The sequence below is a fragment of the Anas platyrhynchos genome, chromosome 35 (genome assembly GCF_047663525.1).
Source record: "Anas platyrhynchos isolate ZD024472 breed Pekin duck chromosome 35, IASCAAS_PekinDuck_T2T, whole genome shotgun sequence".
In the NCBI taxonomy this organism is placed as follows: domain Eukaryota; kingdom Metazoa; phylum Chordata; class Aves; order Anseriformes; family Anatidae; genus Anas; species Anas platyrhynchos.
The window spans coordinates 1493849-1776481 of NC_092623.1; positions in this window are offsets into that span (position 1 = coordinate 1493849).

Sequence of the window (282633 nt, forward strand, 5' to 3'; positions counted from 1 at the left end):
AGGGTCCAGTTGCATGTGGGGCTGTGTAAAGGCTCCCCTGGGGAGTTCACTTGTACCCAAAGCCTTCCTTTGAGGGCACTTTTGGATGGTCCAAAGGGGCTCGGAACGCATTTCCTGGGGCCTGATTTTTCACTCGTCTCCGATGACGGCTAGGGCTACATTTAGGTTTGCTCAGGAACAGCGAACCCGGAGGGTCCACTTGCATGTGGGGCTGCGTAAAGGCTCCCCTGGGGAGTTCACTTGTACCCAAAGCCTTCCTTTGGGGGCACTTTTGCATGGTCCAAAGGGGCTTGCAACGCATTTCCTGGGGCCTGATTTTTCAGTCGTCTCAGATGACGGCTAGGGCTATGTTTAGATTTGCTCAGGAACAGCGAACCCGGAGGGTCCAGTTGCATGTGGGGCTGCGTAAAGGCTCCTCTGGGGAGTTCACTTGTACCCAAAGCCTTCCTTTGGGGGCACGTTTGCATGGTCCAAAGGGGCTTGCAACGCATTTCCTGGGCCCTGATTATTTTAGTCGTCTCAAATGACGGCTAGGGCTACGTTTAGGTTTGCTCAGGAACAGCGAACCCGGAGGGTCCAGTTGCATGAGGGGCTGCGTAAAGGCTCCCCTGGGGAGTTCACTTGTACCCAAAGCCTTCCTTTGGGGGCACTTTTGCATGGTCCAAAAGTGCTTGCAACGCGTTTTGTGGGGCCCGGTTTTTCAGTCTTCTCCCATGCCGGCTATGGATATATTTAGGGTTGCTTGGAAAAATCGAACCCGGAGGGTCCAGTTGCATGTGGTTCTGCGTAAAGGCTCCCCTGGGGAGTTCTCTTGTACCCAAAGCCTTCCTTTGGGGGCACGTTTGCATGGTCCAAAGGGGCTTGCAACATATTTCCTGGGGCCTGAATTTTCAGTCATCTCAGATGATGGCTAGGGCTACGTTTAGGTTTGCTCAGGAACGGCGATCCCGAATGGTCCAGTTGCATGTGGGGCTGCGTAAAGGCTCCCCTGGGGAGTTCTCTTGTACCCAAAGCCTTCCTTTGAGGGCACTTTTGGATGGTCCAAAGGGGCTCGCAACGCATTTCCTGGGGCCTGATTTTTCATTCGTCTTCGATGCCGGCTAGGCCTATGTTTAGGTATGTTCGGAAACAGCGAACCCGGAGGGTCCAGTTGCATGTGGGGCTGCGTAAAGGCTACCCTGGGGAGTTCACTTGTACCCAAAGCCTTCCTTTGGGGGCACTTTTGGATGGTCCAAAGGGGCTCGCAACGTATTTCCTGGGGCCTGATTTTTCACTCGTCTCTGATGACGGCTAGGGTTACGTTTAGCTTTGCTCAGGAACAGCGAACCCGGAGGGTCCAGTTGCATGTGGGGCTGCGTAAAGGCTCCCCTGGGGAGTTCACTTGTACCCAAAGCCTTCCTTTGGGTGCACTTTTGGATGGGCGAAAAGGGCTCGCAACGCATTTCCTGGGGCCTGATTTTTCATTCGTCTTCGATGCCCGCTAGGGATATGTTTAGTGATGCTCGGAAAAAGCGAACCCGGAGGGTCCAGTTGCATGTGGGGCTGCGTAAAGGCTCCCCTGGGGAGTTCACTTGTACCCAAAGCCTTCCTTTGAGGGCACTTTTGGATGGTCCAAAGGGGCTCGGAACGCATTTCCTGGGGCCTGATTTTTCACTCGTCTCCGATGACGGCTAGGGCTACATTTAGGTTTGCTCAGGAACAGCGAACCCGGAGGGTCCACTTGCATGTGGGGCTGCGTAAAGGCTCCCCTGGGGAGTTCACTTGTACCCAAAGCCTTCCTTTGGGGGCACTTTTGCATGGTCCAAAGGGGCTTGCAACGCATTTCCTGGGGCCTGATTTTTCAGTCGTCTCAGATGACGGCTAGGGCTATGTTTAGATTTGCTCAGGAACAGCGAACCCGGAGGGTCCAGTTGCATGTGGGGCTGCGTAAAGGCTCCTCTGGGGAGTTCACTTGTACCCAAAGCCTTCCTTTGGGGGCACGTTTGCATGGTCCAAAGGGGCTTGCAACGCATTTCCTGGGCCCTGATTATTTTAGTCGTCTCAAATGACGGCTAGGGCTACGTTTAGGTTTGCTCAGGAACAGCGAACCCGGAGGGTCCAGTTGCATGAGGGGCTGCGTAAAGGCTCCCCTGGGGAGTTCACTTGTACCCAAAGCCTTCCTTTGGGGGCACTTTTGCATGGTCCAAAAGTGCTTGCAACGCGTTTTGTGGGGCCCGGTTTTTCAGTCTTCTCCCATGCCGGCTATGGATATATTTAGGGTTGCTTGGAAAAATCGAACCCGGAGGGTCCAGTTGCATGTGGTTCTGCGTAAAGGCTCCCCTGGGGAGTTCTCTTGTTCCCAAAGCCTTCCTTTGGGGGCACTTTTGGATGGTCCAAAGGGGCTCGCAACGCATTTCCTGGGGCCTGATTTTTCAGTCGTCTTCGATGCCGGCTAGGCCTATGTTTAGGTATGTTCGGAAACAGCGAAAACTGAGGGTCCAGTTGCATGTGGGGCTGCGTAAAGGCTCCCCTGGGGAGTTCACTTGTACCCAAAGCCTTCCTTTGGGGACACTTTTGGATGGTCCAAAGGGGCTCGCAACGCATTTCCTGGGGCCTGATTTTTCATTCGTCTTCGATGCCGGCTAGGGCTATGTTTAGGGATGCTCGGAAAAATCGAACACGGAATGTCTAGTTGCAAGTGGGGCTGCGTAAAGGCTCCCCTGGGGAGTTCACTTGTACCCAAAGCCTTCCTTTGGGGGCATTTTTGCATGGTCCTAAGGGGCTGGCAATGCGTTTTCTGAGGCCCGGTTTTTCAGTCTTCTCCCATGCCGGCTACGGACATATTTAGGGTTGCTTGGAAAAATGGAACCCGGAGGGTCCAGTTGCATGTGGGGCTGCGTAAAGGCTCCCCTGGGGAGTTCTCTTGTACCCAAAGCCTTTCTTTGGGGGAACTTTTGCATGGTCCAAAGGGGCTCGCAACGCATTTCCTGGGGCCTGATTTTTCACTCGTCTCCGATGACGGCTAGAGCTATGTTTAGTGATGCTCGGAAAAAGCGAACCCGGAGGGTCCAGTTGCATGTGGTTCTGCGTAAAGGCTCCCCTGGGGAGTTCTCTTGTTGCCAAAGACTTCCTGTGGGGGCACTTTTGGATGGTCCAAAGGGGCTCGCAACGCATTTCCTGGGGCCTGAATTTTCAGTCGTCTTCGATGCCGGCTAGTGTTATGTTTAGGTATGTTCGGAAACAGCGAACCCGGAGGGTCCAGTTGCATGTGGGGCTGCATAAAGGCTACCCTGCGGAGTTCACTTGTACCCAAAGCCTTCCTTTGAGGGCACTTTTGGATGGTCCAAAGGGGCTCGGAACCCGTTTCCTGGGGCCTGATTTTTCACTCGTCTCTGATGACGGCTAGGGCTATGTTTAGGTTTGCTCAGGAACAGCGAACCCGGAGGGTCCAGTTGCATGTGGGGCTGCGTAAAGGCTCCCCTGGGGAGTTCTCTTGTACCCAAAGCCTTCCTTTGGGGGCACTTTTGGATGGGCGAAAAGGGCTCGCAACGCATTTCCTGGGGCCTGATTTTTCATTTGTCTTCGATGCCGGCTAGGGATATGTTTAGGGATGCTCGGAAAAAGTGAACCCGGAGGGTCCAGTTGCATGTGGGGCTGCGTAAAGGCTCCCCTGGGGAGTTCACTTGTACCCAAAGCCTTCCTTTGGGGGCACTTTTGGATGGTCCAAAGGGGCTCGAAACTCATTTCCTGGGGCCTGATTTTTCACTCGTCTCCGATGACGGCTAGGGCTACATTTAGGTTTGCTCAGGAACAGCGAACCCGGAGGGTCCAGTTGCATGTGGGGCTGCGTAAAGGCTCCCCTGGGGAGTTCACTTGTACCCAAAGCCTTCCTTTGGGGGCACTTTTGCATGGTCCAAAGGGGCTTGCAACGCGTTTTCTGGGGCCCGGTTTTTCAGTCTTCTCCCATGCCGGCTAGGGATATATATGGTTGCTCGGAAAAAGCGAACCCGGAGGGTCCAGTTGCATGTGGGGCTGCATAAAGGCTACCTTGCGGAGTTCTCTTGTACCCAAAGCCTTCCTTTGAGGGCACTTTTGGATGGTTCAAAGGGGTTCGGAACCCTTTTCCTGGGGCCTGATTTTTCACTCGTCTCTGATGACGGCTAGGGTTACATTTATGTTTGATCAGGAACAGCGAACCCGGAGGGTCCAGTTGCATGTGGGGCTGCGTAAAGGCTCCCCTGGGGAGTTCTCTTGTACCCAAAGCCTTCCTTTGGGGGCACTTTTGGATGGGCGAAAAGGGCTCGCAACGCATTTCCTGGGGCCTGATTTTTCAGTCGTCTTCGATGCCGGCTAGGGATATGTTTAGGGATGCTCTGAAAAAGTGAACCCGGAGGGTCCAGTTGCATGTGGGGCTGCGTAAAGGCTCCCCTGGGGAGTTCTCTTGTACCCAAAGCCTTCCTTTGAGGGCACTTTTGGATGGTCCAATGGGGCTCGCAACGCATTTCCTGGGGCCTGATTTTTCACTCGTCTCTGATGAAGGCTAGGGTTATGTTTACTGATGCTCGGAAAGAGTGAACCCGGAGGGTCCAGTTGCATGTGGGGCTGCGTAAAGGCTCCCCTGGGGAGTTCTCTTGTACCCAAAGCCTTCCTTTGGGGGCACCTTTGGATGTTCCAAAGGGGCTCGCAACGCATTTCCTGGGGCCTGATTTTTCACTCGTCTCCGATGTCGGCTAGGGCTATGTTTAGTTATGCTCAGGAAAAGCGAACCCGGAGGGTCCAGTTGCATGTGGGGCTGCGTAAAGGCTCCCCTGGGAAGTTCACTTGTACCCAAAGCCTTCCTTTGGGGGCACTTTAGCATGGTCCAAAGGGGCTCGCAACGCATTTCCTGGGGCCTGATTTTTCACTCGTCTTTGATGCCGGCTAGGGTTATGTTTAGTGATGCTCGGAAAAAGTGAACCCGGAGGGTCCAGTTGCATGTGGGGCTGCGTAAAGGCTCCTCTGGGGAGTTCACTTGTACCCAAAGCCTTCCTTTGGGGGCACGTTTGCATGGTCCAAAGGGGCTTGCAACGCATTTCCTGGGGCCTGATTTTTCAGTCATCTCAGATGATGGCTAGGGCTACGTTTAGATTTGCTCAGGAACAGCGATCCCGGATGGTCCAGTTGCATGTGGGGCTGCGTAAAGGCTCCCCTGGGGAGTTCTCTTTTACCCAAAGCCTTCCTTTGAGGGCACTTTTGGATGGTCCAAAGGGGCTCGCAACGCATTTCCTGGGGCCTGATTTTTCAGTCGTCTTCGATGCCGGCTAGGGATATGTTTAGGTATGTTCGGAAACAGCGAACCCGGAGGGTCCAGTTGCATGTGGGGCTGCGTAAAGGCTCCCCTGGGGAGTTCACTTGTACCCAAAGCCTTCCTTTGGGGGCACTTTTGGATGGTCCAAAGGGGCTCACAACGTATTTCCTGGGGCGTGATTTTTCAGTCGTCTCCGATGACGGCTAGGGCTACGTTTAGATTTGCTCAGGAACAGCGAACCCGGAGGGTCCAGTTGCATGTGGGGCTGCGTAAAGGCTCCCCTGGGGAGTTCACTTGTACCCAAAGCCTTCCTTTGGGGGCACTTATGCATGGTCCAAAGGGGCTTGGAACGCATTTCCTGGGGCCTGATTTTTCTGTCGTCTCTGATGACGGCTCGGGCTATGTTTAGGTTAGCTCAGGAACATCGATCCCGGAGGGTCCAGTTGCATGTGGGGCTGCGTAAAGGCTCCCCTGGGGAGTTCTCTTGTACCCAAAGCCTTCCTTTGGGGGCACTTTTGGATGGTCCAAAAGGGCTCGCAACACATTTCCTGGGGCCTGATTTTTCACTCTTCTCCGATGCCGGCTAGGGATATGTTTAGTGATGCTCGGAAAAAGTGAACCCGGAGGGTCCAGTTGCATGTGGGGCTGCGTAAAGGCTCCTCTGGGGAGTTCACTTGTACCCAAAGCCTTCCTTTGGGGGCACTTTTGCATGGTCCAAAGGGGCTTGCAACGCATTTCCTGGGGCCTGATTTTTCAGTCGTCTCAGATGACGGCTAGGGCTATGTTTAGATTTGCTCAGGAACAGCGAACCCGGAGGGTCCAGTTGCATGTGGGGCTGCGTAAAGGCTCCCCTGGGGAGTTCTCTTGTACCCAAAGCCTTCCTTTGGGGGCACGTTTGCATGGTCCAAAGGGGCTTGCAACGCATTTCCTGGGCCCTGATTATTTTAGTCGTCTCAAATGACGGCTAGGGCTACGTTTAGGTTTGCTCAGGAACAGCGAACCCGGAGGGTCCAGTTGCATGAGGGGCTGCGTAAAGGCTCCCCTGGGGAGTTCACTTGTACCCAAAGCCTTCCTTTGGGGGCACTTTTGCATGGTCCTAAGGGGCTGGCAATGCGTTTTCTGAGGCCCGGTTTTTCAGTCTTCTCCCATGCCGGCTAGGGATATATTTAGGGTTGCTTGGAAAAATCGAACCCGGAGGGTCCAGTTGCATGTGGGGCTGCGTAAAGGCTCCCCTGGGGAGTTCTCTTGTACCCAAAGCCTTCCTTTGGGGGCACTTTTGGATGGTCCAAAGGGGCTCGCAACGCATTTCCTGGGGCCTGATTTTTCAGTCGTCTTCGATGCCGGCTAGGCCTATGTTTAGGTATGTTCGGAAACAGCGAAAACTGAGGGTCCAGTTGCATGTGGGGCTGCGTAAAGGCTCCCCTGGGGAGTTCACTTGTACCCAAAGCCTTCCTTTGGGGACACTTTTGGATGGTCCAAAGGGGCTCGCAACGCATTTCCTGGGGCCTGATTTTTCATTCGTCTTCGATGCCGGCTAGGGCTATGTTTAGGGATGCTCGGAGAAATCGAACACGGAATGTCTAGTTGCAAGCGGGGCTGCGTAAAGGCTCCCCTGGGGAGTTCACTTGTACCCAAAGCCTTCCTTTGGGGGCACTTTTGCATGGTCCTAAGGGGCTGGCAATGCGTTTTCTGAGGCCCGGTTTTTCAGTCTTCTCCCATGCCGGCTAGGGACCTATTTAGGGTTGCTTGGAAAAATGGAACCCGGAGGGTCCAGTTATATGTGGTGCTGCGTAAAGTCTCCCCTGGGGAGTTCTCTTGTACCCAAAGCCTTCCTTTGAGGGCACTTTTGGATGGTTCAAAGGGGTTCGGAACCCGTTTCCTGGGGCCTGATTTTTCACTCGTCTCTGATGACGGCTAGGGCTACATTTATGTTTGATCAGGAACAGCGAACCCGGAGGGTCCAGTTGCATGTGGGGCTGCGTAAAGGCTCCCCTGGGGAGTTCACTTGTACCCAAAGCCTTCCTTTGAGGGCACTTTTGGATGGGCGAAAAGGGCTCGCAACGCATTTCCTGGGGCCCGATTTTTCAGTCGTCTTCGATGCCGGCTAGGGCTATGTTTAGGGATGCTCGGAAAAAGTGAACACGGAGGGTCCAGTTGCATGTGGGGCTGCGTAAAGGCTCCCCTGGGGAGTTCTCTTGTACCCAAAGCCTTCCTTTGAGGGCACTTTTGGATGGTCCAATGGGGCTCGGAACCCGTTTCCTGGGGCCTGATTTTTCACTCGTCTCTGATGAAGGCTAGGGTTATGTTTACTGATGCTCGGAAAAAGTGAACCCGGAGGGTCCAGTTGCATGTGGGGCTGCGTAAAGGCTCCCCTGGGGAGTTCTCTTGTACCCAAAGCCTTCCTTTGGGGGCACCTTTGGATGGTCCAAAGGGGCTCGCAACGCATTTCCTGGGGCCTGATTTTTCACTCGTCTCCGATGTCGGCTAGGGCTATGTTTAGTTATGCTCAGGAACAGCGAACCCGGAGGGTCCAGTTGCATGTGGGGCTGCGTAAAGGCTCCCCTGGGAAGTTCACTTGTACCCAAAGCCTTCCTTTGGGGGCACTTTAGCATGGTCCATAGGGGCTCGCAACGCATTTCCTGGAGCCTGATTTTTCACTCGTCTTCGATGCCGGCTAGGGCTATGTTTAGTGATGCTCGGAAAAAGTGAACCCGGAGGGTCCAGTTGCATGTGGGGCTGCGTAAAGGCTCCTCTGGGGAGTTCACTTGTACCCAAAGCCTTCCTTTGGGGGCACGTTTGCATGGTCCAAAGGGGCTTGCAACGCATTTCCTGGGGCCTGATTTTTCAGTCATCTCAGATGATGGCTAGGGCTACGTTTAGATTTGCTCAGGAACAGCGATCCCGGATGGTCCAGTTGCATGTGGGGCTTTGTAAAGGCTCCCCTGGGGAGTTCTCTTGTACCCAAAGCCTTCCTTTGAGGGCACTTTTGGATGGTCCAAAGGGGCTCGCAACGCATTTCCTGGGGCCTGATTTTTCAGTCGTCTTCGATGCCGGCTAGGGCTATGTTTAGGTATGTTCGGAAACAGCGAACCCGGAGGGTCCAGTTGCATGTGGGGCTGCGTAAAGGCTCCCCTGGGGAGTTCACTTGTACCCAAAGCCTTCCTTTGGGGGCACTTTTGGATGGTCCAAAGGGGCTCACAACGTATTTCCTGGGGCCTGATTTTTCAGTCGTCTCCGATGACGGCTAGGGCTACGTTTAGATTTGCTCAGGAACAGCGAACCCGGAGGGTCCAGTTGCATGTGGGGCTGCGTAAAGGCTCCCCTGGGGAGTTCACTTGTACCCAAAGCCTTCCTTTGGGGGCACTTTTGGATGGGCGAAAAGGGCTCGCAACACATTTCCTGGGGCCTGATTTTTCACTCGTCTTCGATGCCGTCTAGGGCTATGTTTAGTGATGCTCGGAAAAAGTGAACCCGGAGGGTCCAGTTGCATGTGGGGCTGCGTAAAGGCTCCCCTGGGGAGTTCACTTGTACCCAAAGCCTTCCTTTGGGGGCACGTTTGCATGGTCCAAAGGGGCTTGCAACGCATTTCCTGGGGCCTGATTTTTCAGTCGTCTCAGATGACGGCTAGGGCTATGTTTAGATTTGCTCAGGAACAGCGAACCCGGAGGGTCCAGTTGCATGTGGGGCTGCGTAAAGGCTCCTCTGGGGAGTTCACTTGTACCCAAAGCCTTCCTTTGGGGGCACGTTTGCATGGTCCAAAGGGGCTTGCAACGCATTTCCTGGGCCCTGATTATTTTAGTCGTCTCAAATGACGGCTAGGGCTACGTTTAGGTTTGCTCAGGAACAGCGAACCCGGAGGGTCCAGTTGCATGTGGGGCTGCGTAAAGGCTCGCCTGGGGAGTTCACTTGTACCCAAACCTTCCTTTGGGGGCACTTTTGCATGGTCCAAAAGTGCTTGCAACGCGTTTTCTGGGGCCCGGTTTTTCAGTCTTCTCCCATGCCGGCTATGGATATATTTAGGGTTGCTTGGAAAAATCGAACCCGGAGGGTCCAGTTGCATGTGGTTCTGCGTAAAGGCTCCCCTGGGGAGTTCTCTTGTTCCCAAAGCCTTCCTTTGGGGGCACTTTTGGATGATCCAAAGGGGCTCGCAATGCATTTCCTGGGGCCTGATTTTTCACTCGTCTCTGAGGACGGCTAGAGCTATGTTTAGTGATGCTCGGAAAAAGCGAACCCGGAGGGTCCAGTTGCATGTGGTTCTGCGTAAAGGCTCCCCTGGGGAGTTCTCTTGTTCCCAAAGACTTCCTTTGGGGGCACTTTTGGATGGTCCAAAGGGGCTCGCAACGCATTTTCTGGGGCCTGATTTTTCAGTCGTCTTCGATGCCGGCTAGTGTTATGTTTAGGTATGTTCGGAAACAGGGAACCCGGAGGGTCCAGTTGCATGTGGGGCTGCGTAAAGGCTCCCCTGGGGAGTTCAGTTGTACCCAAAGCCTTCCTTTGGGTGCACTTTTGGATGGTCCAAAGGGTCTTGGAACGCATTTCCTGGGGCCTGATTTTTCAGTCGTCTCTGATGACGGCTCGGGCTATGTTTAGGTTTGCTCAGGAACATCGATCCCGGAGGGTCCAGTTGCATGTGGGGCTGCGTAAAGGCTCCCCTGGGGAGTTCTCTTGTACCCAAAGCCTTCCTTTGGGGGCACTTTTGGATGGTCCAAAAGGGCTCGCAACGCATTTCCTGGGGCCTGATTTTTCACTCGTCTCCGATGACGGCTAGGGCTATGTTTAGTTTTGCTCAGGAACAGCGAACCCGGAGGGTCCAGTTGCATGTGGGGCTGCGTAAATACTCCCCTGGGGAGTTCTCTTGTACCCAAAGCCTTCCTTTGGGGGCACTTTTGCATGGTCCAAAGGGGCTTGCAACGCGTTTCGTGGGGCCCGGTTTTTTAGTCTTCTCCCATGACGGCTAGGGATATATATATGGTTGCCCAGAAAAAGCGAACCCGGAGGGTCCAGTTGCATGTGGGGCTGCATAAAGGCTACCCTGCGGAGTTCTCTTGTACGCAAAGCCTTCCTTTGAGGGCACTTTTGGATGGTCCAAAGGGGCTCGGAACCCGTTTCCTGGGGCCTGATTTTTCACTCGTCTCTGATGACGGCTAGGGCTACGTTTAGGTTTGCTCAGGAACAGCGAACCCGGAGGGTCCAGTTGCATGTGGGGCTGCGTAAAGGCTCGCCTGGGGAGTTCACTTGTACCCAAAGCCTTACTTTGGGGGCACTTTTGGATGGTCCAAAAGGGATTAACGAGTTTTCTGTGGCCCGGTTTTTCAGTCTTCTCCCATGCCGGCTAGGGATATATTTAGGGTTGCTTGGAAAAATCGAACCCGGAGGGTCCAGTTGCATGTGGTTCTGCGTAAAGGCTCCCCTGGGGAGTTCACTTGTACCCAAAGCCTTCCTTTGGGGGCACTTTTGGATGGTCCAAAGGGGCTCGCAACGCATTTCCTGGGGCCTGATTTTTCAGTCGTCTTTGATGCCGGCTAGGGCTATGTTTAGGGATGCTCGGAAAAATCGAACACGGAATGTCTAGTTGCATGTGGGGCTGCGTAAAGTCTCCCCTGTGGTGTTCTCTTGTACCCAAAGCCTTACTTTGGGGGCACTTTTGGATTGTCGAAAAGGGCTCGCAACACATTTCCTGGGGCCTGATTTTTCAGTCGTCTTCGATGCCGGCTAGGGATATGTTTAGGGATGCTCGGAAAAAGTGAACCCGGAGGGTCCAGTTGCATGTGGGGCTGCGTAAAGGCTCCCCTGGGGAGTTCACTTGTACCCAAAGCCTTCCTTTGGGGGCACGTTTGCATGGTCCAAAGGGGCTTGCAACGCATTTCCTGGGGCCTGATTTTTCAGTCGTCTCAGATGACAGCTAGGGCTATGTTTAGATTTGCTCAGGAACAGCGATCCCGGAGGGTCCAGTTGCATGTGGGGCTGCGTAAAGGCTCCTCTGGGGAGTTCACTTGTACCCAAAGCCTTCCTTTGGGGGCACGTTTGCATGGTCCAAAGGGGCTTGCAACGCATTTCCTGGGCCCTGATTATTTTAGTCGTCTCAAATGACGGCTAGGGCTACGTTTAGGTTTGCTCAGGAACAGCGAACCCGGAGGGTCCAGTTGCATGTGGGGCTGCGTAAAGGCTCGCCTGGGGAGTTCACTTGTACCCAAAGCCTTCCTTTGGGGGCACTTTTGGATGGTCCAAAGGGGCTCGCAACGCATTTCCTGGGGCCTGATTTTTCAGTCGTCTTCGATGCCGGCTAGTGTTATATTTAGGTATGTTCGGAAACAGCGAACCCGGAGGGTCCAGTTGCATGTGGGGCTGCGTAAAGGCTCCCCTGGGGAGTTCACTTGTACCCAAAGCCTTCCTTTGGGGGCACTTTTGGATGGTCCAAAGGGGCTTGGAACGCATTTCCTGGGGCCTGATTTTTCAGTCGTCTCTGATGACGGCTCGGGCTATGTTTAGGTTTGCTCAGGAACAGCGAACCCGGAGGGTCCAGTTGCAAGCGGGGCTGCGTAAAGGCTCGCCTGGGGAGTTCACTTGTACCCAAAGACTTCCTTTGGGGGCACTTTTGGATGGTCCAAAAGGGATTAACGAGTTTTCTGTGGCCCGGTTTTTCAGTCTTCTCCCATGCCGGCTAGGGATATATTTAGGGTTGCTTGGAAAAATCGAACCCGGAGGGTCCAGTTGCATGTGGTTCTGCGTAAAGGCTCCCCTGGGGAGTTCTCTTGTTCCCAAAGCCTTCCTTTGGGGGCACTTTTGGATGGTCCAAAGGGGCTCGCAACGCATTTCCTGGGGCCTGATTTTTCACTCGTCTTCGATGCCGGCTAGGGTTATGTTTAGGTATGTTCGGAAACAGCGATCCCGGAGGGTCCAGTTGCATGTGGGGCTGCGTAAAGGCTCCCCTGGGGAGTTCACTTGTACCCAAAGCCTTCCTTTGATGACACTTTCGGATGGGCGATAAGGGCTTGGAACGCATTTCCTGGGGCCTGATTTTTCACTCTTCTCCGATGACGGCTAGGGCTACGTTTAGGTTTGCTCAGGAACAGCGAACCCGGAGGGTCCAGTTGCATGTGGGGCTGCGTAAAGGCTCCCCTGGGGAGTTCACTTGTACCCAAAGCCTTCCTTTGGGGGCACCTTTGCATGGGCCAAAGGGGCTGGCAACGCGTTTTATGAGGCCCGGTTTTTCAGTATTCTCCCATGCCGGCTAGGGATATATTTAGGGTTGCTTGGAAAAATGGAACCCGGAGGGTCCAGTTGCATGTGGGGCTGCGTAAAGTCTCCCCTGGGGAGTTCTCTTGTACCCAAAGCCTTTCTTTGGGGGCACTTTTGCATGGTCCAAAGGGGCTCGCAACACATTTCCTGGGGCCTGATTTTTCAGTCGTCTCCGATGACGGGTAGAGCTATGTTTAGTGATGCTCGGAAAAAGCGAACCCGGAGGGTCCAGTTGCATGTGGGGCTGCGTAAAGGCTCCCCTGGGGAGTTCTCTTGTTCCCAAAGACTTCCTTTCGGGGCACTTTTGGATGGTCCAAAGGGGCTCGCAACGCATTTCCTGGGGCCTGATTTTTCAGTCGTCTTCGATGCCGGCTAGTGTTATGTTTAGGTATGTTCGGAAACAGCGAACCCGGAGGGTCCAGTTGCATGTGGGGCTGCGTAAAGGCTCCCCTGGGGAGTTCACTTGTACCAAAAGCCTTCCTTTGGGGGCACTTTTGGATGGGCAAAACGGGCTTGGAACGCATTTCCTGGGGCCTGATTTTTCAGTCGTCTTCGATGCCGGCTAGTGTTATGTTTAGGGATGCTCGGAAACAGCGAACCTGGAGGGTCCAGTTGCATGTAGGGCTGCGTAAAGGCTCCCCTGGGGAGTTCACTTGTACCCAAAGCCTTCCTTTGGGGGCACTTTTGCATGGTCCATAGGGGCTTGCAACGCGTTTTTTGTGGCCCGGTTTTTCAGTCTTCTCCCATGCCGGCTAGGGATATATTTAGGGTTGCTCGGAAAAAGCGAACCCTGAGGGTCCAGTTGCATGTGGGGCTGCGTAAAGGCTCCCCTGGAAAGTTCTCTTGTACCCAAAGCCTTCCTTTGGGGGCACTTTTGGATGGTCCAAAGGGGCTCGCAACGCATTTCCTGGGGCCTGATTTTTCACTCGTCTCCGATGACGGCTAGGGCTACGTTTAGATTTACTCAGGAACAGCAAACCCGAAGGGTCCAGTTGCATGTGGGGCTGCGTAAAGGCTCCCCTGGGGAGTTCACTTGTACCCAAAGCCTTCCTTTGGGGGCACTTTTGGATGGGCGAAAAGGGCTTGCAACGCATTTCCTGGGGCCTGATTTTTCACTCGTCTCCGATGACGGCTAGGGTTACGTTTAGATTTACTCAGGAACAGCGAACCCGCAGGGTCCAGTTGCATTTGGGGCTGCGTAAAGGCTCCCCTGGGGAGTTCACTTTTACCCGAAGCCTTCCTTTGGTGACAATTTTGAATTGTCCAAAGGGGCTTGCAACGCATTTCCTGTGGCATAATTTTTCAGTCGTCTTCGATGACAGGTAGGGCTCTGTTTAGGGATGCCGGAAAAAGAGAACCCGGAGGGTCCAGTTGCATGTGGGGCTGCGTAAAGGCTCCCCTGGGGAGTTCACTTGTACTCAAAGCCTTCCTTTGGGGGCACTTTTGGATGGTCCCATGGGGCTTGTAACGCATTTCCTGGGGCCTGATTTTTCAGTCGTCTCCGATGACGGCTAGGGCTACGTTTAGATTTGCTCAGGAACAGCGAACCCGGAGGGTCCAGTTGCATGTGGGGCTGCGTAAAGGCTCCCCTGGGGAGTTCACTTGTACCCAAAGCCTTCCTTTGGGGGCACTTTTGGATGATCCAAAGGGGCTCCCAACGCATTTCTCGGGGCCTGATTTTTCACTAATCTCCGAAGACGGTAGGGCTACGTTTATATTTGCTCAGGAACAGCGAACCCAGAGGGTCCAGTTGCATGTGGGGCTGCGTAAAGGCTCCCCTGGGGAGTTCTCTTGTACCCAAAGCCTTCCTTTGGGGGCACTTTTGCATGGTCCAAAGGGGCTTGCAACGCGTTTTCTGAGGCCCGGTTTTTCAGACTTCTGCCATCCTGGCTAGGGATATGTTTAGGGATGCTCGGAAACAGCGAACCTGGAGGGTCCAGTTGCATGTGGGGCTGCGTAAAGGATCCCCTGGGGAGTTCTCTTGTACCCAAAGCCTTCCTTTGGGGGCACTTTTGGATGGGCGAAAAGGGCTCGCAACGCATTTCCTGGGGCCTGATTTTTCAGTCGTCTTCGATTCCGGCTAGGGTTATGTTTAGGGATGCTCGGAAACAGCGAACCGGGAGGGTCCAGTTGCATGTGGGGCTGCGTAAAGGCTCCCCTGGGGAGTTCACTTGTACCCAAAGCCTTCCTTTGGGGGCACTTTTGGATGGTCCAAATGGGCTCGCAACACATTTCCTGGGGCCTGATTTTTCACTCGTCTCCGATGACGGCTAGGGCTACGTTTAGGTTTGCTCAGGAACAGCAAACCCGGAGGGTCCAGTTGCATGTGGGGCTGCGTAAAGGCTCCCCTGGGGAGTTCACTTGTACCCAAAGCCTTCCTTTGGGGGCACTTTTGCATGGTCCAAAGGGGCTCGCAACGCATTTCCTGGGGCCTGATTTTTCAGTCGTCTCCGATGACACCTAGGGATACGTTTAGGTTTGCTCAGGAACAGCGAACCCGGAGGGTCCAGTTGCATGTGGGGCTGCGTAAATGCTCCCCTGGGGAGTTCTCTTGTACCCAAAGCCTTCCTTTGGGGGCACTTTTGGATGGTCCAAAAGGGCTCGCAACGCATTTCCTGGGGCCTGATTTTTCACTCGTCTCTGAGGACGGCTAGTGCTATGTTTAGTGATGCTCGGAAAAAGCGAACCCGGAGGGTCCAGTTGCATGTGGTTCTGCGTAAAGGCTCCCCTGGGGAGTTCTCTTGTTCCCAAAGACTTCCTTTGAAGGCACTTTTGGATGGTCCAAAGGGGCTCGCAAGGCATTTCCTGGGGCCTGATTTTTCACTCGTCTTCGATGCCGGCTAGTGTTATGTTTAGGTATGTTCGGAAACAGCGAACCCGGAGGGTCCAGTTGCATGTGGGGCTGCGTAAAGGCTCCCCTGGGGAGTTCAGTTGTACCCAAAGCCTTCCTTTGGGGGCACTTTTGGATGGTCCAAAGGGGCTTGGAATGCATTTCCTGGGGCCTGATTTTTCAGTCGTCTCTGATGACGGCTCGGGCTATGTTTAGGTTTGCTCAGGAACATCGATCCCGGAGGGTCCAGTTGCATGTGGGGCTGCGTAAAGGCTCCCCTGGGGAGTTCTCTTGTACCCAAAGCCTTCCTTTGGGGGCACTTTTGGATGGTCCAAAAGGGCTCGCAATGCATTTCCTGGGGCCTGATTTTTCACTCGTCTCCGATGACGGCTAGGGCTATGTTTAGTTTTGCTCAGGAACAGCGAACCCGGAGGGTCCAGTTGCATGTGGGGCTGCGTAAATGCTCCCCTGGGGAGTTCTCTTGTACCCAAAGCCTTCCTTTGGGGGCACTTTTGCATGGTCCAAAGGGGCTTGCAACGCGTTTTCTGGGGCCCGGTTTTTTAGTCTTCTCCCATGACGGCTAGGGATATATATATGGTTGCCCGGAAAAAGCGAACCCGGAGGGTCCAGTTGCATGTGGGGCTGCATAAAGGCTACCCTGCGGAGTTCTCTTGTACGCAAAGCCTTCCTTTGAGGGCACTTTTGGATGGTCCAAAGGGGCTCGGAACCCGTTTCCTGGGGCCTGATTTTTCACTCGTCTCTGATGACGGCTAGGGCTACGTTTAGGTTTGCTCAGGAACAGCGAACCCGGAGGGTCCAGTTGCATGTGGGGCTGCGTAAAGGCTCGCCTGGGGAGTTCACTTGTACCCAAAGCCTTCCTTTGGGGGCACTTTTGCATGGTCCAAAAGGGATTAACGCGTTTTCTGTGGCCCGGTTTTTCAGTCTTCTCCCATGCCGGCTAGGGATATATTTAGGGTTGCTTGGAAAAATCGAACCCGGAGGGTCCAGTTGCATGTGGGGCTGCGTAAAGGCTCCCCTGGGGAGTTCTCTTGTTCCCAAAGCCTTCCTTTGGGGGCACTTTTGGATGGTCCAAAGGGGCTTGCAACGCATTTCTTAGGGCCTGATTTTTCAGTCGTCTTCGATGCCGGCTAGGGCTATGTTTAGGGATGCTCGGAAAAATCGAACACGGAATGTCTAGTTGCAAGTGGGGCTGCGTAAAGGCTCCCCTGGGGAGTTCACTTGTACCCAAAGCCTTCCTTTGGGGGCACTTTTGGATGGGCGAAAAGGGATCGCAACACATTTCCTGGGGCCTGATTTTTCAGTCGTCTTCGATGCCGGCTAGGGCTATGTTTAGTGATGCTCGGAAAAAGTGAACCCGGAGGGTCCAGTTGCATGTGGGGCTGCGTAAAGGCTCCTCTGGGGAGTTCACTTGTACCCAAAGCCTTCCTTTGGGGGCACTTTTGGATGGTCCAAAGGGGCTTGCAACGTGTTTTCTGGGGCGCAGTTTTTCAGTCTTCTCCCATGCCGGCTAGGGATATATATAGGATTGCTCGGAAAAAGCGAACCCGGAGGGTCCAGTTGCATGTGGGGCTGCATACAGGCTCCCCTGGGGAGTTCACTTGTACCCAAAGCCTTCCTTTGGTGACACTTTTGGATTGTCCAAAGGGGCTCGCAACGCATTTCCTGGGGCCTGATTTTTCACTCGTCTCCGATGACGGCTAGGGATATGTTTAGGGATGCCGGAAAAAGAGAACCCAGAGGGTCCAGTTGCATGTGGGGCTGCGTAAAGGCTCCCCTGGGGAGTTCTCTTGTACCCAAAGCCTTCCTTTGGGGGCACTTTTGGATGTTCCAAAGGGGCTCGCAACGCATTTCCTGGGGCCTGATTTTTCACTACTCTCCGATGACGGCTAGGGCTACGTTTAGGTTTGCTCAGGAAGAGCGAGCCCGGAGGGTCCAGTTGCATGTGGGGCTGCGTAAAGGCTCCCCTGGGGAGTTCTCTTGTACCCAAAGCCTTCCTTTGGTGACACTTTTGGATGGTCCAAAGGGGCTTGGAACGCATTTCCTGGGGCCTGATTTTTCACTCGTCTCCGATGATGGGTAGGGCTACGTTTAGATTTGCTCAGGAACAGCGAACCTGGAGGGTCCAGTTGCATGTGGGGCTGCGTAAAGGCTCCCCTGGGGAGTTCTCTTGTACCCAAAGCCTCCCTTTGGGGGCACTTTTGGATGGTCCAAAGGGGCTCGCAACGCATTTCCTGGGGCCTGATTTTTCACTCGTCTCCGATGACGGCTAGGGCTACGTTTAGATTTGCTCAGGACCAGCAAACCCGGAGGGTCCAGTTGCTTGTGGGGCTGCATTAAGGCTCCCCTGGGGAGTTCTCTTGTACCCAAAGCCTTCCTTTGGGGGCACTTTTGGATGGGCGAAAAGGGCTTGCAACGCATTTCCTGGGGCCTGATTTTTCAGTCGTCTTCGATGCCGGCTAGGCCTATGTTTAGGTATGTTCGGAAACAGCGAACCCGGAGGGTCCAGTTGCATGTGGGGCTGCGTAAAGGCTCCCCTGGGGAGTTCACTTGTACCCAAAGCCTTCCTTTGGGGGCACTTTTGGATGGTCCAAAGCGGCTCGCAACGCATTTCCTGGGGCCTGATTTTTCACTCGTCTCCGATGACGGCTAGGGCTACGTTTAGATTTGTTCAGGAACAGTGAACCCGGAGCGTCCAGTTGCATGTGGGGCTGCGTAAAGGCTCCCTGGGGAGTTCTGTTGTACCCAAAGCCTTCCTTTGGGGGCACTTTTGCATGGTCCAAAGGGGCTTGCAACGCGTTTTCTGGGGCCCGGTTTTTCAGTCTTCTCCCATGCCGGCTAGGGATATATTTAGGGTTGCTCGGAAAAATGGAACCCGGAGGGTCCAGTTGCATGTGGGGCTGCGTAAAGGCTCCCCTGGGGAGTTCACTTGTACCCAAAGCCTTCCTTTGGGGGCACTTTTGCATGGTCCAAAGGGGCTCGCAACGCATTTCCTGGGGCCTGATTTTTCAGTCGTCTCCGCTGACACCTAGGGATACGTTTAGATTTGCTCAGGAACAGCGAACCCGGAGGGTCCAGTTGCATGTGGGGCTGCGTAAAGGCTCCCCTGGGGAGTTCACTTGTACCCAAAGCCTTCCTTTGGGGGCACTTTTGGATGGTCCAAAGGGGCTCGCAACACATTTCCTGGGGCCTGATTTTTCACTCGTCTCCGATGACTGCTAGGGCTACGTTTAGATTTGCTCAGGAACAGCGAACCCGGAGGGTCCAGTTGCATGTGGGGCTGCGTAAAGGCTCCCCCGGGGAGTTCTCTTGTACCCAAAGCCTTCCTTTGGGGGCACTTTTGGATGGTCCAAAGGGGCTTGCAACGTGTTTTCTGGGGCGCAGTTTTTCAGTCTTCTCCCTTGCCGGCTAGGGATATATATAGGATTGCTCGGAAAAAGCGAACCCGGAGGGTCCAGTTGCATGTGGGGCTGCGTACAGGCTCCCCTGGGGAGTTCACTTGTACCCAAAGCCTTCCTTTGGTGACACTTTTGGATGGTCCAAAGGGGCTTGGAACGCATTTCCTGGGGCCTGATTTTTCACTCGTCTCCGATGACGGGTAGGGCTACGTTTAGATTTGCTCAGGAACAGCGAACCTGGAGGGTCCAGTTGCATGTGGGGCTGCGTAAAGGCTCCCCTGGGGAGTTCTCTTGTACCCAAAGCCTCCCTTTGGGGGCACTTTTGGATTGTCCAAAGGGGCTCGCAACGCATTTCCTGGGGCCTGATTTTTCACTCGTCTCCGATGACGGCTAGGGCTACGTTTAGATTTGCTCAGGACCAGCGAACCCGGAGGGTCCAGTTGCTTGTGGGGCTGCATTAAGGCTCCCCTGGGGAGTTCTCTTGTACCCAAAGCCTTCCTTTGGGGGCACTTTTGGATGGGCGAAAAGGGCTTGCAACGCATTTCCTGGGGCCTGATTTTTCAGTCGTCTTCGATGCCGGCTAGGCCTATGTTTAGGTATGTTCGGAAACAGCGAACCCGGAGGGTCCAGTTGCATGTGGGGCTGCGTAAAGGCTCCCCTGGGGAGTTCACTTGTACCCAAAGCCTTCCTTTGGGGGCACTTTTGGATGGGCGAAAAGGGCTCGCAACGCATTTCCTGGGGCCTGATTTTTCAGTCGTCTTCGATGACGGCTAGGGCTACTTTTAGGTTTACTCAGGAACAGCGATCCCGGAGGGTCCAGTTGCATGTGGGGCTGCGTAAAGGCTCCCCTGGGGAGTTCTCTTGTACCCAAAGCCTTCCTTTGGGGGCACTTTTGGATGGTCCAAAGGGGCTCGCAACAGATTTCCTGGGGCCTGATTTTTCACTCATCTTCGATGACGGCTAGGGATATGTTTAGATTTGCTCAGGAACAGCGAACCCGGAGGGTCCAGTTGCATGTGGGGCTGCGTAAAGGCTCCCCTGGGGAGTTCTCTTGTACCCAAAGCCTTCCTTTGGGGGCACTTTTAGATGGTCCAAAGGGGCTTGCAACGCGGTTTCTGGGGCCCGGTTTTTCAGTCTTCTCCCATGCCGGCTAGGGATATATTTAGGGTTGCTCGGAAAAATCGAACCCGGAGGGTCCAGTTGCATGTGGGGCTGCGTAAAGGCTCCCCTGGGGAGTTCACTTGTACCCAAAGCCTTCCTTTGGGGGCACTTTTGCATGGTCCAAAGGGGCTCGGAACGCATTTCCTGGGGCCTGATTTTTCACACCTCTCCGATGACGGCTAGGGATACGTTTAGGTTTGCTCAGGAACAGCGATCCCGGAGGGTCCAGTTGCATGTGGAGCTGCGTAAAGGCTCCCCTGGGGAGTTCACTTGTACTGAAAGACTTCCTTTGCGGGCACTTTTGGATTGTCCAAAGGGGCTCGCAACACATTTCCTGGGGCCTGATTTTTCACTAGTCTTTGATGACGGCTAGGGCTACGTTTAGGTTTGCTCAGGAACAGCGAACCCGGAGGGTCCAGTTGCATGTGGGGCTTTGTAAAGGCTCGCATGGGGAGTTCACTTGTACCCAAAGCCTTAATATCGGGGCACTTTTGGATTGTCTATAGGGGCTCGCAACACATTTCCTGGGGCCTGATTTTTCACTTGTCTCCGATGACAGCTAGGGCTACGTTTAGGTTTGCTCAGGAACAGCGAACCCGGAGGGTCCAGTTGCATGTGGGGCTGCGTAAAGGCTCCCCTGGGGAGTTCACTTGTACCCAAAGCCTTCCTTTGGGGGCACTTTTGCATGGTCCAAAGGGGCTTGCAACGCGTTTTCCGGGGCCCGGTTTTTCAGACTTCTCCCATGCCGGCTAGGCCTATGTTTAGGGATGCTCGGAAAAATCGAACCCGGAGGGTCCAGTTGCATGTGGGGCTGCGTAAAGGCTCCCCTGGGGAGTTCTCTTGTACCCAAAGCCTTCCTTTGGTGACACTTTTGGATGGTCCAAAGGGGCTTGGAACGCATTTCCTGGGGCCTGATTTTTCACTCGTCTCCGATGATGGGTAGGGCTACGTTTAGATTTGCTCAGGAACAGCGAACCTGGAGGGTCCAGTTGCATGTGGGGCTGCGTAAAGGCTCCCCTGGGGAGTTCTCTTGTACCCAAAGCCTCCCTTTGGGGGCACTTTTGGATGGTCCAAAGGGGCTCGCAACGCATTTCCTGGGGCCTGATTTTTCACTCGTCTCCGATGACGGCTAGGGCTACGTTTAGATTTGCTCAGGACCAGCAAACCCGGAGGGTCCAGTTGCTTGTGGGGCTGCATTAAGGCTCCCCTGGGGAGTTCTCTTGTACCCAAAGCCTTCCTTTGGGGGCACTTTTGGATGGGCGAAAAGGGCTTGCAACGCATTTCCTGGGGCCTGATTTTTCAGTCGTCTTCGATGCCGGCTAGGCCTATGTTTAGGTATGTTCGGAAACAGCGAACCCGGAGGGTCCAGTTGCATGTGGGGCTGCGTAAAGGCTCCCCTGGGGAGTTCACTTGTACCCAAAGCCTTCCTTTGGGGGCACTTTTGGATGGTCCAAAGCGGCTCGCAACGCATTTCCTGGGGCCTGATTTTTCACTCGTCTCCGATGACGGCTAGGGCTACGTTTAGATTTGTTCAGGAACAGTGAACCCGGAGCGTCCAGTTGCATGTGGGGCTGCGTAAAGGCTCCCTGGGGAGTTCTGTTGTACCCAAAGCCTTCCTTTGGGGGCACTTTTGCATGGTCCAAAGGGGCTTGCAACGCGTTTTCTGGGGCCCGGTTTTTCAGTCTTCTCCCATGCCGGCTAGGGATATATTTAGGGTTGCTCGGAAAAATGGAACCCGGAGGGTCCAGTTGCATGTGGGGCTGCGTAAAGGCTCCCCTGGGGAGTTCACTTGTACCCAAAGCCTTCCTTTGGGGGCACTTTTGCATGGTCCAAAGGGGCTCGCAACGCATTTCCTGGGGCCTGATTTTTCAGTCGTCTCCGCTGACACCTAGGGATACGTTTAGATTTGCTCAGGAACAGCGAACCCGGAGGGTCCAGTTGCATGTGGGGCTGCGTAAAGGCTCCCCTGGGGAGTTCACTTGTACCCAAAGCCTTCCTTTGGGGGCACTTTTGGATGGTCCAAATGGGCTCGCAACACATTTCCTGGGGCCTGATTTTTCACTCGTCTCCGATGACTGCTAGGGCTACGTTTAGATTTGCTCAGGAACAGCGAACCCGGAGGGTCCAGTTGCATGTGGGGCTGCGTAAAGGCTCCCCCGGGGAGTTCTCTTGTACCCAAAGCCTTCCTTTGGGGGCACTTTTGGATGGTCCAAAGGGGCTTGCAACGTGTTTTCTGGGGCGCAGTTTTTCAGTCTTCTCCCTTGCCGGCTAGGGATATATATAGGATTGCTCGGAAAAAGCGAACCCGGAGGGTCCAGTTGCATGTGGGGCTGCGTACAGGCTCCCCTGGGGAGTTCACTTGTACCCAAAGCCTTCCTTTGGTGACACTTTTGGATTGTCCAAAGGGGCTCGCAACGCATTTCCTGGGGCCTGATTTTTCACTCATCTCCGATGACGGCTAGGGATATGTTTAGGGATGCCGGAAAAAGAGAACCCAGAGGGTCCAGTTGCATGTGGGGCTGCGTAAAGGCTCCCCTGGGGAGTTCTCTTGTACCCAAAGCCTTCCTTTGGGGGCACTTTTGGATGTTCCAAAGGGGCTCGCAACGCATTTCCTGGGGCCTGATTTTTCACTACTCTCCAATGACGGCTAGGGCTACGTTTAGGTTTGCTCAGGAAGAGCGAGCCCGGAGGGTCCAGTTGCATGTGGGGCTGCGTAAAGGCTCCCCTGGGGAGTTCTCTTGTACCCAAAGCCTTCCTTTGGTGACACTTTTGGATGGTCCAAAGGGGCTTGGAACGCATTTCCTGGGGCCTGATTTTTCACTCGTCTCCGATGACGGGTAGGGCTACGTTTAGATTTGCTCAGGAACAGCGAACCTGGAGGGTCCAGTTGCATGTGGGGCTGCGTAAAGGCTCCCCTGGGGAGTTCTCTTGTACCCAAAGCCTCCCTTTGGGGGCACTTTTGGATGGTCCAAAGGGGCTCGCAACGCATTTCCTGGGGCCTGATTTTTCACTCGTCTCCGATGACGGCTAGGGCTACGTTTAGATTTGCTCAGGACCAGCGAACCCGGAGGGTCCAGTTGCTTGTGGGGCTGCATTAAGGCTCCCCTGGGGAGTTCTCTTGTACCCAAAGCCTTCCTTTGGGGGCACTTTTGGATGGGCGAAAAGGGCTTGCAACGCATTTCCTGGGGCCTGATTTTTCAGTCGTCTTCGATGCCGGCTAGGCCTATGTTTAGGTATGTTCGGAAACAGCGAACCCGGAGGGTCCAGTTGCATGTGGGGCTGCGTAAAGGCTCCCCTGGGGAGTTCACTTGTACCCAAAGCCTTCCTTTGGGGGCACTTTTGGATGGGCGAAAAGGGCTCGCAACGCATTTCCTGGGGCCTGATTTTTCAGTCGTCTTCGATGACGGCTAGGGCTACTTTTAGGTTTACTCAGGAACAGCGATCCCGGAGGGTCCAGTTGCATGTGGGGCTGCGTAAAGGCTCCCCTGGGGAGTTCTCTTGTACCCAAAGCCTTCCTTTGGGGGCACTTTTGGATGGTCCAAAGGGGCTCGCAACAGATTTCCTAGGGCCTGATTTTTCACTCATCTTCGATGACGGCTAGGGATATGTTTAGATTTGCTCAGGAACAGCGAACCCGGAGGGTCCAGTTGCATGTGGGGCTGCGTAAAGGCTCCCCTGGGGAGTTCTCTTGTACCCAAAGCCTTCCTTTGGGGGCACTTTTAGATGGTCCAAAGGGGCTTGCAACGCGGTTTCTGGGGCCCGGTTTTTCAGTCTTCTCCCATGCCGGCTAGGGATATATTTAGGGTTGCTCGGAAAAATCGAACCCGGAGGGTCCAGTTGCATGTGGGGCTGCGTAAAGGCTCCCCTGGGGAGTTCACTTGTACCCAAAGCCTTCCTTTGGGGGCACTTTTGCATGGTCCAAAGGGGCTCGGAACGCATTTCCTGGGGCCTGATTTTTCACACCTCTCCGATGAGGGCTAGGGATACGTTTAGGTTTGCTCAGGAACAGCGATCCCGGAGGGTCCAGTTGCATGTGGAGCTGCGTAAAGGCTCCCCTGGGGAGTTCACTTGTACTGAAAGACTTCCTTTGCGGGCACTTTTGGATTGTCCAAAGGGGCTCGCAACACATTTCCTGGGGCCTGATTTTTCACTAGTCTTTGATGACGGCTAGGGCTACGTTTAGGTTTGCTCAGGAACAGCGAACCCGGAGGGTCCAGTTGCATGTGGGGCTTTGTAAAGGCTCGCATGGGGAGTTCACTTGTACCCAAAGCCTTAATATCGGGGCACTTTTGGATTGTCTATAGGGGCTCGCAACACATTTCCTGGGGCCTGATTTTTCACTTGTCTCCGATGACAGCTAGGGCTACGTTTAGGTTTGCTCAGGAACAGCGAACCCGGAGGGTCCAGTTGCATGTGGGGCTGCGTAAAGGCTCCCCTGGGGAGTTCACTTGTACCCAAAGCCTTCCTTTGGGGGCACTTTTGCATGGTCCAAAGGGGCTTGCAACGCGTTTTCCGGGGCCCGGTTTTTCAGACTTCTCCCATGCCGGCTAGGCCTATGTTTAGGGATGCTCGGAAAAATCGAACCCGGAGGGTCCAGTTGCATGTGGGGCTGCGTAAAGGCTCCCCTGGGGATTTCACTTGTACCCAAAGCCTTCCTTTGGGGGCACTTTTGCATGGTCCAAAGGGGCTCGGAACGCATATCCTGGTGCCTGATTTTTCACTCGTCTCCGATGATGCCTAGGGCTACGTTTAGGTTTGCTCAGGAACAGCGAAACCGGAGGGTCCAGTTGCATGTGGGGCTGCGTAAAGGCTCCCCTGGGGAGTTCACTTGTACCCAAAGTCTTCCTTTGGGGGCACTTTTGGATGGTCCAAAGGGGCTTGCAACAGATTTCCTGGGGCCTGATTTTTCAGTCGTCTCCTCTGACGGCTAGGGTTACGTTTTGGTTTGCTCAGGAACAGCGAACCCGGAGGGTCCAGTTGCATGTGGGGCTGCGTAAAGGCTCCCCTGGGGAGTTCACTTGTACCCAAAGCCTTCCTTTGGGGGCACTTTTGGATTGTCCAAAGGGGCTCGCAACGCATTTCCTGGGGCCTGATTTTTCACTCGTCTCCGATGACGGCTAGGGCTACGTTTAGATTTGCTCAGGAACAGCGAACCCGGAGGGTCCAGTTGCATGTGGGGCTGCGTAAATGCTCCCCTGGGGAGTTCTCTTGTACCCAAAGCCTTCCTTTGGGGGCACTGTTGCATGGGCGAAAAGGGCTTGCAACGCATTTCCTGGGGCCTGATTTTTCACTCGTCTCCGATGACGGCTAGGGCTACGTTTAGATTTGTTCAGGAACAGCGAACCCGGAGGGTCCAGTTGCATGTGGGGCTGCGTAAAGGCTCCCCTGGGGAGTTCTCTTGTACCTAAAGCCTTCCTTTGGGGGCACTTTTGCATGGTCCAAAGGGGCTCGGAACGCATTTCCTGGGGCCTGATTTTTCACTCGTCTTCTATGCCGGCTAGGCCTATACTTAGGTATGTTCGGAAACAGCGAACCCGGAGGGTCCAGTTGCATGTGGGGCTGCGTAAAGGCTCCCCTGGGGAGTTCACTTCTACCCAAAGACTTCCTTTGGGGGCACTATTGCATGGTCCAAAGGGGCTCGCAACCTATTTCCTTGGGCCTGATTTTTCACTCGTCTCCGATGACGGCTAGGGCTACGTTTAGATTTGCTCAGGAACAGCGAACCCGGAGGGTCCAGTTGCATGTGGGGCTGCGTAAATGCTCCCCTGGGGAGTTCTCTTGTACCCAAAGCCTTCCTTTGGGGGCACTGTTGCATGGGCGAAAAGGGCTTGCAATGCATTTCCTGGGGCCTGATTTTTCACTCGTCTCCGATGACGGCTAGGGCTACGTTTAGATTTGCTCAGGAACAGCGAACCCGGAGGGTCCAGTTGCATGTGGGGCTGCGTAAAGGCTCCCCTGGGGAGTTCTCTTGTACCTAAAGCCTTCCTTTGGGGGCACTTTTGCATGGTCCAAAGGGGCTCGGAACGCATTTCCTGGGGCCTGATTTTTCACTCGTCTTCTATGCCGGCTAGGCCTATACTTAGGTATGTTCGGAAACAGCGAACCCGGAGGGTCCAGTTGCATGTGGGGCTGCGTAAAGGCTCCCCTGGGGAGTTCACTTGTATCCAAAGTCTTCCTTTGGGGGCACTTTTGGATGGACCAAAGGGGCTCGCAACGCATTTCCTGTGGCCGGATTTTTCAGTCGTCTCCGATGACGGCTAGGGTTACGTTTAGGTTTGCTCAGGAGCAGCGAACCCGGAGGGTCCAGTTGCATGTGGGGCTGCGTAAAGGCTCCCCTGGGGAGTTCACTTGTACCCAAAGCCTTCTTTTGGGGGCAGTTTTGCATGGTCCAAAGCGGCTTGCAACGCGTTTTCTGGGACCCGGTTTTTCAGTCTTCTCCCATGCCGGCAAGGGATATATTTGGGTTGCTCGGAAAAAGCAAACCCGTGGGTCCAGTTGCATGTGGGGCTTTGTAAAGGCTCCCCTGGGGAGTTCACTTGTACCCAAAGCCTTCCTTTGGGGGCACTTTTGGATGGGCAAAAAGGGCTTGGAACTCGTTTTCTGGGGCCTGATTTTTCAGTCGTCTTCGATGCCGGCTAGGGCTATGTTTAGGGATACTCGGAAACAGCGAACCCGGAGGGTCCAGTTGCATGTGGGGCTGCGTAAAGGCTCCCCTGGGAACTTCAGATGTACCCAAAGCCTTCCTTTGGTGACACTTTTGGATGGTCCAAAGGGTCTCACATGGCATTTCCTGGGGCCTGATTTTTCACTCGTCTCCGATGACAGCTAGGGCTACGTTTAGGTTTGCTCAGGAGCAGCGAACCCGGAGGGTCCAGTTGCATGTGGGGCTTTGTAAAAGCTCCCCTGGTGAGTTCACTTGTACCCAAAGTCTTCCTTTGGGGGCACTTTTGCATGGTCCAATGGGGCTTGCAACGCATTTCCTGGGGCCTGATTTTTCAGTCGTCTTCGATGACGGCTAGGGCTATGTTTAGGGATTCCGGAAAAAGAGAACCCGGAGGGTCCAGTTGCATGTGGGGCTGCGTAAAGGCTCCCCTGGGGAGTTCTCTTGTACCCAAAGCCTTCCTTTGGGGGCACTTTTGGATGGTCCAAAGGGGCTTGCAACGCATTTCCTGGGGCCTGATTTTTCACTCGTCTCCGATGACGGCTAGGCCTATATTTAGGTATGTTCGGAGACATCGAACCCGGAGGGTCCAGTTGTATGTGGGGCTGCGTAAAGGCTCCCCTGGGGAATTCACTTGTACCCAAAGTCTTCCTTTGGGGGCACTTTTGGATGGTCCAAAGGGGCTCGCAACGCATTTCCTGGGGCCTGATTTTTCAGTAGTCTTCGATGACGGCTAGGGCTATGTTTAGGGATTCCGGAAAAAGAGAACCCAGAGGGTCCAGTTGCATGTGGGGCTGCGTAAAGGCTCCCCTGGGGAGTTCACTTCTACCCAAAGACTTCCTTTGGGGGCACTATTGCATGGTCCAAAGGGGCTCGCATCCTATTTCCTGGGGCCTAATTTTTCACTCGTCTCCGATGACGGCTAGGCCTACGTTTAGATTTGCTCAGGAACAGCGAACCCGGAGGGTCCAGTTGCATGTGGGGCTGCGTAAAGGCTCCCCTGGGGAGTTCACTTGTACCCAAAGTCGTCCTTTGGGGGCACTTTTGGATGGTCCAAAGGGGCTCGCAACGCATTTCCTGGGGCCTGATTTTTCACTCGTCTCCGATGACGGCTAGGGTTACGTTTAGGTTTGCTCAGGAACAGTGAACCCGGAGGGTCCAGTTGCATGTGGGGCTGCGTAAAGGCTCCCCTGGGGAGTTCACTTGTACCCAAAGCCTTCCTTTGGGGGGACTTTTGCATGGTCCAATGGGGCTTGCAACGCGTTTTCTGGGACCCGGTTTTTCAGTCATCTCCCATGCCGGCAAGGGATATATTTAGGGTTGCTCGGAAAAAGCAAACCCGTGGGTCCAGTTGCATGTGGGGCTTTGTAAAGGCTCCCCTGGGGAGTTCACTTGTACCCAAAGCCTTCCTTTGGGGGCACATTTGGATGGGCAAAAAGGGCTTGGAACTTGTTTTCTGGGGCCTGATTTTTCAGTCAACTTCGATGCCGGCTAGGCCTATGTTTAGGGATGCTCGGAAACAGCGAACCTGGAGGGTCCAGTTGCATGTGGGGCTGCGTAAAGGCTCCCCTGGGAACTTCAAATGTACCCAAAGCCTTCCTTTGGTGACACTTTTGGATGGTCCAAAGGGTCTCACAAGGCATTTCCTGGGGCCTGATTTTTCTCTCGTCTCCGATGACAGCTAGGGCTACTTTTAGGTTTGCTCAGGAGCAGCGAACCCGGAGGGTCCAGTTGCATGTGGGGCTTTGTAAAAGCTCCCCTTGGGAGTTCACTTGTACCCAAAGCCTTCCTTTGGGGGCACTTTTGGATGGGCAAAACGGGCTCGGAACGCATTTTCTGGGGCCTGATTTTTCAGTCGTCTCTAACGACGGCTAGGGCTACGTTTAGGTTTGCTCAGGAACAGCGAACCCAGAGGGTCCAGTTGCATGTGGGGCTGCGTAAAGGCTCCCCTGGGGAGTTCTCTTGTACCCAAAGCCTTCCTTTGGGGGCACTTTTGCATGGTCCAAAGGGGCTTGCAACGCGTTTTCTGAGGCCCGGTTTTTCAGACTTCTGCCATCCTGGCTAGGGATATGTTTAGGGATGCTCGGAAACAGCGAACCTGGAGGGTCCAGTTGCATGTGGGGCTGCGTAAAGGATCCCCTGGGGAGTTCTCTTGTACCCAAAGCCTTCCTTTGGGGGCACTTTTGGATGGGCGAAAAGGGCTCGCAACGCATTTCCTGGGGCCTGATTTTTCAGTCGTCTTCGATTCCGGCTAGGGTTATGTTTAGGGATGCTCGGAAACAGCGAACCGGGAGGGTCCAGTTGCATGTGGGGCTGCGTAAAGGCTCCCCTGGGGAGTTCACTTGTACCCAAAGCCTTCCTTTGGGGGCACTTTTGGATGGTCCAAATGGGCTCGCAACACATTTCCTGGGGCCTGATTTTTCACTCGTCTCCGATGACGGCTAGGGCTACGTTTAGGTTTGCTCAGGAACAGCAAACCCGGAGGGTCCAGTTGCATGTGGGGCTGCGTAAAGGCTCCCCTGGGGAGTTCACTTGTACCCAAAGCCTTCCTTTGGGGGCACTTTTGCATGGTCCAAAGGGGCTCGCAACGCATTTCCTGGGGCCTGATTTTTCAGTCGTCTCCGATGACACCTAGGGATACGTTTAGGTTTGCTCAGGAACAGCGAACCCGGAGGGTCCAGTTGCATGTGGGGCTGCGTAAAGGCTCCCCTGGGGAGTTCACTTGTACCCAAAGCCTTCCTTTGGGGGCACTTTTGGATGGTCCAAAGGGGCTTGGAACGCGTTTCCTGGGGCCTCATTTTTCACTTGTCTCCGATGACGGCTAGGCCAACGTTTAGATTTGCTCAGGAACAGCGAACCCGGAGGGTCCAGTTGCATGTGGGGCTGCGTAAAGTCTCCCCTGGGGAGTTCACTTGTACCCAAAGCCTTCCTTTGAGGGCACTTTTGCATGGTCCAAAGGGGCTTGCAATGCGTTTTCTGGGGCCCGGATTTCAGCCTCCTCCCATGTCGGCTAGGGATATATTTAGGGTTGCGCAGAAAAAGCGAACCCGGAGGGTCCAGTTGCATGTGGGGCTGCGTAAAGGATCCCCTGGGGAGTTCACTTGTACCCAAAGCCTTCCTTTGGGGGCACTTTTGGATGGGCGAAAAGGGCTCGCAACGCATTTCCTGGGGCCTGATTTTTCACTCGTCTCCGATGACGGCTAGGGCTACGTTTAGATTTGTTCAGGAACAGCGAACCCGGAGGGTCCAGTTGCATGTGGGGCTGCGTAAAGGCTCCCCTGGGGAGTTCTCTTGTACCTAAAGCCTTCCTTTGGGGGCACTTTTGCATGGTCCAAAGGGGCTCGGAACGCATTTCCTGGGGCCTGATTTTTCACTCGTCTTCTATGCCGGCTAGGCCTATACTTAGGTATGTTCGGAAACAGCGAACCCGGAGGGTCCAGTTGCATGTGGGGCTGCGTAAAGGCTCCCCTGGGGAGTTCACTTCTACCCAAAGACTTCCTTTGGGGGCACTATTGCATGGTCCAAAGGGGCTCGCAACCTATTTCCTTGGGCCTGATTTTTCACTCGTCTCCGATGACGGCTAGGGCTACGTTTAGATTTGCTCAGGAACAGCGAACCCGGAGGGTCCAGTTGCATGTGGGGCTGCGTAAATGCTCCCCTGGGGAGTTCTCTTGTACCCAAAGCCTTCCTTTGGGGGCACTGTTGCATGGGCGAAAAGGGCTTGCAATGCATTTCCTGGGGCCTGATTTTTCACTCGTCTCCGATGACGGCTAGGGCTACGTTTAGATTTGCTCAGGAACAGCGAACCCGGAGGGTGCAGTTGCATGTGGGGCTGCGTAAAGGCTCCCCTGGGGAGTTCTCTTGTACCTAAAGCCTTCCTTTGGGGGCACTTTTGCATGGTCCAAAGGGGCTCGGAACGCATTTCCTGGGGCCTGATTTTTCACTCGTCTTCTATGCCGGCTAGGCCTATACTTAGGTATGTTCGGAAACAGCGAACCCGGAGGGTCCAGTTGCATGTGGGGCTGCGTAAAGGCTCCCCTGGGGAGTTCACTTGTATCCAAAGTCTTCCTTTGGGGGCACTTTTGGATGGACCAAAGGGGCTCGCAACGCATTTCCTGTGGCCGGATTTTTCAGTCGTCTCCGATGACGGCTAGGGTTACGTTTAGGTTTGCTCAGGAGCAGCGAACCCGGAGGGTCCAGTTGCATGTGGGGCTGCGTAAAGGCTCCCCTGGGGAGTTCACTTGTACCCAAAGCCTTCTTTTGGGGGCAGTTTTGCATGGTCCAAAGCGGCTTGCAACGCGTTTTCTGGGACCCGGTTTTTCAGTCTTCTCCCATGCCGGCAAGGGATATATTTGGGTTGCTCGGAAAAAGCAAACCCGTGGGTCCAGTTGCATGTGGGGCTTTGTAAAGGCTCCCCTGGGGAGTTCACTTGTACCCAAAGCCTTCCTTTGGGGGCACTTTTGGATGGGCAAAAAGGGCTTGGAACTCGTTTTCTGGGGCCTGATTTTTCAGTCGTCTTCGATGCCGGCTAGGGCTATGTTTAGGGATACTCGGAAACAGCGAACCCGGAGGGTCCAGTTGCATGTGGGGCTGCGTAAAGGCTCCCCTGGGAACTTCAGATGTACCCAAAGCCTTCCTTTGGTGACACTTTTGGATGGTCCAAAGGGTCTCACATGGCATTTCCTGGGGCCTGATTTTTCACTCGTCTCCGATGACAGCTAGGGCTACGTTTAGGTTTGCTCAGGAGCAGCGAACCCGGAGGGTCCAGTTGCATGTGGGGCTTTGTAAAAGCTCCCCTGGTGAGTTCACTTGTACCCAAAGTCTTCCTTTGGGGGCACTTTTGCATGGTCCAATGGGGCTTGCAACGCATTTCCTGGGGCCTGATTTTTCAGTCGTCTTCGATGACGGCTAGGGCTATGTTTAGGGATTCCGGAAAAAGAGAACCCGGAGGGTCCAGTTGCATGTGGGGCTGCGTAAAGGCTCCCCTGGGGAGTTCTCTTGTACCCAAAGCCTTCCTTTGGGGGCACTTTTGGATGGTCCAAAGGGGCTTGCAACGCATTTCCTGGGGCCTGATTTTTCACTCGTCTCCGATGACGGCTAGGCCTATATTTAGGTATGTTCGGAGACATCGAACCCGGAGGGTCCAGTTGTATGTGGGGCTGCGTAAAGGCTCCCCTGGGGAATTCACTTGTACCCAAAGTCTTCCTTTGGGGGCACTTTTGGATGGTCCAAAGGGGCTCGCAACGCATTTCCTGGGGCCTGATTTTTCAGTAGTCTTCGATGACGGCTAGGGCTATGTTTAGGGATTCCGGAAAAAGAGAACCCAGAGGGTCCAGTTGCATGTGGGGCTGCGTAAAGGCTCCCCTGGGGAGTTCACTTCTACCCAAAGACTTCCTTTGGGGGCACTATTGCATGGTCCAAAGGGGCTCGCATCCTATTTCCTGGGGCCTAATTTTTCACTCGTCTCCGATGACGGCTAGGCCTACGTTTAGATTTGCTCAGGAACAGCGAACCCGGAGGGTCCAGTTGCATGTGGGGCTGCGTAAAGGCTCCCCTGGGGAGTTCACTTGTACCCAAAGTCGTCCTTTGGGGGCACTTTTGGATGGTCCAAAGGGGCTCGCAACGCATTTCCTGGGGCCTGATTTTTCACTCGTCTCCGATGACGGCTAGGGTTACGTTTAGGTTTGCTCAGGAACAGTGAACGCGGAGGGTCCAGTTGCATGTGGGGCTGCGTAAAGGCTCCCCTGGGGAGTTCACTTGTACCCAAAGCCTTCCTTTGGGGGGACTTTTGCATGGTCCAATGGGGCTTGCAACGCGTTTTCTGGGGCCTGATTTTTCAGTCAACTTCGATGCCGGCTAGGCCTATGTTTAGGGATGCTCGGAAACAGCGAACCCGGAGGGTCCAGTTGCATGTGGGGCTGCGTAAAGGCTCCCCTGGAAACTTCAAATGTACCCAAAGCCTTCCTTTGGTGACACTTTTGGATGGTCCAAAGGGTCTCACAAGGCATTTCCTGGGGCCTGATTTTTCTCTCGTCTCCGATGACAGCTAGGGCTACTTTTAGGTTTGCTCAGGAGCAGCGAACCCGGAGGGTCCAGTTGCATGTGGGGCTTTGTAAAAGCTCCCCTGGTGAGTTCACTTGGACCAAAAGTCTTCCTTTGGGGGCACTTTTGCATGGTCCAATGGGGCTTGCAACGTGTTTTCTGGGGCCCGGTTTTTCAGTCTTCTCCCATGCCGGCTAGGGATATATTTAGGGTTGCTCGGAAAAAGCGAACCCGGAGGGTCCAGTTGCATGTGGGGCTGCGTAAAGGCTCCCCTGGGGAGTTCTCTTGTACCCAAAGCCTTCCTTTGGGGGCACTTTTGGATGGTCCAAAGGGGCTCGCAACGCATTTCCTGGGTCCTGATTTTTCACTCGTCTCCGATGACGGCTAGGGCTATGTTTAGTTTTGCTCAGGAGCAGCGAACCCGGAGGGTCCAGTTGCATGTGGGGCTGCGTAAAGTCTCCCCTGGGAACTTCAGATTGACTAAAAGCCTTCCTTTGGGGACACTTTTGGATGGTCCAAAGGGGCTCGTAACAAATTTCCTGGGGCCTGATTTTTTAATTCTCTCCGAAGACGGCTAGGGCTACGTCTAAGTTTGGTCAGGAACAGCGAACCCGGAGGGTCCAGTTGCATGTGGGGCTTTGTAAAAGCTCCCCTTGGGAGTTCACTTGTACCCAAAGCCTTCCTTTGGGGGCACTTTTGGATGGGCAAAACGGGCTCGGAACGCATTTTCTGGGCCCTGATTTTTCAGTCGTCTCTAACGACGGCTAGGGCTACGTTTAGGTTTGCTCAGGAACAGCGAACCCAGAGGGTCCAGTTGCATGTGGGGCTGCGTAAAGGCTCCCCTGGGGAGTTCTCTTGTACCCAAAGCCTTCCTTTGGGGGCACTTTTGCATGGTCCAAAGGGGCTTGCAACGCGTTTTCTGAGGCCCGGTTTTTCAGACTTCTGCCATCCTTGCTAGGGATATGTTTAGGGATGCTCGGAAACAGCGAACCTGGAGGGTCCAGTTGCATGTGGGGCTGCGTAAAGGATCCCCTGGGGAGTTCTCTTGTACCCAAAGCCTTCCTTTGGGGGCACTTTTGGATGGGCGAAAAGGGCTCGCAACGCATTTCCTGGGGCCTGATTTTTCAGTCGTCTTCGATTCCGGCTAGGGTTATGTTTAGGGATGCTCGGAAACAGCGAACCGGGAGGGTCCAGTTGCATGTGGGGCTGCGTAAAGGCTCCCCTGGGGAGTTCACTTGTACCCAAAGCCTTCCTTTGGGGGCACTTTTGCATGGTCCAAAGGGGCTCGCAACGCATTTCCTGGGGCCTGATTTTTCAGTCGTCTCCGATGACACCTAGGGATACGTTTAGGTTTGCTCAGGAACAGCGAACCCGGAGGGTCCAGTTGCATGTGGGGCTGCGTAAAGGCTCCCCTGGGGAGTTCACTTGTACCCAAAGCCTTCCTTTGGGGGCACTTTTGGATGGTCCAAGGGGCTTGGAACGCGTTTCCTGGGGCCTCATTTTTCACTTGTCTCCGATGACGGCTAGGCCAACGTTTAGATTTGCTCAGGAACAGCGAACCCGGAGGGTCCAGTTGCATGTGGGGCTGCGTAAAGTCTCCCCTGGGGAGTTCACTTGTACCCAAAGCCTTCCTTTGAGGGCACTTTTGCATGGTCCAAAGGGGCTTGCAATGCGTTTTCTGGGGCCCGTATTTCAGCCTCCTCCCATGTCGGCTAGGGATATATTTAGGGTTGCGCAGAAAAAGCGAACCCGGAGGGTCCAGTTGCATGTGGGGCTGCGTAAAGGCTCCCCTGGGGAGTTCACTTGTACCCAAAGCCTTCCTTTCGGGGCACTTTTGGATGGTCCTAAGGTGCTTGCAACGCGTTTTCTGGGGCCCGGTTTTTGAGTCTTCTCCCATGCTGGCTAGCCAGATGTTTAGGGATCCTCGGAAACAGCGAACCTGGAGGGTCCAGTTGCATGTGGGGCTGCGTAAAGGATCCCCTGGGGAGTTCACTTGTACCCAAAGCCTTCCTTTGGGGGCACTTTTGGATGGGCGAAAAGGGCTCGCAACGCATTTCCTGGGGCCTGATTTTTCAGTCGTCTTCGATTCCGGCTAGGGTTATGTTTAGGGATGCTCGGAAACAGCGAACCTGGAGGGTCCAGTTGCATGTGGGGCTGCGTAAAGGCTCCCGTGGGGAGTTCACTTGTACCCAAAGCCTTCCTTTGGGGGCACTTTTGGATGGTCCAAATGGGCTCGCAACACATTTCCTGGGGCCTGATTTTTCACTCGTCTCCGATGACGGCTAGGGCTACGTTTAGGTTTGCTCAGGAACAGCAAACCCGGAGGGTCCAGTTGCATGTGGGGCTGCGTAAAGGCTCCCCTGGGGAGTTCACTTGTACCCAAAGCCTTCCTTTGGGGGCACTGTTGCATGGTCCAAAGGAGCTTGCAACGCGTTTTCTGGGGCCCGGTTTTTCAGTCTTCTCCCATGCCGGCTAGGGATATATTTAGGGATGTTCGGAAACAGCAAACCCGGAGGGTCCAGTTGCATGTGGGGCTGCGTCAAGGCTCCCCTGGGGAGTTCTCTTGTACCCAAAGCCTTCCTTTGGGGGCACTTTTGCATGGTCCAAAGGGGCTTGCATCGCGTTTTCTGGGGCCCGGTTTTTCAGCCTTCTCCCATGTAGGCTCGGGATATATTTAGGGTTGCACAGAAAAAGCGAACCCGGAGGGTCCAGTTGCATGTGGGGCTGCGTAAAGGCTCCCCTGGGGAGTTCACTTGTACCCAAAGCCTTCCTTTGGGGGCACTTTTGGATAGCCGAAAAGGGCTCGCAACGCATTTCCTGGGGCATGATTTTTCACTCGTCTCCGATGCCGGCTAGTTTTATGTTTAGGGATGTTCGGAAACAGCGAACCCGGAGGGTCCAGTTGCATGTGGGGCTGCGTAAAGGCTCCCCTGGGGAGTTCACTTGTACCCAAAGCCTTCCTTTGGGGGCACTTTTGGATGGGCAAAACGGGCTCGGAACACATTTTCTGGGGCCTGATTTTTCAGTCGTCTCTAATGACGGCTAGGGCTACGTTTAGGTTTGCTCAGGAACAGCGAACCCAGAGGGTCCATTTGCATGTGGGGCTGCGTAAAGGCTCCCCTGGGGAGTTCTCTTGTACCCAAAGCCTTCCTTTGGGGGCACTTTTGCATGGTCCAAAGGGGCTTGCAACGCGCTTTCTGAAGCCCGGTTTTTCAGTCTTCTCCCATCCTGGCTAGGCCTATGTTTAGGGATGCTCGGAAACAGCGAACCTGGAGGGTCCAGTTGCATGTGGGGCTGCGTAAAGGATCCCCTGGGGAGTTCTCTTGTACCCAAAGCCTTCCTTTGGGGGCACTTTTGGATGGGCGAAAAGGGCTCGCAACGCATTTCCTGGGGCCTGATTTTTCAGTCGTCTTCGATTCCGGCTAGGGTTATGTTTAGGGATGCTCGGAAACAGCGAACCGGGAGGGTCCAGTTGCATGTGGGGCTGCGTAAAGGCTCCCCTGGGGAGTTCACTTGTACCCAAAGCCTTCCTTTGGGGGCACTTTTGGATGGTCCAAATGGGCTCGCAACACATTTCCTGGGGCCTGATTTTTCACTCGTCTCCGATGACGGCTAGGGCTACGTTTAGGTTTGCTCAGGAACAGCAAACCCGGAGGGTCCAGTTGCATGTGGGGCTGCGTAAAGGCTCCCCTGGGGAGTTCACTTGTACCCAAAGCCTTCCTTTGGGGGCACTTTTGCATGGTCCAAAGGGGCTCGCAACGCATTTCCTGGGGCCTGATTTTTCAGTCGTCTCCGATGACACCTAGGGATACGTTTAGGTTTGCTCAGGAACAGCGAACCCGGAGGGTCCAGTTGCATGTGGGGCTGCGTAAAGGCTCCCCTGGGGAGTTCTCTTGTACCCAAAGCCTTCCTTTGGGGGCACTTTTCCATGGTCCAATGGGGCTTGCAACGCATTTCCTGGGGCCTGATTTTTCAGTCGTCTTCGATGCCGGCTAGGGCTATGTTTAGGGATACTCGGAAACAGCGAACCCGGAGGGTCCAGTTGCATGTGGGGCTGCGTAAAGGCTCCCCTGGGGAGTTCACTTGTACCCAAAGCCTTCCTTTGGGGGCACTTTTGCATGGTCCAAAGGGGCTTGCAACGCTTTTTCTGGGGCCCGGTTTTTCAGCCTTCTCCCATGTCGGCTAGGGATATATTTAGGGTTGCTCAGAAAAAGCGAACCCGGAGGGTCCAGTTGCATGTGGGGCTGCGTAAAGGCTCCCCTGGGGAGTTCACTTGTACCCAAAGCCTTCCTTTGGGGGCACTGTTGCATGGTCCAAAGGAGCTTGCAACGCGTTTTCTGGGGCCCGGTTTTTCAGTCTTCTCCCATGCCGGCTAGGGATATATTTAGGGATGTTCGGAAACAGCAAACCCGGAGGGTCCAGTTGCATGTGGGGCTGCGTCAAGGCTCCCCTGGGGAGTTCTCTTGTACCCAAAGCCTTCCTTTGGGGGCACTTTTGCATGGTCCAAAGGGGCTTGAAAAGCGTTTTCTGGGGCCCGGTTTTTCAGTATTCTCCCATGCCGGCTAGGGATATATTTAGGGTTACTCGGAAAATTCGAACCGGGAGGGTCCAGTTGCATGTGGGGCTGCGTAAAGGCTCCCCTGGGGAGTTCTCTTGTACCCAAAGCCTTCCTTTGGGGGCACTTTTGGATGGTCCAAAGGGGCTCGCAACGCATTTCCTGGGGCCTGATTTTTCACTCGTCTCCGATGACGGCTAGGGCTACGTTTAGGATTGCTCAGGAAAAGCGAACCCGGAGGGTCCAGTTGCATGTGGGGCTGCGTAAAGGCTCCCCTGGGGAGTTCTCTTGTACCCAAAGCCTTCCTTTGGGGGCACTTTTGGATAGGCGAAATGGGCTCGCAACGCATTTCCTGGGGCCTGATTTTTCAGTCGTCTTCGATGCCGGCTAGGGACATATTTAGGGTTGCTCAGAAAAAGCGAACCCGGAGGGTCCAGTTGCATGTGGGGCTGCGTAAAGGCTCCCCTCGGGAGTTCTCTTGTACCCAAAGCCTTCCTTTCGGGGCACTTTTGGATGGGCGAAAAGGGCTCGCAACGCATTTCCTGGGTCCTGATTTTTCACTCGTTTTCTTTGCCGGCTAGTGTTATGTTTAGGGATGTTCGGAAACAGCGAACCCGGAGGGTCCAGTTGCATGTGGGGCTGCGTAAAGGCTCCCCTGGGGAGTTCACTTGTACCCAAAGCCTTCCTTTGGTGACACTTTTGCATGGTCCAAAGGGCCTTGCAACGCATTTCCTGGGGCCTGATTTTTCACTCGTCTCCGATGACGGCTAGGGCTACGTTTAGATTTGCTCAGGAACAGCGAACCCGGAGGGTCCAGTTGCATGTGGGGCTGCGTAAAGGCTCCCCTGGGGAGTTCACTTGTACCCAAAGCCTTCCTTTGGGGGCACTTTTGGATGGTCCAAAGGGCCTTGCAACGCATTTCCTGGGGCCTGATTTTTCACTCGTCTCCGATGAAGTCTAGGGCTACGTTTAGATTTGCTGAGGAACAGCGAACCCGGAGGGTCCAGTTGCATGTGGGGCTGCGTAAAGTCTCCCCTGGGGAGTTCTCTTGTACCCAAAGCCTTCCTTTGAGGGCACTTTTGGATGGTCCAAAGGGGCTTGAAACGCGTTTTCTGGGGCCCGGTTTTTCAGTCTTCTCCCATGCCGGTTAGGGATATATTTAGGGTTACTCGGAAAATTCGAACCCGGAGGGTCCAGTTGCATGTGGGGCTGCATAAAGGCTCCCCTGGGGAGTTCTCTTGTACCCAAAGCCTTCCTTTGGGGGCACTTTTGGATGGTCCAAAGGGGCTCGCAACGCATTTCCTGGGGCCTGATTTTTCACTCGTCTCCGATGACGGGTAGGGCTACGTTTAGGATTGCTCAGGAAAAGCGAACCCGGAGGGTCCAGTTGCATGTGGGGCTGCGTAAAGGCTCCCCTGGGGAGTTCTCTTGTACCCAAAGCCTTCCTTTCAGGGCACTTTTGGATGGGCGAAAAGGGCTCGCAACGCATATCCTGGGGCCTGATTTTTCACTCGTCTTCGATGCTGGCTAGGGTTATGTTTAGGGATGTTCGGAAACAGCGAACCCGGAGGGTCCAGTTGCATGTGGGGCTGCGTAAAGGCTCCCCTGGGGAGTTCACTTCTACCCAAAGCCTTCCTATGGGGGCACTTTTGCATGGTCCAAAGGGGCTTGCAATGCGTTTTCTAGGGCCCGGTTCTTCAGCCTTCTCCCATGACGGCAAGGGATATATTTAGGGTTGCTCAGAAAAAGCGAACCTGGAGGGTCCAGTCGCATGTGGGGCTGCGTAAAGGCTCCCCTGGGGAGTTCACTTGTACCCAAAGCCTTCCTTTCGGGGCACTTTTGGATGGGCGAAAAGGGCTCGCAACGCATTTCCTGGGGCCTGCTTTTTCACTCGTCTTCGATGCCGGCTAGTGATATGTTTAGGGATGTTCGGAAAAAGCGAACCCGAAGGGTCCAGTTGCATGTGGGGCTGCGTAAAGGCTCCCCTGGGGAGTTCACTTCTACCCAAAGCCTTCCTTTGGGGGCACTTTTGCATGGTCCAAAGGGGCTTGCAATGCGTTTTCTGGGGCCCGGTTCTTCAGCCTTCTCCCATGTCGGCAAGGGATATATTTAGGTTTGCTCAGGAATAGCGAACCCGGAGGGTCCAGTTGCATGTGGGGCTGCGTAAAGGCTCCCCTGGGGAGTTCACTTCTACCCAAAGCCTTCCTTTGGGGGCACTTTTGGATGGGCGAAAAGGGCTCGCAACGCATTTCCTGGGGCCTGATTTTTCACTCGTCTTCGATGCCGGCTAGGGTTATGATTAGGGATACTCGGAAACAGCGAACCCGGAGGGTCCTGTTGCATGTGGGGCTGCGTAAAGGCTCCCCTGGGGAGTTCACTTGTACCAAAAGCCTTCCTTTGGGGACACTTTTGCATGGTCCAAAGGGGCTTGCAATGCGTTTTCTGGGGCCCGGTTTTTCAGCCTTCTCCCATGTCGGCTAGGGATATATTTAGGGTTGCTCAGAAAAAGCGAACCCGGAGGGTCCAGTTGCATGTGGGGCTTTGTAAAGGCTCCCCTGGGGAGTTCACTTGTACCCAAAGCCTTCCTTTGGTGACACTTTTGGATGGGCGATAGGGGCTTGGAACGCATTTCCTGGGGCCTGATTTTTCACTCGTCTCCGATGACGGCTAGGGCTACGTTTAGGTTTGCTCAGGAACAGCGAACCCGGAGGGTCCAGTTGCATGTGGGTCTGCTTAAAGGCTCCACTGGGGAGTTCTCTTGTACCCAAAGCCTTCCTTTGGGGGCACTTTTGGATGGGCGAAAAGGGCTCGCAACGCATTTCCTGGGGCCTGATTTTTCACTCGTCTTCGATACCGGCTAGGGCTATGTTTAGTGATGCTCGGAAAAAGCGAACCCAGAGGTTCCAGTTGCATGTGGGGCTGCGTAAAGGCTCCCCTGGGGAGTTCTCTTGTACCCAAAGCCTTCCTTTGGGGGCACTTTTGCATGGTCCAAAGGGGCTTGCAACCCGTTTTCTGGGGCCCGGATTTTCAGTCTTCTCCCATGCCGGCTAGGGATATGTTTAGGGATGCTCGGAAAAATCGAACCCAGAGTGTCCAGTTGCATGTGGGGCTGTGTAAAGGCTCCCCTGGGGAGTTCACTTGTACCCAAAGCCTTCCTTTCAGGGCACTTTTGGATGGGCAAAACGGGCTTGGAACGCATTTCCTGGGGCCTGATTTTTCAGTCGTATTTGATGCCGGCTAGGGGTATGTTTAGGGATGCTCGGAAAAATCGAATCCAGAGGGTCCAGTTGCATGTGGGGCTGCGTAAAGGCTCCCCTGGGGAGTTCACTTGTACCCAAAGCCTTCCTTTGGGGGCACTTTTGGATGGTCCAAAGGGGCTTGCAACGCATTTCCTGGGGCCTGATTTTTCACTCGTCTCCTATGACGTCTAGGGCTACGTTTAGCTTGGCTCAGGAACAGCGAACCCGGAGGGTCCAGTTGCATGTGGGGCTGCGTAAAGGCTCCCCTGGGGAGTTCACTTGTACCCAAAGCCTTCCTTTGGTGACACTTTTGGATGGTCCAAAGGGGCTCGCAACACTTTTCCTGGGGCCTGATTTTTCAATCGTCTCCGATGACGGCTAGGGCTACGTTTAGGATTGCTCAGGAAAAGCGAACCCGGAGGGTCCAGTTGCATGTGGGGCTGTGTAAAGGCTCCCCTGGGGAGTTCTCTTGTACCCAAAGCCTTCCTTTGGGGGCACTTTTGGATGGGCGAAAAGGGTTCGCAACGCATTTCCTGGGGCCTGATTTTTAAGTCGTCTTCGATGCCGGCTAGGGATATATTTAGGGTTGCTCAGAAAAAGCGAACCCGGAGGGTCCAGTTGCATGTGGGGCTGCGTAAAGGCTCCCCTGGGGAGTTCTCTTGTACCCAAAGCCTTCCTTTCGGGGCACTTTTGGATGGGCGAAAAGGGCTCGCAACGCATTTCCTGGGTCCTGATTTTTCACTCGTCTCCGATGCCGGCTAGTGTTATGTTTAGGGATGTTCGGAAACAGCGAACCCGGAGGGTCCAGTTGCATGTGGGGCTGTGTAAAGGCTCCCCTGGGGAGTTCACTTGTACCCAAAGCCTTCCTTTGAGGGCACTTTTGGATGGTCCAAAGGGGCTTGAAACGCGTTTTCTGGGGCCCGGTTTTTCAGTCTTCTCCCATGCCGGTTAGGGATATATTTAGGGTTACTCGGAAAATTCGAACCCGGAGGGTCCAGTTGCATGTGGGGCTGCATAAAGGCTCCCCTGGGGAGTTCTCTTGTACCCAAAGCCTTCCTTTGGGGGCACTTTTGGATGGTGCAAAGGGGCTCGCAACGCATTTCCTGGGGCCTGATTTTTCACTCCTCTCCGATGACGGCTAGGGCTACGTTTAGGATTGCTCAGGAAAAGCGAACCCGGAGGGTCCAGTTGCATGTGGGGCTGCGTAAAGGCTCCCCTGGGGAGTTCTCTTGTACCCAAAGCCTTCCTTTCGGGGCACTTTTGGATGGGCGAAAAGGGCTCGCAACGCATATCCTGGGGCCTGATTTTTCAGTCGTCTTCGATGCCGGCTAGGGTTATGTTTAGGGATGTTCGGAAACAGCGAACCCGGAGGGTCCAGTTGCATGTGGGGCTGCGTAAAGGCTCCCCTGGGGAGTTCACTTGTACCCAAAGCCTTCCTTTGGGGGCACTTTTGCATGGTCCAAAGGGGCTTGCAATGCGTTTTCTGGGGCCCGGTTCTTCAGCCTTCTCCCATGTCGGCAAGGGATATATTTATGTTGCTCAGAAAAAGCGAACCTGGAGGGTCCAGTTGCATGTGGGGCTGCGTAAAGGCTCCCCTGGGGAGTTCACTTGTACCCAAAGCCTTCCTTTCGGGGCACTTTTGGATGGGCGAAAAGGGCTCGCAACGCATTTCCTGGGGCCTGCTTTTTCACTCGTCTTCGATGCCGGCTAGGGCTATGTTTAGGGATGTTCGGAAAAAGCGAACCCGGAGGGTCCAGTTGCATGTGGGGCTGCGTAAAGGCTCCCCTGGGGAGTTCACTTGTACCCAAAGCCTTCCTTTGGGGGCACTTTTGCATGGTCCAAAGGGGCTTGCAATGCGTTTTCTGGGGCCCGGTTCTTCAGCCTTCTCCCATGTCGGCAAGGGATATATTTAGGTTTGCTCAGGAATAGCGAACCCGGAGGGTCCAGTTGCATGTGGGGCTGCGTAAAGGCTCCCCTGGGGAGTTCACTTGTACCCAAAGCCTTCCTTTGGGGGCACTTTTGGATGGGGGAAAAGGGATTGGAACGCATTTCCTGTGGCCTGATTTTTCAGTCGTCATCAATGCCGGCTAGGTCTATGTTTAGGGATACTCGGAAACAGCGAACCCGGAGGGTCCAGTTGCATGTGGGGCTGCGTAAAGGCTCCCCTGGGGAGTTCACTTGTACCCAAAGCCTTCCTTTGGGGGCACTTTTGCATGGTCCAATGGGGTTTGAAATGCGTTTTCTGGGGCCCGGTTTTTCAGCCTTCTCCCATGTCGGCTAGTGATATATTTAGGGTTGCTCAGAAAAAGCGAACCCGGAGGGTCCAGTTGCATGTGGGGCTGCGTAAAGGCTCCCCTGGGGAGTTCACTTGTACCCAAAGCCTTCCTTTGGGGGCACTTTTGTATAGGCGAAAAGGGCTCGCAACGCATTTCCTGGGGCCTGATTTTTCACTCGTCTCCGATGCCGGCTAGTGTTATGTTTAGGGATGTTCGGAAACAGCGAACCCGGAGGGTCCAGTTGCATGTGGGGCTGCGTAAAGGCTCCCCTGGGGAGTTCACTTGTACCCAAAGCCTTCCTTTGGTGACACTTTTGGCTGGGCGATAGGGGCTTGGAACGCATTTCCTGGGGCCTGATTTTTCACTCGTCTCCGATGACGGCTAGGGCTACGTTTACGTTTGCTCAGGAACAGCGAACCCGGAGGGTCCAGTTGCATGTGGGGCTGCGTAAAGGCTACCCTGGGGAGTTCTCTTGTACCCAAAGCCTTCCTTTGGGGGCACTTTTGGATGGGCGAAAAGGGCTCGCAACGCATTTCCTGGGGCCTGATTTTTCAGTCGTCTTCGATGCCGGCTAGGGTTATGTTTAGGGATGTTCGGAAACAGTGAACCAGGAGGGTCCAGTTGCATGTGGGGCTGCGTAAAGGCTCCCCTGGGGAGTTCACTTGTACCCAAAGCCTTTCTTTGAGGGCACTTTTGCATGGTCCAAAGGGGCTCGCAACGCATTTCCTGGGGCCTGATTTTTCACTCGTCTCCGATGACGTCTAGGGCTACGTTTAGCTTGGCTCAGGAACAGCGAACCCGGAGGGTCCAGTTGCATGTGGGGCTGCGTAAAGGCTCCCCTGGGGAGTTCTCTTGTACCCAAAGCCTTCCTTTGGGGGCACTTTTGGATGGTCCAAAGGGGCTCGCAACGCATTTCCTGGGGCCTGATTTTTCACTCGTCTCCGATGACGGCTAGGGCTATGTTTATTATTGCTCAGAAAAAGCGAACCCGGAGGGTCCAGTTGCATGTGGGGCTGCGTAAAGGCTCCCCTGGGGAGTTCACTTGTACCCAAAGCCTTCCTTTCGGGGCACTTTTGGATGGTCCAAAGGGGCTTGCAACGCGTTTTCTGGGGCCCGGTTTTTCAGTCTTCTCCCATGCCGGCTAGGGATATGTTTAGGGATGCTCGGAAAAATCGAACCCAGAGGGTCCAGTTGCATGTGGGGCTGCGTAAAGGCTCCCCTGGGGAGTTGACTTGTACCCAAAGCCTTCCTTTGGGGGCACTTTTGGAAGGGCAAAACGAGCTTGGAACGCATTTCCTGGGGCCTGATTTTTCAGTCGTATTTGATGCCGGCTAGGGGTATGTTTAGGGATGCTCGGAAACAGCGAACCCGGAGGGTCCAGTTGCATGTGGGGCTGCGTACAGGCTCCCCTGGGGAGATCACTTGTACCCAAAGCCTTCCTTTGGGGGCACTTTTGGATGGTCCAAAGGGGCTTGGAACGCATTTCCTGGGGCCCGATTTTTCACTCGTCTCCTATGACACCTAGGGTTACGATTAGATTTGCTCAGGAACAGCGAACCCGGAGGGTCCAGTTGCATGTGGGGCTGCGTAAAGGCTCCCCTGGGGAGTTCACTTGTACCCAAAGCCTTCCTTTGGGGGCACTTTTGGATGGTCCAAAGGGGCTCGCAACGCATTTCCTGGGGCCTGATTTTTCACTCGTCTCCGATGACGGCTAGGGCTACGTTTAGGTTTGCTCAGGAACAGCGAACCCGGAGGGTCCAGTTGCATGTGGGGCTGCTTAAAGGCTCCACTGGGGAGTTCTCTTGTACCCAAAGCCTTCCTTTGGGGGCACTTTTGGATGGGCGAAAAGGGCTCGCAACGCATTTCCTGGGGCCTGATTTTTCACTCGTCTTCGATACCGGCTAGGGCTATGTTTAGTGATGCTCGGAAAAAGCGAACCCAGAGGTTCCAGTTGCATGTGGGGCTGCGTAAAGGCTCCCCTGGGGAGTTCTCTTGTACCCAAAGCCTTCCTTTGGGGGCACTTTTGCATGGTCCAAAGGGGCTTGCAACGCGTTTTCTGGGGCCCGGATTTTCAGTCTTCTCCCATGCCGGCTAGGGATATGTTTAGGGTTACTCGGAAAATTCGAACCGGGAGGGTCCAGTTGCATGTGGGGCTGCGTAAAGGCTCCCCTCGGGAGTTCACTTATACCCAAAGCCTTCCTTTGGGGGCACTTTTGGATGGTCCAAAGGGGCTGGCAACGCATTTCCTGGGGCCTGATTTTTCACTCGTCTCCGATGACGTCTAGGGCTACGTTTAGCTTGGCTCAGGAACAGCGAACCCGGAGGGTCCAGTTGCATGTGGGGCTGCGTAAAGGCTCCCCTGGGGAGTTCTCTTGTACCCAAAGCCTTCCTTTGGGGGCACTTTTGGATGGTCTAAAGGGGCTCGCAACGCATTTCCTGGGGCCTGATTTTTCACTCGTCTCCGATGACGGCTAGGGCTATGTTTATTATTGCTCAGAAAATGCGAACCCGGAGGGTCCAGTTGCATGTGGGGCTGCGTAAAGGCTCCCCTGGGGAGTTCACTTGTACCCAAAGCCTTCCTTTCGGGGCACTTTTGGATGGTCCAAAGGGGCTTGCAACGCGTTTTCTGGGGCCCGGTTTTTCAGTCTTCTCCCATGCCGGCTAGGGATATGTTTAGGGATGCTCGGAAAAATCGAACCCAGAGGGTCCAGTTGCATGTGGGGCTGCGTAAAGGCTCCCCTGGGGAGTTGACTTGTACCCAAAGCCTTCCTTTGGGGGCACTTTTGGATGGGCAAAACGAGCTTGGAACGCATTTCCTGGGGCCTGATTTTTCAGTCGTATTTGATGCCGGCTAGGGGTATGTTTAGGGATGCTCGGAAACAGCGAACCCGGAGGGTCCAGTTGCATGTGGGGCTGCGTAAAGGCTCCTCTGGGGAGTTCACTTGTACCCAAAGCCTTCCTTTGGGGGCACTTTTGGATGGTCCAAAGGGGCTTGGAACGCATTTCCTGGGGCCCGATTTTTCACTCGTCTCCTATGACACCAAGGGTTACGTTTAGATTTGCTCAGGAACAGCGAACCCGGAGGGTCCAGTTGCATGTGGGGCTGCGTAAAGGCTCCCCTGGGGAGTTCACTTGTACCCAAAGCCTTCCTTTGGGGGCACTTTTGCATGGTCCAAAGGGGCTCGCAACGCATTTCCTGGGGCCTGATTTTTCACTCGTCTCCTATGACGTCTAGGGCTACGTATAGGTTTGCTCAGGAACAGCGAACCCGGAGGGTCCAGTTGCATGTGGGGCTGCGTAAAGGCTCCACTGGGGAGTTCTCTTGTACCCAAAGCCTTCCTTTGGGGGCACTTTTGGATGGTCCAAAGGGGCTCGCAACGCATTTCCTGGGGCCTGATTTTTCACCCGTCTCCGATGACGGCTAGGGCTACGTTTAGGATTGCTCAGGAAAAGCGAACCCGGAGGGTCCAGTTGCATGTGGGGCTGCTTAAAGGCTCCACTGGGGAGTTCTCTTGTACCCAAAGCCTTCCTTTGGGGGCACTTTTGGATGGGCGAAAAGGGCTCGCAACGCATTTCCTGGGGCCTGATTTTTCACTCGTCTTCGATACCGGCTAGGGCTATGTTTAGTGATGCTCTGAAAAAGCGAACCCAGAGGTTCCAGTTGCATGTGGGGCTGCGTAAAGGCTCCCCTGGGGAGTTCTCTTGTACCCAAAGCCTTCCTTTGGGGGCACTTTTGCATGGTCCAAAGGGGCTTGCAACCCGTTTTCTGGGGCCCGGATTTTCAGCCTTCTCCCATGCCGGCTAGGGATATGTTTAGGGATGCTCGGAAAAATCGAACCCAGAGTGTCCAGTTGCATGTGGGGCTGTGTAAAGGCTCCCCTGGGGAGTTCACTTGTACCCAAAGCCTTCCTTTGGGGGCACTTTTGGATGGGCAAAACGGGCTTGGAACGCATTTCCTGGGGCCTGATTTTTCAGTCCTCTTCGATGCCGGCTAGGGGTATGTTTAGGGATGCTCGGAAAAATCGAATCCAGAGGGTCCAGTTGCATGTGGGGCTGCGTAAAGGCTCCCCTGGGGAGTTCACTTGTACCCAAAGCCTTCCTTTGGGGGCACTTTTGGATGGTCCAAAGGGGCTTGCAACGCATTTCCTGGGGCCTGATTTTTCACTCGTCTCCTATGACGTCTAGGGCTACGTTTAGCTTGGCTCAGGAACAGCGAACCCGGAGGGTCCAGTTGCATGTGGGGCTGCGTAAAGGCTCCCCTGGGGAGTTCACTTGTACCCAAAGCCTTCCTTTGGGGGCACTTTTGGATGGTCCAAAGGGGCTCGCAACACTTTTCCTGGGGCCTGATTTTTCAATCGTCTCCGATGACGGCTAGGGCTACGTTTAGGATTGCTCAGGAAAAGCGAACCCGGAGGGTCCAGTTGCATGTGGGGCTGTGTAAAGGCTCCCCTGGGGAGTTCTCTTGTACCCAAAGCCTTCCTTTGGGGGCACTTTTGGATGGGCGAAAAGGGCTCGCAACGCATTTCCTGGGGCCTGATTTTTAAGTCGTCTTCGATGCCGGCTAGGGCTATGTTTAGGGATGTTCGGAAACAGCGAACCTGGAGGGTCCAGTTGCATGTGGGGCTGCGTAAAGGCTCCCCTGGGGAGTTCACTTGTACCCAAAGCCTTCCCTTGGGGGCACTTTTGGATGGTCCAAAGGGGCTCACAACGCATTTTCTAGGGCCCGGTTTTTCAGTCTACTCCCATGCCGGCTAGGGATATATTTAGGGTTACTCGGAAAATTCGAACCGGGAGGGTCCAGTTGCATGTGGGGCTGCGTAAAGGCTCCACTGGGGAGTTCTCTTGTACCCAAAGCCTTCCTTTGGGGGCACTTTTGGATGGGCGAAAAGGGCTCGCAACGCATTTCCTGGGGCCTGATTTTTCACTCGTCTTCGATACCGGCTAGGGCTATGTTTAGTGATGCTCGGAAAATTCGAACCGGGAGGTTCCAGTTGCATGTGGGGCTGCGTAAAGGCTCCCCTGGGGAGTTCTCTTGTACCCAAAGCCTTCCTTTGGGGGCACTTTTGCATGGTCCAAAGGGGCTTGCAACCCGTTTTCTGGGGCCCGGATTTTCAGTCTTCTCCCATGCCGGCTAGGGATATGTTTAGGGATGCTCGGAAAAATCGAACCCAGAGTGTCCAGTTGCATGTGGGGCTGCGTAAAGGCTCCCCTGGGGAGTTCTCTTGTACCCAAAGCCTTCCTTTGGGGGCACTTTTGGATGGTCTAAAGGGGCTCGCAACGCATTTCCTGGGGCCTGATTTTTCACTCGTCTCCGATGACGGCTAGGGCTATGTTTATTATTGCTCAGAAAATGCGAACCCGGAGGGTCCAGTTGCATGTGGGGCTGCGTAAAGGCTCCCCTGGGGAGTTCTCTTGTACCCAAAGCCTTCCTTTCGGGGCACTTTTGGATGGTCCAAAGGGGCTTGCAACGCGTTTTCTGGGGCCCGGTTTTTCAGTCTTCTCCCATGCCGGCTAGGGATATGTTTAGGGATGCTCGGAAAAATCGAACCCAGAGGGTCCAGTTGCATGTGGGGCTGCGTAAAGGCTCCCCTGGGGAGTTCACTTGTACCCAAAGCCTTCCTTTGGGGGCACTTTTGGATGGGCAAAACGAGCTTGGAACGCATTTCCTGGGGCCAGATTTTTCAGTCGTATTTGATGCCGGCTAGGGGTATGTTTAGGGATGCTCGGAAACAGCGAACCCGGAGGGTCCAGTTGCATGTGGGGCTGCGTACAGGCTCCCCTGGGGAGTTCACTTGTACCCAAAGCCTTCCTTTGGGGGCACTTTTGGATGGTCCAAAGGGGCTTGGAACGCATTTCCTGGGGCCCGATTTTTCACTCGTCTCCTATGACACCTAGGGTTACGTTTAGATTTGCTCAGGAACAGGGAACCCGGAGGGTCCAGTTGCATGTGGGGCTGCGTAAAGGCTCCCCTGGGGAGTTCACTTGTACCCAAAGCCTTCCTTTCGGGGCACTTTTGGATGGGCGAAAAGGGCTCGCAACGCATTTCCTGGGGCCTGATTTTTCACTCGTCTTCGATGCCGGCTAGGGCTATGTTTAGGGATACTCGGAAACAGCGAACCCGGAGGGTCCAGTTGCATGTGGGGCTGCGTAAAGGCTCCCCTGGGGAGTTCACTTGTACCAAAAGCCTTCCTTTGGGGACACTTTTGCATGGTCCAAAGGGGCTTACAATGCGTTTTCTGGGGCCCGGTTTTTCAGCCTTCTCCCATGTCGGCTAGGGATATATTTATGGTTGCTCAGAAAAAGCGAACCCGGAGGGTCCAGTTGCATGTGGGGCTTTGTAAAGGCTCCCCTGGGGAGTTCACTTGTACCCAAAGCCTTCCTTTAGTGACACTTTTGGATGGGCGATAGGGGCTTGGAACGCATTTCCTGGGGCCTGATTTTTCACTCGTCTCCGATGACGGCTAGGGCTACGTTTAGGTTTGCTCAGGAACAGCGAACCCGGAGGGTCCAGTTGCATGTGGGGCTGCTTAAAGGCTCCCCTGGGGAGTTCTATTGTACCCAAAGCCTTCCTTTGGGGGCACTTTTGGATGGGCGAAAAGGGCTCGCAACGCATTTCCTGGGGCCTGATTTTTCACTCGTCTTCGATACCGGCTAGGGCTATGTTTAGTGATGCTCGGAAAAAGCGAACCCAGAGGTTCCAGTTGCATGTGGGGCTGCGTAAAGGCTCCCCTGGGGAGTTCTCTTGTACCCAAAGCCTTCCTTTGGGGGCACTTTTGCATGGTCCAAAGGGGCTTGCAACGCGTTTTCTGGGGCCCGGATTTTCAGTCTTCTCCCATGCCGGCTAGGGATATGTTTAGGGATGCTCGGAAAAATCGAACCCAGAGTGTCCAGTTGCATGTGGGGCTGTGTAAAGGCTCCCCTGGGGAGTTCACTTGTACCCAAAGCCTTCCTTTGGGGGCACTTTTGGATGGGCAAAACGGGCTTGGAACGCATTTCCTGGGGCCTGATTTTTCAGTCGTATTTGATGCCGGCTAGGGGTATGTTTAGGGATGCTCGGAAAAATCGAATCCAGAGGGTCCAGTTGCATGTGGGGCTGCGTAAAGGCTCCCCTGGGGAGTTCACTTGTACCCAAAGCCTTCCTTTGGGGGCACTTTTGGATGGTCCAAAGGGGCTTGCAACGCATTTCCTGGGGCCCGATTTTTCACTCGTCTCCTATGACGTCTAGGGCTACGTTTAGCTTGGCTCAGGAACAGCGAACCCGGAGGGTCCAGTTGCATGTGGGGCTGCGTAAAGGCTCCCCTGGGGAGTTCTCTTGTACCCAAAGCCTTCCTTTGGGGGCACTTTTGGATGGTCCAAAGGGGCTCGCAACACTTTTCCTGGGGCCTGATTTTTCAATCGTCTCCGATGACGGCTAGGGCTACGTTTAGGATTGCTCAGGAAAAGCGAACCCGGAGGGTCCAGTTGCATGTGGGGCTGTGTAAAGGCTCCCCTGGGGAGTTCTCTTGTACCCAAAGCCTTCCTTTGGGGCACTTTTGGATGGGCGAAAAGGGCTCGCAACGCATTTCCTGGGGCCTGATTTTTCAGTCGTCTTCGATGCCGGCTAGGGCTATGATTAGGGATGTTCGGAAAATTCGAACCGGGAGGGTCCAGTTGCATGTGGGGCTGCGTAAAGGCTCCCCTCGGGAGTTCACTTATACCCAAAGCCTTCCTTTGGGGGCACTTTTGGATGGTCCAAAGGGGCTCGCAACGCATTTCCTGGGGCCTGATTTTTCACTCGTCTCCGATGACGGCTAGGGCTAAGTTTACCTTTGCTCAGGAACAGCGAACCCGGAGGGTCCAGTTGCATGTGGGGCTGCGTAAAGGCTCCCCTGGGGAGTTCTCTTGTACCCAAAGCCTTCCTTTGGGGGCACTTTTGCATGGTCCAAAGGGGCTTGCAACGCGCTTTCTGGGGCCTGGTTTTTCAGTCTTCTCCCATGCCGGCTAGGGATATGTTTAGGGATGCTCGGAAAAATCGAACCTGGAGGGTCCAGTTGCATGTGGGGCTGCGTAAAGGCTCCCCTGGGGAGTTCACTTGTACCCAAAGCCTTCCTTTGGGGGCACTTTTGGATGGTCCAAAGGGGCTCGCAACGCATTTCCTGGGGCCTGATTTTTCAGTCGTCTTCGATGCCGGCTAGGAGTATGTTTAGGCATGCTCGGAAACAGCGAACCCGGAGGGTCCAGTTGCATGTGGGGCTGCGTAAAGGCTCCCCTGGGGAGTTCACTTGTACCCAAAGCCTTCCTTTGAGGGCACTTTTGCATAGTCCAAAGGGGCTTGCAACGCATTTCCTGGGGCCCGATTTTTCACTCGTCTCCGATGACACCTAGGGCTATGTTTAGATTTGCTCAGGAACAGCGAACCCGGAGGGTCCAGTTGCATGTGGGGCTGCGTAAAGGCTCCCCTGGGGAGTTCACTTGTACCCAAAGCCTTCCTTTGGGGGCAGTTTTGCATGGTCCAAAGGGGCTTGCAACGCGTTTTCTGGGGCCCGGTTTTTCAGTCTTCTCCCATGCCGGCTAGGGATATGTTTAGGGATGCTCGGAAAAATCGAACCCAGAGGGTCCAGTTGCATGTGGGGCTGCGTAAAGGCTCCCCTGGGGAGTTGACTTGTACCCAAAGCCTTCCTTTGGGGGCACTTTTGGATGGGCAAAACGAGCTTGGAACGCATTTCCTGGGGCCTGATTTTTCAGTCGTATTTGATGCCGGCTAGGGGTATGTTTAGGGATGCTCGGAAACAGCGAACCCGGAGGGTCCAGTTGCATGTGGGGCTGCGTAAAGGCTCCACTGGGGAGTTCTCTTGTACCCAAAGCCTTCCTTTGGGGGCACTTTTGGATGGTCCAAAGGGGATCGCAACACTTTTCCTGGGGCCTGATTTTTCAATCGTCTCCGATGACGGCTAGGGCTACGTTTAGGATTGCTCAGGAAAAGCGAACCCGGAGGGTCCAGTTGCATGTGGGGCTGTGTAAAGGCTCCCCTGGGGAGTTCTCTTGTACCCAAAGCCTTCCTTTGGGGCACTTTTGGATGGGCGAAAAGGGCTCGCAACGCATTTCCTGGGGCCTGATTTTTCAGTCGTCTTCGATGCCGGCTAGGGATATGTTTAGGGATGTTCGGAAACAGAGAACCCGGAGGGTCCAGTTGCATGTGGGGCTGCGTAAAGGCTCCCCTGGGGAGTTCACTTGTACCCAAAGCCTTCCTTTGGGGGCACTTTTGCATGGTCCAAAGGGGATTCCAACGCGTTTTCTGGGGCCCGGTTTTTCAGTCTTCTCCCATGCCGGCTAGGGATATGTTTAGGGATGCTCGGAAAAATCGAACCCAGAGGGTCCAGTTGCATGTGGGGCTGCGTAAAGGCTCCCCTGGGGAGTTGACTTGTACCCAAAGCCTTCCTTTGGGGGCACTTTTGGATGGGCAAAACGAGCTTGGAACGCATTTCCTGGGGCCTGATTTTTCAGTCGTATTTGATGCCGGCTAGGGGTATGTTTAGGGATGCTCGGAAACAGCGAACCCGGAGGGTCCAGTTGCATGTGGGGCTGCGTAAAGATTCCACTGGGGAGTTCTCTTGTACCCAAAGCCTTCCTTTGGGGGCACTTTTGGATGGTCCAAAGGGGCTCGCAACACTTTTCCTGGGGCCTGATTTTTCAATCGTCTCCGATGACGGCTAGGGCTACGTTTAGGATTGCTCAGGAAAAGCGAACCCGGAGGGTCCAGTTGCATGTGGGGCTGCTTAAAGGCTCCCCTGGGGAGTTCACTTGTACCCAAAGCCTTCCTTTCGGGGCACTTTTGGATGGGCGAAAAGGGCTCGCAACGCATTTCCTGGGGCCTGATTTTTCACTCGTCTTCGATGCCGGCTAGGGCTATGTTTAGGGATACTCGGAAACAGCGAACCCGGAGGGTCCAGTTGCATGTGGGGCTGCGTAAAGGCTCCCCTGGGGAGTTCACTTGTACCAAAAGCCTTCCTTTGGGGACACATTTGCATGGTCCAAAGGGGCTTGCAATGCGTTTTCTGGGGCCCGGTTTTTCAGCCTTCTCCCATGTCGGCTAGGGATATATTTATGGTTGCTCAGAAAAAGCGAACCTGGAGGGTCCAGTTGCATGTGGGGCTTTGTAAAGGCTCCCCTGGGGAGTTCACTTGTACCCAAAGCCTTCCTTTGGTGACACTTTTGGATGGGCGATAGGGGCTTGGAACGCATTTCCTGGGGCCTGATTTTTCACTCGTCTCCGATGACGGCTAGGGCTACGTTTAGTTTTGCTCAGGAACAGCGAACCCGGAGGGTCCAGTTGCATGTGGGGCTGCTTAAAGGCTCCACTGGGGAGTTCTCTTGTACCCAAAGCCTTCCTTTGGGGGCACTTTTGGATGGGCGAAAAGGGCTCGCAACGCATTTCCTGGGGCCTGATTTTTCACTCGTCTTCGATACCGGCTAGGGCTATGTTTAGTGATGCTCGGAAAAAGCGAACCCAGAGGTTCCAGTTGCATGTGGGGCTGCGTAAAGGCTCCCCTGGGGAGTTCTCTTGTACCCAAAGCCTTCCTTTGGGGGCACTTTTGCATGGTCCAAAGGGGCTTGCAACGCGTTTTCTGGGGCCCGGATTTTCAGTCTTCTCCCATGCCGGCTAGGGATATGTTTAGGGATGCTCGGAAAAATCGAACCCAGAGTGTCCAGTTGCATGTGGGGCTGTGTAAAGGCTCCCCTGGGGAGTTCACTTGTACCCAAAGCCTTCCTTTGGGGGCACTTTTGGATGGGCAAAACGGGCTTGGAACGCATTTCCTGGGGCCTGATTTTTCAGTCGTATTTGATGCCGGCTAGGGGTATGTTTAGGGATGCTCGGAAAAATCGAATCCAGAGGGTCCAGTTGCATGTGGGGCTGCGTAAAGGCTCCCCTGGGGAGTTCACTTGTACCCAAAGCCTTCCTTTGGGGGCACTTTTGGATGGTCCAAAGGGGCTTGCAACGCATTTCCTGGGGCCCGATTTTTCACTCGTCTCCTATGACGTCTAGGGCTACGTTTAGCTTGGCTCAGGAACAGCGAACCCGGAGGGTCCAGTTGCATGTGGGGCTGCGTAAAGGCTCCCCTGGGGAGTTCTCTTGTACCCAAAGCCTTCCTTTGGGGGCACTTTTGGATGGTCCAAAGGGGCTCGCAACACTTTTCCTGGGGCCTGATTTTTCAATCGTCTCCGATGACGGCTAGGGCTACGTTTAGGATTGCTCAGGAAAAGCGAACCCGGAGGGTCCAGTTGCATGTGGGGCTGTGTAAAGGCTCCCCTGGGGAGTTCTCTTGTACCCAAAGCCTTCCTTTGGGGCACTTTTGGATGGGCGAAAAGGGCTCGCAACGCATTTCCTGGGGCCTGATTTTTCAGTCGTCTTCGATGCCGGCTAGGGCTATGTTTAGGGATGTTCGGAAACAGCGAACCCGGAGGGTCCAGTTGCATGTGGGGCTGCGTAAAGGCTCCCCTGGGGAGTTCACTTGTACCCAAAGCCTTCCTTTGGGGGCACTTTTGCATGGTCCAAAGGGGCTCACAACGCATTTTCTAGGGCCCGGTTTTTCAGTCTACTCCCATGCCGGCTAGGGATATATTTAGGGTTACTCGGAAAATTCGAACCGGGAGGGTCCAGTTGCATGTGGGGCTGCGTAAAGGCTCCCCTCGGGAGTTCACTTATACCCAAAGCCTTCCTTTGGGGGCACTTTTGGATGGTCCAAAGGGGCTCACAACGCATTTCCTGGGGCCTGATTTTTCACTCGGCTCCGATGACGGCTAGGGCTACGTTTAGATTTGCTCAGGAACAGCGAACCCGGAGGGTCCAGTTGCATGTGGGGCTGCGTAAATGCTCCCCTGGGGAGTTCTCTTGTACCCAAAGCCTTCCTTTGGGGGCACTTTTGCATGGTCCAAAGGGGCTTGCAACGCGTTTTCTGGGGCCTGGTTTTTCAGTCTTCTCCCATGCCGGCTAGGGATATGTTTAGGGATGCTCGGAAAAATCGAACCTTGAGGGTCCAGTTGCATGTGGGGCTGCGTAAAGGCTCCCCTGGGGAGTTCACTTGTACCCAAAGCCTTCCTTTGGGGGCACTTTTGGATGGTCCAAAGGGGCTCGCAACGCATTTCCTGTGGCCTGATTTTTCAGTCGTCTTCGATGCCGGCTAGGAGTATGTTTAGGGATGCTCGGAAACAGCGAACCCGGAGGGTCCAGTTGCATGTGGGGCTGCGTAAAGGCTCCCCTGGGGAGTTCACTTGTACCCAAAGCCTTCCTTTGGGGGCACTTTTGCATAGTCCAAAGGGGCTTGCAACGCATTTCCTGGGGCCCGATTTTTCACTCGTCTCCGATGACACCTAGGGCTACGTTTAGATTTGCTCAGGAACAGCGAACCCGGAGGGTCCAGTTGCATGTGGGGCTCCGTAAAGGCTCCCCTGGGGAGTTCACTTGTACCCAAAGCCTTCCTTTGGGGGCACTTTTGGATGGTCCAAAGGGGCTCGCAACGCATTTCCTGGGGCCTGATTTTTCAGTCGTCTCCGATGACGGCTAGGGATACGTTTAGGTATGCTCAGGAACAGCGATCCCGGAGGGTCCAGTTGCATGTGGGGCTGCGTAAATGCTCCCCTGGGGAGTTCACTTGTACCCAAAGCCTTCCTTTGGGGGCACTTTTGGATGGTCCAAAGGGGCTCACAACGCATTTTCTAGGGCCCGGTTTTTCAGTCTTCTCCCATGCCGGCTAGGGATATATTTAGGGTTACTCGGAAAATTCGAACCGGGAGGGTCCAGTTGCATGTGGGGCTGCGTAAAGGCTCCCCTGGGGAGTTCACTTGTACCCAAAGCCTTCCTTTGAGGGCACTTTTGCATGGTCCAAAGGGGCTCGCAATGCGTTTTCTGGGGCCCGGTTTTTCAGCCTTCTCCCATGTCGGCTAGGGCTATGTTTAGTTATGCTCAGGAAAATCGAACCCGGAGGGTCCAGTTGCATGTGGGGCTGCGTAAAGGCTCCCCTGGGGAGTTCACTTGTACCCAAAGCCTTCCTTTGGGGGCACTTTTGGATGGGCAAAAAGGGCTTGGAACGCATTTCCTGGGGCCTGATTTTTCAGTCGTCTTCGATGCCGGCTAGGGCTATGTTTAGGGATACTCGGAAACAGAGAACCCGGAGGGTCCAGTTGCATGTGGGGCTGCGTAAAGGCTCCCCTGGGGAGTTCACTTGTACCCAAAGCCTTCCTTTGGGGGCACTTTTGCATGGTCCAAAGGGGCTTGCAATGCTTTTTCTGGGGCCCGGTTTTTCAGCCTTCTCCCATGTCGGCTAGGGATATATTTAGGGTTCCTCAGAAAAAGCGAACCCGGAGGGTCCAGTTGCATGTGGGGCTGCGTAAAGGCTCCCCTGGGGAGTTCACTTGTACCAAAAGCCTTCCTTTGGGGTCACTTTTGGATGGTCCAAAGGGGCTTGGAACGCATTTCCTGGGGCCTGATTTTTCACTCGTCTCCTATGACACCTAGGGCTACGTTTAGATTTGCTCAGGAACAGCGAACCCGCAGGGTCCAGTTGCATGTGGGGTTGTGTAAAGGCTCCCCTGGGGAGTTCACTTGTACCCAAAGCCTTCCTTTGGGGGCACTTTTGGATGGTCCAAAGGGGCTTGGAACGCATTTCCTGGGGCCTGATTTTTCACTCGTCTCCGATGACACCTAGGGATACGTTTAGGTTTGATCAGGAACAGCGATCACGGAGAGTCCAGTTGCATGTGGGGATGCGTGAATGCTCCCCTGGGGAGTTCACTTGTACCCAAAGCCTTCCTTTGGGGGCACTTTTGGATGGTCCAAAGGGGCTCGCAACATATTTCCTGGGGCCTGATTTTTCACTCGTCTCCGATGACGGCTAGGGCTACGTTTAGGTTTGCTCAGGAACAGCGAACCCGGAGGGTCCAGTTTCATGTGGGGCTGTGTAAAGGCTCCCCTGGGGAGTTCTCTTGTACCCAAAGCCTTCCTTTCGGGGCACTTTTGGATAGGCGAAATGGGCTCGCAACGCATTTCCTGGGGCCTGATTTTTCACTCGTCTCCGATGACGGCTAGGGCTATGTTTAGGGATACTCGGAAACAGCGAACCCGGAGGGTCCAGTTGCATGTGGGGCTGCGTAAAGGCTCCCCTGGGGAGTTCACTTGTACCCAAAGCCTTCCTTTGGGGGCACTTTTGCATGGTCCAAAGGGGCTTGCAATGCGTTTTCTGGGGCCCGGTTCTTCAGCCTTCTCCCATGTCGGCTAGGGATATATCTAGGGTTGCTCAGAAAAAGCGAACCTAGAGGGTCCAGTTGCATGTGGGGCTGCGTAAAGGCTCCCCTGGGGAGTTCACTTGTACCCAAAGCCTTCCTTTGGGGGCACTTTTGGATGGTCCAAAGGGCCTTGCAACGCATTTCCTGGGGCCTGATTTTTCACTCGTCTCCGATGACGGGTAGGGCTACGTTTAGATTTGCTCAGGAACAGCGAACCCGGAGGGTCCAGTTGCATGTGGGGCTGCGTAAAGGCTCCCCTGGGGAGTTCTCTTGTACCCAAAGCCTTCCTTTGGGGACACATTTGGATGGGCGAAAAGGGCTCGCAACGCATTTCCTGGGGCCTGATTTTTCAGTCGTCTTCGATGCCGGCTAAGGCTATGTTTAGGGATGTTCGGAAACAGAGAACCCGGAGGGTCCACTTGCATGTGGGGCTGCGTAAAGGCTCCCCTGGGGAGTTAACTTGTACCCAAAGCCTTCCTTTGAGGGCACTTTTGGATAGTCCAAAGGGGCTTGCAATGCGTTTTCTGGGGCCCGGTTTTTCAGTCTTCTCCCATGCCGGTTAGGGATATATTTAGGGTTACTCGGAAAATTCGAACCCGGAGGGTCCAGTTGCATGTGGGGCTGCGTAAAGGCTCCCCTGGGGAGTTCTCTTGTACCCAAAGCCTTCCTTTGGGGGCACTTTTGCATGGTCCAAAGGGGCTCGCAACGCATTTCCTGGGGCCTGATTTTTCACTCGTCTTCGATGACGGCTAGGGTTACGTTTAGGATTGCTCAGAAAAATCGAACTCGGAGGGTCCAGTTGCATGTGGGGCTGCGTAAAGGCTCCCCTGGGGAGTTCACTTGTACCCAAAGCCTTCCTTTGGGGGCACTTTTGGATGGGCAAAAAGGGCTTGGAACGCATTTCCTGGGGCCTGATTTTTCAGTCGTCATCAATGCCGGCTAGTGGTTGTTTAGGGATACTCGGAAACAGCGAACCCGGAGGGTCCAGTTGCATGTGGGGCTGCGTAAAGGCTCCCCTGGGGAGTTCTCTTGTACCCAAAGCCTTCCTTTGAGGGCACTTTTGGATGGTCCAAAGGGGCTTGAAACGCGTTTTCTGGGGCCCGGTTTTTCAGTCTTCTCCCATGCCGGTTAGGGATATATTTAGGGTTACTTGGAAAATTCGAACCCGGAGGGTCCAGTTGCATGTGGGGCTGCGTAAAGGCTCCCCTGGGGAGTTCTCTTGTACCCAAAGCCTTCCTTTGGGGGCACTTTTGGATGGTCCAAAGGGGCTCGCAACGCATTTCCTGGGGCCTGATTTTTCACTCGTCTCCGATGACGGCTAGGGCTACGTTTAGGTTTGCTCAGGAACAGCGAACCCGGAGGGTCCAGTTGCATGTGGGGCTGCGTAAAGGCTCCCCTGGGGAGTTCTCTTGTACCCAAAGCCTTCCTTTGGGGGCACTTTTGGATGGTCCAAAGGGGCTCGCAACGCATTTCCTGGGGCCTGATTTTTCACTCGTCTCCGATGACGGCTAGGGCTACGTTTAGGTTTGCTCAGGAACAGCGAACCCGGAGGGTCCAGTTGCATGTGGGGCTGCGTAAAGGCTCCCCTGGGGAGTTCTCTTGTACCCAAAGCCTTCCTTTGGGGGCACTTATGGATGGTCCAAAGGGGCTCGCAACGCATTTCCTGGGGCCTGATTTTTCACTCGTCTCCGATGACGGGTAGGGCTACGTTTAGGATTGCTCAGGAAAAGCGAACCCGGAGGGTCCAGTTGCATGTGGGGCTGCGTAAAGGCTCCCCTGGGGAGTTCTCTTGTACCCAAAGCCTTCCTTTGGGGGCACTTTTGCATGGTCCAAAGGGGCTTGCAATGCGTTTTCTGGGGCCAGGTTCTTCAGCCTTCTCCCATGTCGGCTAGGGATATGTTTAGGGATGCTCGGAAAAATCGAACCTGGAGGGTCCAGTTGCATGTGGGGCTGCGTAAAGGCTCCCCTGGGGAGTTCACTTGTACCCAAAGCCTTCCTTTGGGGGCACTTTTGGATGGTCCAAAGGGGCTCGCAACGCATTTCCTGTGGCCTGATTTTTCAGTCGTCTTCGATGCCGGCTAGGAGTATGTTTAGGGATGCTCGGAAACAGCGAACCCGGAGGGTCCAGTTGCATGTGGGGCTGCGTAAAGGCTCCCCTGGGGAGTTCACTTGTACCCAAAGCCTTCCTTTGGGGGCACTTTTGCATAGTCCAAAGGGGCTTGCAACGCATTTCCTGGGGCCCGATTTTTCACTCGTCTCCGATGACACCTAGGGCTACGTTTAGATTTGCTCAGGAACAGCGAACCCGGAGGGTCCAGTTGCATGTGGGGCTGCGTAAAGGCTCCCCTGGGGAGTTCACTTGTACCCAAAGCCTTCCTTTGGGGGCACTTTTGGATTGTCCAAAGGGGCTCGCAACGCATTTCCTGGGGCCTGATTTTTCAGTCGTCTCCGATGACGGCTAGGGATACGTTTAGGTTTGCTCAGGAACAGCGATCCCGGAGGGTCCAGTTGCATGTGGGGCTGCGTAAATGCTCCCCTGGGGAGTTCACTTGTACCCAAAGCCTTCCTTTGGGGGCACTTTTGGATGGTCCAAAGGGGCTCACAACGCATTTTCTAGGGCCCTGTTTTTCAGTCTTCTCCCATGCCGGCTAGGGATATATTTAGGGTTACTCGGAAAATTCGAACCGGGAGGGTCCAGTTGCATGTGGGGCTGCGTAAAGGCTCCCCTGGGGAGTTCTCTTGTACCCAAAGCCTTCCTTTGGGGGCACTTTTGCATGGTCCAAAGGGGCTCGCAATGCGTTTTCTGGGGCCCGGTTTTTCAGCCTTCTCCCATGTCGGCTAGGGATATATTTAGGATTGCTCAGGAAAATCGAACCCGGAGGGTCCAGTTGCATGTGGGGCTGCGTAAAGGCTCCCCTGGGGAGTTCTCTTGTACCCAAAGCCTTCCTTTGGGGGCACTTTTGGATGGTCCAAAGGGGCTCGCAACGCATTTCCTGGGGCCTGATTTTTCACTCGTCTCCGATGACGGCTAGGGCTACGTTTAGGTTTGCTCAGGAACAGCGAACCCGGAGGGTCCAGTTGCATGTGGGGCTGCGTAAAGGCTCCCCTGGGGAGTTCTCTTGTACCCAAAGCCTTCCTTTGGGGGCACTTTTGGATGGTCCAAAGGGGCTCGCAACGCATTTCCTGGGGCCTGATTTTTCACTCGTCTCCGATGACGGCTAGGGCTACGTTTAGGTTTGCTCAGGAACAGCGAACCCGGAGGGTCCAGTTGCATGTGGGGCTGCGTAAAGGCTCCCCTGGGGAGTTCTCTTGTACCCAAAGCCTTCCTTTGGGGGCACTTATGGATGGTCCAAAGGGGCTCGCAACGCATTTCCTGGGGCCTGATTTTTCACTCGTCTCCGATGACGGGTAGGGCTACGTTTAGGATTGCTCAGGAAAAGCGAACCCGGAGGGTCCAGTTGCATGTGGGGCTGCGTAAAGGCTCCCCTGGGGAGTTCTCTTGTACCCAAAGCCTTCCTTTGGGGGCACTTTTGCATGGTCCAAAGGGGCTTGCAATGCGTTTTCTGGGGCCAGGTTCTTCAGCCTTCTCCCATGTCGGCTAGGGATATGTTTAGGGATGCTCGGAAAAATCGAACCTGGAGGGTCCAGTTGCATGTGGGGCTGCGTAAAGGCTCACCTGGGGAGTTCACTTGTACCCAAAGCCTTCCTTTGGGGGCACTTTTGGATGGTCCAAAGGGGCTCGCAACGCATTTCCTGTGGCCTGATTTTTCAGTCGTCTTCGATGCCGGCTAGGAGTATGTTTAGGGATGCTCGGAAACAGCGAACCCGGAGGGTCCAGTTGCATGTGGGGCTGCGTAAAGGCTCCCCTGGGGAGTTCACTTGTACCCAAAGCCTTCCTTTGGGGGCACTTTTGCATAGTCCAAAGGGGCTTGCAACGCATTTCCTGGGGCCCGATTTTTCACTCGTCTCCGATGACACCTAGGGCTACGTTTAGATTTGCTCAGGAACAGCGAACCCGGAGGGTCCAGTTGCATGTGGGGCTGCGTAAAGGCTCCCCTGGGGAGTTCACTTGTACCCAAAGCCTTCCTTTGGGGGCACTTTTGGATTGTCCAAAGGGGCTCGCAACGCATTTCCTGGGGCCTGATTTTTCAGTCGTCTCCGATGACGGCTAGGGATACGTTTAGGTTTGCTCAGGAACAGCGATCCCGGAGGGTCCAGTTGCATGTGGGGCTGCGTAAATGCTCCCCTGGGGAGTTCACTTGTACCCAAAGCCTTCCTTTGGGGGCACTTTTGGATGGTCCAAAGGGGCTCACAACGCATTTTCTAGGGCCCTGTTTTTCAGTCTTCTCCCATGCCGGCTAGGGATATATTTAGGGTTACTCGGAAAATTCGAACCGGGAGGGTCCAGTTGCATGTGGGGCTGCGTAAAGGCTCCCCTGGGGAGTTCTCTTGTACCCAAAGCCTTCCTTTGGGGGCACTTTTGCATGGTCCAAAGGGGCTCGCAATGCGTTTTCTGGGGCCCGGTTTTTCAGCCTTCTCCCATGTCGGCTAGGGATATATTTAGGATTGCTCAGGAAAATCGAACCCGGAGGGTCCAGTTGCATGTGGGGCTGCGTAAAGGCTCCCCTGGGGAGTTCACTTGTACCCAAAGCCTTCCTTTGGGGGCACTTTTGGATGGGCAAAAAGGGCTTGGAACGCATTTCCTGGGGCCTGATTTTTCAGTCGTCTTCGATGACGGCCAGGGCTATTTTTAGGGATACTCGGAAACAGAGAACCCGGAGGGTCCAGTTGCATGTGGGGCTGCGTAAAGGCTCCCCTGGGGAGTTCACTTGTACCCAAAGCCTTCCTTTGGGGGCACTTTTGCATGGTCCAAAGGGGCTTGCAATGCGTTTTCTGGGGCCCGGTTTTTCAGCCTTCTCCCATGTCGGCTAGGGATATATTTAGGGTTCCTCAGAAAAAGCGAACCCGGAGGGTCCAGTTGCATGTGGGGCTGCGTAAAGGCTCCCCTGGGGAGTTCACTTGTACCCAAAGCCTTCCTTTGGGGTCACTTTTGGATGGTCCAAAGGGGCTTGCAACGCATTTCCTGGGGCCCGATTTTTCACTCGTCTCCTATGACACCTAGGGCTACGTTTAGATTTGCTCAGGAACAGCGAACCCGGAGGGTCCAGTTGCATGTGGGGTTGTGTAAAGGCTCCCCTGGGGAGTTCACTTGTACCCAAAGCCTTCCTTTGGGGGCACTTTTGGATGGTCCAAAGGGGCTTGGAACGCATTTCCTGGGGCCTGATTTTTCACTCGTCTCCGATGACACCTAGGGATACGTTTAGGTTTGATCAGGAACAGCGATCCCGGAGGGTCCAGTTGCATGTGGGGATGCGTAAATGCTCCCCTGGGGAGTTCACTTGTACCCAAAGCCTTCCTTTGAGGGCACTTTTGGATGGTCCAAAGGGGCTCGCAACATATTTCCTGGGGCCTGATTTTTCACTCGTCTCCGATGACGGCTAGGGCTACGTTTAGGTTTGCTCAGGAACAGCGAACCCGGAGGGTCCAGTTGCATGTGGGGCTGCGTAAAGGCTCCCCTGGGGAGTTCACTTGTACCCAAAGCCTTCCTTTGGGGGCACTTTTGCATGGTCCAAAGGTGCTTGCAATGCGTTTTCTGGGGCCCGGTTCTTCAGCCTTCTCCCATGTCGGCTAGGGATATATTTAGGGTTGCTCAGAAAAATCGAACGCGGAGGGTCCAGTTGCATGTGGGGCTGCGTAAAGGCTCCCCTGGGGAGTTGACTTGTACCCAAAGCCTTCCTTTGGGGGCACTTTTGGATGGTCCAAAGGGCCTTGCAACGCATTTCCTGGGGCTTATTTTTCACTCGTCTCCGATGACGTCTAGGGCTACGTTTAGATTTGCTCAGGAACAGCGAACCCGGAGGGTCCAGTTGCATATGGGGCTGCGTAAAGGCTCCCCTGGGGAGTTCTCTTGTACCCAAAGCCTTCCTTTGGGGACACTTTTGGATGGGCGAAAAGGGCTCGCAACGCATTTCCTGGGGCCTGATTTGTCAGTCGTCTTCGATGCCGGCTAGGGCTATGTTTAGGGATGTTCGGAAACAGAGAACCCGGAGGGTCCAGTTGCATGTGGGGCTGCGTAAAGGCTCCCCTGGGGAGTTCACTTGTACCCAAAGCCTTCCTTTGAGGGCACTTTTGGATAGTCCAAAGGGGCTTGAAACGCGTTTTCTGGGACCCGGTTTTTCAGTCTTCTCCCATGCCGGTTAGGGATATATTTAGGGTTACTCGGAAACTTCGAACCCGGAGGGTCCAGTTGCATGTGGGGCTGCGTAAAGGCTCCCCTGGGGAGTTCTCTTGTACCCAAAGCCTTCCTTTGGGGGCACTTTTGTTGCCGACGGAAGGAAGACCCAGCACATAGTACGGTGCTTCACCAGCCCATTGTCTCCCAACTGCTCAACATTCACATGTCCCGCCTCACTTAACGATTCCTCCACAATTCCCCCGTTTTTATTTTGCAGCAACTATAATCAATATAACTATAAGTAGAAAACGAAGTTCCTCTTTGACGAAGAAAAAACCATCCACCCATGTTCCCAAAAACAGATTTAAACCAACCTTCAAACCAACTATCTTGTACTACAATTTTTTGCGTATGATCCCTTAACCATTTCAAACATAATCAACTCATCAACAAAGGATCAGACGCAGCCAGCCGTCATTGTCAAAGATAATGCAACCAAAATCCCTTGTGCCGTTAGATCAGCCATGGTTGCTGTTATTCGTACTTGATGACTTTTCTTCTGGCTGGTTTAACACATCGACTAGGAACCCAGGTTGGCCCTGTAGGGGAAGAGATACACACATAACCTCGCCCCATATAATTCACATCAGCAGGCCGCAGCCATTGTCCCGTTTTCATATCTCGGTACAGTACTCTCATAATACATTTATTATCATTTTCAGACTTAATGTAATGACGTGTCGCGGGTGGTTCATCATCATCACCAAATACACACAAATGATTGAGAACAAATAAGGTTTTATCCACCCTCTCTCTAATATCTGTAATGTCTTTATCTTGGGCTTGTAAAATTTGATGTTTCCAACCATACTCATCCTTCCAAGTCACTGCAGCAGTTCGAGAACGTTTTCCTGCGTCAGTGAAAACTGTCACTGCATTCTTAAGTGGGATAGAGGATCGTTTTGGCTTAGTTATCCATCCCTGGTTTTCCATCCATGTCAGAGCAGTTGATTGTAACGTTTTTGCTACTATAGTAGCGCCATCCTGTAGTAGTGCAGCTTGTAACTCTTCGGAGTTTTGTATATACCATTCCAAATCGCCTGGTTTCATGGGTAACCAGATAATATTTGGAGGAACCCCATCCACTTGCAATATTCGATTCCTCCCCTTCTTTACTAATTCTGCTAATGTTGCAATTTTTTCTTGAATTTTTCGTCGAGGTTGTAACGGAGGAGCTATCCATTCTAATACCACAGTTTCTCCTCCCTTCTCCCCCGTTTTTATTTTTTGCTGTGTTATGGCACCCATCAGGCATTTTGAGCCACATAGAACGGTAAGATCGAGTGGCTTATCAGATATACGTCGATGCGTGACACTCGTTGTGATCAAAGATGCGATTTGTTGTAGTATTTCTTGTTGTTTTTCTGATAGTGTCACTTTTGAAGCAGGATCAGTTCCTTTTAATAACGGCCGAAGGGGATTTAACAGTTCATTCGGAATCCCGACTACTGGCCTGATCCATTGTAAATCTCCCAGCAGTTTTTGAGCATCATTAAGAGTTTTGATATCTGATTGGATTGTAAGTTTTTGAGGCTGAATGGTGGAATCTGTAATTTTCCAACCCAAAAACTTCCAGGGACTTGTCTCCTGAACCTTTTCCGGTGCAAGTATGCATCTTAGTTTGGGTAATTCCCAGACTTGGAAAGTCTGCTTAATTATTTGTTGGAGGACCTGATCCTTGGCTGACTCGTGCAGCATACGGGAGCAACAGAATTCCCCAGAGTGTAGAGACACAACCCTCAGCTGGGTGCTCCATCTCTGGTAACTGGCCCCTAAATCAGCACAGAACTTGGACCCAGACTGCCTTTCCTCCACCAGCTGTAAGACGATATAACACAAGACAATATCCCACAGCTGTGGGCTACAGTTCCACTGCTTCTAAACACATCAGAATATTGCATCCTACTTTATAAAAAAAAGGAAGATAATGTGTTTGGATATTTCACAGCTTTTAAAGCCTCCCTGGGCTTTCCTATTTTGGGCAGCATGGTTTATGGCTATTGTATTTGCAGCATGATTTTTTTGTTTGCTTATTCTTTAAGGCTTTTTTCTCCTTCCTCAAGAGACAATTTTGCTACTGTCTCCCCACTCTGCTCCCAGCATTTACACTGCAATGCTTATACACAATCAGTCCTTCAGGCGAGAGCAGTCAGACCATCGGGGGGGTGTCATCCTTTTCTCATACCACAGTCTCGTTCCCTTTCCCAGGTTTCACCCAACCATCTGCTCTCTTCTCCCGTTTCACTTTCCCTGAGTTCACCAGTCTGTTCGAGCACTTCTGCCACGTGTGCAGAGTTTTGGCTGACCAGATCCACATACCTGAAGTGATACCCACCAGGAGGGACATGAAGATTTTGAGCATCTCCACGGCCATATTGGAATCATCTGCCGAATAGCGGAAAATGGCCCAGTTGGAGATTTCGTTTTAAGGTCAGTGTTAAGTCATTTTTCTGTTGTAGACTTGATTCGAATGTAGGCCAATGCGGTGGCCAACTTTGCGCAATGATTATTGTCACATCTGCGCCAGTGTCCAACAATGCCTCAATTTGCAGTTTCTCATAATCCGTTCAAGGTAGCAGACGATCTTCCAATCAATAAAGCTCCTACAGGATCACCATTGACAGTAACTGGTCCCATAACTCCTGTTCCTACCCTGGTGGGTTTAGAGTCCAATAACGTTACATCTACTGCTGTTGCCAAATCCAAGCCGAGACTCCCTCTGGTGACTGGTCGGAGGTAACCGGTGTCGTTCCGGCGCGGGGCGGTCCTTCCCGCTGCTCTGGCCGTTTCCCGACGCACCATACCGACAGATGACACCACACTGATCTCGTTTTGCACTCTTGTTTCCTATGTCTGGTGATCCCACAGCGAAAACAACGCGGTGGCAGTGAAGTCCCTCGGCCAGTAGGACGGCCTCCGGGCGTTTGCAAAGGAGCAAGGGCAGCGAATACTTGATTCTGCGATTGCTGTGCAGTCTCTCTGAATACCTGTGCCTGTTCTTTCATGCTATTCCCTAGTTGTTTTATTACATCTACCAGCATAGCCTGCGGACCCACGGGTACCTGAGCCATCCTTTCTAAACCCTCCTCAATTGTCCAAGTTCCCGGTAACGTAGCTAATATACTACGAGTTGAAGGGTTGCAGTTTTGAATTGCACACTGCTTTAGAATAGTGCCCTTTAGATCATCAGGTACCCCAGCCGCTTGTATTGCATTTGCTACTCGATCAATAAACAACCCAAATGGTTCCTCCCTTCCTTGCTTGATGCCCATATAGGATGGTATCCCCCCTGGCTCTCTAATTTGGTCCAAGGCTCTTCGAGCCAATCTCATTGATTCTTTAGCTTTGTCTGGACCCAGCAACGCTTGTGTCTCTAATCTATAATATGGTCCGAGTCCCATCAATTCCTCCAACGTGATACCATACAACGGATCTCCAGGTGCCCTTATCACAGCTACTGCCTCTTGACAAGCACTTTGCCAATGCGCATTAAAAAGAAGCTGTTGATGTTGTGTTAGGATCAGCTTCATTATACCACGTATGTCCCCGGGGAGCAATATATTAGTTCCCCAAATATAATCTAACATTTGCCGAGTAGGTTCCCCCTTTAAACCAGAATCATTTACTGTAGATCGTAATTGAGTTAATAGTTTCCAGTATAAATTTGTCATATTAACGGTCACATTACCCTGTGCATCTGTTGGCGAGTATACTACCGGAAAACCTTGTGTTAACTGTGCTGCCGTTTCATAATTCCCTTCACGCAGTGCCTCATTTGCTATTTGTCTCCATCGCTCCTTTTCAAGGCCAATAGGGCCTGGGTCAAAAGGCACGTTCAGGTCAACAGGGGGCGTAACAGCAAAGGCCTTCGATGGCTGCAGACCTTCTCTTCCCTGCGCCCCCGTTGTGAAGGGATTTATATTTGATAGAAATGAGTTAGCACTGGTCCTTTCACTTGCTCCTTTCTCACTTTCTATTGGAGCAGTTGGAGCTGTTGGTAGTGAGAGCTCCTCTTCTGCTACAGAGGACATTGTCACAGGCACCCCCAAAATTTCCGAGGCCCCCTGTGCAATAGTAAAAGTTCTAACGGAAGGTGGCAACGGGCAATCTGTTCCTTCCATATTTATTTGCTGTGGATTAACACTATTAACCCTGCTTGGTGGTCCTGACCACTCTGTTGCAGCAGCGGCAACTCTTTGTTCATCTTTATGTGTGGCTAATGCATTAGCCACTATTCTCCATGGCCTCATCAAATCTCCCAGTAAACTTAACATCGTTCCTAACATCATCAAACAATTTATTTCCAAATTTACGTCACTCTGTTTGTTCAAAAACTGTATCAGGACTTGTAAAACAACCTTTGGCTAGCCCATATACTAATAACCCTGGCAAATCTTTTTCTACAATCTGTATCTAAAATGCTCTGCTTTTCTAAAAAGCATTTGAGCAAATAATACGCCGCTTATCTTTTCATACCTTTATATACGTCGATTGCAGCCTTTGCAAAGACCGCGGCGGCGCTTTTCCGGCGGGACCCTAAATAGGCTCATCCCGGGTGCGGGGACTCCCTTTCACCTTCGCGCGCACCTTCCCGGCGCGGGTGCGGGGATTCTTGTCCCTTCCACCTCCTGGGCTGCGTTGCAGGACCGGCTTCTCCTTTATTCCGTCCAACCGTGGCCGTGGATCACTGCCAGCAGTGTCCAAATCCTGTTCAGACTTGTCCCTGTTCGGGCGCCAATTTGTTGCCGACGGAAGGAAGACCCAGCACATAGTACGGTGCTTCACCAGCCCATTGTCTCCCAACTGCTCAACATTCACATGTCCCGCCTCACTTAACGATTCCTCCACACACTTTTGCATGGTCCAAAGGGGCTCGCAACGCATTTCCTGGGGCCTGATTTTTCACTCGTCTTCGATGACGGCTAGGGTTACGTTTAGGATTGCTCAGAAAAATCGAACTCGGAGGGTCCAGTTGCATGTGGGGCTGCGTAAAGGCTCCCCTGGGGAGTTCACTTGTACCCAAAGCCTTCCTTTGGGGGCACTTTTGGATGGGGGAAAAGGGCTTGGAACGCATTTCCTGGGGCCTGATTTTTCAGTCGTCATCAATGCCGGCTAGTGGTTGTTTAGGGATACTCGGAAACAGCGAACCCGGAGGGTCCAGTTGCATGTGGGGCTGCGTAAAGGCTCCCCTGGGGAGTTCACTTGTACCCAAAGCCTTCCTTTGGGGGCACTTTTGCATGGTCCAAAGGGGCTTGGAACGCATTTCCTGGGGCCTGATTTTTCACTCGTCTCCGATGACGGCTAGGGCTACGTTTAGATTTGCTCAGGAATAGCGAACCCGGAGGGTCCAGTTGCATGTGGGGCTGCGTAAAGGCTCCCCTGGGGAGTTCACTTGTACCCAAAGCCTTCCTTTGGGGGCACTTTTGGATGGGGGAAAAGGGCTTGGAACGCATTTCCTGTGGCCTGATTTTTCAGTCGTCATCAATGCCGGCTAGGGCTATGTTTAGGGATACTCGGAAACAGCGAACCCGGAGGGTCCAGTTGCATGTGGGGCTGCGTAAAGGCTCCCCTGGGGAGTTCACTTGTACCCAAAGCCTTCCTTTGGGGGCACTTTTGCATGGTCCAAAGGGGTTTGAAATGCATTTTCTGGGGCCCGGTTTTTCAGCCTTCTCCCATGTCGGCTAGGGATATATTTAGGGTTGCTCAGAAAAAGCGAACCCGGAGGGTCCAGTTGCATGTGGGGCTGCGTAAAGGCTCCCCTGGGGAGTTCACTTGTACCCAAAGCCTTCCTTTGGGGGCACTTTTGGATAGGCGAAAAGGGCTCGCAACGCATTTCCTGGGGCCTGATTTTTCACTCGTCTCCGATGACGGCTAATGTTATGTTTAGGGATGTTCGGAAACAGCGAACCCGGAAGTTCCAGTTGCATGTGGGGCTGCGTACAGGCTCCCCTAGGGAGTTCACTTGTACCCAAAGCCTTCCTTTGGGGGCACTTTTGGATGGGCGAAAAGGGCTCGCGACGCATTTCCTGGGTCCTGATTTTTCACTCGTCTTCGATACCGGCTAGGGCTATGTTTAGTGATGCTCGGAAAAAGCGAACCCAGAGGTTCCAGTTGCATGTGGGGCTGCGTAAAGGCTCCCCTGGGGAGTTCTCTTGTACCCAAAGCCTTCCTTTGGGGGCACTTTTGCATGGTCCAAAGGGGCTTGCAACGCGTTTTCTGGGGCCCGGATTTTCAGTCTTCTCCCATGCCGGCTAGGGATATGTTTAGGAATGCTCGGAAAAATCGAACCCAGAGGGTCCAGTTGCATGTGGGGCTGTGTAAAGGCTCCCCTGGGGAGTTGACTTGTACCCAAAGCCTTCCTTTGGGGGCACTTTTGGATGGGCAAAACGAGCTTGGAACGCATTTCCTGGGGCCTGATTTTTCAGTCGTATTTGATGCCGGCTAGGGGTATGTTTAGGGATGCTCGGAAACAGCGAACCAGGAGGGTCCAGTTGCATGTGGGGCTGCGTACAGGCTCCCCTGGGGAGTTCACTTGTACCCAAAGCCTTCCTTTGGGGGCACTTTTGCATGGTCCAAAGGGGCTCGCAATGCATTTCCAGGGGCCTGATTTTTCACTCGTCTCCGATGACGTCTAGGGCTACGTTTAGATTTGCTCAGGAACAGCGAACCCGGAGGGTCCAGTTGCATGTGGGGCTGCGTAAAGGCTCCCCTGGGGAGTTCTCTTGTACCCAAAGCCTTCCTTTGGGGGCACTTTTGGATGGTCCAAAGGGGCTTGGAACGCATTTCCTGGGGCCCGATTTTTCACTCGTCTCCTATGACACCTAGGGTTACGTTTAGATTTGCTCAGGAACAGGGAACCCGGAGGGTCCAGTTGCATGTGGGGCTGCGTAAAGGCTCCCCTGGGGAGTTCACTTGTACCCAAAGCCTTCCTTTGGGGGCACTTTTGGATGGGCGAAAAGGGCTCGCAATGCATTTCCTGGGGCCTGATTTTTCAGTCGTCTTCGATGCCGGCTAGGGCTATGTTTAGGGATGTTCGGAAACAGCGAACCCGGAGGGTCCAGTTGCATGTGGGGCTGCGTAAAGGCTCCCCTGGGGAGTTCACTTGTACCCAAAGCCTTCCTTTGGGAGCACATTTGGATGGTCCAAAGGGGCTTGCAACGCATTTTCTAGGGCCCAGTTTTTCAGCCTTTTCCCATGTTGGCTAGGGATATATTTAGGATTGCTCAGGAAAATCGAACCCGGAGGGTCCAGTTGCATGTGGGGCTGCGTAAAGGCTCCCCTGGGGAGTTCACTTGTACCCAAAGCCTTCCTTTGGGGGCACTTTTGGATGGGCAAAAAGGGCTTGGAACGCATTTCCTGGGGCCTGATTTTTCAGTCCTCTTCGATGCCGGCTAGGGATATGTTTAGGGATACTCGGAAACAGCGAACCCGGATGGTCCAGTTGCATGTGGGGCTGCGTAAAGGCTCCCCTGGGGAGTTCACTTGTACCCAAAGCCTTCCTTTGGGGGCACTTTTGCATGGTCCAAAGGGCCTTGCAATGCGTTTTCTGGGGCCCGTTTTTTCAGCCTTCTCCCATGTCGGCTAGGGATATATTTAGGGTTGCTCAGAAAAAGCGAACCCGGAGGGTCCAGTTGCATGTGGGGCTGCGTAAAGGCTCCCCTGGGGAGTTCACTTGTACCCAGAGCCTTCCTTTGGGGGCACTTTTGGATAGGCGAAAAGGGCTCGCAACGCATTTCCTGGGGCCTGATTTTTCACTCGTCTCCGATGCCGGCTAGTGTTATGTTTAGGGATGTTCGGAAACAGCGAACCCGGAGGGTCCAGTTGCATGTGGGGCTGCGTAAAGGCTCCCCTGGGGAGTTCACTTGTACCCAAAGCCTTCCTTTGGGGGCACTTTTGCATGGTCCAAAGGGGCTTGGAACGCATTTCCTGGGGCCCGATTTTTCACTCGTCTCCTATGACACCTAGGGCTACGTTTAGATTTGCTCAGGAACAGCGAACCCGGAGGGTCCAGTTGCATGTGGGGCTGCGTAAAGGCTCCCCTGGGGAGTTCTCTTGTACCCAAAGCCTTCCTTTGGGGGCACTTTTGCATGGTCCAAAGGGGCTTGCAACGCGTTTTCTGGGGCCCGGTTTTTCAGTCTTCTCCCATGCCGGCTAGGGATATGTTTAGGGATGCTCGGAAAAATCGAACCCAGAGGGTCCAGTTGCATGTGGGGCTGCGTAAAGGCTCCCCTGGGGAGTTCACTTGTACCCAAAGCCTTCCTTTGGGGACACTTTTGGATGGTCCAAAGGGGCTTGGAACGCATTTCCTGGGGCCTGATTTTTCAGTCGTATTTCATGCCGGCTAGGGGTATGTTTAGAGATGCTCGGAAACAGCGAACCCGGAGGGTCCAGTTGCATGTGGGGCTGCGTAAAGGCTCCCCTGGGGAGTTCACTTGTACCCAAAGCCTTCCTTTGGGGGCACTTTTGCATGGTCCAAAGGGGCTTGCAACGCATTTCCTGGGGCCCGATTTTTCACTCATCTCCTATGACACCTAGGGCTACGTTTAGATTTGCTCAGGAACAGCGAACCCGGAGGGTCCAGTTGCATGTGGGGCTGCGTAAAGGCTCCCCTGGGGAGTTCACTTGTACCCAAAGCCTTCATTTGGGGGCACTTTTGCATGGTCCAAAGGGGCTCGCAACGCATTTCCTGGGGCCTGATTTTTCACTCGTCTCCGATGACACCTAGCGATACGTTTAGGTTTGCTCAGGAACAGCGATCCCGGAGGGTCCAGTTGCATGTGGGGCTGCGTAAAGGCTCGCCTGGGGAGTTCACTTGTACCCAAAGCCTTCCTTTGGGAGCACTTTAGATGGTCCAAATGGGCTTGCAACGAGGTTTCTGGGGCCCGGTTTTTCAGTCTTCTCCCATGCCGGCTACGGATATATTTAGGGTTGCTCAGAAAAAGCGAACCCGGAGGGTCCAGTTGCATGTGGGGCTGCGTAAAGGCTCCCCTGGGGAGTTCACTTGTACCCAAAGCCTTCCTTTGGGGGAACTTTTGGATAGGCGAAAAGGGCTTGGAACGCATTTCCTGGGGCCTGATTTTTCAGTCGTCTTCGATGCCGGCTAGGGCTATGTTTAGGGATGTTCGGAAACAGCGAACCCGGAGGGTCCAGTTGCATGTGGGGCTGCGTAAAGGCTCCCCTGGGGAGTTCACTTGTACCCAAAGCCTTCCTTTGGGGGCACTTTTGAATGGTCCAAAGGGGCTTGCAATGCGTTTTCTGGGGCCCGGTTTTTCAGCCTTCTCCCATGTCGGCTAGGGATATATTTAGTGTTGCTCAGAAAAAGCGAACCCGGAGGGTCCAGTTGCATGTGGGGCTGCGTAAAGGCTCCCCTGGGGAGTTCACTTGTACCCAAAGCCTTCCTTTGGGGGCACTTTTGGATGGGCAAAAAGGGCTTGGAACGCATTTCCTGGGGCCTGATTTTTCAGTCCTCTTCGATGCCGGCTAGGGATATGTTTAGGGATACTCGGAAACAGCGAACCCGGATGGTCCAGTTGCATGTGGGGCTGCGTAAAGGCTCCCCTGGGGAGTTCACTTGTACCCAAAGCCTTCCTTTGGGGGCACTTTTGCATGGTCCAAAGGGCCTTGCAATGCGTTTTCTGGGGCCCGTTTTTTCAGCCTTCTCCCATGTCGGCTAGGGATATATTTAGGGTTGCTCAGAAAAAGCGAACCCGGAGGGTCCAGTTGCATGTGGGGCTGCGTAAAGGCTCCCCTGGGGAGTTCACTTGTACCCAGAGCCTTCCTTTGGGGGCACTTTTGGATAGGCGAAAAGGGCTCGCAACGCATTTCCTGGGGCCTGATTTTTCACTCGTCTCCGATGCCGGCTAGTGTTATGTTTAGGGATGTTCGGAAACAGCGAACCCGGAGGGTCCAGTTGCATGTGGGGCTGCGTAAAGGCTCCCCTGGGGAGTTCACTTGTACCCAAAGCCTTCCTTTGGGGGCACTTTTGCATGGTCCAAAGGGGCTTGGAACGCATTTCCTGGGGCCCGATTTTTCACTCGTCTCCTATGACACCTAGGGCTACGTTTAGATTTGCTCAGGAACAGCGAACCCGGAGGGTCCAGTTGCATGTGGGGCTGCGTAAAGGCTCCCCTGGGGAGTTCTCTTGTACCCAAAGCCTTCCTTTGGGGGCACTTTTGCATGGTCCAAAGGGGCTTGCAACGCGTTTTCTGGGGCCCGGTTTTTCAGTCTTCTCCCATGCCGGCTAGGGATATGTTTAGGGATGCTCGGAAAAATCGAACCCAGAGGGTCCAGTTGCATGTGGGGCTGCGTAAAGGCTCCCCTGGGGAGTTCACTTGTACCCAAAGCCTTCCTTTGGGGGCACTTTTGGATGGTCCAAAGGGGCTTGGAACGCATTTCCTGGGGCCTGATTTTTCAGTCGTATTTCATGCCGGCTAGGGGTATGTTTAGAGATGCTCGGAAACAGCGAACCCGGAGGGTCCAGTTGCATGTGGGGCTGCGTAAAGGCTCCCCTGGGGAGTTCACTTGTACCCAAAGCCTTCCTTTGGGGGCACTTTTGAATGGTCCAAAGGGGCTTGCAATGCGTTTTCTGGGGCCCGGTTTTTCAGCCTTCTCCCATGCCGGCTACGGATATATTTAGGGTTGCTCAGAAAAAGCGAACCCGGAGGGTCCAGTTGCATGTGGGGCTGCGTAAAGGCTCCCCTGGGGAGTTCACTTGTACCCAAAGCCTTCCTTTGGGGGAACTTTTGGATAGGCGAAAAGGGCTTGGAACGCATTTCCTGGGGCCTGATTTTTCAGTCGTCTTCGATGCCGGCTAGGGCTATGTTTAGGGATGTTCGGAAACAGCGAACCCGGAGGGTCCAGTTGCATGTGGGGCTGCGTAAAGGCTCCCCTGGGGAGTTCACTTGTACCCAAAGCCTTCCTTTGGGGGCACTTTTGAATGGTCCAAAGGGGCTTGCAATGCGTTTTCTGGGGCCCGGTTTTTCAGCCTTCTCCCATGTCGGCTAGGGATATATTTAGTGTTGCTCAGAAAAAGCGAACCCGGAGGGTCCAGTTGCATGTGGGGCTGCGTAAAGGCTCCCCTGGGGAGTTCACTTGTACCCAAAGCCTTCCTTTGGGGGCACTTTTGGATGGGCAAAAAGGGCTTGGAACGCATTTCCTGGGGCCTGATTTTTCAGTCCTCTTCGATGCCGGCTAGGGATATGTTTAGGGATACTCGGAAACAGCGAACCCGGATGGTCCAGTTGCATGTGGGGCTGCGTAAAGGCTCCCCTGGGGAGTTCACTTGTACCCAAAGCCTTCCTTTGGGGGCACTTTTGCATGGTCCAAAGGGCCTTGCAATGCGTTTTCTGGGGCCCGTTTTTTCAGCCTTCTCCCATGTCGGCTAGGGATATATTTAGGGTTGCTCAGAAAAAGCGAACCCGGAGGGTCCAGTTGCATGTGGGGCTGCGTAAAGGCTCCCCTGGGGAGTTCACTTGTACCCAGAGCCTTCCTTTGGGGGCACTTTTGGATAGGCGAAAAGGGCTCGCAACGCATTTCCTGGGGCCTGATTTTTCACTCGTCTCCGATGCCGGCTAGTGTTATGTTTAGGGATGTTCGGAAACAGCGAACCCGGAGGGTCCAGTTGCATGTGGGGCTGCGTAAAGGCTCCCCTGGGGAGTTCACTTGTACCCAAAGCCTTCCTTTGGGGGCACTTTTGCATGGTCCAAAGGGGCTTGGAACGCATTTCCTGGGGCCCGATTTTTCACTCGTCTCCTATGACACCTAGGGCTACGTTTAGATTTGCTCAGGAACAGCGAACCCGGAGGGTCCAGTTGCATGTGGGGCTGCGTAAAGGCTCCCCTGGGGAGTTCTCTTGTACCCAAAGCCTTCCTTTGGGGGCACTTTTGCATGGTCCAAAGGGGCTTGCAACGCGTTTTCTGGGGCCCGGTTTTTCAGTCTTCTCCCATGCCGGCTAGGGATATGTTTAGGGATGCTCGGAAAAATCGAACCCAGAGGGTCCAGTTGCATGTGGGGCTGCGTAAAGGCTCCCCTGGGGAGTTCACTTGTACCCAAAGCCTTCCTTTGGGGGCACTTTTGGATGGTCCAAAGGGGCTTGGAACGCATTTCCTGGGGCCTGATTTTTCAGTCGTATTTCATGCCGGCTAGGGGTATGTTTAGAGATGCTCGGAAACAGCGAACCCGGAGGGTCCAGTTGCATGTGGGGCTGCGTAAAGGCTCCCCTGGGGAGTTCACTTGTACCCAAAGCCTTCCTTTGGGGGCACTTTTGAATGGTCCAAAGGGGCTTGCAATGCGTTTTCTGGGGCCCGGTTTTTCAGCCTTCTCCCATGTCGGCTAGGGATATATTTAGGGTTGCTCAGAAAAAGCGAACCCGGAGGGTCCAGTTGCATGTGGGGCTGCGTAAAGGCTCCCCTGGGGAGTTCACTTGTACCCAAAGCCTTCCTTTGGGGGCACTTTTGGATAGGCGAAAAGGGCTCGCAACGTATTTCCTGGGGTCTGATTTTTCACTCGTCTCCGATGACGGCTAGTGTTATGTTTAGGGATGTTCGGAAACAGCGAACCCGGAGGGTCCAGTTGCATGTGGGGCTGCGTAAAGGCTCCCCTGGGGAGTTCACTTGTACCCAAAGCCTTCCTTTGATGACACTTTCGGATGGGTGATAAGGGCTTGGAATGCATTTCCTGGGTCCTGATTTTTCACTCGTCTCCGATGACGGCTAGGGCTACGTTTAGGTTTGCTCAGGAACAGCGAACCCGGAGGGTCCAGTTGCATGTGGGGCTGCGTAAAGGCTCCCCTGGGGAGTTCTCTTGTACCCAAAGCCTTCCTTTGGGGGCACTTTTGGATGGTCCAAAGGGGCTTGCAACGCATTTTCTAGGGCCCGGTTTTTCAGTCTACTCCCATGCCGGCTAGGGATATATTTAGGGTTACTCGGAAAATTCGAACCCGGAGGGTCCAGTTGCATGTGGGGCTGCGTAAAGGCTCCCCTGGGGAGTTCACTTGTACCCAAAGCCTTCCTTTGGGGGCACTTTTGGATGGTCCAAAGGGGCTTGCAACGCATTTTCTAGGGCCCGGTTTTTCAGTCTACTCCCATGCCGGCTAGGGATATATTTAGGGTTACTCGGAAAATTCGAACCCGGAGGGTCCAGTTGCATGTGGGGCTGCGTAAAGGCTCCCCTGGGGAGTTCACTTGTACCCAAAGCCTTCCTTTGGGGGCACTTTTGGATGGTCCAAAGGGGCTCGCAACGCATTTCCTGGGGCCTGATTTTTCACTCGTCTCCGATGACGGCTAGGGCTACGTTTAGGTTTGCTCAGGAACAGCGAACCCGGAGGGTCCAGTTGCATGTGGGGCTGCGTAAAGGCTCCCCTGGGGAGTTCTCTTGTACCCAAAGCCTTACTTTGGGGGCACTTTTGGATGGTCCAAAGGGGCTTGCAACGCATTTTCTAGGGCCCGGTTTTTCAGTCTACTCCCATGCCGGCTAGGGATATATTTAGGGTTACTCGGAAAATTCGAACCCGGAGGGTCCAGTTGCATGTGGGGCTGCGTAAAGGCTCCCCTGGGGAGTTCACTTGTACCCAAAGCCTTCCTTTGGGGGCACTTTTGCATGGTCCAAAGGGGCTTGCAACGCATTTCCTGGGGCCCGATTTTTCACTCGTCTCCTATGACACCTAGGGCTACGTTTAGATTTGCTCAGGAACAGCGAACCCGGAGGGTCCAGTTGCATGTGGGGCTGCGTAAAGGCTCCCCTGGGGAGTTCACTTGTACCCAAAGCCTTCCTTTGGGGGCACTTTTGCATGGTCCAAAGGGGCTCGCAACGCATTTCCTGGGGCCTGATTTTTCACTCGTCTCCGATGACACCTAGCGATACGTTTAGGTTTGCTCAGGAACAGCGATCCCGGAGGGTCCAGTTGCATGTGGGGCTGCGTAAAGGCTCCCCTGGGGAGTTAACTTGTACCCAAAGCCTTCCTTTGGGAGCACTTTAAATGGTCCAAATGGGCTTGCAACGAGGTTTCTGGGGCCCGGTTTTTCAGTCTTCTCCCATGCCGGCTACGGATATATTTAGGGTTGCTCAGAAAAAGCGAACCCGGAGGGTCCAGTTGCATGTGGGGCTGCGTAAAGGCTCCCCTGGGGAGTTCACTTGTACCCAAAGCCTTCCTTTGGGGGAACTTTTGGATAGGCGAAAAGGGCTTGGAACGCATTTCCTGGGGCCTGATTTTTCAGTCGTCTTCGATGCCGGCTAGGGCTATGTTTAGGGATGTTCGGAAACAGCGAACCCGGAGGGTCCAGTTGCATGTGGGGCTGCGTAAAGGCTCCCCTGGGGAGTTCACTTGTACCCAAAGCCTTCCTTTGGGGGCACTTTTGAATGGTCCAAAGGGGCTTGCAATGCGTTTTCTGGGGCCCGGTTTTTCAGCCTTCTCCCATGTCGGCTAGGGATATATTTAGTGTTGCTCAGAAAAAGCGAACCCGGAGGGTCCAGTTGCATGTGGGGCTGCGTAAAGGCTCCCCTGGGGAGTTCACTTGTACCCAAAGCCTTCCTTTGGGGGCACTTTTGGATGGGCAAAAAGGGCTTGGAACGCATTTCCTGGGGCCTGATTTTTCAGTCCTCTTCGATGCCGGCTAGGGATATGTTTAGGGATACTCGGAAACAGCGAACCCGGATGGTCCAGTTGCATGTGGGGCTGCGTAAAGGCTCCCCTGGGGAGTTCACTTGTACCCAAAGCCTTCCTTTGGGGGCACTTTTGCATGGTCCAAAGGGCCTTGCAATGCGTTTTCTGGGGCCCGTTTTTTCAGCCTTCTCCCATGTCGGCTAGGGATATATTTAGGGTTGCTCAGAAAAAGCGAACCCGGAGGGTCCAGTTGCATGTGGGGCTGCGTAAAGGCTCCCCTGGGGAGTTCACTTGTACCCAGAGCCTTCCTTTGGGGGCACTTTTGGATAGGCGAAAAGGGCTCGCAACGCATTTCCTGGGGCCTGATTTTTCACTCGTCTCCGATGCCGGCTAGTGTTATGTTTAGGGATGTTCGGAAACAGCGAACCCGGAGGGTCCAGTTGCATGTGGGGCTGCGTAAAGGCTCCCCTGGGGAGTTCACTTGTACCCAAAGCCTTCCTTTGGGGGCACTTTTGCATGGTCCAAAGGGGCTTGGAACGCATTTCCTGGGGCCCGATTTTTCACTCGTCTCCTATGACACCTAGGGCTACGTTTAGATTTGCTCAGGAACAGCGAACCCGGAGGGTCCAGTTGCATGTGGGGCTGCGTAAAGGCTCCCCTGGGGAGTTCTCTTGTACCCAAAGCCTTCCTTTGGGGGCACTTTTGCATGGTCCAAAGGGGCTTGCAACGCGTTTTCTGGGGCCCGGTTTTTCAGTCTTCTCCCATGCCGGCTAGGGATATGTTTAGGGATGCTCGGAAAAATCGAACCCAGAGGGTCCAGTTGCATGTGGGGCTGCGTAAAGGCTCCCCTGGGGAGTTCACTTGTACCCAAAGCCTTCCTTTGGGGGCACTTTTGGATGGTCCAAAGGGGCTTGGAACGCATTTCCTGGGGCCTGATTTTTCAGTCGTATTTCATGCCGGCTAGGGGTATGTTTAGAGATGCTCGGAAACAGCGAACCCGGAGGGTCCAGTTGCATGTGGGGCTGCGTAAAGGCTCCCCTGGGGAGTTCACTTGTACCCAAAGCCTTCCTTTGGGGGCACTTTTGAATGGTCCAAAGGGGCTTGCAATGCGTTTTCTGGGGCCCGGTTTTTCAGCCTTCTCCCATGCCGGCTACGGATATATTTAGGGTTGCTCAGAAAAAGCGAACCCGGAGGGTCCAGTTGCATGTGGGGCTGCGTAAAGGCTCCCCTGGGGAGTTCACTTGTACCCAAAGCCTTCCTTTGGGGGAACTTTTGGATAGGCGAAAAGGGCTTGGAACGCATTTCCTGGGGCCTGATTTTTCAGTCGTCTTCGATGCCGGCTAGGGCTATGTTTAGGGATGTTCGGAAACAGCGAACCCGGAGGGTCCAGTTGCATGTGGGGCTGCGTAAAGGCTCCCCTGGGGAGTTCACTTGTACCCAAAGCCTTCCTTTGATGACACTTTCGGATGGGTGATAAGGGCTTGGAATGCATTTCCTGGGTCCTGATTTTTCACTCGTCTCCGATGACGGCTAGGGCTACGTTTAGGTTTGCTCAGGAACAGCGAACCCGGAGGGTCCAGTTGCATGTGGGGCTGCGTAAAGGCTCCCCTGGGGAGTTCTCTTGTACCCAAAGCCTTCCTTTGGGGGCACTTTTGGATGGTCCAAAGGGGCTTGCAACGCATTTTCTAGGGCCCGGTTTTTCAGTCTACTCCCATGCCGGCTAGGGATATATTTAGGGTTACTCGGAAAATTCGAACCCGGAGGGTCCAGTTGCATGTGGGGCTGCGTAAAGGCTCCCCTGGGGAGTTCACTTGTACCCAAAGCCTTCCTTTGGGGGCACTTTTGGATGGTCCAAAGGGGCTTGCAACGCATTTTCTAGGGCCCGGTTTTTCAGTCTACTCCCATGCCGGCTAGGGATATATTTAGGGTTACTCGGAAAATTCGAACCCGGAGGGTCCAGTTGCATGTGGGGCTGCGTAAAGGCTCCCCTGGGGAGTTCACTTGTACCCAAAGCCTTCCTTTGGGGGCACTTTTGGATGGTCCAAAGGGGCTCGCAACGCATTTCCTGGGGCCTGATTTTTCACTCGTCTCCGATGACGGCTAGGGCTACGTTTAGGTTTGCTCAGGAACAGCGAACCCGGAGGGTCCAGTTGCATGTGGGGCTGCGTAAAGGCTCCCCTGGGGAGTTCTCTTGTACCCAAAGCCTTACTTTGGGGGCACTTTTGGATGGTCCAAAGGGGCTTGCAACGCATTTTCTAGGGCCCGGTTTTTCAGTCTACTCCCATGCCGGCTAGGGATATATTTAGGGTTACTCGGAAAATTCGAACCCGGAGGGTCCAGTTGCATGTGGGGCTGCGTAAAGGCTCCCCTGGGGAGTTCACTTGTACCCAAAGCCTTCCTTTGGGGGCACTTTTGCATGGTCCAAAGGGGCTTGCAATGCGTTTTCTGGGGCCCGGTTTTTCAGACTTCTCCCATGTCGGCTAGGGATATATTTAGGGATGCTCAGAAAAAGCGAACCCGGAGGGTCCAGTTGCATGTGGGGCTGCGTAAAGGCTCCCCTGGGGAGTTCACTTCTACCCAAAGCCTTCCTTTGGTGACACTTTTGGATGGGCGATAGGGGCTCGCAACGCATTTCCTGGGGCCTGATTTTTCACTCGTCTCCGATGACGGCTAGGGCTACGTTTAGGTTTGCTCAGGAACAGCGAACCCGGAGGGTCCAGTTGCATGTGGGGCTGAGTAAAGGCTCCCCTGGGGAGTTCTCTTGTACCCAAAGCCTTCCTTTGGGGGCACTTTTGCATGGTCCAAAGGGGCTTGCAACGCGTTTTCTGGGGCCCGGTTTTTCAGTCTTCTCCCATGCCGGCTAGGGATATGTTTAGGGATGCTCGGAAAAATCGAACCCAGAGGGTCCAGTTGCATGTGGGGCTGCGTACAGGCTCCCCTGGGGAGTTCACTTGTACCCAAAGCCTTCCTTTCGGGGCACTTTTGGATGGGCAAAACGGGCTTGGAACGCATTTCCTGGGGCCTGATTTTTCAGTCGTATTTGATGCCGGCTAGGGGTATGTTTAGGGATGCTCGGAAACAGCGAACCCGGAGGGTCCAGTTGCATGTGGGGCTGCGTAAAGGCTCCCCTGGGGAGTTCACTTGTACCCAAAGCCTTCCTTTGGGGGCACTTTTGGATGGTCCAAAGGGGCTTGCAACGCATTTCCTGGGGCCCGATTTTTCACTCGTCTCCTATGACACCTAGGGCTACGTTTAGATTTGCTCAGGAACAGCGAACCCGGAGGGTCCAGTTGCATGTGGGGCTGCGTAAAGGCTCCCCTGGGGAGTTCACTTGTACCCAAAGCCTTCCTTTGGGGGCACTTTTGCATGGTCCAAAGGGGCTCGCAACGCATTTCCTGGGGCCTGATTTTTCACTCGTCACCGATGACACCTAGGGATACGTTTAGGTTTGCTCAGGAACAGCGATCCCGCAGGGTCCAGTTGCATGTGGGGCTGCGTAAAGGCTCCCCTGGGGAGTTCACTTGTACCCAAAGCCTTCCTTTGGGGGCACTTTTGGATGGGCGAAAAGAGCTTGGAACGCATTTCCTAGGGCCTGATTTTTCAGTCGTCTTCGATGCCGGCTAGGGCTACATTTAGGTTTGCTCAGGAACAGCGAACCCGGAGGGTCCAGTTGCATGTGGGGCTGCGTAAAGGCTCCCCTGGGGAGTTCTCTTGTACCCAAAGCCTTCCTTTGGGGGCACTTTTGGATGGTCCAAAGGGGCTTGCAACGCATTTTCGGGGGCCCGGATTTTCAGTCTACTCCCATGCCTTCTAGGCATATATTTAGGGTTCCTCGGAAAATTCGAACCCGGAGGGTCCAGTTGCATGTGGGGCTGCGTAAAGGCTCCCCTGGGGAGTTCACTTGTACCCAAAGCCTTCCTTTGGGGGCACTTTTGCATGGTCCAAAGGGGCTTGCAATGCGTTTTCTGGGGCCCGGTTTTTCAGCCTTCTCCCATGTCGGCTAGGGATATATTTAGGGTTGCTCAGAAAAAGCGAACCTGGAGGGTCCAGTTGCATGTGGGGCTGCGTAAAGGCTCCCCTGGGGAGTTCACTTGTACCCAAAGCCTTCCTTTGGGGGCACTTTTGGATAGGCGAAAAGGGCTCGCAACGCATTTCCTGGGGTCTGATTTTTCACTCGTCTCCGATGACGGCTAGTGTTATGTTTAGGGATGTTCGGAAACAGCGAACCCGGAGGGTCCAGTTGCATGTGGGGCTGCGTAAAGGCTCCCCTGGGGAGTTCACTTGTACCCAAAGCCTTCCTTTGATGACACTTTCGGATGGGCGATAAGGGCTTGGAACGCATTTCCTGGGGCCTGATTTTTCACTCTTCTCCGATGACGGCTAGGGCTACGTTTAGGTTTGCTCAGGAACAGCGAACCCGGAGGGTCCAGTTGCATGTGGGGCTGCGTAAAGGCTCCCCTGGGGAGTTCACTTGTACCCAAAGCCTTCCTTTGGGGGCACTTTTGGATGTTCCAAAGGGGCTTGCAACGCATTTTCTAGGGCCTGATTTTTCACTCGTCTCCGATGACGGCTAGGGCTACGTTTAGGTTTGCTCAGGAACAGCGAACCCGGAGGGTCCAGTTGCATGTGGGGCTGCGTAAAGGCTCCCCTGGGGAGTTCTCTTGTACCCAAAGCCTTCCTTTGGGGGCACTTTTGGATGGTGCAAAGGGGCTCGCAACGCATTTCCTGGGGCCTGATTTTTCACTCCTCTCCGATGACGGCTAGGGCTACGTTTAGGATTGCTCAGGAAAAGCGAACCCGGAGGGTCCAGTTGCATGTGGGGCTGCGTAAAGGCTCCCTTGGGGAGTTCACTTGTACCCAAAGCCTTCCTTTGGGGGCACTTTGGATGGGCGAAAAGAGCTTGGAACGCATTTCCTAGGGCCTGATTTTTCAGTCATCTTCGATGCCGGCTAGGGCTATGTTTAGGGATACTCGGAAACAGCGAACCCGGAGGGTCCAGTTGCATGTGGGGCTGCGTAAAGGCTCCCCTGGGGAGTTCACTTATACCCAAAGCCTTCCTTTGGGGGCACTTTTGCATGGTCCAAAGGGGCTCGCAACGCGTTTTCTGGGGCCCGGTTTTTCAGCCTTCTCCCATGTCGGCTAGGGATATATTTAGGGTTGCACAGAAAAAGCGAACCCGGAGGGTCCAGTTGCATGTGGGGCTGCGTAAAGGCTCCCCTGGGGAGTTCACTTGTACCCAAAGCCTTCCTTTGGTGACACTTTTGGATGGGCGATAGGGGCTCGCAACGCATTTCCTGGGGCCTGATTTTTCACTCGTCTCCGATGACGGCTAGGGCTACGTTTAGGTTTGCTCAGGAACAGCGAACCCGGAGGGTCCAGTTGCATGTGGGGCTGCGTAAAGGCTCCCCTGGGGAGTTCTCTTGTACCCAAAGCCTTCCTTTGGGGGCACTTTTGCATGGTCCAAAGGGGCTTGAAACGTGTTTTCTGGGGCCCGGTTTTTCAGTCTTCTCCCATGCCGGCTAGGGATATGTTTATGGATGCTCGGAAAAATCGAACCCAGAGGGTCCAGTTGCATGTGGGGCTGTGTAAAGGCTCCCCTGGGGAGTTCACTTGTACCCAAAGCCTTCCTTTGGGGGCACTTTTGGATGGGCAAAACGGGCTTGGAACGCATTTCCTGGGGCCTGATTTTTCAGTCGTATTTGATGCCGGCTAGGGGTATGTTTAGGGATGCTCGGAAACAGCGAACCCGGAGGGTCCAGTTGCATGTGGGGCTGCGTAAAGGCTCCCCTGGGGAGTTCACTTGTACCCAAAGCCTTCCTTTGGGGGCACTTTTGGATGGTCCAAAGGGGCTTGCAACGCATTTCCTGGGGCCCGATTTTTCACTCGTCTCCTATGACACCTAGGGCTACGTTTAGATTTGCTCAGGAACAGCGAACCCGGAGGGTCCAGTTGCATGTGGGGCTGCGTAAAGGCTCCCCTGGGGAGTTCACTTGTACCCAAAGCCTTCCTTTGGGGGCACTTTTGCATGGTCCAAAGGGGCTCGCAACGCATTTCCTGGGGCCTGATTTTTCACTCGTCTCCGATGACACCTAGGGATAAGTTTAGGTTTGCTCAGGAACAGCGATCCCGCAGGGTCCAGTTGCATGTGGGGCTGCGTAAATGCTCCCCTGGGGAGTTAACTTGTACCCAAAGCCTTCCTTTGGGGGCACTTTTGGATGGGCGAAAAGAGCTTGGAACGCATTTCCCAGGGCCTGATTTTTCAGTTGTCTTCGATGCCGGCTAGGGCTATGTTTAGGTTTGCTCAGAAACAGCGAACCCGGAGGGTCCAGTTGCATGTGGGGCTGCGTAAAGGCTCCCCTGGGGAGTTCACTTGTACCCAAAGCCTTCCTTTGGGGGCACTTTTGCATGGTCCAAAGGGGCTTGCAATGCATTTTCTGGGGCCCGGTTTTTCAGCCTTCTCCCATGTCGGCTAGGGATATATTTAGTGTTGCTCAGAAAAAGCGAACCCGGAGGGTCCAGTTGCATGTGGGGCTGCGTAAAGGCTCCCCTGGGGAGTTCACTTGTACCCAAAGCCTTCCTTTGGTGACACTTTTGGATGGGCGATAGGGGCTCGCAACGCATTTCCTGGGGCCTGATTTTTCACTCGTCTCCGATGACGGCTAGGGCTACGTTTAGGTTTGCTCAGGAACAGCGAACCCGGAGGGTCCAGTTGCATGTGGGGCTGCGTAAAGGCTCCCCTGGGGAGTTCTCTTGTACCCAATGCCTTCCTTTGGGGGCACTTTTGCATGGTCCAATGGGGCTTGCAACGCGTTTTCTGGGGCCCGGTTTTTCAGTCTTCTCCCATGCCGGCTAGGGATATGTTTAGGGATGCTCGGAAAAATCGAACCCAGAGGGTCCAGTTGCATGTGGGGCTGCGTAAAGGCTCCCCTGGGGAGTTCACTTGTACCCAAAGCCTTCCTTTGGGGGCACTTTTGGATGGGCAAAACGGGCTTGGAACGCATTTCCTGGGGCCTGATTTTTCAGTCGTATTTCATGCCGGCTAGGGGTATGTTTAGGGATGCTCGGAAACAGCGAACCCGGAGGGTCAAGTTGCATGTGGGGCTGCGTAAAGGCTCCCCTGGGGAGTTCACTTGTACCCAAAGCCTTCCTTTGGGGGCACTTTTGGATGGTCCAAAGGGGCTTGGAACGCATTTCCTGGGGCCCGATTTTTCACTCGTCTCCTATGACACCTAGGGCTACGTTTAGATTTGCTCAGGAACAGCGAACCCGGAGGGTCCAGTTGCATGTGGGGCTGCGTAAAGGCTCCCCTGGGGAGTTCACTTGTACCCAAAGCCTTCCTTTGGGGGCACTTTTGCATGGTCCAAAGGGGCTCGCAACGCATTTCCTGGGGCCTGATTTTTCACTCGTCTCCGATGACACCTAGGGATACGTTTAGGTTTGCTCAGGAACAGCGATCCCGGAGGGTCCAGTTGCATGTGGGGCTGCGTAAATGCTCCCCTGGGGAGTTCACTTGTACCCAAAGCCTTCCTTTGGGGGCACTTTTGGATGGTCCAAAGGGGCTCGCAAGGCATTTCCTGGGGCCTGATTTTTTAATCGTCTCCGATGACGGATTGGGCTACGTTTAGGATTGCTCAGGAAAAGCGAACCCGGAGGGTCCAGTTGCATGTGGGGCTGTGTAAAGGCTCCCCTGGGGAGTTCTCTTGTACCCAAAGCCTTCCTTTGGGGGCAGTTTTGAATGGGCGAAAAGGGCTCGCAAAGCATTTCCTGGGGCCTGATTTTTCACTCGTCTCCGATGACGGCTAGGGCTATGTTTAGGGATGTTCGGAAACAGCGAACACGGAGGGTCCAGTTGCATGTGGGGCTGCGTAAAGGCTCCCCTGGGGAGTTCACTTGTACCCAAAGCCTTCCTTTGGGGGCACTTTTGGATGGTCCAAATGGGCTTGCATCGAGGTTTCTGGGGCCCTGTTTTTCAGTCTTCTCCCATGCCGGTTAGGGATATATTTAGGGTTACTCGGAAAATTCGAACCCGGAGGGTCCAGTTGCATGTGGGGCTGCGTAAAGGCTCCCCTGGGGAGTTCTCTTGTACCCAAAGCCTTTCTTTGGGGGCACTTTTGGATGGTCCAAAGGGGCTCGCAACGCATATCCTGGGGCCTGATTTTTCACTCGTCTCCGCTGACGGCTAGGGCTACGTTTAGGTTTGCTCAGGAAAAGCGAACCCGGAGGGTCCAGTTGCATGTGGGGCTGCGTAAAGGCTCCCATGGGGAGTTCTCTTGTACCCAAAGCTTTCCTTTGGGGGCACTTTTGGATGGGCGAAAAGGGCTCGCAACGCATTTCCTGGGGCCTGATTTTTCAGTCGTCTTCGATGCCGGCTAGGGCTATGTTTAGGGATGCTCTGAAACAGCGAACCCGGAGGGTCCAGTTGCATGTGGGGCTGCGTAAAGGCTCCCCTGGGGAGTTCACTTGTACCCAAAGCCTTCCTTTGGGGGCACTTTTGCATGGTCCAAAGGGGCTTGCAATGCTTTTTCTGGGGCCCGGTTTTTCAGCCTTCTCCCATGTCAGCTAGGGATATATTTAGGGTTGATCAGAAAAAGTGAACCCGGAGGGTCCAGTTGCATGTGGGGCTGCGTAAAGGCTCGCCTGGGGAGTTCACTTGTACCCAAAGCCTTCCTTTGGGAGCACTTTTGGATAGGCGAAAAGGGCTCGCAACGCATTTCCTGGGGCCTGATTTTTCACTCGTCTCCGATGACGGCTTGGGCTACGTTTAGGTTTGCTCAGGAACAGCGAACCCAGAGGGTCCAGTTGCATGTGGGGCTGCGTAAAGGCTCCCCTGGGGAGTTCTCTTGTACCCAAACCCTACCTTTGGGGACACTTTTGGATGTGCGAAAAGTGCTCGCAACGCATTTCCTGGGGCCTGATTTTTCACTCGTCTTCGATGCCGGCTAGGGCTATGTTTAGGGATACTCGGAAACAGCGAACCCAGAGGGTCCAGTTGCATGTGGGGCTGCGTAAAGGCTCCCCTGGGGAGTTCACTTATACCCAAAGCCTTCCTTTGGGGGCACTTTTGCATGGTCCAAAGGGGCTTGCAATGCGTTTTCTGGGGCCCGGTTTTTCAGCCTTCTCCCATGTCGGCTAGGGATATATTTAGGGTTGCTCAGAAAAAGCGAACCCGGAGGGTCCAGTTGCATGTGGGGCTGCATAAAGGCTCCCCTGGGGAGTTCACTTGTACCCAAAGCCTTCCTTTGGGGGAACTTTTGGATAGGCGAAAAGGGCTTGGAACGCATTTCCTGGGGCCTGATATTTCAGTCGTCTTCGATGCCGGCTAGGGCTATGTTTAGGGATGTTCGGAAACAGCGAACCCGGAGGGTCCAGTTGAATGTGGGGCTGCGTAAAGGCTCCCCTGGGGAGTTCACTTGTACCCAAAGCCTTCCTTTGGGGGCACTTTTGCATGGTCCAAAGGGGCTCGCAACGCATTTCCTGGGGCCTGATTTTTCACTCGTTTCCGATGACACCTAGGGATACGTTTAGGTTTGCTCAGGAACAGCGATCCCGCAGGGTCCAGTTGCATGTGGGGCTGCGTAAATGCTCCCCTGGGGAGTTAACTTGTACCCAAAGCCTTCCTTTGGGGGCACTTTTGGATGGGCGAAAAGAGCTTGGAACGCATTTCCTAGGGCCTGATTTTTCAGTCGTCTTCGATGCCGGCTAGGGCTATGTTTAGGGATACTCGGAAACAGCGAACCCGGAGGGTCCAGTTGCATGTGGGGCTGCGTAAAGGCTCCCCTGGGGAGTTCACTTGTACCCAAAGCCTTCCTTTGGGGGCACTTTTGCATGGTCCAAAGGGGCTTGCAATGCATTTTCTGGGGCCCGTTTCTCAGCCTTCTCCCATGTCGGCTAGGGATATATTTAGGGTTGCTCAGAAAAAGCGAACCCGGAGGGTCCAGTTGCATGTGGGGCTGCGTAAAGGCTCCCCTGGGGAGTTCACTTGTACCCAAAGCCTTCCTTTGGTGACACTTTTGGATGGTCCAAAGGGGCTCGCAACGCATTTCCTGGGGCCTGATTTTTCACTCGTCTCCGATGACGGCTAGGGCTACGTTTAGGTTTGCTCAGGAACAGCGAACCCGGAGGGTCCAGTTGCATGTGGGGCTGCGTAAAGGCTCCCCTGGGGAGTTCTCTTGTACCCAAAGCCTTCCTTTGGGGGCACTTTTGCATGGTCCAAAGGGGCTTGCAAGGCGTTTTCTGGGGCCCGGTTTTTCAGTCTTCTCCCATGCCGGCTAGGGATATGTTTAGGGATGCTCGGAAAAATCGAACCCAGAGGGTCCAGTTGCATGTGGGGCTGCGTAAAGGCTCCCCTGGGGAGTTCACTTGTACCCAAAGCCTTCCTTTGGGGGCACTTTTGGATGGGCAAAACGGGCTTGGAACGCATTTCCTGGGGCCTGATTTTTCAGTCGTATTTGATGCCGGCTAGGGGTATGTTTAGGGATGCTCGGAAACAGCGAACCCGGAGGGTCCAGTTGCATGTGGGGCTGCGTAAAGGCTCCCCTGGGGAGTTCACTTGTACCCAAAGCCTTCCTTTGGGGGCACTTTTGCATGGTCCAAAGGGGCTTGGAACGCATTTCCTGGGGCCCGATTTTTCACTCGTCTCCTATGACACCAAGGGCTACGTTTAGATTTGCTCAGGAACAGCGAACCCGGAGGGTCCAGTTGCATGTGGGGCTGCGTAAAGGCTCCCCTGGGGAGTTCACTTGTACCCAAAGCCTTCCTTTGGGGGCACTTTTGCATGGTCCAAAGGGGCTCGCAACGCATTTCCTGGGGCCTGATTTTTCACTCGTCTCCGATGACACCTAGGGATACGTTTAGGTTTGCTCAGGAACAGCGATCCCGGAGGGTCCAGTTGCATGTGGGGCTGCGTAAAGGCTCCCCTGGGGAGTTCACTTGTACCCAAAGCCTTCCTTTGGGGGCACTTTTGCATGGTCCAAAGGGGCTTGGAACGCATTTCCTGGGGCCCGATTTTTCACTCGTCTCCTATGACACCAAGGGCTACGTTTAGATTTGCTCAGGAACAGCGAACCCGGAGGGTCCAGTTGCATGTGGGGCTGCGTAAAGGCTCCCCTGGGGAGTTCACTTGTACCCAAAGCCTTCCTTTGGGGGCACTTTTGCATGGTCCAAAGGGGCTCGCAACGCATTTCCTGGGGCCTGATTTTTCACTCGTCTCCGATGACACCTAGGGATACGTTTAGGTTTGCTCAGGAACAGCGATCCCGGAGGGTCCAGTTGCATGTGGGGCTGCGTAAAGGCTCCCCTGGGGAGTTCACTTGTACCCAAAGCCTTCCTTTGGGGGCACTTTTGGATGGTCCAAAGGGGCTCGCAAGGCATTTCCTGGGGCCTGATTTTTTAATCGTCTCCGATGACGGATTGGGCTACGTTTAGAATTGCTCAGGAAAAGCGAACCCGGAGGGTCCAGTTGCATGTGGGGCTGTGTAAAGGCTCCCCTGGGGAGTTCTCTTGTACCCAAAGCCTTCCTTTGGGGGCAGTTTTGAATGGGCGAAAAGGGCTCGCAACGCATTTCCTGGGGCCTGATTTTTCACTCGTCTCCGATGACGGCTAGGGCTATGTTTAGGGATGTTCGGAAACAGCGAACCCGGAGGGTCCAGTTGCATGTGGGGCTGCGTAAAGGCTCCCCTGGGGAGTTCACTTGTACCCAAAGCCTTCCTTTGGGAGCACTTTTGGATAGGCGAAAAGGGCTCGCAACGCATTTCCTGGGTCCTGATTTTTCACTCGTCTCCGATGACGGCTTGGGCTACGTTTAGGTTTGCTCAGGAACAGCGAACCCGGAGGGTCCAGTTGCATGTGGGGCTGCGTAAAGGCTCCCCTGGGGAGTTCTCTTGTACCCAAAGCCTTCCTTTGGGGGCACTTTTGGATGGGCGAAAAGGGCTCGCAACGCATTTCCTGGGGCCTGATTTTTCACTCGTCTTCGATGCCGGCTAGGGCTATGTTTAGGGATACTCGGAAACAGCGAACCCAGAGGGTCCAGTTGCATGTGGGGCTGCGTAAAGGCTCCCCTGGGGAGTTCACTTGTACCCAAAGCCTTCCTTTGGGGGCACTTTTGCATGGTCCAAAGGGGCTTGCAATGCATTTTCTGGGGCCCGGTTTTTCAGCCTTCTCCCATGTCGGCTAGGGATATATTTAGGGTTGCTCAGAAAAAGCGAACCCGGAGGGTCCAGTTGCATGTGGGGCTGCATAAAGGCTCCCCTGGGGAGTTCACTTGTACCCAAAGCCTTCCTTTGGGGGAACTTTTGGATAGGCGAAAAGGGCTTGGAACGCATTTCCTGGGGCCTGATATTTCAGTCGTCTTCGATGCCGGCTAGGGCTATGTTTAGGGATGTTCGGAAACAGCGAACCCGGAGGGTCCAGTTGCATGTGGGGCTGCGTAAAGGCTCCCCTGGGGAGTTCACTTGTACCCAAAGCCTTCCTTTGGGGGCACTTTTGCATGGTCCAAAGGGGCTTGAAACGCGTTTTTTGGGGCCCGGTTTTTCAGTCTTCTCCTATGCCGGCTAGGGATATATTTAGGGTTACTCGGAAAATTCGAACCCGGAGGGTCCAGTTGCATGTGGGGCTGCCTAAAGGCTCCCCTGGGAGTTCACTTGTACCCAAAGCCTTCTTTTGGGGGCACTTTTGCATGGTCCAAAGGGGCTCGCAACGCATTTCCTGGCGCCTGATTTTTCACTCGTCTCCGATGACGGCTAGGGCTACGTTTAGGTTTGCTCAGGAACAGCGAACCCGGATGGTCCAGTTGCATGTGGGGCTGCGTAAAGGCTCCCCTGGGGGGTTCACTTGTACCCAAAGCCTTCCTTTGGGGGCACTTTTGCATGGTCCAAAGGGGCTTGGAACGCATTTCCTGGGGCCCGATTTTTCACTCGTCTCCTATGACACCTAGGGCTACGTTTAGATTTGCTCAGGAACAGCGAACCCGGAGCGTCCAGTTGCATGTGGGGCTGCGTAAAGGCTCCCCTGGGGAGTTCACTTGTACCCAAAGCCTTCCTTTGGGGGCACTTTTGGATGGGCGAAAAGGGCTCGCAACGCATTTCCTGGGGCCATATTTTTCAGTCGTCTTCGATGACGGCTAGGGATATGTTTAGGGATGTTCGGAAACAGCGAACCCGGAGGGTCCATTTGCATGTGGGGCTGCGTAAAGGCTCCCCTGGGGAGTTCTCTTGTATCCAAAGCCTTCCTTTGGGGGCACTTTTGCATGGGCCAAAGGGGCTTGCAACGCGTTTTCTGGGGCCCGGTTTTTCAGTCTTCTCCCATGCCGGCTAGGGATATGTTTAGGGATGCTCGGAAAAATCGAACCCAGAGGGTCCAGTTGCATGTGGGGCTGCGTAAAGGCTCCCCTGGGGAGTTCACTTGTACCCAAAGCCTTCCTTTGGGGGCACTTTTGGATGGTCCAAAGGGGCTCGCAACGCATTTCCTGGGGCCTGATTTTTCAGTCGTATTTCATGCCGGCTAGGGGTATGTTTAGGGATGCTCGGAAACAGCGAACCCGGAGGGTCCAGTTGCATGTGGGGCTGCATAAAGGCTCCCCTGGGGAGTTCACTTGTACCCAAAGCCTTCCTTTGGGGGCACTTTTGCATGGTCCAAAGGGGCTTGGAACGCATTTCCTGGGGCCCGATTTTTCACTCGTCTCCTATGACACCTAGGGCTACGTTTAGATTTGCTCAGGAATAGCGAACCCGGAGCGTCCAGTTGCATGTGGGGCTGCGTAAACGCTCCCCTGGGGAGTTCACTTGTACCCAAAGCCTTCCTTTGGGGGCACTTTTGCATGGTCCAAAGGGGCTCGCAACGCATTTCCTGGGGCCTGATTTTTCACTCGTCTCCGATGACACCTAGCGATACGTTTAGGTTTGCTCAGGAACAGCGATCCCGGAGGGTCCAGTTGCATGTGGGGCTGCGTAAAGGCTCCCCTGGGGAGTTCACTTGTACCCAAAGCCTTCCTTTGGGAGCACTTTTGGATGGTCCAAAGGGGCTTGCAACGCATTTTCTAGGGCCCGGTTTTTCAGTCTACTCCCATGCCGGCTAGGGATATATTTAGGGTTACCCGGAAAATTCGAACACGGAGGGTCCAGTTGCATGTGGGGCTGCGTAAAGGCTCCCCTGGGGAGTTCACTTGTACCCAAAGCCTTCCTTTGGGGGCACTTTTGCATGGTCCAAAGGGACTCGCAATGCGTTTTCTGGGGCCCGGTTTTTCAGCCTTCTCCCATGTCGGCTAGGGATATATTTAGGGATGCTCAGAATAAGCGAACCCGGAGGGTCCAGTTGCATGTGGGGCTGCGTAAAGGCTCCCCTGGGGAGTTCTCTTGTACCCAAAGCCTTCCTTTGGGGGCACTTTTGGATAGGCGAAAAGGGCTCGCAACGCATTTCCTGGGGTCTGATTTTTCACTCGTCTCCGATGACGGCTAGGGCTATGTTTAGGGATGTTCGGAAACAGCGAACCCGGAGGGTCCAGTTGCATGTGGGGCTGCGTAAAGGCTCCCCTGGGGAGTTCACTTGTACCCAAAGCCTTCCTTTGGTGACACTTTTGGATGGGCGATAGGGGCTTGGAACGCATTTCCTGGGGCCTGATTTTTCACTCGTCTCCGATGACGGCTAGGGCTACATTTAGGTTTGCTCAGGAACAGCGAACCCGGAGGGTCCAGTTGCATGTGGGGCTGCGTAAAGGCTCCCCTGGGGAGTTCTCCTGTACCCAAAGCCTTCCTTTGGGGGCACTTTTGGATGGTCCAAAGGGGCTTGCAACACATTTTCTAGGGCCCGGTTTTTCAGTCTACTCCCATGCCGGCTAGGGATATATTTAGTGTTACTCGGAAAATTCGAACCCGGAGGGTCCAGTTGCATGTGGGGCTGCGTAAAGGCTCCCCTGGGGAGTTCACTTGTACCCAAAGCCTTCCTTTGGGGGCACTTTTGGATGGGCGAAAAGGGCTTGGAACGCATTTCCTGGCGCCTGATTTTTCACTCGTCTTCAATGCCGGCTAGGGCTATGTTTAGGGATACTCGGAAACAGCGAACCCAGAGGGTCCAGTTGCATGTGGGGCTGCGTAAAGGCTCCCCTGGGGAGTTCACTTGTACCCAAAGCCTTCCTTTGGGGGCACTTTTGCATGGTCCAAAGGGGCTTGCAATGCGTTTTCTGGGGCCCAGTTTTTCAGCCTTCTCCTATGTCGGCTAGGGATATATTTAGGGTTGCTCAGAAAAAGCGAACCCGGAGGGTCCAGTTGCATGTGGGGCTGCGTAAAGGCTCCCCTGGGGAGTTCACTTGTACCCAAAGCCTTCCTTTGGGGGCACTTTTGATGGTCCAAAGGGGCTTGGAACGCATTTCCTGGGGCCTGATTTTTCACTCGTCTCCTATGACACCTAGGGCTACGTTTAGATTTGCTCAGGAACAGCGAACCCGGAGGGTCCAGTTGCATGTGGGGCTACGTAAAGGCTCCCCTGGGGAGTTCACTTGTACCCAAAGCCTTCCTTTGGGGGCACTTTTACATGGTCCAAAGGGGCTCGCAACGCATTTCCTGGGGCCTGATTTTTCACTCGTCTCCGATGACACCTAGGGATACGTTTAGGTTTGCTCAGGAACAGCGAACCCGGAGGGTCCAGTTGCATGTGGGGCTGCGTAAAGGCTCCCCTGGGGAGTTCACTTGTACCCAAAGCCTTCCTTTGGGGGCACTTTTGGATGGTCCAAATGGGCTTGCAATGAGCTTTCTGGGGCCCGGTTTTTCAGTCTTCTCCCATGTCGGCTAGGGATATATTTAGTATTGCTCAGGAAAAGCGAACCCGGAGGGTCCAGTTGCATGTGGGGCTGCGTAAAGGCTCCCCTGGGGAGTTCTCTTGTACCCAAAGCCTTCCTTTGGGGGCACTTTTGGATGGTCCAAAGGGGCTCGCAACGCATTTCCTGGGGCCTGATTTTTCACTCGTCTCCGATGCCGTCTAGGGCTATGTTTAGGGATGTTCGGAAACAGCGAACCCGGAGGGTCCAGTTGCATGTGGGGCTGCGTAAAGGCTCCCCTGGGGAGTTCACTTGTACCCAAAGCCTTCCTTTGGGGGCACTTTTGCATGGTCCAAAGGGGCTCGCAACGCATTTCCTGGGGCCTGATTTTTCACTCGTCTCCGATGACACCTAGGGATACGTTTAGGTTTGCTCAGGAACAGCGATCCCGGAGGGTCCAGTTGCATGTGGGGCTGCGTAAAGGCTCCCCTGGGGAGTTCACTTGTACCCAAAGCCTTCCTTTGGGGGCACTTTTGGATGGTCCAAAGGGGCTCGCAAGGCATTTCCTGGGGCCTGATTTTTTAATCGTCTCCGATGACGGATTGGGCTACGTTTAGAATTGCTCAGGAAAAGCGAACCCGGAGGGTCCAGTTACATGTGGGGCTGTGTAAAGGCTCCCCTGGGGAGTTCTCTTGTACCCAAAGCCTTCCTTTGGGGGCAGTTTTGAATGGGCGAAAAGGGCTCGCAACGCATTTCCTGGGGCCTGATTTTTCACTCGTCTCCGATGACGGCTAGGGCTATGTTTAGGGATGTTCGGAAACAGCGAACCCGGAGGGTCCAGTTGCATGTGGGGCTGCGTAAAGGCTCCCCTGGGGAGTTCACTTGTACCCAAAGCCTTCCTTTGGGAGCACTTTTGGATAGGCGAAAAGGGCTCGCAACGCATTTCCTGGGTCCTGATTTTTCACTCGTCTCCGATGACGGCTTGGGCTACGTTTAGGTTTGCTCAGGAACAGCGAACCCGGAGGGTCCAGTTGCATGTGGGGCTGCGTAAAGGCTCCCCTGGGGAGTTCTCTTGTACCCAAAGCCTTCCTTTGGGGGCACTTTTGGATGGGCGAAAAGGGCTCGCAACGCATTTCCTGGGGCCTGATTTTTCACTCGTCTTCGATGCCGGCTAGGGCTATGTTTAGGGATACTCGGAAACAGCGAACCCAGAGGGTCCAGTTGCATGTGGGGCTGCGTAAAGGCTCCCCTGGGGAGTTCACTTGTACCCAAAGCCTTCCTTTGGGGGCACTTTTGCATGGTCCAAAGGGGCTTGCAATGCATTTTCTGGGGCCCGGTTTTTCAGCCTTCTCCCATGTCGGCTAGGGATATATTTAGGGTTGCTCAGAAAAAGCGAACCCGGAGGGTCCAGTTGCATGTGGGGCTGCATAAAGGCTCCCCTGGGGAGTTCACTTGTACCCAAAGCCTTCCTTTGGGGGAACTTTTGGATAGGCGAAAAGGGCTTGGAACGCATTTCCTGGGGCCTGATATTTCAGTCGTCTTCGATGCCGGCTAGGGCTATGTTTAGGGATGTTCGGAAACAGCGAACCCGGAGGGTCCAGTTGCATGTGGGGCTGCGTAAAGGCTCCCCTGGGGAGTTCACTTGTACCCAAAGCCTTCCTTTGGGGGCACTTTTGCATGGTCCAAAGGGGCTTGAAACGCGTTTTTTGGGGCCCGGTTTTTCAGTCTTCTCCTATGCCGGCTAGGGATATATTTAGGGTTACTCGGAAAATTCGAACCCGGAGGGTCCAGTTGCATGTGGGGCTGCCTAAAGGCTCCCCTGGGAGTTCACTTGTACCCAAAGCCTTCTTTTGGGGGCACTTTTGCATGGTCCAAAGGGGCTCGCAACGCATTTCCTGGCGCCTGATTTTTCACTCGTCTCCGATGACGGCTAGGGCTACGTTTAGGTTTGCTCAGGAACAGCGAACCCGGATGGTCCAGTTGCATGTGGGGCTGCGTAAAGGCTCCCCTGGGGGGTTCACTTGTACCCAAAGCCTTCCTTTGGGGGCACTTTTGCATGGTCCAAAGGGGCTTGGAACGCATTTCCTGGGGCCCGATTTTTCACTCGTCTCCTATGACACCTAGGGCTACGTTTAGATTTGCTCAGGAACAGCGAACCCGGAGCGTCCAGTTGCATGTGGGGCTGCGTAAAGGCTCCCCTGGGGAGTTCACTTGTACCCAAAGCCTTCCTTTGGGGGCACTTTTGGATGGGCGAAAAGGGCTCGCAACGCATTTCCTGGGGCCATATTTTTCAGTCGTCTTCGATGACGGCTAGGGATATGTTTAGGGATGTTCGGAAACAGCGAACCCGGAGGGTCCAGTTGCATGTGGGGCTGCGTAAAGGCTCCCCTGGGGAGTTCTCTTGTATCCAAAGCCTTCCTTTGGGGGCACTTTTGCATGGGCCAAAGGGGCTTGCAACGCGTTTTCTGGGGCCCGGTTTTTCAGTCTTCTCCCATGCCGGCTAGGGATATGTTTAGGGATGCTCGGAAAAATCGAACCCAGAGGGTCCAGTTGCATGTGGGGCTGCGTAAAGGCTCCCCTGGGGAGTTCACTTGTACCCAAAGCCTTCCTTTGGGGGCACTTTTGGATGGTCCAAAGGGGCTCGCAACGCATTTCCTGGGGCCTGATTTTTCAGTCGTATTTCATGCCGGCTAGGGGTATGTTTAGGGATGCTCGGAAACAGCGAACCCGGAGGGTCCAGTTGCATGTGGGGCTGCATAAAGGCTCCCCTGGGGAGTTCACTTGTACCCAAAGCCTTCCTTTGGGGGCACTTTTGCATGGTCCAAAGGGGCTTGGAACGCATTTCCTGGGGCCCGATTTTTCACTCGTCTCCTATGACACCTAGGGCTACGTTTAGATTTGCTCAGGAACAGCGAACCCGGAGCGTCCAGTTGCATGTGGGGCTGCGTAAACGCTCCCCTGGGGAGTTCACTTGTACCCAAAGCCTTCCTTTGGGGGCACTTTTGCATGGTCCAAAGGGGCTCGCAACGCATTTCCTGGGGCCTGATTTTTCACTCGTCTCCGATGACACCTAGCGATACGTTTAGGTTTGCTCAGGAACAGCGATCCCGGAGGGTCCAGTTGCATGTGGGGCTGCGTAAAGGCTCCCCTGGGGAGTTCACTTGTACCCAAAGCCTTCCTTTGGGAGCACTTTTGGATGGTCCAAAGGGGCTTGCAACGCATTTTCTAGGGCCCGGTTTTTCAGTCTACTCCCATGCCGGCTAGGGATATATTTAGGGTTACCCGGAAAATTCGAACACGGAGGGTCCAGTTGCATGTGGGGCTGCGTAAAGGCTCCCCTGGGGAGTTCACTTGTACCCAAAGCCTTCCTTTGGGGGCACTTTTGCATGGTCCAAAGGGACTCGCAATGCGTTTTCTGGGGCCCGGTTTTTCAGCCTTCTCCCATGTCGGCTAGGGATATATTTAGGGATGCTCAGAATAAGCGAACCCGGAGGGTCCAGTTGCATGTGGGGCTGCGTAAAGGCTCCCCTGGGGAGTTCTCTTGTACCCAAAGCCTTCCTTTGGGGGCACTTTTGGATAGGCGAAAAGGGCTCGCAACGCATTTCCTGGGGTCTGATTTTTCACTCGTCTCCGATGACGGCTAGGGCTATGTTTAGGGATGTTCGGAAACAGCGAACCCGGAGGGTCCAGTTGCATGTGGGGCTGCGTAAAGGCTCCCCTGGGGAGTTCACTTGTACCCAAAGCCTTCCTTTGGTGACACTTTTGGATGGGCGATAGGGGCTTGGAACGCATTTCCTGGGGCCTGATTTTTCACTCGTCTCCGATGACGGCTAGGGCTACATTTAGGTTTGCTCAGGAACAGCGAACCCGGAGGGTCCAGTTGCATGTGGGGCTGCGTAAAGGCTCCCCTGGGGAGTTCTCCTGTACCCAAAGCCTTCCTTTGGGGGCACTTTTGGATGGTCCAAAGGGGCTTGCAACACATTTTCTAGGGCCCGGTTTTTCAGTCTACTCCCATGCCGGCTAGGGATATATTTAGTGTTACTCGGAAAATTCGAACCCGGAGGGTCCAGTTGCATGTGGGGCTGCGTAAAGGCTCCCCTGGGGAGTTCACTTGTACCCAAAGCCTTCCTTTGGGGGCACTTTTGGATGGGCGAAAAGGGCTTGGAACGCATTTCCTGGCGCCTGATTTTTCACTCGTCTTCAATGCCGGCTAGGGCTATGTTTAGGGATACTCGGAAACAGCGAACCCAGAGGGTCCAGTTGCATGTGGGGCTGCGTAAAGGCTCCCCTGGGGAGTTCACTTGTACCCAAAGCCTTCCTTTGGGGGCACTTTTGCATGGTCCAAAGGGGCTTGCAATGCGTTTTCTGGGGCCCAGTTTTTCAGCCTTCTCCTATGTCGGCTAGGGATATATTTAGGGTTGCTCAGAAAAAGCGAACCCGGAGGGTCCAGTTGCATGTGGGGCTGCGTAAAGGCTCCCCTGGGGAGTTCACTTGTACCCAAAGCCTTCCTTTGGGGGCACTTTTGATGGTCCAAAGGGGCTTGGAACGCATTTCCTGGGGCCTGATTTTTCACTCGTCTCCTATGACACCTAGGGCTACGTTTAGATTTGCTCAGGAACAGCGAACCCGGAGGGTCCAGTTGCATGTGGGGCTACGTAAAGGCTCCCCTGGGGAGTTCACTTGTACCCAAAGCCTTCCTTTGGGGGCACTTTTACATGGTCCAAAGGGGCTCGCAACGCATTTCCTGGGGCCTGATTTTTCACTCGTCTCCGATGACACCTAGGGATACGTTTAGGTTTGCTCAGGAACAGCGAACCCGGAGGGTCCAGTTGCATGTGGGGCTGCGTAAAGGCTCCCCTGGGGAGTTCACTTGTACCCAAAGCCTTCCTTTGGGGGCACTTTTGGATGGTCCAAATGGGCTTGCAATGAGCTTTCTGGGGCCCGGTTTTTCAGTCTTCTCCCATGTCGGCTAGGGATATATTTAGTATTGCTCAGGAAAAGCGAACCCGGAGGGTCCAGTTGCATGTGGGGCTGCGTAAAGGCTCCCCTGGGGAGTTCTCTTGTACCCAAAGCCTTCCTTTGGGGGCACTTTTGGATGGTCCAAAGGGGCTCGCAACGCATTTCCTGGGGCCTGATTTTTCACTCGTCTCCGATGCCGGCTAGGGCTATGTTTAGGGATGTTCGGAAACAGCGAACCCGGAGGGTCCAGTTGCATGTGGGGCTGCGTAAAGGCTCCCCTGGGGAGTTCACTTGTACCCAAAGCCTTCCTTTGGGGGCACTTTTGGATGGTCCAAATGGGCTTGCAACGAGCTTTCTGGGGCCCGGTTTTTCAGTCTTCTCCCATGTCGGCTAGGGATATATTTAGGGTTGCTCAGAAAAAGCGAACCCGGAGGGTCCAGTTGCATGTGGGGCTGCGTAAAGGCTCCCCTGGGGAGTTCACTTGTACCCAAAGCCTTCCTTTGAGGGAACTTTTGGATAGGCGAAAAGGGCTCGCAACGCATTTCCTGGGGCCTGATTTTTCACTCGTCTCCGATGACGGCTAGTGTTATGTTTAGGGATGTTCGGAAACAACGAACCCGGAGGGTCCAGTTGCATGTGGGGCTGCGTAAAGGCTCCCCTGGGGAGTTCACTTGTACCCAAAGCCTTCCTTTGGTGACACTTTTGGATGGGCGATAAGGGCTTGGAACGCATTTCCTGGGGCCTGATTTTTCACTCGTCTCCGATGACGGCTAGGGCTACTTTTAGGTTTGCTCAGGAACAGCGAACCCGGAGGGTCCAGTTGCATGTGGGGCTGCGTAAAGGCTCCCCTGGGGAGTTCTCTTGTACCCAAAGCCTTCCTTTGGGGGCACTTTTGGATGTTCCAAAGGGGATTGCAACGCATTTTCTAGGACACGGTTTTTCAGTCTACTCCCATGCCGGCTAGGGATATATTTAGGGTTACTCGGAAAATTCGAACCCGGAGGGTCCAGTTGCATGTGGGGCTGAGTAAAGGCTCCCCTGGGGAGTTCACTTGTACCCAAAGCCTTCCTTTGGGGGCACTTTTGCATGGTCCAAAGGGGCTTGCAATGCGTTTTCTGGGGCCCGGTTTTTCAGACTTCTCCCATGTCGGCTAGTGATATATTTAGGGTTGCTCAGAAAAAGCGAACCCGGAGGGTCCAGTTGCATGTGGGGCTGCGTAAAGGCTCCCCTGGGGAGTTCACTTGTACCCAAAGCCTTCCTTTGGTGACACTTTTGGATGGGCGATAGGGGCTTGGAACGCATTTCCTGGGGCCTGATTTTTCACTCGTCTCCGATGACGGCTAGGGCTACGTTTAGGTTTGCTCAGGAACAGCGAACCCGGAGGGTCCAGTTGCATGTGGGGCTGCGTAAAGGCTCCCCTGGGGAGTTCTCTTGTACCCAAAGCCTTCCTTTGGGGGCACTTTTGGATGGGCGAAAAGAGCTTGGAACGCATTTCCTGGGGCCCGGTTTTTCAGTCTTCTCCCATGCCGGCTAGGGATATGTTTAGGAATGCTCGGAAAAATCGAACCGGGAATGTCCAGTTGCATGTGGGGCTGCGTAAAGGCTCCCCTGGGGAGTTCACTTGTACCCAAAGCCTTCCTTTGGGGGCACTTTTGCATGGTCCAAAGGGGCTTGCAATGCGTTTTCTGGGGCCCGGTTTTTAAGCCTTCTCCCATGTCGGCTAGGGATATATTTAGGGTTGCTCAGAAAAAGCGAACCCGGAGGGTCCAGTTGCATGTGGGGCTGCGTAAAGGCTCCCCTGGGGAGTTCACTTGTACCCAAAGCCTTCCTTTGGGGGCACTTTTGGATGGGCAAAACGGGCTTGGAACGCATTTTCTGGGGCCTGATTTTTCAGTCGTATTTGATGCCGGCTAGGGGTATGTTTAGGGATGCTCGGAAACAGCGAACCCGGAGGGTCCAGTTGCATGTGGGGCTGCGTAAAGGCTCCCCTGGGGAGTTCACTTGTACCCAAAGCCTTCCTTTGGGGGCACTTTTGGATGGTCCAAAGGGGCTTGGAACGCATTTCCTGGGGCCCGATTTTTCACTCGTCTCCTATGACACCTAGGGCTACGTTTAGATTTGCTCAGGAACAGCGAACCCGCAGGGTCCAGTTGCATGTGGGGCTGCGTAAAGGCTCCCCTGGGGAGTTCACTTGTACCCAAAGCCTTCCTTTGGGGGCACTTTTGCATGGTCCAAAGGGGCTTGAAACGCGTTTTTTGGGGCCCGGTTTTTCAGTCTTCTCCTATGCCGGCTAGGGATATATTTAGGGTTACTCGGAAAATTCGAACCCGGAGGGTCCAGTTGCATGTGGGGCTGCCTAAAGGCTCCCCTGGGAGTTCACTTGTACCCAAAGCCTTCTTTTGGGGGCACTTTTGCATGGTCCAAAGGGGCTCGCAACGCATTTCCTGGCGCCTGATTTTTCACTCGTCTCCGATGACGGCTAGTGCTACATTTAGGTTTGCTCAGGAACAGCGAACCCGGATGGTCCAGTTGCATGTGGGGCTGCGTAAAGGCTCCCCTGGGGGGTTCACTTGTACCCAAAGCCTTCCTTTGGGGGCACTTTTGCATGGTCCAAAGGGGCTTGGAACGCATTTCCTGGGGCCCGATTTTTCACTCGTCTCCTATGACACCTAGGGCTACGTTTAGATTTGCTCAGGAACAGCGAACCCGGAGCGTCCAGTTGCATGTGGGGCTGCGTAAAGGCTCCCCTGGGGAGTTCACTTGTACCCAAAGCCTTCCTTTGGGGGCACTTTTGGATGGGCGAAAAGGGCTCGCAACGCATTTCCTGGGGCCATATTTTTCAGTCGTCTTCGATGACGGCTAGGGATATGTTTAGGGATGTTCGGAAACAGCGAACCCGGAGGGTCCAGTTGCATGTGGGGCTGCGTAAAGGCTCCCCTGGAGAGTTCACTTGTACGCAAAGCCTTCCTTTGGGGGCACTTTTGCATGGTCCAAAGGGGCTTGCAATGCGTTTTCTGGGGCCCGGTTTTTCAGCCTTCTCCCATGTCGGCTAGGGATATATTTAGGGTTACTCGGAAAATTCGAACCGGGAGGGTCCAGTTGCATGTGGGGCTGCGTAAAGGCTCCCCTGGGGAGTTCACTTGTACCCAAAGCCTTCCTTTGGGGGCACTTTTGGATGGTCCAAAGGGGCTCGCAACGCATTTCCTGGGGCCTGATTTTTCACTCGTCTCCGATGACGGCTAGGGCTACGTTTAGGTTTGCTCAGGAACAGCGAACCCGGAGGGTCCAGTTGCATGTGGGGCTGCGTTAAGGCTCCCCTGGGGAGTTCTCTTGTATCCAAAGCCTTCCTTTGGGGGCACTTTTGCATGGGCCAAAGGGGCTTGCAACGCGTTTTCTGGGGCCCGGTTTTTCAGTCTTCTCCCATGCCGGCTAGGGATATGTTTAGGGATGCTCGGAAAAATCGAACCCAGAGGGTCCAGTTGCATGTGGGGCTGCGTAAAGGCTCCCCTGGGGAGTTCACTTGTACCCAAAGCCTTCCTTTGGGGGCACTTTTGGATGGTCCAAAGGGGCTCGCAACGCATTTCCTGGGGCCTGATTTTTCAGTCGTATTTCATGCCGGCTAGGGGTATGTTTAGGGATGCTCGGAAACAGCGAACCCGGAGGGTCCAGTTGCATGTGGGGCTGCATAAAGGCTCCCCTGGGGAGTTCACTTGTACCCAAAGCCTTCCTTTGGGGGCACTTTTGCATGGTCCAAAGGGGCTTGGAACGCATTTCCTGGGGCCCGATTTTTCACTCGTCTCCTATGACACCTAGGGCTACGTTTAGATTTGCTCAGGAACAGCGAACCCGGAGCGTCCAGTTGCATGTGGGGCTGCGTAAAGGCTCCCCTGGGGAGTTCACTTGTACCCAAAGCCTTCCTTTGGGGGCACTTTTGCATGGTCCAAAGGGGCTCGCAACGCATTTCCTGGGGCCTGATTTTTCACTCGTCTCCGATGACACCTAGCGATACGTTTAGGTTTGCTCAGGAACAGCGATCCCGGAGGGTCCAGTTGCATGTGGGGCTGCGTAAAGGCTCCCCTGGGGAGTTCACTTGTACCCAAAGCCTTCCTTTGGGAGCACTTTTGGATGGTCCAAAGGGGCTTGCAACGCATTTTCTAGGGCCCGGTTTTTCAGTCTACTCCCATGCCGGCTAGGGATATATTTAGGGTTACCCGGAAAATTCGAACACGGAGGGTCCAGTTGCATGTGGGGCTGCGTAAAGGCTCCCCTGGGGAGTTCACTTGTACCCAAAGCCTTCCTTTGGGGGCACTTTTGCATGGTCCAAAGGGACTCGCAATGCGTTTTCTGGGGCCCGGTTTTTCAGCCTTCTCCCATGTCGGCTAGGGATATATTTAGGGTTGCTCAGAAAAAGCGAACCCGGAGGGTCCAGTTGCATGTGGGGCTGCGTAAAGGCTCCCCTGGGGAGTTCTCTTGTACCCAAAGCCTTCCTTTGGGGGCACTTTTGGATAGGCGAAAAGGGCTCGCAACGCATTTCCTGGGGTCTGATTTTTCACTCGTCTCCGATGACGGCTAGGGCTATGTTTAGGGATGTTCGGAAACAGCGAACCCGGAGGGTCCAGTTGCATGTGGGGCTGCGTAAAGGCTCCCCTGGGGAGTTCACTTGTACCCAAAGCCTTCCTTTGGTGACACTTTTGGATGGGCGATAGGGGCTTGGAACGCATTTCCTGGGGCCTGATTTTTCACTCGTCTCCGATGACGGCTAGGGCTACATTTAGGTTTGCTCAGGAACAGCGAACCCGGAGGGTCCAGTTGCATGTGGGGCTGCGTAAAGGCTCCCCTGGGGAGTTCTCCTGTACCCAAAGCCTTCCTTTGGGGGCACTTTTGGATGGTCCAAAGGGGCTTGCAACGCATTTTCTAGGGCCCGGTTTTTCAGTCTACTCCCATGCCGGCTAGGGATATATTTAGGGTTACTCGGAAAATTCGAACCCGGAGGGTCCAGTTGCATGTGGGGCTGCGTAAAGGCTCCCCTGGGGAGTTCACTTGTACCCAAAGCCTTCCTTTGGGGGCACTTTTGGATGGGCGAAAAGGGCTTGGAACGCATTTCCTGGCGCCTGATTTTTCACTCGTCTTCAATGCCGGCTAGGGCTATGTTTAGGGATACTCGGAAACAGCGAACCCGGAGGGTCCAGTTGCATGTGGGGCTGCGTAAAGGCTCCCCTGGGGAGTTCACTTGTACCCAAAGCCTTCCTTTGGGGGCACTTTTGCATGGTCCAAAGGGGCTTGCAATGCGTTTTCTGGGGCCCAGTTTTTCAGCCTTCTCCTATGTCGGCTAGGGATATATTTAGGGTTGCTCAGAAATAGCGAACCCGGATGGTCCAGTTGCATGTGGGGCTGCGTAAAGGCTCCCCTGGGGAGTTCACTTGTACCCAAAGCCTTCCTTTGGTGACACTTTTGGATGGGCGATAAGGGCTTGGAACGCATTTCCTGGGGCCTGATTTTTCACTCGTCTCCGATGACGGCTAGGGCTACGTTTAGGTTTGCTCAGGAACAGCGAACCCGGAGGGTCCAGTTGCATGTGGGGCTGCGTAAAGGCTCCCCTGGGGAGTTCTCTTGTACCCAAAGCCTTCCTTTGGGGGCACTTTTGCATGGTCCAAAGGGGCTTGCAACGCGTTTTCTGGGGCCCGGTTTTTCAGTCTTCTCCCATGCCGGCTAGGGATATATTTAGGGTTACTCGGAAAATTCGAACACGGAGGGTCCAGTTGCATGTGGGGCTGCGTAAAGGCTCCCCTGGGGAGTTCACTTGTACCCAAAGCCTTCCTTTGGGGGCACTTTTGCATGGTCCAAAGGGGCTCGCAACGCATTTCCTGGGGCCTGATTTTTCAGTCGTATTTCATGCCGGCTAGGGGTATGTTTAGGGATGCTTGGAAACAGCGAACCCGGAGGGTCCAGTTGCATGTGGGGCTGCGTAAAGGCTCCCCTGGGGAGTTCACTTGTACCCAAAGCCTTCCTTTGGGGGCACTTTTGCATGGTCCAAAGGGGCTTGCAATGCGTTTTCTGGGGCCCAGTTTTTCAGCCTTCTCCCATGTCGGCTAGGGATATATTTAGGGTTGCTCAGAAAAAGCGAACCCGGAGGGTCCAGTTGCATGTGGGGCTGCGTAAAGGCTCCCCTGGGGAGTTCACTTGTACCCAAAGCCTTCCTTTGGTGACACTTTTGGATGGGCGATAAGGGCTTGGAACGCATTTCCTGGGGCCTGATTTTTCACTCGTCTCCGATGACGGCTAGGGCTACGTTTAGGTTTGCTCCAGAACAGCGAACCCGGAGGGTCCAGTTGCATGTGGGGCTGCGTAAAGGCTCCCCTGGGGAGTTCTCTTGTACCCAAAGCCTTCCTTTGGGGGCACTTTTGGATGGTCCAAAGGGGCTCGCAACGCATTTCCTGGGGCCTGATTTTTCACTCGTCTCCGATGACGGCTAGGGCTACGTTTAGGTTTGCTCAGGAACAGCGAACACGGAAGGTCCAGTTGCATGTGGGGCTGCGTAAAGGCTCCCCTGGGGAGTTCTCTTGTACCCAAAGCCTTCCTTTGGGGGCACTTTTGCATGGTCCAAAGGGGCTCGCAACGCATTTCCTGGGGCCTGATTTTTCACTTGTCTCCGATGACACCTAGTGCTACGTTTAGGTTTGCTCAGGAACAGCGATCCCGGAGGGTCCAGTTGCATGTGGGGCTGCGTAAAGACTCCCCTGGGGAGTTCTCTTGTACCCAAAGCCTTCCTTTGGGGGCACTTTTGCATGGTCCAAAGGGGCTTGCAACGCGTTTTCTGGGGCCCGGTTTTTCAGTCTTCTCCCATGCCGGCCAGGGATATATTTAGGGTTCCTCGGAAAATTCGAACCCGGAGGGTCCAGTTGCATGTGGGGCTGCGTAAAGGCTCCCCTGGGGAGTTCTCTTGTACCCAAAGCCTTCCTTTGGGGGCACTTTTGCATGGTCCAAAGGGGCTCGCAACGCGTTTTCTGGGGCCCGGTTTTTCAGTCTTCTCCCATGCCGGCTAGGGATATATTTAGGGTTACTCGGAAAATTCGAACCCGGAGGGTCCAGTTGCATGTGGGGCTGCGTAAAGGCTCCCCTGGGGAGTTCTCTTGTACCCAAAGCCTTCCTTTGGGGGCACTTTTGCATGGTCCAAAGGGGCTCGCACCACATTTCCTGGGGCCTGATTTTTCAGTCGTCTTCAATGCCAGCTAGGGTTATGTTTAGGGATGGTCGGAAAAATCGAACCCGGAGGGTCCAGTTGCATGTGGGGCTGCGTAAAGGCTCCCCTGGGGAGTTCACTTGTACCCAAAGCCTTCCTTTGGGGGCACTTTTGGATGGTCCCCCCCCAGGGGACCTTCACACAGCCTGAAAAATTTTGCCCCAGAAAACGCGTTCATTTACGATATGGTTAGTGGGTTAGTTTAATCTTTCAGGTTCTGGTTATGTTTAGTTTAGGGTGAGAGTATTAGGGTTAGGTTTAGGGATAGGGTTAGAGAATTAGTTTTAGTGTAAGGGTCAGTTTTAGGTTTAGTGTAACTTTTTTTTAGCGTAAGGTTAAGGGCTAAGTTTTGGATAAGAGTAAGGGTTAGAGTTAGGGTAAGTGTTAAAGGGTTAGTGGAAGGGGAAGAGGAAGGGGAATGGAAAGGGGAAGTGGAAGGAGAAGGGTAACGGAAACGGGAATAGGAACGGGAAGGGTTAATGTAGTGGCCGTCCCGGTGCCGGGGTTCAGTCCCATGCGGATGGGAGGCTTGCCGTCCCGAGCTCCCGTGTGCCTCCGTCCGGAGGCGAGGAAGCAGACCGTCCCGAGCCCCTTGGTTCCGGTCTTGGGAGACACTAGTGCTAGCCGCACTGGGGTCCAGAGCCGACCTCGGGTGTCTCAGAGACGGCTATCCAATGGCACAGGTATCTGGCCACATACGGCGTGGTGCTTGGCGTGCGTTGAACGAGGTTGTTGCTGTCGAGACGTTCGGGGACCGGCTGTTCCGAAATCTGTGGACTGTGTTGGGCGTCATGCCGGCAAACTGTCCCGTGTTCCAGGTGTCCGGCCTCGATCGGCACGTTGGCCGGCCGTGCCGTGAAGCGGGAGGCTGGTGTCCGCTGCTATTGGGACTCGCCGTTCCTGTTCTATCCCGTGCGGATCGGCGAACGACCATCCCACGCTCCCGGTTATATCCGTTCGGAGGCGCGGGAGCCGACCGTCCCGAGCCCCTAGACGCAGGTCGTGGGCAACGTCTGTGCTAGCCACACCACGGTCCGGGCCCCGTATCGAGCGGATCGGAAAAGGCGATCCCACGACACGATTGTGCGGCCACGAGCTACATGCGTAGCAGCCGTGTTCTGAAACAGGAGGTTGTCATCCGGAGACTCGGGGGCTGCCTCTCCCCAGGACCAAAGCTTCTGTCCTGTCCGGAGCGGCGGCCGTCCTTCCCGAGCACCCACGCTCTGGTCCTGGGCGATGTGTGTGCTAGCCGCAATAGGACCCGGTCGGACCTCTGTCGGCTCCGCTATTACGATCGCAGGAAACGTGTGTCCCTCTACGGGCTGCGTGGGTCCGGCTTCCCGAGCCCCTAGGCTCCGGTCCTGCGCGACGTGTGTGCTAGCCGCGCCGGGGTCCGGGTCCCGCTTTGGGCGGCTGGACGAAAGTGATCGCAAGACACGGGTGACCGGCCACAAGCGGTGTGGGTGCCAGCTTTGCCGCGAAGCAGGAGGCTGTCATCCGCTGGCTCGGGGGCTGGCTGTCCCCGAGACGAAAGCTTCTGTCCTGTCCGGAGTGGCAGTCGTCCGCGTCCGTCCCGAACAGCCACGCTCCTATCCTGCGCGACGTGTGTGCTAGCCGCACCGGGGTCCGGGTCCCGCCTTGGGCGGCTCGACGAAAGTGATCGCAAGACACGGGTGACCGGCCACAAGCGGTGTGGGTGCCAGCCCTGCCGCGAAGCAGGAGGCTGTGTTCCGTTCGCTCGGCAACTGTGCGTCCCGGAGCGGCCGCCGTCTTTCCCGAACGCCAAGACTCCGGTCCTGGGAGACGTGTATGCTAGCCGCGCAAGGGTAAGAATCCCGTTTCGGGCGGATTGGGGACAACGATCCCATGACACGGTTGTCCGGCCACGAGCGGCATGGGAGCCAGACTTGCCGCGAAGCGTGTGGCTGTCCTCCGCTGGCTCGTGGGCTGGCAGTCGCGGGGACATGGGGTTCTGTCCTCTCTGGAGCGGCAGCCGTCCGTCCCGAACAGCCACGCTCCTATCCTGGGCGACGTGTGTGCTAGCCGCACTGGGGTCCGGGTGGGACCTCGGTCTTGTCCGCTATTTCGATCGCAGGAAACGTGTGTCCCTCTACGGGCTGCGTGGGTCCGGCTTCCCGAGTCCCTAGGCTCCGGTCCTGCGCGACGTGTGTGCTAGCCGCACCGGCGTCCGGGTCCCGTCTCGGGCGGACTGTGGACAACGATCCCAAGACACGGTTGTCCGGCCACGAGCGGCATGAAAGCCAGACTTGCCGCGAAGCGTCAGGCTGTCGTTCAGCGGCTCGGAGTTACGCCGTCCCTGGGACCGGGGATTCAGACAGTCCAGAGCGGCAGGCGTCCGGATGTGGTCCCTGGGCTCCGGTCCTGGGCGACGTGTGTGCTAGCCGCGCCGGGGTCCGGGTCCCGCCTTTTGCGGCTCGACGAAAGTGATCGCAAGACACGGGTGACCGGCCACAAGCGGTGTGGGTGCCAGCCCTGCCGCGAAGCAGGAGGCTGTGTTCCGTTCGCTCGGCAACTGTGCGTCCCGGAGCGGCCGCCGTCTTTCCCGAACGCCAAGACTCCGGTCCTGGGAGACGTGTATGCTAGCCGCGCAAGGGCAGGAATCCCGTTTCGGGCGGATTGGGGACAACGATCCCATGACACGGTTGTCCGGCCACGAGCGGCATGGGAGCCAGACTTGCCGCGAAGCGTGTGGCTGTACTCCGTTGGCTCGTGAGCTGGCAGTCGCGGGGACATGGGGTTCTGTCCTCTCCGGAGCGGCAGCCGTCCGTCCCGAAAAGCCACGCTCCTATCCTGGGCGACGTGTGTGCTAGCCGCACCGGGGTCCGGGTCCCGTCTCGGGCGGACTGTGGACAACGATCCCAAGACACGGTTGTCCTGCCACGAGCGGCATGAAAGCCAGACTTGTCGCGAAGCGTCAGGCTGTCGTTCAGCGGCTCGGAGTTACGCCGTCCCTTGGACCGGGGATTCAGACAGTCCAGAGCGGCAGGCGTCCGGATTTGGTCCTTGGGCTCCGGTCCTGGGCGACGAGTGTGCTAGCCGCACCGGGGTCCGGGTCCCGCCTTGGGCGGCTGGACGAAAGAGATCGCAAGACACGGGTGACCGGCCACAAGCGGTGTGGGTGCAAGCCCTGCCGCGAAGCAGGAGGCTGTCCTCCGGCGGCTCGGGGGCTGGCAGTCACGGGGACATGGGGTTCTCTCCTTTCCGGAGCAGCAGCCGTCCGTCCCGAACACCCACGCTCCTATCCTGGGCGACGTCTGTGCTAGCCGCACTGGGGTCTGGGTGGGACCTCGGTCGGCTCCGCTAATTTGATCGCAGGACACGAGTGTCCCTCCACGGGCTGCGTGGGTCCCGCTTCCCGAGCCCTTTGGCTCCATCCTGGGTGTCGTGTTTCCTCGCCGCACCGGGGTCCGGATCCCATTTCGGGCGCCTCGGGGAAGGAGATCCTACGACACGGTTGTCCGGCCACAAGCGCTGTGGCTGCCAGCCGTGTCGACAAGTGGAGGCTGTCGTTCAGCGGCTCGGAGTTACGCAGTGCCGGGGACCGGGGATTCAGACAGTCCAGAGCGACAGGCGTCCGGATGTGGACCCTGGGCTCCGGTCCTGGGCGACGTGTGTGCTAGCTGCACGGCGGTCCGGGTTCTGTCTTGGGTGGCTCGGGGAACGAGATCCCACGACACAGTGGTCCGGCCACGGGCTGCATGCGTAGCAGCCGTGTCGTGAAACAGGAGGCTGTCATCCGCTGGCTCGGGGGCTGGTTGTCCCCGAGACGAAAGCTTCTGTCCTGTCCGGAGCGGCGGCCGTCCTTCCCGAGCACCCACGCTCTGGTCCTGGGCGATGTGTGTGCTAGCCGCAATAGGACCCGGTCGGACCTCTGTCGGCTCCGCTATTACGATCGCAGGAAACGTGTGTCCCTCTACGGGCTGCGTGGGTGCGGCTTCCCGAGCCCCTAGGCTCCGGTCCTGCGCGACGTGTGTGCTAGCCGCGCCGGGGTCCGGGTCCCGCTTTGGGCGGCTGGACGAAAGTGATCGCAAGACACGGGTGACCGGCCACAAGCGGTGTGGGTGCCAGCTTTGCCGCGAAGCAGGAGGCTGTCATCCGCTGGCTCGGGGGCTGGCTGTCCCCGAGACGAAAGCTTCTGTCCTGTCCGGAGTGGCAGTCGTCCGCGTCCGTCCCGAACAGCCACGCTCCTATCCTGCGCGACGTGTGTGCTAGCCGCACCGGGGTCCGGGTCCCGCCTTGGGCGGCTCGACGAAAGTGATCGCAAGACACGGGTGACCGGCCACAAGCGGTGTGGGTGCCAGCCCTGCCGCGAAGCAGGAGGCTGTGTTCCGTTCGCTCGGCAACTGTGCGTCCCGGAGCGGCCGCCGTCTTTCCCGAACGCCAAGACTCCGGTCCTGGGAGACGTGTATGCTAGCCGCGCAAGGGTAAGAATCCCGTTTCGGGCGGATTGGGGACAACGATCCCATGACACGGTTGTCCGGCCACGAGCGGCATGGGAGCCAGACTTGCCGCGAAGCGTGTGGCTGTCCTCCGCTGGCTCGTGGGCTGGCAGTCGCGGGGACATGGGGTTCTGTCCTCTCTGGAGCGGCAGCCGTCCGTCCCGAACAGCCACGCTCCTATCCTGGGCGACGTGTGTGCTAGCCGCACTGGGGTCTGAGTGGGACCTCGGTCTTGTCCGCTATTTCGATCGCAGGAAACGTGTGTCCCTCTACGGGCTGCGTGGGTCCGGCTTCCCGAGTCCCTAGGCTCCGGTCCTGCGCGACGTGTGTGCTAGCCGCACCGGGGTCCGGGTCCCGTCTCGGGCGGACTGTGGACAACGATCCCAAGACACGGTTGTCCGGCCACGAGCGGCATGAAAGCCAGACTTGCCGCGAAGCGTCAGGCTGTCGTTCAGCGGCTCGGAGTTACGCCGTCCCTGGGACCGGGGATTCAGACAGTCCAGAGCGGCAGGCGTCCGGATGTGGTCCCTGGGCTCCGGTCCTGGGCGACGTGTGTGCTAGCCGCACCGGGGTCCGGGTCCCGCCTTGGGCGGCTCGATGAAAGTGATCGCAAGACACGGGTGACCGGCCACAAGCGGTGTGGGTGCCAGCCCTGCCGCGAAGCAGGAGGCTGTGTTCCGTTCGCTCGGCAACTGTGCGTCCCGGAGCGGCCGCCGTCTTTCCCGAACGCCAAGACTCCGGTCCTGGGAGACGTGTATGCTAGCCGCGCAAGGGCAGGAATCCCGTTTCGGGCGGATTGGGGACAACGATCCCATGACACGGTTGTCCGGCCACGAGCGGCATGGGAGCCAGACTTGCCGCGAAGCGTGTGGCTGTCCTCCGCTGGCTCGTGGGCTGGCAGTCGCGGGGACATGGGGTTCTGTCCTCTCCGGAGCGGCAGCCGTTTGTCCCGAACAGCCACGCTCCTATCCTGGGCGACGTGTGTGCTAGCTGCACGGGGGTGCGGGTTCTGTCTTGGGCGGCTCGGGGAACGAGATCCCACGACACAGTGGTCCGGCCACGGGCTGCATGCGTAGCAGCCGTGTCGTGAAACAGGAGGCTGTCATCCGCTGGCTCGGGGGCTGGTTGTCCCCGAGACGAAAGCTTCTGTCCTGTCCGGAGCGGCGGCCGTCCTTCCCGAGCACCCACGCTCTGGTCCTGGGCGATGTGTGTGCTAGCCGCAATAGGACCCGGTCGGACCTCTGTCGGCTCCGCTATTACGATCGCAGGAAACGTGTGTCCCTCTACGGGCTGCGTGGGTGCGGCTTCCCGAGCCCCTAGGCTCCGGTCCTGCGCGACGTGTGTGCTAGCCGCGCCGGGGTCCGGGTCCCGCTTTGGGCGGCTGGACGAAAGTGATCGCAAGACACGGGTGACCGGCCACAAGCGGTGTGGGTGCCAGCTTTGCCGCGAAGCAGGAGGCTGTCATCCGCTGGCTCGGGGGCTGGCTGTCCCCGAGACGAAAGCTTCTGTCCTGTCCGGAGTGGCAGTCGTCCGCGTCCGTCCCGAACAGCCACGCTCCTATCCTGCGCGACGTGTGTGCTAGCCGCACCGGGGTCCGGGTCCCGCCTTGGGCGGCTCGACGAAAGTGATCGCAAGACACGGGTGACCGGCCACAAGCGGTGTGGGTGCCAGCCCTGCCGCGAAGCAGGAGGCTGTGTTCCGTTCGCTCGGCAACTGTGCGTCCCGGAGCGGCCGCCGTCTTTCCCGAACGCCAAGACTCCGGTCCTGGGAGACGTGTATGCTAGCCGCGCAAGGGCAGGAATCCCGTTTCGGGCGGATTGGGGACAACGATCCCATGACACGGTTGTCCGGCCACGAGCGGCATGGGAGCCAGACTTGCCGCGAAGCGTGTGGCTGTACTCCGTTGGCTCGTGAGCTGGCAGTCGCGGGGACATGGGGTTCTGTCCTCTCCGGAGCGGCAGCCGTCCGTCCCGAAAAGCCACGCTCCTATCCTGGGCGACGTGTGTGCTAGCCGCACCGGGGTCCGGGTCCCGTCTCGGGCGGACTGTGGACAACGATCCCAAGACACGGTTGTCCGGCCACGAGCGGCATGAAAGCCAGACTTGTCGCGAAGCGTCAGGCTGTCGTTCAGCGGCTCGGAGTTACGCCGTCCCTTGGACCGGGGATTCAGACAGTCCAGAGCGGCAGGCGTCCGGATTTGGTCCTTGGGCTCCGGTCCTGGGCGACGAGTGTGCTAGCCGCACCGGGGTCCGGGTCCCGCCTTGGGCGGCTGGACGAAAGAGATCGCAAGACACGGGTGACCGGCCACAAGCGGTGTGGGTGCAAGCCCTGCCGCGAAGCAGGAGGCTGTCCTCCGGCGGCTCGGGGGCTGGCAGTCACGGGGACATGGGGTTCTCTCCTTTCCGGAGCAGCAGCCGTCCGTCCCGAACACCCACGCTCCTATCCTGGGCGACGTCTGTGCTAGCCGCACTGGGGTCTGGGTGGGACCTCGGTCGGCTCCGCTAATTTGATCGCAGGACACGAGTGTCCCTCCACGGGCTGCGTGGGTCCCGCTTCCCGAGCCCTTTGGCTCCATCCTGGGTGTCGTGTTTCCTCGCCGCACCGGGGTCCGGATCCCATTTCGGGCGCCTCGGGGAAGGAGATCCTACGACACGGTTGTCCGGCCACAAGCGCTGTGGCTGCCAGCCGTGTCGACAAGTGGAGGCTGTCGTTCAGCGGCTCGGAGTTACGCAGTGCCGGGGACCGGGGATTCAGACAGTCCAGAGCGACAGGCGTCCGGATGTGGACCCTGGGCTCCGGTCCTGGGCGACGTGTGTGCTAGCTGCACGGCGGTCCGGGTTCTGTCTTGGGTGGCTCGGGGAACGAGATCCCACGACACAGTGGTCCGGCCACGGGCTGCATGCGTAGCAGCCGTGTCGTGAAACAGGAGGCTGTCATCCGCTGGCTCGGGGGCTGGTTGTCCCCGAGACGAAAGCTTCTGTCCTGTCCGGAGCGGCGGCCGTCCTTCCCGAGCACCCACGCTCTGGTCCTGGGCGATGTGTGTGCTAGCCGCAATAGGACCCGGTCGGACCTCTGTCGGCTCCGCTATTACGATCGCAGGAAACGTGTGTCCCTCTACGGGCTGCGTGGGTCCGGCTTCCCGAGTCCCTAGGCTCCGGTCCTGCGCGACGTGTGTGCTAGCCGCACCGGGGTCCGGGTCCCGTCTCGCGCGGACTGTGGACAACGATCCCAAGACACGGTTGTCCGGCCACGAGCGGCATGAAAGCCAGACTTGCCGCGAAGCGTCAGGCTGTCGTTCAGCGGCTCGGAGTTACGCCGTCCCTGGGACCGGGGATTCAGACAGTCCAGAGCGGCAGGCGTCCGGATGTGGTCCCTGGGCTCCGGTCCTGGGCGACGTGTGTGCTAGCCGCACCGGGGTCCGGGTCCCGCCTTGGGCGGCTGGACGAAAGTGATCGCAAGACACGGGTGACCGGCCACAAGCGGTGTGGGTGCCAGCCCTGCCGCGAAGCAGGAGGCTGTGTTCCGTTCGCTCGGCAACTGTGCGTCCCGGAGCGGCCGCCGTCTTTCCCGAACGCCAAGACTCCGGTCCTGGGAGACGTGTATGCTAGCCGCGCAAGGGCAGGAATCCCGTTTCGGGCGGATTGGGGACAACGATCCCATGACACGGTTGTCCGGCCACGAGCGGCATGGGAGCCAGACTTGCCGCGAAGCGTGTGGCTGTCCTCCGCTGGCTCGTGGGCTGGCAGTCGCGGGGACATGGGGTTCTGTCCTCTCCGGAGCGGCAGCCGTTTGTCCCGAACAGCCACGCTCCTATCCTGGGCGACGTGTGTGCTAGCTGCACGGGGGTGCGGGTTCTGTCTTGGGCGGCTCGGGGAACGAGATCCCACGACACAGTGGTCCGGCCACGGGCTGCATGCGTAGCAGCCGTGTCGTGAAACAGGAGGCTGTCATCCGCTGGCTCGGGGGCTGGTTGTCCCCGAGACGAAAGCTTCTGTCCTGTCCGGAGCGGCGGCCGTCCTTCCCGAGCACCCACGCTCTGGTCCTGGGCGATGTGTGTGCTAGCCGCAATAGGACCCGGTCGGACCTCTGTCGGCTCCGCTATTACGATCGCAGGAAACGTGTGTCCCTCTACGGGCTGCGTGGGTCCGGCTTCCCGAGCCCCTAGGCTCCGGTCCTGCGCGACGTGTGTGCTAGCCGCGCCGGGGTCCGGGTCCCGCTTTGGGCGGCTGGACGAAAGTGATCGCAAGACACGGGTGACCGGCCACAAGCGGTGTGGGTGCCAGCTTTGCCGCGAAGCAGGAGGCTGTCATCCGCTGGCTCGGGGGCTGGCTGTCCCCGAGACGAAAGCTTCTGTCCTGTCCGGAGTGGCAGTCGTCCGCGTCCGTCCCGAACAGCCACGCTCCTATCCTGCGCGACGTGTGTGCTAGCCGCACCGGGGTCCGGGTCCCGCCTTGGGCGGCTCGACGAAAGTGATCGCAAGACACGGGTGACCGGCCACAAGCGGTGTGGGTGCCAGCCCTGCCGCGAAGCAGGAGGCTGTGTTCCGTTCGCTCGGCAACTGTGCGTCCCGGAGCGGCCGCCGTCTTTCCCGAACGCCAAGACTCCGGTCCTGGGAGACGTGTATGCTAGCCGCGCAAGGGTAAGAATCCCGTTTCGGGCGGATTGGGGACAACGATCCCATGACACGGTTGTCCGGCCACGAGCGGCATGGGAGCCAGACTTGCCGCGAAGCGTGTGGCTGTACTCCGTTGGCTCGTGAGCTGGCAGTCGCGGGGACATGGGGTTCTGTCCTCTCCGGAGCGGCAGCCGTCCGTCCCGAAAAGTCACGCTCCTATCCTGGGCGACGTGTGTGCTAGCCGCACCGGGGTCCGGGTCCCGTCTCGGGCGGACTGTGGACAACGATCCCAAGACACGGTTGTCCGGCCACGAGCGGCATGAAAGCCAGACTTGTCGCGAAGCGTCAGGCTGTCGTTCAGCGGCTCGGAGTTACGCCGTCCCTTGGACCGGGGATTCAGACAGTCCAGAGCGGCAGGCGTCCGGATTTGGTCCTTGGGCTCCGGTCCTGGGCGACGAGTGTGCTAGCAGCACCGGGGTCCGGGTCCCGCCTTGGGCGGCTGGACGAAAGAGATCGCAAGACACGGGTGACCGGCCACAAGCGGTGTGGGTGCAAGCCCTGCCGCGAAGCAGGAGGCTGTCCTCCGGCGGCTCGGGGGCTGGCAGTCACGGGGACATGGGGTTCTCTCCTTTCCGGAGCAGCAGCCGTCCGTCCCGAACACCCACGCTCCTATCCTGGGCGACGTCTGTGCTAGCCGCACTGGGGTCTGGGTGGGACCTCGGTCGGCTCCGCTAATTTGATCGCAGGACACGAGTGTCCCTCCACGGGCTGCGTGGGTCCCGCTTCCCGAGCCCTTTGGCTCCATCCTGGGTGTCGTGTTTCCTCGCCGCACCGGGGTCCGGATCCCATTTCGGGCGCCTCGGGGAAGGAGATCCTACGACACGGTTGTCCGGCCACAAGCGCTGTGGCTGCCAGCCGTGTCGACAAGTGGAGGCTGTCGTTCAGCGGCTCGGAGTTACGCAGTGCCGGGGACCGGGGATTCAGACAGTCCAGAGCGACAGGCGTCCGGATGTGGACCCTGGGCTCCGGTCCTGGGCGACGTGTGTGCTAGCTGCACGGCGGTCCGGGTTCTGTCTTGGGTGGCTCGGGGAACGAGATCCCACGACACAGTGGTCCGGCCACGGGCTGCATGCGTAGCAGCCGTGTCGTGAAACAGGAGGCTGTCATCCGCTGGCTCGGGGGCTGGTTGTCCCCGAGACGAAAGCTTCTGTCCTGTCCGGAGCGGCGGCCGTCCTTCCCGAGCACCTACGCTCTGGTCCTGGGCGATGTGTGTGCTAGCCGCAATAGGACCCGGTCGGACCTCTGTCGGCTCCGCTATTTCGATCGCAGGAAACGTGTGTCCCTCTACGGGCTGCGTGGGTCCGGCTTCCCGAGCCCCTAGGCTCCGGTCCTGCGCGACGTGTGTGCTAGCCGCGCCGGGGTCCGGGTCCCGCTTTGGGCGGCTGGACGAAAGTGATCGCAAGACACGGGTGACCGGCCACAAGCGGTGTGGGTGCCAGCTTTGCCGCGAAGCAGGAGGCTGTCATCCGCTGGCTCGGGGGCTGGCTGTCCCCGAGACGAAAGCTTCTGTCCTGTCCGGAGTGGCAGTCGTCCGCGTCCGTCCCGAACAGCCACGCTCCTATCCTGCGCGACGTGTGTGCTAGCCGCACCGGGGTCCGGGTCCCGCCTTGGGCGGCTCGACGAAAGTGATCGCAAGACACGGGTGACCGGCCACAAGCGGTGTGGGTGCCAGCCCTGCCGCGAAGCAGGAGGCTGTGTTCCGTTCGCTCGGCAACTGTGCGTCCCGGAGCGGCCGCCGTCTTTCCCGAACGCCAAGACTCCGGTCCTGGGAGACGTGTATGCTAGCCGCGCAAGGGTAAGAATCCCGTTTCGGGCGGATTGGGGACAACGATCCCATGACACGGTTGTCCGGCCACGAGCGGCATGGGAGCCAGACTTGCCGCGAAGCGTGTGGCTGTCCTCCGCTGGCTCGTGGGCTGGCAGTCGCGGGGACATGGGGTTCTGTCCTCTCTGGAGCGGCAGCCGTCCGTCCCGAAGAGCCACGCTCCTATCCTGGGCGACGTGTGTGCTAGCCGCACTGGGGTCCGGGTGGGACCTCGGTCTTGTCCGCTATTTCGATCGCAGGAAACGTGTGTCCCTCTACGGGCTGCGTGGGTCCGGCTTCCCGAGTCCCTAGGCTCCGGTCCTGCGCGACGTGTGTGCTAGCCGCACCGGGGTCCGGGTCCCGTCTCGGGCGGACTGTGGACAACGATCCCAAGACACGGTTGTCCGGCCACGAGCGGCATGAAAGCCCGACTTGCCGCGAAGCGTCAGGCTGTCGTTCAGCGGCTCGGAGTTACGCCGTCCCTGGGACCGGGGATTCAGACAGTCCAGAGCGGCAGGCGTCCGGATGTGGTCCCTGGGCTCCGGTCCTGGGCGACGTGTGTGCTAGCCGCACCGGGGTCCGGGTCCCGCCTTGGGCGGCTCGACGAAAGTGATCGCAAGACACGGGTGACCGGCCACAAGCGGTGTGGGTGCCAGCCCTGCCGCGAAGCAGGAGGCTGTGTTCCGTTCGCTCGGCAACTGTGCGTCCCGGAGCGGCCGCCGTCTTTCCCGAACGCCAAGACTCCGGTCCTGGGAGACGTGTATGCTAGCCGCGCAAGGGCAGGAATCCCGTTTCGGGCGGATTGGGGACAACGATCCCATGACACGGTTGTCCGGCCACGAGCGGCATGGGAGCCAGACTTGCCGCGAAGCGTGTGGCTGTCCTCCGCTGGCTCGTGGGCTGGCAGTCGCGGGGACATGGGGTTCTGTCCTCTCCGGAGCGGCAGCCGTTTGTCCCGAACAGCCACGCTCCTATCCTGGGCGACGTGTGTGCTAGCTGCACGGGGGTGCGGGTTCTGTCTTGGGCGGCTCGGGGAACGAGATCCCACGACACAGTGGTCCGGCCACGGGCTGCATGCGTAGCAGCCGTGTCGTGAAACAGGAGGCTGTCATCCGCTGGCTCGGGGGCTGGTTGTCCCCGAGACGAAAGCTTCTGTCCTGTCCGGAGCGGCGGCCGTCCTTCCCGAGCACCCACGCTCTGGTCCTGGGCGATGTGTGTGCTAGCCGCAATAGGACCCGGTCGGACCTCTGTCGGCTCCGCTATTACGATCGCAGGAAACGTGTGTCCCTCTACGGGCTGCGTGGGTCCGGCTTCCCGAGCCCCTAGGCTCCTATCCTGGGCGACGTGTGTGCTAGCCGAGCCGGGGTCCGGGTTCTGTCTTGGGCGGCTCGGGGAACGAGATCCCACGACACAGTGGTCCGGCCACGGGCTGCATGCGTAGCAGCCGTGTCGTGAAACAGGAGGCTGTCATCCGCTGGCTCGGGGGCTGGTTGTCCCCGAGACGAAAGCTTCTGTCCTGTCCGGAGCGGCGGCCGTCCTTCCCGAGCACCCACGCTCTGGTCCTGGGCGATGTGTGTGCTAGCCGCAATAGGACCCGGTCGGACCTCTGTCGGCTCCGCTATTACGATCGCAGGAAACGTGTGTCCCTCTACGGGCTGCGTGGGTGCGGCTTCCCGAGCCCCTAGGCTCCGGTCCTGCGCGACGTGTGTGCTAGCCGCGCCGGGGTCCGGGTCCCGCTTTGGGCGGCTGGACGAAAGTGATCGCAAGACACGGGTGACCGGCCACAAGCGGTGTGGGTGCCAGCTTTGCCGCGAAGCAGGAGGCTGTCATCCGCTGGCTCGGGGGCTGGCTGTCCCCGAGACGAAAGCTTCTGTCCTGTCCGGAGTGGCAGTCGTCCGCGTCCGTCCCGAACAGCCACGCTCCTATCCTGCGCGACGTGTGTGCTAGCCGCACCGGGGTCCGGGTCCCGCCTTGGGCGGCTCGACGAAAGTGATCGCAAGACACGGGTGACCGGCCACAAGCGGTGTGGGTGCCAGCCTTTCCGCGAAGCAGGAGGCTCTCCTCCGCTGGCTCGGGGGCTGGCCGTCGCGGGGACATGGGGTTCTCTGCTCTCCGGAGCAGCAGCCTCCGTTCCGAACACCCACGCTCCTATCCTGGGCGACGTGTGTGCTAGTTGCCCGGGGGTCCGGCTTCTGTCTTGGGCGGCTGGACGAAAGAGATCGCAAGACACGGGTGACCGGCCACAAGCGGTGTGGGTGCAAGCCCTGCCGCGAAGCAGGAGGCTGTCCTCCGGCGGCTCGGGGGCTGGCAGTCACGGGGACATGGGGTTCTCTCCTTTCCGGAGCAGCAGCCGTCCGTCCCGAACACCCACGCTCCTATCCTGGGCGACGTCTGTGCTAGCCGCACTGGGGTCTGGGTGGGACCTCGGTCGGCTCCGCTAATTTGATCGCAGGACACGAGTGTCCCTCCACGGGCTGCGTGGATCCCGCTTCCCGAGCCCTTTGGCTCCATCCTGGGTGTCGTGTTTCCTCGCCGCACCGGGGTCCGGATCCCATTTCGGGCGCCTCGGGGAAGGAGATCCTACGACACGGTTGTCCGGCCACAAGCGCTGTGGCTGCCAGCCGTGTCGACAAGTGGAGGCTGTCGTTCAGCGGCTCGGAGTTACGCAGTGCCGGGGACCGGGGATTCAGACAGTCCAGAGCGACAGGCGTCCGGATGTGGACCCTGGGCTCCGGTCCTGGGCGACGTGTGTGCTAGCTGCACGGCGGTCCGGGTTCTGTCTTGGGTGGCTCGGGGAACGAGATCCCACGACACAGTGGTCCGGCCACGGGCTGCATGCGTAGCAGCCGTGTCGTGAAACAGGAGGCTGTCATCCGCTGGCTCGGGGGCTGGTTGTCCCCGAGACGAAAGCTTCTGTCCTGTCCGGAGCGGCGGCCGTCCTTCCCGAGCACCCACGCTCTGGTCCTGGGCGATGTGTGTGCTAGCCGCAATAGGACCCGGTCGGACCTCTGTCGGCTCCGCTATTACGATCGCAGGAAACGTGTGTCCCTCTACGGGCTGCGTGGGTGCGGCTTCCCGAGCCCCTAGGCTCCGGTCCTGCGCGACGTGTGTGCTAGCCGCGCCGGGGTCCGGGTCCCGCTTTGGGCGGCTGGACGACAGTGATCGCAAGACACGGGTGACCGGCCACAAGCGGGGTGGGTGCCAGCTTTGCCGCGAAGCAGGAGGCTGTCATCCGCTGGCTCGGGGGCTGGCTGTCCCCGAGACGAAAGCTTCTGTCCTGTCCGGAGTGGCAGTCGTCCGCGTCCGTCCCGAACAGCCACGCTCCTATCCTGCGCGACGTGTGTGCTAGCCGCACCGGGGTCCGGGTCCCGCCTTGGGCGGCTCGACGAAAGTGATCGCAAGACACGGGTGACCGGCCACAAGCGGTGTGGGTGCCAGCCCTGCCGCGAAGCAGGAGGCTGTGTTCCGTTCGCTCGGCAACTGTGCGTCCCGGAGCGGCCGCCGTCTTTCCCGAACGCCAAGACTCCGGTCCTGGGAGACGTGTATGCTAGCCGCGCAAGGGTAAGAATCCCGTTTCGGGCGGATTGGGGACAACGATCCCATGACACGGTTGTCCGGCCACGAGCGGCATGGGAGCCAGACTTGCCGCGAAGCGTGTGGCTGTACTCCGTTGGCTCGTGAGCTGGCAGTCGCGGGGACATGGGGTTCTGTCCTCTCTGGAGCGGCAGCCGTCCGTCCCGAAAAGCCACGCTCCTATCCTGGGCGACGTGTGTGCTAGCCGCACCGGGGTCCGGGTCCCGTCTCGGGCGGACTGTGGACAACGATCCCAAGACACGGTTATCCGGCCACGAGCGGCATGAAAGCCAGACTTGTCGCGAAGCGTCAGGCTGTCGTTCAGCAGCTCGGAGTTACGCCGTCCCTTGGACCGGGGATTCAGACAGTCCAGAGCGGCAGGCGTCCGGATTTGGTCCCTGGGCTCCGGTCCTGGGCGACGAGTGTGCTAGCCGCACCGGGGTCCGGGTCCCGCCTTGGGCGGCTCGACGAAAGTGATCGCAAGACACGGGTGACCGGCCACAAGCGGTGTGGGTGCCAGCCTTTCCGCGAAGCAGGAGGCTGTCCTCCGCTGGCTCGGGGGCTGGCCGTCGCGGGGACATGGGGTTCTCTGCTCTCCGGAGCAGCAGCCGTCCGTCCCGAACACCCACGCTCCTATCCTGGGCGACGTGTGTGCTAGCCGCACTGGGGTCCGGGTGGGACCTCGGTCGACTCCGCTATTTTGATCGCAGGACACGAGTGTCCCTCCACGGGCTGCGTGGGTCCCGCTTCCCGAGCCCTTTGGCTCCATCCTGGGTGTCGTGTTTCCTCGCCGCACCGGGGTCCGGATCCCATTTCGGGCGCCTCGGGGATGGAGATTCTACGACACGGTTGTCCGGCCACAAGCGCTGTGGCTGCCAGCCGTGTCGACAAGTGGAGGCTGTCGTTCAGCGGCTCGGAGTTACGCAGTGCCGGGGACCGGGGATTCAGACAGTCCAGAGCGGCAGGCGTCCGGATGTGGTCCCTGGGCTCCGGTCCTGGGCGACGTGTGTGCTAGCTGCCCGGGGGTCCGGCTTCTGTCTTGGGCGGCTGGACGAAAGAGATCGCAAGACACGGGTGACCGGCCACAAGCGGTTTGGGTGCAAGCCCTGCCGCGAAGCAGGAGGCTGTCCTCCGGCGGCTCGGGGGCTGGCCGTCGCGGGGACATGGGGATCGCTCCTCTCCGGAGCAGCAGCCGTCCGTCCCGAACACCCACGCTCCTATCCTGGGCGACGTGTGTGCTAGCCGCACTAGGACCCGGTCGAACCTCTGTCGGCTCCGCTATTTCGATCGCAGGAAACGTGTGTCCCTCTACGGGCTGCGTGGGTCCGGCTTCCCGAGTCCCTAGGCTCCGGTCCTGCGCGACGTGTGTGCTAGCCGCACCGGGGTCCGGGTCCCGTCTCGGGCGGAGTGTGGAGAACGATCCCAAGACACGGTTGTCCGGCCACAAGCGGTGTGGGTGCCAGCCTCGCCGTGAAGCAGGAGGCTGTGTTCCGTTCGCTCGGAAGCCTTGGTTTGGGGGAACTTATGGTTGGGCGAAAGGGGCTTTGAATGTAGTTTCTGGGTCGCAATTTTTCGTTCGTCTCAAATGCCTGGTAGGGACGTTTTTCGGATCCCTCAGTAAGATCGAAGTCAGAGGGTACATTTGCATTTGGGGCTGTGTGAACACTCCCCTGGAGAGATCAGTTTAGCCATAGCCTTTCAAAGGGGCAGTATTTGAAGGGCGAAAGGGGATTTGAACGCATTTTCTCGGGCCCTCTTTTGAATTCCTCTCCCATACCTGGAAGGGCTATGTTGCAGGTTGCGCAGAAATAGCAAACACAGAGGGCAAAGTGGCATGTGGGGCTGCGTGAAGGCTCCCCTGGGGAGTTCAGATGTACCCAAAGCCTTCCTTTGGGGGCACATTTCGATAGGCGAAAGGTCTTATAAGGCATTTTCTTTGGCCCGATTTTTCAGTCATGTCCGATGCCAGCTAGGGCTATATTTAGGCTTGCAGTGAAAGAGCGAACACGGAGGGTCCAGTTGCATGTGGGGCTGCATAAAGGCTCCCCAGGGGAGATCAGTTTTACCCAAGAAAACGCCTTACAAGACACTTTCGCCCATCCAAATGTGCCCCCAAAGGAAGGTGTGGTTACAAGTGAACTTCCCAGGGGAGCCTTTACGCAGCATTACATGCAACTGGACACTCCGGGTTCACTATTTCACCGCAAGACTAAATATGGCCCTAGCCGCAAAGGGAGAAGACTGAAAACTCGGGCCACAGAAAAAGTGTTACAAACCCCATTCGCCGATCCAAAAGTGCCCCCAAAGGAAGGCTTTGGGTACAAGTGAACACCCCAGGAGAGCCTTTACGCAGCCCCACATGCAACTGGACCCTCCGGGTTCGCTGTTTCCGAGCAAAACTAAATATAGCCCCAGATGGCATTGGAGATGACTGAAAACTCGGGCCCCAGAAAACGCATTCCGAGCCCCATTCGCCCATCCAAAAGTGCCCCCAGAGGAAGGCATTGGGTACAAGTGAACTCCCCAGGGGAGCCTTTATGCAGCCCCACTTGCAACTAGACCCTCCGCGTTCACTGTTTCTACGCAAGCCTAAATATAGCCCACGGCGCATTTGGAGAAGACTGAAAAAGCGGGCTTCAGAAAAGGCATTGCGATCCCTCTTGGACCATGCAAAAGTGCCCCCAAAGGAAGGCTTTGGGTACAAGAGAACTCCCCAAGAGAGCATTTATGCAGCCCCACATGCAACTGGACCCTCCGGGTTCGCCCTTTTCGAGCAAAACTAAATATAGCCCTAGCTGGCATTGGAGGCTACTGAAAAATCGGGCCTCAGAAAACGCATTCCGAGCCCCATTCTCCCATCCAGAAGTGCCAGCAGAGGAAGGCTTTGAGTACAAGTGAACTCCCCAGGGGAGCCTTTACGCAGCACCATATGCAACTGGACCCTCCGGGTTCGATTTTTCCGAGCAACCCTTAATATATCCCTAGCCGGCATGGGAGAAGACTGAAAAACCGGGCCCCAGAAAACGCGTTGCAAGCCCCTTTCGCCCTTCCAAATGTGTCACCAAAGGAATTCTTTAGTTTCAAGTGAACTCCCCAGGGGAGCCTTTACGCAGCCCCACATGCAACTGGACCCTCCGGGTTCGCTGTTTCCGAGTATCCCTAAACATAGCCCTAGCCGTCATCAGAGACGAATGAAAAATCAGGCCCCAGGAAATGCGTTCCAAGCCCTTTTCGCCCATCCAATAGTGCCCCCAAAGGAAGGCTTTGGGTACAAGAGAACTCCCCAGGGGAGCCTTTACGCAGCCCCACATGCAACTGGACCCTCCGGGTTCACTGTTCCTGAGCAAACCTAAACGTAGCCCTAGCCGTCATCGGAGACGAGTGAAAAATCAGGCCCCAGGAAATGCGTTGCGAGCCCCTTTCGACCATCCAAAAGTGCCCCCAAAGGAAGGCTTTGGGTACAAGTGAACTCCCCAGGGGAGCCTTTACGCAGCCCCACATGCAACTGGACCCTCCGGGTTCACTGTTCCTGAGCAAACCTAAACGTAGCCCTAGCCGTCATCGGAGACGACAGAAAAATCAGGCCCCAGGAAATGCGTTGCGAGACCCTTTAGACCATCCAAAAGTGCCCCCAAAGGAAGGCTTTGGGTACAAGTGAACTCCCCAGGGGAGCCTTTACGCAGCCCCACATGCAACTGGACCCTCTGTTATCGCTGTTCCTGAGCAAACCTAAACGTTTCCATAGCCGTCATCGGAGACGAGTGAAAAATCAGTCCCCAGGAAATGCGTTGCGAGACCCTTTTAGCCCATCCAAAAGTGCCCCCAAAGGAAGGCTTTGGGTACAAGTGAACTCCCCAGGGGAGCCTTTACGCAGCCCCACATGCAACTGGACCCTCTGTTATCGCTGTTCCTGAGCAAACCTAAACGTTTCCATAGCCGTCATCGGAGACGAGTGAAAAATCAGTCCCCAGGAAATGCGTTGCGAGACCCTTTTAGCCCATCCAAAAGTGCCCCCAAAGGAAGGCTTTGGGTACAAGTGAACTCCCCAGGGGAGCCTTTTAGCAGCCCCACATGCAACTGGACCCTCTGTTATCGCTGTTCCTGAGCAAACCTAAACGTTTCCATAGCCGTCATCGGAGACGAGTGAAAAATCAGTCCCCAGAAAATGCGTTGCGAGCCCCTTTGGACCATCCAAAAGTGCCCCCAAAGGAAGGCTTTGGGTACAAGAGAACTCCCCAGGGGAGCCTTTACGCAGCCCCACATGCAACTGGACCCTCAGTTTTCGCTGCTCCTGAGCAAACCTAAACGTAGCCCTAGCTGTCATCGGAGACGAGTGAAAAATCAGTCCCCAGGAAATGCGTTGCGAGCCCCTTTGGACCATCCAAAAGTGCCCCCAAAGGAAGGCTTTGGGTACAAGAGAACTCCCCAGGGGTGCCTTTACGCAGTCCCACATGCAACTGGACCCTCCGGGTTCGCTGTTTCCGAGTATCTCTAAACATAGCCCTAGCGGGCATCGAAGACGACTGAATAATCAGGCCCCAGGAAATGTGTTGCGAGCCCCTTTGGACCATCCAAAAGTGCCCCCAAAAGGAAGGCTTTGGGTACAAGAGAACTCCCCAGGGGAGCCTTTACGCAGCCCCACATGCAACTGGACCCTCTGGCTTCGATTTTTCCGAGCAACACTTAATATATCCCTAGCCGGCATGGGAGAAGACTGAAAAACCGGGCCCCAGAAAACGCATTGCAAGCCCCTTTCGCCCATTCAAAAGTGTCACCAAAGAAAGGCTTTGGGTACAAGTGAACTCCCCAGGGGAGCCTTTACGCAGCCCCACATGCAACTGGACCCTCCGGGTTCGCTGTTTCCGAGCATTCCTAAACATAGCCCTAGCCGGCATGGAAGACGACTGAATAATCAGGCCCCAGGAAATGCGTTGCGAGCCCTTTTAGCCCATCCAAAAGTGCCCCCAAAGGAAGGCTTTGGGTACAAGTGAACTCCCCAGGGGAGCCTTTACGCAGCCCCACATGCAACTGGACCCTCCGGGTTCGCTGTTCCTGAGCAAACCTAAACGTAGCCCTAGCCGTCATCGGAGACGAGTGAAAATTCAGGCCCCAGGAAATGCGTTCCAAGCCCTTTTTGCCCATCCAAAAGTGCCCCCAAAGGAAGGCTTTGGGTACAAGAGAACTCCCCAGGGGAGTCTTTACGCAGCCCCACATGCAACTGGACCCTCTGGGTTCGATTTTTCCGAGCAACACTTAATATATCCCTAGCCGGCATGGGAGAAGACTGAAAAATCGAGCCCCAGAAAACGCGTTGCAAGCCCCTTTCGCCCATTCAAAAGTGTCACCAAAGGAAGGCTTTGGGTACAAGTGAACTCCCCAGGGGAGCCTTTACGCAGCCCCACATGCAACTGGACCCTCCGGGTTCGCTGTTTCCGAGCATTCCTAAACATAGCCCTAGCCGGCATGGAAGACGAGTGAAAAATGAGGCGCCAGGAAATGCGTTGCGAGCCCTTTTCGCCCATCCAAAAGTGCCCCCAAAGGAAGGCTTTGGGTACAAGAGAACTCCCCAGGGGAGCCTTTACGTAGCCCCACATGCAACTGGACCCTCCGGGATCGCTGTTCCTGAGCAAACCTAAAAGTTTCCAAAGCCGTCATCGGAGACGACAGAAAAATCAGGCCCCAGGAAATGCGTTGCGAGACCCTTTGGACCATCCAAAAGTGCCCCCAAAGGAAGGCTTTGGGTACAAGTGAACTCCCCAGGGGAGACTTTACGCAGCCCCACATGCAACTGGACCCTCTGTTATCGCTGTTCCTGAGCAAACCTAAACGTTTCCATAGCCGTCATCGGAGATGAGTGAAAAATCAGTCCCTAGGAAATGCGTTGCGAGACCCTTTTAGCCCATCCAAAAGTGCCCCCAAAAGAAGGCTTTGGGTACAAGTGAACTCCCCAGGGGAGCCTTTACGCAGCCCCACATGCAACTGGACCCTCTGTTATCGCTGTTCCTGAGCAAACCTAAACGTTTCCATAGCCGTCATCGGAGACGAGTGAAAAATCAGTCCCCAGGAAATGCGTTGCGAGACCCTTTGGACCATCCAAAAGTGCCCCCAAAGGAAGGCTTTGGGTACATCTGAAGTTCCCAGGGGAGCCTTTACGCAGCCCCACATGCAACTGGACCCTCAGTTTTCGCTGCTCCTGAGCAAACCTAAACATAGCCCTAGCTGTCATCGGAGACGAGTGAAAAATCAGTCCCCAGGAAATGCATTGCGAGCCCCTTTGGACCATCCAAAAGTGCCCCCAAAGGAAGGCTTTGGGTACAAGAGAACTCCCCAGGGGTGCCTTTACGCAGCCCCACATGCAACTGGACCCTCCGGGTTCGCTGTTCCTGAGCAAACCTAAACGTAACCGTAGCCGTCATCGGAGACGAGTGAAAAATCCGGTGCCAGGAAATGCGTTCCAAGCCCTTTTAGCCCATCCAAAAGTGCCCCCAAAGGAAGGCTTTGGGTACATCTGAAGTTCCCATGGGAGCCTTTACGCAGCCCCACATGCAACTGGATTGTCCGGGATCGCTGTTCCTGAGCAAACCTAAACGTAGCCCTAGCTGTCATCGGAGACGAGTGAAAAATCAGGCCCCAGGAAATGCGTTGCGAGCCCCTTTGGACCATGCAAAAGTGCCCCCAAAGGAAGGCTTTGGGTACAAGTGAACTCTCCAGGGGAGCCTTTACGCAGCCCCACATGCAACTGGACCCTCCGGGTTCGCTGTTCCGGAGCAAACCTAAACGTAACCCTAGCCGAAATCGGAGACGAGTGAAAAATCAGGCCCCACGAAATGCGTTGCGAGACCCTTTGGACCATCCAAAAGTGTCACCAAAGGAAGGCTTTGGGTACAAGTGAACTCCCCGGGGAGCCTTTACGCAGCCCCACATGCAACTGGACCCTCCAGGTTCGCTGTTTCCGAGTATCCCTAAATATATCCCTTGCCGGCATGGGAGAAGACTGAAAAACCGGGCCCCAGAAAACGCGTTGGAAGCCCGTTTCGCCCATCCAAAAGTGTCGCGAAAGGAAGGCTTTGGGTACAAGTGAACACCCCGGGGAACCTTTACGCAGCCCCACATGCAACTGGACCCTCCGGGTTCGGTGTTTCCGAGTATCCCTAAGCATAGCCCTAGCCGGCATCGAAGACGACTGAAAAATCAGGCCCCAGGAAATGCGTTGCGAGCCCTTTTCGCCCATCCAAAAGTGCCCCCAAAGGAAGGGTTTGGGTACAAGTGAACTCCCCAGGGGACCCTTTACGCAGCCCCACATGCAACTGGACCCTCCGGGTTCGCCGTTCCTGAGCAAACCTAAACGTAGCCCTAGCCGTCATGGGAGACGAGTGAAAAATCAGTCCCCAGGAAATGCGTTGCGAGCCCCTTTGGACCATCCAAAAGTGCCCCCAGAGGAAGGCTTTGGGTACAAGAGAACTCCCCAGGGGAGCCTTTACGCAGCCCCACATGCAAATGGACCCTCCGGGTTCGATTTTTCAGAGCAAACCTAAACATATCCCTAGCCGTCATCGGAGACGACTGAAAAATCAGACCCCAGGAAATGCGTTGCGAGACCCTTTGGACCATCCAAAAGTGCCCCCAAAGGAAGGCTTTGGGTACATCTGAAGTTCCCAGGGGAGCCTTTACGCAGCCCCACATGCGATTGGACCCTCCGGGTTCGCTGTTTCCGAGTCTCCCTAAACATAGCCCTAGCCGGCATCGAAGACGACTGAAAAATCAGGCCCCAGGAAATGCGTTGCGAGCCCCTTTGGACCATCCAAAAGTGCCCCCAAAGGAAGGCTTTGGGTACAAGAGAACTCCCCAGGGGAGCCTTTACGCAGCCCCACATGCAAATGGACCCTCCGGGTTCGATTTTTTCGAGCAACCCTTATTATATCCGTAGCCGGCATGGGAGAAGACTGAAAAACCAGGCCCCAGAAAACGCGTTGCAAGCCCCTTTCGCCCATCCAAAAGTGTCACCAAAGGAAGTCTTTAGATTTAAGTGAACTTCCCAGGGGAGCTTTTACGCAGCCCCACATGCAACTGGACCCTCCGGGTTCGATTTTTCCGAGCAACACTTAATATATCCCTAGCCGGCATGGGAGAAGACTGAAAAACCGAGCCCCAGAAAACGCGTTGCAAGCCCCTTTCGCCCATTCAAATGTGTCACCAAAGGAAGGCTTTGGGTACAAATGAACTCCCCAGGGGAGCCTTTACGCAGCCCCACATGCAACTGGACCCTCCGGGTTCGCTGTTCCTGAGCAAACCTAAACGTAACCCTAGCCGTCATCGGAGACGAGTGAAAAATGAGGCGCCAGGAAATGCGTTGCGAGCCCTTTTAGCCCATCCAAAAGTGCCCCCAAAGGAAGGCTTTGGGTACATCTGAAGTTCCCAGGGGAGCCTTTACGCAGCCCCACATGCGATTGGACCCTCCGGGTTCGCTGTTTCCGAGTCTCCCTAAATATAGCCCTAGCTGGCATCGAAGACGACTGAAAAATCAGGCCTCAGGAAATGCGTTGCGAGCCCCTTTGGACCATCCAAAAGTGCCCCCAAAGGAAGGCTTTGGGTACAAGTGAACTCCCCAGGGGAGCCTTTACGCAGCCCCACATGCAACTGGACCCTCCGCGTTCGCTTTTCCTGAGCAAACCTAAACGTAGCCCTTGCCGTCATCGGAGACGAGTGAAAAATCAGGCCCCAGGAAATGCGTTGCGAGACCCTTTGGACCATCCAAAAGTGTCACCAAAGGAAGGCTTTGGGTACAAGAGAACTCCCCAGGGGAGCCTTTACGCAGTCCCACATGCAACTGGACCCTCCGGGTTTGCTGTTTCCGAGTATCCCGAAACATAGCCCTAGCGGGCATCGAAGACGACTGAATAATCAGGCCCCAGGAAATGTGTTGCGAGCCCCTTTGGACCATCCAAAAGTGCCCCCAAAGAAAGGCTTTGGGTACAAGAGAACTCCCCAGGGGAGCCTTTACGCAGCCCCACATGCAAATGGACCCTCCGGGTTCGATTTTTCCGAGCAAACCTAAACATATCCATAGCCGTCATCGGAGACTACTGAAAGATCAGGCCCCATGAAATGCCTTGCGAGCCCCTTTGGACCATCCAAAAGTACCCCAAAGGAAGGCTTTGGGTACAAGAGAACTCCCCAGGGGAGCCTTTACGCAGCCCCACATGCAACTGGACCCTCTGGGTTCGATTTTTCCGAGCAACCCTTAATATATCCCTAGCCGGCATGGGAGAAGACTGAAAAACCGGGCCCCAGAAAACGCGTTGCAAGCCCCTTTCGCCCATCCAAAAGTGCCCCCAAAGGAAGGCTTTGGGTACAAGTGAACTCCCCAGGGGAGCCTTTACGCAGCCCCACATGCTACTGGACCCACCGGGTTCGCTGTTTCCGAGTATCCCTAAACATAGCCCTAGCCGGCATCGAAGACGACTGAATAATCAGGCCCCAGGAAATGCGTTCCAAGCCCTTTTTGCCCATCCAAAAGTGCCCCCAAAGGAAGGCTTTGGGTACAAGTGAACTCCCCAGGGGAGCCTTTACGCAGCCCCACATGCTACTGGACCCTCCGGGATCGCTGTTCCTGAGCAAACCTAAACGTAGCCCTAGCCGTCATCGGAGACGAGTGAAAAATCAGGCCCCAGGAAATGCGTTGCGAGCCCCTTTTAGCCCATCCAAAAGTGCCCCCAAAGGAAGGCTTTGGGTACAAGTGAACTCCCCAGGGGAGCCTTTACGCAGCCCCACATGCTACTGGAACCTCCGGGTTCGCTGTTTCCTAGCATTCCTAAACATAACCCTAGCCGGCATCGAATACGACTGAATAATCAGGCCCCAGGAAATGCGTTGCGAGCCCTTTTCGCCCATCCAAAAGTGCCCCCAAAGGAAGGCTTTGGGTACAAGTGAACTCCCCAGGGGAGCCTTTACGCAGCCCCACATGCAACTGGACCCTTTGGGTTCGATTTTTCCGAGTATCCCTAAATATATCCCTAGCCGGCATGGGAGAAGACTGAAAAACCGGGCCCCAGAAAACGCGTTGCAAGCCCCTTTCGCCCTTCCAAATGTGTCACCAAAGGAATTCTTTAGTTTCAAGTGAACTCCCCAGGGGAGCCTTTACGCAGCCCCACATGCAACTGGACCCTCTGGGTTCGCTGTTTCCGAGCATCCCTAAACATAGCCCTAGCCGGCATCGAAGATGACTGAAAAATCAGGGCCCAGGAAATGGGTTCCAAGCCCCTTTGGACCATCCAAAAGTACCCCAAAGGAAGGCTTTGGGTACATCTGAAGTTCCCAGGGGAGCCTTTACGCAGCCCCACATGCAACTGGATTGTCCGGGATCGCTGTTTCTGAGCAAACCTAAACGTAGCCCTAGCTGTCATCGGAGACGAGTGAAAAATCAGGCCCCAGGAAATGCGTTGCGAGCCCCTTTGGACCATCCAAAAGTGCCCCCAAAGGAAGGCTTTGGGTACAAGAGAACTCCCCAGGGGAGCCTTTACGCAGCCCCACATGCAAATGGACCCTCCGGGTTCGATTTTTACGAGCAAACCTAAACATATCCCTAGCCGTCATCGGAGACGACTGAAAAATCAGGCCCCATAAAATGCGTTGTGAGCCCCTTTGGACCATCCAAAAGTAACCCAAAGGAAGGCTTTGGGTACAAGAGGACTCCCCAGGGGAGCCTTTACGCAGCCCCACATGCAACTGGACCCTCTGGCTTCGATTTTTCCGAGCAACCCCTAATATATCCCTAGCCGGCATGGGAGAAGACTGAAAAACCGGGCCCCAGAAAACGCGTTGCAAACCCCTTTGGACCATCCAAATGTGCTCCCAAAGGAAGGCTTTGGGTACAAGTGAACTCCCCAGGGGAGCCTTTACGCAGCCCCACATGCTACTGGACCCTCCGGGTTCGCTGTTTCCTAGCATTCCTAAACATAACCCTAGCCGGCATGGAAGACGACTGAATAATCAGGCCCCAGGAAATGCGTTGCGAGCCCTTTTCTCCCATCCAAAAGTGCCCCCAAAGGAAGGCTTTGGGTACAAGTGAACTCCCCAGGGGAGCCTTTACGCAGCCCCACATGCAACTGGACCCTCCGGGATCGCTGTTCCTGAGCAAACCTAAACGTTTCCAAAGCCGTCATCGGAGACGACTGAAAAATCAGGCCCCAGGAAATGCCTTGCGAGACCCTTTGGACCATCCAAAAGTGCCCCCAAAGGAAGGCTTTGGGTACATCTGAAGTTCCCAGGGGAGCCTTTACGCAGCCCTACATGCAACTGGATTGTCCGGGATCGCTGTTTCTGAGCAAACCTAAACGTAGCCCTAGCTGTCATCGGAGACGAGTGAAAAATCAGGCCCCAGGAAATGCGTTGCGAGCCCCTTTGGACCATCCAAAAGTGCCCCCAAAGAAAGGCTTTGGGTACAAGAGAACTCCCCAGGGGAGCCTTTACGCAGCCCCACATGCAAATGGACCCTCCGGGTTCGATTTTTCCGAGCAAACCTAAACATATCCCTAGCCGTCATCGGAGACGACTGAAAAATCAGGCCCCATGAAATGCGTTGTGAGCCCCTTTGGACCATCCAAAAGTACCCCAAAGGAAGGCTTTGGGTACAAGAGGACTCCCCAGGGGAGCCTTTACGCAGCCCCACATGCAACTGGACCCTCTGGCTTCGATTTTTCCGAGCAACCCCTAATATATCCCTAGCCGGCATGGGAGAAGACTGAAAAACCGGGCGCCAGAAAACGCGTTGCAAACCCCTTTGGACCATCCAAAAGTGCTCCCAAAGGAAGGCTTTGGGTACAAGTGAACTCCCCAGGGGAGCCTTTACGCAGCCCCACATGCTACTGGACCCTCCGGGTTCGCTGTTTCCGAGTATCCCTAAACATAGCCCTAGAGGGCATCGAAGACGACTGAATAATCAGGCCCCAGGAAATGCGTTCCAAGCCCTTTTTGCCCATCCAAAAGTGCCCCCAAAGGAAGGCTTTGGGTACAAGTGAACTCCCCAGGGGAGCCTTTACGCAGCCCCACATGCAACTGGACCCTCCGGGTTCGCTGTTCCTGAGCAAACCTAAACGTACCCCCAGCCGTCATCGGAGACGACTGAAAAATCAGGCCCCATGAAATGCGTTGTGAGCCCCTTTGGACCATCCAAAAGTGCCCCCAAAGGAAGGCTTTGGGTACAAGTGAACACCCCGGGGAAACTTTACGCAGCCCCACATGCAACTGGACCCTCTGGGTTCGCTGTTTCCGAGTATCCCTAAACATAGCCCTAGCCGGCATCGGAGACGAGTGAAAAATCAGGCCCCAGGAAATGCGTTGCGAGCCCCTTTGGACCATCCAAAAGTGCCCCCAAAGGAAGGCTTTGGGTACAAGAGAACTCCCCAGGGGAGCCTTTACGCAGCCCCACATGCAACTGGACCCTCTGGCTTCGATTTTTCCGAGCAACCCTTAATAAATCCCTAGCCGGCATGGGAGAAGACTGAAAAACCGGGCCCCAGAAAACGCGTTGCAAGACCCTTTCGCCCATCCAAAAGTGTCACCAAAGGAAGGCTTTGGGTACAAGTGAACTCCCCAGGGGAGCCTTTACGCAGCCCCAAATGCTACTGGACCCTCAAGGTTCGCTTCTTTCCGAGTATCCCTAAATATAGCCATAGCGGGCATCGAAAACGACTGAATAATCAGGCCCCAGGAAATGAGTTCCAAGCCCTTTTCACCCATCCAAAAGTGCCCCCAAAGGAAGGCTTTGGGTACAAGTGAATTCCCCAGGGGAGCCTTTACGCAGCCCCACATGCAACTGGACCCTCCGGGTTCGCCGTTCCTGAGCAAACATAAACGTAGCCCTAGCCGTCATCGGAGACGAGTGAAAAATCAGGCCCCAGGAAATGCGTTGCGAGCCCTTTTCGCCCATCCAAAAGTGCCCCCAAAGGAAGGCTTTGGGTACATCTGAAGTTCCCAGGGGAGCCTTTACGCAGCCCCACATGCAACTGGACCCTCCGGGATCGCTGTTCCTGAGCAAACCTAAACGTACCCCCAGCCGTTATCGGAGACGAGTGAAAAATCAGGCCCCAGGAAATGCCTTGCGAGCCCCTTTGGACCATCCAAAGGTGCCCCCAAAGGAAGGCTTTGGGTACAAGAGAACTCCCCAGGGGAGCCTTTACGCAGCCCCACATGCAACTGGACCCTCCGGGTTCGATTTTTCCGAGCAACCCTTAATATATCCCTAGCCGGCATGGGAGAAGACTGAAAAACCGGGCCCCAGAAAACGCGTTGCAAGCCCCTTTCGCCCATCCAAAAGTGTCTCCAAAGGAAGGCTTTGGGTACAAGTGAACTCCCCAGGGGAGCCTTTACGCAGCCCCACATGCTACTGGAACCTCCGGGTTCGCTGTTTCCGAGTATCCCTAAACATAGCCGTAGCCGGCATCGAAGACGACTGAAAAATCAGGCCCCAGGAAATGCGTTCCAAGCCCTTTTTGCCCATCCAAAAGTGCCCCCAAAGGAAGGCTTTGGGTACAAGTGAACTCCCCAGGGGAGCCTTTACGCAGCCCCACATGCTACTGGACCCTCCGGGTTCGCTGTTTCCTAGCATTCCTAAACATAGCCCTAGCCGTCATCGGAGACGACTGAATAATCAGGCCCCAGCAAATGCCTTGCGAGACCCTTTGGACCATCCAAAAGTGCCCCCAAAGGAAGGCTTTGGGTACAAGAGAACTCCCCAGGGGAGCCTTTACGCAGCCCCACATGCAAATGGACCCTCCGGGTTCGATTTTTCCGAGCAACCCTTAATATATCCCTAGCCGGCATCGGAGACGAGTGAAAAATCAGGCCCCAGGAAATGCGTTCCAAGCCCTTTTTGCCCATCCAAAAGTGCCCCCAAAGGAAGGCTTTGGGTACAAGTGAACTCCCCAGGGGAGCCTTTACGCAGCCCCACATGCAACTGGACCCTCCGGGTTCGCTGTTCCTGAGCAAACCTAAACGTACCCCAAGCCGTCATCGGAGACGAGTGAAAAATCAGGCCCCAGGAAATGCGTTGCGAGCCCCTTTGGACCATCCAAAAGTGCCCCCAAAGGAAGGCTTTGGGTACAAGAGAACTCCCCAGGGGAGCCTTTACGCACCCCCACATGCAACTGGACCCTCTGGCTTCGATTTTTCCGAGCAACCATTAATATATCCCTAGCCGGCATGGGAGAAGACTGAAAAACCGGGCCCCAGAAAATGCATTGCAAGCCCCTTTCGCCCATCCAAAAGAGTCACCAAAGGAAGGCTTTGGGTACAAGTGAACTCCCCAGGGGAGACTTTACGCAGCCCCAAATGCAACTGGACCCTCCGGGTTCGCTGTTCTTGAGCAAACCTGAACGTTTCCATAGGCGTCATCGGAGACGAGTGAAAAATCAGTCCCCAGGAAATGTGTTGCGAGCCCCTTTGGACCATCCAAAAGTGCCCCCAAAGGAAGGCTTTGGGTACATCTGAAGTTCCCAGGGGAGCCTTTACGCAGCCCCACATGAAACTGGACCTTCAGTTTTCGCTGTTCCTGAGCAAACCTAAACGTAGCCCTAGCTGTCATCGGAGACGAGTGAAAAATCAGGCCCCAGGAAATGCGTTGCGAGACCATTTGGACCATACACATGTGCCCCCAAAGGAAGGCTTTGGGTACAAGAGAACTCCCCAGGGGAGCCTTTACGCAGTCCCATATGCAACTGGACCCTCCGGGTTCGCTGTTTCCGAGTATCCCTAAACATAGCCCTAGCGGGCATCGAAGACGACTGAATAATCAGGCCCCAGGAAATGTGTTGCGAGCCCATTTGGACCATCCAAAAGTGCCCCCAAAGGAAGGCTTTGGGTACAAGTGAACTCCCCAGGGGAGCCATAACGCAGCCCCACATGCAAATGGACCCTCCGGGTTCGATTTTTCCAAGCAACCCTTAATATATCCTTAGCCGGCATCGGAGACGAGTGAAAAATCAGGCCCCATGAAATGCGTTGCGAGCCCCTTTGGACCATCCAAAAGTACCCCAAAGGATGGCTTTGGGTACAAGAGAACTCCCCAGGGGAGCCTTTACGCAGCCCCACATGCAACTGGACCCTCTGGGTTCGATTTTTCCGAGCAACCCTTAATATATCCCTAGCCGGCATGGGAGAAGACTGAAAAACCGGGCCCCAGAAAACGCGTTGCAAGCCCCTTTCGCCCATCCAAAAGTGTCACCAAAGGAAGGCTTTGGGTACAAGAGAACTCCCCGGGGGAGCCTTTACGCAGCCCCACATGCAACTGGACCCTCCGGGTTCGCTGTTTCCGAGTATCCCTAAACATAGCCCTAGCGGGCATCGAAGACGACTGAATAATCAGGCCCCAGGAAATGCGTTCCAAGCCCTTTTTGCCCATCCAAAAGTGCCCCCAAAGGAAGGCTTTGGGTACAAGTGAACTCCCCAGGGGAGCCTTTACGCAGCCCCACATGCAACTGGACCCTCCGGGATCGCTGTTCCTGAGCAAACCTAAACGTACCCCCAGCCGTCATCGGAGACGAGTGAAAAATCAGGCCCCAGGAAATGCGTTGCGAGCCCCTTTGGACCATCCAAAAGTGCCCCCAGAGGAAGGCTTTGGGTACAAGAGAACTCCCCAGGGGAGCCTTTACGCAGCCCCACATGCAACTGGACCCTCTGGGTTCGATTTTTCCGAGCAACCCTTAATATATCCCTATCCAGCATGGGAGAAGACTGAAAAACCGGGCCCCAGAAAACGCATTGCAAGCCCCTTTCGCCCATCCAAAAGTGTCACCAAAGGAAGGCTTTGGGTACAAGTGAACTCCCCAGGGGAGCCTTTACGCAGCCCCACATGCTACTGGACCCTCCGGGTTCGCTGTTTCCGAGTATCCCTAAACATAGCCCTAGCCGGCATCGAAGACGACTGAATAATCAGGCCGCAGGAAATGCGTTCCAAGCCCTTTTTGCCCATACAAAAGTGCCCCCAAAGGAAGGCTTTGGGTACAAGTGAATTCCCCAGGGGAGCCTTTACGCAGCCCCACATGCAAATGGACCCTCCGGGTTCGCTGTTTCCTAGCATTCTTAAACATAGCCCTAGCCGGCATCGAAGACGACTGAATAATCAGGCCCCAGGAAATGCGTTGCGAGCCCTTTTAGCCCATCCAAAAGTGCCCCCAAAGGAAGGCTTTGGGTACAAGTGAACTCCCCAGGGGAGCCTTTACGCAGCCCCACATGCAACTGGACCCTCCGGGATCGCTGTTCCTGAGCAAACCTAAATGTTTCTAAAGCCGTCATCGAAGACGACTGAAAAATCAGGCCCCAGGAAATGCCTTGCGAGACCCTTTGGACCATCCAAAAGTGCCCCCAAAGGAAGGCTTTGGGTACATCTGAAGTTCCCAGGGGAGCCTTTACGCAGCCCCACATGCGATTGGACCCTCCGGGTTCGCTGTTTCCTAGCATTCCTAAACATAGCCCTAGCCGTCATCGGAGACGACTGAAAAATCAGGCCCCAGGAAATGCGTTCCAAGCCCTTTTTGCCCATCCAAAAGTGCCCCCAAAGGAAGGCTTTGGGTACAAGTGAACTCCCCAGGGGAGCCTTTACGCAGCCCCACATGCTACTGGACCCTCCGGGTTCGCTGTTTCCTAGCATTCCTAAACATAGCCCTAGCCGTCATCGGAGACGACTGAATAATCAGGCCCCAGCAAATGCCTTGCGAGACCCTTTGGACCATCCAAAAGTGCCCCCAAAGGAAGGCTTTGGGTACAAGAGAACTCCCCAGGGGAGCCTTTACGCAGCCCCACATGCAAATGGACCCTCCGGGTTCGATTTTTCCGAGCAACCCTTAATATATCCCTAGCCGGCATCGGAGACGAGTGAAAAATCAGGCCCCAGGAAATGCGTTCCAAGCCCTTTTTGCCCATCCAAAAGTGCCCCCAAAGGAAGGCTTTGGGTACAAGTGAACTCCCCAGGGGAGCCTTTACGCAGCCCCAAATGCAACTGGACCCTCCGGGTTCGCTGTTCTTGAGCAAACCTAAACGTTTCCATAGGCGTCATCGGAGACGAGTGAAAAATCAGTCCCCAGGAAATGTGTTGCGAGCCCCTTTGGACCATCCAAAAGTGCCCCCAAAGGAAGGCTTTGGGTACATCTGAAGTTCCCAGGGGAGCCTTTACGCAGCCCCACATGAAACTGGACCTTCAGTTTTCGCTGTTCCTGAGCAAACCTAAACGTAGCCCTAGCTGTCATCGGAGACGAGTGAAAAATCAGGCCCCAGGAAATGCGTTGCGAGACCATTTGGACCATACACATGTGCCCCCAAAGGAAGGCTTTGGGTACAAGAGAACTCCCCAGGGGAGCCTTTACGCAGTCCCATATGCAACTGGACCCTCCGGGTTCGCTGTTTCCGAGTATCCCTAAACATAGCCCTAGCGGGCATCGAAGACGACTGAATAATCAGGCCCCAGGAAATGTGTTGCGAGCCCATTTGGACCATCCAAAAGTGCCCCCAAAGGAAGGCTTTGGGTACAAGTGAACTCCCCAGGGGAGCCATAACGCAGCCCCACATGCAAATGGACCCTCCGGGTTCGATTTTTCCAAGCAACCCTTAATATATCCTTAGCCGGCATCGGAGACGAGTGAAAAATCAGGCCCCATGAAATGCGTTGCGAGCCCCTTTGGACCATCCAAAAGTACCCCAAAGGATGGCTTTGGGTACAAGAGAACTCCCCAGGGGAGCCTTTACGCAGCCCCACATGCAACTGGACCCTCTGGGTTCGATTTTTCCGAGCAACCCTTAATATATCCCTAGCCGGCATGGGAGAAGACTGAAAAACCGGGCCCCAGAAAACGCGTTGCAAGCCCCTTTCGCCCATCCAAAAGTGTCACCAAAGGAAGGCTTTGGGTACAAGAGAACTCCCCGGGGGAGCCTTTACGCAGCCCCACATGCAACTGGACCCTCCGGGTTCGCTGTTTCCGAGTATCCCTAAACATAGCCCTAGCGGGCATCGAAGACGACTGAATAATCAGGCCCCAGGAAATGCGTTCCAAGCCCTTTTTGCCCATCCAAAAGTGCCCCCAAAGGAAGGCTTTGGGTACAAGTGAACTCCCCAGGGGAGCCTTTACGCAGCCCCACATGCAACTGGACCCTCCGGGATCGCTGTTCCTGAGCAAACCTAAACGTACCCCCAGCCGTCATCGGAGACGAGTGAAAAATCAGGCCCCAGGAAATGCGTTGCGAGCCCCTTTGGACCATCCAAAAGTGCCCCCAGAGGAAGGCTTTGGGTACAAGAGAACTCCCCAGGGGAGCCTTTACGCAGCCCCACATGCAACTGGACCCTCTGGGTTCGATTTTTCCGAGCAACCCTTAATATATCCCTATCCAGCATGGGAGAAGACTGAAAAACCGGGCCCCAGAAAACGCATTGCAAGCCCCTTTCGCCCATCCAAAAGTGTCACCAAAGGAAGGCTTTGGGTACAAGTGAACTCCCCAGGGGAGCCTTTACGCAGCCCCACATGCTACTGGACCCTCCGGGTTCGCTGTTTCCGAGTATCCCTAAACATAGCCCTAGCCGGCATCGAAGACGACTGAATAATCAGGCCGCAGGAAATGCGTTCCAAGCCCTTTTAGCCCATACAAAAGTGCCCCCAAAGGAAGGCTTTGGGTACAAGTGAATTCCCCAGGGGAGCCTTTACGCAGCCCCACATGCAAATGGACCCTCCGGGTTCGCTGTTTCCTAGCATTCTTAAACATAGCCCTAGCCGGCATCGAAGACGACTGAATAATCAGGCCCCAGGAAATGCGTTGCGAGCCCTTTTAGCCCATCCAAAAGTGCCCCCAAAGGAAGGCTTTGGGTACAAGTGAACTCCCCAGGGGAGCCTTTACGCAGCCCCACATGCAACTGGACCCTCCGGGATCGCTGTTCCTGAGCAAACCTAAATGTTTCTAAAGCCGTCATCGAAGACGACTGAAAAATCAGGCCCCAGGAAATGCCTTGCGAGACCCTTTGGACCATCCAAAAGTGCCCCCAAAGGAAGGCTTTGGGTACATCTGAAGTTCCCAGGGGAGCCTTTACGCAGCCCCACATGCGATTGGACCCTCCGGGTTCGCTGTTTCCGAGTCTCCCTAAACATAGCCCTAGCCGGCATCGAAGACGACTGAAAAATCAGGCCCCAGGAAATGCGTTGCGAGCCCCTTTGGACCATCCAAAAGTGCCCCCAAAGGAAGGCTTTGGGTACAAGTGAACTCCCCAGGGGAGCCTTTACGCAGCCCCACATGCAACTGGACCCTCCGGGTTCGATTTTTCCCAGCAACCCTAAATATATCCCTAGCCGGCATGGGAGAAGACTGAAAAACCGGGCCCCAGAAAACGCGTTGCAAGCCCGTTTCGCCCTTCCAAATGTGTCACCAAAGGAAGTCTTTAGTTTCAAGTGAACTCCCCAGGGGAGCCTTTACGCAGCCCCACATGCAACTGGACCCTCCGGGTTCGCTGTTTCCGAGCATCCCTAAACATAGCCCTAGCCGGCATCGAAGATGACTGAAAAATCAGGGCCCAGGAAATGGGTTCCAAGCCCCTTTGGACCATCCAAAAGTACCCCAAAGGAAGGCTTTGGGTACAAGTGAACTCCCCAGGGGAGCCTTTACGCAGCCCCACATGCAACTGGATTGTCCGGGATCGCTGTTCCTGAGCAAACCTAAACGTAGCCCTAGCTGTCATCGGAGACGAGTGAAAAATCAGGCCCCAGGAAATGCGTTGCGAGCCCCTTTGGACCATCCAAAAGTGCCCCCAAAGGAAGGCTTTGGGTACAAGAGAACTCCCCAGGGGAGCCTTTACGCAGCCCCACATGCAACTGGACCCTCCGGGTTCGCTGTTCCTGAGCAAACCTAAATGTAGCCCTAGCTGTCATCGGAGACGTGTGAAAAATCAAGCCCCAGGAAATGCGTTGCGAGCCCCTTTGGACCATCCAAAAGTGCCCCCAAAGGAAGGCTTTGGGTACAAGAGAACTCCCCAGGGGAGTCTTTACGCAGCCTCACATGCAACTGGATCCCTTGGGATCGCTGTTCCTGAACAAACCTAAATGTAGCCCTAGCTGTCATCGGAGACGAGTGAAAAATCAGGCCCCAGGAAATGCGTTGCGAGACCCTTTGGACCATCCAAAAGTGCCCCCAAGGGAAGGCTTTGGGTACAAGAGCACTCCCCAGGGGAGCCTTTACGCAGCCCCACATGCAACTGGACCCTGTGGGTTCGATCTTTCCGAGCAACCCTTAATATATTCCTAGCCGTCATGGGAGAAGACTGAAAAACCGGGCCCCAGATAACGCGTTGCAAGCCCCTTTCGCCCATCTAAAAGAGTCACCAAAGGAAGGCTTTGGGTACAAGTGAACTCCCCAGGGGAGCTTTTACGCAGCCCCACATGCAACTGGACCCTCCGGGTTCGCTGTTTCCGAGCATCCCTAAACATAGTCCTAGCCGGCATCGAAGACGACTGAATAATCAGGCCCCAGGAAATGCGTTGCGAGACCCTTTGGACCATCCAAAAGTGCCCCCAAAGGAAGGCTTTGGGTACAAGTGAACTCCCCAGGGGAGCCTTTACGCAGCCCCACATGCGATTGGACCCTCCGGGTTCGCTGTTTCCGAGTATCCCTAAACATAGCCCTAGAAGGCATCGAAGACGACTGAAAAATCAGGCCCCAGGAAATGCGTTGCGAGACCCTTTGGACCATCCAAAAGTGCCCCCAAAGGAAGGCTTTGGGTACATCTGAAGTTCCCAGGGGAGCCTTTACGCAGCCCCACATGCGATTGGACCCTCCGGGTTCACTGTTTCCGAGTCTCCCTAAACATAGCCCTAGGCGGCATCGAAGACGACTGAAAAATCAGGCCCCAGGAAATGCGTTGCGAGACCCTTTGGACCATCCAAAAGTGCCCCCAAAGGAAGGCTTTGGGTACAAGTGAACTCCCCAGGGGAGCCTTTACGCAGCCCCACATGCAACTGGACCCTCCGGGTTCGATTTTTCCCAGCAACCCTAAATATATCCCTAGCCGGCATGGGAGAAGACTGAAAAACCGGGCCCCAGAAAACGCGTTGCAAGCCCGTTTCGCCCTTCCAAATGTGTCACCAAAGGAAGTCTTTAGTTTCAAGTGAACTCCCCAGGGGAGCCTTTACGCAGCCCCACATGCAACTGGACCCTCCGGGTTCGCTGTTTCCGAGCATCCCTAAACATAGCCCTAGCCGGCATCGAAGATGACTGAAAAATCAGGGCCCAGGAAATGGGTTCCAAGCCCCTTTGGACCATCTAAAAGTACCCCAAAGGAAGGCTTTGGGTACAAGTGAACTCCCCAGGGGAGCCTTTTAGGAGCCCCACATGCAACTGGACCCTCCGGGTTCGCTGTTCCTGAGCAAACGTAAACGTAACCCTAGCCGTCATCGGAGACGAGTGAAAAATCAGGCGCCAGGAAATGCGTTCCAAGCCCTTTTAGCCCATCCAAAAGTGCCCCCAAAGGAAGGCTTTGGGTACAAGTGAACTCCCCAGGGGAGCCTTTATGCAGCCCCATATGCAACTGGAGCCTCCGGGTTCGCTGTTTCTGAGTCTCCCTAAATATATCCCTAGCCGTCATCGAAGACGACTGAAAAATCAGGCCCCAGGAAATGCGTTGCGAGCCCCTTTGGACCATCCAAAAGTGCCCCCAAAGGAAGGCTTTGGGTACAAGAGAACTCCCCAGGGGAGTCTTTACGCAGCCTCACATGCAACTGGATCCTCCGGGATCGCTGTTCCTGAACAAACCTAAATGTAGCCCTAGCTGTCATCGGAGACGAGTGAAAAATCAGGCCCCAGGAAATGCGTTGCGAGACCCTTTGGACCATCCAAAAGTGCCCCCAAAGGAAGGCTTTGGGTACAAGAGAACTCCCCAGGGGAGCCTTTACGCAGCCCCACATGCAACTGGACCCTCTGGCTTCGATTTTTCCAAGCAACCCTTAATATATCCCTAGCCGGCATGGGAGTAGACTGAAAAACCGGGCCCCAGAAAACGTGTTGCAAGCCCCTTTCGCCCATCCGAAAGTGTCACCAAAGGAAGGCTTTGGGTACAAGTGAACTCCCCAGGGGAGCCTTTACGCAGCCCCACATGCTACTGGACCATCCGGGTTCGCTGTTTCCGAGTATCCCTAAACATAGCCCTAGCTGGCATCGAAGACGACTGAATAATCAGGCCGCAGGAAATGCGTTCCAAGCCCTTTTAGCCCATCCAAAAGTGCCCCCAAAGGAAGGCTTTGGGTACAAGTGAACTCCCCAGGGGAGCCTTTACGCAGCCCCACATGCTACTGGACCCTCCGGGTTCGCTGTTTCCTAGCATTCCTAAACATAGCTCTAGCCGGCATCGAAGACGACTGAATAATCAGGCCCCAGGAAATGCGTTGCGAGCCCTTTTAGCCCATCCAAAAGTGCCCCCAAAGGAAGGCTTTGGGTACAAGTGAACTCCCCAGGGGAGCCTTTACGCAGCCCCACATGCAACTGGATCCTCCGGGATCGCTGTTCCTGAACAAACCTAAATGTAGCCCTAGCTGTCATCGGAGACGAGTGAAAAATCAGGCCCCAGGAAATGCGTTGCGAGACCCTTTGGACCATCCAAAAGTGCCCCCAAAGGAAGGCTTTGGGTACAAGAGAACTCCCCAGGGGAGCCTTTACGCAGCCCCACATGCAACTGGACCCTCTGGCTTCGATTTTTCCAAGCAACCCTTAATATATCCCTAGCCGGCATGGGAGTAGACTGAAAAACCGGGCCCCAGAAAACTTGTTGCAAGCCCCTTTCGCCCATCCGAAAGTGTCACCAAAGGAAGGCTTTGGGTACAAGTGAACTCCCCAGGGGAGCCTTTACGCAGCCCCACATGCTACTGGACCATCCGGGTTCGCTGTTTCCGAGTATCCCTAAACATAGCCCTAGCTGTCATCGAAGACGACTGAATAATCAGGCCGCAGGAAATGCGTTCCAAGCCCTTTTAGCCCATCCAAAAGTGCCCCCAAAGGAAGGCTTTGGGTACAAGTGAACTCCCCAGGGGAGCCTTTACGCAGCCCCACATGCTACTGGACCCTCCGGGTTCGCTGTTTCCTAGCATTCCTAAACATAGCTCTAGCCGGCATCGAAGACGACTGAATAATCAGTCCCCAGGAAATGCGTTGCGAGCCCGTTTAGCCCATCCAAAAGTGCCCCCAAAGGAAGGCTTTGGGTACAAGTGAACTCCCCAGGGGAGCCTTTACGCAGCCCCACATGCAACTGGACCCTACGGGATCGCTGTTCCTGAGCAAACCTAAACGTTTCCAAAGCCGTCATCGGAGACGACTGAAAAATCAGGCCCCAGGAAATGCCATGCGAGACCCTTTGGACCATCCAAAAGTGCCCCCAAAGGAAGGCTTTGGGTACATCTGAAGTTCCCAGGGGAGCCTTTACGCAGCCCCACATGCGATTGGACCCTCCGGGTTCGCTGTTTCCGAGTCTCCCTAAACATAGCCCTAGCCGGTATCGAAGACGACTGAAAAATCAGGCCCCAGGAAATGCGTTGCGAGACCGTTTGGACCATCCAAAAGTGCCCCCAAAGGAAGGCTTTGGGTACAAGTGAACTCCCCAGGGGAGCCTTTACGCAGCTCCACATGCAACTGGACCCTCCGGGTTCGCTGTTTCCGAGCATCCCTAAACATAGCCCTAGCCGGCATCGAAGATGACTGAAAAATCAGGGCCCAGGAAATGGGTTCCAAGCCCCTTTGGACCATCCAAAAGTACCCCAAAGGAAGGCTTTGGGTACAAGTGAACTCCCCAGGGGAGCCTTTACGCAGCCCCACATGCAACTGGACCCTCCGGGTTCGCTGTTCCTGAGCAAACCTAAACGTAGCCTTAGCTGTCATCGGAGACGAGTGAAAAATCAGGCCCCAGGTAATGCGTTGCGAGCCCCTTTGGACCATCCAAAAGTGCCCCCAAAGGAAGGCTTTGGGTACAAGAGAACTCCCCAGGGGAGCCTTTACGCAGCCCCACATGCAACTGGACCCTCCGGGTTCGCTGTTCCTGAGCAAACCTAAATGTAGCCCTAGCTGTCATCGGAGACGAGTGAAAAATCAGGCCCCAGGAAATGCGTTGCGAGCCCCTTTGGACCATGCAAAAGTGCCCCCAAAGGAAGGCTTTGGGTACAAGAGCACTCCCCAGGGGAGCCTTTACGCAGCCCCACATGCAACTGGACCCTCTGGGTTCGATTTTTCCGAGCAACGCTTAATATATTCCTAGCCGTCATGGGAGAAGACTGAAAAACCGGGCCCCAGATAACGCGTTGCAAGCCCCTTTCGCCCATCCAAAAGTGTCACCAAAGGAAGGCTTTGGGTACAAGTGAACTCCCCAGGGGAGCCTTTACGCAGCCCCACATGCAATTGGACCCTCCGGGTTCGCTGTTTCCGAGCATCCCTAAACATAGCCCTAGCCGGCATCGAAGACGACTGAATAATCAGGCCCCAGGAAATGCGTTGCGAGCCCTTTTAGCCCATCCAAAAGTGCCCCCAAAGGAAGGCTTTGGGTACAAGTGAACTCCCCAGGGGAGCCTTTACGCAGCCCCACATGCTACTGGACCCTCCGGGTTCGCTGTTTCCTAGCATTCCTAAACATAGCCCTAGCCGGTATCGAAGATAACTGAAAAATCAGGGCCCAGGAAATGGGTTCCAAGCCCCTTTGGACCATCCAAAAGTACCCCAAAGGAAGGCTTTGGGTACAAGTGAACTCCCCAGGGGAGCCTTTACGCAGCCCCACATGCAACTGGACCCTCCGGGTTCGCTGTTTCCGAGCATCCCTAAACATAGCCCTAGCCGGCATCGAAGATGACTGAAAAATCAGGGCCCAGGAAATGGGTTCCAAGCCCCTTTGGACCATCCAAAAGTACCCCAAAGGAAGGCTTTGGGTACAAGTGAACTCCCCAGGGGAGCCTTTACGCAGCCCCACATGCAACTGGACCCTCCGGGTTCGCTGTTTCCTAGCATTCCTAAACATAGCCCTAGCCGGTATCGAAGACGACTGAATAATCAGGCCCCAGGAAATGCCTTGCGAGCCCCTTTGGACCATCCAAAAGTGCCCCCAAAGGAAGGCTTTGGGTACAAGTGAACTCCCCAGGGGAGCCTTTACGCAGCCCCACATGCAACTGGACCCTCCGGGTTCGCTGTTTCCGAGCATCCCTAAACATAGCCCTAGCCGGCATCGAAGATGACTGAAAAATCAGGGCCCAGGAAATGGGTTCCAAGCCCCTTTGGACCATCCAAAAGTACCCCAAAGGAAGGCTTTGGGTACAAGTGAACTCCCCAGGGGAGCCTTTACGCAGCCCCACATGCAACTGGACCCTCCGGGTTCGCTGTTCCTGAGCAAACCTAAACGTAGCCTTAGCTGTCATCGGAGACGAGTGAAAAATCAGGCCCCAGGTAATGCGTTGCGAGCCCCTTTGGACCATCCAAAAGTGCCCCCAAAGGAAGGCATTGGGTACATCTGAAGTTCCCAGGGGAGCCTTTACGCAGCCCAACATGGAACTGGATTGTCCGGGATCGCTGTTCCTGAGCAAACCTAAACGTAGCCCTAGCTGTCATCAGAGACGAGTGAAAAATCAGGCCCCAGGAAATGCGTTGCGAGCCCCTTTGGACCATCCAAAAGTGCCCCCAAAGGAAGGCTTTGGGTACAAGAGAACTCCCCAGGGGAGTCTTTACGCAGCCTCACATGCAACTGGATCCTCCGGGATCGCTGTTCCTGAACAAACCTAAATGTAGCCCTAGCTGTCATCGGAGACGAGTGAAAAATCAGGCCCCAGGAAATGCGTTGCGAGCCCCTTTGGACCATGCAAAAGTGCCCCCAAATGAAGGCTTTGGGTACAAGAGAACTCCCCAGGGGAGCCTTTACGCAGCCCCACATGCAACTGGATATTCTGGCTTCGATTTTTCCGAGCAACCCTTAATATATCCCTAGCCGGCATGGGAGTAGACTGAAAAACCGGTCCCCAGAAAACGTGTTGCAAGCCCCTTTCGCCCATCCGAAAGTGTCACCAAAGGAAGGCTTTGGGTACATCTGAAGTTCCCAGGGGAGCCTTTACGCAGCCCCACATGCGATTGGACCCTCCGGGTTCGCTGTTTCCGAGTCTCACTAAACATAACCCTAGCCGGCATCGAAGACGACTGAAAAATCAGGCCGCAGGAAATGCGTTGCGAGACCCTTTGGACCATCCAAAAGTGCCCCCAAAGGAAGGCTTTGGGTACAAGTGATCTCCCCAGGGGAGCCTTTACGCAGCCCCACATGCTACTGGACCCTCCGGGTTCGATTTTTCCGAGTATCCCTAAATATATCCCTAGCCGGCATGGGAGAAGACTGAAAAACCGGGCCCCAGAAAACGCGTTGCAAGCCCCTTTCGCCCTTCCAAAAGTGTCACCAAAGGAAGTCTTTAGTTTCAAGTGAACTCCCCAGGGGAGCTTTTACGCAGCCCCACATGCAACTGGACCCTCCGGGTTCGCTGTTTCCGAGCATCCCTAAACATAGCCCTAGCCGGCATCGAAGATGACTGAAAAATCAGGGCCCAGGAAATGGGTTCCAAGCCCCTTTGGACCATCCAAAAGTACCCCAAAGGAAGGCTTTGGGTACAAGTGAACTCCCCAGGGGAGCCTTTACGCAGCCCCACATGCAACTGGACCCTCAGTTTTCGCTGTTCCTGAGCAAACCTAAACGTAACCCTAGCCGTCATCGGAGACGAGTGAAAAATCAGGCGCCAGGAAACGCGATCCAAGCCCTTTTAGCCCATCCAAAAGTGCTCCCAAAGGAAGGCTTTGGGTACAAGTGAACTCGCCAGGGGAGCCTTTATGCAGCCCCACATGCAACTGGACCCTCCGGGTTCGCTGTTTCTGAGTCTCCCTAAATATATCCCTAGCCGGCATCGAAGACGACTGAAAAATCAGGCCCCAGGAAATGCGTTGCGAGACCCTTTGGACCATCCAAAAGTGCCCCCAAAGGAAGGCTTTGGGTACAAGAGAACTCCCCAGGGGAGTCTTTACGCAGCCTCACATGCAACTGGATCCTCCGGGATCGCTGTTCCTGAACAAACCTAAATGTAGCCCTAGCTGTCATCGGAGACGAGTGAAAAATCAGGCCCCAGGAAATGCCTTGCGAGACCCTTTGGACCATGCATAAGTGCCCCCAAAGGAAGGCCTTGGGTACAAGAGAACTCCCCAGGGGAGCCTTTACGCAGCCCCACATGCAACTGGACATTCTGGCTTCGATTTTTCCGAGCAACCCTTAATATATCCCTAGCCGGCATGGGAGTAGACTGAAAAACCGGTCCCCAGAAAACGTGTTGCAAGCCCCTTTCGCCCATCCGAAAGTGTCACCAAAGGAAGGCTTTGGGTACAAGTGAACTCCCCAGGGGAGCCTTTACGCAGCCCCACATGCTACTGGACCATCCGGGTTCGCTGTTCCTGAGCAAACCTAAACGTAGCCCTAGCCGTCATCGGAGACGAGTGAAAAATCAGGCCCCAGGAAATGCGTTGCGAGCCCCTTTGGACCATCCAAAAATTGCCCCCAAAGGAAGGCTTTGGGTACAAGTGAACTCCCCAGGGGAGCCTTTATGCAGCCCCACATGCGACTGGACCCTCCGGGTTCGCTGTTCCTGAGCAAACCTAAACGTAGCCCTAGCCGTCATCGGAGACGAGTGAAAAATCAGGCCCCAGGAAATGTGTTGCGAGCCCCTTTGGACCATCCAAAAGTGCCCCGAAAGAAAGGCTTTGGGTACAAGTGAACTCCCCAGGGGAGCCTTTACGCAGTCCCACATGCAACTGAACCCTCCAGGTTCGCTGTTTCCGAGTATCCCTAAATATATCCCTAGCCGGCATGGGAGAAGACTGAAAAACCTGGCCCCAGAAAACGCGTTGCAAGCCCGTTTCGCCCATCCAAAAGTGTCACGAAAGGAAGGCTTTGGGTACAAGTGAACTCCCCAGGGGAGCCTTTACGCAGCCCCACATGCAACTGGACCCTCCGGGTTCGATTTTTCCGAGCATCCCTACACATAGCCCTAGCCGGCATAGAAGACGACTGAAAAATCAGGCCCCAGGAAATGCGTTGCGAGCCCTTTTCGCCCATCAAAAAGTGCCCCCAAAGGAAGGCTTTGGGTACAAGTGAACTCCCCAGGGGAGCCTTTACGCAGCCCCACATGCAACTGGACCCTCTGTTATCGCTGTTCCTGAGCAAACCTAAACGTAGCCCTAGTTGGCATCAGAGACGAGTGAAAAATCAGGCCCCAGGAAATGTGTTGCGAGCCCCTTTGGACCATCCAAAAGTGCCCCCAAAGGAAGGCTTTGGGTACATCTGAAGTTCCCAGGGGAGCCTTTACGCAGCCCCACATGCGATTGGACCCTCCGGGTTCGCTGTTTCCGAGTCTCCCTAAACATAACCCTAGCCGGCATCGAAGACGACTGAAAAATCAGGCCGCAGGAAATGCGTTGCGAGACCCTTTGGACCATCCAAAAGTGCCCCCAAAGGAAGGCTTTGGGTACAAGTGATCTCCCCAGGGGAGCCTTTACGCAGCCCCACATGCTACTGGACCCTCCGGGTTCGATTTTTCCGAGTATCCCTACATATATCCCTAGCCGGCATGGGAGAAGACTGAAAAACCGGGCCCCAGAAAACGCGTTGCAAGCCCCTTTCGCCCTTCCAAAAGTGTCACCAAAGGAAGTCTTTAGTTTCAAGTGAACTCCCCAGGGGAGCTTTTACGCAGCCCCACATGCAACTGGACCCTCCGGGTTCGCTGTTTCCGAGCATCCCTAAACATAGCCCTAGCCGGCATCGAAGATGACTGAAAAATCAGGGCCCAGGAAATGGGTTCCAAGCCCCTTTGGACCATCCAAAAGTACCCCAAAGGAAGGCTTTGGGTACAAGTGAACTCCCCAGGGGAGCCTTTACGCAGCCCCACATGCAACTGGACCCTCAGTTTTCGCTGTTCCTGAGCAAACCTAAACGTAACCCTAGCCGTCATCGGAGACGAGTGAAAAATCAGGCGCCAGGAAACGCGATCCAAGCCCTTTTAGCCCATCCAAAAGTGCTCCCAAAGGAAGGCTTTGGGTACAAGTGAACTCGCCAGGGGAGCCTTTATGCAGCCCCACATGCAACTGGACCCTCCGGGTTCGCTGTTTCTGAGTCTCCCTAAATATATCCCTAGCCGGCATCGAAGACGACTGAAAAATCAGGCCCCAGGAAATGCGTTGCGAGACCCTTTGGACCATCCAAAAGTGCCCCCAAAGGAAGGCTTTGGGTACAAGTGAACTCCCCAGGGGAGCCTTTACGCAGCCCCACATGCAACTGGACCCTCTGGGTTCGATTTTTCCGAGCAACCCTAAATATATCCCTAGCCGGCATGGGAGAGACTGAAAAACCGGGCCCCAGAAAACGCGTTGCAAGCCCCTTTCGCCCTTCCAAAAGTGTCACCGAAGGAAGGCTTTGGGTACAAGTGAACTCCCCAGGGGAGCCTTTACGCAGCCCCACATGCAACTGGACCCTCCGGGTTCGCTGTTTCCGAGCATCCCTAAACATAGCCCTAGCCGGCATCGAAAATGACTGAAAAATCAGGCCCCAGGAAATGGGTTCCAAGCCCCTTTGGACCATCCAAACGTACCCCAAAGGAAGGCTTTGGGTACAAGTGAACTCCCCAGGGGAGCCTTTACGCAGCCCCACATGCAACTGGACCCTCTGTTATCGCTGTTCCTGAGCAAACCTAAACGTAGCCCTAGTTGGCATCGGAGACGAGTGAAAAATCAGGCCCCACGAAATGTGTTGCGAGCCCCTTTGGACCATCCAAAAGTGCCCCCAAAGAAAGGCTTTGGGTACAAGAGAACTCCCCAGGGGAGCCTTTACGCAGCCCCACATCCAAATGGACCCTCCGGGTTCGATTTTCCGAGCAAACCTAAACATATCCCTAGCCGTCATCGGAGACGAGTGAAAAATCAGGCCCCATGAAATGCCTTGCGAGGCCCTTTGGACCATCCAAAAGTACCCCAAAGGAAGGCTTTGGGTACAAGAGAACTCCCCAGGGGAGCCTTTACGCAGCCCCACATGCAACTGGACCCTCTGGGTTCGATTCTTCCGAGCAACCCTTAATATATCCCTAGCCGGCATGGGAGAAGACTGAAAAAACGGGCCCCAGAAAACGCGTTGCAAGCCCCTTTCGCCCATCCAAAAGTGTCACCAAAGGAAGGCTTTGGGTACAAGTGAACTCCCCAGGGGAGCATTTACGCAGCCCCACATGCTACTGGACCCTCCGGGTTCGCTGTTTCCGAGTATCCCTAAACATAGCCCTAGCTGGCATCGAAGACGACTGAATAATCAGGCCGCAGGAAATGCGTTCCAAGCCCTTTTAGCCCATCCAAAAGTGCCCCCAAAGGAAGGCTTTGGGTACATCTGAAGTTCCCAGGGGAGCCTTTACGCAGCCCCACATGCGATTGGACCCTCCGGGTTCGCTGTTTCCGAGTCTCCCTAAACATAGCCCTAGCCGGCATCGAAGACGACTGAAAAATCAGGCCCCAGGAAATGCGTTGCGAGACCCTTTGGACCATCCAAAAGTGCCCCCAAAGGAAGGCTTTGGGTACAAGTGAACTCCCCAGGGGAGCCTTTACGCAGCCCCACATGCAACTGGACCCTCCGGGATCGCTGTTCCTGAGCAAACCTAAACGTTTCCAAAGTCGTCATCGGAGACGACTGAAAAATCAGGCCCCAGAAAATGCCATGCGAGACCCTTTGGACCATCCAAAAGTGCCCCCAAAGGAAGGCTTTGGGTACATCTGAAGTTCCCAGGGGAGCCTTTACGCATCCCCACATGCGATTGGACCCTCCGGGTTCGGTGTTTCCGAGTCTCCCTAAACATAGCCCTAGCCGGCATCGAAGACGACTGAAAAATCAGGCCCCAGGAAATGCGTTGCGAGACCCTTTGGACCATCCAAAAGTGCCCCCAAAGGAAGGCTTTGGGTAAAAGTGAACTCCCCAGGGGAGCCTTTACGCAGCCCCACATGCAACTGGACCCTCCGGGTTCGATTTTTCCGAGCAACCCTAAATATATCCCTAGCCGGCATGGGAGAGACTGAAAAACCGGGCCCCAGAAAAAGCGTTGCAAGCCCCTTTCGCCCTGCCAAAAGTGTTACCAAAGGAAGTCTTTAGTTTCAAGTGAACTCCCCAGGGGAGTCTTTACGCAGCCCCACATGCAACTGGACCCTCCGGGTTCGCTGTTTCCGAGCATCCCTAAACATAGCCCTAGCGGGCATCGAAGACGACTGAAAAATCAGGGCCCAGGAAATGGGTTCCAAGCCCCTTTGGACCATCCAAAAGTACCCCAAAGGAAGGCTTTGGGTAAAAGTGAACTCCCCAGGGGAGCCTTTACGCAGCCCCACATGCAACTGGACCCTCTGTTATCGCTGTTCCTGAGCAAACCTAAACGTAGCCCTTGCTGTCATCGGAGACGAGTGAAAAATCAGGCCCCACGAAATGTGTTGCGAGCCCTTTTAGCCCATCCAAAATTGCCCCCAAAGGAAGGCTTTGGGTACAAGTGAACTCCCCAGGGGAGCCTTTTAGCAGCCCCACATGCGATTGGACCCTCCGGGTTCGCTGTTTCTTAGTCTCCCTAAATATATCCCTAGCCGGCATCGAAGATGACTGAAAAATCAGGCCCCAGGAAATGGGTTCCAAGCCCCTTTGGACCATCCAAAAGTACCCCAAAGGAAGGCTTTGGGTACAAGTGAACTCCCCAGGGGAGCCTTTACGCAGCCCCACATGCAACTGGACCCTCTGTTATCGCTGTTCCTGAGCAAGCCTAAACGTAGCCCTAGCCGACATCGGAGAAGAGTGAAAAATCAGGCCCCAGGAAATGTGTTGCGAGCCCCTTTGGACCATCCAAAAGTGCCCCCACAGGAAGGCTTTGGGTACATCTGAAGTTCCCAGGGGAGCCTTTATGCAGCCCCACATGCGATTGGACCCTCCGGGTTCGCTGTTTCCTAGTCTCCCTAAACATAGCCCTAGCCGGCATCGAAGACGACTGAAAAATCAGGCCCCAGGAAATGCGTTCCAAGCCCTTTTGCCCATCCAAAATTGCCCCCAAAGGAAGGCTTTGGGTACAAGTGAACTCCCCAGGGGAGTCTTTACGCAGCCCCACATGCGATTGGACCCTCCGGGTTCGCTGTTTCCTAGTCTCCCTAAACATAGCCCTAGCCGGCATCGAAGACGAGTGAAAAATCAGTCCCCAGGAAATGCGTTGCGAGACCCTTTGGACCATCCAAAAGTGCCCCCAAAGGAAGGCTTTGGGTACAAGTGAACTCCCCAGGGGAGCCTTTACGCAGCCCCACATGCAACTGGACCCTCTGGGTTCGATTTTTCCGAGCAACCCTAAATATATCCCTAGCCGGCATGGGAGAGACTGAAAAACCGGGCCCCAGAAAACGCGTTGCAAGCCCCTTTCGCCCTTCCAAAAGTGTCACCGAAGGAAGTCTTTGGTTTCAAGTGAACTCCCCAGGGGAGCCTTTACGCAGCCCCACATGCAACTGGACCCTCCGGGTTCGCTGTTTCCGAGCATCCCTAAACATAGCCCTAGCCGGCATCGAAGATGACTGAAAAATCAGGGCCCAGGAAATGGGTTCCAAGCCCCTTTGGACCATCCAAAAGTACCCCAAAGGAAGGCTTTGGGTACAAGTGAACTCCCCAGGGGAGCCTTTACGTAGCCCCACATGCAACTGGACCCTCTGTTATCGCTGTTCCTGAGCAAACCTAAACGTTTCCATAGCCGTCATCGGAGACGAGTGAAAAATCAGTCCCCAGGAAATACGTTGCGAGCCCCTTTGGACCATCCAAAAGTGCCCACAAAGGAAGGCTTTGGGTACATCTGAAGTTCCCAGGGGAGTTTTTATGCAGCCCCACATGCAACTGGACCCTCAGTTTTCGCTGTTCCTGAGCAAACCTAAACGTAGCCCTAGCTAGCATCGGAGATGAGTGAAAAATCAGGCCCCAGGAAATGTGTTGCGAGCCCCTTTGGACCATCCAAAAGTGCCCCCAAAGAAAGGCTTTGGGTACAAGAGTACTCCCCAGGGGAGCCTTTACGCAGCCCTATATCCAAATGGACCCTCCGGGTTCGATTTTCCGAGCAAACCTAAACATATCCCTAGCCGTCATCGGAGACGACTGAAAAATCAGTCCCCATGAAATGCCTTGCGAGGCCCTTTGGACCATCCAAAAGTACCCCAAAGGAAGGCTTTGGGTACAAGAGAACTCCCCAGGGGAGCCTTTACGCAGCCCCACATGCAACTGGACCCTCTGGGTTCGATTTTTCCTAGCAACCCTTTATATATCCCTAGCCGGCATGGGAGAAGACTGAAAAACCGGGCCCCAGAAAACGCGTTGCAAGCCCCTTTCGCCCATCCAAAAGTGTCACCAAAGGAAGGCTTTGGGTACAAGTGAACTCCCCAGGGGAGCATTTACGCAGCCCCACATGCTACTGGACCCTCCGGGTTCGCTGTTTCCGAGTATCCCTAAACATAGCCCTAGCTGGCATCGAAGACGACTGAATAATCAGGCCGCAGGAAATGCCTTGCGAGCCCTTTTAGCCCATCCAAATGTGCCCCCAAAGGAAGGCTTTGGGTACAAGTGAACTCCCCAGGGGAGCCTTTACGCAGCCCCACATGCTACTGGACCTTCCGGGTTCGCTGTTTCCTAGCATTCCTAAACATAACTCTAGCCAGCATCGAAGACGACTGAATAATCAGGCCCCAGGAAATGCGTTGCGAGCCCTTTTAGCCCATCCAAAAGTGTCACCAAAGGAAGGCTTTGGGTACAAGTGAACTCCCCAGGGGAGCCTTTACGCAGCCCCACATGCAACTGGACCCTCCGGCATCGCTGTTCCTGAGCAAACCTAAACGTTTCCAAAGCCGTCATCGGAGACGAGTGAAAAATCAGTCCCCAGGAAATGCGTTGCGAGCCCCTTTGGACCATCCAAAAGTGCCCCCAAAGGAAGGCTTTGGGTACAAGTGAACTCCCCAGGGGAGCCTTTACGCAGCCCCACATGCGATTGGACCCTCCAGGATCGCTGTTCCTGAGCAAACCTAAACATAGCCCTAGCCGGCATCGAAGACGACTGAAAAATCAGGCCCCAGGAAATGCGTTGCGAGACCCTTTGGACCATCCAAAAGTGCCCCCAAAGGAAGGCTTTGGGTACAAGTGAACTCCCCAGGGGAGCCTTTACGCAGCCCCACATGCAACTGGACCCTCCGGGTTCGATTTTTCCGAGCAACCCTAAATATATCCCTAGCCGGCATGGGAGAAGACTGAAAAACCGGGCCCCAGAAAACGCGTTGCAAGCCCCTTTCGCCCTTCCAAAAGTGTCACCAAAGGAAGTCTTTAGTTTCAAGTGAACTCCCCAGGGGAGCCTTTACGCAGCCCCACATGCAACTGGACCCTCCGGGTTCGCTGTTTCCGAGCATCCCTAAACATAGCCCTAGCCGGCATCGAAGATGACTAAAAAATCAGGGCCCAGGAAATGGGTTCCAAGCCCCTTTGGACCATCCAAAAGTACCCCAAAGGAAGGCTTTGGGTACAAGTGAACTCCCCAGGGGAGCCTTTACGCAGCCTCACATGCAACTGGATCCTCCGGGTTCGCTGTTCCTGAGCAAACCTAAACGTAGCCCTTGCTGTCATCGGAGACGAGTGAAAAATCAGGCCCCTAGGAAATGCGTTGCGAGCGCCTTTGGACCATCCAAAAGTGCCCCCAAAGAAAGGCTTTGGGTACAAGAGAACTCCCCAGGGGAGCCTTTACGCAGCCCCACATGCGATTGGACCCTCCGGGTTCGCTGTTTCCGAGTCTCCCTAAATATATCCCTAGCCGGCATCGAAGACGACTGAAAAATCAGGCCCCAGGAAATGCGTTGCGAGACCCTTTGGACCATCCAAAAGTGCCCCCAAAGGAAGGCTTTGGGTACAAGTGAACTCCCCAGGGGAGCCTTTACGCAGCCCCACATGCAACTGGACCCTCTGGGTTCGATTTTTCCGAGCAACCCTAAATATATCCCTAGCCGGCATCTGAGAGACTGAAAAACCGGGCCCCAGAAAATGCGTTGCAAGCCCCTTTCGCGCTTCCAAAAGTGTCACCGAAGGAAGTCTTTGGTTTCAAGTGAACTCCCCAGGGGAGCCTTTACGCAGCCCCACATGCAACTGGACCCTCCGGGTTCGCTGTTTCCGAGCATCCCTAAACATAGCCCTAGCCGGCATCGAAGATGACTGAAAAATCAGGGCCCAGGAAATGGGTTCCAAGCCCCTTTGGACCATCCAAAAGTACCCCAAAGGAAGGCTTTGGGTACAAGTGAACTCCCCAGGGGAGCCTTTACGCAGCCCCACATGCAACTGGACCCTCTGTTATCGCTGTTCCTGAGCAAACCTAAACGTTTCCATAGCCGTCATGGGAGACGAGTGAAAAATCAGTCCCCAGGAAATGTGTTGCGAGCCCCTTTAGACCATCCAAAAGTGCCCCCAAAGGAAGGCTTTGGGTACATCTGAAGTTCCCAGGGGAGCCTTTATGCAGCCCCACATGCAACTGGACCCTCAGTTTTCGCTGTTCCTGAGCAAACCTAAACGTAGCCCTAGCTGTCATTGGAGACGAGTGAAAAATCAGGCCCCAGGAAATGTGTTGCGAGCCCCTTTGGACCATCCAAAAGTGCCCCCAGAGAAAGGCTTTGGGTACAAGAGAACTCCCCAGGGGAGCCTTTACGCAGCCCCACATGCAACTGGACCCTCTGGGTTCGATTTTTCCTAGCAACCCTTAATATATCCCTAGCCGGCATGGGAGAAGACTGAAAAACCGGGCCCCAGGAAATGTGTTGCGAGCCCCTTTGGACCATCCAAAAGTGCCCCCAAAGGAAGGCTTTGGGTACATCTGAAGTTCCCAGGGGAGCCTTTACGCAGCCCCACATGCTACTGGACCCTCCGGGTTCGCTGTTTCCGAGTATCCCTAAATATAGCCCTAGCGGGCATCGAAGACGACTGAATAATCAGGCCCCAGGAAATGCGTTCCAAGCCCTTTTAGCCCATCCAAAAGTGCCCCCAAAGGAAGGCTTTGGGTACAAGTGAACTCCCCAGGGGAGCCTTTACGCAGCCCCACATGCTACTGGACCCTCCGGGTTCGCTGTTTCCTAGCATTCTTAAACATAGCCCTAGCCGGCATCGAAGACGACTGAATAATCAGGCCCCAGGAAATGCGTTGCGAACCCTTTTAGCCCATCCAAAAGTGTCACCAAAGGAAGGCTTTGGGTACAAGTGAACTCCCCAGGGGAGCCTTTACGCAGCCCCACATGCAACTGGACCCTCCGGGATCGCTGTTCCTGAGCAAACCTAAACGTTTCCAAAGCCGTCATCAGAGACGACTGAAAAATCAGGCCCCAGGAAATGCCTTGCGAGACCCTTTGGACCATCCAAAAGTGCCCCCAAAGGAAGGCTTTGGGTACATCTGAAGTTCCCAGGGGAGCCTTTACGCAGCCCCACATGCGATTGGACCTTCCGGGTTCGCTGTTTCCGAGCATCCCTAAACATAGACCTAGCCGGCATCGAAGATGACTGAAAAATCAGGGCCCAGGAAATGGGTTCCAAGCCCCTTTGGACCATCCAAAAGTACCCCAAAGGAAGGCTTTGGGTACAAGTGAACTCCCCAGGGGAGCCTTTACGCAGCCCCACATGCAACTGGACCCTCTGGGTTCGATTTTTCCGAGCAACCCTAAATATATCCCTAGCCGGCATCTGAGAGACTGAAAAACCGGGCCCCAGAAAATGCGTTGCAAGCCCCTTTCGCCCTTCCAAAAGTGTCACCGAAGGAAGTCTTTGGTTTCAAGTGTACTCCCCAGGGGAGCCTTTACGCAGCCCCACATGCAACTGGACCCTCCGGGTTCGCTGTTTCCGAGCATCCCTAAACATAGCCCTAGCCGGCATCGAAGATGACTGAAAAATCAGGGCCCAGGAAATGGGTTCCAAGCCCCTTTGGACCATCCAAAAGTACCCCAAAGGAAGGCTTTGGGTACAAGTGAACTCCCCAGGGGAGCCTTTACGCAGCCCCACATGCAACTGGACCCTCTGTTATCGCTGTTCCTGAGCAAACCTAAACGTTTCCATAGCCGTCATCGGAGACGAGTGAAAAATCAGTCCCCAGGAAATGTGTTGCGAGCCCCTTTGGACCATCCAAAAGTGCCCCCAAAGGAAGGCTTTGGGTACATCTGAAGTTCCCAGGGGAGCCTTTATGCAGCCCCACATGCAGCTGGACCCTTAGTTTTCGCTGTTCCTGAGCAAACCTTAACGTAGCCCTAGCTGTCATCGGAGATGAGTGAAAAATCAGGCCCCAGGAAATGCGTTGCGAGACCCTTTGGACCATCCAAAAGTGCCCCCAAAGAAAGGCTTTGGGTACAAGAGAACTCCCCAGGGGAGCCTTTACGCAGCCCCACATGCAACTGGACCCTCTGGGTTCGATTTTTCCTAGCAACCCTTAATATATCCCTAGCCGGCATGGGAGAAGACTGAAAAACCGGGCCCCAGAAAACGTCTTGCAAGCCCATTTCGCCCATCCAAAAGTGTCACCAAAGGAAGGCTTTGGGTACAAGTGAACTCCCCAGGGGAGCATTTACGCAGCCCCACATGCTACTGGACCCTCCGGGTTCGCTGTTTCCGAGTATCCCTAAACATAGCCCTAGCGGGCATCGAAGACGACTGAATAATCAGGCCCCAGGAAATGCGTTCCAAGCCCTTTTAGCCCATCCAAAAGTGCCCCCAAAGGAAGGCTTTGGGTACAAATGAACTCCCCAGGGGAGCCTTTACGCAGCCCCACATGCAACTGGACCCTCCGGGATCGCTGTTCCTGAGCAAACCTAAACGTTTCCAAAGCCGTCATCAGAGACGACTGAAAAATCAGGCCCCAGGAAATGCCTTGCGAGCCCCTTTGGACCATCAAAAAGTGCCCCCAAAGGAAGGCTTTGGGTACATCTGAATTTCCCAGGGGAGCCTTTACGCAGCCCCACATGCGATTGGACCTTCCGGGTTCGCTGTTTCCGAGTCTCCCTAAACATAGCCCTAGCCGGCATCGAAGACGACTGAAAAATCAGGCCCCAGGAAATGCGTTGCGAGACCCTTTGGACCATCCAAAAGTGCCCCCAAAGGAAGGCTTTGGGTACAAGTGAACTCCCCAGGGGAGCCTTTACGCAGCCCCACATGCGATTGGACCCTCCGGGTTCGCTGTTTCCGAGTCTCCCTAAATATATCCCTAGCCGGCATCGAAGACGACTGAAAAATCAGGCCCCAGGAAATGCGTTGCGAGACCCTTTGGACCATCCAAAAGTGCCCCCAAAGGAAGGCTTTGGGTACAAGTGAACTCCCCAGGGGAGCCTTTACGCAGCCCCACATGCAACTGGACCCTCTGGGTTCGATTTTTCCGAGCAATCCTAAATATATCCCTAGCCGGCATCTGAGAGACTGAAAAACCGGGCCCCAGAAAACGCGTTGCAAGCCCCTTTCGCCCTTCCAAAAGTGTCACCGAAGGAAGTCTTTGGTTTCAAGTGAACTCCCCAGGGGAGCCTTTACGCAGCCCCACATGCAACTGGACCCTCCGGGTTCGCTGTTTCCGCGTCTCCCTAAATATATCCCTAGCCGGCATCGAAGACGACTGAAAAATCAGGCCCCAGGAAATGCGTTGCGAGACCCTTTGCACCATCCAAAAGTGCCCCCAAAGGAAGGCTTTGGGTACAAGTGAACTCCCCAGGGGAGCCTTTACGCAGCCCCACATGCAACTGGACCCTCTGGTTTCGATTTTGCCGAGCAACCCTAAATATATCCCTAGCCGGCATCTGAGAGACTGAAAAACCGGGCCCCAGAAAATGCGTTGCAAGCCCCTTTCGCCCTTCCAAAAGTGTCCCCGAAGGAAGTCTTTGGTTTCAAGTGAACTCCCCAGGGGAGCCTTTACGCAGCCCCACATGCAACTGGACCCTCCGGGTTCGCTGTTCCTGAGCAAACCTAAACGTACCCCCAGCCGTCATCGGAGACGAGTGAAAAATCAAGCCCCAGGAAATTTGTTGCGAGCCCCTGTGGACCATCCAAAAGTGCCCCCAAAGGAAGGCTTTGGGTACAAGAGAACTCCCCAGGGGAGCCTTTACGCAGCCTCACATGCAACTGGATTCTCCGGGATCGCTGTTCCTGAGCAAACCTAAATGTAGCCCTAGCTGTCATCGGAGACGTGTTAAAAATCAGGCCCCAGGAAATGCGTTGAGAGCCCCTTTGGACCATGCAAAAGTGCCCCCAAAGGAAGGCTTTGGGTACAAGAGAACTCCCCAGGGGAGACTTTACGCAGCCCCACATGCAACTGGACCCTCCGGGTTCGATTTTTCCGAGCAAACCTAAACATATCCCTAGCCGTCATCGGAGACGAGTGAAAAATCAGGCTCCATGAAATGCGTTGCGAGCCCCTTTGGACCATCCAAAAGTACCCCAAAGGAAGGCTTTGGGTACAAGAGAACTCCCCAGGGGAGCCTTTACGCAGCCCCACATGCAACTGGACACTCTGGATTCGATTTTTCCGAGCATCCCTTAATATATCCCTAGCCGGCATGGGAGAAGACTGAAAAACCGGGCCCCAGAAAACGTGTTGCAAGCCCCTTTCGCCCATCCAAAAGTGTCACCAAAGGAAGGCTTTGGGTACAAGTGAACTCCCCAGGGGAGCCTTTACGCAGCCCCACATGCAAATGGACCCTCCGGGATCGCTGTTCCTGAGCAAACCTAAACGTTTCCAAAGCCGTCATCGGAGACGACTGAAAAATCAGGCCCCAGGAAATGCGATGCGAGCCCCTTTGGACCATCCAAAAGTGCCCCCAAAGGAAGGCTTTGGGTACATCTGAAGTTCCCAGGGGAGCCTTTACGCAGCCCCACATGCAACTGGATTGTCCGGGATCGCTGTTCCTGAGCAAACCTAAACGTAGACCTAGCTGTCATCGGAGATGAGTGAAAAATCAGGCCCCAGGAAATGCCTTGCGAGCCCCTTTGGACCATCCAAAAGTGCCCCCAAAGAAAGGCTTTGGGTACAAGAGAACTCCCCAGGGGAGCCTTTACGCAGCCCCACATGCAACTGGACACTCCGGGTTCGCTGTTTCCGAGTATCCCTAAACATAGCGCTAGCGGGCATCGAAGACGAGTGAAAAATCAGGCCCCAGGAAATGCCTTGCGAGTCCCTTTGGACCATCGAAAAGTGCCCCCAAAAGAAGGCTTTGGGTAAAAGTGAACTCCCCAGGGGAGCCTTTACGCAGCCCCACATGCAACTGGACCCTCTGGGTTCGCTGTTCCTGAGCAAACCTAAACGTATCCCCAGCCGTCATCGGAGACGAGTGAAAAATCAAGCCCCAGGAAATGTGTTGCGAGACCCTTTGGACCATCCAAAAGTGCCCGCAAAGGAAGGCTTTGGGTACATCTGAAGTTCCCAGGGGAGCCTTTACGCAGCCCCACATGCAACTGGATTGTCCGGGATCGCTGTTCCTGAGCAAACCTAAACGTATACCTAGCTGTCATCGGAGATGAGTGAAAAATCAAGCCCCAGGAAATGTGTTCCAAGCCCTTTTTGCCCATCCAAAAGTTTCCCCAAAGGAAGGCTTTGGGTACAAGTGAACTCTCCAGGGGAGCCTTTACGCAGCCCCACATGCAACTGGATTGTCCGGGATCGCTGTTCCTGAGCAAACCTAAACGTAGCCCTTGCTGTCATCGGAGACGAGTGAAAAATCAGGCCCCAGGAAATGCGTTGCGAGCCCCTTTGGACCATGCAAAAGTGCCCCCAAAGGAAGGCTTTGGGTACAAGAGAACTCCCCAGGGGAGCCTTTACGCAGCCCCACATGCAACTGGACCCTCCGGGTTCGCTGTTCCTGAGCAAACCTAAACGTAGCCCTAGCCGTCATCGGAGACGGGTGAAAAATCAGGCCCCAGGAAATTCGTTGCGAGCCCCTTTGGACCATCCAAAAGTGCCCCCAAAGGAAGGCTTTGGGTACAAGAGAACTCCCCAGGGGAGCCTTTACGCAGCCTCACATGCAACTGGATCCTCCGGGATCGCTGTTCCTGAGCAAACCTAAATGTAGCCCTAGCTGTCATCGGAGACGAGTTAAAAATCAGGTCCCAGGAAATGCGTTGCGAGCCCCTTTGGACCATCCAAAAGTGCCCCCAAAGGAAGGCTTTGGGTACAAGAGAACTCCCCAGGGGAGCCTTTACGCAGCCCCACATGCAACTGGACCCTCTGGGTTCGATTTTTCCGAGCAACACTTAATGTATCCCTAGCCGGCATGGGAGAAGACTGAAAAACCTGGCCCCAGAGAACGTCTTGCAAGCCCATTTCGCCCATCCGAAAGTGTCACCAAAGGAAGGCTTTGGGTACAAGTGAACTCCCCAGGGGAGCCTTTACGCAGCCCCACATGCTACTGGACCTTCCGGGTTCGCTGTTTCCGAGTATCCCTATACTTAGCCCTAGCGGGTATTGAAGACGACTGAATAATCAGGCCCAAGGAAATGCGTTCCAAGCCCTTTTTGCCCATCCAAAGGTGCCCCCAAAGGAAGGCTTTGGGTACAAGTGAACTCCCCAGGGGAGCCTTTACGCAGCCCCACATGCAACTGGACCCTCTGTTATCGCTGTTCCTGAGCAAACCTAAACGTATCCCTAACCGTCATCGGAGACGAGTGAAAAATCAGGCCCCAGGAAATGCGTTGCGAGCCCCTTTGGACCATCCAAAAATTGCCCCCAAAGGAAGGCTTTGGGTACAAGTGAACTCCCCAGGGGAGCCTTTATGCAGCCCCACATGCGACTGGACCCTCCGGGTTCGCTGTTCCTGAGGAAACCTAAACGTAGCCCTAGCCGTCATCGGAGACGAGTGAAAAATCAGGCCCCAGGAAATGCGTTGCGAGCCCCTTTGGACCATCCAAATGTGTCACCAAAGGAAGGCTTTGGGTACAAGAGAACTCCCCAGGGGAGCCTTTACGCAGCCCCACATGCAACTGGACCCTCTGGGTTCGATTTTTCCGAGCAACCCTTAATATATCACTAGCCGGCATGGGAGAAGACTGAAAAACCGGGCACCAGAAAACGCGTTGCAAGCCCCTTTCGCCCTTCCAAAAGTGTCACCAAAGGAAGGCTTTGGGTACAAGAGAACTCCCCAGGGGAGCCTTTACGCAGCCCCACATGCAACTGAACCCTCCAGGTTCGCTGTTTCCGAGTATCCCTAAATATATCCCTAGCCGGCATGGGAGAAGACTGAAAAACCTGGCCCCAGAAAACGCGTTGCAAGCCCGTTTCGCCCATCCAAAAGTGTCACGAAAGGAAGGCTTTGGGTACAAGTGAACTCCCCGGGGGAGCCTTTACGCAGCCCCACATGCAACTGGACCCTCCGGGTTCGATTTTTCCGAGCATCCCTACACATAGCCCTAGCCGGCATCGAAGACGACTGAAAAATCAGGCCCCAGGAAATGCGTTGCGAGCCCTTTTAGCCCATCCAAAAGTGCCCCCAAAGGAAGGCTTTGGGTACAAGTGAACTCTCCAGGGGAGCCTTTACGCAGCCCCACATGCAACTGGATTGTCCAGGATCGCTGTTCCTGAGCAAACCTAAACGTAACCCTAGCTGTCATCGGAGACGAGTGAAAAATCAGGCCCCAGGAAATGCGTTGCGAGACCCTTTGGACCATGCAAAAGTGCCCCCAAAGGAAGGCTTTGGGTACAAGAGAACTCCCCAGGGGAGCCTTTACGCAGCCCCACATGCAACTGGACCCTCCGGGTTCGATGTTTCCGAGTATCCCTAAACATAGCCCTAGCCGTCATCGGAGACGAGTGAAAAATCAGGCCCCAGGAAAAGCGTTCCAAGCCCTTTTTGCCCTTGCAAAAGTGCCCCCAATGGAAGGCTTTGGGTACAAGAGAACTCCCCAGGGGAGCCTTTACTCAGCCCCACATGCAACTGGACCCTTCGGGTTCGCTGTTTCTGAGCAAACCTAAACGTAGCCCTAGCCGTCATCGGAGACGAGTGAAAAATAAGGCCCCAGGAAATGCGTTGCGAGCCCCTTTGGACCATCCAAAAGTGCCCCCAAAGGAAGGCTTTGGGTACAAGAGAACTCCCCAGGGGAGCCTTTATGCAGCCCCATATGCGACTGGACACTCCGGGTTCGCTGTTCCTGAGAAAACCTAAACGTATTCCTAGCCGTCATCGGAGACGAGTGAAAAATCAGGACACAGGAAATACGTTTCGAGCCCATTTGGACCATCCAAATGTACCCCCACAGGAAGGCTTTGGGTACAAGAGAACTCCCCAGGGGAGCCTTGACGCAGCCACACAGGCCACTGGGCCCTCCGGGTTCGCTGATCCTGAGCAAACCTAAACGTAGGTCTGGCCGTCATCGGAGACGAGTGAAAAATAAGGCCCCAGGAAATGCGTTGCGAGCCCCTTTGGACCATCCAAAAGTGCCCCCAAAGGAAGGCTTTGGGTACAAGTGAACTCCCCAGGGGAGCCTTTACGCAGCCCCACATGCAACTGGACCGTCCGGGTTCGCTGTTCCTGAGCAAAGCTAAACGTAGCCCTAGCCGTCATCGGAGACGAGTGAAAAATCAGGCCCCAGGAAATGCGTTGCGAGCCCATTTGGACCATCCAAAAGTGCCCCCAAAGGAAGGCTTTGGGTACAAGTGAACTCCCCAGGGGAGCCTTTACGCAGCCCCACATGCAACTGGACCCTCCGGGTTCGCTCTTCCTGAGCAAACCTAAACGTACCTCTAGATGTCATCGGAGACGAGTGAAAAATCAGGCCCCAGGAAATGCATTGCGAGCCCCTTTGGACCATCCAAAAGTGCCCCCAAAGGAAGGCTTTGGGTACAAGTGAACTCCCCAGGGGAGCCTTTACGCAGCCCCACATGCAACTGGACCCTCCGGGTTCGATTTTTCCGAGCAACCCTAAATATATCCCTAGCCGGCATCGAAGACGACTGAAAAATCAGGCCCCAGGAAATGCGTTCCAAGCCCTTTTTGCCCATCCAAAAGTGCCCCCAAAGGAAGGCTTTGGGTACAAGAGAACTCCCCAGGGGAGCCTATACGCAGCCTCACATGGAACTGGACCCTCCGGGTTCGCTGTTCCTGAGCAAACCTAAACGTAGCCCTAGCCGTTATCGGAGAAGAGTGAAAAATCAGGCCCCAGGAAATGCGTTACGAGCCCCTTTGGACCATCCAAAAGTGCCCCCAAAGGAAGGCTTTGGGTACAAGAGAACTCCCCAGGGGAGCCTTTATGCAGCCCCATATGCAACTGGATTGTCCGGGATCGCTGTTCCTGAGCAAACCTAAATGTAGCCCTAGCCGTCATCGGAGACGAGTGAAAAATCAGGCCCCAGGAAATGCGTTGCGAGCCCCTTTGGACCATCCAAACGTGCCGACAAAGGAAGGCTTTGGGTACAAGTGAACTCCCCAGGGGAGCCTTTACGCAGCCCCACATGCAACTGGACCCTCCGGGTTCGATTTTTCCGAGCATCCCTAAATATTTCCCAAGCCGGCTTCGAAGACGAGTGAAAAATCAGGCCCCAGGAAATGCGTTGCGAGCCCTTTTCGCCGATACTAAAATGCCCCCAAAGGAAGGCTTTGGGTACAAGAGAACTCCCCAGGGGAGCCTTTACGCAGCCCCACATGCATCTGGACCCTCCGGGTTCGCTGTTCCTGAGCAAACATAAACGTATCCCTAGCTGTCATCTGAGACGAGTGAAAAATCAGGCCCCAGGAAATGCGTTGCGAGCCCCTTTGGACTATCGAAAAGTGCCCCCAAAAGAAGGCTTTGGGTACAAGTGAACTCCCCAGGGGAGCCTTTACGCAGCCCCACATGCAACTGGACCCTCCGGGTTCGATTTTTCCGAGCAACCATAAATATATCCCTAACCGGCATGGGAGAAGACTGAAAAACCGGGCCCCAGAAAACGCGTTGCAAGCCCCTTTCGCCCATCCAAAAGTGCCCCCAAAGGAAGGCTTTGGGTACAAGTGAACTCCCCAGGGGAGCCTTTACGCAGCCCCACATGCAACTGGACCCTCCGCGTTCGCTGTTTCCGAGTATCCCTAAAAATAGCCCTAGCCGGCATCGAAGACGACTGAAAAATCAGGCCCCAGGAAATGCATTCCAAGCCCTTTTTGCCCATCCAAAAGTGCCCCCAAAGGAAGGCTTTGGGTACAAGAGAACTCCCCAGGGGAGCCTTTACGCAGCCCCACATGCAACTGGATTGTCCGGGATCGCTGTTCCTGAGCAAACCTAAACGTAACCCTAGCTGTCATCGGAGACGAGTGAAAAATCAGGCCCCAGGAAATGCGTTGCGAGACCCTTTGGATCATCCAAAAGTGCCCCCAAAGGAAGGCTTTGGGTACAAGAGAACTCCCCAGGGGAGCCTTTACGCAGCCTCACATGCAACTGCACCCTCAGGGTTCGCTGTTTCCGAGTATCCCTAAACATAGCCCTAGCCGTCTTGTAAGACGACTGAAAAATCAGGCCCCAGGAAATGCGTTCCAAGCCCTTTTTGCCCATGCAAAAGTGCCCCCAAAGGAAGGCTTTGGGTACAAGAGAACTCCCCAGGGGAGCCTTTACTCAGCCCCACATGCAACTGGACCCTTCGGGTTCGCTGTTTCTGAGCAAACCTAAACGTAGCCCTAGCCGTCATCGGAGACGAGTGAAAAATCAGGCCCCAGGAAATGCGTTGCGAGCCCCTTTGGACCATCCAAAAGTGCCCCCAAAGGAAGGCTTTGGGTACCAGTGAACTCCCCAGGGGAGCCTTTATGCAGCCCCACATGCGACTGGACACTCCGGGTTCGCTGTTCCTGAGCAAACCAAAACGTAGCCCTAGCCGTCATCGGAGACGAGTGAAAAATCAGGCCCCAGGAAATGCGTTGCGAGCCCCTTTGGACCATCCAAAAGTGCCCCCAAAGGAAGGCTTTGGGTACAAGAGAACTCCCCAGGGGAGCCTTTACGCAGCCCCACATGCAACTGGACCCTCCGGGTTCGATTTTTCCGAGCAACCCTAAATATATCCATAGCCGGCATAGGAGAAGACTGAAAAACCGGGCCCCAGAAAACGCGTTGCAAGCCCCTTTCGCCCATCCAAATGTGTCACCAAAGGAAGGCTTTGGGTACAAGTGAACTCCCCAGGGGAGCCTTTACGCAGCCCCACATGCAACTGGACCCTCCAGGTTCGCTGTTTCCGAGTATCCCTAAACATAGCCCTAGCCGGCATCGAAGACGACTGAAAAATCAGGCCCAAGGAAATGCGTTCCAAGCCCTTTTTGCCCATCCAAAAGTGCCCCTAAAGGAAGGCTTTGGGTACAAGAGAACTCCCCAGGGGAGCCTATATGCAGCCTCACATGCAACTGGACCTTCCGGGTTCGCTGTTCCTGAGCAAACCTAGACGTAGCCCTAGCCGTTATCGGAGAAGAGTGAAAAATCAGGCCCCAGGAAATGCGTTACGAGCCCCTTTGGACCATCCAAAAGTGCCCCCAAAGGAAGGCTTTAGGTACAAGAGAACTCCCCAGGGGAGCCTTTACGCAGCCCCACATGCAACTGGATTGTCCGGGATCGCTGTTCCTGAGCAAACCTAAACGTAGCCCTAGCCGTCATCGGAGACGAGTGAAAAATCAGGCCCCAGGAAATGCGTTGCGAGCCCCTTTGGACCATCCAAACGTGCCGACAAAGGAAGGCTTTGGGTACAAGTGAACTCCCCAGGGGAGCCTTTACGCAGCCCCACATGCAACTGGACCCTCCGGGTTCGATTTTTCCGAGCATCCCTAAATATTTCCCAAGCCGGCTTCGAAGACGAGTGAAAAATCAGGCCCCAGGAAATGCGTTGCGAGCCCTTTTCGCCGATACTAAAATGCCCCCAAAGGAAGGCTTTGGGTACAAGAGAACTCCCCAGGGGAGCCTTTACGCAGCCCCACATGCAACTGGACCCTCCGGGTTCGATTTTTCCGAGCAACCCTAAATATATCCCTAGCCGGCATGGGAGAAGACTGAAAAACCGGGCCCCAGAAAACGCGTTGCGAGCCCCTTTGGACCATCCAAAAGTGCCCCCAGAGAAAGGCTTTGGGTACAAGAGAACTCCCCAGGGGAGCCTTTACGCAGCCCCACATGCAACTGGACCCTCCGGGTTCGCTGTTTCCGAGCATCCCTAAACATAGCCCTAGCCGGCATCGAAGATGACTGAAAAATCAGGGCCCAGGAAATGGGTTCCAAGCCCCTTTGGACCATCCAAAAGTACCCCAAAGGAAGGCTTTGGGTACAAGTGAACTCCCCAGGGGAGCCTTTACGCAGCCCCACATGCAACTGGATCCTCCGGGTTCGCTGTTCCTGAGCAAACCTAAACGTAGCCCTTGCTGTCATCGGAGACGAGTGAAAAATCAGGCCCCTAGGAAATGCGTTGCGAGCCCCTTTGGACCATCCAAAAGTGCCCCCAAAGAAAGGCTTTGGGTACAAGAGAACTCCCCAGGGGAGCCTTTACGCAGCCCCACATGCGATTGGACCCTCCGGGTTCGCTGTTTCCGAGTCTCCCTAAATATATCCCTAGCCGGCATCGAAGACGACTGAAAAATCAGGCCCCAGGAAATGCGTTGCGAGACCCTTTGGACCATCCAAAAGTGCCCCCAAAGGAAGGCTTTGGGTACAAGTGAACTCCCCAGGGGAGCCTTTACGCAGCCCCACATGCAACTGGACCCTCTGGGTTCGATTTTTCCGAGCAACCCTAAATATATCCCTAGCCGGCATCTGAGAGACTGAAAAACCGGGCCCCAGAAAATGCGTTGCAAGCCCCTTTCGCCCTTCCAAAAGTGTCACCGAAGGAAGTCTTTGGTTTCAAGTGAACTCCCCAGGGGAGCCTTTACGCAGCCCCACATGCAACTGGACCCTCCGGGTTCGCTGTTTCCGAGCATCCCTAAACATAGCCCTAGCCGGCATCGAAGATGACTGAAAAATCAGCGCCCAGGAAATGGGTTCCAAGCCCCTTTGGACCATCCAAAAGTACCCCAAAGGAAGGCTTTGGGTACAAGTGAACTCCCCAGGGGAGCCTTTACGCAGCCCCACATGCAACTGGACCCTCTGTTATCGCTGTTCCTGAGCAAACCTAAATGTTTCCATAGCCGTCATCGGAGACGAGTGAAAAATCAGTCCCCAGGAAATGTGTTGCGAGCCCCTTTGGACCATCCAAAAGTGCCCCCAAAGGAAGGCTTTGGGTACATCTGAAGTTCCCAGGGGAGCCTTTATGCAGCCCCACATGCAACTGGACCCTCAGTTTTCGCTGTTCCTGAGCAAACCTAAACGTAGCCCTAGCTGTCATCGGAGACGAGTGAAAAATCAGGCCCCAGGAAATGTGTTGCGAGCCCCTTTGGACCATCCAAAAGTGCCCCCAGAGAAAGGCTTTGGGTACAAGAGAACTCCCCAGGGGAGCCTTTACGCAGCCCCACATGCAACTGGACCCTCTGGGTTCGATTTTTCCTAGCAACCCTTAATATATCCCTAGCCGGCATGGGAGAAGACTGAAAAACCGGGCCCCAGAAAACGCGTTGCAAGCCCCTTTCGCCCATCCAAAAGTGTCACCAAAGGAAGGCTTTGGGTACAAGTGAACTCCCCAGGGGAGCCTTTACGCAGCCCCACATGCTACTGGACCCTCCGGGTTCGCTGTTTCCGAGTATCCCTAAACATAGCCCTAGCGGGCATCGAAGACGACTGAATAATCAGGCCCCAGGAAATGCGTTCCAAGCCCTTTTAGCCCATCCAAAAGTGCCCCCAAAGGAAGGCTTTGGGTACAAGTGAACTCCCCAGGGGAGCCTTTACGCAGCCCCACATGCAACTGGACCCTCCGGGTTCGCTGTTTCCGAGCATCCCTAAACATAGCCCTAGCCGGCATCGAAGATGACTGAAAAATCAGGGCCCAGGAAATGGGTTCCAAGCCCCTTTGGACCATCCAAAAGTACCCCAAAGGAAGGCTTTGGGTACAAGTGAACTCCCCAGGGGAGCCTTTACGCAGCCCCACATGCAACTGGACCCTCTGTTATCGCTGTTCCTGAGCAAACCTAAACGTTTCCATAGCCGTCATCGGAGACGAGTGAAAAATCAGTCCCCAGGAAATGTGTTGCGAGCCCCTTTGGACCATCCAAAAGTGCCCCCAAAGGAAGGCTTTGGGTACATCTGAAGTTCCCAGGGGAGCCTTTATGCAGCCCCACATGCAACTGGACCCTCAGTTTTCGCTGTTCCTGAGCAAACCTAAACGTAGCCCTAGCTGTCATCGGAGACGAGTGAAAAATCAGGCCCCAGGAAATGTGTTGCGAGCCCCTTTGGACCATCCAAAAGTGCCCCCAGAGAAAGGCTTTGGGTACAAGAGAACTCCCCAGGGGAGCCTTTACGCAGCCCCACATGCAACTGGACCCTCTGGGTTCGATTTTTCCTAGCAACCCTTAATATATCCCTAGCCGGCATGGGAGAAGACTGAAAAACCGGGCACCAGAAAACGCGTTGCAAGCCCCTTTCGCCCATCGAAAAGTGTCACCAAAGGAAGGCTTTGGGTACAAGTGAACTCCCCAGGGGAGCATTTACGCAGCCCCACATGCTACTGGACCCTCCGGGTTCGCTGTTTCCGAGTATCCCTAAACATAGCCCTAGCGGGCATCGAAGACGACTGAATAATCAGGCCCCAGGAAATGCGTTCCAAGCCCTTTTAGCCCATCCAAAAGTGCCCCCAAAGGAAGGCTTTGGGTACAAGTGAACTCCCCAGGGGAGCCTTTACGCAGCCCCACATGCTACTGGACCCTCCGGGTTCGCTGTTTCCTAGCATTCCTAAACATAGCCCTAGCCGGCATCGAAGACGACTGAATAATCAGGCCCCAGGAAATGCGTTGCGAACCCTTTTAGCCCATCCAAAAGTGCCCCCAAAGGAAGGCTTTGGGTACAAGTGAACTCCCCAGGGGAGCCTTTACGCAGCCCCACATGCAACTGGACCCTCCGGGATCGCTGTTCCTGAGCAAACCTAAACGTTTCCAAAGCCGTCATCAGAGACGACTGAAAAATCAGGCCCCAGGAAATGCCTTGCGAGACCCTTTGGACCATCAAAAAGTGCCCCCAAAGGAAGGCTTTGGGTACATCTGAAGTTCCCAGGGGAGCCTTTACGCAGCCCAACATGCGATTGGACTTTCCGGGTTCGCTGTTTCCGAGCATCCCTAAACATAGCCCTAGCCGGCATCGAAGATGACTGAAAAATCAGGGCCCAGGAAATGGGTTCCAAGCCCCTTTGGACCATCCAAAAGTACCCCAAAGGAAGGCTTTGGGTACAAGTGAACTCCCCAGGGGAGCCTTTACGCAGCCCCACATGCAACTGGACCCTCCGGGTTCGATTTTTCCGAGCATCCCTACACATAGCCCTAGCCGGCATCGAAGACGACTGAAAAATCAGGCCCCAGGAAATGCGTTGCGAGCCCTTTTCGCCCATCCAAAAGTGCCCCCAAAGGAAGGCTTTGGGTACAAGTGAACTCTCCAGGGGAGCCTTTACGCAGCCCCACATGCAACTGGATTGTCCAGGATCGCTGTTCCTGAGCAAACCTAAACGTAACCCTAGCTGTCATCGGAGACGAGTGAAAAATCAGGCCCCAGGAAATGCGTTGCGAGACCCTTTGGACCATCCAAAAGTGCCCCCAAAGGAAGGCTTTGGGTACAAGAGAACTCCCCAGGGGAGCCTTTACGCAGCCCCACATGCAACTGGACCCTCCGGGTTCGCTGTTTCCGAGTATCCCTAAACATAGCCCTAGCCGTCATCGGAGACGAGTGAAAAATCAGGCCCCAGGAAAAGCGTTCCAAGCCCTTTTTGCCCTTGCAAAAGTGCCCCCAAAGGAAGGCTTTGGGTACAAGAGAACTCCCCAGGGGAGCCTTTACTCAGCCCCACATGCAACTGGACCCTTCGGGTTCGCTGTTTCTGAGCAAACCTAAACGTAGCCCTAGCCGTCATCGGAGACGAGTGAAAAATAAGGCCCCAGGAAATGCGTTGCGAGCCCCTTTGGACCATCCAAAAGTGCCCCCAAAGGAAGGCTTTGGGTACCAGTGAACTCCCCAGGGGAGCCTTTATGCAGCCCCACATGCGACTGGACACTCCGGGTTCGCTGTTCCTGAGCAAACCAAAAAGTATCCCTAGCCGTCATCGGAGACGAGTGAAAAATCAGGCCCCAGGAAATGCGTTGTGAGCCCCTTTGGACCATCCAAAAGTGCCCACAAAGGAAGGCTTTGGGTACAAGAGAACTCCCCAGGGGAGCCTTTACGCAGCCCCACATGCGATTGGACCCTCCGGGTTCGCTGTTTCCGAGGATCCCATAACATATCCCTTGCCGGCATCGAAGACGACTGAAAAATCAGGCCCCAGGAAATGCGTTCCAAGCCCTTTTTGCCCATCCAAAAGTGCCCCCAAAGGAAGGCTTTGGGTACAAGAGAACTCCCCAGGGGAGCCTTTACGCAGCCCCACATGCAACTGGACCCTCCGGGTTCGCTGTTCCTGAGAAAACCTAAACGTATTCCTAGCCGTCATCGGAGACGAGTGAAAAATCAGGACACAGGAAATACGTTTCGAGCCCATTTGGACCATCCAAATGTACCCCCACAGGAAGGCTTTGGGTACAAGAGAACTCCCCAGGGGAGCCTTGACGCAGCCACACAGGCCACTGGGCCCTCCGGGTTCGCTGATCCTGAGCAAACCTAAACGTAGGTCTGGCCGTCATCGGAGACGAGTGAAAAATAAGGCCCCAGGAAATGCGTTGCGAGCCCCTTTGGACCATCCAAAAGTGCCCCCAAAGGAAGGCTTTGGGTACAAGTGAACTCCCCAGGGGAGCCTTTACGCAGCCCCACATGCAACTGGACCCTCCGGGTTCGCTGTTCCTGAGCAAAGCTAAACGTAGCCCTAGCCGTCATCGGAGACGAGTGAAAAATCAGGCCCCAGGAAATGCGTTGCGAGCCCATTTGGACCATCCAAAAGTGCCCCCAAAGGAAGGCTTTGGGTACAAGTGAACTCCCCAGGGGAGCCTTTACGCAGCCCCACATGCAACTGGACCCTCCGGGTTCGCTCTTCCTGAGCAAACCAAACGTACCTCTAGATGTCATCGGAGACGAGTGAAAAATCAGGCCCCAGGAAATGCATTGCGAGCCCCTTTGGACCATCCAAAAGTGCCCCCAAAGGAAGGCTTTGGGTACAAGTGAACTCCCCAGGGGAGCCTTTACGCAGCCCCACATGCAACTGGACCCTCCGGGTTCGATTTTTCCGAGCAACCCTAAATATATCCCTAGCCGGCATCGAAGACGACTGAAAAATCAGGCCCAAGGAAATGCGTTCCAAGCCCTTTTTGCCCATCCAAAAGTGCCCCCAAAGGAAGGCTTTGGGTACAAGAGAACTCCCCAGGGGAGCCTATACGCAGCCTCACATGGAACTGGACCCTCCGGGTTCGCTGTTCCTGAGCAAACCTAAACGTAGCCCTAGCCGTTATCGGAGAAGAGTGAAAAATCAGGCCCCAGGAAATGCGTTACGAGCCCCTTTGGACCATCCAAAAGTGCCCCCAAAGGAAGGCTTTGGGTACAAGAGAACTCCCCAGGGGAGCCTTTACGCAGCCCCATATGCAACTGGATTGTCCGGGATCGCTGTTCCTGAGCAAACCTAAATGTAGCCCTAGCCGTCATCGGAGACGAGTGAAAAATCAGGCCCCAGGAAATGCGTTGCGAGCCCCTTTGGACCATCCAAACGTGCCGACAAAGGAAGGCTTTGGGTACAAGTGAACTCCCCAGGGGAGCCTTTACGCAGCCCCACATGCAACTGGACCCTCCGGGTTCGATTTTTCCGAGCATCCCTAAATATTTCCCAAGCCGGCTTCGAAGACGAGTGAAAAATCAGGCCCCAGGAAATGCGTTGCGAGCCCTTTTCGCCGATACTAAAATGCCCCCAAAGGAAGGCTTTGGGTACAAGAGAACTCCCCAGGGGAGCCTTTACGCAGCCCCACATGCATCTGGACCCTCCGGGTTCGCTGTTCCTGAGCAAACATAAACGTATCCCTAGCTGTCATCTGAGACGAGTGAAAAATCAGGCCCCAGGAAATGCGTTGCGAGCCCCTTTGGACTATCGAAAAGTGCCCCCAAAAGAAGGCTTTGGGTACAAGTGAACTCCCCAGGGGAGCCTTTACGCAGCCCCACATGCAACTGGACCCTCCGGGTTCGATTTTTCCGAGCAACCATAAATATATCCCTAACCGGCATGGGAGAAGACTGAAAAACCGGGCCCCAGAAAACGCGTTGCAAGCCCCTTTCGCCCATCCAAAAGTGCCCCCAAAGGAAGGCTTTGGGTACAAGTGAACTCCCCAGGGGAGCCTTTACGCAGCCCCACATGCAACTGGACCCTCCGCGTTCGCTGTTTCCGAGTATCCCTAAAAATAGCCCTAGCCGGCATCGAAGACGACTGAAAAATCAGGCCCCAGGAAATGCATTCCAAGCCCTTTTTGCCCATCCAAAAGTGCCCCCAAAGGAAGGCTTTGGGTACAAGAGAACTCCCCAGGGGAGCCTTTACGCAGCCCCACATGCAACTGGATTGTCCGGGATCGCTGTTCCTGAGCAAACCTAAACGTAACCCTAGCTGTCATCGGAGACGAGTGAAAAATCAGGCCCCAGGAAATGCGTTGCGAGACCCTTTGGATCATCCAAAAGTGCCCCCAAAGGAAGGCTTTGGGTACAAGAGAACTCCCCAGGGGAGCCTTTACGCAGCCTCACATGCAACTGGACCCTCCGGGTTCGCTGTTTCCGAGTATCCCTAAACATAGCCCTAGCCGTCTTGTAAGACGACTGAAAAATCAGGCCCCAGGAAATGCGTTCCAAGCCCTTTTTGCCCATGCAAAAGTGCCCCCAAAGGAAGGCTTTGGGTACAAGAGAACTCCCCAGGGGAGCCTTTACTCAGCCCCACATGCAACTGGACCCTTCGGGTTCGCTGTTTCTGAGCAAACCTAAACGTAGCCCTAGCCGTCATCGGAGACGAGTGAAAAATCAGGCCCCAGGAAATGCGTTGCGAGCCCCTTTGGACCATCCAAAAGTGCCCCCAAAGGAAGGCTTTGGGTACCAGTGAACTCCCCAGGGGAGCCTTTATGCAGCCCCACATGCGACTGGACACTCCGGGTTCGCTGTTCCTGAGCAAACCAAAACGTAGCCCTAGCCGTCATCGGAGACGAGTGAAAAATCAGGCCCCAGGAAATGCGTTGCGAGCCCCTTTGGACCATCCAAAAGTGCCCCCAAAGGAAGGCTTTGGGTACAAGAGAACTCCCCAGGGGAGCCTTTACGCAGCCCCACATGCAACTGGACCCTCCAGGTTCGCTGTTTCCGAGTATCCCTAAACATAGCCCTAGCCGGCATCGAAGACGACTGAAAAATCAGGCCCAAGGAAATGCGTTCCAAGCCCTTTTTGCCCATCCAAAAGTGCCCCCAAAGGAAGGCTTTGGGTACAAGAGAACTCCCCAGGGGAGCCTATATGCAGCCTCACATGCAACTGGACCCTCCGGGTTCGCTGTTCCTGAGCAAACCTAGACGTAGCCCTAGCCGTTATCGGAGAAGAGTGAAAAATCAGGCCCCAGGAAATGCGTTACGAGCCCCTTTGGACCATCCAAAAGTGCCCCCAAAGGAAGGCTTTGGGTACAAGAGAACTCCCCAGGGGAGCCTTTACGCAGCCCCACATGCAACTGGATTGTCCGGGATCGCTGTTCCTGAGCAAACCTAAACGTAGCCCTAGCCGTCATCGGAGACGAGTGAAAAATCAGGCCCCAGGAAATGCGTTGCGAGCCCCTTTGGACCATCCAAACGTGCCGACAAAGGAAGGCTTTGGGTACAAGTGAACTCCCCAGGGGAGCCTTTACGCAGCCCCACATGCAACTGGACCCTCCGGGTTCGATTTTTCCGAGCATCCCTAAATATTTCCCAAGCCGGCTTCGAATACGAGTGAAAAATCAGGCCCCAGGAAATGCGTTGCGAGCCCTTTTCGCCGATACTAAAATGCCCCCAAAGGAAGGCTTTGGGTACAAGAGAACTCCCCAGGGGAGCCTTTACGCAGCCCCACATGCAACTGGACCCTCCGGGTTCGATTTTTCCGAGCAACCCTAAATATATCCCTAGCCGGCATGGGAGAAGACTGAAAAACCGGGCCCCAGAAAACGCGTTGCGAGCCCCTTTGGACCATCCAAAAGTGCCCCCAGAGAAAGGCTTTGGGTACAAGAGAACTCCCCAGGGGAGCCTTTACGCAGCCCCACATGCAACTGGACCCTCCGGGTTCGCTGTTTCCGAGCATCCCTAAACATAGCCCTAGCCGGCATCGAAGATGACTGAAAAATCAGGGCCCAGGAAATGGGTTCCAAGCCCCTTTGGACCATACAAAAGTGCCCCCAAAGGAAGGCTTTGGGTACAAGAGAACTCCCCAGGGGAGCCTTTACGCAGCCTCACATGCAACTGGATCCTCCGGGTTCGCTGTTCCTGAGCAAACCTAAACGTAGCCCTTGCTGTCATCGGAGACGAGTGAAAAATCAGGCCCCTAGGAAATGCGTTGCGAGCCCCTTTGGACCATCCAAAAGTGCCCCCAAAGAAAGGCTTTGGGTACAAGAGAACTCCCCAGGGGAGCCTTTACGCAGCCCCACATGCGATTGGACCCTCCGGGTTCGCTGTTTCCGAGTCTCCCTAAATATATCCCTAGCCGGCATCGAAGACGACTGAAAAATCAGGCCCCAGGAAATGCGTTGCGAGACCCTTTGGACCATCCAAAAGTGCCCCCAAAGGAAGGCTTTGGGTACAAGTGAACTCCCCAGGGGAGCCTTTACGCAGCCCCACATGCAACTGGACCCTCTGGGTTCGATTTTTCCGAGCAACCCTAAATATATCCCTAGCCGGCATCTGAGAGACTGAAAAACCGGGCCCCAGAAAATGCGTTGCAAGCCCCTTTGGACCATCCAAAAGTGCCCCCAAAGGAAGGCTTTGGGTACAAGAGAACTCCCCAGGGGAGCCTTTACGCAGCCCCACATGCAACTGGACCCTCCAGGTTCGCTGTTTCCGAGTATCCCTAAACATAGCCCTAGCCGGCATCGAAGACGACTGAAAAATCAGGCCCAAGGAAATGCGTTCCAAGCCCTTTTTGCCCATCCAAAAGTGCCCCCAAAGGAAGGCTTTGGGTACAAGAGAACTCCCCAGGGGAGCCTATATGCAGCCTCACATGCAACTGGACCCTCCGGGTTCGCTGTTCCTGAGCAAACCTAGACGTAGCCCTAGCCGTTATCGGAGAAGAGTGAAAAATCAGGCCCCAGGAAATGCGTTACGAGCCCCTTTGGACCATCCAAAAGTGCCCCCAAAGGAAGGCTTTGGGTACAAGAGAACTCCCCAGGGGAGCCTTTACGCAGCCCCACATGCAACTGGATTGTCCGGGATCGCTGTTCCTGAGCAAACCTAAACGTAGCCCTAGCCGTCATCGGAGACGAGTGAAAAATCAGGCCCCAGGAAATGCGTTGCGAGCCCCTTTGGACCATCCAAACGTGCCGACAAAGGAAGGCTTTGGGTACAAGTGAACTCCCCAGGGGAGCCTTTATGCAGCCCCACATGCAACTGGACCCTCCGGGTTCGATTTTTCCGAGCATCCCTAAATATTTCCCAAGCCGGCTTCGAATACGAGTGAAAAATCAGGCCCCAGGAAATGCGTTGCGAGCCCTTTTCGCCGATACTAAAATGCCCCCAAAGGAAGGCTTTGGGTACAAGAGAACTCCCCAGGGGAGCCTTTACGCAGCCCCACATGCAACTGGACCCTCCGGGTTCGATTTTTCCGAGCAACCCTAAATATATCCCTAGCCGGCATGGGAGAAGACTGAAAAACCGGGCCCCAGAAAACGCGTTGCGAGCCCCTTTGGACCATCCAAAAGTGCCCCCAGAGAAAGGCTTTGGGTACAAGAGAACTCCCCAGGGGAGCCTTTACGCAGCCCCACATGCAACTGGACCCTCCGGGTTCGCTGTTTCCGAGCATCCCTAAACATAGCCCTAGCCGGCATCGAAGATGACTGAAAAATCAGGGCCCAGGAAATGGGTTCCAAGCCCCTTTGGACCATCCAAAAGTACCCCAAAGGAAGGCTTTGGGTACAAGTGAACTCCCCAGGGGAGCCTTTACGCAGCCTCACATGCAACTGGATCCTCCGGGTTCGCTGTTCCTGAGCAAACCTAAACGTAGCCCTTGCTGTCATCGGAGACGAGTGAAAAATCAGGCCCCTAGGAAATGCGTTGCGAGCCCCTTTGGACCATCCAAAAGTGCCCCCAAAGAAAGGCTTTGGGTACAAGAGAACTCCCCAGGGGAGCCTTTACGCAGCCCCACATGCGATTGGACCCTCCGGGTTCGCTGTTTCCGAGTCTCCCTAAATATATCCCTAGCCGGCATCGAAGACGACTGAAAAATCAGGCCCCAGGAAATGCGTTGCGAGACCCTTTGGACCATCCAAAAGTGCCCCCAAAGGAAGGCTTTGGGTACAAGTGAACTCCCCAGGGGAGCCTTTACGCAGCCCCACATGCAACTGGACCCTCTGGGTTCGATTTTTCCGAGCAACCCTAAATATATCCCTAGCCGGCATCTGAGAGACTGAAAAACCGGGCCCCAGAAAATGCGTTGCAAGCCCCTTTCGCCCTTCCAAAAGTGTCACCGAAGGAAGTCTTTGGTTTCAAGTGAACTCCCCAGGGGAGCCTTTACGCAGCCCCACATGCAACTGGACCCTCCGGGTTCGCTGTTTCCGAGCATCCCTAAACATAGCCCTAGCCGGCATCGAAGATGACTGAAAAATCAGGGCCCAGGAAATGGGTTCCAAGCCCCTTTGGACCATCCAAAAGTACCCCAAAGGAAGGCTTTGGGTACAAGTGAACTCCCCAGGGGAGCCTTTACGCAGCCCCACATGCAACTGGACCCTCTGTTATCGCTGTTCCTGAGCAAACCTAAATGTTTCCATAGCCGTCATCGGAGACGAGTGAAAAATCAGTCCCCAGGAAATGTGTTGCGAGCCCCTTTGGACCATCCAAAAGTGCCCCCAAAGGAAGGCTTTGGGTACATCTGAAGTTCCCAGGGGAGCCTTTATGCAGCCCCACATGCAACTGGACCCTCAGTTTTCGCTGTTCCTGAGCAAACCTAAACGTAGCCCTAGCTGTCATCGGAGACGAGTGAAAAATCAGGCCCCAGGAAATGTGTTGCGAGCCCCTTTGGACCATCCAAAAGTGCCCCCAGAGAAAGGCTTTGGGTACAAGAGAACTCCCCAGGGGAGCCTTTACGCAGCCCCACATGCAACTGAACCCTCTGGGTTCGATTTTTCCTAGCAACCCTTAATATATCCCTAGCCGGCATGGGAGAAGACTGAAAAACCGGGCCCCAGAAAACGCGTTGCAAGCCCCTTTCGCCCATCCAAAAGTGTCACCAAAGGAAGGCTTTGGGTACAAGTGAACTCCCCAGGGGAGCCTTTACGCAGCCCCACATGCATCTGGACCCTCCGGGTTCGCTGTTTCCGAGTATCCCTAAACATAGCCCTAGCGGGCATCGAAGACGACTGAATAATCAGGCCCCAGGAAATGCGTTCCAAGCCCTTTTAGCCCATCCAAAAGTGCCCCCAAAGGAAGGCTTTGGGTACAAGTGAACTCCCCAGGGGAGCCTTTACGCAGCCCCACATGCAACTGGACCCTCCGGGTTCGCTGTTTCCGAGCATCCCTAAACATAGCCCTAGCCGGCATCGAAGATGACTGAAAAATCAGGCCCCAGGAAATGCGTTGCGAGACCCTTTGGACCATCCAAAAGTACCCCAAAGGAAGGCTTTGGGTACAAGTGAACTCCCCAGGGGAGCCTTTACGCAGCCCCACATGCAACTGGACCCTCTGTTATCGCTGTTCCTGAGCAAACCTAAACGTTTCCATAGCCGTCATCGGAGACGAGTGAAAAATCAGTCCCCAGGAAATGTGTTGCGAGCCCCTTTGGACCATCCAAAAGTGCCCCCAAAGGAAGGCTTTGGGTACATCTGAAGTTCCCAGGGGAGCCTTTATGCAGCCCCACATGCAACTGGACCCTCAGTTTTCGCTGTTCCTGAGCAAACCTAAACGTAGCCCTAGCTGTCATCGGAGACGAGTGAAAAATCAGGCCCCAGGAAATGTGTTGCGAGCCCCTTTGGACCATCCAAAAGTGCCCCCAGAGAAAGGCTTTGGGTACAAGAGAACTCCCCAGGGGAGCCTTTACGCAGCCCCACATGCAACTGGACCCTCTGGGTTCGATTTTTCCTAGCAACCCTTAATATATCCCTAGCCGGCATGGGAGAAGACTGAAAAACCGGGCCCCAGAAAACGCGTTGCAAGCCCCTTTCGCCCATCGAAAAGTGTCACCAAAGGAAGGCTTTGGGTACAAGTGAACTCCCCAGGGGAGCATTTACGCAGCCCCACATGCTACTGGACCCTCCGGGTTCGCTGTTTCCGAGTATCCCTAAACATAGCCCTAGCGGGCATCGAAGACGACTGAATAATCAGGCCCCAGGAAATGCGTTCCAAGCCCTTTTAGCCCATCCAAAAGTGCCCCCAAAGGAAGGCTTTGGGTACAAGTGAACTCCCCAGGGGAGCCTTTACGCAGCCCCACATGCTACTGGACCCTCCGGGTTCGCTGTTTCCTAGCATTCCTAAACATAGCCCTAGCCGGCATCGAAGACGACTGAATAATCAGGCCCCAGGAAATGCGTTGCGAACCCTTTTAGCCCATCCAAAAGTGCCCCCAAAGGAAGGCTTTGGGTACAAGTGAACTCCCCAGGGGAGCCTTTACGCAGCCCCACATGCAACTGGACCCTCCGGGATCGCTGTTCCTGAGCAAACCTAAACGTTTCCAAAGCCGTCATCAGAGACGACTGAAAAATCAGGCCCCAGGAAATGCCTTGCGAGACCCTTTGGACCATCAAAAAGTGCCCCCAAAGGAAGGCTTTGGGTACATCTGAAGTTCCCAGGGGAGCCTTTACGCAGCCCCACATGCGATTGGACTTTCCGGGTTCGCTGTTTCCGAGCATCCCTAAACATAGCCCTAGCCGGCATCGAAGATGACTGAAAAATCAGGGCCCAGGAAATGGGTTCCAAGCCCCTTTGGACCATCCAAAAGTACCCCAAAGGAAGGCTTTGGGTACAAGTGAACTCCCCAGGGGAGCCTTTACGCAGCCCCACATGCAACTGGACCCTCCGGGATCGCTGTTCCTGAGCAAACCTAAACGTTTCCATAGCCGTCATCGGAGACGAGTGAAAAATCAGTCCCCAGGAAATGTGTTGCGAGCCCCTTTGGACCATCCAAAAGTGCCCCCAAAGGAAGGCTTTGGGTACATCTGAAGTTCCCAGGGGAGCCTTTATGCAGCCCCACATGCAGCTGGACCCTTAGTTTTCGCTGTTCCTGAGCAAACCTTAACGTAGCCCTAGCTGTCATCGGAGATGAGTGAAAAATCAGGCCCCAGGAAATGCGTTGCGAGACCCTTTGGACCATCCAAAAGTGCCCCCAAAGAAAGGCTTTGGGTACAAGAGAACTCCCCAGGGGAGCCTTTACGCAGCCCCACATGCAACTGGACCCTCTGGGTTCGATTTTTCCTAGCAACCCTTAATATATCCCTAGCCGGCATGGGAGAAGACTGAAAATCCGGGCCCCAGAAAACGCGTTGCAAGCCCATTTCACCCATCCAAAAGTGTCACCAAAGGAAGGCTTTGGGTACAAGTGAACTCCCCAGGGGAGCATTTACGCAGCCCTACATGCTACTGGACCCTCCGGGTTCGCTGTTTCCGAGTATCCCTAAACATAGCCCTAGCGGGCATCGAAGACGACTGAATAATCAGGCCCCAGGAAATGCGTTCCAAGCCCTTTTAGCCCATCCAAAAGTGCCCCCAAAGGAAGGCTTTGGGTACAAGTGAACTCCCCAGGGGAGCCTTTACGCAGCCCCACATGCGATTGGACCCTCCGGGTTCGCTGTTTCCGAGTCTCCCTAAATATATCCCTAGCCGGCATCGAAGACGACTGAAAAATCAGGCCCCAGGAAATGCGTTGCGAGACCCTTTGGACCATCCAAAAGTGCCCCCAAAGGAAGGCTTTGGGTACAAGTGAACTCCCCAGGGGAGCCTTTACGCAGCCCCACATGCAACTGGACCCTCTGGGTTCGATTTTTCCGAGCAACCCTAAATATATCCCTAGCCGGCATCTGAGAGACTTAAAAACCGGGCCCCAGAAAACGCGTTGCAAGCCCCTTTCGCCCTTCCAAAAGTGTCACCGAAGGAAGTCTTTGGTTTCAAGTGAACTCCCCAGGGGAGCCTTTACGCAGCCCCACATGCAACTGGACCCTCCGGGTTCGCTGTTTCCGAGTCTCCCTAAATATATCCCTAGCCGGCATCGAAGACGACTGAAAAATCAGGCCCCAGGAAATGCGTTGCGAGACCCTTTGGACCATCCAAAAGTGCCCCCAAAGGAAGGCTTTGGGTACAAGTGAACTCCCCAGGGGAGCCTTTACGCAGCCCCACATGCAACTGGACCCTCTGGGTTCGATTTTTCCGAGCAACCCTAAATATATCCCTAGCCGGCATCTGAGAGACTGAAAAACCGGGCCCCAGAAAATGCGTTGCAAGCCCCTTTCGCCCTTCCAAAAGTGTCCCCGAAGGAAGTCTTTGGTTTCAAGTGAACTCCCCAGGGGAGCCTTTACGCAGCCCCACATGCAACTGGACCCTCCGGGTTCGCTGTTCCTGAGCAAACCTAAACGTACCCCCAGCCGTCATCGGAGACGAGTGAAAAATCAGGCCCCAGGAAATTCGTTGCGAGCCCCTTTGGACCATCCAAAAGTGCCCCCAAAGGAAGGCTTTGGGTACAAGAGAACTCCCCAGGGGAGCCTTTACGCAGCCTCACATGCAACTGGATCCTCCGGGATCGCTGTTCCTGAGCAAACCTAAATGTAGCCCTAGCTGTCATCGGAGACGTGTTAAAAATCAGGCCCCAGGAAATGCGTTGCGAGCCCCTTTGGACCATCCAAAAGTGCCCCCAAAGGAAGGCTTTGGGTACAAGAGAACTCCCCAGGGGAGACTTTACGCAGCCCCACATGCAACTGGACCCTCCGGGTTCGATTTTTCCGAGCAAACCTAAACATATCCCTAGCCGTCATCGGAGACGAGTGAAAAATCAGGCTCCATGAAATGCGTTGCGAGCCCCTTTGGACCATCCAAAAGTACCCCAAAGGAAGGCTTTGGGTACAAGAGAACTCCCCAGGGGAGCCTTTACGCAGCCCCACATGCAACTGGACACTCTGGATTCGATTTTTCCGAGCATCCCTTAATATATCCCTAGCCGGCATGGGAGAAGACTGAAAAACCGGGCCCCAGAAAACGTGTTGCAAGCCCCTTTCGCCCATCCAAAAGTGTCACCAAAGGAAGGCTTTGGGTACAAGTGAACTCCCCAGGGGAGCATTTACGCAGCCCCACATGCAACTGGACCCTCCGGGTTCGCTGTTTCCGAGTATCCCTAAACATATCCCTAGCGGGCATCGAAGACGACTGAATAATCAGGCCCCAGGAAATGAGTTCCAAGCCCTTTTTGCCCATCCAAAAGTGCCCCCAAAGGAAGGCTTTGGGTACAAGTGAACTCCCCAGGGGAGCCTTTACGCAGCCCCACATGCAACTGGACCCTCCGGGTTCGCTGTTCCTGAGCAAACCTAAACGTAGCCCTAGCCGTCATCGGAGACGAGTGAAAAATCAGGCCCCAGGAAATGCGTTGCGAGCCCCTTTGGACCATCCAAAAGTGTCACCAAAGGAAGGCTTTGGGTACAAGAGAACTCCCCAGGGGAGCCTTTACGCAGCCCCACATGCAACTGGACCCTGTGGGTTCGATTTTTCCGAGCAACCCTTAATATATCACTAGCCGGCATGGGAGAAGACTGAAAAACCGGGCACCAGAAAACGCGTTGCAAGCCCCTTTCGCCCTTCCAAAAGTGTCACCAAAGGAAGGCTTTGGGTACAAGAGAACTCCCCAGGGGAGCCTTTACGCAGCCCCACATGCTACTGGACCCTCCGGGTTTGCTGTTTCCGAGTATCCCTAAACATAGCCCTAGCCGGCATCGAAGACGACTGAATAATCAGGCCCCAGGAAATGCGTTCCAAGCCCTTTTAGCCCATCCAAAAGTGCCCCCAAAGGAAGGCTTTGGGTACAAGTGAACTCCCCAGGGGAGCCTTTACGCAGCCCCACATGCAACTGGACCCTCCGGGATCGCTGTTCCTGAGCAAACCTAAACGTAGCCCTTGCTGTCATCGGAGACGAGTGAAAAATCAGGCGCCAGGAAATGTGTTGCGAGCCCCTTTGGACCATCCAAAAGTGCCCCAAAGGAAGGCTTTGGGTACAAGAGAACTCCCCAGGGGAGCCTTTACGCAGCCCCACATGCAACTGGACCCTCCGGGTTCGCTGTTCCTGAGCAAACCTAAACGTAGCCCTAGCCGTCATCGGAGACGGGTGAAAAATCAGGCCCCAGGAAATTCGTTGCGAGACCCTTTGGACCATCCAAAAGTGCCCCCAAAGGAAGGCTTTGGGTACAAGAGAACTCCCCAGGGGAGCCTTTACGCAGCCTCACATGCAACTGGATCCTCCGGGATCGCTGTTCCTGAGCAAACCTAAATGTAGCCCTAGCTGTCATCGGAGACGAGTTAAAAATCAGGTCCCAGGAAATGCGTTGCGAGCCCCTTTGGACCATCCAAAAGTGTCACCAAAGGAAGGCTTTGGGTACAAGAGAACTCCCCAGGGGAGCCTTTACGCAGCCCCACATGCAACTGGACCCTCTGGGTTCGATTTTTCCGAGCAACCCTTAATGTATCCCTAGCCGGCATGGGAGTAGACTGAAAAACCTGGCCCCAGAGAACGTCTTGCAAGCCCCTTTCGCCCATCCGAAAGTGTCACCAAAGGAAGGCTTTGGGTACAAGTGAACTCCCCAGGGGAGCCTTTACGCAGCCCCACATGCAACTGGACCCTCCGGGTTCGCTGTTCCTGAGCAAACCTAAACGTAACCCTAGCCGTCATCGGAGACGAGTGAAAAATCAGGCCCCAGGAAATGCGTTGCGAGCCCCTTTGGACCATCCAAAAATTGCCCCCAAAGGAAGGCTTTGGGTACAAGTGAACTCCCCAGGGGAGCCTTTATGCAGCCCCACATGCGACTGGACCCTCCGGGTTCGCTGTTCCTGAGGAAACCTAAACGTAGCCCTAGCCGTCATCGGAGACGAGTGAAAAATCAGGCCCCAGGAAATGCGTTGCGAGCCCCTTTGGACCATCCAAAAGTGTCACCAAAGGAAGGCTTTGGGTACAAGAGAACTCCCCAGGGGAGCCTTTACGCAGCCCCACATGCAACTGGACCCTCTGGGTTCGATTTTTCCGAGCAACCCTTAATATATCACTAGCCGGCATGGGAGAAGACTGAAAAACCGGGCACCAGAAAACGCGTTGCAAGCCCCTTTCGCCCTTCCAAAAGTGTCACCAAAGGAAGGCTTTGGGTACAAGAGAACTCCCCAGGGGAGCCTTTACGCAGCCCCACATGCAACTGAACCCTCCAGGTTCGCTGTTTCCGAGTATCCCTAAATATATCCCTAGCCGGCATGGGAGAAGACTGAAAAACCTGGCCCCAGAAAACGCGTTGCAAGCCCGTTTCGCCCATCCAAAAGTGTCACGAAAGGAAGGCTTTGGGTACAAGTGAACTCCCCGGGGGAGCCTTTACGCAGCCCCACATGCAACTGGACCCTCCGGGTTCGATTTTTCCGAGCATCCCTACACATAGCCCTAGCCGGCATCGAAGACGACTGAAAAATCAGGCCCCAGGAAATGCGTTGCGAGCCCTTTTCGCCCATCCAAAAGTGCCCCCAAAGGAAGGCTTTGGGTACAAGTGAACTCTCCAGGGGAGCCTTTACGCAGCCCCACATGCAACTGGATTGTCCAGGATCGCTGTTCCTGAGCAAACCTAAACGTAACCCTAGCTGTCATCGGAGACGAGTGAAAAATCAGGCCCCAGGAAATGCGTTGCGAGACCCTTTGGACCATCCAAAAGTGCCCCCAAAGGAAGGCTTTGGGTACAAGAGAACTCCCCAGGGGAGCCTTTACGCAGCCCCACATGCAACTGGACCCTCCGTGTTCGCTGTTTCCGAGTATCCCTAAACATAGCCCTAGCCGTCTTGTAAGACGACTGAAAAATCAGGCCCCAGGAAAAGCGTTCCAAGCCCTTTTTGCCCTTGCAAAAGTGCCCCCAATGGAAGGCTTTGGGTACAAGAGAACTCCCCAGGGGAGCCTTTACTCAGCCCCACATGCAACTGGACCCTTCGGGTTCGCTGTTTCTGAGCAAACCTAAACGTAGCCCTAGCCGTCATCGGAGACGAGTGAAAAATCAGGCCCCAGGAAATGCGTTGCGAGCCCCTTTGGACCATCCAAAAGTGCCCCCAAAGGAAGGCTTTGGGTACCAGTGAACTCCCCAGGGGAGTCTTTATGCAGCCCCACATGCGACTGGACACTCCGGGTTCGCTGTTCCTGAGCAAACCAAAAAGTAGCCCTAGCCGTCATCGGAGACGAGTGAAAAATCAGGCCCCAGGAAATGCGTTGCGAGCCCCTTTGGACCATCCAAAAGTGCCCCCAAAGGAAGGCTTTGGGTACAAGAGAACTCCCCAGGGGAGCCTTTACGCAGCCCCACATGCAACTGGACCCTCCGGGTTCGCTGTTTCCGAGGATCCCATAACATATCCCTTGCCGGCATCGAAGACGACTGAAAAATCAGGCCCCAGGAAATGCGTTCCAAGCCCTTTTTGCCCATGCAAAAGTGCCCCCAAAGGAAGGCTTTGGGTACAAGAGAACTCCCCAGGGGAGCCTTTACGCAGCCCCACATGCAACTGGACCCTCCGGGTTCGCTGTTCCTGAGAAAACCTAAACGTATTCCTAGCCGTCATCGGAGACGAGTGAAAAATCAGGACACAGGAAATACGTTTCGAGCCCATTTGGACCATCCAAATGTACCCCCACAGGAAGGCTTTGGGTACAAGAGAACTCCCCAGGGGAGCCTTGACGCAGCCACACAGGCCACTGGGCCCTCCGGGTTCGCTGTTCCTGAGCAAACCTAAACGTAGGTCTGGCCGTCATCGGAGACGAGTGAAAAATCAGGCCCCAGGAAATGCGTTGCGAGCCCCTTTGGACCATCCAAAAGTGCCCCCAAAGGAAGGCTTTGGGTACAAGTGAACTCCCCAGGGGAGCCTTTACGCAGCCCCACATGCAACTGGACCCTCCGGGTTCGCTCTTCCTGAGCAAACTTAAACGTACCTCTAGACGTCATCGGAGACGAGTGAAAAATCAGGCCCCAGGAAATGCATTGCGAGCCCCTTTGGACCATCCAAAAGTGCCCCCAAAGGAAGGCTTTGGGTACAAGTGAACTCCCCAGGGGAGCCTTTACGCAGCCCCACATGCAACTGGACCCTCCGGGTTCGATTTTTCCGAGCAACCCTAAATATATCCCTAGCCGTCATCGGAGACGAGTGAAAAATCAGGCCCCAGGAAACGCGTTCCAAGCCCTTTTTGCCCATCCAAAAGTGCCCCCAAAGGAAGGCTTTGGGTACAAGAGAACTCCCCAGGGGAGCCTATACGCAGCCTCACATGGAACTGGACCCTCCGGGTTCGCTGTTCCTGAGCAAACCTAGACGTAGCCCTAGCCGTTATCGGAGAAGAGTGAAAAATCAGGCCCCAGGAAATGCGTTACGAGCCCCTTTGGACCATCCAAAAGTGCCCCCAAAGGAAGGCTTTGGGTACAAGAGAACTCCCCAGGGGAGCCTTTACGCAGCCCCACATGCAACTGGATTTTCCGGGATCGCTGTTCCTGAGCAAACCTAAATGTAGCCCTAGCCGTCATCGGAGACGAGTGAAAAATCAGTCCCCAGGAAATGCGTTGCGAGCCCCTTTGGACCATCCAAACGTGCCGACAAAGGAAGGCTTTGGGTACAAGTGAACTCCCCAGGGGAGCCTTTACGCAGCCCCACATGCAACTGGACCCTCCGGGTTCGATTTTTCCGAGCATCCCTAAATATTTCCCAAGCCGGCTTCGAAGACGAGTGAAAAATCAGGCCCCAGGAAATGCGTTGCGAGCCCTTTTCGCCGATACTAAAATGCCCCCAAAGGAAGGCTTTGGGTACAAGAGAACTCCCCAGGGGAGCCTTTACGCAGCCCCACATGCATCTGGACCCTCCGGGTTCGCTGTTCCTGAGCAAACTTAAACGTATCCCTAGCTGTCATCTGAGACGAGTGAAAAATCAGGCCCCAGGAAATGCGTTGCGAGACCCTTTGGACTATCGAAAAGTGCCCCCAAAAGAAGGCTTTGGGTACAAGTGAACTCCCCAGGGGAGCCTTTACGCAGCCCCACATGCAACTGGACCCTCCGGGTTCGATTTTTCCGAGCAACCATAAATATATCCCTAACCGGCATGGGAGAAGACTGAAAAACCGGGCCCCAGAAAACGCGTTGCAAGCCCCTTTCGCCCATCCAAAAGTGCCCCCAAAGGAAGGCTTTGGGTACAAGTGAACTCCCCAGGGGAGCCTTTACGCAGCCCCACATGCAACTGGACCCTCCGCGTTCGCTGTTTCCGAGTATCCCTAAAAATAGCCCTAGCCGGCATCGAAGACGACTGAAAAATCAGGCCCCAGGAAATGCATTCCAAGCCCTTTTTGCCCATCCAAAAGTGCCCCCAAAGGAAGGCTTTGGGTACAAGAGAACTCCCCAGGGGAGCCTTTACGCAGCCCCACATGCAACTGGACCCTCCGGGTTCGATTTTTCCGAGCATCCCTAAACATATGTATAGCCGGCATCGAAGACGTATGAAAAATCAGGCCCCAGGAAATGCGTTCCAAGCCCTTTTCGCCCATCCTAAAATGCCCCCAAAGGAAGGCTTTGGGTACAAGAGAACTCCCCAGGGGAGCCTTTACGCAGCCCCACATGCAACTGGACCCTCCGGGTTCGCTGCTTCCTAGCATCCCTAAATATAGCCCTAGCCGTCATCGAAGACGACTGAAAAATCAGGCCCCAGGAAATGCGTTCCAAGGCCTTTTCGCCCATCCAAAAGTGCCCCCAAAGGAAGGCTTTGGGTACAAGAGAACTCCCCAGGGGAGCCTTTACGTAGCCTCACATGCAACTGGACCCTCCGGGTTCGCTGTTCCTGAGCAAACCTAAACGTAGCCCTAGCCTTTATCGGAGAAGAGTGAAAAATCAGGCCCCAGGAAATGCGTTAAGAGCCCCTTTGGACCATCCAAAAGAGCCCCCAAAGGAAGGCTTTGGGTACAAGAGAACTCCCCAGGGGAGCCTTTACGCAGCCCCACATGCAACTGGACCCTCCGGGTTCGCTGTTTCCGAGTATCCCTAAACATAGCCCTAGTCGGCATCGAAGACGACTGAAAAATCAGGCCCCAGGAAATGCGTTCCAAGCCCTTTTCGCCCATCCAAAAGTGCCCCCAAAGGAAGGCTTTGGGTACAAGTGAACTCACCAGGGGAGCCTTTATGCAGCCCCACATTCAACTGGACCCTCCGGGTTCGATTTTTCCGAGCAACCCTAAATATATCCCTAGCCGGCATGGGAGAAGACTGAAAAACCGGGCCCCAGAAAACGCGTTGCAAGCCCCTTTCGCCCATCCAAAAGTGTCACCAAAGGAAGGCTTTGGGTACAAGTGAACTCCCCAGGGGAGCTTTTACGCAGCCCCACATGCAACTGGACCCTTAGGGTTCGATTTTTCTGAGCATCCCTAAACATAGCCCTAGCCGGCATCGAAGACGACTGAAAACTCAGGCCCCAGGAAATGAGTTCCAAGCCCTTTTTGCCCATCCAAAAGTGCCCCCAAAGGAAGGCTTTGGGTACAAGTGAACTCTCCAGGGGAGCCTTTACGCAGCCCCACATGCAACTGGATTGTCCGGGATCGCTGTTCCTGAGCAAACCTAAACGTAACCCTAGCTGTCATCGGAGACGAGTGAAAAATCAGGCCCCAGGAAATGCGTTGCGAGACCCTTTGGACCATCCAAAAGTGCCCCCAAAGGAAGGCTTTGGGTACAAGAGAACTCCCCAGGGGAGCCTTTACGCAGCCCCACATGCAACTGGACCCTCCGGGTTCGCTGTTTCCGAGTATCCCTAAACATAGCCCTAGCCGTCTTGTAAGACGACTGAAAAATCAGGCCCCAGGAAAAGCGTTCCAAGCCCTTTTTGCCCTTGCAAAAGTGCCCCCAATGGAAGGCTTTGGGTACAAGAGAACTCCCCAGGGGAGCCTTTACTCAGCCCCACATGCAACTGGACCCTTCGGGTTCGCTGTTTCTGAGCAAACCTAAACGTAGCCCTAGCCGTCATCGGAGACGAGTGAAAAATCAGGCCCCAGGAAATGCGTTGCGAGCCCCTTTGGACCATCCAAAAGTGCCCCCAAAGGAAGGCTTTGGGTACAAGTGAACTCCCCAGGGGAGCCTTTATGCAGCCCCACATGCGACTGGACACTCCGGGTTCGCTGTTCCTGAGCAAACCAAAAAGTAGCCCTAGCCGTCATCGGAGACGAGTGAAAAATCAGGCCGCAGGAAATGCGTTGCGAGCCCCTTTGGACCATCCAAAAGTGCCCACAAAGGAAGGCTTTGGGTACAAGAGAACTCCCCAGGGGAGCCTTTACGCAGCCCCACATGCAACTGGACCCTCCGGGTTCGCTGTTTCCGAGGATCCCATAACATATCCCTTGCCGGCATCGAAGACGACTGAAAAATCAGGCCCCAGGAAATGCGTTCCAAGCCCTTTTTGCCCATCCAAAAGTGCCCCCAAAGGAAGGCTTTGGGTACAAGAGAACTCCCCAGGGGAGCCTTTACGCAGCCCCACATGCAACTGGACCCTCCGGGTTCGCTGTTCCTGAGAAAACCTAAACGTATTCCTAGCCGTCATCGGAGACGAGTGAAAAATCAGGACACAGGAAATACGTTTCGAGCCCATTTGGACCATCCAAATGTACCCCCACAGGATGGCTTTGGGTACAAGAGAACTCCCCAGGGGAGCCTTGACGCAGCCACACAGGCCACTGGGCCCTCCGGGTTCGCTGTTCCTGAGCAAACCTAAACGTAGGTCTGGCCGTCATCGGAGACGAGTGAAAAATAAGGCCCCAGGAAATGCGTTGCGAGCCCCTTTGGACCATCCAAAAGTGCCCCCAAAGGAAGGCTTTGGGTACAAGTGAACTCCCCAGGGGAGCCTTTACGCAGCCCCACATGCAACTGGACCCTCCGGGATCGCTGTTCCTGAGCAAACCTAAACATAGCCCTAGCCGTCATCTGAGACGAGTGAAAAATCAGGCCCCAGGAAATGCGTTGCGAGACCCTTTGGACTATCGAAAAGTGCCCCCAAAAGAAGGCTTTGGGTACAAGTGAACTCCCCAGGGGAGCCTTTACGCAGCCCCACATGCAACTGGACCCTCCGGGTTCGATTTTTCCGAGCAACCATAAATATATCCCTAACCGGCATGGGAGAAGACTGAAAAACCGGGCCCCAGAAAACGCGTTGCAAGCCCCTTTCGCCCATCCAAAAGTGCCCCCAAAGGAAGGCTTTGGGTACAAGTGAACTCCCCAGGGGAGCCTTTACGCAGCCCCACATGCAACTGGACCCTCCGCGTTCGCTGTTTCCGAGTATCCCTAAAAATAGCCCTAGCCGGCATCGAAGACGACTGAAAAATCAGGCCCCAGGAAATGCATTCCAAGCCCTTTTTGCCCATCCAAAATGCCCCCAAAGGAAGGCTTTGGGTACAAGAGAACTCCCCAGGGGAGCCTTTACGCAGCCCCACATGCAACTGGACCCTCCGGGTTCGATTTTTCTGAGCATCCCTAAACATATGTATAGCCGGCATCGAAGACGTATGAAAAATCAGGCCCCAGGAAATGCGTTCCAAGCCCTTTTCGCCCATCCTAAAATGCCCCCAAAGGAAGGCTTTGGGTACAAGAGAACTCCCCAGGGGAGCCTTTACGCAGCCCCACATGCAACTGGACCCTCCGGGTTCGCTGCTTCCTAGCATCCCTAAATATAGCCCTAGCCGTCATCGAAGACGACTGAAAAATCAGGCCCCAGGAAATGCGTTCCAAGGCCTTTTCGCCCATCCAAAAGTGCCCCCAAAGGAAGGCTTTGGGTACAAGAGAACTCCCCAGGGGAGCCTTTACGTAGCCTCACATGCAACTGGACCCTCCGGGTTCGCTGTTCCTGAGCAAACCTAAACGTAGCCCTAGCCTTTATCGGAGAAGAGTGAAAAATCAGGCCCCAGGAAATGCGTTAAGAGCCCCTTTGGACCATCCAAAAGAGCCCCCAAAGGAAGGCTTTGGGTACAAGAGAACTCCCCAGGGGAGCCTTTACGCAGCCCCACATGCAACTGGACCCTCCGGGTTCGCTGTTTCCGAGTATCCCTAAACATAGCCCTAGTCGGCATCGAAGACGACTGAAAAATCAGGCCCCAGGAAATGCGTTCCAAGCCCTTTTTGCCCATCCAAAAGTGCCCCCAAAGGAAGGCTTTGGGTACAAGTGAACTCACCAGGGGAGCCTTTATGCAGCCCCACATTCAACTGGACCCTCCGGGTTCGATTTTTCCGAGCAACCCTAAATATATCCCTAGCCGGCATGGGAGAAGACTGAAAAACCGGGCCCCAGAAAACGCGTTGCAAGCCCCTTTCGCCCATCCAAAAGTGTCACCAAAGGAAGGCTTTGGGTACAAGTGAACTCCCCAGGGGAGCTTTTACGCAGCCCCACATGCAACTGGACCCTTAGGGTTCGATTTTTCTGAGCATCCCTAAACATAGCCCTAGCCGGCATCGAAGACGACTGAAAACTCAGGCCCCAGGAAATGAGTTCCAAGCCCTTTTTGCCCATCCAAAAGTGCCCCCAAAGGAAGGCTTTGGGTACAAGTGAACTCTCCAGGGGAGCCTTTACGCAGCCCCACATGCAACTGGATTGTCCGGGATCGCTGTTCCTGAGCAAACCTAAACGTAACCCTAGCTGTCATCGGAGACGAGTGAAAAATCAGGCCCCAGGAAATGCGTTGCGAGACCCTTTGGACCATCCAAAAGTGCCCCCAAAGGAAGGCTTTGGGTACAAGAGAACTCCCCAGGGGAGCCTTTACGCAGCCCCACATGCAACTGGACCCTCCGGGTTCGCTTTTTCCGAGTATCCCTAAACATAGCCCTAGCCGTCTTGTAAGACGACTGAAAAATCAGGCCCCAGGAAAAGCGTTCCAAGCCCTTTTTGCCCTTGCAAAAGTGCCCCCAATGGAAGGCTTTGGGTACAAGAGAACTCCCCAGGGGAGCCTTTACTCAGCCCCACATGCAACTGGACCCTTCGGGTTCGCTGTTTCTGAGCAAACCTAAACGTAGCCCTAGCCGTCATCGGAGACGAGTGAAAAATCAGGCCCCAGGAAATGCGTTGCGAGCCCCTTTGGACCATCCAAAAGTGCCCCCAAAGGAAGGCTTTGGGTACAAGTGAACTCCCCAGGGGAGCCTTTATGCAGCCCCACATGCGACTGGACACTCCGGGTTCGCTGTTCCTGAGCAAACCAAAAAGTAGCCCTAGCCGTCATCGGAGACGAGTGAAAAATCAGGCCGCAGGAAATGCGTTGCGAGCCCCTTTGGACCATCCAAAAGTGCCCACAAAGGAAGGCTTTGGGTACAAGAGAACTCCCCAGGGGAGCCTTTACGCAGCCCCACATGCAACTGGACCCTCCGGGTTCGCTGTTTCCGAGGATCCCATAACATATCCCTTGCCGGCATCGAAGACGACTGAAAAATCAGGCCCCAGGAAATGCGTTCCAAGCCCTTTTTGCCCATCCAAAAGTGCCCCCAAAGGAAGGCTTTGGGTACAAGAGAACTCCCCAGGGGAGCCTTTACGCAGCCCCACATGCAACTGGACCCTCCGGGTTCGCTGTTCCTGAGAAAACCTAAACGTATTCCTAGCCGTCATCGGAGACGAGTGAAAAATCAGGACACAGGAAATACGTTTCGAGCCCATTTGGACCATCCAAATGTACCCCCACAGGATGGCTTTGGGTACAAGAGAACTCCCCAGGGGAGCCTTGACGCAGCCACACAGGCCACTGGGCCCTCCGGGTTCGCTGTTCCTGAGCAAACCTAAACGTAGGTCTGGCCGTCATCGGAGACGAGTGAAAAATCAGGCCCCAGGAAATGCGTTGCGAGCCCCTTTGGACCATCCAAAAGTGCCCCCAAAGGAAGGCTTTGGGTACAAGTGAACTCCCCAGGGGAGCCTTTACGCAGCCCCACATGCAACTGGACCCTCCGGGATCGCTGTTCCTGAGCAAACCTAAACATAGCCCTAGCCGTCATCGGAGACGAGTGAAAAATCAGGCCCCAGGAAATGCGTTGCGAGCCCATTTGGACCATCCAAAAGTGTCACGAAAGGAAGGCTTTGGGTACAAGTGAACTCCCCAGGGGAGCCTTTACGCAGCCCCACATGCAACTGGATTGTCCGGGATCGCTGTTCCTGAGCAAACCTAAACGTAGCCCTAGCCGTCATCGGAGACGAGTGAAAAATCAGGCCCCAGGAAATGCATTGCGAGCCCCTTTGGACCATCCAAACGTGCCGACAAAGGAAGGCTTTGGGTACAAGTGAACTCCCCAGGGGAGCCTTTACGCAGCCCCACATGCAACTGGACCCTCCGGGTTCGATTTTTCCGAGCAACCCTAAATATATCCCTAGCCGGCATCGAAGACGACTGAAAAATCAGGCCCAAGGAAATGCGTTCCAAGCCCTTTTTTCCCATCCAAAAGTGCCCCCAAAGGAAGGCTTTGGGTACAAGAGAACTCCCCAGGGGAGCCTATACGCAGCCTCACATGGAACTGGACCCTCCGGGTTCGCTGTTCCTGAGCAAACCTAGACGTAGCCCTAGCCGTTATCGGAGAAGAGTGAAAAATCAGGCCCCAGGAAATGCGTTACGAGCCCCTTTGGACCATCCAAAAGTGCCCCCAAAGGAAGGCTTTGGGTACAAGAGAACTCCCCAGGGGAGCCTTTACGCAGCCCCACATGCAACTGGATTGTCCGGGATCGCTGTTCCTGAGCAAACCTAAATGTAGCCCTAGCCGTCATCGGAGACGAGTGAAAAATCAGGCCCCAGGAAATGCGTTGCGAGCCCCTTTGGACCATCCAAACGTGCCGACAAAGGAAGGCTTTGGGTACAAGTGAACTCCCCAGGGGAGCCTTTACGCAGCCCCACATGCAACTGGACCCTCCGGGTTCGATTTTTCCGAGCATCCCTAAATATTTCCCAAGCCGGCTTCGAAGACGAGTGAAAAATCAGGCCCCAGGAAATGCGTTGCGAGCCCTTTTCGCCGATACTAAAATGCCCCCAAAGGAAGGCTTTGGGTACAAGAGAACTCCCCAGGGGAGCCTTTACGCAGCCCCACATGCATCTGGACCCTCCGGGTTCGCTGTTCCTGAGCAAACTTAAACGTATCCCTAGCTGTCATCTGAGACGAGTGAAAAATCAGGCCCCAGGAAATGCGTTGCGAGACCCTTTGGACTATCGAAAAGTGCCCCCAAAAGAAGGCTTTGGGTACAAGTGAACTCCCCAGGGGAGCCTTTACGCAGCCCCACATGCAACTGGACCCTCCGGGTTTGATTTTTCCGAGCAACCATAAATATATCCCTAACCGGCATGGGAGAAGACTGAAAAACCGGGCCCCAGAAAACGCGTTGCAAGCCCCTTTCGCCCATCCAAAAGTGCCCCCAAAGGAAGGCTTTGGGTACAAGTGAACTCCCCAGGGGAGCCTTTACGCAGCCCCACATGCAACTGGACCCTCCGCGTTCGCTGTTTCCGAGTATCCCTAAAAATAGCCCTAGCCGGCATCGAAGACGACTGAAAAATCAGGCCCCAGGAAATGCGTTACGAGCCCCTTTGGACCATCCAAAAGTGCCCCCAAAGGAAGGCTTTGGGTACAAGAGAACTCCCCAGGGGAGCCTTTACGCAGCCCCACATGCAACTGGATTGTCCGGGATCGCTGTTCCTGAGCAAACCTAAATGTAGCCCTAGCCGTCATCGGAGACGAGTGAAAAATCAGGCCCCAGGAAATGCGTTGCGAGCCCCTTTGGACCATCCAAACGTGCCGACAAAGGAAGGCTTTGGGTACAAGTGAACTCCCCAGGGGAGCCTTTACGCAGCCCCACATGCAACTGGACCCTCCGGGTTCGATTTTTCCGAGCATCCCTAAATATTTCCCAAGCCGGCTTCGAAGACGAGTGAAAAATCAGGCCCCAGGAAATGCGTTGCGAGCCCTTTTCGCCGATACTAAAATGCCCCCAAAGGAAGGCTTTGGGTACAAGAGAACTCCCCAGGGGAGCCTTTACGCAGCCCCACATGCATCTGGACCCTCCGGGTTCGCTGTTCCTGAGCAAACTTAAACGTATCCCTAGCTGTCATCTGAGACGAGTGAAAAATCAGGCCCCAGGAAATGCGTTGCGAGACCCTTTGGACTATCGAAAAGTGCCCCCAAAAGAAGGCTTTGGGTACAAGTGAACTCCCCAGGGGAGCCTTTACGCAGCCCCACATGCAACTGGACCCTCCGGGTTTGATTTTTCCGAGCAACCATAAATATATCCCTAACCGGCATGGGAGAAGACTGAAAAACCGGGCCCCAGAAAACGCGTTGCAAGCCCCTTTCGCCCATCCAAAAGTGCCCCCAAAGGAAGGCTTTGGGTACAAGTGAACTCCCCAGGGGAGCCTTTACGCAGCCCCACATGCAACTGGACCCTCCGCGTTCGCTGTTTCCGAGTATCCCTAAACATAGCCCTAGCCGGCATCGAAGACGACTGAAAAATCAGGCCCCAGGAAATGCGTTACGAGCCCCTTTGGACCATCCAAAAGTGCCCCCAAAGGAAGGCTTTGGGTACAAGAGAACTCCCCAGGGGAGCCTTTACGCAGCCCCACATGCAACTGGATTGTCCGGGATCGCTGTTCCTGAGCAAACCTAAATGTAGCCCTAGCCGTCATCGGAGACGAGTGAAAAATCAGGCCCCAGGAAATGCGTTGCGAGCCCCTTTGGACCATCCAAACGTGCCGACAAAGGAAGGCTTTGGGTACAAGTGAACTCCCCAGGGGAGCCTTTACGCAGCCCCACATGCAACTGGACCCTCCGGGTTCGATTTTTCCGAGCATCCCTAAATATTTCCCAAGCCGGCTTCGAAGACGAGTGAAAAATCAGGCCCCAGGAAATGCGTTGCGAGCCCTTTTCGCCGATACTAAAATGCCCCCAAAGGAAGGCTTTGGGTACAAGAGAACTCCCCAGGGGAGCCTTTACGCAGCCCCACATGCATCTGGACCCTCCGGGTTCGCTGTTCCTGAGCAAACTTAAACGTATCCCTAGCTGTCATCTGAGACGAGTGAAAAATCAGGCCCCAGGAAATGCGTTGCGAGACCCTTTGGACTATCGAAAAGTGCCCCCAAAAGAAGGCTTTGGGTACAAGTGAACTCCCCAGGGGAGCCTTTACGCAGCCCCACATGCATCTGGACCCTCCGGGTTCGATTTTTCCGAGCAACCATAAATATATCCCTAACCGGCATGGGAGAAGACTGAAAAACCGGGCCCCAGAAAACGCGTTGCAAGCCCCTTTCGCCCATCCAAAAGTGCCCCCAAAGGAAGGCTTTGGGTACAAGTGAACTCCCCAGGGGAGCCTTTACGCAGCCGCACATGCAACTGGACCCTCCGCGTTCGCTGTTTCCGAGTATCCCTAAAAATAGCCCTAGCCGGCATCGAAGACGACTGAAAAATCAGGCCCCAGGAAATGCATTCCAAGCCCTTTTTGCCCATCCAAAAGTGCCCCCAAAGGAAGGCTTTGGGTACAAGAGAACTCCCCAGGGGAGCCTTTACGCAGCCCCACATGCAACTGGACCCTCCGGGTTCGATTTTTCCGAGCATCCCTAAACATATGTATAGCCGGCATCGAAGACGTATGAAAAATCAGGCCCCAGGAAATGCGTTCCAAGCCCTTTTCGCCCATCCTAAAATGCCCCCAAAGGAAGGCTTTGGGTACAAGAGAACTCCCCAGGGGAGCCTTTACGCAGCCCCACATGCAACTGGACCCTCCGGGTTCGCTGCTTCCTAGCATCCCTAAATATAGCCCTAGCCGTCATCGAAGACGACTGAAAAATCAGGCCCCAGGAAATGCGTTCCAAGGCCTTTTCGCCCATCCAAAAGTGCCCCCAAAGGAAGGCTTTGGGTACAAGAGAACTCCCCAGGGGAGCCTTTACGTAGCCTCACATGCAACTGGACCCTCCGGGTTCGCTGTTCCTGAGCAAACCTAAACGTAGCCCTAGCCTTTATCGGAGAAGAGTGAAAAATCAGGCCCCAGGAAATGCGTTAAGAGCCCCTTTGGACCATCCAAAAGAGCCCCCAAAGGAAGGCTTTGGGTACAAGAGAACTCCCCAGGGGAGCCTTTACGCAGCCCCACATGCAACTGGACCCTCCGGGTTCGCTGTTTCCGAGTATCCCTAAACATAGCCCTAGTCGGCATCGAAGACGACTGAAAAATCAGGCCCCAGGAAATGCGTTCCAAGCCCTTTTCGCCCATCCAAAAGTGCCCCCAAAGGAAGGCTTTGGGTACAAGTGAACTCACCAGGGGAGCCTTTATGCAGCCCCACATTCAACTGGACCCTCCGGGTTCGATTTTTCCGAGCAACCCTAAATATATCCCTAGCCGGCATGGGAGAAGACTGAAAAACCGGGCCCCAGAAAACGCGTTGCAAGCCCCTTTCGACCATCCAAAAGTGTCACCAAAGGAAGGCTTTGGGTACAAGTGAACTCCCCAGGGGAGCCTTTACGCAGCCCCACATGCAACTGGACCCTTAGGGTTCGATTTTTCTGAGCATCCCTAAACATAGCCCTAGCCGGCATCGAAGACGACTGAAAACTCAGGCCCCAGGAAATGAGTTCCAAGCCCTTTTTGCCCATCCAAAAGTGCCCCCAAAGGAAGGCTTTGGGTACAAGTGAACTCCCCAGGGGAGCCTTTACGCAGCCCCACATGCAACTGGATTGTCCGGGATCGCTGTTCCTGAGCAAACCTAAACGTAACCCTAGCTGTCATCGGAGACGAGTGAAAAATCAGGCCCCAGGAAATGCGTTGCGAGACCCTTTGGACCATCCAAAAGTGCCCCCAAAGGAAGGCTTTGGGTACAAGAGAACTCCCCAGGGGAGCCTTTACGCAGCCTCACATGCAACTGGACCCTCCGGGTTCGCTGTTTCCGAGTATCCCTAAACATAGCCCTAGCCGTCTTGTAAGACGAGTGAAAAATCAGGCCCCAGGAAATGCGTTCCAAGCCCTTTTTGCCCATGCAAAAGTGCCCCCAAAGGAAGGCTTTGGGTACAAGAGAACTCCCCAGGGGAGCCTTTACGCAGCCCCACATGCAACTGGACCCTTCGGGTTCGCTGTTTCTGAGCAAACCTAAACGTAGCCCTAGCCGTCATCGGAGACGAGTGAAAAATCAGGCCCCAGGAAATGCGTTGCGAGCCCCTTTGGACCATCCAAAAGTGCCCCCAAAGGAAGGCTTTGGGTACCAGTGAACTCCCCAGGGGAGCCTTTATGCAGCCCCACATGCGACTGGACACTCCGGGTTCGCTGTTCCTGAGCAAACCAAAACGTAGCCCTAGCCGTCATCGGAGACGAGTGAAAAAACAGGCCCCAGGAAATGCGTTGCGAGCCCCTTTGGACCATCCAAAAGTGCCCCCAAAGGAAGGCTTTGGGTACAAGAGAACTCCCCAGGGGAGCCTTTACGCAGCCCCACATGCAACTGGACCCTCCGGTTCGCTGTTCCTGAGAAAACCTAAACGTAGTCCTAGCCGTCATCGGAGACGAGTGAAAAATCAGGCCCCAGGAAATGCGTTTCGAGCCCATTTGGACCATCCAAATGTACCCTCACAGGAAGGCTTTGGGTACAAGAGAACTCCCCAGGGGAGCCTTGACGCAGCCACACAGGCCACTGGGCCCTCCGGGTTCGCTGTTCCTGAGCAAACCTAAACGTAGGTCTAGCCGTCATCGGAGACGAGTGAAAAATAAGGCCCCAGGAAATGCGTTGCGAGCCCCTTTGAACCATCCAAAAGTGCCCCCAAAGGAAGGCTTTGGGTACAAGTGAACTCCCCAGGGGAGCCTTTACGCAGCCCCACATGCAACTGGACCCTCCGGGTTCGCTGTTCCTGAGCAAACCTAAACATAGCCCTAGCCGTCATCGGAGACGAGTGAAAAATCAGGCCCCAGGAAATGCGTTGCGAGCCCATTTGGACCATCCAAAAGTGCCCCCAAAGGAAGGCTTTGGGTACAAGTGAACTCCCCAGGGGAGCCTATATGCAGCCTCACATGCAACTGGACCCTCCGGGTTCGATTTTTACGAGCAACCCTAAATATATCCATAGCCGGCATAGAAGAAGACTGAAAAACCGGGCCCCAGAAAACGCGTTGCAAGCCCCTTTCGCCCATCCAAAAGTGTCACCAAAGGAAGGCTTTGGGTACAAGTGAACTCCCCAGGGGAGCCTTTACGCAGCCCCACATGCAACTGGACCCTCCAGGTTCGCTGTTTCCGAGTATCCCTAAACATAGCCCTAGCCGGCATCGAAGACGACTGAAAAATCAGGCCCAAGGAAATGCGTTCCAAGCCCTTTTTGCCCATCCAAAAGTGCCCCCAAAGGAAGGCTTTGGGTACAAGAGAACTCCCCAGGGGAGCCTATATGCAGCCTCACATGCAACTGGACCCTCCGGGTTCGCTGTTCCTGAGCAAACCTAGACGTAGCCCTAGCTGTTATCGGAGAAGTGTGAAAAATCAGGCCCCAGGAAATGCGTTACGAGCCCCTTTGGACCATCCAAAAGTGCCCCCAAAGGAAGGCTTTGGGTACAAGAGAACTCCCCAGGGGAGCCTTTACGCAGCCCCACATGCAACTGGATTGTCCGGGATCGCTGTTCCTGAGCAAACCTAAATGTAGCCCTAGCCGTCATCGGAGACGAGTGAAAAATCAGGCCCCAGGAAATGCGTTGCGAGCCCCTTTGGACCATCCAAACGTGCCGACAAAGGAAGGCTTTGGGTACAAGTGAACTCCCCAGGGGAGCCTTTACGCAGCCCCACATGCAACTGGACCCTCCGGGTTCGATTTTTCCGAGCATCCCTAAATATTTCCCAAGCCGGCTTCGAAGACGAGTGAAAAATCAGGCCCCAGGAAATGCGTTGCGAGCCCTTTTCGCCGATACTAAAATGCCCCCAAAGGAAGGCTTTGGGTACAAGAGAACTCCCCTGGGGAGCCTTTACCCAGCACCATATGCAACTGGACCCTCCTGGTTCGATTTTTCCGAACATCCCTAAACATAGACCTAGCCGGCATCGAAGATGAATGAAAAATCAGGCCCCAGGAAATGCGTTGCGAGCCCCTTTGGACCATCCAAAAGTGCCCCCAAAGGAAGGCTTTGGGTACAAGAGAACTCCCCAGGGGAGCCTTTACGCAGCCCCACATGCAACTGGGCCCTCCGGGTTCGCTGTTCCTGAGCAAACCTAAACGAAGCCCTGGCCGGCATCGGAGACGAGTGAAAAATCAGGCCCCAGGAAATGCGATGCGAGCCCCTTTGGACCATCCAAAAGTGCCCCCAAAGGAAGGCTTTGGGTACAAGTGAACTCCCCAGGGGAGCCTTTACGCAGCCCCACATGCAACTGGACCCTCCGGGTTCGATTTTTCCGAGCATCCCTAAATATTTCCCAAGCCGGCTTCGAAGACGAGTGAAAAATCAGGCCCCAGGAAATGCGTTCCAAGCCCTTTTCGCCCATCCAAAAGTGCCCCCAAAGGAAGGCTTTGGGTACAAGAGAACTCCCCAGGGGAGCCTTTACGCAGCCCCACATGCATCTGGACCCTCCGGGTTCGCTGTTCCTGAGCAAACCTAAACGTATCCCTAGCTGTCATCTGAGACGAGTGAAAAATCAGGCCCCAGGAAATGCGTTGCGAGCCCCTTTGGACTATCGAAAAGTGCCCCCAAAAGAAGGCTTTGGGTACAAGTGAACTCCCCAGGGGAGCCTTTACGCAGCCCCACATGCAACTGGACCCTCCGGGTTCGATTTTTCCGAGCAACCATAAATATATCCCTAACCGGCATGGGAGAAGACTGAAAAACCGGGCCCCAGAAAACGCGTTGCAAGCCCCTTTCGCCCATCCAAAAGTGCCCCCAAAGGAAGGCTTTGGGTACAAGTGAACTCCCCAGGGGAGCCTTTACGCAGCCCCACATGCAACTGGACCCTCCGCGTTCGCTGTTTCCGAGTATCCCTAAACATAGCCCTAGCCGGCATCGAAGACGACTGAAAAATCAGGCCTAAGGAAATGCGTTCCAAGCCCTTTTTGCCCATCCAAAAGTGCCCCCAAAGGAAGGCTTTGGGTACAAGAGAACTCCCCAGGGGAGCCTATACGCAGCCTCACATGCAACTGGACCCTCCGGGTTCGCTGTTCCTGAGCAAACCTAGACGTAGCCCTAGCCGTTATCGGAGAAGAGTGAAAAATCAGGCCCCAGGAAATGCGTTACGAGCCCCTTTGGACCATCCAAAAGTCTCCCCAAAGGAAGGCTTTGGGTACAAGAGAACTCCCCAGGGGAGCCTTTACGCAGCCCCACATGCAACTGGATTGTCCGGGATCGCTGTTCCTGAGCAAACCTAAACGTAGCCCTAGCCGTCATCGGAGACGAGTGAAAAATCAGGCCCCAGGAAATGCGTTGCGAGCCCCTTTGGACCATCCAAACGTGCCGACAAAGGAAGGCTTTGGGTACAAGTGAACTCCCCAGGGGAGCCTTTACGCAGCCCCACATGCAACTGGACCCTCCGGGTTCGATTTTTCCGAGCATCCCTAAATATTTCCCAAGCCGGCTTCGAAGACGAGTGAAAAATCAGGCCCCAGGAAATGCGTTGCGAGCCCTTTTCGCCGATACTAAAATGCCCCCAAAGGAAGGCTTTGGGTACAAGAGAACTCCCCTGGGGAGCCTTTACCCAGCACCATATGCAACTGGACCCTCCTGGTTCGATTTTTCCGAACATCCCTAAACATAGACCTAGCCGGCATCGAAGATGAATGAAAAATCAGGCCCCAGGAAATGCGTTGCGAGCCCCTTTGGACCATCCAAAAGTGCCCCCAAAGGAAGGCTTTGGGTACAAGAGAACTCCCCAGGGGAGCCTTTACGCAGCCCCACATGCATCTGGACCCTCCGGGTTCGCTGTTCCTGAGCAAACTTAAACGTATCCCTAGCTGTCATCTGAGACGAGTGAAAAATCAGGCCCCAGGAAATGCCTTGCGAGCCCCTTTGGACTATCGAAAAGTGCCCCCAAAAGAAGGCTTTGGGTACAAGTGAACTCCCCAGGGGAGCCTTTACGCAGCCCCACATGCAACTGGACCCTCCGGGTTTGATTTTTCCGAGCAACCATAAATATATCCCTAACCGGCATGGGAGAAGACTGAAAAACCGGGCCCCAGAAAACGCGTTGCAAGCCCCTTTCGCCCATCCAAAAGTGCCCCCAAAGGAAGGCTTTGGGTACAAGTGAACTCCCCAGGGGAGCCTTTACGCAGCCCCACATGCATCTGGACCCTCCGGGTTCGCTGTTCCTGAGCAAACCTAAACGTAGCCCTAGCCTTTATCGGAGAAGAGTGAAAAATCAGGCCCCAGGAAATGCGTTAAGAGCCCCTTTGGACCATCCAAAAGAGCCCCCAAAGGAAGGCTTTGGGTACAAGAGAACTCCCCAGGGGAGCCTTTACGCAGCCCCACATGCAACTGGACCCTCCGGGTTCACTGTTTCCGAGTATCCCTAAACATAGCCCTAGTCGGCATCGAAGACGACTGAAAAATCAGGCCCCAGGAAATGCGTTCCAAGCCCTTTTCGCCCATCCAAAAGTGCCCCCAAAGGAAGGCTTTGGGTACAAGTGAACTCACCAGGGGAGCCTTTATGCAGCCCCACATTCAACTGGACCCTCCGGGTTCGATTTTTCCGAGCAACCCTAAATATATCCCTAGCCGGCATGGGAGAAGACTGAAAAACCGGGCCCCAGAAAACGCGTTGCAAGCCCCTTTCGCCCATCCAAAAGTGTCACCAAAGGAAGGCTTTGGGTACAAGTGAATTCCCCAGGGGAGCCTTTACGCAGCCCCACATGCAACTGGACCCTTAGGGTTCGATTTTTCTGAGCATCCCTAAACATAGCCCTAGCCGGCATCGAAGACGACTGAAAACTCAGGCCCCAGGAAATGAGTTCCAAGCCCTTTTTGCCCATCCAAAAGTGCCCCCAAAGGAAGGCTTTGGGTACAAGTGAACTCCCCAGGGGAGCCTTTACGCAGCCCCACATGCGACTTGACCCTCCGGGTTCGCTGTTCCTGAGGAAACCTAAACGTAGCCCTAGCCGTCATCGGAGACGAGTGAAAAATCAGGCCCCAGGAAATGTGTTGCGAGCCCCTTTGGACCATCCAAAAGTGCCCCCAAAGAAAGGCTTTGGGTACAAGTGAACTCCCCAGGGGAGCCTTTACGCAGCCCCACATGCAACTGAACCCTCCAGGTTCGCTGTTTCCGAGTATCCCTAAATATATCCCTAGCCGGCATGGGAGAAGACTGAAAAACCTGGCCCCAGAAAACGCGTTGCAAGCCCGTTTCGCCCATCCAAAAGTGTCACGAAAGGAAGGCTTTGGGTACAAGTGAACTCCCCAGGGAAGCCTTTACGCAGCCCCACATGCAACTGGACCCTCTGGGTTCGATTTTTCCGAGCAACCCTAAATATATCCCTAGCCGGCATCTGAGAGACTGAAAAACCGGGCCCCAGAAAATGCGTTGCAAGCCCCTTTCGCCCTTCCAAAAGTGTCCCCGAAGGAAGTCTTTGGTTTCAAGTGAACTCCCCAGGGGAGCCTTTACGCAGCCTCACATGCAACTGGACCCTCCGGGTTCGCTGTTCCTGAGCAAACCTAAACGTACCCCCAGCCGTCATCGGAGACGAGTGAAAAATCAAGCCCCAGGAAATTCGTTGCGAGCCCCTTTGGACCATCCAAAAGTGCCCCCAAAGGAAGGCTTTGGGTACAAGAGAACTCCCCAGGGGAGCCTTTACGCAGCCTCACATGCAACTGGATCCTCCGGGATCGCTGTTCCTGAGCAAACCTAAATGTAGCCCTAGCTGTCATCGGAGACGTGTTAAAAATCAGGCCCCAGGAAATGCGTTGCGAGCCCCTTTGGACCATCCAAAAGTGCCCCCAAAGGAAGGCTTTGGGTACAAGAGAACTCCCCAGGGGAGACTTTACGCAGCCCCACATGCAACTGGACCCTCCGGGTTCGATTTTTCCGAGCAAACCTAAACATATCCCTAGCCGTCATCGGAGACGAGTGAAAAATCAGGCTCCATGAAATGCGTTGCGAGCCCCTTTGGACCATCCAAAAGTACCCCAAAGGAAGGCTTTGGGTACAAGAGAACTCCCCAGGGGAGCCTTTACGCAGCCCCACATGCAACTGGACACTCTGGATTCGATTTTTCCGAGCATCCCTTAATATATCCCTAGCCGGCATGGGAGAAGACTGAAAAACCGGGCCCCAGAAAACGTGTTGCAAGCCCCTTTCGCCCATCCAAAAGTGTCACCAAAGGAAGGCTTTGGGTACAAGTGAACTCCCCAGGGGAGCATTTACGCAGCCCCACATGCTACTGGACCCTCCGGGTTCGCTGTTTCCGAGTATCCCTAAACATATCCCTAGCGGGCATCGAAGACGACTGAATAATCAGGCCCCAGGAAATGAGTTCCAAGCCCTTTTTGCCCATCCAAAAGTGCCCCCAAAGGAAGGCTTTGGGTACAAGTGAACTCCCCAGGGGAGCCTTTACGCAGCCCCACATGCAACTGGACCCTCCGGGTTCGCTGTTCCTGAGCAAACCTAAACGTAGCCCTAGCCGTCATCGGAGACGAGTGAAAAATCAGGCCCCAGGAAATGCGTTGCGAGCCCCTTTGGACCATCCAAAAGTGTCACCAAAGGAAGGCTTTGGGTACAAGAGAACTCCCCAGGGGAGCCTTTACGCAGCCCCACATGCAACTGGACCCTGTGGGTTCGATTTTTCCGAGCAACCCTTAATATATCACTAGCCGGCATGGGAGAAGACTGAAAAACCGGGCACCAGAAAACGCGTTGCAAGCCCCTTTCGCCCTTCCAAAAGTGTCACCAAAGGAAGGCTTTGGGTACAAGAGAACTCCCCAGGGGAGCCTTTACGCAGCCCCACATGCTACTGGACCCTCCGGGTTTGCTGTTTCCGAGTATCCCTAAACATAGCCCTAGCCGGCATCGAAGACGACTGAATAATCAGGCCCCAGGAAATGCGTTCCAAGCCCTTTTAGCCCATCCAAAAGTGCCCCCAAAGGAAGGCTTTGGGTACAAGTGAACTCCCCAGGGGAGCCTTTACGCAGCCCCACATGCAACTGGACCCTCCGGGATCGCTGTTCCTGAGCAAACCTAAACGTAGCCCTTGCTGTCATCGGAGACGAGTGAAAAATCAGGCGCCAGGAAATGTGTTGCGAGCCCCTTTGGACCATCCAAAAGTGCCCCAAAGGAAGGCTTTGGGTACAAGAGAACTCCCCAGGGGAGCCTTTACGCAGCCCCACATGCAACTGGACCCTCCGGGTTCGCTGTTCCTGAGCAAACCTAAACGTAGCCCTAGCCGTCATCGGAGACGGGTGAAAAATCAGGTCCCAGGAAATGCGTTGCGAGCCCCTTTGGACCATCCAAAAGTGCCCCCAAAGGAAGGCTTTGGGTACAAGAGAACTCCCCAGGGGAGCCTTTACGCAGCCCCACATGCAACTGGACCCTCTGGGTTCGATTTTTCCGAGCAACCCTTAATGTATCCCTAGCCGGCATGGGAGTAGACTGAAAAACCTGGCCCCAGAGAACGTCTTGCAAGCCCCTTTCGCCCATCCGAAAGTGTCACCAAAGGAAGGCTTTGGGTACAAGTGAACTCCCCAGGGGAGCCTTTACGCAGCCCCACATGCAACTGGACCCTCCGGGTTCGCTGTTCCTGAGCAAACCTAAACGTAACCCTAGCCGTCATCGGAGACGAGTGAAAAATCAGGCCCCAGGAAATGCGTTGCGAGCCCCTTTGGACCATCCAAAAATTGCCCCCAAAGGAAGGCTTTGGGTACAAGTGAACTCCCCAGGGGAGCCTTTATGCAGCCCCACATGCGATTGGACCCTCCGGGTTCGCTGTTCCTGAGGAAACCTAAACGTAGCCCTAGCCGTCATCGGAGACGAGTGAAAAATCAGGCCCCAGGAAATGCGTTGCGAGCCCCTTTGGACCATCCAAAAGTGTCACCAAAGGAAGGCTTTGGGTACAAGAGAACTCCCCAGGGGAGCCTTTACGCAGCCCCACATGCAACTGGACCCTCTGGGTTCGATTTTTCCGAGCAACCCTTAATATATCACTAGCCGGCATGGGAGAAGACTGAAAAACCGGGCACCAGAAAACGCGTTGCAAGCCCCTTTCGCCCATCCAAAAGTGTCACGAAAGGAAGGCTTTGGGTACAAGTGAACTCCCCGGGGGAGCCTTTACGCAGCCCCACATGCAACTGGACCCTCCGGGTTCGATTTTTCCGAGCATCCCTACACATAGCCCTAGCCGGCATCGAAGACGACTGAAAAATCAGGCCCCAGGAAATGCGTTGCGAGCCCTTTTCGCCCATCCAAAAGTGCCCCCAAAGGAAGGCTTTGGGTACAAGTGAACTCTCCAGGGGAGCCTTTACGCAGCCCCACATGCAACTGGATTGTCCAGGATCGCTGTTCCTGAGCAAACCTAAACGTAACCCTAGCTGTCATCGGAGACGAGTGAAAAATCAGGCCCCAGGAAATGCGTTGCGAGACCCTTTGGACCATCCAAAAGTGCCCCCAAAGGAAGGCTTTGGGTACAAGAGAACTCCCCAGGGGAGCCTTTACGCAGCCCCACATGCAACTGGACCCTCCGTGTTCGCTGTTTCCGAGTATCCCTAAACATAGCCCTAGCCGTCTTGTAAGACGACTGAAAAATCAGGCCCCAGGAAAAGCGTTCCAAGCCCTTTTTGCCCTTGCAAAAGTGCCCCCAATGGAAGGCTTTGGGTACAAGAGAACTCCCCAGGGGAGCCTTTACTCAGCCCCACATGCAACTGGACCCTTCGGGTTCGCTGTTTCTGAGCAAACCTAAACGTAGCCCTAGCCGTCATCGGAGACGAGTGAAAAATCAGGCCCCAGGAAATGCGTTGCGAGCCCCTTTGGACCATCCAAAAGTGCCCCCAAAGGAAGGCTTTGGGTACCAGTGAACTCCCCAGGGGAGTCTTTATGCAGCCCCACATGCGACTGGACACTCCGGGTTCGCTGTTCCTGAGCAAACCAAAAAGTAGCACTAGCCGTCATCGGAGACGAGTGAAAAATCAGGCCCCAGGAAATGCGTTGCGAGCCCCTTTGGACCATCCAAAAGTGCCCACAAAGGAAGGCTTTGGGTACAAGAGAACTCCCCAGGGGAGCCTTTACGCAGCCCCACATGCAACTGGACCCTCCGGGTTCGCTGTTTCCGAGGATCCCATAACATATCCCTTGCCGGCATCGAAGACGACTGAAAAATCAGGCCCCAGGAAATGCGTTCCAAGCCCTTTTTGCCCATCCAAAAGTGCCCCCAAAGGAAGGCTTTGGGTACAAGAGAACTCCCCAGGGGAGCCTTTACGCAGCCCCACATGCAACTGGACCCTCCGGGTTCGCTGTTCCTGAGAAAACCTAAACGTATTCCTAGCCGTCATCGGAGACGAGTGAAAAATCAGGACACAGGAAATACGTTTCGAGCCCATTTGGACCATCCAAATGTACCCCCACAGGAAGGCTTTGGGTACAAGAGAACTCCCCAGGGGAGCCTTGACGCAGCCACACAGGCCACTGGGCCCTCCGGGTTCGCTGTTCCTGAGCAAACCTAAACGTAGGTCTGGCCGTCATCGGAGACGAGTGAAAAATCAGGCCCCAGGAAATGCGTTGCGAGCCCCTTTGGACCATCCAAAAGTGCCCCCAAAGGAAGGCTTTGGGTACAAGTGAACTCCCCAGGGGAGCCTTTACGCAGCCCCACATGCAACTGGACCCTCCGGGTTCGCTCTTCCTGAGCAAACTTAAACGTACCTCTAGACGTCATCGGAGACGAGTGAAAAATCAGGCCCCAGGAAATGCATTGCGAGCCCCTTTGGACCATCCAAAAGTGCCCCCAAAGGAAGGCTTTGGGTACAAGTGAACTCCCCAGGGGAGCCTTTACGCAGCCCCACATGCAACTGGACCCTCCGGGTTCGATTTTTCCGAGCAACCCTAAATATATCCCTAGCCGTCTTGTAAGACGACTGAAAAATCAGGCCCCAGGAAACGCGTTCCAAGCCCTTTTTGCCCATCCAAAAGTGCCCCCAAAGGAAGGCTTTGGGTACAAGAGAACTCCCCAGGGGAGCCTATACGCAGCCTCACATGGAACTGGACCCTCCGGGTTCGCTGTTCCTGAGCAAACCTAGACGTAGCCCTAGCCGTTATCGGAGAAGAGTGAAAAATCAGGCCCCAGGAAATGCGTTACGAGCCCCTTTGGACCATCCAAAAGTGCCCCCAAAGGAAGGCTTTGGGTACAAGAGAACTCCCCAGGGGAGCCTTTACGCAGCCCCACATGCAACTGGATTTTCCGGGATCGCTGTTCCTGAGCAAACCTAAATGTAGCCCTAGCCGTCATCGGAGACGAGTGAAAAATCAGTCCCCAGGAAATGCGTTGCGAGCCCCTATGGACCATCCAAACGTGCCGACAAAGGAAGGCTTTGGGTACAAGTGAACTCCCCAGGGGAGCCTTTACGCAGCCCCACATGCAACTGGACCCTCCGGGTTCGATTTTTCCGAGCATCCCTAAATATTTCCCAAGCCGGCTTCGAAGACGAGTGAAAAATCAGGCCCCAGGAAATGCGTTGCGAGCCCTTTTCGCCGATACTAAAATGCCCCCAAAGGAAGGCTTTGGGTACAAGAGAACTCCCCAGGGGAGCCTTTACGCAGCCCCACATGCATCTGGACCCTCCGGGTTCGCTGTTCCTGAGCAAACTTAAACGTATCCCTAGCTGTCATCTGAGACGAGTGAAAAATCAGGCCCCAGGAAATGCGTTGCGAGACCCTTTGGACTATCGAAAAGTGCCCCCAAAAGAAGGCTTTGGGTACAAGTGAACTCCCCAGGGGAGCCTTTACGCAGCCCCACATGCAACTGGACCCTCCGGGTTCGATTTTTCCGAGCAACCATAAATATATCCCTAACCGGCATGGGAGAAGACTGAAAAACCGGGCCCCAGAAAACGCGTTGCAAGCCCCTTTCGCCCATCCAAAAGTGCCCCCAAAGGAAGGCTTTGGGTACAAGTGAACTCCCCAGGGGAGCCTTTACGCAGCCCCACATGCAACTGGACCCTCCGCGTTCGCTGTTTCCGAGTATCCCTAAAAATAGCCCTAGCCGGCATCGAAGACGACTGAAAAATCAGGCCCCAGGAAATGCATTCCAAGCCCTTTTTGCCCATCCAAAAGTGCCCCCAAAGGAAGGCTTTGGGTACAAGAGAACTCCCCAGGGGAGCCTTTACGCAGCCCCACATGCAACTGGACCCTCCGGGTTCGATTTTTCCGAGCATCCCTAAACATATGTATAGCCGGCATCGAAGACGTATGAAAAATCAGGCCCCAGGAAATGCGTTCCAAGCCCTTTTCGCCCATCCTAAAATGCCCCCAAAGGAAGGCTTTGGGTACAAGAGAACTCCCCAGGGGAGCCTTTACGCAGCCCCACATGCAACTGGACCCTCCGGGTTCGCTGCTTCCTAGCATCCCTAAATATAGCCCTAGCCGTCATCGAAGACGACTGAAAAATCAGGCCCCAGGAAATGCGTTCCAAGGCCTTTTCGCCCATCCAAAAGTGCCCCCAAAGGAAGGCTTTGGGTACAAGAGAACTCCCCAGGGGAGCCTTTACGTAGCCTCACATGCAACTGGACCCTCCGGGTTCGCTGTTCCTGAGCAAACCTAAACGTAGCCCTAGCCTTTATCGGAGAAGAGTGAAAAATCAGGCCCCAGGAAATGCGTTAAGAGCCCCTTTGGACCATCCAAAAGAGCCCCCAAAGGAAGGCTTTGGGTACAAGAGAACTCCCCAGGGGAGCCTTTACGCAGCCCCACATGCAACTGGACCCTCCGGGTTCGCTGTTTCCGAGTATCCCTAAACATAGCCCTAGTCGGCATCGAAGACGACTGAAAAATCAGGCCCCAGGAAATGCGTTCCAAGCCCTTTTCGCCCATCCAAAAGTGCCCCCAAAGGAAGGCTTTGGGTACAAGTGAACTCACCAGGGGAGCCTTTATGCAGCCCCACATTCAACTGGACCCTCCGGGTTCGATTTTTCCGAGCAACCCTAAATATATCCCTAGCCGGCATGGGAGAAGACTGAAAAACCGGGCCCCAGAAAACGCGTTGCAAGCCCCTTTCGCCCATCCAAAAGTGTCACCAAAGGAAGGCTTTGGGTACAAGTGAACTCCCCAGGGGAGCTTTTACGCAGCCCCACATGCAACTGGACCCTTAGGGTTCGATTTTTCTGAGCATCCCTAAACATAGCCCTAGCCGGCATCGAAGACGACTGAAAACTCAGGCCCCAGGAAATGAGTTCCAAGCCCTTTTTGCCCATCCAAAAGTGCCCCCAAAGGAAGGCTTTGGGTACAAGTGAACTCTCCAGGGGAGCCTTTACGCAGCCCCACATGCAACTGGATTGTCCGGGATCGCTGTTCCTGAGCAAACCTAAACGTAACCCTAGCTGTCATCGGAGACGAGTGAAAAATCAGGCCCCAGGAAATGCGTTGCGAGACCCTTTGGACCATCCAAAAGTGCCCCCAAAGGAAGGCTTTGGGTACAAGAGAACTCCCCAGGGGAGCCTTTACGCAGCCCCACATGCAACTGGACCCTCCGGGTTCGCTGTTTCCGAGTATCCCTAAACATAGCCCTAGCCGTCTTGTAAGACGACTGAAAAATCAGGCCCCAGGAAAAGCGTTCCAAGCCCTTTTTGCCCTTGCAAAAGTGCCCCCAATGGAAGGCTTTGGGTACAAGAGAACTCCCCAGGGGAGCCTTTACTCAGCCCCACATGCAACTGGACCCTTCGGGTTCGCTGTTTCTGAGCAAACCTAAACGTAGCCCTAGCCGTCATCGGAGACGAGTGAAAAATCAGGCCCCAGGAAATGCGTTGCGAGCCCCTTTGGACCATCCAAAAGTGCCCCCAAAGGAAGGCTTTGGGTACAAGTGAACTCCCCAGGGGAGCCTTTATGCAGCCCCACATGCGACTGGACACTCCGGGTTCGCTGTTCCTGAGCAAACCAAAAAGTAGCCCTAGCCGTCATCGGAGACGAGTGAAAAATCAGGCCCCAGGAAATGCGTTGCGAGCCCCTTTGGACCATCCAAAAGTGCCCCCAAAGGAAGGCTTTGGGTACAAGTGAACTCCCCAGGGGAGCCTTTACGCAGCCCCACATGCAACTGGACCCTCCGGGTTCGCTGTTTCCGAGGATCCCATAACATATCCCTTGCCGGCATCGAAGACGACTGAAAAATCAGGCCCCAGGAAATGCGTTCCAAGCCCTTTTTGCCCATCCAAAAGTGCCCCCAAAGGAAGGCTTTGGGTACAAGAGAACTCCCCAGGGGAGCCTTTACGCAGCCCCACATGCAACTGGACCCTCCGGGTTCGCTGTTCCTGAGAAAACCTAAACGTATTCCTAGCCGTCATCGGAGACGAGTGAAAAATCAGGACACAGGAAATACGTTTCGAGCCCATTTGGACCATCCAAATGTACCCCCACAGGATGGCTTTGGGTACAAGAGAACTCCCCAGGGGAGCCTTGACGCAGCCACACAGGCCACTGGGCCCTCCGGGTTCGCTGTTCCTGAGCAAACCTAAACGTAGGTCTGGCCGTCATCGGAGACGAGTGAAAAATAAGGCCCCAGGTAATGCGTTGCGAGCCCCTTTGGACCATCCAAAAGTGCCCCCAAAGGAAGGCTTTGGGTACAAGTGAACTCCCCAGGGGAGCCTTTACGCAGCCCCACATGCAACTGGACCCTCCGGGATCGCTGTTCCTGAGCAAACCTAAACATAGCCCTAGCCGTCATCTGAGACGAGTGAAAAATCAGGCCCCAGGAAATGCGTTGCGAGCCCCTTTGGACTATCGAAAAGTGCCCCCAAAAGAAGGCTTTGGGTACAAGTGAACTCCCCAGGGGAGCCTTTACGCAGCCCCACATGCAACTGGACCCTCCGGGTTCGATTTTTCCGAGCAACCATAAATATATCCCTAACCGGCATGGGAGAAGACTGAAAAACCGGGCCCCAGAAAACGCGTTGCAAGCCCCTTTCGCCCATCCAAAAGTGCCCCCAAAGGAAGGCTTTGGGTACAAGTGAACTCCCCAGGGGAGCCTTTACGCAGCCCCACATGCAACTGGACCCTCCGCGTTCGCTGTTTCCGAGTATCCCTAAAAATAGCCCTAGCCGGCATCGAAGACGACTGAAAAATCAGGCCCCAGGAAATGCATTCCAAGCCCTTTTTGCCCATCCAAAAGTGCCCCCAAAGGAAGGCTTTGGGTACAAGAGAACTCCCCAGGGGAGCCTTTACGCAGCCCCACATGCAACTGGACCCTCCGGGTTCGATTTTTCCGAGCATCCCTAAACATATATATAGCCGGCATCGAAGACGTATGAAAAATCAGGCCCCAGGAAATGCGTTCCAAGCCCTTTTCGCCCATCCTAAAATGCCCCCAAAGGAAGGCTTTCGGTACAAGAGAACTCCCCAGGGGAGCCTTTACGCAGCCCCACATGCAACTGGACCCTCCGGGTTCGCTGCTTCCTAGCATCCCTAAATATAGCCCTAGCCGTCATCGAAGACGACTGAAAAATCAGGCCCCAGGAAATGCGTTCCAAGGCCTTTTCGCCCATCCAAAAGTGCCCCCAAAGGAAGGCTTTGGGTACAAGTGAACTCACCAGGGGAGCCTTTATGCAGCCCCACATTCAACTGGACCCTCCGGGTTCGATTTTTCCGAGCAACCCTAAATATATCCCTAGCCGGCATGGGAGAAGACTGAAAAACCGGGCCCCAGAAAACGCGTTGCAAGCCCCTTTCGCCCATCCAAAAGTGTCACCAAAGGAAGGCTTTGGGTACAAGTGAACTCCCCAGGGGAGCTTTTACGCAGCCCCACATGCAACTGGACCCTTAGGGTTCGATTTTTCTGAGCATCCCTAAACATAGCCCTAGCCGGCATCGAAGACGACTGAAAACTCAGGCCCCAGGAAATGAGTTCCAAGCCCTTTTTGCCCATCCAAAAGTGCCCCCAAAGGAAGGCTTTGGGTACAAGTGAACTCTCCAGGGGAGCCTTTACGCAGCCCCACATGCAACTGGATTGTCCGGGATCGCTGTTCCTGAGCAAACCTAAACGTAACCCTAGCTGTCATCGGAGACGAGTGAAAAATCAGGCCCCAGGAAATGCGTTGCGAGACCCTTTGGACCATCCAAAAGTGCCCCCAAAGGAAGGCTTTGGGTACAAGAGAACTCCCCAGGGGAGCCTTTACGCAGCCCCACATGCAACTGGACCCTCCGGGTTCGCTGTTTCCGAGTATCCCTAAACATAGCCCTAGCCGTCTTGTAAGACGACTGAAAAATCAGGCCCCAGGAAAAGCGTTCCAAGCCCTTTTTGCCCTTGCAAAAGTGCCCCCAATGGAAGGCTTTGGGTACAAGAGAACTCCCCAGGGGAGCCTTTACTCAGCCCCACATGCAACTGGTCCCTTCGGGTTCGCTGTTTCTGAGCAAACCTAAACGTAGCCCTAGCCGTCATCGGAGACGAGTGAAAAATCAGGCCCCAGGAAATGCGTTGCGAGCCCCTTTGGACCATCCAAAAGTGCCCCCAAAGGAAGGCTTTGGGTACAAGTGAACTCCCCAGGGGAGCCTTTATGCAGCCCCACATGCGACTGGACACTCCGGGTTCGCTGTTCCTGAGCAAACCAAAAAGTAGCCCTAGCCGTCATCGGAGACGAGTGAAAAATCAGGCCGCAGGAAATGCGTTGCGAGCCCCTTTGGACCATCCAAAAGTGCCCACAAAGGAAGGCTTTGGGTACAAGAGAACTCCCCAGGGGAGCCTTTACGCAGCCCCACATGCAACTGGACCCTCCGGGTTCGCTGTTTCCGAGGATCCCATAACATATCCCTTGCCGGCATCGAAGACGACTGAAAAATCAGGCCCCAGGAAATGCGTTCCAAGCCCTTTTTGCCCATCCAAAAGTGCCCCCAAAGGAAGGCTTTGGGTACAAGAGAACTCCCCAGGGGAGCCTTTACGCAGCCCCACATGCAACTGGACCCTCCGGGTTCGCTGTTCCTGAGAAAACCTAAACGTATTCCTAGCCGTCATCGGAGACGAGTGAAAAATCAGGACACAGGAAATACGTTTCGAGCCCATTTGGACCATCCAAATGTACCCCCACAGGATGGCTTTGGGTACAAGAGAACTCCCCAGGGGAGCCTTGACGCAGCCACACAGGCCACTGGGCCCTCCGGGTTCGCTGTTCCTGAGCAAACCTAAACGTAGGTCTGGCCGTCATCGGAGACGAGTGAAAAATCAGGCCCCAGGAAATGCGTTGCGAGCCCCTTTGGACCATCCAAAAGTGCCCCCAAAGGAAGGCTTTGGGTACAAGTGAACTCCCCAGGGGAGCCTTTACGCAGCCCCACATGCAACTGGACCCTCCGGGATCGCTGTTCCTGAGCAAACCTAAACATAGCCCTAGCCGTCATCGGAGACGAGTGAAAAATCAGGCCCCAGGAAATGCGTTGCGAGCCCATTTGGACCATCCAAAAGTGCCCCCAAAGGAAGGCTTTGGGTACAAGTGAACTCCCCAGGGGAGCCTTTACGCAGCCCCACATGCAACTGGATTGTCCGGGATCGCTGTTCCTGAGCAAACCTAAACGTAGCCCTAGCCGTCATCGGAGACGAGTGAAAAATCAGGCCCCAGGAAATGCATTGCGAGCCCCTTTGGACCATCCAAACGTGCCGACAAAGGAAGGCTTTGGGTACAAGTGAACTCCCCAGGGGAGCCTTTACGCAGCCCCACATGCAACTGGACCCTCCGGGTTCGATTTTTCCGAGCAACCCTAAATATATCCCTAGCCGGCATCGAAGACGACTGAAAAATCAGGCCCAAGGAAATGCGTTCCAAGCCCTTTTTTCCCATCCAAAAGTGCCCCCAAAGGAAGGCTTTGGGTACAAGAGAACTCCCCAGGGGAGCCTATACGCAGCCTCACATGGAACTGGACCCTCCGGGTTCGCTGTTCCTGAGCAAACCTAGACGTAGCCCTAGCCGTTATCGGAGAAGAGTGAAAAATCAGGCCCCAGGAAATGCGTTACGAGCCCCTTTGGACCATCCAAAAGTGCCCCCAAAGGAAGGCTTTGGGTACAAGAGAACTCCCCAGGGGAGCCTTTACGCAGCCCCACATGCAACTGGATTGTCCGGGATCGCTGTTCCTGAGCAAACCTAAATGTAGCCCTAGCCGTCATCGGAGACGAGTGAAAAATCAGGCCCCAGGAAATGCGTTGCGAGCCCCTTTGGACCATCCAAACGTGCCGACAAAGGAAGGCTTTGGGTACAAGTGAACTCCCCAGGGGAGCCTTTACGCAGCCCCACATGCAACTGGACCCTCCGGGTTCGATTTTTCCGAGCATCCCTAAATATTTCCCAAGCCGGCTTCGAAGACGAGTGAAAAATCAGGCCCCAGGAAATGCGTTGCGAGCCCTTTTCGCCGATACTAAAATGCCCCCAAAGGAAGGCTTTGGGTACAAGAGAACTCCCCAGGGGAGCCTTTACGCAGCCCCACATGCATCTGGACCCTCCGGGTTCGCTGTTCCTGAGCAAACTTAAACGTATCCCTAGCTGTCATCTGAGACGAGTGAAAAATCAGGCCCCAGGAAATGCGTTGCGAGACCCTTTGGACTATCGAAAAGTGCCCCCAAAAGAAGGCTTTGGGTACAAGTGAACTCCCCAGGGGAGCCTTTACGCAGCCCCACATGCAACTGGACCCTCCGGGTTTGATTTTTCCGAGCAACCATAAATATATCCCTAACCGGCATGGGAGAAGACTGAAAAACCGGGCCCCAGAAAACGCGTTGCAAGCCCCTTTCGCCCATCCAAAAGTGCCCCCAAAGGAAGGCTTTGGGTACAAGTGAACTCCCCAGGGGAGCCTTTACGCAGCCCCACATGCAACTGGACCCTCCGCGTTCGCTGTTTCCGAGTATCCCTAAACATAGCCCTAGCCGGCATCGAAGACGACTGAAAAATCAGGCCCCAGGAAATGCGTTACGAGCCCCTTTGGACCATCCAAAAGTGCCCCCAAAGGAAGGCTTTGGGTACAAGAGAACTCCCCAGGGGAGCCTTTACGCAGCCCCACATGCAACTGGATTGTCCGGGATCGCTGTTCCTGAGCAAACCTAAATGTAGCCCTAGCCGTCATCGGAGACGAGTGAAAAATCAGGCCCCAGGAAATGCGTTGCGAGCCCCTTTGGACCATCCAAACGTGCCGACAAAGGAAGGCTTTGGGTACAAGTGAACTCCCCAGGGGAGCCTTTACGCAGCCCCACATGCAACTGGACCCTCCGGGTTCGATTTTTCCGAGCATCCCTAAATATTTCCCAAGCCGGCTTCGAAGACGAGTGAAAAATCAGGCCCCAGGAAATGCGTTGCGAGCCCTTTTCGCCGATACTAAAATGCCCCCAAAGGAAGGCTTTGGGTACAAGAGAACTCCCCAGGGGAGCCTTTACGCAGCCCCACATGCATCTGGACCCTCCGGGTTCGCTGTTCCTGAGCAAACTTAAACGTATCCCTAGCTGTCATCTGAGACGAGTGAAAAATCAGGCCCCAGGAAATGCGTTGCGAGACCCTTTGGACTATCGAAAAGTGCCCCCAAAAGAAGGCTTTGGGTACAAGTGAACTCCCCAGGGGAGCCTTTACGCAGCCCCACATGCAACTGGACCCTCCGGGTTCGATTTTTCCGAGCAACCATAAATATATCCCTAACCGGCATGGGAGAAGACTGAAAAACCGGGCCCCAGAAAACGCGTTGCAAGCCCCTTTCGCCCATCCAAAAGTGCCCCCAAAGGAAGGCTTTGGGTACAAGTGAACTCCCCAGGGGAGCCTTTACGCAGCCCCACATGCAACTGGACCCTCCGCGTTCGCTGTTTCCGAGTATCCCTAAAAATAGCCCTAGCCGGCATCGAAGACGACTGAAAAATCAGGCCCCAGGAAATGCATTCCAAGCCCTTTTTGCCCATCCAAAAGTGCCCCCAAAGGAAGGCTTTGGGTACAAGAGAACTCCCCAGGGGAGCCTTTACGCAGCCCCACATGCAACTGGACCCTCCGGGTTCGATTTTTCCGAGCATCCCTAAACATATGTATAGCCGGCATCGAAGACGTATGAAAAATCAGGCCCCAGGAAATGCGTTCCAAGCCCTTTTCGCCCATCCTAAAATGCCCCCAAAGGAAGGCTTTGGGTACAAGTGAACTCCCCAGGGGAGCCTTTACGCAGCCCCACATGCAACTGGACCCTCCGGGTTCGCTGCTTCCTAGCATCCCTAAATATAGCCCTAGCCGTCATCGAAGACGACTGAAAAATCAGGCCCCAGGAAATGCGTTCCAAGGCCTTTTCGCCCATCCAAAAGTGCCCCCAAAGGAAGGCTTTGGGTACAAGAGAACTCCCCAGGGGAGCCTTTACGTAGCCTCACATGCAACTGGACCCTCCGGGTTCGCTGTTCCTGAGCAAACCTAAACGTAGCCCTAGCCTTTATCGGAGAAGAGTGAAAAATCAGGCCCCAGGAAATGCGTTAAGAGCCCCTTTGGACCATCCAAAAGAGCCCCCAAAGGAAGGCTTTGGGTACAAGAGAACTCCCCAGGGGAGCCTTTACGCAGCCCCACATGCAACTGGACCCTCCGGGTTCGCTGTTTCCGAGTATCCCTAAACATAGCCCTAGTCGGCATCGAAGACGACTGAAAAATCAGGCCCCAGGAAATGCGTTCCAAGCCCTTTTCGCCCATCCAAAAGTGCCCCCAAAGGAAGGCTTTGGGTACAAGTGAACTCACCAGGGGAGCCTTTATGCAGCCCCACATTCAACTGGACCCTCCGGGTTCGATTTTTCCGAGCAACCCTAAATATATCCCTAGCCGGCATGGGAGAAGACTGAAAAACCGGGCCCCAGAAAACGCGTTGCAAGCCCCTTTCGACCATCCAAAAGTGTCACCAAAGGAAGGCTTTGGGTACAAGTGAACTCCCCAGGGGAGCCTTTACGCAGCCCCACATGCAACTGGACCCTTAGGGTTCGATTTTTCTGAGCATCCCTAAACATAGCCCTAGCCGGCATCGAAGACGACTGAAAACTCAGGCCCCAGGAAATGAGTTCCAAGCCCTTTTTGCCCATCCAAAAGTGCCCCCAAAGGAAGGCTTTGGGTACAAGTGAACTCCCCAGGGGAGCCTTTACGCAGCCCCACATGCAACTGGATTGTCCGGGATCGCTGTTCCTGAGCAAACCTAAACGTAACCCTAGCTGTCATCGGAGACGAGTGAAAAATCAGGCCCCAGGAAATGCGTTGCGAGACCCTTTGGACCATCCAAAAGTGCCCCCAAAGGAAGGCTTTGGGTACAAGAGAACTCCCCAGGGGAGCCTTTACGCAGCCTCACATGCAACTGGACCCTCCGGGTTCGCTGTTTCCGAGTATCCCTAAACATAGCCCTAGCCGTCTTGTAAGACGAGTGAAAAATCAGGCCCCAGGAAATGCGTTCCAAGCCCTTTTTGCCCATGCAAAAGTGCCCCCAAAGGAAGGCTTTGGGTACAAGAGAACTCCCCAGGGGAGCCTTTACGCAGCCCCACATGCAACTGGACCCTTCGGGTTCGCTGTTTCTGAGCAAACCTAAACGTAGCCCTAGCCGTCATCGGAGACGAGTGAAAAATCAGGCCCCAGGAAATGCGTTGCGAGCCCCTTTGGACCATCCAAAAGTGCCCCCAAAGGAAGGCTTTGGGTACCAGTGAACTCCCCAGGGGAGCCTTTATGCAGCCCCACATGCGACTGGACACTCCGGGTTCGCTGTTCCTGAGCAAACCAAAACGTAGCCCTAGCCGTCATCGGAGACGAGTGAAAAAACAGGCCCCAGGAAATGCGTTGCGAGCCCCTTTGGACCATCCAAAAGTGCCCCCAAAGGAAGGCTTTGGGTACAAGAGAACTCCCCAGGGGAGCCTTTACGCAGCCCCACATGCAACTGGACCCTCCGGGTTCGCTGTTCCTGAGAAAACCTAAACGTAGTCCTAGCCGTCATCGGAGACGAGTGAAAAATCAGGCCCCAGGAAATGCGTTTCGAGCCCATTTGGACCATCCAAATGTACCCTCACAGGAAGGCTTTGGGTACAAGAGAACTCCCCAGGGGAGCCTTGACGCAGCCACACAGGCCACTGGGCCCTCCGGGTTCGCTGTTCCTGAGCAAACCTAAACGTAGGTCTAGCCGTCATCGGAGACGAGTGAAAAATAAGGCCCCAGGAAATGCGTTGCGAGCCCCTTTGAACCATCCAAAAGTGCCCCCAAAGGAAGGCTTTGGGTACAAGTGAACTCCCCAGGGGAGCCTTTACGCAGCCCCACATGCGACTGGACACTCCGGGTTCGCTGTTCCTGAGCAAACCTAAACATAGCCCTAGCCGTCATCGGAGACGAGTGAAAAATCAGGCCCCAGGAAATGCGTTGCGAGCCCATTTGGACCATCCAAAAGTGCCCCCAAAGGAAGGCTTTGGGTACAAGTGAACTCCCCAGGGGAGCCTATATGCAGCCTCACATGCAACTGGACCCTCCGGGTTCGATTTTTACGAGCAACCCTAAATATATCCATAGCCGGCATAGAAGAAGACTGAAAAACCGGGCCCCAGAAAACGCGTTGCAAGCCCCTTTCGCCCATCCAAAAGTGTCACCAAAGGAAGGCTTTGGGTACAAGTGAACTCCCCAGGGGAGCCTTTACGCAGCCCCACATGCAACTGGACCCTCCAGGTTCGCTGTTTCCGAGTATCCCTAAACATAGCCCTAGCCGGCATCGAAGACGACTGAAAAATCAGGCCCAAGGAAATGCGTTCCAAGCCCTTTTTGCCCATCCAAAAGTGCCCCCAAAGGAAGGCTTTGGGTACAAGAGAACTCCCCAGGGGAGCCTATATGCAGCCTCACATGCAACTGGACCCTCCGGGTTCGCTGTTCCTGAGCAAACCTAGACGTAGCCCTAGCTGTTATCGGAGAAGTGTGAAAAATCAGGCCCCAGGAAATGCGTTACGAGCCCCTTTGGACAATCCAAAAGTGCCCCCAAAGGAAGGCTTTGGGTACAAGAGAACTCCCCAGGGGAGCCTTTACGCAGCCCCACATGCAACTGGATTGTCCGGGATCGCTGTTCCTGAGCAAACCTAAATGTAGCCCTAGCCGTCATCGGAGACGAGTGAAAAATCAGGCCCCAGGAAATGCGTTGCGAGCCCCTTTGGACCATCCAAACGTGCCGACAAAGGAAGGCTTTGGGTACAAGTGAACTCCCCAGGGGAGCCTTTACGCAGCCCCACATGCAACTGGACCCTCCGGGTTCGATTTTTCCGAGCATCCCTAAATATTTCCCAAGCCGGCTTCGAAGACGAGTGAAAAATCAGGCCCCAGGAAATGCGTTGCGAGCCCTTTTCGCCGATACTAAAATGCCCCCAAAGGAAGGCTTTGGGTACAAGAGAACTCCCCTGGGGAGCCTTTACCCAGCACCATATGCAACTGGACCCTCCTGGTTCGATTTTTCCGAACATCCCTAAACATAGACCTAGCCGGCATCGAAGATGAATGAAAAATCAGGCCCCAGGAAATGCGTTGCGAGCCCCTTTGGACCATCCAAAAGTGCCCACAAAGGAAGGCTTTGGGTACAAGAGAACTCCCCAGGGGAGCCTTTACGCAGCCCCACATGCAACTGGGCCCTCCGGGTTCGCTGTTCCTGAGCAAACCTAAACGAAGCCCTGGCCGGCATCGGAGACGAGTGAAAAATCAGGCCCCAGGAAATGCGATGCGAGCCCCTTTCGCCCATCCAAAAGTGCCCCCAAAGGAAGGCTTTGGGTACAAGTGAACTCCCCAGGGGAGCCTTTACGCAGCCCCACATGCAACTGGACCCTCCGGGTTCGATTTTTCCGAGCATCCCTAAATATTTCCCAAGCCGGCTTCGAAGACGAGTGAAAAATCAGGCCCCAGGAAATGTGTTCCAAGCCCTTTTCGCCCATCCAAAAGTGCCCCCAAAGGAAGGCTTTGGGTACAAGAGAACTCCCCAGGGGAGCCTTTACGCAGCCCCACATGCATCTGGACCCTCCGGGTTCGCTGTTCCTGAGCAAACCTAAACGTATCCCTAGCTGTCATCTGAGACGAGTGAAAAATCAGGCCCCAGGAAATGCGTTGCGAGCCCCTTTGGACTATCGAAAAGTGCCCCCAAAAGAAGGCTTTGGGTACAAGTGAACTCCCCAGGGGAGCCTTTACGCAGCCCCACATGCAACTGGACCCTCCGGGTTCGATTTTTCCGAGCAACCATAAATATATCCCTAACCGGCATGGGAGAAGACTGAAAAACCGGGCCCCAGAAAACGCGTTGCAAGCCCCTTTCGCCCATCCAAAAGTGCCCCCAAAGGAAGGCTTTGGGTACAAGTGAACTCCCCAGGGGAGCCTTTACGCAGCCCCACATGCGACTGGACACTCCGGGTTCGCTGTTCCTGAGCAAACCTAAACATAGCCCTAGCCGTCATCGGAGACGAGTGAAAAATCAGGCCCCAGGAAATGCGTTGCGAGCCCATTTGGACCATCCAAAAGTGCCCCCAAAGGAAGGCTTTGGGTACAAGTGAACTCCCCAGGGGAGCCTATATGCAGCCTCACATGCAACTGGACCCTCCGGGTTCGATTTTTACGAGCAACCCTAAATATATCCATAGCCGGCATAGAAGAAGACTGAAAAACCGGGCCCCAGAAAACGCGTTGCAAGCCCCTTTCGCCCATCCAAAAGTGTCACCAAAGGAAGGCTTTGGGTACAAGTGAACTCCCCAGGGGAGCCTTTACGCAGCCCCACATGCAACTGGACCCTCCAGGTTCGCTGTTTCCGAGTATCCCTAAACATAGCCCTAGCCGGCATCGAAGACGACTGAAAAATCAGGCCCAAGGAAATGCGTTCCAAGCCCTTTTTGCCCATCCAAAAGTGCCCCCAAAGGAAGGCTTTGGGTACAAGAGAACTCCCCAGGGGAGCCTATATGCAGCCTCACATGCAACTGGACCCTCCGGGTTCGCTGTTCCTGAGCAAACCTAGACGTAGCCCTAGCTGTTATCGGAGAAGTGTGAAAAATCAGGCCCCAGGAAATGCGTTACGAGCCCCTTTGGACCATCCAAAAGTGCCCCCAAAGGAAGGCTTTGGGTACAAGAGAACTCCCCAGGGGAGCCTTTACGCAGCCCCACATGCAACTGGATTGTCCGGGATCGCTGTTCCTGAGCAAACCTAAATGTAGCCCTAGCCGTCATCGGAGACGAGTGAAAAATCAGGCCCCAGGAAATGCGTTGCGAGCCCCTTTGGACCATCCAAACGTGCCGACAAAGGAAGGCTTTGGGTACAAGTGAACTCCCCAGGGGAGCCTTTACGCAGCCCCACATGCAACTGGACCCTCCGGGTTCGATTTTTCCGAGCATCCCTAAATATTTCCCAAGCCGGCTTCGAAGACGAGTGAAAAATCAGGCCCCAGGAAATGCGTTGCGAGCCCTTTTCGCCGATACTAAAATGCCCCCAAAGGAAGGCTTTGGGTACAAGAGAACTCCCCTGGGGAGCCTTTACCCAGCACCATATGCAACTGGACCCTCCTGGTTCGATTTTTCCGAACATCCCTAAACATAGACCTAGCCGGCATCGAAGATGAATGAAAAATCAGGCCCCAGGAAATGCGTTGCGAGCCCCTTTGGACCATCCAAAAGTGCCCACAAAGGAAGGCTTTGGGTACAAGAGAACTCCCCAGGGGAGCCTTTACGCAGCCCCACATGCAACTGGGCCCTCCGGGTTCGCTGTTCCTGAGCAAACCTAAACGAAGCCCTGGCCGGCATCGGAGACGAGTGAAAAATCAGGCCCCAGGAAATGCGATGCGAGCCCCTTTCGCCCATCCAAAAGTGCCCCCAAAGGAAGGCTTTGGGTACAAGTGAACTCCCCAGGGGAGCCTTTACGCAGCCCCACATGCAACTGGACCCTCCGGGTTCGATTTTTCCGAGCATCCCTAAATATTTCCCAAGCCGGCTTCGAAGACGAGTGAAAAATCAGGCCCCAGGAAATGTGTTCCAAGCCCTTTTCGCCCATCCAAAAGTGCCCCCAAAGGAAGGCTTTGGGTACAAGAGAACTCCCCAGGGGAGCCTTTACGCAGCCCCACATGCATCTGGACCCTCCGGGTTCGCTGTTCCTGAGCAAACCTAAACGTATCCCTAGCTGTCATCTGAGACGAGTGAAAAATCAGGCCCCAGGAAATGCGTTGCGAGCCCCTTTGGACTATCGAAAAGTGCCCCCAAAAGAAGGCTTTGGGTACAAGTGAACTCCCCAGGGGAGCCTTTACGCAGCCCCACATGCAACTGGACCCTCCGGGTTCGATTTTTCCGAGCAACCATAAATATATCCCTAACCGGCATGGGAGAAGACTGAAAAACCGGGCCCCAGAAAACGCGTTGCAAGCCCCTTTCGCCCATCCAAAAGTGCCCCCAAAGGAAGGCTTTGGGTACAAGTGAACTCCCCAGGGGAGCCTTTACGCAGCCCCACATGCAACTGGACCCTCCGCGTTCGCTGTTTCCGAGTATCCCTAAACATAGCCCTAGCCGGCATCGAAGACGACTGAAAAATCAGGCCTAAGGAAATGCGTTCCAAGCCCTTTTTGCCCATCCAAAAGTGCCCCCAAAGGAAGGCTTTGGGTACAAGAGAACTCCCCAGGGGAGCCTTTACGCAGCCTCACATGCAACTGGACCCTCCGGGTTCGCTGTTCCTGAGCAAACCTAGACGTAGCCCTAGCCGTTATCGGAGAAGAGTGAAAAATCAGGCCCCAGGAAATGCGTTACGAGCCCCTTTGGACCATCCAAAAGTGCCCCCAAAGGAAGGCTTTGGGTACAAGAGAACTCCCCAGGGGAGCCTTTACGCAGCCCCACATGCAACTGGATTGTCCGGGATCGCTGTTCCTGAGCAAACCTAAACGTAGCCCTAGCCGTCATCGGAGACGAGTGAAAAATCAGGCCCCAGGAAATGCGTTGCGAGACCCTTTGGACCATCCAAACGTGCCGACAAAGGAAGGCTTTGGGTACAAGTGAACTCCCCAGGGGAGCCTTTACGCAGCCCCACATGCAACTGGACCCTCCGGGTTCGATTTTTCCGAGCATCCCTAAATATTTCCCAAGCCGGCTTCGAAGACGAGTGAAAAATCAGGCCCCAGGAAATGCGTTGCGAGCCCTTTTCGCCGATACTAAAATGCCCCCAAAGGAAGGCTTTGGGTACAAGAGAACTCCCCTGGGGAGCCTTTACCCAGCACCATATGCAACTGGACCCTCCTGGTTCGATTTTTCCGAACATCCCTAAACATAGACCTAGCCGGCATCGAAGATGAATGAAAAATCAGGCCCCAGGAAATGCGTTGCGAGCCCCTTTGGACCATCCAAAAGTGCCCCCAAAGGAAGGCTTTGGGTACAAGAGAACTCCCCAGGGGAGCCTTTACGCAGCCCCACATGCAACTGGACCCTCCGGGTTCGCTGTTCCTGAGCAAACTTAAACGTATCCCTAGCTGTCATCTGAGACGAGTGAAAAATCAGGCCCCAGGAAATGCCTTGCGAGCCCCTTTGGACTATCGAAAAGTGCCCCCAAAAGAAGGCTTTGGGTACAAGTGAACTCCCCAGGGGAGCCTTTACGCAGCCCCACATGCAACTGGACCCTCCGGGTTCGATTTTTCCGAGCAACCATAAATATATCCCTAACCGGCATGGGAGAAGACTGAAAAACCGGGCCCCAGAAAACGCGTTGCAAGCCCCTTTCGCCCATCCAAAAGTGCCCCCAAAGGAAGGCTTTGGGTACAAGTGAACTCCCCAGGGGAGCCTTTACGCAGCCCCACATGCATCTGGACCCTCCGGGTTCGCTGTTCCTGAGCAAACCTAAACGTAGCCCTAGCCTTTATCGGAGAAGAGTGAAAAATCAGGCCCCAGGAAATGCGTTAAGAGCCCCTTTGGACCATCCAAAAGAGCCCGCAAAGGAAGGCTTTGGGTACAAGAGAACTCCCCAGGGGAGCCTTTACGCAGCCCCACATGCAACTGGACCCTCCGGGTTCACTGTTTCCGAGTATCCCTAAACATAGCCCTAGTCGGCATCGAAGACGACTGAAAAATCAGGCCCCAGGAAATGCGTTCCAAGCCCTTTTCGCCCATCCAAAAGTGCCCCCAAAGGAAGGCTTTGGGTACAAGTGAACTCACCAGGGGAGCCTTTATGCAGCCCCACATTCAACTGGACCCTCCGGGTTCGATTTTTCCGAGCAACCCTAAATATATCCCTAGCCGGCATGGGAGAAGACTGAAAAACCGGGCCCCAGAAAACGCGTTGCAAGCCCCTTTCGCCCATCCAAAAGTGTCACCAAAGGAAGGCTTTGGGTACAAGTGAATTCCCCAGGGGAGCCTTTACGCAGCCCCACATGCAACTGGACCCTTAGGGTTCGATTTTTCTGAGCATCCCTAAACATAGCCCTAGCCGGCATCGAAGACGACTGAAAAATCAGGCCCCAGGAAATGAGTTCCAAGCCCTTTTTGCCCATCCAAAAGTGCCCCCAAAGGAAGGCTTTGGGTACAAGTGAACTCCCCAGGGGAGCCTTTACGCAGCCCCACATGCGACTTGACCCTCCGGGTTCGCTGTTCCTGAGGAAACCTAAACGTAGCCCTAGCCGTCATCGGAGACGAGTGAAAAATCAGGCCCCAGGAAATGTGTTGCGAGCCCCTTTGGACCATCCAAAAGTGCCCCCAAAGAAAGGCTTTGGGTACAAGTGAACTCCCCAGGGGAGCCTTTACGCAGCCCCACATGCAACTGAACCCTCCAGGTTCGCTGTTTCCGAGTATCCCTAAATATATCCCTAGCCGGCATGGGAGAAGACTGAAAAACCTGGCCCCAGAAAACGCGTTGCAAGCCCGTTTCGCCCATCCAAAAGTGTCACGAAAGGAAGGCTTTGGGTACAAGTGAACTCCCCGGGGAAGCCTTTACGCAGCCCCACATGCAACTGGACCCTCCGGGTTCGATTTTTCCGAGTATCCCTACACATAGCCCTAGCCGGCATCGAAGACGACTGAAAAATCAGGCCCCAGGAAATGCGTTGCGAGCCCTTTTCGCCCATCCAAAAGTGCCCCCAAAGGAAGGCTTTGGGTACAAGTGAACTCCCCAGGGGAGCCTTTACGCAGCCCCACATGCAACTGGATTGTCCGGGATCGCTGTTCCTGAGCAAACCTAAACGTAACCCTAGCTGTCATCGGAGACGAGTGAAAAATCAGGCCCCAGGAAATGCGTTGCGAGACCCTTTGGACCATCCAAAAGTGCCCCCAAAGGAAGGCTTTGGGTACAAGAGAACTCCCCAGGGGAGCCTTTACGCAGCCTCACATGCAACTGGACCTTCCGGGTTCGCTGTTTCCGAGTATCCCTAAACATAGTCCTAGCCGTCTTGTAAGACGACTGAAAAATCAGGCCCCAGGAAATGCGTTCCAAGCCCTTTTTGCCCATGCAAAAGTGCCCCCAAAGGAAGGCTTTGGGTACAAGAGAACTCCCCAGGGGAGCCTTTACTCAGCCCCACATGCAACTGGACCCTTCGGGTTCGCTGTTTCTGAGCAAACCTAAACGTATCCCTAGCCGTCATCGGAGACGAGTGAAAAATCAGGCCCCAGGAAATGCGTTGCGAGCCCCTTTGGACCATCCAAAAGTGCCCCCAAAGGAAGGCTTTGGGTACCAGTGAACTCCCCAGGGGAGCCTTTATGCAGCCCCACATGCGACTGGACACTCCGGGTTCGCTGTTCCTGAGCAAACCAAAACGTAGCCCTAGCCGTCATCGGAGACGAGTGAAAAATCAGGCCCCAGGAAATGCGTTGCGAGCCCCTTTGGACCATCCAAAAGTGCCCACAAAGGAAGGCTTTGGGTACAAGAGAACTCCCAAGGGGAGCCTTTACGCAGCCCCACATGCAACTGGACCCTCCGGGTTCGCTATTCCTGAGAAAACCTAAACGTAGTCCTAGCCGTCATCGGAGACGAGTGAAAAATCAGGCCCCAGGAAATGCGTTTCGAGCCCATTTGGACCATCCAAATGTACCCTCACAGGAAGGCTTTGGGTACAAGAGAACTCCCCAGGGGAGCCTTGACGCAGCCACACAGGCCACTGGGCCCTCCGGGTTCGCTGTTCCTGAGCAAACCTAAACGTAACCCTAGCTGTCATCGGAGACGAGTGAAAAATAAGGCCCCAGGAAATGCGTTGCGAGCCCCTTTGGACCATCCAAAAGTGCCCCCAAAGGAAGGCTTTGGGTACAAGTGAACTCCCCAGGGGAGCCTTTACGCAGCCACACATGCAACTGGACCCTCCGGGATCGCTGTTCCTGAGCAAACCTAAACATAGCACTAGCCGTCATCGGAGACGAGTGAAAAATCAGGCCCCAGGAAATGCGTTGCGAGCCCATTTGGACCATCCAAAAGTGCCCCCAAAGGAAGGCTTTGGGTACAAGTGAACTCCCCAGGGGAGCCTTTACACAGCCCCACATGCAACTGGACCCTCCGGGTTCGCTCTTCCTGAGCAAACCTAAACGTAGCCCTAGATGTCATCGGAGACGAGTGAAAAATCAGGCCCCAGGAAATGCGTTACGAGCCCTTTTTGCCCATCCAAAAGTGCCCCCAAAGGAAGGCTTTGGGTACAAGAGAACTCCCCAGGGGAGCCTATATGCAGCCTCACATGCAACTGGACCCTCCGGGTTCGCTGTTCCTGAGCAAACCTAGACGTATCCCTAGCTGTTATCGGAGAAGTGTGAAAAATCAGGCCCCAGGAAATGCAGTACGAGCCCCTTTGGACCATCCAAAAGTGCCCCCAAAGGAAGGCTTTGGGTACAAGAGAACTCCCCAGGGGAGCCTTTACGCAGCCCCACATGCAACTGGATTTTCCGGGATCGCTGTTCCTGAGCAAACCTAAACGTAGCCCTAGCCGTCATCGGAGACGAGTGAAAAATCAGGCCCCAGGAAATGCGTTGCGAGCCCCTTTGGACCATCCAAACGTGCCGACAAAGGAAGGCTTTGGGTACAAGTGAACTCCCCAGGGGAGCCTTTACGCAGCCCCACATGCAACTGGACCCTCCGGGTTCGATTTTTCCGAGCATCCCTAAATATTTCCCAAGCCGGCTTCGAAGACGAGTGAAAAATCAGGCCCCAGGAAATGCGTTGCGAGCCCTTTTCGCCGATACTAAAATGCCCCCAAAGGAAGGCTTTGGGTACAAGAGAACTCCCCTGGGGAGCCTTTACCCAGCACCATATGCAACTGGACCCTCCTGGTTCGATTTTTCCGAACATCCCTAAACATAGACCTAGCCGGCATCGAAGATGAATGAAAAATCAGGCCCCAGGAAATGCGTTGCGAGCCCCTTTGGACCATCCAAAAGTGCCCCCAAAGGAAGGCTTTGGGTACAAGAGAACTCCCCAGGGGAGCCTTTACGCAGCCCCACATGCAACTGGGCCCTCCGGGTTCGCTGTTCCTGAGCAAACCTAAACGAAGCCCTGGCCGGCATCGGAGACGAGTGAAAAATCAGGCCCCAGGAAATGCGATGCGAGCCCCTTTCGCCCATCCAAAAGTGCCCCCAAAAAAAGGCTTTGGGTACAAGTGAACTCCCCAGGGGAGCCTTTACGCAGCCCCACATGCAACTGGACCCTCCGGGTTCGATTTTTCCGAGCATCCCTAAATATTTCCCAAGCCGGCTTCGAAGACGAGTGAAAAATCAGGCCCCAGGAAATGCGTTCCAAGCCCTTTTCGCCCATCCAAAAGTGCCCCCAAAGGAAGGCTTTGGGTACAAGAGAACTCCCCAGGGGAGCCTTTACGCAGCCCCACATGCATCTGGACCCTCCGGGTTCGCTGTTCCTGAGCAAACCTAAACGTATCCCTAGCTGTCATCTGAGACGAGTGAAAAATCAGGCCCCAGGAAATGCGTTGCGAGCCCCTTTGGACTATCGAAAAGTGCCCCCAAAAGAAGGCTTTGGGTACAAGTGAACTCCCCAGGGGAGCCTTTACGCAGCCCCACATGCAACTGGACCCTCCGGGTTCGATTTTTCCGAGCAACCATAAATATATCCCTAACCGGCATGGGAGAAGACTGAAAAACCGGGCCCCAGAAAACGCGTTGCAAGCCCCTTTCGCCCATCCAAAAGTGCCCCCAAAGGAAGGCTTTGGGTACAAGTGAACTCCCCAGGGGAGCCTTTACGCAGCCCCACATGCAACTGGACCCTCCGCGTTCGCTGTTTCCGAGTATCCCTAAACATAGCCCTAGCCGGCATCGAAGACGACTGAAAAATCAGGCCCAAGGAAATGCGTTCCAAGCCCTTTTTGCCCATCCAAAAGTGCCCCCAAAGGAAGGCTTTGGGTACAAGAGAACTCCCCAGGGGAGCCTTTACGCAGCCTCACATGCAACTGGACCCTCCGGGTTCGCTGTTCCTGAGCAAACCTAGACGTAGACCTAGCCGTTATCGGAGAAGAGTGAAAAATCAGGCCCCAGGAAATGCGTTACGAGCCCCTTTGGACCATCCAAAAGTGCCCCCAAAGGAAGGCTTTGGGTACAAGAGAACTCCCCAGGGGAGCCTTTACGCAGCCCCACATGCAACTGGATTGTCCGGGATCGCTGTTCCTGAGCAAACCTAAACGTAGCCCTAGCCGTCATCGGAGACGAGTGAAAAATCAGGCCCCAGGAAATGCGTTGCGAGCCCCTTTGGACCATCCAAACGTGCCGACAAAGGAAGGCTTTGGGTACAAGTGAACTCCCCAGGGGAGCCTTTACGCAGCCCCACATGCAACTGGACCCTCCGGGTTCGATTTTTCCGAGCATCCCTAAATATTTCCCAAGCCGGCTTCGAAGACGAGTGAAAAATCAGGCCCCAGGAAATGCGTTGCGAGCCCTTTTCGCCGATACTAAAATGCCCCCAAAGGAAGGCTTTGGGTACAAGAGAACTCCCCTGGGGAGCCTTTACCCAGCACCATATGCAACTGGACCCTCCTGGTTCGATTTTTCCGAACATCCCTAAACATAGACCTAGCCGGCATCGAAGATGAATGAAAAATCAGGCCCCAGGAAATGCGTTGCGAGCCCCTTTGGACCATCCAAAAGTGCCCCCAAAGGAAGGCTTTGGGTACAAGAGAACTCCCCAGGGGAGCCTTTACGCAGCCCCACATGCATCTGGACCCTCCGGGTTCGCTGTTCCTGAGCAAACTTAAACGTATCCCTAGCTGTCATCTGAGACGAGTGAAAAATCAGGCCCCAGGAAATGCCTTGCGAGCCCCTTTGGACTATCGAAAAGTGCCCCCAAAAGAAGGCTTTGGGTACAAGTGAACTCCCCAGGGGAGCCTTTACGCAGCCCCACATGCAACTGGACCCTCCGGGTTCGATTTTTCCGAGCAACCATAAATATATCCCTAACCGGCATGGGAGAAGACTGAAAAACCGGGCCCCAGAAAACGCGTTGCAAGCCCCTTTCGCCCATCCAAAAGTGCCCCCAAAGGAAGGCTTTGGGTACAAGTGAACTCCCCAGGGGAGCCTTTACGCAGCCCCACATGCATCTGGACCCTCCGGGTTCGCTGTTCCTGAGCAAACCTAAACGTAGCCCTAGCCTTTATCGGAGAAGAGTGAAAAATCAGGCCCCAGGAAATGCGTTAAGAGCCCCTTTGGACCATCCAAAAGAGCCCCCAAAGGAAGGCTTTGGGTACAAGAGAACTCCCCAGGGGAGCCTTTACGCAGCCCCACATGCAACTGGACCCTCCGGGTTCACTGTTTCCGAGTATCCCTAAACATAGCCCTAGTCGGCATCGAAGACGACTGAAAAATCAGGCCCCAGGAAATGCGTTCCAAGCCCTTTTCGCCCATCCAAAAGTGCCCCCAAAGGAAGGCTTTGGGTACAAGTGAACTCACCAGGGGAGCCTTTATGCAGCCCCACATTCAACTGGACCCTCCGGGTTCGATTTTTCCGAGCAACCCTAAATATATCCCTAGCCGGCATGGGAGAAGACTGAAAAACCGGGCCCCAGAAAACGCGTTGCAAGCCCCTTTCGCCCATCCAAAAGTCTCACCAAAGGAAGGCTTTGGGTACAAGTGAATTCCCCAGGGGAGCCTTTACGCAGCCCCACATGCAACTGGACCCTTAGGGTTCGATTTTTCTGAGCATCCCTAAACATAGCCCTAGCCGGCATCGAAGACGACTGAAAAATCAGGCCCCAGGAAATGAGTTCCAAGCCCTTTTTGCCCATCCAAAAGTGCCCCCAAAGGAAGGCTTTGGGTACAAGTGAACTCCCCAGGGGAGCCTTTACGCAGCCCCACATGCGACTTGACCCTCCGGGTTCGCTGTTCCTGAGGAAACCTAAACGTAGCCCTAGCCGTCATCGGAGACGAGTGAAAAATCAGGCCCCAGGAAATGTGTTGCGAGCCCCTTTGGACCATCCAAAAGTGTCCCCAAAGAAAGGTTTGGGTACAAGTGAACTCCCCAGGGGAGCCTTTACGCAGCCCCACATGCAACTGAACCCTCCAGGTTCGCTGTTTCCGAGTATCCCTAAATATATCCCTAGCCGGCATGGGAGAAGACTGAAAAACCTGGCCCCAGAAAACGCGTTGCAAGCCCGTTTCGCCCATCCAAAAGTGTCACGAAAGGAAGGCTTTGGGTACAAGTGAACTCCCCGGGGAAGCCTTTACGCAGCCCCACATGCAACTGGACCCTCCGGGTTCTATTTTTCCGAGTATCCCTACACATAGCACTAGCCGGCATCGAAGACGACTGAAAAATCAGGCCCCAGGAAATGCGTTGCTAGCCCTTTTCGCCCATCCAAAAGTGCCCCCAAAGGAAGGCTTTGGGTACAAGTGAACTCCCCAGGGGAGCCTTTACGCAGCCCCACATGCAACTGGATTGTCCGGGATCGCTGTTCCTGAGCAAACCTAAACGTAACCCTAGCTGTCATCGGAGACGAGTGAAAAATCAGGCCCCAGGAAATGCGTTGCGAGCCCCTTTGGACCATCCAAAAGTGCCCCCAAAGGAAGGCTTTGGGTACAAGAGAACTCCCCAGGGGAGCCTTTACGCAGCCTCACATGCAACTGGACCCTCCGGGTTCGCTGTTTCCGAGTATCCCTAAACATAGCCCTAGCCGTCTTGTAAGACGAGTGAAAAATCAGGCCCCAGGAAATGCGTTCCAAGCCCTTTTTGCCCATGCAAAAGTGCCCCCAAAGGAAGGCTTTGGGTACAAGAGAACTCCCCAGGGGAGCCTTTACTCAGCCCCACATGCAACTGGACCCTTCGGGTTCGCTGTTTCTGAGCAAACCTAAACGTAGCCCTAGCCGTCATCGGAGACGAGTGAAAAATCAGGCCCCAGGAAATGCGTTGCGAGCCCCTTTGGACCATCCAAAAGTGCCCCCAAAGGAAGGCTTTGGGTACCAGTGAACTCCCCAGGGGAGCCTTTATGCAGCCCCACATGCGACTGGACACTCCGGGTTCGCTGTTCCTGAGCAAACCAAAACGTAGCCCTAGCCGTCATCGGAGACGAGTGAAAAATCAGGCCCCAGGAAATGCGTTGTGAGCCCCTTTGGACCATCCAAAAGTGCCCACAAAGGAAGGCTTTGGGTACAAGAGAACTCCCCAGGGGAGCCTTTACGCAGCCCCACATGCAACTGGACCCTCCGGGTTCGCTGTTCCTGAGAAAACCTAAACGTAGTCCTAGCCGTCATCGGAGACGAGTGAAAAATCAGGCCCCAGGAAATGCGTTTCGAGCCCATTTGGACCATCCAAATGTACCCTCACAGGAAGGCTTTGGGTACAAGAGAACTCCCCAGGGGAGCCTTGACGCAGCCACACAGGCCACTGGGCCCTCCGGGTTCGCTGTTCCTGAGCAAACCTAAACGTAACCCTAGCTGTCATCGGAGACGAGTGAAAAATAAGGCCCCAGGAAATGCGTTGCGAGCCCCTTTGGACCATCCAAAAGTGCCCCCAAAGGAAGGCTTTGGGTACAAGTGAACTCCCCAGGGGAGCCTTTACGCAGCCACACATGCAACTGGACCCTCCGGGATCACTGTTCCTGAGCAAACCTAAACATAGCACTAGCCGTCATCGGAGACGAGTGAAAAATCAGGCCCCAGGAAATGCGTTGCGAGCCCATTTGGACCATCCAAAAGTGCCCCCAAAGGAAGGCTTTGGGTACAAGTGAACTCCCCAGGGGAGCCTTTACGCAGCCCCACATGCAACTGGACCCTCCGTGTTCGCTCTTCCTGAGCAAACCTAAACGTAGCCCTAGATGTCATCGGAGACGAGTGAAAAATCAGGCCCCAGGAAATGCGTTGCGAGCCCCTTTGGACCATCCAAAAGTGCCCCCAAAGGAAGGCTTTGGGTACAAGTGAACTCTCCAGGGGAGCCTTTACGCAGCCCCACATGCAACTGGACCCTCCGGGTTCGATTTTTCCGAGCAACCCTAAATATATCCATAGCCGGCATAGGAGAAGACTGAAAAACCGGGCCCCACAAAACGCGTTGCAAGCCCCTTTCGCCCATCCAAAAGTGTTACCAAAGGAAGGCTTTGGGTACAAGTGAACTCCCCAGGGGAGCCTTTACGCAGCCCCACATGCAACTGGACCCTCCAGGTTCGCTGTTTCCGAGTATCCCTAAACATAGCCCTAGCCGGCATCGAAGACGACTGAAAAATCAGGCCCCAGGAAATGCGTTACGAGCCCCTTTGGACCATCCAAAAGTGCCCCCAAAGGAAGGCTTTGGGTACAAGAGAACTCCCCAGGGGAGCCTTTACGCAGCCCCACATGCAACTGGATTGTCCGGGATCGCTGTTCCTGAGCAAACCTAAACGTAACCCTAGCTGTCATCGGAGACGAGTGAAAAATCAGGCCCCAGGAAATGCGTTGCGAGACCCTTTGGACCATCCAAAAGTGCCCCCAAAGGAAGGCTTTGGGTACAAGAGAACTCCCCAGGGGAGCCTTTACGCAGCCTCACATGCAACTGGACCCTCCGGGTTCGCTGTTTCCGAGTATCCCTAAACATAGCCCTAGCCGTCTTGTAAGACGACTGAAAAATCAGGCCCCAGGAAATGCGTTCCAAGCCCTTTTTGCCCATGCAAAAGTGCCCCCAAAGGAAGGCTTTGGGTACAAGAGAACTCCCCAGGGGAGCCTTTACTCAGCCCCACATGCAACTGGACCCTTCGGGTTCGCTGTTTCTGAGCAAACCTAGACGTAGCCCTAGCCGTCATCGGAGACGAGTGAAAAATCAGGCCCCAGGAAATGCGTTGCGAGCCCCTTTGGACCATCCAAAAGTGCCCCCAAAGGAAGGCTTTGGGTACCAGTGAACTCCCCAGGGGAGCCTTTATGCAGCCCCACATGCGACTGGACACTCCGGGTTCGCTGTTCCTGAGCAAACCAAAACGTAGCCCTAGCCGTCATCGGAGACGAGTGAAAAATCAGGCCCCAGGAAATGCGTTGCGAGCCCCTTTGGACCATCCAAAAGTGCCCACAAAGGAAGGCTTTGGGTACAAGAGAACTCCCCAGGGGAGCCTTTACGCAGCCCCACATGCAACTGGACCCTCCGGGTTCGCTGTTCCTGAGAAAACCTAAACGTAGTCCTAGCCGTCATCGGAGACGAGTGAAAAATCAGGCCCCAGGAAATGCGTTTCGAGCCCCTTTGGACCATCCAAATGTACCCTCACAGGAAGGCTTTGGGTACAAGAGAACTCCCCAGGGGAGCCTTGACGCAGCCACACAGGCCACTGGGCCCTCCGGGTTCGCTGTTCCTGAGCAAACCTAAACGTAGGTCTAGCCGTCATCGGAGACGAGTGAAAAATAAGGCCCCAGGAAATGCGTTGCGAGCCCCTTTGGACCATCCAAAAGTGCCCCCAAAGGAAGGCTTTGGGTACAAGTGAACTCCCCAGGGGAGCCTTTACGCAGCCCCACATGCAACTGGACCCTCCGGGATCGCTGTTCCTGAGCAAACCTAAACATAGCCCTAGCCGTCATCGGAGACGAGTGAAAAATCAGGCCCCAGGAAATGCGTTGCGAGCCCATTTGGACCATCCAAAAGTGCCCCCAAAGGAAGGCTTTGGGTACAAGTGAACTCCCCAGGGGAGCCTTTACGCAGCCCCACATGCAACTGGACCCTCCGTGTTCGCTCTTCCTGAGCAAACCTAAACGTAGCCCTAGATGTCATCGGAGACGAGTGAAAAATCAGGCCCCATGAAATGCGTTGCGAGCCCCTTTGGACCATCCAAAAGTGCCCCCAAAGGAAGGCTTTGGGTACAAGTGAACTCTCCAGGGGAGCCTTTACGCAGCCCCACATGCAACTGGACCCTCCGGGTTCGATTTTTCCGAGCAACCCTAAATATATCCCTAGCCGGCATAGGAGAAGACTGAAAAACCGGGCCCCACAAAACGCGTTGCAAGCCCCTTTCGCCCATCCAAAAGTGTTACCAAAGGAAGGCTTTGGGTACAAGTGAACTCCCCAGGGGAGCCTTTACGCAGCCCCACATGCAACTGGACCCTCCGGGATCACTGTTCCTGAGCAAACCTAAACATAGCCCTAGCCGTCATCGGAGACGAGTGAAAAATCAGGCCCCAGGAAATGCGTTTCGAGCCCATTTGGACCATCCAAATGTACCCTCACAGGAAGGCTTTGGGTACAAGAGAACTCCCCAGGGGAGCCTTGACGCAGCCACACAGGCCACTGGGCCCTCCGGGTTCGCTGTTCCTGAGCAAACCTAAACGTAGGTCTAGCAGTCATCGGAGACGAGTGAAAAATAAGGCCCCAGGAAATGCGTTGCGAGCCCCTTTGGACCATCCAAAAGTGCCCCCAAAGGAAGGCTTTGGGTACAAGTGAACTCCCCAGGGGAGCCTTTACGCAGCCCCACATGCAACTGGACCCTCCGGGATCACTGTTCCTGAGCAAACCTAAACATAGCCCTAGCCGTCATCGGAGACGAGTGAAAAATCAGGCCCCAGGAAATGCGTTGCGAGCCCATTTGGACCATCCAAAAGTGCCCCCAAAGGAAGGCTTTGGGTACAAGTGAACTCCCCAGGGGAGCCTTTACGCAGCCCCACATGCAACTGGACCCTCCGTGTTCGCTCTTCCTGAGCAAACCTAAACGTAGCCCTAGATGTCATCGGAGACGAGTGAAAAATCAGGCCCCAGGAAATGCGTTGCGAGCCCCTTTGGACCATCCAAAAGTGCCCCCAAAGGAAGGCTTTGGGTACAAGTGAACTCTCCAGGGGAGCCTTTACGCAGCCCCACATGCAACTGGACCCTCCGGGTTCGATTTTTCCGAGCAACCCTAAATATATCCATAGCCGGCAAAGGAGAAGACTGAAAAACCGGGCCCCAGAAAACGCGTTGCAAGCCCCTTTCGCCCATCCAAAAGTGTCACCAAAGGAAGGCTTTGGGTACAAGTGAACTCCCCAGGGGAGCCTTTACGCAGCCCCACATGCAACTGGACCCTCCAGGTTCGCTGTTTCCGAGTATCCCTAAACATAGCCCTAGCCGGCATCGAAGACGACTGAAAAATCAGGCCCAAGGAAATGCGTTCCAAGCCCTTTTTGCCCATCCAAAAGTGCCCCCAAAGGAAGGCTTTGGGTACAAGAGAACTCCCCAGGGGAGCCTATACGCAGCCTCACATGCAACTGGACCCTCCGGGTTCGCAGTTCCTGAGCAAACCTAGACGTAGCCCTAGCCGTTATCGGAGAAGAGTGAAAAATCAGGCCCCAGGAAATGCGTTACGAGCCCCTTTGGACCATCCAAAAGTGCCCCCAAAGGAAGGCTTTGGGTACAAGAGAACTCCCCAGGGGAGCCTTTACGCAGCCCCACATGCAACTGGATTGTCCGGGATCGCTGTTCCTGAGCAAACCTAAACGTAACCCTAGCTGTCATCAGAGACGAGTGAAAAATCAGGCCCCAGGAAATGCGTTGCGAGCCCCTTTGGACCATCCAAAAGTGCCCCCAAAGGAAGGCTTTGGGTACAAGAGAACTCCCCAGGGGAGCCTTTACGCAGCCTCACATGCAACTGGACCCTCCGGGTTCGCTGTTTCCGAGTATCCCTAAACATAGCCCTAGCCGTCTTGTAAGACGACTGAAAAATCAGGCCCCAGGAAATGCGTTCCAAGCCCTTTTTGCCCATGCAAAAGTGCCCCCAAAGGAAGGCTTTGGGTACAAGAGAACTCCCCAGGGGAGCCTTTACTCAGCCCCACATGCAACTGGACCCTTCGTGTTCGCTGTTTCTGAGCAAACCTAAACGTAGCCCTAGCCGTCATCGGAGACGAGTGAAAAATCAGGCCCCAGGAAATGCGTTTCGAGCCCATTTGGACCATCCAAATGTACCCTCACAGGAAGGCTTTGGGTACAAGAGAACTCCCCAGGGGAGCCTTGACGCAGCCACACAGGCCACTGGGCCCTCCGGGTTCGCTGTTCCTGAGCAAACCTAAACGTAGGTCTAGCCGTCATCGGAGACGAGTGAAAAATCAGGCCCCAGGAAATGCGTTGCGAGCCCCTTTGGACCATCCAAAAGTGCCCCCAAAGGAAGGCTTTGGGTACAAGTGAACTCTCCAGGGGAGCCTTTACGCAGCCCCACATGCAACTGGACCCTCCGGGTTCGATTTTTCCGAGCAACCCTAAATATATCCATAGCCGGCATAGGAGAAGACTGAAAATCCGGGCCCCAGAAAACGCGTTGCAAGCCCCTTTCGCCCATCCAAAAGTGTCACCAAAGGAAGGCTTTGGGTACAAGTGAACTCCCCAGGGGAGCCTTTACGCAGCCCCACATGCAACTGGACCCTCCAGGTTCGCTGTTTCCGAGTATCCCTAAACATAGCCCTAGCCGTCATCGAAGACGACTGAAAAATCAGGCCCAAGGAAATGCGTTCCAAGCCCTTTTTGCCCATCCAAAAGTGCCCCCAAAGGAAGGCTTTGGGTACAAGTGAACTCCCCAGGGGAGCCTATACGCAGCCTCACATGCAACTGGACCCTCCGGGTTCGCTGTTCCTGAGCAAACCTAGACGTAGCCCTAGCCGTCATCGGAGACGAGTGAAAAATCAGGCCCCAGGAAATGCGTTGCGAGCCCCTTTGGACCATCCAAACGTGCCGACAAAGGAAGGCTTTGGGTACAAGTGAACTCCCCAGGGGAGCCTTTACGCAGCCCCACATGCAACTGGACCCTCCAGGTTCGATTTTTCCGAGCATCCCTAAATATTTCCCAAGCCGGCTTCGAAAACGAGTGAAAAATCAGGCCCCAGGAAATGCGTTGCGAGCCCTTTTCGCCGATACTAAAATGCCCCCAAAGGAAGGCTTTGGGTACAAGAGAACTCCCCTGGGGAGCCTTTACCCAGCACCATATGCACCTGGACCCTCCTGGTTCGATTTTTCCGAACATCCCTAAACATAGACCTAGCCGGCATCGAAGATGAATGAAAAATCAGGCCCCAGGAAATGCGTTGCGAGCCCCTTTGGACCATCCAAAAGTGCCCCCAAAGGAAGGCTTTGGGTACAAGAGAACTCCCCAGGGGAGCCTTTACGCAGCCCCACATGCAACTGGGCCCTTTGGGTTCGCTGTTCCTGAGCAAACCTAAACGAAGCCCTGGCCGGCATCGGAGACGAGTGAAAAATCAGGCCCCAGGAAATGCGATGCGAGCCCCTTTCGCCCATCCAAAAGTGCCCCCAAAGGAAGGCTTTGGGTACAAGTGAACTCCCCAGGGGAGCCTTTACGCAGCCCCACATGCAACTGGACCCTCCGGGTTCGATTTTTCCGAGCATCCCTAAATATTTCCCAAGCCGGCTTCGAAGACGAGTGAAAAATCAGGCCCCAGGAAATGCGTTCCAAGCCCTTTTCGCCCATCCAAAAGTGCCCCCAAAGGAAGGCTTTGGGTACAAGAGAACTCCCCAGGGGAGCCTTTACGCAGCCCCACATGCATCTGGACCCTCCGGGTTCGCTGTTCCTGAGCAAACTTAAACGTATCCCTAGCTGTCATCTGAGACGAGTGAAAAATCAGGCCCCAGGAAATGCCTTGCGAGCCCCTTTGGACTATCGAAAAGTGCCCCCAAAAGAAGGCTTTGGGTACAAGTGAACTCCCCAGGGGAGCCTTTACGCAGCCCCACATGCAACTGGACCCTCCGGGTTCGATTTTTCCGAGCAACCATAAATATATCCCTAACCGGCATGGGAGAAGACTGAAAAACCGGGCCCCAGAAAACGCGTTGCAAGCCCCTTTCGCCCATCCAAAAGTGACCCCAAAGGAAGGCTTTGGGTACAAGTGAACTCCCCAGGGGAGCCTTTACGCAGCCCCACATGCAACTGGACCCTCCGCGTTCGCTGTTTCCGAGTATCCCTAAACATAGCCCTAGCCGGCATCGAAGACGACTGAAAAATCAGGCCCAAGGAAATGCGTTCCAAGCCCTTTTTGCCCATCCAAAAGTGCCCCCAAAGGAAGGCTTTGGGTACAAGAGAACTCCCCAGGGGAGCCTATACGCAGCCTCACATGCAACTGGACCCTCCGGGTTCGCTGTTCCTGAGCAAACCTAGACGTAGCCCTAGCCGTTATCGGAGAAGAGTGAAAAATCAGGCCCCAGGAAATGCGTTACGAGCCCCTTTGGACCATCCAAAAGTGCCCCCAAAGGAAGGCTTTGGGTACAAGAGAACTCCCCAGGGGAGCCTTTACGCAGCCCCACATGCAACTGGATTGTCCGGGATCGCTGTTCCTGAGCAAACCTAAACGTAGCCCTAGCCGTCATCGGAGACGAGTGAAAAATCAGGCCCCAGGAAATGCGTTGCGAGACCCTTTGGACCATCCAAACGTGCCGACAAAGGAAGGCTTTGGGTACAAGTGAACTCCCCAGGGGAGCCTTTACGCAGCCCCACATGCAACTGGACCCTCCGGGTTCGATTTTTCCGAGCATCCCTAAATATTTCCCAAGCCGGCTTCGAAGACGAGTGAAAAATCAGGCCCCAGGAAATGCGTTGCGAGCCCTTTTCGCCGATACTAAAATGCCCCCAAAGGAAGGCTTTGGGTACAAGAGAACTCCCCTGGGGAGCCTTTACCCAGCACCATATGCAACTGGACCCTCCTGGTTCGATTTTTCCGAACATCCCTAAACATAGACCTAGCCGGCATCGAAGATGAATGAAAAATCAGGCCCCAGGAAATGCGTTGCGAGCCCCTTTGGACCATCCAAAAGTGCCCCCAAAGGAAGGCTTTGGGTACAAGAGAACTCCCCAGGGGAGCCTTTACGCAGCCCCACATGCAACTGGGCCCTCCGGGTTCGCTGTTCCTGAGCAAACCTAAACGAAGCCCTGGCCGGCATCGGAGACGAGTGAAAAATCAGGCCCCAGGAAATGCGATGCGAGCCCCTTTCGCCCATCCAAAAGTGCCCCCAAAGGAAGGCTTTGGGTACAAGTGAACTCCCCAGGGGAGCCTTTACGCAGCCCCACATGCAACTGGACCCTCCGGGTTCGATTTTTCCGAGCATCCCTAAATATTTCCCAAGCCGGCTTCGAAGACGAGTGAAAAATCAGGCCCCAGGAAATGCGTTCCAAGCCCTTTTCGCCCATCCAAAAGTGCCCCCAAAGGAAGGCTTTGGGTACAAGAGAACTCCCCAGGGGAGCCTTTACGCAGCCCCACATGCATCTGGACCCTCCGGGTTCGCTGTTCCTGAGCAAACTTAAACGTATCCCTAGCTGTCATCTGAGACGAGTGAAAAATCAGGCCCCAGGAAATGCCTTGCGAGCCCCTTTGGACTATCGAAAAGTGCCCCCAAAAGAAGGCTTTGGGTACAAGTGAACTCCCCAGGGGAGCCTTTACGCAGCCCCACATGCAACTGGACCCTCCGGGTTCGATTTTTCCGAGCAACCATAAATATATCCCTAACCGGCATGGGAGAAGACTGAAAAACCGGGCCCCAGAAAACGCGTTGCAAGCCCCTTTCGCCCATCCAAAAGTGTCACCAAAGGAAGGCTTTGGGTACAAGTGAACTCCCCAGGGGAGCCTTTACGCAGCCCCACATGCAACTGGACCCTCCAGGTTCGCTGTTTCCGAGTATCCCTAAACATAGCCCTAGCCGTCATCGAAGACGACTGAAAAATCAGGCCCAAGGAAATGCGTTCCAAGCCCTTTTTGCCCATCCAAAAGTGCCCCCAAAGGAAGGCTTTGGGTACAAGAGAACTCCCCAGGGGAGCCTATACGCAGCCTCACATGCAACTGGACCCTCCGGGTTCGCTGTTCCTGAGCAAACCTAGACGTAGCCCTAGCCGTTATCGGAGAAGAGTGAAAAATCAGGCCCCAGGAAATGCGTTACGAGCCCCTTTGGACCATCCAAAAGTGCCCCCAAAGGAAGGCTTTGGGTACAAGTGAACTCCCCAGGGGAGCCTTTACGCAGCCCCACATGCAACTGGATTGTCCGGGATCGCTGTTCCTGAGCAAACCTAAACGTAGCCCTAGCCGTCATCGGAGACGAGTGAAAAATCAGGCCCCAGGAAATGCGTTGCGAGACCCTTTGGACCATCCAAACGTGCCGACAAAGGAAGGCTTTGGGTACAAGTGAACTCCCCAGGGGAGCCTTTACGCAGCCCCACATGCAACTGGACCCTCCGGGTTCGATTTTTCCGAGCATCCCTAAATATTTCCCAAGCCGGCTTCGAAGACGAGTGAAAAATCAGGCCCCAGGAAATGCGTTGCGAGCCCTTTTCGCCGATACTAAAATGCCCCCAAAGGAAGGCTTTGGGTACAAGAGAACTCCCCTGGGGAGCCTTTACCCAGCACCATATGCAACTGGACCCTCCTGGTTCGATTTTTCCGAACATCCCTAAACATAGACCTAGCCGGCATCGAAGATGAATGAAAAATCAGGCCCCAGGAAATGCGTTGCGAGCCCCTTTGGACCATCCAAAAGTGCCCCCAAAGGAAGGCTTTGGGTACAAGAGAACTCCCCAGGGGAGCCTTTACGCAGCCCCACATGCATCTGGACCCTCCGGGTTCGCTGTTCCTGAGCAAACTTAAACGTATCCCTAGCTGTCATCTGAGACGAGTGAAAAATCAGGCCCCAGGAAATGCCTTGCGAGCCCCTTTGGACTATCGAAAAGTGCCCCCAAAAGAAGGCTTTGGGTACAAGTGAACTCCCCAGGGGAGCCTTTACGCAGCCCCACATGGAACTGGACCCTCCGGGTTCGATTTTTCCGAGCATCCCTATACATATCTATAGCCGGCATCGAAGACGTATGAAAAATCAGGCCCCAGGAAATGCGTTCCAAGCCCTTTTCGCCCATCCTAAAATGCCCCCAAAGGAAGGCTTTGGGTACAAGAGAACTCCCCAGGGGAGCCTTTACGCAGCCCCACATGCAACTGGACCCTCCGGGTTCGCTGCTTCCTAGCATCCCTAAATATAGCCCTAGCCGGCATCGAAGACAACTGAAAAATCAGGCCCCAGGAAATGCGTTCCAAGGCCTTTTCGCCCATCCAAAAGTGCCCCCAAAGGAAGGCTTTGGGTACAAGAGAACTCCCCAGGGGAGCCTTTACGTAGCCTCACATGCAACTGGACCCTCCGGGTTCGCTGTTCCTGAGCAAACCTAAACGTAGCCCTAGCCTTTATCGGAGAAGAGTGAAAAATCAGGCCCCAGGAAATGCGTTACGAGCCCCTTTGGACCATCCAAAAGAGCCCCCAAAGGAAGGCTTTGGGTACAAGGGAACTCCCCAGGGGAGCCTTTACGCAGCCCCACATGCAACTGGACCCTCCGGGTTCGCTGTTTCCGAGTATCCCTAAACATAGCCCTAGCCGGCATCGAAGACGACTGAAAACTCAGGCCCCAGGAAATGCGTTGCAAGCCCCTTTCGCCCATCCAAAAGTGACCCCAAAGGAAGGCTTTGGGTACAAGTGAACTCCCCAGGGGAGCCTTTACGCAGCCCCACATGCAACTGGACCCTCCGGGTTCGATTTTTCCGAGCATCCCTAAACATAGCCCTAGCCGGCATCGAAGACGACTGAAAACTCAGGCCCCAGGAAATGAGTTCCAAGCCTTTTTTGCCCATCCAAAAGTGACCCCAAAGGAAGGCTTTGGGTACAAGTGAACTCCCCAGGGGAGCCTTTACGTAGCCCCACATGCAACTGGACTCTCCGGGTTCGATTTTTCCGAGCATCCCTAAACATAGCCCTAGCCGGCATCGAAGACGTATGAAAAATCAGGCCCCAGGAAATGCGTTCCAATCCCTTTTCGCCCATCCTAAAATGCCCCCAAAGGAAGGCTTTGGGTACAAGAGAACTCCCCAGGGGAGCCTTTACGCAGCCCCACATGCAACTGGACCCTCCGGGTTCGCTGTTTCCTAGCATCCCTAAACATAGCACTAGCCGGCATCGAAGACGACTGAAAAATCAGGCCCCAGGAAATGCGTTCCAAGCCCTTTTCGCCCATCCAAAAGTGCCCCCAAAGGAAGGCTTTGGGTACAAGAGAACTCCCCTGGGGAGCCTTTACGCAGCACCATATGCAACTGGACCCTCCTGGTTCGATTTTTCCGAACATCCCTAAACATAGACCTAGCCGGCATCGAAGATGAATGAAAAATCAGGCCCCAGGAAATGCGTTGCGAGCCCCTTTGGACCATTCAAAAGTGCCCCCAAAGGAAGGCTTTGGGTACAAGAGAACTCCCCAGGGGAGCCTTTACGCAGCCCCACATGCAACTGGACCCTCTGGGTTCGCTTTTCCTGAGCAAACCTAAACGAAGCCCTGGCCGGCATCGAAGACGAGTGAAAAATCAGGCCCCAGGAAATGCCTTGCAAGCCCCTTTTCGCACATCCAAAAGTGGCCCCAAAAGAAAGGCTTTGGGTACAAGTGAACTCCCCAGGGGAGCCTTTACGTAGCCCCACATGCAACTGGATCCTCCGGGTTCGCTGTTCCTGAGCAAACCTAAAAGTAGCCCTAGCCGTCATCGGAGACGAGTGAAAAATCAGGCCCCAGGAAATGCGTTGCGAGCCCCTTTTGACCATCCAAAAGTGACCCTAAAGGAAGGCTTTGGGTACAAGTGAACTCCCCAGGGGAGCCTTTACGCAGCCCCACATGCAACTGGACCCTCCGGGTTCGCTGTTTACAAGCATCCCTAAACATAGCCCTAGCCGTCATCGAAGACGACTGAAAAATCAGGCCCCAGGAAATGCGTTCCAAGGCCTTTTTGCCCATCCAAAAGTGCCCCCAAAGGAAGGCTTTGGGTACAAGAGAACCCCCCAGGGAAGCCTTTACCCAGCCCCACATGCAACTGGACACTCCGGGTTCACTTTTTCCGAGTATCCTTATACATATCCCTAGCCGGCATCGAAGACGACTGAAAAATCAGGCCCCAGGAAATGCGTTGCGAGCCCTTTTCGCCCATCCAAAAGTGCCCCCAAAGGAAGGCTTTGGGTACAAGTGAACTCCCCAGGGGAGCCTTTATGCAGCCGCACATGCAACTGGACCCTCCGGGTTCGCTGTTCCTGAGCAAACCGAAACGTATACCTAGCCGGCATCGGAGATGAGTGAAATATCAGGCCCCAGGAAATGCCTTGCAAGACCCTTTGGACCATCCAAAAGTGCCCCCAAAGGAAGGCTTTGGGTACAAGAGAACTCCCCAGGGAAGCCTTCATGCAGCCCCACATGCAACTGGACCCTCCGGGTTCGCTGATTCCGAGTATCCCTAAACATAGCCCTAGCCGTCATCGGAGACCAGTGAAAAATCAAGCCCCAGGAAATGCGTTGCATGCCCGTTTCGCACATCCAAAAGTGCCCCCAAAGGAAGGCTTTGGGTACAAGAGAACTCCCCAGGGGAGCCTTTACGCAGCCCCACATGCAAATGGACCCTCCGGGTTCGATTTTTCCGAGCAAACCTAAACGTATCCCTAGATGTCATCGGAGACGACTGAAAAATCAGGCCCCAGGAAATGCATTGCGAGCCCCTTTGGACCATCCAAAAGTGCCCCCAAAGGAAGGCTTTGGGTACAAGAGAACTCCCCAGGGGAGCCTTTACGCAGCCCCATATGCAACTGGACCCTCCGGGTTCGCTGTTCCTGAGCAAACCTAAACGTAGCCCTAGCCGTCATCGGAGACGAGTGAAAAATCAAGCCCCAGGAAATGCGTTGCGAGCCCCTTTGGACCATTCAAAAGTGCCCCCAAAGGAAGGCTTTGGGTACAAGAAACACCCCAGGGGAGCCTTTACGCAGCCCCACATGCAACTGGACCCACCAGGTTTGCTATTCCTGAGCAAACCTAAACGTAGCCCTAGCCGTCATCGGAGACGACTGAAAAATCAGGCCCCAGGAAATGCATTGCGAGACCCTTTGGACCATCCAAAAGTGCCCCCAAAGGAAGGCTTTGGGTACAAGAAACTCCCCAGGGGAGCCTTTACGCAGCCCCACATGCAACTGGACCCTTCGGGTTCGCTGTTCCTGAGCAAACCTAACCATAGCCCTAGCAGGCATCGAAGACGACTGAAAAACCAGGCCCCAGAAAAGGTGTTTCAAGCCCCTTTCGCCCATCCAAAAGTGCCCCCAAAGGAAGGCTTTGGGTACAAGAGAACCTCCCAGGGAAGCCTTTATGCAGTCCCAGATGCGACTGGACCCTCTAGGTTCGCGGTTCCTGAGCAAACCTAAAGGAAGCCCTAGCAGTCATCGGAGACGAGTGAAAAATCAGGCCCCAGGAAATGCGTTGCGTGCCCTTTTCGCCGATCCAAACGTGCCGACAAAGGAAGGCTTTGGGTACAAGTGAACTCCCCAGGGGAGCCTTTACGCAGCCCCACATGCAACTGGACCCTCTAGGTTCTATTTTTCCGAGCATCCTTATACATAGCCCTAGCCGGCATCGAAGATGACTGAAAAATCAGGCCCCAGGAAATGCGTTGCGAGCCCTTTTAGCCCATCCAAAAGTGCCCCCAAAGGAAGGCTTTGGGTACAAGAGAACTCCCCAGGGAAGCCTTTATGCAGCCCCACATGCGACTGGACCCTCCGGGTTCGCTGTTCCTGAGCAAACCTAGACGTAGCCTTAGCCGTCATCGGAGACGAGTGAAAAATCAGGCCCCAGGAAATGCGTTGCGTGCCCCTTTCGCCCATCCAAAAGTGCCTCCAAAGGAAGGCTTTGGGTACAAGTGAACTCCCCAGGGGAGCCTTTACGCAGCCCCACATGCAACTGGACCCTCCGGGTTCGCTGTTTCCTAGCATCCCTAAACATATCCCTAGCCGGCATCGAAGACAACTGAAAAATCAGGCCCCAGGAAATGCGTTCCAAGGCCTTTTCGCCCATCCAAAAGTGCCCCCAAAGGAAGGCTTTGGGTACAAGAGAACTCCCCAGGGGAGCCTTTACGCAGCCTCACATGCAACTGGACCCTCCGGGTTCGCTGTTCCTGAGCAAACCTAAAGGTATCCCTAGCCTTTATCGGAGAAGAGTGAAAAATCAGGCCCCAGGAAATGCGTTACGAGCCCCTTTGGACCATCCAAAAGTGCCCCCAAAGGAAGGCTTTGGGTACAAGAGAACTCCTCAGGGGAGCCTTTACGCAGCCCCACATGCAACTGGACCCTCCGGGTTCGCTGTTTCCGAGTATCCCTAAACATAGCCCTAGTCGGCATCGAAGACGACTGAAAAATCAGGCCCCAGGAAATGCGTTCCAAGCCCTTTTCGTCCATCCAAAAGTGCCCCCAAAGGAAGGCTTTGGGTACAAGTGAACTCCCCACGGGAGTCTTTACGCAGCCCCACATGCAACTGGACCCTCCGGGTTCGCTGTTCCTGAGCAAACCTAAACGTAGCCCTGGCCATATTCGGAGACGAGTGAGAAATCAGGCCCCATGAAATGCCTTGCGAGCCCCTTTGGACCATCCAGAAGTGCCCCCAAAGGAAGGCTTTGGGTACAAGAGAACTCCCCAGGGGAGACTTTACGCAGCCCCACATGCAACTGGACCCTCCGGGTTCGATTTTTCCGAGCATCCGTAAACATAGCCCTAGCCGGCATCGAAGACAAGTGAAAAATCAGGCCCCAGGAAATGCGTTCCAATCCCTTTTCGCCCATCCTAAAATGCCCCCAAAGGAACGCTTTGGGTACAACAGAACTCCCCAGGGGAGCCTTTTAGCAGCCCCACATGCAACTGGACCCTCCGGTTTCGCTGTTTCCTAGCATCCCTAAACATAGCACTAGCCGGCATCGAAGACGACTGAAAAATCAGGCCCCAGGAAATGCGTTCCAAGCCCTTTTCGCCCACCCAAAAGTGCCCCCAAAGGAAGGCTTTGGGTACAAGAGAACTCCCCAGGGGAGCCTTTACGCAGCCCCACATGCAACTGGACCCTCCGGGTTCGATTTTTCCGAGCAACCATAAATATATCCCTAACCGGCATGGGAGAAGACTGAAAAACCGGGCCCCAGAAAACGCGTTGCAAGCCCCTTTCGCCCATCCAAAAGTGCCCCCAAAGGAAGGCTTTGGGTACAAGTGAACTCCCCAGGGGAGCCTTTACGCAGCCCCACATGCAACTGGACCCTCCGCGTTCGCTGTTTCCGAGTATCCCTAAACATAGCCCTAGCCGGCATCGAAGACGACTGAAAAATCAGGCCCAAGGAAATGCATTCCAAGGCCTTTTTGCCCATCCAAAAGTGCCCCCAAAGGAAGGCTTTGGGTACAAGAGAACTCCCCAGGGGAGCCTTTACGCAGCCCCACATGCAACTGGACCCTCCGGGTTCGATTTTTCCGAGCATCCCTATACATATCTATAGCCGGCATCGAAGACGTATGAAAAATCAGGCCCCAGGAAATGCGTTCCAAGCCCTTTTCGCCCATCCTAAAATGCCCCCAAAGGAAGGCTTTGGGTACAAGAGAACTCCCCAGGGGAGCCTTTACGCAGCCCCACATGCAACTGGACCCTCCGGGTTCGCTGCTTCCTAGCATCCCTAAATATAGCCCTAGCCGGCATCGAAGACAACTGAAAAATCAGGCCCCAGGAAATGCGTTCCAAGGCCTTTTCGCCCATCCAAAAGTGCCCCCAAAGGAAGGCTTTGGGTACAAGAGAACTCCCCAGGGGAGCCTTTACGTAGCCTCACATGCAACTGGACCCTCCGGGTTCGCTGTTCCTGAGCAAACCTAAACGTAGCCCTAGCCTTTATCGGAGACCAGTGAAAAATCAGGCCCCAGGAAATGCGTTGCATGCCCGTTTCGCACATCCAAAAGTGCCCCCAAAAGAAGGCTTTGGGTACAAGAGAACTCCCCAGGGGAGCCTTTACGCAGCCCCACATGCAACTGGACCCTCCGGGTTCGCTGTTTCCGAGTATCCCTAAACATAGCCCTAGTCGGCATCGAAGACGACTGAAAAATCAGGCCCCAGGAAATGCGTTCCAAGCCCTTTTCGCCCATCCAAAAGTGCCCCCAAAGGAAGGCTTTGGGTACAAGTGAACTCACCAGGGGAGCCTTTATGCAGCCCCACATTCAACTGGACCCTCCGGGTTCGATTTTTCCGAGCAACCCTAAATATATCCCTAGCCGGCATGGGAGAAGACTGAAAAACCGGGCCCCAGAAAACGTGTTGCAAGCCCCTTTCGCCCATCCAAAAGTGTCACCAAAGGAAGGCTTTGGGTACAAGTGAACTCCCCAGGGGAGCCTTTACGCAGCCCCACATGGTACTGGACCCTTAGGGTTCGATTTTTCCGAGCATCCCTAAACATATCCCTAGCCGGCATCGAAGACGACTGAAAACTCAGGCCCCAGGAAATGAGTTCCAAGCCCTTTTTGCCCATCCAAAAGTGCCCCCAAAGGAAGGCTTTGGGTACAAGTGAACTCCCCAGGGGAGCCTTTACGCAGCCCCACATGCAACTGGACACTCCAGGTTCGCTGTTCCTGAGCAAAACTAAACGTAGCCCTGGCCATCATCGGAGACGAGTGAGAAATCAGGCCCCAGGAAATGCATTGCGAGCCCCATTGGACCATCCAAAAGTGCCCCCAAAAGAAGGCTTTGGGTACAAGAGAACTCCCCTGGGGAGCCTTTACGCAGCACCATATGCAACTGGACCCTCCTGGTTCGATTTTTCCGAACATCCCTAAACATAGACCTAGCCGGCATCGAAGATGAATGAAAAATCAGGCCCCAGGAAATGCGTTGCGAGCCCCTTTGGACCATCCAAAAGTGCCCCCAAAGGAAGGCTTTGGGTACAAGAGAACTCCCCAGGGGAGCCTTTACGCAGCCCCACATGCAACTGGACCCTCCGGGTTCGCTGCTTCCGAATATCCCTAAACATAGCCCTAGTCGGCATCGAAGACGACTGAAAAATCAGGCCCCAGGAAATGCGTTCCAAGGCCTTTTCGCCCATCCAAAAGTGCCCCCAAAGGAAGGCTTTGGGTACAAGTGAACTCACCAGGGGAGCCTTTATGCAGCCCCACATTCAACTGGACCCTCCGGGTTCGATTTTTCCGAGCAACCCTAAATATATCCCTAGCCGGCATGGGAGAAGACTGAAAAACCGGGCCCTAGAAAACGCGTTGCAAGCCCCTTTCGCCCATCCAAAAGTGCCCCCAAAGGAAGGCTTTGGGTACAAGTGAACTCCCCAGGGGAGCCTTTACGCAGCCCCACATGCAACTGGACCCTCCGGGTTCGATTTTTCCGAGCATCCCTAAACATAGCCCTAGCCGGCTTCGAAGACGACTGAAAACTCAGGCCCCAGGAAATGAGTTCCAAGCCCTTTTTGCCCATCCAAAAGTGACCCCAAAGGAAGGCTTTGGGTACAAGTGAACTCCCCAGGGGAGCCTTTACGCAGCCCCACATGCAACTGGACCCTCCGGGTTCGATTTTTCCGAGCATCCCTAAACATAGCCCTAGCCGGCATCGAAGACGTATGAAAAATCAGGCCCCAGGAAATGCGTTCCAATCCCTTTTCGCCCATCCTAAAATGCCCCCAAAGGAAGGCTTTGGGTACAAGAGAACTCCCCAGGGGAGCCTTTTAGAAGCCCCACATGCAACTGGACCCTCCGGGTTCGCTGTTTCCTAGCATCCCTAAACATAGCACCAGCCGGCATCGAAGACGACTGAAAAATCAGGCCCCAGGAAATGCGTTCCAAGGCCTTTTCGCCCATCCAAAAGTGCCCCCAAAGGAAGGCTTTGGGTACAAGAGAACTCCCCAGGGTAGACTTTACGCAGCCCCAAATGCAACTGGACCCTCCGGGTTCGATTTTTCCGAGCATCCCTAAACATAGCCCTAGCCGGCATCGAAGACGTATGAAAAATCAGGCCCCAGGAAATGCGTTCCAATCCCTTTTCGCCCATCCTAAAATGCCCCCAAAGGAAGGCTTTGGGTACAAGAGAACTCCCCTGGGGAGCCTTTACGCAGCACCATATGCAACTGGACCCTCCTGGTTCGATTTTTCCGAACATCCCTAAACATAAACCTAGCCGGCATCGAAGATGAATGAAAAATCAGGCCCCAGGAAATGCGTTGCGAGCCCCTTTGGACCATCCAAAAGTGCCCCCAAAGGAAGGCTTTGGGTACAAGAGAACTCCCCAGGGGAGCCTTTACGCAGCCCCACATGCAACTGGACCCTCCGGGTTTGCTGTTCCTGAGCAAACCTAAACGAAGCCGTGGCCGGCATCGGAGACGAGTGAAAAATCAGGCCCCAGGAAATGCGATGCGAGCCCCTTTCGCCCATCCAAAAGTGCCCCCAAAGGAAGGCTTTGGGTACAAGTGAACTCCCCAGGGGAGCCTTTACGCAGCCCCACATGCAACTGGACCCTCCGGGTTCGCTGCTTCCGAATATCCCTAAACATAGCCCTGGTCGGCATCGAAGACGACTGAAAAATCAGGCCCCAGGAAATGCGTTCCAAGCCCTTTTCGCCCATCCAAAAGTGCCCCCAAAGGAAGGCTTTGGGTACAAGTGAACTCACCAGGGGAGCCTTTATGCAACCCCACATTCAACTGGACCCTCCGGGTTCGATTTTTCCGAGCAACCCTAAATATATCCCTAGCCGGCATGGGAGAAGACTGAAAAACCGGGCCCTAGAAAACGCGTTGCAAGCCCCTTTCGCCCATCCAAAAGTGTCACCAAAGGAAGGCTTTGGGTACAAGTGAACTCCCCAGGGGAGCCTTTACGCAGCCCCACATGCAACTGGACCCTTAGTGTTCGATTTTTCCGAGCATCCCTAAACATAGCCCTAGCCGGCATCGAAGACGACTGAAAACTCAGGCCCCAGGAAATGAGTTCCAAGCCCTTTTTGCCCATCCAAAAGTGACCCCAAAGGAAGGCTTTGGGTACAAGTGAACTCCCCAGGGGAGCCTTTACGCAGCCCCACATGCAACTGGACCCTCCGGGTTCGATTTTTCCGAGCATCCCTAAACATAGCCCTAGCCGGCATCGAAGACGTATGAAAAATCAGGCCCCAGGAAATGCGTTCCAATCCCTTTTCGCCCATCCTAAAATGCCCCCAAAGGAAGGCTTTGGGTACAAGAGAACTCCCCAGGGGAGCCTTTACGCAGCCCCACATGCAACTGGACCCTCCGGGTTCGCTGTTCCTGAGCAACATTAAATAGATCCCTAGCCGGCATCGAAGACGAGTGAAAAATCAGGCCCCAGGAAATGCCTTGCAAGCCCCTTTTGACCATCCAAAAGTGACCCTAAAGGAAGGCTTTGGGTACAAGTGAACTCCCCAGGGGAGTTTTTACGCAGCCCCACATGGTACTGGACCCTCCGGGTTCGCTGTTTACAAGCATCCCTAAACATAGCCCTAGCCGTCATCGAAGACGACTGAAAAATCAGGCCCCAGGAAATGCGTTCCAAGGCCTTTTTGCCCATCCAAAAGTGCCCCCAAAGGAAGGCTTTGGGTACAAGAGAACCCCCCAGGGAAGCCTTTACCCAGCCCCACATGCAACTGGACCCTCCAGGTTCACTTTTTCCGAGTATCCTTATACATATCCCTAGCCGGCATCGAAGACGACTGAAAAATCAGGCCCCAGGAAATGCGTTGCGAGCCCTTTTCGCCCATCCAAAAGTGCCCCCAAAGGAAGGCTTTGGGTACAAGTGAACTCCCCAGGGGAGCCTTTATGCAGCCGCACATGCAACTGGACCCTCCGGGTTCGCTGTTCCTGAGCAAACCGAAACGTATACCTAGCCGGCATCGGAGATGAGTGAAATATCAGGCCCCAGGAAATGCCTTGCAAGACCCTTTGGACCATCCAAAAGTGCCCCCAAAGGAAGGCTTTGGGTACAAGAGAACTCCCCAGGGAAGCCTTTATGCAGCCCCACATGCAACTGGACCCTCCGGGTTCGCTGATTCCGAGTATCCCTAAACATAGCCCTAGCCGTCATCGGAGACCAGTGAAAAATCAGGCCCCAGGAAATGCGTTGCATGCCCGTTTCGCACATCCAAAAGTGCCCCCAAAGGAAGGCTTTGGGTACAAGAGAACTCCCCAGGGGAGCCTTTACGCAGCCCCACATGCAAATGGACCCTCCGGGTTCGATTTTTCCGAGCAAACCTAAACGTATCCCTAGATGTCATCGGAGACGACTGAAAAATCAGGCCCCAGGAAATGCGTTGCGAGCCCCTTTGGACCATCCAAAAGTGCCCCCAAAGGAAGGCTTTGGGTACAAGAGAACTCCCCAGGGGAGCCTTTTAGAAGCCCCACATGCAACTGGACCCTCCGGGTTCGCTGTTTCCTAGCATCCCTAAACATATCCCTAGCCGGCATCGAAGACAACTGAAAAATCAGGCCCCAGGAAATGCGTTCCAAGGCCTTTTCGCCCATCCAAAAGTGCCCCCAAAGGAAGGCTTTGGGTACAAGAGAACTCCCCAGGGGAGCCTTTACGCAGCCTCACATGCAACTGGACCCTCCGGGTTCGCTGTTCCTGAGCAAACCTAAAGGTATCCCTAGCCTTTATCGGAGAAGATTGAAAAATCAGGCCCCCGGAAATGCGTTACGAGCCCCTTTGGACCATCCAAAAGAGCCCCCAAAGGAAGGCTTTGGGTACAAGAGAACTCCCCAGGGGAGCCTTTACGCAGCCCCACATGCAACTGGACCCTCCGGGTTCGCTGTTTCCGAGTATCCCTAAACATAGCCCTAGTCGGCATCGAAGATGACTGAAAAATCAGGCCCCAGGAAATGCGTTCCAAGCCCTTTTCGTCCATCCAAAAGTGCCCCCAAAGGAAGGCTTTGGGTACAAGTGAACTCCCCACGGGAGCCTTTACGCAGCCCCACATGCAACTGGACCCTCCGGGTTCGCTGTTCCTGAGCAAACCTAAACGTAGCCCTGGCCATATTCGGAGACGAGTGAGAAATCAGGCCCCAGGAAATGCATTGCGAGCCCCTTTGGACCATCCAAAAGTGCCCCCAAAGGAAGGCTTTGGGTACAAGTGAACTCCCCAGGGGAGACTTTACGCAGCCCCACATGCAACTGGACCCTCCGGGTTCGATTTTTCCGAGCATCCCTAAACATAGCCCTAGCCGGCATCGAAGACAAGTGAAAAATCAGGCCCCAGGAAATGCGTTCCAATCCCTTTTCGCCCATCCTAAAATGCCCCCAAAGGAAGGCTTTGGGTACAACAGAACTCCCCAGGGGAGCCTTTTAGCAGCCCCACATGCAACTGGACCCTCCGGTTTCGCTGTTTCCTAGCATCCCTAAACATAGCACTAGCCGGCATCGAAGACGACTGAAAAATCAGGCCCCAGGAAATGCGTTCCAAGCCCTTTTCGCCCACCCAAAAGTGCCCCCAAAGGAAGGCTTTGGGTACAAGAGAACTCCCCAGGGGAGACATTACGCAGCCTCACATGCAACTGGACCCTCCGGGTTCGCTGTTTACAAGCATCCCTAAACATAACCCTAGCCGTCATCGGAGACGAGTGAAAAATCAGGCCCCAGGAAATGCGTTGCAAGCCTCTTTGGACCATCCAAAAGTGCCCCCAAAGAAGGCTTTGGGTACAAGTGAACTCCCCAGGGGAGCCTTTACGCAGCCCCACATGCAACTGGACCCTCCGGGTTCGCTGTTCCCGAGCAAACCTAAACGTAGCCCTAGCCGTCATCGGAGACGAGTGAAAAATCAGGCCCCAGGAAATGCGTTGCGAGCCCCTTTGGACCATCCAAAAGTGCCCCCAAAGGAAGGCTTTGGGTACAAGTGAACTCCCCAGGGGAGCCTTTACGCAGCCCCACATGCGACTGGACCCTCCGGGTTCGCTTTTTCCGAGTATCCCTAAACATAGCCCTAGCCGTCATTGAAGACGAGTGAAAAATCAGGACCCAGGAAATGCGTTGCGAGCCCTTTTTGCCCATCCAAAAGTGCCCCCAAAGGAAGGCTTTGGGTACAAGTGAACTCCCCAGGGGAGACTTTACGCAGCCCCACATGCAACTGGACCCTCCGGGTTCGATTTTTCCGAGCATCCCTAAACATAGCCCTAGCCGGCATCGAAGACAAGTGAAAAATCAGGCCCCAGGAAATGCGTTGCGAGCCCTTTTCGCCCATCCAAAAGTGCCCCCAAAGGAAGGCTTTGGGTACAAGAGAACTCCCCAGGGAAGCCTTTATGCAGCCCCACATGCGACTGGACCCTCCGGGTTCGCTGTTCCTAAGGAAACCTAGACGTAGCCTTAGCCGTCATCTGAGACAAGTGAAAAATCAGGCCCCAGGAAATGCGTTGCGTGCCCCTTTCGCCCATCCAAAAGTGCCTCCAAAGGAAGGCTTTGGGTACAAGTGAACTCCCCAGGGGAGCCTTTACGCAGCCCCACATGCAACTGGACCCTCCGGGTTCGCTGTTCCTGAGCAAACCTAAACGTAGGCCTAGCCGTCATCGGAGACGACTGAAAAATCAGGCCCCAGGAAATGTGTTGCGAGCCCCTTTGGATCATCCAAAAGTGCCCCCAAAGGAAGGCTTTGGGTACAAGAGAACTCCCCAGGGGAGCCTTTACGCAGCCCCACATGCAACTGGACCCTCCGGGTTCGCTGTTCCTGAACAAACCTAAACATAATCCTAGATGTCATCGCAGACGTATGAAAAATCTGGCCCCAGGAAATGCGTTCCAAGCCCCTTTGGACCATCCAAAAGTGCTCCCAAAGGAAGGCTTTGGGTACAAGTGAACTCCCCAGGGGAGCCTTTACGCAGCCCCACATGCAACTGGACGCTCCGGGTTCGCTGATTCCGAGTATCCCTAAAAATAACCCTAGCCTTCATCGGAGACGACTGAAAAATCAGGCCCCAGGAAATGCGTTGCGAGCCCCTTTCGCCCATCCAAAAGTGCCCCCAAAGGAAGGCTTTGGGTACAAGAGAACTCCCCAGGGGAGTTTTTACGCAGCCCCACATGCAAATGGACCCTCCGGGTTCGATTTTTCCGAGCAAACCTAAACGTATCCCTAGATGTCATCGGAGACGAGTGAAAAATCAGGCCCCAGGAAATGCATTGCGAGCCCCTTTGGACCATCCAAAAGTGCCCCCAAAGGAAGGCTTTGGGTACAAGTGAACTCCCCAGGGGAGCCTTTACGCAGCCCCACATGCAACTGGACCCTCCGGGTTCGCTTTTTCCGAGCATCCTTATACATAACACTAGCCGTCATCGAAGACGACTGAAAAATCAGGCCCCAGGAAATGCGTTGCGAGCCCATTTGGACCATCCAAAAGTGCCCCCAAAGGAAGGCTTTGGGTACAAGTGAACTCCCCAGGGGAGCCTTTACGCAGCCCCACATGCAACTGGACCCTCCGGGTTCGCTGTTCCCGAGCAAACCTAAATGTAGCCCTACCCGTCATCGGAGACGAGTGAAAAATCAGGCCCCAGGAAATGCGTTGCGAGCCCCTTTCGCCCATCCAAAAGTGCCCCCAAAGGAAGGCTTTGGGTACAAGTGAACTCCCCAGGGGAGCCTTTACGCAGCCCCAAATGCAACTGGACCCTCCGGGTTCGCTGTTCCTGAGCAAACCTAAACATAGCCCTAGCCGTCATCGAAGACGACTGAAAAATCAGGCCCCAGGAAATGCGTTGCGAGCCCCTTTGGACCATGCAAAAGTGCCCCCAAAGGAAGGCTTTGGGTACAAGTGAACTCCCCAGGGGAGCCTTTACGCAGCCCCACATGCGACTGGACCCTCCGGGTTCGCTTTTTCCGAGTATCCCTAAACATAGCCCTAACCGTCATTGAAGACGAGTGAAAAATCAGGCCCCAGGAAATGCGTTGCGAGCCCTTTTCGCCCATCCAAAAGTGCCCCTAAAGGAAGGCTTTGGGTACAAGAGAACCCCCCAGGGAAGCCTTTATACAGCCCCACATGCAACTGGACCCTCCGGGTTCGATTTTTCCGAGCATCCTTATACATAGCCCTAGCCGGCATCGAAGATGACTGAAAAATCAGGCCCCAGGAAATGCGTTGCGAGCCCTTTTTGCCCATCCAAAAGTGCCCCCAAAGGAAGGCCTTGGGTACAAGTGAACTCCCCAGGGGAGCCTTTACGCAGCCCCACATGCAACTGGACCCTCCGGGTTCGATTTTTCCGAGGATCCCTAAACATAGCCCTAGCCGGCATCGAAGACGACTGAAAACTCAGGCCCCAGGAAATGAGTTCCAAGCCCTTTTTGCCCATCCAAAAGTGACCCCAAAGGAAGGCTTTGGGTACAAGTGAACTCCCCAGGGGAGCCTTTACGCAGCCCCACATGCAACTGGACCCTCCGGGTTCGATTTTTCCGAGCATCCCTAAACATAGCCCTAGCCGGCATCGAAGACGTATGAAAAATCAGGCCCCAGGAAATGCGTTCCAATCCCTTTTCGCCCATCCTAAAATGCCCCCAAAGGAAGGCTTTGGGTACAAGAGAACTCCCCAGGGGAGCCTTTACGCAGCCCCACATGCAAGTGGACCCTCCGGGTTCGCTGTTCCTGAGCAAACCTAAACGTAGGCCTAGCCGTCATCGGAGACGACTGAAAAATCAGGCCCCAGGAAATGCATTGCGAGCCCCTTTGGACCATCCAAAAGTGCCCCCAAAGGAAGGCTTTGGGTACAAGAGAACTCCCCAGGGGAGCCTTTACGCAGCCCCACATGCAACTGGACCCTCCGGGTTCGCTGTTCCTGAACAAACCTAAACATAATCCTAGATGTCATCGCAGACGTATGAAAAATCTGGCCCCAGGAAATGCGTTCCAAGCCCCTTTGGACCATCCAAAAGTGCTCCCAAAGGAAGGCTTTGGGTACAACAGAACTCCCCAGGGGAGCCTTTACGCAGCCCCACATGCAACTGGACGCTCCGGGTTCGCTGATTCCGAGTATCCCTAAAAATAGCCCTAGCCTTCATCGGAGACGACTGAAAAATCAGGCCCCAGGAAATGCGTTGCGAGCCCCTTTCGCCCATCCAAAAGTGCCCCCAAAGGAAGGCTTTGGGTACAAGAGAACTCCCCAGGGGAGTTTTTACGCAGCCCCACATGCAAATGGACCCTCCGGGTTCGATTTTTCCGAGCAAACCTAAACGTATCCCTAGATGTCATCGGAGACGAGTGAAAAATCAGGCCCCAGGAAATGCATTGCGAGCCCCTTTGGACCATCCAAAAGTGCCCCCAAAGGAAGGCTTTGGGTACAAGTGAACTCCCCAGGGGAGCCTTTACGCAGCCCCACATGCAACTGGACCCTCCGGGTTCGCTTTTTCCGAGCATCCTTATACATAACACTAGCCGTCATCGAAGACGACTGAAAAATCAGGCCCCAGGAAATGCGTTGCGAGCCCCTTTGGACCATCCAAAAGTGCCCCCAAAGGAAGGCTTTGGGTACAAGTGAACTCCCCAGGGGAGCCTTTACGCAGCCCCACATGCAACTGGACCCTCCGGGTTCGCTGTTCCCGAGCAAACCTAAACGTAGCCCTACCCGTCATCGGAGACGAGTGAAAAATCAGGCCCCAGGAAATGCGTTGCGAGCCCCTTTCGCCCATCCAAAAGTGCCCCCAAAGGAAGGCTTTGGGTACAAGTGAACTCCCCAGGGGAGCCTTTACGCAGCCCCAAATGCAACTGGACCCTCCGGGTTCGCTGTTCCTGAGCAAACCTAAACATAGCCCTAGCCGGCATCGAAGACGACTGAAAAATCAGGCCCCAGGAAATGCGTTGCGAGCCCCTTTGGACCATGCAAAAGTGCCCCCAAAGGAAGGCTTTGGGTACAAGTGAACTCCCCAGGGGAGCCTTTACGCAGCCCCACATGCGACTGGACCCTCCGGGTTCGCTTTTTCCGAGTATCCCTAAACATAGCCCTAACCGTCATTGAAGACGAGTGAAAAATCAGGCCCCAGGAAATGCGTTGCGAGCCCTTTTCGCCCATCCAAAAGTGCCCCTAAAGGAAGGCTTTGGGTACAAGAGAACCCCCCAGGGAAGCCTTTATACAGCCCCACATGCAACTGGACCCTCCGGGTTCGATTTTTCCGAGCATCCTTATACATAGCCCTAGCCGGCATCGGAGATGAGTGAAAAACCAGGCCCCAGGAAATGCCTTGCAAGACCCTTTGGACCATCCAAAAGTGCCCCCAAAGGAAGGCTTTGGGTACAAGAGAACTCCCCAGGGAAGCCTTCATGCAGCCCCACATGCAACTGGACCCTCCGGGTTCGCTGATTCCGAGTATCCCTAAACATAGCCCTAGCCGTCATCGGAGACCAGTGAAAAATCAGGCCCCAGGAAATGCGTTGCATGCCCGTTTCGCACATCCAAAAGTGCCCCCAAAGGAAGGCTTTGGGTACAAGAGAACTCCCCAGGGGAGCCTTTACGCAGCCCCACATGCAAATGGACCCTCCGGGTTCGATTTTTCCGAGCAAACCTAAACGTATCCCTAGATGTCATCGGAGACGACTGAAAAATCAGGCCCCAGGAAATGCATTGCGAGCCCCTTTGGACCATCCAAAAGTGCCCCCAAAGGAAGGCTTTGGGTACAAGAGAACTCCCCAGGGGAGCCTTTACGCAGCCCCATATGCAACTGGACCCTCCGGGTTCGCTGTTCCTGAGCAAACCTAAACGTAGCCCTAGCCGTCATCGGAGACGAGTGAAAAATCAAGCCCCAGGAAATGCGTTGCGAGCCCCTTTGGACCATTCAAAAGTGCCCCCAAAGGAAGGCTTTGGGTACAAGAAACACCCCAGGGGAGCCTTTACGCAGCCCCACATGCAACTGGACCCACCAGGTTTGCTATTCCTGAGCAAACCTAAACGTAGCCCTAGCCGTCATCGGAGACGACTGAAAAATCAGGCCCCAGGAAATGCATTGCGAGACCCTTTGGACCATCCAAAAGTGCCCCCAAAGGAAGGCTTTGGGTACAAGAAACTCCCCAGGGGAGCCTTTACGCAGCCCCACATGCAACTGGACCCTTCGGGTTCGCTGTTCCTGAGCAAACCTAACCATAGCCCTAGCAGGCATCGAAGACGACTGAAAAACCAGGCCCCAGAAAAGGTGTTTCAAGCCCCTTTCGCCCATCCAAAAGTGCCCCCAAAGGAAGGCTTTGGGTACAAGAGAACCTCCCAGGGAAGCCTTTATGCAGTCCCAGATGCGACTGGACCCTCTAGGTTCGCGGTTCCTGAGCAAACCTAAAGGAAGCCCTAGCAGTCATCGGAGACGAGTGAAAAATCAGGCCCCAGGAAATGCGTTGCGTGCCCTTTTCGCCGATCCAAAAGTGCCCCCAAAGGAAGGCTTTGGGTACAAGTGAACTCCCCAGGGGAGCCTTTACGCAGCCCCACATGCAACTGGACCCTCTAGGTTCGATTTTTCCGAGCATCCTTATACATAGCCCTAGCCGGCATCGAAGATGACTGAAAAATCAGGCCCCAGGAAATGCGTTGCGAGCCCTTTTAGCCCATCCAAAAGTGCCCCCAAAGGAAGGCTTTGGGTACAAGAGAACTCCCCAGGGAAGCCTTTATGCAGCCCCACATGCGACTGGACCCTCCGGGTTCGCTGTTCCTGAGCAAACCTAGACGTAGCCTTAGCCGTCATCGGAGACGAGTGAAAAATCAGGCCCCAGGAAATGCGTTGCGTGCCCCTTTCGCCCATCCAAAAGTGCCTCCAAAGGAAGGCTTTGGGTACAAGTGAACTCCCCAGGGGAGCCTTTACGCAGCCCCACATGCAACTGGACCCTCCGGGTTCGCTGTTTCCTAGCATCCCTAAACATATCCCTAGCCGGCATCGAAGACAACTGAAAAATCAGGCCCCAGGAAATGCGTTCCAAGGCCTTTTCGCCCATCCAAAAGTGCCCCCAAAGGAAGGCTTTGGGTACAAGAGAACTCCCCAGGGGAGCCTTTACGCAGCCTCACATGCAACTGGACCCTCCGGGTTCGCTGTTCCTGAGCAAACCTAAAGGTATCCCTAGCCTTTATCGGAGAAGAGTGAAAAATCAGGCCCCAGGAAATGCGTTACGAGCCCCTTTGGACCATCCAAAAGTGCCCCCAAAGGAAGGCTTTGGGTACAAGAGAACTCCTCAGGGGAGCCTTTACGCAGCCCCACATGCAACTGGACCCTCCGGGTTCGCTGTTTCCGAGTATCCCTAAACATAGCCCTAGTCGGCATCGAAGACGACTGAAAAATCAGGCCCCAGGAAATGCGTTCCAAGCCCTTTTCGTCCATCCAAAAGTGCCCCCAAAGGAAGGCTTTGGGTACAAGTGAACTCCCCACGGGAGTCTTTACGCAGCCCCACATGCAACTGGACCCTCCGGGTTCGCTGTTCCTGAGCAAACCTAAACGTAGCCCTGGCCATATTCGGAGACGAGTGAGAAATCAGGCCCCATGAAATGCCTTGCGAGCCCCTTTGGACCATCCAGAAGTGCCCCCAAAGGAAGGCTTTGGGTACAAGAGAACTCCCCAGGGGAGACTTTACGCAGCCCCACATGCAACTGGACCCTCCGGGTTCGATTTTTCCGAGCATCCGTAAACATAGCCCTAGCCGGCATCGAAGACAAGTGAAAAATCAGGCCCCAGGAAATGCGTTCCAATCCCTTTTCGCCCATCCTAAAATGCCCCCAAAGGAACGCTTTGGGTACAACAGAACTCCCCAGGGGAGCCTTTTAGCAGCCCCACATGCAACTGGACCCTCCGGTTTCGCTGTTTCCTAGCATCCCTAAACATAGCACTAGCCGGCATCGAAGACGACTGAAAAATCAGGCCCCAGGAAATGCGTTCCAAGCCCTTTTCGCCCACCCAAAAGTGCCCCCAAAGGAAGGCTTTGGGTACAAGAGAACTCCCCAGGGGAGCCTTTACGCAGCCCCACATGCAACTGGACCCTCCGGGTTCGATTTTTCCGAGCAACCATAAATATATCCCTAACCGGCATGGGAGAAGACTGAAAAACCGGGCCCCAGAAAACGCGTTGCAAGCCCCTTTCGCCCATCCAAAAGTGCCCCCAAAGGAAGGCTTTGGGTACAAGTGAACTCCCCAGGGGAGCCTTTACGCAGCCCCACATGCAACTGGACCCTCCGCGTTCGCTGTTTCCGAGTATCCCTAAACATAGCCCTAGACGGCATCGAAGACGACTGAAAAATCAGGCCCAAGGAAATGCATTCCAAGGCCTTTTTGCCCATCCAAAAGTGCCCCCAAAGGAAGGCTTTGGGTACAAGAGAACTCCCCAGGGGAGCCTTTACGCAGCCCCACATGCAACTGGACCCTCCGGGTTCGATTTTTCCGAGCATCCCTATACATATCTATAGCCGGCATCGAAGACGTATGAAAAATCAGGCCCCAGGAAATGCGTTCCAAGCCCTTTTCGCCCATCCTAAAATGCCCCCAAAGGAAGGCTTTGGGTACAAGTGAACTCCCCAGGGGAGCCTTTACGCAGCCCCACATGCAACTGGACCCTCCGGGTTCGCTGCTTCCTAGCATCCCTAAATATAGCCCTAGCCGGCATCGAAGACAACTGAAAAATCAGGCCCCAGGAAATGCGTTCCAAGGCCTTTTCGCCCATCCAAAAGTGCCCCCAAAGGAAGGCTTTGGGTACAAGAGAACTCCCCAGGGGAGCCTTTACGTAGCCTCACATGCAACTGGACCCTCCGGGTTCGCTGTTCCTGAGCAAACCTAAACGTAGCCCTAGCCTTTATCGGAGACCAGTGAAAAATCAGGCCCCAGGAAATGCGTTGCATGCCCGTTTCGCACATCCTAAAGTGCCCCCAAAAGAAGGCTTTGGGTACAAGAGAACTCCCCAGGGGAGCCTTTACGCAGCCCCACATGCAACTGGACCCTCCGGGTTCGCTGTTTCCGAGTATCCCTAAACATAGCCCTAGTCGGCATCGAAGACGACTGAAAAATCAGGCCCCAGGAAATGCGTTCCAAGCCCTTTTCGCCCATCCAAAAGTGCCCCCAAAGGAAGGCTTTGGGTACAAGTGAACTCACCAGGGGAGCCTTTATGCAGCCCCACATTCAACTGGACCCTCCGGGTTCGATTTTTCCGAGCAACCCTAAATATATCCCTAGCCGGCATGGGAGAAGACTGAAAAACCGGGCCCCAGAAAACGTGTTGCAAGCCCCTTTCGCCCATCCAAAAGTGTCACCAAAGGAAGGCTTTGGGTACAAGTGAACTCCCCAGGGGAGCCTTTACGCAGCCCCACATGGTACTGGACCCTTAGGGTTCGATTTTTCCGAGCATCCCTAAACATATCCCTAGCCGGCATCGAAGACGACTGAAAACTCAGGCCCCAGGAAATGAGTTCCAAGCCCTTTTTGCCCATCCAAAAGTGCCCCCAAAGGAAGGCTTTGGGTACAAGTGAACTCCCCAGGGGAGCCTTTACGCAGCCCCACATGCAACTGGACACTCCAGGTTCGCTGTTCCTGAGCAAAACTAAACGTAGCCCTGGCCATCATCGGAGACGAGTGAGAAATCAGGCCCCAGGAAATGCATTGCGAGCCCCATTGGACCATCCAAAAGTGCCCCCAAAAGAAGGCTTTGGGTACAAGAGAACTCCCCTGGGGAGCCTTTACGCAGCACCATATGCAACTGGACCCTCCTGGTTCGATTTTTCCGAACATCCCTAAACATAGACCTAGCCGGCATCGAAGATGAATGAAAAATCAGGCCCCAGGAAATGCGTTGCGAGCCCCTTTGGACCATCCAAAAGTGCCCCCAAAGGAAGGCTTTGGGTACAAGAGAACTCCCCAGGGGAGCCTTTACGCAGCCCCACATGCAACTGGACCCTCCGGGTTCGCTGCTTCCGAATATCCCTAAACATAGCCCTAGTCGGCATCGAAGACGACTGAAAAATCAGGCCCCAGGAAATGCGTTCCAAGGCCTTTTCGCCCATCCAAAAGTGCCCCCAAAGGAAGGCTTTGGGTACAAGTGAACTCACCAGGGGAGCCTTTATGCAGCCCCACATTCAACTGGACCCTCCGGGTTCGATTTTTCCGAGCAACCCTAAATATATCCCTAGCCGGCATGGGAGAAGACTGAAAAACCGGGCCCTAGAAAACGCGTTGCAAGCCCCTTTCGCCCATCCAAAAGTGCCCCCAAAGGAAGGCTTTGGGTACAAGTGAACTCCCCAGGGGAGCCTTTACGCAGCCCCACATGCAACTGGACCCTCCGGGTTCGATTTTTCCGAGCATCCCTAAACATAGCCCTAGCCGGCTTCGAAGACGACTGAAAACTCAGGCCCCAGGAAATGAGTTCCAAGCCCTTTTTGCCCATCCAAAAGTGACCCCAAAGGAAGGCTTTGGGTACAAGTGAACTCCCCAGGGGAGCCTTTACGCAGCCCCACATGCAACTGGACCCTCCGGGTTCGATTTTTCCGAGCATCCCTAAACATAGCCCTAGCCGGCATCGAAGACGTATGAAAAATCAGGCCCCAGGAAATGCGTTCCAATCCCTTTTCGCCCATCCTAAAATGCCCCCAAAGGAAGGCTTTGGGTACAAGAGAACTCCCCAGGGGAGCCTTTTAGAAGCCCCACATGCAACTGGACCCTCCGGGTTCGCTGTTTCCTAGCATCCCTAAACATAGCACCAGCCGGCATCGAAGACGACTGAAAAATCAGGCCCCAGGAAATGCGTTCCAAGGCCTTTTCGCCCATCCAAAAGTGCCCCCAAAGGAAGGCTTTGGGTACAAGAGAACTCCCCAGGGGAGCCTTTACGCAGCCCCACATGCAACTGGACCCTCCGGGTTCGATTTTTCCGAGCATCCCTAAACATAGCCCTAGCCGGCATCGAAGACGTATGAAAAATCAGGCCCCAGGAAATGCGTTCCAATCCCTTTTCGCCCATCCTAAAATGCCCCCAAAGGAAGGCTTTGGGTACAAGAGAACTCCCCTGGGGAGCCTTTACGCAGCACCATATGCAACTGGACCCTCCTGGTTCGATTTTTCCGAACATCCCTAAACATAAACCTAGCCGGCATCGAAGATGAATGAAAAATCAGGCCCCAGGAAATGCGTTGCGAGCCCCTTTGGACCATCCAAAAGTGCCCCCAAAGGAAGGCTTTGGGTACAAGAGAACTCCCCAGGGGAGCCTTTACGCAGCCCCACATGCAACTGGACCCTCCGGGTTTGCTGTTCCTGAGCAAACCTAAACGAAGCCGTGGCCGGCATCGGAGACGAGTGAAAAATCAGGCCCCAGGAAATGCGATGCGAGCCCCTTTCGCCCATCCAAAAGTGCCCCCAAAGGAAGGCTTTGGGTACAAGTGAACTCCCCAGGGGAGCCTTTACGCAGCCCCACATGCAACTGGACCCTCCGGGTTCGCTGCTTCCGAATATCCCTAAACATAGCCCTGGTCGGCATCGAAGACGACTGAAAAATCAGGCCCCAGGAAATGCGTTCCAAGCCCTTTTCGCCCATCCAAAAGTGCCCCCAAAGGAAGGCTTTGGGTACAAGTGAACTCACCAGGGGAGCCTTTATGCAACCCCACATTCAACTGGACCCTCCGGGTTCGATTTTTCCGAGCAACCCTAAATATATCCCTAGCCGGCATGGGAGAAGACTGAAAAACCGGGCCCTAGAAAACGCGTTGCAAGCCCCTTTCGCCCATCCAAAAGTGTCACCAAAGGAAGGCTTTGGGTACAAGTGAACTCCCCAGGGGAGCCTTTACGCAGCCCCACATGCAACTGGACCCTTAGTGTTCGATTTTTCCGAGCATCCCTAAACATAGCCCTAGCCGGCATCGAAGACGACTGAAAACTCAGGCCCCAGGAAATGAGTTCCAAGCCCTTTTTGCCCATCCAAAAGTGACCCCAAAGGAAGGCTTTGGGTACAAGTGAACTCCCCAGGGGAGCCTTTACGCAGCCCCACATGCAACTGGACCCTCCGGGTTCGATTTTTCCGAGCATCCCTAAACATAGCCCTAGCCGGCATCGAAGACGTATGAAAAATCAGGCCCCAGGAAATGCGTTCCAATCCCTTTTCGCCCATCCTAAAATGCCCCCAAAGGAAGGCTTTGGGTACAAGAGAACTCCCCAGGGGAGCCTTTACGCAGCCCCACATGCAACTGGACCCTCCGGGTTCGCTGTTCCTGAGCAACATTAAATAGATCCCTAGCCGGCATCGAAGACGAGTGAAAAATCAGGCCCCAGGAAATGCCTTGCAAGCCCCTTTTGACCATCCAAAAGTGACCCTAAAGGAAGGCTTTGGGTACAAGTGAACTCCCCAGGGGAGCTTTTACGCAGCCCCACATGGTACTGGACCCTCCGGGTTCGCTGTTTACAAGCATCCCTAAACATAGCCCTAGCCGTCATCGAAGACGACTGAAAAATCAGGCCCCAGGAAATGCGTTCCAAGGCCTTTTTGCCCATCCAAAAGTGCCCCCAAAGGAAGGCTTTGGGTACAAGAGAACCCCCCAGGGAAGCCTTTACCCAGCCCCACATGCAACTGGACCCTCCAGGTTCACTTTTTCCGAGTATCCTTATACATATCCCTAGCCGGCATCGAAGACGACTGAAAAATCAGGCCCCAGGAAATGCGTTGCGAGCCCTTTTCGCCCATCCAAAAGTGCCCCCAAAGGAAGGCTTTGGGTACAAGTGAACTCCCCAGGGGAGCCTTTATGCAGCCGCACATGCAACTGGACCCTCCGGGTTCGCTGTTCCTGAGCAAACCGAAAAGTATACCTAGCCGGCATCGGAGATGAGTGAAATATCAGGCCCCAGGAAATGCCTTGCAAGACCCTTTGGACCATCCAAAAGTGCCCCCAAAGGAAGGCTTTGGGTACAAGAGAACTCCCCAGGGAAGCCTTTATGCAGCCCCACATGCAACTGGACCCTCCGGGTTCGCTGATTCCGAGTATCCCTAAACATAACCCTAGCCGTCATCGGAGACCAGTGAAAAATCAGGCCCCAGGAAATGCGTTGCATGCCCGTTTCGCACATCCAAAAGTGCCCCCAAAGGAAGGCTTTGGGTACAAGAGAACTCCCCAGGGGAGCCTTTACGCAGCCCCACATGCAAATGGACCCTCCGGGTTCGATTTTTCCGAGCAAACCTAAACGTATCCCTAGATGTCATCGGAGACGACTGAAAAATCAGGCCCCAGGAAATGCGTTGCGAGCCCCTTTGGACCATCCAAAAGTGCCCCCAAAGGAAGGCTTTGGGTACAAGAGAACTCCCCAGGGGAGCCTTTTAGAAGCCCCACATGCAACTGGACCCTCCGGGTTCGCTGTTTCCTAGCATCCCTAAACATATCCCTAGCCGGCATCGAAGACAACTGAAAAATCAGGCCCCAGGAAATGCGTTCCAAGGCCTTTTCGCCCATCCAAAAGTGCCCCCAAAGGAAGGCTTTGGGTACAAGAGAACTCCCCAGGGGAGCCTTTACGCAGCCTCACATGCAACTGGACCCTCCGGGTTCGCTGTTCCTGAGCAAACCTAAAGGTATCCCTAGCCTTTATCGGAGAAGATTGAAAAATCAGGCCCCCGGAAATGCGTTACGAGCCCCTTTGGACCATCCAAAAGAGCCCCCAAAGGAAGGCTTTGGGTACAAGAGAACTCCCCAGGGGAGCCTTTACGCAGCCCCACATGCAACTGGACCCTCCGGGTTCGCTGTTTCCGAGTATCCCTAAACATAGCCCTAGTCGGCATCGAAGATGACTGAAAAATCAGGCCCCAGGAAATGCGTTCCAAGCCCTTTTCGTCCATCCAAAAGTGCCCCCAAAGGAAGGCTTTGGGTACAAGTGAACTCCCCACGGGAGACTTTACGCAGCCCCACATGCAACTGGACCCTCCGGGTTCGCTGTTCCTGAGCAAACCTAAACGTAGCCCTGGCCATATTCGGAGACGAGTGAGAAATCAGGCCCCAGGAAATGCATTGCGAGCCCCTTTGGACCATCCAAAAGTGCCCCCAAAGGAAGGCTTTGGGTACAAGTGAACTCCCCAGGGGAGACTTTACGCAGCCCCACATGCAACTGGACCCTCCGGGTTCGATTTTTCCGAGCATCCCTAAACATAGCCCTAGCCGGCATCGAAGACAAGTGAAAAATCAGGCCCCAGGAAATGCGTTCCAATCCCTTTTCGCCCATCCTAAAATGCCCCCAAAGGAAGGCTTTGGGTACAACAGAACTCCCCAGGGGAGCCTTTTAGCAGCCCCACATGCAACTGGACCCTCCGGTTTCGCTGTTTCCTAGCATCCCTAAACATAGCACTAGCCGGCATCGAAGACGACTGAAAAATCAGGCCCCAGGAAATGCGTTCCAAGCCCTTTTCGCCCACCCAAAAGTGCCCCCAAAGGAAGGCTTTGGGTACAAGAGAACTCCCCAGGGGAGACATTACGCAGCCCCACATGCAAGTGGACCCTCCGGGTTCGCTGTTCCTGAGCAAACCTAAACGTAGGCCTAGCCGTCATCGGAGACGACTGAAAAATCAGGCCCCAGGAAATGCATTGCGAGCCCCTTTGGACCATCCAAAAGTGCCCCCAAAGGAAGGCTTTGGGTACAAGAGAACTCCCCAGGGGAGCCTTTACGCAGCCCCACATGCAACTGGACCCTCCGGGTTCGCTGTTCCTGAACAAACCTAAACATAATCCTAGATGTCATCGCAGACGTATGAAAAATCTGGCCCCAGGAAATGCGTTCCAAGCCCCTTTGGACCATCCAAAAGTGCTCCCAAAGGAAGGCTTTGGGTACAACAGAACTCCCCAGGGGAGCCTTTACGCAGCCCCACATGCAACTGGACGCTCCGGGTTCGCTGATTCCGAGTATCCCTAAAAATAGCCCTAGCCTTCATCGGAGACGACTGAAAAATCAGGCCCCAGGAAATGCGTTGCGAGCCCCTTTCGCCCATCCAAAAGTGCCCCCAAAGGAAGGCTTTGGGTACAAGAGAACTCCCCAGGGGAGTTTTTACGCAGCCCCACATGCAAATGGACCCTCCGGGTTCGATTTTTCCGAGCAAACCTAAACGTATCCCTAGATGTCATCGGAGACGAGTGAAAAATCAGGCCCCAGGAAATGCATTGCGAGCCCCTTTGGACCATCCAAAAGTGCCCCCAAAGGAAGGCTTTGGGTACAAGTGAACTCCCCAGGGGAGCCTTTACGCAGCCCCACATGCAACTGGACCCTCCGGGTTCGCTTTTTCCGAGCATCCTTATACATAACACTAGCCGTCATCGAAGACGACTGAAAAATCAGGCCCCAGGAAATGCGTTGCGAGCCCATTTGGACCATCCAAAAGTGCCCCCAAAGGAAGGCTTTGGGTACAAGTGAACTCCCCAGGGGAGCCTTTACGCAGCCCCACATGCAACTGGACCCTCCGGGTTCGCTGTTCCCGAGCAAACCTAAATGTAGCCCTACCCGTCATCGGAGACGAGTGAAAAATCAGGCCCCAGGAAATGCGTTGCGAGCCCCTTTCGCCCATCCAAAAGTGCCCCCAAAGGAAGGCTTTGGGTACAAGTGAACTCCCCAGGGGAGCCTTTACGCAGCCCCAAATGCAACTGGACCCTCCGGGTTCGCTGTTCCTGAGCAAACCTAAACATAGCCCTAGCCGTCATCGAAGACGACTGAAAAATCAGGCCCCAGGAAATGCGTTGCGAGCCCCTTTGGACCATGCAAAAGTGCCCCCAAAGGAAGGCTTTGGGTACAAGTGAACTCCCCAGGGGAGCCTTTACGCAGCCCCACATGCGACTGGACCCTCCGGGTTCGCTTTTTCCGAGTATCCCTAAACATAGCCCTAACCGTCATTGAAGACGAGTGAAAAATCAGGCCCCAGGAAATGCGTTGCGAGCCCTTTTCGCCCATCCAAAAGTGCCCCTAAAGGAAGGCTTTGGGTACAAGAGAACCCCCCAGGGAAGCCTTTATACAGCCCCACATGCAACTGGACCCTCCGGGTTCGATTTTTCCGAGCATCCTTATACATAGCCCTAGCCGGCATCGAAGATGACTGAAAAATCAGGCCCCAGGAAATGCGTTGCGAGCCCTTTTTGCCCATCCAAAAGTGCCCCCAAAGGAAGGCCTTGGGTACAAGTGAACTCCCCAGGGGAGCCTTTACGCAGCCCCACATGCAACTGGACCCTCCGGGTTCGATTTTTCCGAGCATCCCTAAACATAGCCCTAGCCGGCATCGAAGACGACTGAAAACTCAGGCCCCAGGAAATGAGTTCCAAGCCCTTTTTGCCCATCCAAAAGTGACCCCAAAGGAAGGCTTTGGGTACAAGTGAACTCCCCAGGGGAGCCTTTACGCAGCCCCACATGCAACTGGACCCTCCGGGTTCGATTTTTCCGAGCATCCCTAAACATAGCCCTAGCCGGCATCGAAGACGTATGAAAAATCAGGCCCCAGGAAATGCGTTCCAATCCCTTTTCGCCCATCCTAAAATGCCCCCAAAGGAAGGCTTTGGGTACAAGAGAACTCCCCAGGGGAGCCTTTACGCAGCCCCACATGCAACTGGACCCTCCGGGTTCGCTGTTCCTGAGCAAACCTAAACGTAGGCCTAGCCGTCATCGGAGACGACTGAAAAATCAGGCCCCAGGAAATGCATTGCGAGCCCCTTTGGACCATCCAAAAGTGCCCCCAAAGGAAGGCTTTGGGTACAAGAGAACTCCCCAGGGGAGCCTTTACGCAGCCCCACATGCAACTGGACCCTCCGGGTTCGCTGTTCCTGAACAAACCTAAACATAATCCTAGATGTCATCGCAGACGTATGAAAAATCTGGCCCCAGGAAATGCGTTCCAAGCCCCTTTGGACCATCCAAAAGTGCTCCCAAAGGAAGGCTTTGGGTACAACAGAACTCCCCAGGGGAGCCTTTACGCAGCCCCACATGCAACTGGACGCTCCGGGTTCGCTGATTCCGAGTATCCCTAAAAATAGCCCTAGCCTTCATCGGAGACGACTGAAAAATCAGGCCCCAGGAAATGCGTTGCGAGCCCCTTTCGCCCATCCAAAAGTGCCCCCAAAGGAAGGCTTTGGGTACAAGAGAACTCCCCAGGGGAGTTTTTACGCAGCCCCACATGCAAATGGACCCTCCGGGTTCGATTTTTCCGAGCAAACCTAAACGTATCCCTAGATGTCATCGGAGACGAGTGAAAAATCAGGCCCCAGGAAATGCATTGCGAGCCCCTTTGGACCATCCAAAAGTGCCCCCAAAGGAAGGCTTTGGGTACAAGTGAACTCCCCAGGGGAGCCTTTACGCAGCCCCACATGCAACTGGACCCTCCGGGTTCGCTTTTTCCGAGCATCCTTATACATAACACTAGCCGTCATCGAAGACGACTGAAAAATCAGGCCCCAGGAAATGCGTTGCGAGCCCCTTTGGACCATCCAAAAGTGCCCCCAAAGGAAGGCTTTGGGTACAAGTGAACTCCCCAGGGGAGCCTTTACGCAGCCCCACATGCAACTGGACCCTCCGGGTTCGCTGTTCCCGAGCAAACCTAAACGTAGCCCTACCCGTCATCGGAGACGAGTGAAAAATCAGGCCCCAGGAAATGCGTTGCGAGCCCCTTTCGCCCATCCAAAAGTGCCCCCAAAGGAAGGCTTTGGGTACAAGTGAACTCCCCAGGGGAGCCTTTACGCAGCCCCAAATGCAACTGGACCCTCCGGGTTCGCTGTTCCTGAGCAAACCTAAAGGTATCCCTAGCCTTTATCGGAGAAGAGTGAAAAATCAGGCCCCAGGAAATGCGGTGCGAGGCCCTTTGGTCCATGCAAAAGTGCCCCCAAAGGAAGGCTTTGGGTACAAGTGAACTCCCCAGGGGAGCCTTTACGCAGCCCCACATGCGACTGGACCCTCCGGGTTCGCTTTTTCCGAGTATCCCTAAACATAGCCCTAACCGTCATTGAAGACGAGTGAAAAATCAGGCCCCAGGAAATGCGTTGCGAGCCCTTTTCGCCCATCCAAAAGTGCCCCTAAAGGAAGGCTTTGGGTACAAGAGAACCCCCCAGGGAAGCCTTTATACAGCCCCACATGCAACTGGACCCTCCGGGTTCGATTTTTCCGAGCATCCTTATACATAGCCCTAGCCGGCATCGAAGATGACTGAAAAATCAGGCCCCAGGAAATGCGTTGCGAGCCCTTTTTGCCCATCCAAAAGTGCCCCCAAAGGAAGGCTTTGGGTACAAGTGAACTCCCCAGGGGAGCCTTTACGCAGCCCCACATGCGACTGGACCCTCCGGGTTCGCTTTTTCCGAGCATCCTTATACATAACACTAGCCGTCATCGGAGACGACTGAAAAATCAGGCCCCAGGAAATGCGTTGCGAGCCCCTTTGGACCATCCAAAAGTGCCCCCAAAGGAAGGCTTTGGGTACAAGTGAACTCCCCAGGGGAGCCTTTACGCAGCCCCACATGCAACTGGACCCTCCGGGTTCGCTGTTCCCGAGCAACCCTAAACGTAGCCCTACCCGTCATCGGAGACGAGTGAAAAATCAGGCCCCAGGAAATGCGTTGCGAGCCCCTTTCGCCCATCCAAAAGTGCCCCCAAAGGAAGGCTTTGGGTACAAGAGAACTCCCCAGGGGAGCCTTTACGCAGCCCCAAATGCAACTGGACCCTCCGGGTTCGCTGTTCCTGAGCAAACCTAAACATAGCCCTAGCCGGCATCGAAGACGACTGAAAAATCAGGCCCCAGGAAATGCGTTGCGAGCCCCTTTGGACCATGCAAAAGTGCCCCCAAAGGAAGGCTTTGGGTACAAGTGAACTCCCCAGGGGAGCCTTTACGCAGCCCCACATGCGACTGGACCCTCCGGGTTCGCTTTTTCCGAGTATCCCTAAACATAGCCCTAACCGTCATTGAAGACGAGTGAAAAATCAGGCCCCAGGAAATGCGTTGCGAGCCCTTTTCGCCCATCCAAAAGTGCCCCTAAAGGAAGGCTTTGGGTACAAGAGAACCCCCCAGGGAAGCCTTTATACAGCCCCACATGCAACTGGACCCTCCGGGTTCGATTTTTCCGAGCATCCTTATACATAGCCCTAGCCGGTATCGAAGATGACTGAAAAATCAGGCCCCAGGAAATGCGTTGCGAGCCCTTTTTGCCCATCCAAAAGTGCCCCCAAAGGAAGGCTTTGGGTACAAGTGAACTCCCCAGGGGAGCCTTTACGCAGCCCCACATGCAACTGGACCCTCCGGGTTCGCTTTTTCCGAGCATCCTTATACATAACACTAGCCGTCATCGAAGACGACTGAAAAATCAGGCCCCAGGAAATGCGTTGCGAGCCCCTTTGGACCATCCAAAAGTGCCCCCAAAGGAAGGCTTTGGGTACAAGTGAACTCCCCAGGGGAGCCTTTACGCAGCCCCACATGCAACTGGACCCTCCGGGTTCGCTGTTCCCGAGCAAACCTAAACGTAGCCCTACCCGTCATCGGAGACGAGTGAAAAATCAGGCCCCAGGAAATGCGTTGCGAGCCCCTTTCGCCCATCCAAAAGTGCCCCCAAAGGAAGGCTTTGGGTACAAGAGAACTCCCCAGGGGAGCCTTTACGCAGCCCCAAATGCAACTGGACCCTCCGGGTTCGCTGTTCCTGAGCAAACCTAAACATAGCCCTAGCCGGCATCGAAGACGACTGAAAAATCAGGCCCCAGGAAATGCGTTGCGAGCCCCTTTGGACCATGCAAAAGTGCCCCCAAAGGAAGGCTTTGGGTACAAGTGAACTCCCCAGGGGAGCCTTTACGCAGCCCCACATGCGACTGGACCCTCCGGGTTCGCTTTTTCCGAGTATCCCTAAACATAGCCCTAACCGTCATTGAAGACGAGTGAAAAATCAGGCCCCAGGAAATGCGTTGCGAGCCCTTTTCGCCCATCCAAAAGTGCCCCTAAAGGAAGGCTTTGGGTACAAGAGAACCCCCCAGGGAAGCCTTTATACAGCCCCACATGCAACTGGACCCTCCGGGTTCGATTTTTCCGAGCATCCTTATACATAGCCCTAGCCGGTATCGAAGATGACTGAAAAATCAGGCCCCAGGAAATGCGTTGCGAGCCCTTTTTGCCCATCCAAAAGTGCCCCCAAAGGAAGGCTTTGGGTACAAGTGAACTCCCCAGGGGAGCCTTTACGCAGCCCCACATGCAACTGGACCCTCCGGGTTCGATTTTTCCGAGCATCCCTAAACATAGCCCTAGCCGGCATCGAAGACGACTGAAAACTCAGGCCCCAGGAAATGAGTTCCAAGCCCTTTTTGCCCATCCAAAAGTGACCCCAAAGGAAGGCTTTGGGTACAAGTGAACTCCCCAGGGGAGCCTTTACGCAGCCCCACATGCAACTGGACCCTCCGGGTTCGATTTTTCCGAGCATCCCTAAACATAGCCCTAGCCGGCATCGAAGACGTATGAAAAATCAGGCCCCAGGAAATGCGTTCCAATCCCTTTTCGCCCATCCTAAAATGCCCCCAAAGGAAGGCTTTGGGTACAAGAGAACTCCCCAGGGGAGCCTTTACGCAGCCCCACATGCAACTGGACCCTCCGGGTTCGCTGTTCCTGAGCAACACTAAATAGAGCCCTAGCCGGCATCGAAGACGAGTGAAAAATCAGGCCCCAGGAAATGCCTTGCAAGCCCCGTTTGACCATCCAAAACTGACCCTAAAGGAAGGCTTTGGGTACAAGTGAACTCCCCAGGGGAGCTTTTACGCAGCCCCACATGGTACTGGACCCTCCGGGTTCGCTGTTTACAAGCATCCCTAAACATAGCCCTAGCCGTCATCGAAGACGACTGAAAAATCAGGCCCCAGGAAATGCGTTCCAAGGCCTTTTTGCCCATCCAAAAGTGCCCCCAAAGGAAGGCTTTGGGTACAAGAGAACCCCCCAGGGAAGCCTTTACCCAGCCCCACATGCAACTGGACCCTCCGGGTTCACTTTTTCCGAGTATCCTTATACATATCCCTAGCCGGCATCGAAGACGACTGAAAAATCAGGCCCCAGGAAATGCGTTGCGAGCCCTTTTCGCCCATCCAAAAGTGCCCCCAAAGGAAGGCTTTGGGTACAAGTGAACTCCCCAGGGGAGCCTTTATGCAGCCGCACATGCAACTGGACCCTCCGGGTTCGCTGTTCCTGAGCAAACCGAAACGTATACCTAGCCGGCATCGGAGATGAGTGAAATATCAGGCCCCAGGAAATGCCTTGCAAGCCCCTTTGGACCATCCAAAAGTGCCCCCAAAGGAAGGCTTTGGGTACAAGAGAACTCCCCAGGGAAGCCTTTATACAGCCCCACATGCAACTGGACCCTCCGGGTTCGATTTTTCCGAGCATCCTTATACATAGCCCTAGCCGGTATCGAAGATGACTGAAAAATCAGGCCCCAGGAAATGCGTTGCGAGCCCTTTTCGCCCATCCAAAAGTGCCCCTAAAGGAAGGCTTTGGGTACAAGAGAACCCCCCAGGGAAGCCTTTATACAGCCCCACATGCAACTGGACCCTCCGGGTTCGATTTTTCCGAGCATCCTTATACATAGCCCTAGCCGGTATCGAAGATGACTGAAAAATCAGGCCCCAGGAAATGCGTTGCGAGCCCTTTTTGCCCATCCAAAAGTGACCCCAAAGGAAGGCTTTGGGTACAAGTGAACTCCCCAGGGGAGCCTTTACGCAGCCCCACATGCAACTGGACCCTCCGGGTTCGATTTTTCCGAGCATCCCTAAACATAGCCCTAGCCGGCATCGAAGACGACTGAAAACTCAGGCCCCAGGAAATGAGTTCCAAGCCCTTTTTGCCCATCCAAAAGTGACCCCAAAGGAAGGCTTTGGGTACAAGTGAACTCCCCAGGGGAGCCTTTACGCAGCCCCACATGCAACTGGACCCTCCGGGTTCGCTGTTCCTGAGCAACACTAAATAGAGCCCTAGCCGGCATCGAAGACGAGTGAAAAATCAGGCCCCAGGAAATGCCTTGCAAGCCCCGTTTGACCATCCAAAACTGACCCTAAAGGAAGGCTTTGGGTACAAGTGAACTCCCCAGGGGAGCTTTTACGCAGCCCCACATGGTACTGGACCCTCCGGGTTCGCTGTTTACAAGCATCCCTAAACATAGCCCTAGCCGTCATCGAAGACGACTGAAAAATCAGGCCCCAGGAAATGCGTTCCAAGGCCTTTTTGCCCATCCAAAAGTGCCCCCAAAGGAAGGCTTTGGGTACAAGAGAACCCCCCAGGGAAGCCTTTACCCAGCCCCACATGCAACTGGACCCTCCGGGTTCGCTGATTCCGAGTATCCCTAAACATAGCCCTAGCCGTCATCGGAGACAAGTGAAAAATCAGGCCCCAGGAAATGCGTTGCATGCCCGTTTCGCACATCCAAAAGTGCCCCCAAAGGAAGGCTTTGGGTACAAGAGAACTCCCCAGGGGAGCCTTTACGCAGCCCCACATGCAAATGGACCCTCCGGGTTCGATTTTTCCGAGCAAACCTAAACGTATCCCTAGATGTCATCGGAGACGACTGAAAAATCAGGCCCCAGGAAATGCGTTGCGAGCCCCTTTGGACCATCCAAAAGTGCCCCCAAAGGAAGGCTTTGGGTACAAGAGAACTCCCCAGGGGAGCCTTTTAGCAGCCCCATATGCAACTGGACCCTCCGGGTTCGCTGTTCCTGAGCAAACCTAAACGTAGCCCTAGCCGTCATCGGAGACGAGTGAAAAATCAAGCCCCAGGAAATGCGTTGCGAGCCCCTTTGGACCATTCAAAAGTGCCCCCAAAGGAAGGCTTTGGGTACAAGAAACACCCCAGGGGAGCCTTTACACAGCCCCACATGCAACTGGACCCTCCGGGTTCGCTATTCCTGAGCAAACCTAAACGTAGCCCTAGCCGTCATCGGAGACGAGTGAAGAATCAGGCCCCAGGAAATGCGTTGCGAGACCCTTTGGACCATCCAAAAGTGCCCCCAAAGGAAGGCTTTGGGTACAAGAAACTCCCCAGGGGAGCCTTTACGCAGCCCCACATGCAACTGGACCCTTCGGGTTCGCTGTTCCTGAGCAAACCTAACCATAATCCCTAGCAGGCATCGAAGACGACTGAAAAACCAGGCCCCAGGAAATGCGTTCCAAGGCCTTTTCGCCCATCCAAAAGTGCCCCCAAAGGAAGGCTTTGGGTACAAGAGAACTCCCCAGGGGAGCCTTTACGCAGCCTCACATGCAACTGGACCCTCCGGGATCGCTGTTCCTGAGCAAACCTAAAGGTATCCCTAGCCTTTATCGGAGAAGATTGAAAAATCAGGCCCCAGGAAATGCGTTGCGTGCCCTTTTCGCCGATCCAAAAGTGCCCCCAAAGGAAGGCTTTGGGTACAAGTGAACTCCCCAGGGGAGCCTTTACGCAGCCCCAAATGCAACTGGACCCTCCGGGTTCGCTGTTCCTGAGCAAACCTAAACATAGCCCTAGCCGGCATCGAAGACGACTGAAAAATCAGGCCCCAGGAAATGCGTTGCGAGCCCCTTTGGACCATGCAAAAGTGCCCCCAAAGGAAGGCTTTGGGTACAAGTGAACTCCCCAGGGGAGCCTTTACGCAGCCCCACATGCGACTGGACCCTCCGGGTTCGCTTTTTCCGAGTATCCCTAAACATAGCCCTAACCGTCATTGAAGACGAGTGAAAAATCAGGCCCCAGGAAATGCGTTGCGAGCCCTTTTCGCCCATCCAAAAGTGCCCCTAAAGGAAGGCTTTGGGTACAAGAGAACCCCCCAGGGAAGCCTTTATACAGCCCCACATGCAACTGGACCCTCCGGGTTCGATTTTTCCGAGCATCCTTATACATAGCCCTAGCCGGTATCGAAGATGACTGAAAAATCAGGCCCCAGGAAATGCGTTGCGAGCCCTTTTTGCCCATCCAAAAGTGCCCCCAAAGGAAGGCTTTGGGTACAAGTGAACTCCCCAGGGGAGCCTTTACGCAGCCCCACATGCAACTGGACCCTCCGGGTTCGATTTTTCCGAGCATCCCTAAACATAGCCCTAGCCGGCATCGAAGACGACTGAAAACTCAGGCCCCAGGAAATGAGTTCCAAGCCCTTTTTGCCCATCCAAAAGTGACCCCAAAGGAAGGCTTTGGGTACAAGTGAACTCCCCAGGGGAGCCTTTACGCAGCCCCACATGCAACTGGACCCTCCGGGTTCGATTTTTCCGAGCATCCCTAAACATAGCCCTAGCCGGCATCGAAGACGTATGAAAAATCAGGCCCCAGGAAATGCGTTCCAATCCCTTTTCGCCCATCCTAAAATGCCCCCAAAGGAAGGCTTTGGGTACAAGAGAACTCCCCAGGGGAGCCTTTACGCAGCCCCACATGCAACTGGACCCTCCGGGTTCGCTGTTCCTGAGCAACACTAAATAGAACCCTAGCCGGCATCGAAGACGAGTGAAAAATCAGGCCCCAGGAAATGCCTTGCAAGCCCCGTTTGACCATCCAAAACTGACCCTAAAGGAAGGCTTTGGGTACAAGTGAACTCCCCAGGGGAGCTTTTACGCAGCCCCACATGGTACTGGACCATCCGGGTTCGCTGTTTACAAGCATCCCTAAACATAGCCCTAGCCGTCATCGAAGACGACTGAAAAATCAGGCCCCAGGAAATGCGTTCCAAGGCCTTTTTGCCCATCCAAAAGTGCCCCCAAAGGAAGGCTTTGGGTACAAGAGAACCCCCCAGGGAAGCCTTTACCCAGCCCCACATGCAACTGGACCCTCCGGGTTCACTTTTTCCGAGTATCCTTATACATATCCCTAGCCGGCATCGAAGACGACTGAAAAATCAGGCCCCAGGAAATGCGTTGCGAGCCCCTTTGGACCATGCAAAAGTGCCCCCAAAGGAAGGCTTTGGGTACAAGTGAACTCCCCAGGGGAGCCTTTATGCAGCCGCACATGCAACTGGACCCTCCGGGTTCGCTGTTCCTGAGCAAACCTAAACATAACCCTAGCCGGCATCGAAGACGACTGAAAAATCAGGCCCCAGGAAATGCGTTGCGAGCCCCTTTGGACCATGCAAAAGTGCCCCCAAAGGAAGGCTTTGGGTACAAGTGAACTCCCCAGGGGAGCCTTTACGCAGCCCCACATGCGACTGGACCCTCCGGGTTCGCTTTTTCCGAGTATCCCTAAACATAGCCCTAACCGTCATTGAAGACGAGTGAAAAATCAGGCCCCAGGAAATGCGTTGCGAGCCCTTTTCGCCCATCCAAAAGTGCCCCTAAAGGAAGGCTTTGGGTACAAGAGAACCCCCCAGGGAAGCCTTTATACAGCCCCACATGCAACTGGACCCTCCGGGTTCGATTTTTCCGAGCATCCTTATACATAGCCCTAGCCGGTATCGAAGATGACTGAAAAATCAGGCCCCAGGAAATGCGTTGCGAGCCCTTTTTGCCCATCCAAAAGTGCCCCCAAAGGAAGGCTTTGGGTACAAGTGAACTCCCCAGGGGAGCCTTTACGCAGCCCCACATGCAACTGGACCCTCCGGGTTCGATTTTTCCGAGCATCCCTAAACATAGCCCTAGCCGGCATCGAAGACGACTGAAAACTCAGGCCCCAGGAAATGAGTTCCAAGCCCTTTTTGCCCATCCAAAAGTGACCCCAAAGGAAGGCTTTGGGTACAAGTGAACTCCCCAGGGGAGCCTTTACGCAGCCCCACATGCAACTGGACCCTCCGGGTTCGATTTTTCCGAGCATCCCTAAACATAGCCCTAGCCGGCATCGAAGACGTATGAAAAATCAGGCCCCAGGAAATGCGTTCCAATCCCTTTTCGCCCATCCTAAAATGCCCCCAAAGGAAGGCTTTGGGTACAAGAGAACTCCCCAGGGGAGCCTTTACGCAGCCCCACATGCAACTGGACCCTCCGGGTTCGCTGTTCCTGAGCAACACTAAATAGAGCCCTAGCCGGCATCGAAGACGAGTGAAAAATCAGGCCCCAGGAAATGCCTTGCAAGCCCCGTTTGACCATCCAAAACTGACCCTAAAGGAAGGCTTTAGGTACAAGTGAACTCCCCAGGGGAGCTTTTACGCAGCCCCACATGGTACTGGACCCTCCGGGTTCGCTGTTTACAAGCATCCCTAAACATAGCCCTAGCCGTCATCGAAGACGACTGAAAAATCAGGCCCCAGGAAATGCGTTCCAAGGCCTTTTTGCCCATCCAAAAGTGCCCCCAAAGGAAGGCTTTGGGTACAAGAGAACCCCTCAGGGAAGCCTTTACCCAGCCCCACATGCAACTGGACCCTCCGGGTTCACTTTTTCCGAGTATCCTTATACATATCCCTAGCCGGCATGGAAGACGACTGAAAAATCAGGCCCCAGGAAATGCGTTGCGAGCCCCTTTGGACCATGCAAAAGTGCCCCCAAAGGAAGGCTTTGGGTACAAGTGAACTCCCCAGGGGAGCCTTTATGCAGCCGCACATGCAACTGGACCCTCCGGGTTCGCTGTTCCTGAGCAAACCTAAACATAGCCCTAGCCGGCATCGAAGACGACTGAAAAATCAGGCCCCAGGAAATGCGTTGCGAGCCCCTTTGGACCATGCAAAAGTGCCCCCAAAGGAAGGCTTTGGGTACAAGTGAACTCCCCAGGGGAGCCTTTACGCAGCCCCACATGCGACTGGACCCTCCGGGTTCGCTTTTTCCGAGTATCCCTAAACATAGCCCTAACCGTCATTGAAGACGAGTGAAAAATCAGGCCCCAGGAAATGCGTTGCGAGCCCTTTTCGCCCATCCAAAAGTGCCCCTAAAGGAAGGCTTTGGGTACAAGAGAACCCCCCAGGGAAGCCTTTATACAGCCCCACATGCAACTGGACCCTCCGGGTTCGATTTTTCCGAGCATCCTTATACATAGCCCTAGCCGGTATCGAAGATGACTGAAAAATCAGGCCCCAGGAAATGCGTTGCGAGCCCTTTTTGCCCATCCAAAAGTGCCCCCAAAGGAAGGCTTTGGGTACAAGTGAACTCCCCAGGGGAGCCTTTACGCAGCCCCACATGCAACTGGACCCTCCGGGTTCGATTTTTCCGAGCATCCCTAAACATAGCCCTAGCCGGCATCGAAGACGACTGAAAACTCAGGCCCCAGGAAATGAGTTCCAAGCCCTTTTTGCCCATCCAAAAGTGACCCCAAAGGAAGGCTTTGGGTACAAGTGAACTCCCCAGGGGAGCCTTTACGCAGCCCCACATGCAACTGGACCCTCCGGGTTCGATTTTTCCGAGCATCCCTAAACATAGCCCTAGCCGGCATCGAAGACGTATGAAAAATCAGGCCCCAGGAAATGCGTTCCAATCCCTTTTCGCCCATCCTAAAATGCCCCCAAAGGAAGGCTTTGGGTACAAGAGAACTCCCCAGGGGAGCCTTTACGCAGCCCCACATGCAACTGGACCCTCCGGGTGCGCTGTTCCTGAGCAACACTAAATAGAGCCCTAGCCGGCATCGAAGACGACTGAAAACTCAGGCCCCAGGAAATGAGTTCCAAGCCCTTTTTGCCCATCCAAAAGTGACCCCAAAGGAAGGCTTTGGGTACAAGAGAACTCCCCAGGGGAGCTTTTACGCAGCCCCACATGGTACTGGACCCTCCGGGTTCGCTGTTTACAAGCATCCCTAAACATAGCCCTAGCCGTCATCGAAGACGACTGAAAAATCAGGCCCCAGGAAATGCGTTCCAAGGCCTTTTTGCCCATCCAAAAGTGCCCCCAAAGGAAGGCTTTGGGTACAAGAGAACCCCCCAGGGAAGCCTTTACCCAGCCCCACATGCAACTGGACCCTCCGGGTTCACTTTTTCCGAGTATCCTTATACATATCCCTAGCCGGCATCGAAGACGACTGAAAAATCAGGCCCCAGGAAATGCGTTGCGAGCCCTTTTCGCCCATCCAAAAGTGCCCCCAAAGGAAGGCTTTGGGTACAAGTGAACTCCCCAGGGGAGCCTTTATGCAGCCGCACATGCAACTGGACCCTCCGGGTTCGCTGTTCCTGAGCAAACCGAAACGTATACCTAGCCGGCATCGGAGATGAGTGAAATATCAGGCCCCAGGAAATGCCTTGCAAGACCCTTTGGACCATCCAAAAGTGCCCCCAAAGGAAGGCTTTGGGTACAAGAGAACTCCCCAGGGAAACCTTTATGCAGCCCCACATGCAACTGGACCCTCCGGGTTCGCTGATTCCGAGTATCCCTAAACATAGCCCTAGCCGTCATCGGAGACCAGTGAAAAATCAGGCCCCAGGAAATGCGTTGCATGCCCGTTTCACACATCCAAAAGTGCCCCCAAAGGAAGGCTTTGGGTACAAGAGAACTCCCCAGGGGAGCCTTTACGCAGCCCCACATGCAAATGGACCCTCCGGGTTCGATTTTTCCGAGCAAACCTAAACGTATCCCTAGATGTCATCGGAGACGACTGAAAAATCAGGCCCCAGGAAATGCGTTGCGAGCCCCTTTGGACCATCCAAAAGTGCCCCCAAAGGAAGGCTTTGGGTACAAGAGAACTCCCCAGGGGAGCCTTTACGCAGCCCCATATGCAACTGGACCCTCCGGGTTCGCTGTTCCTGAGCAAACCTAAACGTAGCCCTAGCCGTCATCGGAGACGAGTGAAAAATCAAGCCCCAGGAAATGCGTTGCGAGCCCCTTTGGACCATTCAAAAGTGCCCCCAAAGGAAGGCTTTGGGTACAAGAAACACCCCAGGGGAGCCTTTACGCAGCCCCACATGCAACTGGACCCACCAGGTTTGCTATTCCTGAGCAAACCTAAACGTAGC